The 256,132-nt window shown below is 38.3% G+C and overlaps 4 protein-coding genes across 7 annotated transcripts; 2 read left to right on the plus strand and 2 right to left on the minus strand.

Annotated features, from left to right (window-relative positions):
• Positions 1 to 3,402: 3,402 nt before the first annotated feature.
• Positions 3,403 to 13,021, minus strand: LOC119789913 (angiopoietin-related protein 3-like). Its single transcript, XM_038295105.1, has 7 exons — positions 12,448 to 13,021; positions 8,889 to 8,999; positions 8,600 to 8,717; positions 7,761 to 7,874; positions 7,360 to 7,455; positions 3,772 to 4,044; positions 3,403 to 3,677 (listed from the first exon to the last, which is right to left on the minus strand). Exons 1-7 carry the CDS (start codon positions 12,967 to 12,969, stop codon positions 3,490 to 3,492), a joined length of 1,422 nt encoding a protein of 473 aa, XP_038151033.1. The 5' UTR covers positions 12,970 to 13,021; the 3' UTR covers positions 3,403 to 3,489.
• A 12,261-nt stretch (positions 13,022 to 25,282) lies between these two features.
• Positions 25,283 to 56,355, plus strand: LOC119789927 (KN motif and ankyrin repeat domain-containing protein 4-like). The gene is made up of 9 exons (XM_038295129.1): positions 25,283 to 25,532; positions 39,179 to 40,615; positions 45,115 to 45,190; positions 45,832 to 46,107; positions 46,267 to 46,351; positions 49,768 to 49,987; positions 50,066 to 50,208; positions 50,345 to 50,545; positions 55,783 to 56,355. The coding sequence occupies exons 1-9, from the start codon at positions 25,523 to 25,525 to the stop codon at positions 55,873 to 55,875; spliced, it is 2,541 nt and encodes an 846-aa protein (XP_038151057.1). The 5' UTR covers positions 25,283 to 25,522; the 3' UTR covers positions 55,876 to 56,355.
• Positions 56,356 to 60,418: 4,063 nt separating this feature from the next.
• LOC119789924 (low-density lipoprotein receptor-related protein 8-like) lies at positions 60,419 to 240,185 on the minus strand. 3 transcript variants are annotated; one of them, XM_038295123.1, is made up of 18 exons: positions 240,024 to 240,185; positions 239,301 to 239,417; positions 170,227 to 170,349; positions 142,960 to 143,088; positions 123,965 to 124,354; positions 117,816 to 117,938; positions 115,462 to 115,584; positions 105,066 to 105,185; positions 102,293 to 102,418; positions 89,646 to 89,817; positions 85,987 to 86,214; positions 79,580 to 79,698; positions 79,209 to 79,348; positions 70,319 to 70,460; positions 69,967 to 70,119; positions 67,775 to 68,062; positions 67,085 to 67,150; positions 60,419 to 62,731 (listed from the first exon to the last, which is right to left on the minus strand). In XM_038295123.1, exons 1-18 carry the CDS (start codon positions 240,088 to 240,090, stop codon positions 62,391 to 62,393), a joined length of 2,967 nt encoding a protein of 988 aa, XP_038151051.1. In that variant the 5' UTR covers positions 240,091 to 240,185; the 3' UTR covers positions 60,419 to 62,390. The 3 variants fall into 3 exon arrangements, with proteins under 3 accessions (XP_038151051.1, XP_038151052.1, XP_038151049.1); XM_038295124.1 differs by having other exon boundaries at positions 60,419 to 62,713; positions 67,775 to 68,065; XM_038295121.1 differs by having other exon boundaries at positions 67,775 to 68,065.
• LOC119789925 lies at positions 206,240 to 209,858 on the plus strand. 2 transcript variants are annotated; one of them, XM_038295125.1, is made up of 3 exons: positions 206,240 to 206,886; positions 207,355 to 207,428; positions 207,511 to 207,781. In XM_038295125.1, the coding sequence occupies exons 1-3, from the start codon at positions 206,268 to 206,270 to the stop codon at positions 207,658 to 207,660; spliced, it is 843 nt and encodes a 280-aa protein (XP_038151053.1). In that variant the 5' UTR covers positions 206,240 to 206,267; the 3' UTR covers positions 207,661 to 207,781. The 2 variants fall into 2 exon arrangements, with proteins under 2 accessions (XP_038151053.1, XP_038151054.1); XM_038295126.1 differs by lacking the exons at positions 207,355 to 207,428; positions 207,511 to 207,781 and adding an exon at positions 209,015 to 209,858.
• Positions 240,186 to 256,132: the final 15,947 nt, after the last annotated feature.

Raw genomic sequence — 256,132 nt, forward strand, 5'->3', positions numbered from 1 at the left:
TTTATCTTCCCTGTCCTGCAGAAAAAGTGGCCATGTCAGGAGGCACCTAGTTTGACCTCGCTGTGCCATTGCAGTAAAAAACATGCCCACTTTCTCCAGTCAGCAGGTGATGGTAGTGGCAGTGGAGGATCATTTCTGCTTGAAGTAGAGAAGTCTTAAACTTTGCTCAGCAGCCTTCCTAAACAGGACCATAATTTATATGCATACTATAAAATAAGCATTTCTTCCATCTAGGATGTCTGAGTGATGTGATATCTTTTGTACCTTGATTAAAACAGTGAACCTATGGTAGATAATTTAAGAATAACATGTGAAACAAATAAAACTTCATGCCGTTTAGGATTTTTCTTACCTTTGAATTTGTCCTGCATGCTTTCAGTAGAGACTTCTTGATTTGTTCTTCAAAAAAAAACCTTCCAGATCTACCTTAAATGTATTTGTTCACATCTGAGCGGTTTAACAATAAACACTTTTTCATGATAAAAATGTTGGAAAATCATTTAAATGTTTTGATGAGCAATAAAAGTTACAAGTCGTAACAAAAGGGTTCGAAGCTCTAAAAACATGACAGAACAGGAAAGGCAAAGAGGAAAACATCAGACCGTGTCTCGAAAATACATTCATGCCTTGTATTACTGGATTTAATGAGTACATGTCTTGATAGGCGATCAGATCCACAAACCTGTGGCAAATCCAACCTAATCAGGCTTCCCTAAAAAGGAATGCTTTTTCAATACCATTTAAAATGAACAGGGGGAAAAATGAGGTTTGGAGTTAACTTTGTGCCTTTATTGTTGCAATTAAAGCTCATGTCTTGTAAATGGAAACTTAAAGAAAAATACATTCCAGAAAATAAACTTTTGAAAACTTCTAAATCAACAAAAGGCTTTGAAATGTTATTTTTTCACATTTCTCTACACATGTCATCATCTGCTCTGATAGCTGGTCTTAATTGCTCATTTCACTCACCTGCCCAGTTCCTAATCATCTCTGATCTCATCCACCTGTAGGTTCCGCTTAATATTCGGTCCAGCCCAGCTATCGAGGGCAGATCACTGTTAGATGTTTGTTTGCTGTCTGCTTTTTTTTTTGCCTGTTAGTCTGTCTGTTTAGTTAGTTCAGTTTATTCCTTGGTTCATGTCCTAGTTCCTGGCGGCCAGTGGAGAGAGAGGGTTTTTGCGTCTTGTTTCCTGATCATGTCCTGGTCCTTCCGTGGAGCTCTCTGGGTTTTGGCTCAGAACGAGACGGTCAGTTTTATTCCTGTAAGCCTGGCTCCAAGGAGGAGGAGGAACCCATCACCAAGACTTCTATAATGCAGTTTTACTGGCTTTGGTTATTAACACAGAAGTGACAGTGGCTGATGCTGCTTAACGTGCACACTTGCACAAAGCCACGCAGACACGCGCTCACACATACTAGGTCTACAACCTCAGCCCGAGGGCTGTAAAAACGCCAACATAAAACAATACGATAAAGAGGCAGAAAGGCAGTTCTTCAAGAATGAACACATGAAAGCTCAGCGGTGTGTAAGTATTCACTGCAAGTCTGGCATGTGGGCAATGAAATTGAATAATGCAATAGATGCAAAACCACATCATGCACTGCAACAGATTTTTGCAAAATATTCTAACATAAATTCGCCAAGTATAGGAAGATCGTCATTTGGTTCAAAGAAAGCATTTTAGTTTGATTATAATTTAGTTTGTTGCAAGGATTTTACACAGTGTTGTATAAAGTACCGAAATCTCGGAGTCAAGTAAAAGTATAAGTACCTCTCCAAAATATGACTTTGGTAAAAGTCCAAGTCAGTGACTAAAATGTTACTTGAGTAAAAGTCTTAAAGTATCTGAAATGGCTTGTACTTAAGTATAAGAATTACTGTAAAAATAGATGTATTCAAGTAATGTAGTGAAAAGTATAAGTAAAAAGTAGTGCAGTTTGAATGACATTTTTTTTTACATTTTTGTAAACTTTGAATGTTAAATTCACTAAAAATAATATAAACAACCAAGTGTAGGATAAATTTAGACTGGCTTTGTTGAACAGGGGTATCCTATTGGTGTTGATGAACAAGTCCAGGCAAGAACCGACTTTGTAGTGAGTAGGAGGGGTCAAAACACTTGCGTTTCTCTCGCTCGTTTTTTTTTTTTTTTTACTGAGGACCCGTCCACACGAAGCCAAACCCTGGCCTAAACGCACAAATTTTTCACCAAACCAGCCTCTCATCCATACGAAAACGGCGTTTCGGGGGTCTGTAAATTATCTTTTTTTTATTAAGCCTTCAGAGTGGGAAGATTTTGAAACGGCGTTTTCGCGTTTCCATCTTTAAGCTCTAACCGCATTTTTTTTTTTTACACGCATGCGTCATAGCGTCGCCTCTAAACACGCATGCGCGACACAGTATCACAACAACAATGGCGCCGTACTGTGTTGAATGGTTGCTGCTCATGCTACTCACCCTGCTGTCGGGCTTACAACAGAATCTTCTTCTTCTGGAATATCTCCAGGAAGAACAGAGCAATATCGACGACATAGTTCAGCACCTGAATTTGACTGAACCACGAAAATAGACCCGCAGGGCAACCATGTATAAATATTAGTGCGCATGCCCAACATTTCGTCGCCTATTTTTGCTTTGGCACGACAGCGCCACTTACAGGCCTGGCATACATTTTGCAGCGTTTTCATGCATTCGTGTGGACGATCACATTTATTTTACGTCTCCGTCTTTACGACAAACGTTCTGGAAAATATTAGCGTTTCGTGTTCGTTTTGACTTCGTGTGGACGGGGCCTTAGTAACTAAACCAAACATTGAAAATGTATCGGAGTAAAAGTATGCAATTAAGTTTGTAAATGTAGTGAAGTAAAAGTGAAAGTTCTCAATAAAATGTATACTCTTGGAAAGTATAAAGTAGTGATGCGAGTAGTACTAGTAGTGAAGTATTTTTACTCCGTTACTATACAACACTGATTTTAAAGTTTGAAGAAATAAAAAATTACACCAACCTTCACAAGGATGTGCATGACAAGGAAGGGCTATATATACTGCATGCATCATTTAGGTAGTTAACATTGTATTACTTCTTGAGCTCCTTGAGTTATTGACCGTCACAGGTAGAAGCTCTGGTGGGAGAGTAAGTGTTGGGGCCGGTATGGTTTAAGGAGGGCCGGCCGTCGCACGCTGAAATTAGGACAGGCCCACCACGCAAATTACCAGTATCACAGATTACCAGTCAGAGCCTGGGTCCCTCAACCACTGAGCCTGCCTGTCTTCAAACTTGAAAAAAAAACATCATTAATAGAAAATCTGTAAAAAAAAAAACAAACAAAACAAAACAAAAAAACGGGATTTCTGGATTGCATTTTTTTGTTTTTGTAAATTAACATTTGCAAAAAAGTGTTTTTTTTGCTTGCAACAATAGAGGGACGAAATTCACTCCATACAGATACTGGGTATTGGATTAGAGACGGCCAGCGGCATCATTGATTAGCGATCGGTGGGGCTGAAGGAGTCAACAGAACGGATGGAGATTTGGGTGAAGATAAAGGAGTAAAACGCCTTTCGTCCTGACCTCCACTGGATCCCTTTCCTTCGCTCAGAGCGCACATTACCTCTTGTGCGCAAATATTTATCATTTAAGTTGGCATCTCTGCAGCAGGTAAACCACCACCCACCTAAAAATGAAGGACATAATGAAATGTTCTGAAAATACAGCCAGATAAGTACCTTCAAAACTTGTTGCCAAGTGGTGTACTACATCTGCTTTACCTGAATGGGGTTGGGCACATCTTGAGGTCCAATGGCTGCCATTGTCTCTGTCCTTTGTAGAAAACACCACTCGTGTGTGATTGCTCATAGGGTTGGGCAGACTTCCAGAAAGATGAATGAGTTGAATGGCATAATCACTCTCTGGACCTTCTAGGTAAAATCTGTATTCAATAAAGTATCTGTTCTGCTTCCAGTCTTCCAGCTCGATGTGAAGAACAGAATTGCCCTGAGAGGCCAGAGGGTAGATTTTCTTGAGGCCCAACCAAAACTCCCCTGAAATGAAAAAAATGAAAACAATTGTACACTTCCGTGTTCAAATAAAGGCTTTTTGGGATACAAAAAAGTGGCATCTTTACAAACTACTGTTGCACTGATACCAAAAATACTCTAGCATGTTTTTAGTTCAAGTCGATTGAAATCTAAGTCTTACAGAAAGTGTTAGGATTTAAGTTTGTGTGGGTTGTGCTTCTGTGTGTTTTCCATCCACCACCAGGTGGCACCTGGTTGCCTCATTACCGGAGGCAACCATTAGCGGCTAACTGCCACTACCTCGATGCCAGAGTGTTTGCCAATTTTGGGTACTCTAGCCAAGCTGAGTTTTACTGAGTCAAACTGAGTTCTTTGTCAACCTGAGCCTTAACCTTGCTGTTTTTGTCTTTGCCTCTTGGCAGGAAGTCACCCTGCTAAATGGATGTTTGGACCTTCTCCCCCTGGAAGGATCATCTGAGCTTCAAACTGAGCTGGGGATTCATCTCCACAAGAAACCGTTCAAGTACCACTGGAAATCTAAGTGGCAGTCAGCTCCTCCGCTCCTCTAAGAAACACCTCAACCTGGGTAAACACTGTCTGCCCTCCAACGAGCAAGTCAATTATTGGAACAACCCACACCGACTGGATTCAGAAAGAGACGCCTTTTTCTCGCCTTTATTCCCTTTTGCAAAGTGAAGCTCAATTTTCCCACTGAGCCTGAACTAACCACTGGAACTTCCCCTTCACTTTTCCAACCCGGTTTGCCAGTGTTCAGAGCAGCACGGGACCCTTCTCCACCGATTCTTAATAAACCTGTTAAACCTTCTCTTTGTTTGGTTTTCTGCATGTGGGTCAGATCTTTGAATAAACTCATGACAGAAAGAAATGTAAAAAGTTAAGATGTTGTTACAAACATACACAACAGTAACCTATAAGATAACTTTGATTCATCTTTTGATTCCCTTTCACATTCTGTCTTACTGATTCGACTCTCTCAGGATCCACTACCTTTGATATATTTGCCAACTTTGTCTTCGAGAAGTGCTCAAGATTATTTAGAATGTGAGGACATCTTAAGCTAAATCCTTTTGATGCATGCTTTGAGTTACTGCTTTGTACCAGACTGCTCAACTTTTTGTGCTAAAACTGACAGCTATTTGGAAATGTTCATAATTTCATCCACCTGATATAAAGAACAGTAACCACTGATCATAACAGTGCATGTTTAATCAGTCGTGTTTTGATCAATAGTTATTTATGTGCTTTTTTTAAGTATAGCATTAGAAGAGCTACTTTTATAGCAACTGACAAATTTTCGAAAAAGAGTTATAAAGCTGTCTTGAGGTGTTTTTTTTTGTATTTCCTGCAAAAGTGAAAAAGGCATTAAAGAGAAAAAGGAAACGCATTTGTTAAAGTTCTGAATTTTTAGATTTTAACTTTTCGCAATTGTGGCAGAGCCTTGCTCTCCTCGGGTCAGCTTCTGTTAAAGGTCCTTAGGTCAAGACTCAAACCGTGGGGTGATTGTTCTTTTGCCGTCGCTGCTCCCAGACTGTGGAACAAACTACCCCCTGACATCCGCACCACTACTGACCTCAGCTTAGGACCTACTTTTTTAAATTAGCATTTAATTCTGACTAGGGTAATACTGTCTCTTAGGTGTCCTCCTTCTGTCTGCACCTTTCTATGCACTTCTGGAAGGCTTTAAATGTCCTGCAGCACTGCACCACTACAGCACTTTTAATTGTATCTCTATGTTTTGTATGTGTTATGTATTGTTTTATGGCTTTGTTGTAAAGCACTTTGGGTACCATTTGGGTATTGTAAAGGGCTATATAAATAAACTTGATTGATTGAATGCAAGCCTGCTCTCATGGAAGTACTAGCTGATATGATAAAGTAAGAAGAACTTGACAAATTGAAAACTATATTTAAACCTTAGTCCAGCACCACTCTGAAGTCCACCTTAATTTGCTATCTATGTTTATTTCTACCATACTTAACCTGTGTGACGATGTTATGCTTTGCATTGCCTAATTATTTTAACTCACACATCTAAAGGGCATTTTCTTCTTTTTGCATTTCACAACTTTGGATAGATTTTTTAAAAAAAGGCTACCATAGTGGTCAGTCCCAAGAGACACTGAAAATCAGACATGAGCATCAGGGCTTGGAACAAGTAGCTGCTACCATAGCCTAGCTAAGCCAAGTCTTACTGAAACATGGGGAGTGAGCAAAGGCAGGTTGATGGTTGTGCCAGGCATAGATCATTTGCAGTTTAGAAGTTTAGTTTTCATATCCCTGTATAGAACATAAGATTTATTGCCACAATAAATGTTAAAAATATTGGTGACTTTGGCAAAAATACCTTTTTCACTAAAAGCAGCAAATTCTGTGTCTGATGCTTTATCCCTAAATGTATACACTGTGCATGTAACATAAAAACATCTGAAGCAAAATAGGCTTCAGTGAAGTCACAGTTTTTCGGGAATCCCACGGGTCACAGGATTCCTGTGGGATGGGAGTCAGTATTAGTAACGATCATGTGATTGGGGACGGTACAGGATTAAACATTAACGGGAGCAGACTGGAGCGGGAGAAAACCAATAGTAACTAAAAAAACACTAGGATCGATGACAAAAAATAAAATAAAATAGAAAGAAACAAAATCCAGTACTGGCGCCGCCATTTTGTAGTTTTTTTCCTTGAAGCTTACACTATAATGCGAGTCAAAAAACTACATGACCCAAAAACCAACAGTGCTTCCGCTCTGAGTTTTTCACCCGCGCTCATAAACAACAATGGAGGGACCAACAGTTAGTGGCGAACTCGACTTCGAAAAGTTTGATTGTTTTGATTGTTTATTCACCTGCAAGATAAGCATGGTCTGTTTCCTTGTTTGTTACTTTTATTATGTATTTATAATTATTATTCCTTTTACTTTAACTGACCTTTACTACAGTTAGAAACAGGAACTTAACTGACCCTTCATAGAAATTCAGATTCAATGTATTGGCAGAAATCTTATTGAAAACAACAAAAATGGGAGTGGTGCAGGAGCGGGAGTCATTCTGAATGGGAGCGGGACGGGACAGGATTTAGATTTCTACTCTGGCCCGGGATCAGGACGGGACACAATTTTTTTCTGTGGGAGTGGGACGGGACAGGAGTGAAAATCCACTCCCGTGACAGTCTCTAATTTACACCAACACAACACATGTTTTAAATCCAGCAGCATACATATATGGATAGGACTCAGTTTAGGAGTGTCTTTAGCATCATAATGAAACTACTTTTGAAGATTACTTCACAGCATCAGTTAATAAAAGCTTTATCTCTTACATTGCAAATCGCCGAATCCATTCTCATACTTTTCCCATGGTTGATCAAAATTCAGTGAACCATCTCTCCTTCGCTGGATAACTGTTTCTCCGTGGCCTAAGGACAAACAAGGTAAGAAAATGTATATTACATTAAATTACAGACCTGTTTTTGACATTCAGTCAACATCTGTAATACACAAAGACAATTGTATATAAAACTTTAAAAATGCATGTCTTTTTAGACAGCCTTATTAAAACTTTCATCATTAAAAGTTAAACATCTGTAACTGATTCCAGATCTTGTGATAAACTTATGTGAGTAGTAAAAGTATCAACATTATTTACTAATAATTGTTTTATCTAAAGACTTGTAGCTCCAAAAATAATCTATACTGTGGTGTGAGTGGAAATACTGCATACCTCTGCTCATATCGCAAAAGGCAATAAAGGGCTCAGATCCGTTGGGTTTGATGGCATAGATTCCGTTACTCCGTTCACCTTTATTGAACAGTTCACTGCAATCTGATGGTAGATCTGTTTTAAAAAAACAAACAAAAAAAGTGAACAAAAGCATAAGGATGTGGTGAATATGAAGATAATGCATTGATAGTCACATGTTTTTTTCCTTTCTTGATGTTGCAAATGCAGCAGGAATGGTATCTAAAGTTCATATTGACTCTGTTAGGGTCGTATCACTACCATCTTGGCAAATGCACACACGCTCCCATGATAACACACAAACACCTCTGCTGGTGACAAAAAGATCACCATGGACTAGACTGGAACAAGCTGCGCTTTATGCACATGCTGCATAGATTCAAACTGCATGTAAATGTTTTCTTCTGAGGATGATTATATCTAAAGGTTTTTATTTTCTCTGAGGGATTTTTCCCATTTTCTGTGTTTTTTTTCTTTCAATGACCTTTAACATTTTTAAAAGTTGTGTTTAGTCTTTGTTTGCATATTAAGAGTGCACTTTTAATGATCAGTTATGTACGGTAAATAGAAAATATGGCTGAAGACATTGGCACAAATAGGAGCAGTGTATAGCTATCTGCCCCCGTGGTTTATGTCAAAACCTCTGTCTACATTAAACTCTAAATAATTTGTAAAGCTGAACATTTTAGCATCAGCTGATGTTTTTAATATCATTGTTTTTATCTGGGTCTGAGTCCAGAATGTGTTTAATACATAATCTTTACTAATAATAAAAAATAAGGAAATATAGCCCCTTATAGTCATAATATTATTCATCTTACCCATCACTGCAGTACTTATGGTGCCTGAGGTCGGATAAGAGGTAGGTAGTTGTACTTCAGACGTGGGGATCTCCAACACATTCTCAAATGTCTCCTGAACGGATGTGCTGCCGGCTAACTGTGGACATTAAGTTGGAAAAATGCTGTCACGGTTCCTGTTAATCAGAGTTTTTTGTATGACGTATGAAGCAGAACTCAGAACTACAACAGTTATACTTAACTAGAGAGCAAATCACAAGTAAGTTTAATAAAGAAATCCTGCAGCTGATGAGATATTTGAAACATGAACCTTTTCTTCCAGAAGCCTGATCTTCACCGTCTGCAGGTCCAGATGTCTACCTTGTTCCTCAATAGCTTGCAAAAGGTTTTCAATGCTCCGCTTCTGATGCTGGATTACTTCCTGTTCAAAGAGCAAATCATATTTACAGTAAATAGACTCCTGTGTGTATTTGCACCAGTAGCTCTACAAAGAGTTAAAATAGAATAAACACAAAGGGTTAAAGGTAAAAGTTAAAACGGAGCCTAGGTGGAAGTTCAACTAAAGAAACTCATTGCTTTTCATACATCCACCTGGGACACAGCCAGTCAGCTTTGAACCACACCTCCATGAAAGCCAATCAGCATCCAAAGTTCATTTTAAAAGGCCTCCAATTCACAACGGTCTGCTCCTTTGCACAGGCGGCGGATGCGCTGTGACTTCATTCAGATGACCTCGTTTCAACCCACCTCCAACCCCTCCACCGTAGCTAAAGCTTCATCAGAGCGTCATTCCTCCCGGACTCTTAGGCCCCGTCCACACAAAGTCAAAACGAACACGAAACGCTAATATTTTCCAGAACGTTTGTCGTAAAGACGGAGACGTAAAATAAATGTGATCGTCCACACGAATGCGAAAACGCTGCAAAATGTATGCCAGGCCTGTAAGTGGCGCTGTGGTGCCAAAGCAAAAATCGGCGACGAAATGTTGGGCATGCGTACTAATATTTATACATGGTTGCCCTGCGGGTCCATTTTCGTGGTTCAGTCAAATTCAGGTGCTGAACTATGTCGTCGATATTGCTCTGTTCTTCCTGGAGATATTCCAGAAGAAGAAGATTCTGTTGTAAGCCCGACAGCAGGGTGAGTAGCATGAGCAGCAACCATTCAACACAGTACGGCGCCATTGTTGTTGTGATACTGTGTCGCGCATGCGTGATTAGAGGCGACGCTATGATGCATGCGTGTAAGAAAAAAAATGCGGGTAGAGCTTAAAGATGGAAACGCGAAAACGGCGTTTCAGAATCTTCCCACTCTGAAGGCTGAATAAAAAAAAGATCGTTTACAGACCCCGAAACGCCGGCTTCGTATGGATGAGAGGCTGGTTTGGTTAAAAAATTTGTGCGTTTAGGCCAGGGTTTGGCTTCGCGTGGACGGGGCCTTACTGCGTTCCCTGTCTCATCTTAACCGGTCTGGCAGAAGACCGCCATGTTGAGCCTGGTTCTGCCAGAGGTTTCTTCCCAACGGGGAGTTTTTCCTCTCCACTGTCGCTTCAAGCTTGCTCATCATGGACAGGTTCTCTCAACCTGTGTTATCCAACTGGACTTCCATCTTCCAGGTCCCTGAGTGAAGCTCTAGAATCAGTTCAGGCAGTCCACTGGATCTCCCCATAAAGCTCAGCAGACCATCTCGCTAACCAGCAGTCTACAGACTGACCAACTTCATCTATCTCCACTCCACCACTAGTTTCAAGCCTGGGGGGGAAAATTTATCCTAATTGTCTTTTCTCTTTGTGTGAGTTTTTCAGATTGAAAATATATTTTTCAGCAGCTGAATGTGCATGTTCTTTTACTCAAACATGATGTGGGAGGTCTGTCATTTTCCTCAGAGGTCAAAATAAGAATTGTAAAATCCACGGAAACCCATTGTAGGATAAAAGAAAAACATTTTAAATGATGTTGGCCAAAAGCCAAAACTCACCTCTATAATTTGTTTCCTGTAAGTCTTCACAAGGTTTGCATAAACTCTAGCTAATATTTTAACTCCAAGGAAAACCAGGGATATTTGAAGCTGTTGCTGGGAGACACAGATTTTTAACTCCCTCCACAAATGTTCTATAGAGTTGGGGTCTGGAGACTGGTTAGGCCACTCGAGAACCTTAGCATTCTTTATACCAAGCAGCTCCTTCATTGTCCAAGTGTTACGTTTGGGATCATTTTGGAAGACCCAGCCATGTTCCGCCTTCAGGAATTGTGAAGGAATACACATCCTGTCATGATCTTGGTGCTGATGTCTGATTTAGACAAACTTTATCATCTTGTATACATAGAGTGTATACAAAACAAAATTATGTTTTGTAAAGCATTTACCATATCAATGCAAAAAATGCATTGATAGTTTTATGCAGAGCCTGTGACATGATTTAGAGTTTTTTTCAACAGTTCAGCAGTCTGATGGCGGGGGGGAAGAAGCTGTTTTGGAATCTGCTGGTCCTGCATCGAATGCTCCGAAGCCTCTTCCCAGAGGGATGCAGGGAGAACAGTCCATGGTGGGGGTGTGAGCGGTCATTGATGATGTTACGACAGCGATGGGATGAAATGTCTTTGATAGAGGGAAGAGGAGCCCCGATTATTATTTTTTTTACATTGTTGTCTCTGTTTACAAAGTTTTCTTTTTCTATTTTGGGGAGTATGTGTTTAAAAAAAATATTTTCCTTTTTCTGAGGTATAGTTACACTTTTTTCAATTTATTTTGTTAACATGGACTAATCCCATACAAAAAAAGATTAAAATCTTCAATTTAGATTTCTAACGATGTCTTGGATATCCAAATGCTCCAAAAAACTTAGATAAACAGCCAATCTCCCTCAGGCCATGTGCTTCCTACCCCTAAAACAGCAATGGGCAAAAGTTGTTCTTTATTTCTGGATGGTCATTGAATATAAAATGCATAAAACTGTACATAGATCTTATCTGTTATCATATTGACTTAATGATAAAATATTACTTTACAGAAACGTCTTTCTCTCATATCTAATGGAAATAGGTGTATAAAACAGATTTTAAGTGTCGTCCAAAAATTTTCTTAGACCAATCAAATGATGTATGGAAAGATTCTGTTGTTACATTGTTGTTGTAAACAAGAAATATGTTTAAAAAAAACCCTAAATTTTGCAAATTGAAAGAAAAAAGGGATTCAAGAAATTAAACTTTCAATCACTAAAAAAGGTTTTGGAAGAAGTTTTTCACAGATTTTTTTTTTTTTACATATTTCCAGTTTTTTATTGTTTCCAAATAATCTGAATATTTTTTTTTCAATTTTTTTTGGAAAGAGTTATGTTTCAAATTTTATTTTTCCAATTTTTATTTAATTTGTCAACAGAAAACATTTGTGCTGGGCTTAAAGTGAAGAGCTCAAAATCTGTGAAATGGAAGGAGTGAAAAGAAACTAATGCGATTAGCAAAAGTAAATCTGAGAAATAGAAACAAAAAGAATAAAAAAATATAAACAAATATAAAAACATCTTGAAAATAAGATAAAAAAAATGGTTTGAAAGTACAAATTTGTTGAATTAGAGTTTCGATAAATATTTAAAAAATAAAATATAGATACCGGTAACAAAATTTGAGAAAAAAACAAAGTTTTGCTTAAAACATCAAAGTTTCATTTTTGGATTGTCTTTTTTTTTATTTAGAAACATTTTCTTTGTTTGGAAAAATAATGGAACAAAATTGATGCATTATTTATGTAAACATAGAAAGAATTAGTTTGCTGGAAGTCAAGACTTTTTTTTTGGTTTTTTTTGGCCAAATCATTAAAATAAGACTTCAGAAACATTTCATTTAATCCTCTCTGCACACAAGGTCACTCACTCTGAGGCTGCTGATCTCTGCTATCTGCGTCACTGTGGCTCGGCCCACAACCAGCCTGCTCAGCTTCTCTTCCAGACTCTCTACTTTGTTCAGAAGATGGCTTTTCTCCTGCAGGATGGTCTCCATTTTAGAGTTGATCGCTTCAGACAGCTCCCTTATTTCTTCATTGTTTGTGTTCAGCACCTCTGCAGTTTGTTTTAGCTCCTCCTCCCCCTCCTTGATCTCACCGGCTAACGCTGACAGCTGGACAAAGGAGCGGTCGAAAATGTTCAGCTTCTGGAAGATGGTGTTGATCTGCCCCTTTGTCTGTTGCACAAACTCCCGCATGCTCTGGCCAAGCTTCAGGAGGCCGTTGGACAGGAGACGTACATCGTCCAGAGGAGCAAACAGAGAGCGTGTTTCAAGTGGAGCTTCATGGTGCAGGACTGGAGGCTCTCTGGGGTCACAGAAGACAGAGACGGGGGAAAAAACCAGGAAGAATACTACTGGAAGTGGTGGAATTCTCATTTTCCCCCCTGGCATTGGTCAGATGTATCCGGTGGCTCCTGGACAAAGGGCTACCGGGTGAAAATCCATTGCTTTATCCTCTGAGTGGGATCCGGTCAATAATTAATCCTGATCAATAGAACAGCACTTGTGTAGAGTAAAAAAAAAGAACAAAGTTACTGATTGACACATTTAGGGTTTTATTTCAGGTGCCTGTTAAAGTGAGGAGGATTTGTCCCCTTGGAAGTAAAGGCTGTAGCGCCCCGGGGGCCTTCTCACCGGTTCTTTTCCTGGGAGCAAGTTATTTACTACTCTTAACTCAAACTGGGTAAAACCATATAAAAAGGACTATAAAAACAGGAGTAAAAAAGTAACAGAGTTTATTCCAGATCAGGTCGTTACAGGACAGAGAAAAATGCTTAGAGCTATGCACAGCTGTGGTCTCAAAAATCACGTCCGCAAGCGTCCGGCAAAGTTTGAGCCCCGAACAACGTCATCTCCTGCTTCTTATACCTTCTGAGTCTGTGTTGCATCATGTTGATGCTTAGCTGTCCGTATCAGAAACTGACACGCCATCCATGTCTTGAACTCCATGCAGGTTGCCTCTCTGTCTCAGGGTTACAGATACAGTAGCCTGTGTCTTCGCCTGTGTATTCTTAAAGACACGAAGGCTGTCTTGATTAGATGACCTCCGTACACACAGTGACATCCACAATGTGAAGGAAGGCCTTCTACTCTCTCTAATCTGACTAACAAAATAACAATGCACATGATGTATAAATAATAAAACCTAACATGCCACTTAAAAAACAATAATACAAAAATATCACTTTTTTTCCCCACAAAAGAAATCTGTCCAACCCAGTAAAATCCCAACATTTGCTGCAATGTTTTAAATGTAAAGGAATTTATATAAAGCAGTCTTTTTACAGAAGCTGGACAGTCAGATACTAGTGTGTTTACATTTTCATCTGCTTTCCTTTAATCAGAACAGTAAGTGCAGAGTTTCTATCCTACGGTTTGCCTTTCTTTTTGCTGAGGCGACAAGAGAAACAAGGCTTTGCAAAGCATGCAATTATTCTGGGTTTGGTGATGCTTCATTGTTTAGAACTAGATTTTCCCATCCCTCCCAATAATGGTGTAATATCCTAATGGTCCACGGAGGGAAAAAATCTCCTATTAATTATTTTATACATATATTGATTTATTAGTGCTGCTTAGTTTTATTCATTCAGGCCTCAGAGCTGCAAGGCCACAACACATCTAAGAGACAGGGGGATGTTTAACCTATTAGGGAGCATTTGGGATAAAATAATCAGTTCTCATAACATCTAGACTCTTTCTCAGGGATTATTTCATAACATTATGTGTTATTTCCAAACTGTCTGTCTTTGTTTTGTGTAGAAATGTGTGCAGACCTTCTCAGCCTTTCTGCAGGGTTAGTTAGTGAGAGACAAACTATATCTACTCAGGACAGGGCTGAACACCATGCAATGCATTTTACTTTGCATAGTAAAATTAAATGAAAACTGAATTAAATACATTGATATCCATTTATTTAATTGGACTGTATGAATTAAAGCTACAGTGTGTAATAATTACAGGGATATACAGTCAGAAATGTAATATATTATACATAACTATGTTATTTATCATCATCTACGAGCTCAGCCTCTTAACCTTAATATTTGCGTTGCCTTAGAATTCGTTATTTATAATTACATAGGAGCGGGTCTTGCAGCCATGGAGGCAGACATCTTTGCGGCAGCGCAGAGCCAACAAACTAGCGATTGCGAGATCGCCCATTACGCTCGAAAGTAACTACGGCAAGTTGAGAGAGATGAACTGAGACGGTACTGAACAATAGATGGCAGTATTAAAATTATCTATGTAAACGAACCTCATCACTTGAGAAGGTAGGTGATGCGGACGTCGTGGAAGACATTTTGTCCCGTAACGCTCGCCGTACTGTTGGGGGGGAGAAGCGGTTGGGGGGAGATGTTCATGTTGCTGCGGTCTGCAGTCTGGATGTTAGATGTCGCTAAAAATTACACACTGTAGCTTTAATATCTTTTTTTTCACAACAGGTTCAAAAATATATCCTGCAAGAACACCAAAATGTTTCATTTATTTAATTAATTCTCATAATGCATATAACATGATTATCCCCCTTTAATCCAATTAAGCAAATATGAGGAATTGGACGCAACTGTGAAGCCGTCTATAAGAAGGGAAAAAGCAGACCGTACTTCCTAAGGAAGCTTATGGCCTCTGGCATTTGCAACAAATGCTACATATCTTCTATAAGACTGTTGTGGAGACTGATCTCTGCTGGGCTAACAGTATTAGAGTTAAAGACTCAACAAGCTAATTGAGAAGGCCAGCTCTGTTCTAGGAGATTATTTCACAAAGAATAACTCTTCATAAAGTTAAGAACATTATGGACAACAGTGAGCATCTTCTTCAGAGGATGTTTAAACAACAGTGTCTTCAGTCAGAGGCGACTCCAGACCCAGTGCAAGACAGCCTGGCTACAGCTATCAACACCTACAATTACTACAATATTTATTGTCTCTTTGGGATAAAAAAATTATTTTTGAATTGAATCAAATTGAACTGATTTAATGTTATGATGTAATGTATTCGCCGACTTATAGTGGTAAACCTGCATCTGAGAAGTTTGAGAGAATTTGGAAAGAGAATGGATGAGCTGTATTAAACAAGTTTGGTCTTTGGTTTTTCTATATTTGGTGTTTGAATTCTGATGTTTTGTACCAAAATTTTGCACTGCAAAAATAATCCAGAAATAAGTAACAATTTCTTAAATTAAATATAATTACCCTTAATTTGAGCAGGTAAATAAGATGATCTGCCAATGGAATGAGTATTTTTACTCTTAAAATAAGAAAGTTAGATAATATGCACTTGAAATAAGACAATAACATTGTCTTTTCTTATTTTAAAAGGAAATCGTCTTGTGCCATTGGCAAAGTGTCTCACTTACCTCAATTCAAGGAAAAATGCACTTATTTTAAGAAAAAAATTACTTATTGAGATTTATATTTTTTGCTGTGTGTACTTTAAGAGAAGACTGGTGAGAACAGCAGAGAGGATCATCGGGGCTCCTCTTCTCTCCATTTAAGACATTTCATCCCACTGTAACATCATCAATGACCCCTCACACCCCCACCATGCTGCCCTCTGGGAAGAGGCTTTGCAGAATCCACTGCAGGTCCACCAGATTCTGCAACAGCTTTTTTCAATAGCTATCAGATTGCTGAACTGTGAAAAAAAACAACTCTAATTCAAGTCATAGACTGCATCACACTGATAACATCAAACCAAAAAGCACTCAACTCAAAAAATGTTTTTCTACTGCATTTTTGCACCATATATATTTGTCTTTGCACTGCTCTGAACTTCAATATCAAGGCATTTTCCCTCCCACACTGTTTACATTTGATCACATGCAAATGTTCATTTCACTGCTGCTCATTTACTGTCTAAAAGCCGTACAAAATCTATGTAGGCTAACTGAAGAAGAAATACTGTGATATATAATTGCAACATCATAAAAATAAAATTATACATATGTATATAAAAAAAAGTTAGAGGCATGCCGTATCACAGATCTCCTGATGTTGCTCTTGTCTTTAACCAAAAAGTCCTCCATTTCTGATCGAAATGCTAACAAAAGCCAAGAAGAAAATGCAGTAACCATCAAAGTTACAATATATTTCCATCGAAATGTACAGATATTTTTGGATACTCTTTGAACTTTCTTAATATTTCAGCTTCTTAAAAAGATCTTCACCTTGAGCTGCATTCAGAATTGTAATAAAAATCAGAGGAACTATTTGATCATTTTTTCTATATGTATCAAAGAAGATATAATAATAATTTAACTTTATTGATCTCAAATTGGAGAAATTTACCTCTGCATTTAAACCATCCCTTTGGGGAGCAGTAGGCTGGCATCATGTGAGCAGTGTAAGGTTAAGGGTCTTGCTCAGGGACCCAGAGTGGCAGTCTGTGGGAGTGGGGCTTGAACTCAGAACCTCAGGATTCCAAGCTCTAACCAGAATATTGTAAAGGCATTGAAACCCTAAATTGCTTAAAGATTAAAAATGCATTTGTTTATAGTGGCCTTATCTGTAGCGTCTCAACCATTTCATCCTTGTATCGATCATTTTATCTTTTTATTAATATGGAAGCCACGAACTTTACCGTGTCACTTTTATACTGTTTAACTATTTTTTTTGTGCCTTTTATGCCACTGAAATGTGCTAAAAATAAACTCCCCTTGCCTTTTTGGAGCTTTGCTCTTTTTTATCAATTACCGCTCTTAAAGTAAATGAATTATGTACAGTCATAGGAAGAATAAAGTAAAGCCTTTCTGCTTCCTTGAGTATTGAAAAATAGTGACTGTGCACATCATCTTATGCACTTTTTTTAACAGATCAATTGGATGTTAGATAATGTTGCCAGTTTGCTTCTCTAAAGTGTAAACTATGGCGTTAAGGCACCATAAGATGCTATTAGGAACTTTGTAATTACAGAGAAACTAGGAAAGGTTTCAAACAACTTATAGTCCATACAGCATTACCAAAGAAAGAAAATTACAGAGGAGCTGAATCCGAACCTCTAAAAGCCTCAGTTAGCACATTGTTTTAAAGTTAATGAAAGGAAAGCTTAGAATAGTAGAGAGGAATCTATATACTCATATACAGTAGGAAAAATGTAGCTGTCAGGAATGCAAATGAACAAATGACAGCTGCAGACAAGACAGTGACAAAAATATGAAAAGAACAACTATTATTTAAAAAGTTTGTTTGAATTATTTGTCACAGACTTATTATCCCAACTTACTAGAACTGTAATAATAATATATATTTCTATAAAGGATCAAGAAAGAAAACCACTGAAATAAATCTCAAACTGTAAAATTTCTTCTCTACTAGACCTCCCTCTAGTGGAGCAAAGATGCAACTACACCACTCAAACTTTGAAATGAAGATTTGAGCAGTAGAAGACTTAAAAAAAAATCACTACAAACTGATCTAAATCTTTTTTAGCATCTGTACAGAAACAGGCAAGAGAAAACCCCATTCTGAAGGGAAAAAAACTGCTTATCTGCCACTTTTCTATTCTCCCTAAAGGGAAAGGTACGTTTCTTTAAAATCAATTTAAACTTAATTTTATGATCTTGCTTTCATCTTAACAAAATGAAATTAAATAATTTATGTTTGTATTTAATGATGGGCTAGTTTTAATATTTTTTAGTTTCCTTTTTGTGCACAAGATGGCACTATCCTCTCTTAATGGTGTTTTCAGCCAGAGTGGGCCATTATTGAAAGTGTGTCTAAAACCAAACATCTGTGGCTGTTTTTATTTCTATATAGGAAAATCTATTTTTTTCATACACTGGAAAAAATCTGAATCAAGCAAAGTCATTTTTTCTTAAAATAAGTGCATTTGTTCTTGGATTGAGGAGGTAAAAGAAACATTTTGCCAATGGAACAAGAGAATTTACACTTAAAATAAGAAAATACAATTGCATTGTCTCATTTCAAGTGCATTTTTATCTAATTATCTTATTTTAAGTGTCAAAATACTCATTCAATTGGCAAATCATCTCATTTACCTACTCAAATGAAGAATAAATACACTTAATTTAAGGAAATTTTACTTATTTCTAGATTGTTTTTCCAGTGTATATAAATATGTATGACCTTTGAAAACCAGTTTGGGTTAACCCCAGAAATATGTTTTCTTTGTCAAATTTTAATGTTACTTAGAAGGAACATGACATTTGGAGCTGTAAAGCTGTAAGAAAAATTTAAAGCAGGCACACAACTAAAAAAAGGTTTTGTTAGTTTATTTATTATTATTAAAAAAGGAGAGCTTTGCAAATGACCAGTCTTTATACTTCAAAAATGTAATTAACATTAAGCAGGATTATTTTAGGCTGATTTTTAAAAAAAGAGACTGACCTGACACTGGTGGTGGCCAGTCAGCAAAACTAACCGGTGCCTAAACTACTTTTAGGATCAATTGTTCAAACCACAATGAACCTACAGGAAAAATAAACAAGCAAAACATCTATATTTTTACTCAAATTAGACCAGAGTTTGATCCTGCTCTTGACTATAAAGCCACACATATTAACACTTTGGTGCTGTTTAAAACGAACATATGGTTCTGCATGATATATACATCAAATGGGTTGAGCAGTTGTTCTGCATCTTAAATTACACGGAGCACTCATAAATGACTGCAGAGAGACACTCTCATTAAAACTAACTCTTAAAAGAACATGCATTCTGTAGTACTCCTTTTTAAGTTAGTGGTCCTTTTAAAGTGGAAAATTGATTTAGGTAATTTTATGTTAAGTTTTTGCTTCATGTGCTAACTTTAAAATGTGAAATTGTATCACTGCTGCCACCCTCAGGCTTAAAGGTAAACTGCTGGTTCCAAACAGGGTGAATTAAATCCACATGGGAACAAGAAACCAGCAAGTACTGGGAAAGACAGGGGTTAGAATTTAACAGTATTCAGAGAAATGTATCCTAATCCCACCACAAAGACAGGAAATTTTAAATTGGCTAAGAGGTTCAAACACACTGCAGATACATATATGCAAAAACAAACACATAACGTCCTACAAAGGAAAAAGACATGCAACAGAAAAATGCTGCAAATCAGTGCAAACACAATGCAAATACAAACCCTGCTTTAAAAACATAAATTATACAAACACACACATACATTTATTTAATGTAAATATGTGCAACTTACAAAAACAACTGGAATCCAGAAAAGCTGTAAACTTTGCTGCATAAATAAAGTCCTCCAGACCACGAGGATGAGACGATCACCATATCACATGGACCAGTTCTTTAGTAAAGTCGTAAACAGGATGTTCAGAAAGATTTCAGCTCAATCTGGATACCTCTAACCAGTAAGGACACTGGTGGAAAAGCATCCACAGTCCCAATAATGAGTAAGGGGTGACACTTAACCCATTTTTCTCATTAGAATTACTTTAAATTATGTTTAAGTGTTATTTATTAAGACATTTTGGGTATTTTATTGCGATATTTCTTATACTGTATTCGGGAGAAGATCTGTTCCACCTGTCTCGGAGGACGCTCTGCAGCTAGAGAAGCTAATCATACAGTCTGTAGATCACCTTTGGTCGATTATGTCAGGAATCCAGTTTGTGTGGTTTGTTTTTGTGTTTCCTTCCCTCCTCCACCAGGTGGTGCCCCGTCCTCATTAGGTCTCCCTGCACACCTGCAGCTCATTGCCTCATTACCTGTGGAGTGTTCTTTAGCTGCTGACTACCACTACCTCGGCGCCAGAGTGTTTGCCAATACTGCGTACTCTAGCCATGCTTAGTTTAGCAGAGTCTAACCTGAGTTTTGGTTTGCCAGTTTTGGATTCTCTAGCCAAGTTGAGTTTTTCTGAGTCAAACTGAGTTTTTGCCAACCTGAGTCTTAACCTGGTTTTTGTCTTTGCCTCTTGGCAGGAAGTCATCCTGCAAAGTGGATTTGTTAGGACCTTCTCTCTCTGGAAGGATCAACTGAGCTTCTAACTGAGCTGGGGTTCCAAACAGGAGGTTTGGATCCACTTTCCCCAAGAGGTTGTTTGAGCTTCACACCAAGCAAAGGTTTCTTCAGCACTACAGCCCGTTCAAGTACTGTAGGAAATCTGAGTGGCACTAAGCTTCTCCATTCACCAAGGAACAACCGCAGTCTGAGTAACCCAGTCCAACCATCTCCAAGCAAGACACTCTCTGGTACAATCCTCTCAGTCTGGATTCCATAAAGGACACCTTTCCCTGGAGAAGTGAGTCTGCAACCTTTTCCCCCAATTCTAAGATTCAAATTTCCCACTGAGCCTGAACTAACCACAGTGTCTTCCCCTCACCTTTCAGTTCCTGTTGAGCAGTGTTCAGAGCAACACTGGACTCATTCCCTAGTGCTCAGAGCAGCACTGGTTTCACCACATCATTACCTAATAAACCTGTTTAAACTTTTCCCTGGTCTCTCTGTTTGGTCTTCTGCATCTTGGGGTCAGACTTTAATAAAATCATGACAGATTAGACAGCTTAACGTTGATGGATCATCATGTAAAATTGTCACTTTGGTTGAAATATACAGCTCATGGTAAATAAATGACTAAAATATAGACCGAAGCCTAGAATTGATGGCTTTTTTCTGTGTACAGATTTGTGTCTGTTTTGTAAGTATTTTCCAGCTTGATGTGTAACAACCTATTAAAAACCTAACTAATATCAGTCAGCTATCAAACAGTTTTCCAACAAAACAAGTCTATTCGTTTTAAAGATTCAGGAGTCTGAATTATTCTTTTCCATCTTCATAACATTTGAACATTTTGATTTACCTCCAAGTCTTTTGTAGTTTTTATCCCTCCCATTGTAAACAGTAGGTCATGGGAATACTTTTGCTCTTTATTTGTTACACGCATGTCATTTAAGTACTGATACTACAATTGTTTTGCAGTATCAGTACTTAAATGTAAACAATTACAGGTGCTTGGCTCCAGGTACTCAGAGATTCACTTCCATACAGAAACCCCACATTCATATCTTCAGGTAACACAGAGTACATGTCAGGCTTAATATTACTTTAGCGATAGTTTCAAGGTGTTGCTTTATTGTATATCTCCTACCATGTCTTTCGGTTGTGCTGTTCTTTTTTGAAAATGTTTTGTCATTATCTCCTTTCTATCTCTTCCTTTTTTCATCTTTTCTCTCTTTTTTTCTTTTTTCCTTTTTCGTCTTCTGTTTTTCTGCTCTATTTACATTGCAGTGTCCATATAAACTGTAAAACTCCCTGCATAATTATCAGAGATGGGAAGTAATGAAGTACAAATACTTCGTTACTGTACTCAAGTAGATTTTTCTGATATTTTTACTTTACTACTTATTTTTATGGCGACTTTTTACTTCTACTCCTAACATTTTTACACAAATATCTGTACTTTCTACTCCGTACATTTAAAAAAAAATGGCTCGTTACTTTAGTTTTGAATCATTTCAATGGAGTCACCGTTATTATTTTTCACGTCATCAATACCAAATTCAATCTAATTGGATGGGAATCTACGTTGCGTGTGACGCACCACTACAAGATTTATCGACAGATTCGGCGGTATTCATTCGCGGCAAATCATTGTAGCTTGGTGGCGTTAGCATAGTAGCATGGACGACGAGATGATTGAAAATGAACACAACGGAGATCTAGTCCTATTGGCAGACAGCCATTTAAAATGTAGGCAACGGCATGAAAAAAGTGGTTTCTACTTTTACTTTTATACTTTAAGTAAATTTACAAGCCTGTACTTTGTTACTTTTACTTGAGTAAAGAAGTTTAATCAGTACTTCCACTTTTACCAGAGTATTTTTTAACACAAGTATCTGTACTGTACTTTTACTCAAGTACGGAAAGCGAGTACTTTTGCCATCTCTGATAATTATAATAAAGCAATCTTTATGCATGAATCAAGTGGAGCAGTATGGCAATTGCTATACTGCTCCACTTGTGAAAGTAAAATCTGTTGGGCTCTTTTTGGCATCAAGACAATTATTCTTATTGCCACATTGCCAGACAGGACACTGTTAAAAAAAAAAAAAAAAAAAAGTACTGATACTGCTCCATCCCCCGTGCACCATTTGAACATTTCGACCACTCAAAGGAAACAAGCACAAGGGGGCAACAGAGAGTAACTAAAGACTGCTTAAATATAATGGAAAATACACCAACAAAAGATCAACAAAACATAATAACTAATAATTGAAAACTAAAGGTGAGAACCATGACACATGGAGGGGTACTGGATCTGTACTTTCCTCTACTTTAAACACTGTTGACTGAGGTGATACTCCAGTAGTCACAACAGGTTTCTGTACCCAGTGCTGCAGCTAAGAATGCCACCACTATTCACCTCAAATGTTTCTTGACCAAAAAAACTGCTTTTGTTTTTAAACACCACTAATAATCAACATATCTAGTGACCTCTGAATTTCCTCCAAAAGTCTTTATACTGACTGAAGACATGACTTTAATAGTGGGGGGTCTGTGGCCTTGTTCATAAATGATTCGATTCAGAGTCTGTTTCATGACAAGACCGTTTCATCGGGCCAACAAGGTTTCTGAATAGTTATGGTTACAGCTGATTTGTACTCCATGAAGATGCCAGCTGGGACAGACATCTGAGCGAACAGAAAAACTTCAGATTCCTCCATCTGTTCTCTGTTATTCTAGTTCTGCAAAGGGCCATACCCCCACAGAGACTGTCTGCCCCCTTTTCTTGTTGTAAACATTTACTGTTAAAGATGCTAAAAGACAAAAGGCATCTGCTAGAATAACTACATGTCTGGGATAACTGAATGAGGCTAATATTTTCTTAAACAATCTGCAGAGGTTTCATGTGATTCCTGCTTACAGAAAAACCTTCCGAGGTCTGACAGTAGTTTCTACCAGTTAGCAGTTCCCACCACCCAAAGAAAATAAAGACAGCCTCTTTTGGACTTACATGTTCTGCTTTGCTGCTCTAAAAATCTATATCTGTTCATCATCAATTTCTAGACCATTTGTAAGATTATTCCAAACTAGATTTATACCCCAATCTACTAAAAATGATTAAGGTCTAAATCTTTCTGTGAGACTGCCTTTCAAAAGGTTCTTGCAGTTTGGCCAAATTACGATCAGCATGTGGTCAGTCTGTCAGCAGTTTTTTGGTCCAATAAAGGCTTTTCTTTCCTCCTTCTCCCTCTGATCAAACCACAATCCCTCTTAGACTCACTTGTATGCTGGTAATGGAAAAAGGAGGATCTTTTGCTAATTCCTTTTCCATTCATGGCCAGGCTAATGTCTAAAGTTGCCTTTCTTTACTCAATCTTTCATGTGCATTGCCTTGTTTGTTTTGCTTCTGCTGATAGGTCTGTGGACTGGAATTGATGGCAATCACAGATCCAATGTGATTTTTGATAATGAAGACAGCAAAACTAAATGGAGAGAGAGATTTACCAGAAATCAAAAAGCCAAAGGACTAATCAGACCACAAAGAGCTTTACTAGTCATTCAGATGTTCTAGGGGACCACAGATATTATAATTTCTAAAATTATATAAAGCAACAAAATAAAGATGAAGCCTTTATTAGGATTGAAAGGGGTGTGGAATAAAAGGAAGGTTTAATTTTGGGAAAATGCATAAAGGTAAAACAGAAAAACAGCTTGTACAGATCTTATATTTTTAAATAATTTTTCTAATTTCTCTTTTTCAGATTTAGAATTATTATATTTTGAAATTGCATTTGACAGATCGCATTCACTTCACTTCAAGCCCTATAAAAACGCAACGCTTTACCACTTACTTACTAGAAGACACTGCCAGGTGTGGCTTTCTTTCCAAGGCTAAGAAAATTCTGGTAGGTTTCCTCAACTTGTAAAGCATGTTAAAGTCCTTATTTTTTATTTTGTGTTTCTCTATTAACTTTCCTATACCAGTGCCAGATCAATCCTCCTTAAAGTCCTTTGGTCCATTTTTAGAGTTAAAGGTTGACTAATCTAACTAGATGTAAATATTTGACTATCAAGAAAGTAGCAGAATAATATCTCTTATTACTTTGACATTCAGCAGGAATAAATGGTTTTAATCGTAAAATATATTAAATAGTAAATGTTTTGCATTTTCATCTATGCATTTTTTTTAAATGTGGCTCGGCAGTAAGTGTGGGTTAGTATTCTGAATAAATAAAAGACTTTAGCCCTAAAGTATCGTCAGAAGCAGCCCAGATACATACTCCAACCTTTTTGGGGAACTCTATCTGTCACCGGCTAATGTTCTTTTCCGAGAAAATTATCTGTTTGGCTAAAAGATCTGTCTCTGCAAAGGTCAGGCCATCTTGAACCATGAGTTATGTCCCTCTGGCATTAGAGCAGGGCAAAGCCTTTAACTGGCATGATGTTGTTGCCTCAGAGGGAGATTTTTGAAACACGATGAAAGAAGATCTGAAAAGACAGAGAGGTAGGCACTCTGAGAATTACTCCCCTGGATGACACCGAGCCTTTTGAATGCTCCAGCATCATCACCACAGGAGATCAGAGTTTAAGCTTCTGTCTGGCTGCTTGGTTTGTTGGTTAATAATCTTCGTCCCTTGGATCATGGTCAGAACACATCGTTCCTCACGTTCTGCCACATGACCCAAACTTTTACAGAATGCCTCTCTTTCCCTCACCAGCTGTATTTCTGGCTGCCGTCTGGTGGAGTGGGTGTGGTTCTGTCAGTTTATGCCTTTCTCTCAATCAGCCTGTCTTGCTGGACAGGAGGCAGCTTAGGAAGGCGTGTTCCTAGCTCCTCCTCGCTCGGTGCTCTCCTACACACACACACAAGCAAAGCCTGCTTCTGTTATGGCAGGGGCCACGCTGTGGCATTTCCCAGACAGCCGAGGCATGCCGCCCTCCCAGCCTGTTGAGGATACAGACAGGCAGAGCTGAATGCAGAGTTGCAGAGGACCGTCTGACAGGCCAAATCTGCGAAGTGAAGGAAAGAGTCGAGCATGTCCCGAGGTAAGAACGATATAATATTCACATTGTAGCATCCCTCCAGGCAGCCGGAGGTTAAAGAATTGGGTTCTTGCCAAATTTAGAGATGATGACCTTGACTGCTTTGATAAAAAAAAAACTGTCTGCTTTCAATTCAGGTTGAAAAAAACAAAACAGTTGACAGTATTTCGATTTTTCAAAAATGTGTGAATTAAAGCAACATCCTAGAAATGATTATTAGCAAGACTTTCAAGGCAAGATATTTGCCTCTTAAAGAAACTACGTTGAATTGCTGACATTTAAATGTGCATGCTGCTGGGGAATTCAGCTGAACTGACAAACATGCGTGACCATGTAAACACACGCACAGAGGCGGCACACTTTCTATTTTAACCCAGCTATGTTAACATGGCATTGCTTTCTTCCTATCATGAACCCTCCTCCCCTCCCTGGGCAGCTGCTTCTGCCATGCAACGAAGCTTTGGATATGACACACTGCAAATCTGACCCTGTTGCTGTTGGAAAGGGACCAGAAGGAGTCTAGAAACCCAAAAAGAAAGTCCCAAGAAGCTGAATAACTGAATAAACATCATAGGGGATCTACTTCTAGGAACCCTGGAAGCAGTTAGTTATGAATATGAGCTTCATATGAAAAATAGGAGACTGATAGAGTGCAAGTTTGTGGTGATGGAGGGAGCAGAAATCTAAACAGTTGGCTTTGGCTCTTAAATCAATTCTGAACAGAAGATGAGGTTCAAAACTATGTGCTGGGAAGAAACCACAAGTTGTACGGCCAAAAAGAGGGGTGGGGGGGATTTTTCCAGGAACAGAACAGAGATGGTGAAACATGCAGACATATGTATATTTTGGGTTCAGTGTTGAGGGCATAAAGCAGTGAAAATGGAAGAAAGAAAATGTTGCTTTTTTTTTAAATCTAGTTTTATTCTTTATTAACTGAGTTAACAGACTGGGTTCAATTATGTTTCAAACTGTGTCACTGTGTTCCATCACGTTTTTACTAACTGCAATTTCCATTTTTAATCTTTCGGGGGAGTTAGACGATTCTAAAGCCTGGTTTATGCTGGATGTGTGTCGCAGTTAACGAAGATATGCCCCGCCCCTTCTGCAGACACTCTCCAAAGTTGTAGGTGACCGCAGACAGTGCTGCAGAAAGGAGACCTCTGATTGGTCAAATCTACATCCGCTCTGTATTTCCTGTGTGCTACCTTAATGGCTTGTTTTGTTTGTATGACCGCCATTGTGGAAAACGACTCGTGAAGATGGACCAGCTAGAAGAGCGACGTGTGTGAGAACGCTGGGACGCTTTTTCCACCTGGATCCCCGCTCTTTTTCACCCTCATGTCCCTCTGTTGTCGTACAAACTTGCCCCCTTGAGTGATTGTCCGTCTTGAATTGTGACGTGGAATAACATGGTGCAGACCACGCTTCAAAATTGGGCATCAATCAAAAATATCTGAGTCATACCCGCGACAAGCTCACTGCGAAACACTGCTGCGGTCGTATAACTAGCCCTTAAGGGCCCTTGACTGAGGGGGGAGGGGACAAATTATTTGTCCCACTATATTTTTCAAATATAAAAAGAAAATCAGCAGTAATATCAATGTCTTTCATAGGGCCCCAAATTCCTGCCGGCCCCCATGACTATTGTTTTAATCCAAATTAGCGGATTCTGGAGACTAAAGCTAACGGTTAGGCAGAGATAGAAAGAAACTCTAGTTTCTATTTCCATAGAAGCAGACCTCCATTTTTACAGGAAATGGAGGTACACTGTAGGAGGAGGTGCGCCACATCTGATCTGCCTGTGTGAAACATATACCGAGGACAAAGCATGTCAAATGTTCCCAAGGTAACTGTCTGATAAGGCAGTCTAAGATATTAAATTATTTGTGTTTCCCCTCAAAGTGTTGTAATATTTTTTTTATTATATGCTGCTTATATTCTATATCCAACAGTGTTTCACTCGATGCAACCCACGCACTTCCTTTATTTCTCAATTAACTGTTATGTGTGTAAAAAAAAACAATCCTAAAAGCTAATGTGATGAAATTAGCAATACACGGCAGCAATACAGAATGATACTACAAAATGTATGCGACACAAATCGCTGAAAGTTATCTATTGCAGGTAACATATGGACTATACATAACATTCCACGAGAAAACAGCATCACCTAAAAAAGTTTTAAAGGTCCATATTTAGATTATATGTTATTATATGTATATAATATGTATAGATAAAAAGACAAAATTTTATTTATTATGATAAAATAAGGCTATATACTTCAAGCATCCATCCTGATCAATCCTCAAAACCAGTGTTTTGAGCCTAAATAGAACATCAGCACAGGACTTGATGAATGGACATAAAGAGATGTGGCGTCATCTGCTGGCAGGATCTCTGAACTACCGGAAATGTTGACCAGATAGTGGCTATTAACCAAAATAAACAATGCAAATTATAAAGAAAAATACTATAATTATATAACCTGGCGTGAGCCACATTAATATTTTTTTTTTGTTTAATTGGAATTCTACATGGTGCAAATTTGGTAAGAGGCCTGCAGAAGGTGTTATCAAAAAGGGAGGGACATTCAGAACAATTCTTTGAGGTGATTGGCTAAAACAAGTGGCCCCTGCCTCCCATGTCAAGATTCTAACCAATCATAGCAGCTGTGACATAGGACATTCTAGCCGAGTTAGCCGATGAATTCAACTGTTACCAAATCCAGGAAGGAGGAAAGCACCAACACCTTACCCATCCACCAACGCACAAAGAGTGTCCCTATGCTTGTTTTTCAAAAAGCAGCAGAGGGTACTGCAACTGAAACTGGCGCAGCCATGTTTGTTTTGCTTCAGCCCTCCGCCTCTGGTTGATGTCAAACACGTCCCTGCATTTCATTGGTCCAAAACATTTCTATATCGAGTAGGGATGGAACGGTTTATGAAAACCGTCCGAACCGTTCGCTTCGACTGTCTCGGTTCAATTCGCGTGTGTTGCGTTCGGTTCATGCGCTGCTCCTTTTTCTCACAGGCGAAGCGTGTAAACTCCAGAGCAGAAGGTGGCGGTACTAAACAAGAAGAAGCGAAGCAGCGTAGCCGGGTGTAGCGGAAAAAAATCAGTTGTTGTCGAGAATTGTGTGTGTATGGCGAGTGGGAAAGAACAGGAGTTGGAAGACGCGCCAGCAGCACTTTATAGGTCTGCTGTATGGGACCACTTTGCATTTAGAGTAAGGTGACCAGATTTCTGAAATCAAATCTGGGGACATTTCTTGCTCGTGGATAAAAATCAATACATCTTATCGAGATGAAATTAGGAAACGGGGACAGTAATGGTTTCATATATTTTTACATATTTATTAATATTTAAACAACAAAAATCAAGTGTAAAAGCCAGGAATGTGCCTTTCCAAACGTTTAGTATATCCTAAGATTAATAACATGAAGTGTTATTAGTAGAAAACTAGAACTGTGTCTCTGGGTTGGGGCAAAGTGGTGGGGGTGGGAGCGGAGGGGTCAAGGGTCATTAGCAGGGCTTTCCAATTTTGGGGGCCCAATGAGCTCTGCCGCCTCCTAAGGGGAGAGTGACATGAGGAAAAGAAATTTAGAAAAGTAAATACAAACATTTATTCTATGCCTGTGGCTGTCTGTTGAGACAGAGTTTCCCCACCTCTTCAAAAAAGTGCAACAAATACTTATTCTGTTTACATCTACTGTACATACCTATAAGAAATATTTTTTTTCTTCATTAACATAAAAAAAACAAGTAGTAGTCAAGCCTGCAGGTAAAGGTTCATATATGTTTCTTACTGTTACCTAGCCAGATCAATTCAATTCAATTCAGTTTATTTATATAGCGCCAAATTCACAACACATGTCATCTCAAGGCACTTTACAGTTCAACCAGATCATACAGTCAAATCGATACAAAGTTTTCTATCTAAGGAAAACCAGTTGATTGCATCGACTCATTGACTCAAATACAATCCCTCACACTAAGCATGCTTGTAGCGACAGCGGAGAGGAAAAACTCCCTTTGAACAGGAAGAAACCTCCAGCAGAACCAGGCTCAGTGTGAGCGGCCATCTGCTGAGGCCCACTGGGGTTCAAGGAGACAGAAGCAGAGACACAAAAAGCAGCTGTAAAAGGCGGCCCCGTCCAGGAAACGCACAGCCAGGCAGACGAGCTCTGAGCCAGCTCCCATGTCAGAGGACGAAGAGAGCACATCCACTCAGTCACAGGACCACACTGGAAAACAGGCCGATCTCCAACATCTATAAACAAAGGTGTTGATGGCAGCAGCACAGCTGATGTTTCTTTCCAGGATGGAGTCACAGCCAAACAGGAACAGACGAGGCAAAGCTACTCTGAGGAAAAGCAGAGAGAGCAGAACGTTAGAGATTGAACTAACAGATTCTGCAGAATAGGAGAACAGAGATAGAATGAAGCAGAATGATGAAAAAGGGGTCCCTATGTCCTCCAGCAGTCTAAGCCTATAGCAGCAGAACTATAGTGATAGCTCAGGATAACCTGAGCCACTCTAACTAGAAGCTTTATCAAAAAGGAAAGTTTTAAGCCTAGCCTTAAAAGTAGACAGGGTGTCTGCCTCACGGACTAAAACTGGTAGTTGGTTCCCCATCAGGGGCCTGTGTGTCTCAAAGTAGCAGGTTCATTTTTCCTACTAACCTGAGTATACAGCCACTCTGTGTTCCACAGCATACTTTGCACACTACATCACTCAATATGTTAGTTTATCATTCAAATCATGTCAACGCTTTATCACTTGAACTTTATTAATACATATTATACATTTTAAATGTTTGAAACAGAAATATTAACTGAACAGGGTCTGAGGCAGTGGCCCTGGTAATTTGGGTAAAATAATATAAGAGAAGACATAGCAAGTAAAAAGCAAAATAACCTTTTTAAATGTCTTAAACAAGTTTAACCATTGAACAGCAGAATAGGCTTAACATCAACACAATGTATATAATCCAAGAATAGTCCATATTTATAAACAGCAATAACATATACATATATTATTTCCTTCTTTTCACAGCTTCTGTATTGTGCATTAAGGCTTCCTCTTATGTTTCCTGCTCTCTGCTTTACTCCTCAAAGTAATTTTTTCTCCCTTCTTGTCAACCGTTTTTTCTATCAGAGTTCCTAGTTTCCTCCTCTCTCATTCAATCTCCTTTCTGTCTTTCTATCTTCTTCCTCACTCCTCCAGCATCAATCTTACATTATTCTAAAACAGAGACATTATATAATCAAAATCACCTCCAAAAAAATTAGGATGTGCAACATGAAAACTTATTATTATTAATATCTCATCTAAATACTAAAAATGCTAATTACCACAATATTAGGAGCTACAAGCAAAAACCACATAATAAATGGACATTAAACAGGTGGTTACCTCTATCATTCTCAGATCATGTAGATCTTGTCTTATTCAGTTCTCCTGTTACTGACTCATATTTTTTCACAAGGAACTTTCATATATATCCAAACTGAGCAGTAAAAAAGCACACCAAAAACTGGAAGTCTATGCTCATAAATCACAACCATAAATCATCAAAACAAATTGAAATAACTCTACTTATAATAACTATCTGAAATATAAACTAAAGGTCACCTATCCATTCTAAATCATCTTTATACAAACCCTTGTTGATCCCTGGAGAACCAGCGTACCAGATTAGCGCCTTACAAGGAGTTTTCAATCATTTTGCTACATTTTAACCCAGCATCTTTTACTCATGCTCAACTCGTGGTCTTGTCTTACTTTTTATTATTGTTTTAACCTGGACACAAACCAAACATTCATCACAAGGTCAGCCCGATCAGAATAAAATTAATTGATTAACACACTTACCATCACTCAGCGTAGCTCCCCATTAGTTGCCACAGGTTGTAAAAAACGAACTTCCACTTCTTCTCCTTCTTCTGTTTTAAAATTGATGCGCTCTTCTTCCTCTTTGTCTTTTAATGGCAGCTGACATCCAAAAGGATCATTACCGCCCTTATTGTGGGGCGCTCTGTTCCTTATCTTTATGTTATCAGCAGCGCAACCAGCTACCGTAATACCTATTTTTGCGCGCAACAGCTCTACCGTAATAACAGTCTACACGCAACATTTTTCGCCTCGGTAAAATCGGGGACATTTCCGGGGACAGCTTTAGCCGGGGACAGGTGGTCCAAAACGGGGACAGTCCCCGGAAATCGGGGACGTCTGGTCACCCTGTTTTAGAGTGACCTACGATGACGGCGGAAAGAAAGTTGTGGATAAGAACAGTGTGCAAGCATTGTGCAACACGTTTTGTTTATGCTAACATCAAAACGACCTACATGTCAGGCTAACAATCAACATATACCGAACCGAACCGAAAACCGTGACCACGAAACCGTGAACCGAACCGAACCGTGGATTTTATGAACCGTTCCACCCCTAATATCGAGGCTAATGCATCTCTTGGCTTCTTTGAACATGTTTTTTTGGTAGTTTTCCCTCTCTATTCACAAATTTCCCAACAATTCATCTTGCTTTTTGAGGTAAATAATCATTAACAAGGATAAAAACAAACAAATGAAAAAATAATACTCCAGCAGGGAGCCATCATTTATCATAAAAACATTTATAAAACCCGATCTTGACAACCTGTCAGATAGCTGACAGCTTGGAAGGGTTGGGTTATTGTTCTTGTTGGATCTTCCTGTCTTGGTTTAATGGGTATTGATGTATACCACACTTTTTATAGTCTTCCAAGCTTATTTTTAAGTATGAATGTGAATCCATTAACAGAGGTCATGATTAATGTCTGCAGTTAGATGTGTATTAAATTATCATTCCCTTCTTGTCTTTATAGGGAATGTAGCTTCAACTAGCTTCATGGACTGTTCCCTACTGCCATCAGACTGCTGAATGTTAGAAAAAACTGAAAAAAAGCTGAATTATGGAAAAACTGTACATCATATCACAGTCTTATGTTTACATTTGATCCCTGTTGCACTTTAAGAAATAAAAAAGTCATGAGAGCTGTACAAAACAGCTCTCATGTATACAAAATTTAAATGAAATTAAAAAAACAAATAAAAGGGAACGGTTGAATGATTGAATAGTATCTTAAGGTATTCAAGCATATGTATATCTGCATACTACCTACATACATATTAGCTTGTATCAACTAAACAATTTTCAATAGTTTTTTTCCTCCAAAAATGTTTACATTTGATCACTTCTGCACTTTAAGAAATGGAAATGTCATGACAGCTGTACAAAAAAAGTTTTTGTTTTGTATATACTCAGTGTATGCAAAATGACAATAAAGTTTGTCTAAATCCAACTAAATTTCTTTAAAACCTATGCACAGTTCAGGCCAAACAGCGTTTTTTCCCTTGAATATTTCAGACAGGACTAATAGGGAGAGCTATTTTGCATCCGGCCTGTACAGGTAGCATCCATCAGCACACTCACCCTTAATGGTAGGCCATTTCTAAGCCTTTGTAATCACTAGTCTCAGAGATCACCCCAGTCTGCTGTGGGTTTTGGTAAAGAATGCTGTGGACAGACTTGGTGTGATTATGAGTTTTATGCTGATGCAGGGTGAGTTAGAGGAGACGTCTCAGCGGGGCCGTATTTACACAGAGGAGGCGAGCAGCTGTAATTGGACAGGGACAAAACTGTCCTAAGAAGAAGTGACAGTAAAGATTTGACTTGTTTGAAATGAAAAAAAAAAGTGAAGCTCTGACTTTAGAAGCTAAGTGTGCAGCGGCTGCTGTTTTGCTGGGGCCTGTTTGGGGTTAGGCGAATATTTTAAAGTTTCATTTCTTGGGTTTCCTGTGAGGTGGGCCCACTGCTCCGAGCACAGACAATTAAAATATGTGCCACGGACATGTGGACATAGTTAGGCAATGACTCTGGGGAATTACCTAACCCTAATTCTCCTATATTGTTTCCGCTGTGGTAACCTGGGCTGGGAGAAATGTCCAGGTCTATATTTATAAGTAGGAAACAGAGAGCCTATTGGCAACAACAGGCAGCTTTGATCACATGTCTGGTGGATGGCTGAAAACCAGTTTGTCTGAAAAAGTATCTTCTGATTATACGGGAATCAAAGTCCCCCCCATTCAACACCCAGAGTTTTGTTTTTTAACATGAAATTTCACACAGATTAATCATTCATCTCTTTACTCCATTAGCTTTACAGGTCATTACCAACTAGTTTGCTTGTGTAACTGGAGAGCAGTTGTCTGAACAATCTCCCACAGCCTTTAAACTGACTTAGGGTCTCTTTGACGTGTCTGCCAGATATGTGCTCCAGCTTCTCGTACATTTGTGCGTGACAAACTCACACTCTTTAGATTGATGGTACGCAGATTTCTGTCAAGGGTCAAAGATCATGATGGCGATAACAACATACTGGAACTGGATGGTTTTTAAAGTATTAGAGGAATAAAAACAAAGACTGTATTTATAGCTTCCAGGACCTGTCAGATGTTTTTCACATTTTCTAATGTTACCATCATAAATCTATCTGTATTTCATGTGAAGGGCAACTGCAATGTAGTTTGTAATTTGGAGGTGGAAGGAGGACGATTCAGTGTTGTTTGAATTAGCATTTAAATGTCCTTCACTCTGGGACCCCTGAAACTTCCATGACCCAAACTATTAGGGGTGTAATGATATAAGCAATACTACAACAACCAAAGTCGATGGTTTTTTGACCATTTCTAAGTGATTCTTGTATCTTTAAGCATTTTATTATAAATATTGATTGGTTAGTTTCATTTCTATAGTAGATCTGTAGGTTCCATAATGGCTGATCTAAGGAAAACAGCAGGAGAAGGTTGAGGAAAAGCTTAAGCTGGTAACCGTCACGTCCTGTCCACTATGTAGTGTCTCCAAATTTGCAGCCTTATATCGTTACAATAATGACCATAGGTGAGGGTAGGAATGTAGACCGAACGGTAAATTGAGAGCTTTGCCTTTTCGCTCAGCTCTCTCTTCACCACGACAGACCGGTGCAGCATCCGCATTATTGCAGCAGCTCGATCTCCCGCTCCATTCTTCCCTCACTCGTGAACAGGACCCCAAGATACTTGAACTCCTCCACTTGAGGCAGGGACTCTCCTCCAACCTGAAGGGGACAAGCTACCTTTTTCCGGTCGAGAACCATGGCCTCGGACTTGGAGAAGCTGATTCTCATCCCGGCTGCGAACCGCCCCAGCGCACGCTGTAGGTCTGGGCAGGAGGGAGCCAGCAGAACTACGTCATCCCATTGGTCATGAAATCTGGATGATGACCGAAAGAACGAGATCCCGGATACAAGCGGCTGAAATGAGCTTTCTCCGCAGGGTGGCTGGGCTCTCCCTTAGAGATAGGGTGAGGAGCTCGGTCATCCGGGAGAGGCTCAGTGTAGAGCCGGTTCTCCTCCACATCGAGAGGAGTCAGTTGAGGTGGCTCGGACATCTTCTTCGGATGCCCCCTGGACGCCTCCCTCGGGAGGTGTTCCAGGCATGTCCCACTGGGAGGAGGCCCAGGGGATGACCCAGGACACGCTGGAGAGACTATGTCTCTTGGCTGGCCTGGGAGCGCCTAGGGCTTCCCCCAACAGAGCTGGAGGAGGTGTCTGCGGAGAGGGAAGTCTGGGAGTCTCTGCTTAGTCTGCTGCCCCCGCGACCCGGTTCCGGATAAAGCGGGAGACGACGAGTACGATCGTTACAAAAACACTACTGTCCACCATTACAACAACTTTATATGGTAGGATAGAGCCTCTAAAGGGTTAAAGAACAGCAGCTGATTTAATTCACGCTTTTTTTAGACCTTTGAAAATCTTGTTTGGTTATTTTGATGTTGTCACTTAACAGACTAAAGCAAACCTAAGGCAAATAAGCTACATCCCCCAAAAACACCAGATGTCATTTAAAAGTTGGTTTTTAGGCTAAATCTGGTCGGTCCATCATAGTTGGGATTTACTCTAGAAATGTCCCATTTTAGTCCAATAATAGACGTTGAAAAGAAGTTGCAAACCTTGCGTACTTCACCCCCTCCATTGCATTTGCATAACATTTGGTTATTGTAATATTCTTAGGGTACTTATCTTTCAAGTTTACATTTATTCTTTAGAGTGCTGCCTTTCAAAGTTCTTGGACCTTGATATTTTAATTTGACCTAATATTGCTTTTAATTTTGCACCCATCACATTAGCAATTCTAAGCTGCTGGTTATTGTAATATTGTAATTCAATTCCTTAAGCTAACATGTATCTTCGTGTGAGAATATGTAAAATGAAAAATTAATAGTTAGGAATAACTAAGAGATAAGAGATCCTTTTGGGAAAAGTGCAAGCTCAGCGGAAGGGGGCGGCAAAGTGCCCCCAAACCTCCCCCCCAAAAAAAAAAAAATTAAAAAAACAAAATGGCCTTCCTCATGCTCTGATTCTGCATAAATCATGCAAAATATCCATTGAGAGTAGAATACATGTGCGTCTTTCAAACAACAATTTCAATTAGGGATGCGCGATATAATCGGCCCCCTATCGGTATCGGCCACCCCACCGATATTTAACCTGATATTTGATCAGCTTTTGAGTTTCTAAAGCCTAAAAAAAAAAGAAAAATACTACTTCTTCTTCCTCAAAAACTTATTTTTTACAGACTTAAAAACTTCTTCATATGCTGAAATATTGCCATTTAAAAACACCATATCAATCTCTTTTACTAATGAAATATTGCTATATGTCATCGTTATGCTACGAGATCCCCCCGAAAATTCACGAAATTTTGCCATATTTTTATATGTTGATATATTGACGCGGTATCGATCTATTTTACTAACAAAATCTCACAAGAATTTGCAAAATATCACGAGAGTTTGTAACAGAACGATGAAATTTCACGAGATTTTAAAAGTAAAATAGATCGATACCGCGTTTTTAAAAATCAATTTGATATCAGCATATGAAAATATATTTGAGTAAATTATTTTTCAAAGTGTCAGAAATGGATAACAAAACTGCTATTTTCAATGACTACTTATTTTTGTCCAGCTTTAACATCAGTATCGATATCGGTTATCGGCTACATGAGTTTTAAAATATCGGCTTATCGGATATCGGCCAAAATCCCAATATCGTGCATCCCTAATTTCAATATCGGTGTTTATTATGTGTATGCGCTTTTGGCAGAACTCGCACGTCATATTTCTTTAGGTTGTTTTTTTGCAGTGTAGGGGAAAGTGGCAGGAAGAGAGTAGCGGTTGAAGGAAAGCCATAATTAAAGCTCTTAAAAGCTTGTCAAATGTTGGATACACAGAAAATGTAGAAAATGGACAGATTTAACCGAAATCAGACATTTTGGCCTACAGGAAGGACCATATGTGGAGGAAAGCAAACGCTAGCTTATGAAAGCTGCAAAGGCAAGCTAGTTGGACTTGGTCAGACTATTTATGGAGCTTTTCCTTCTACTTTACTAGAATATGCTATTTTGTTTTGGCTGTCATATAAATACCTAATTTGTGGTTGTAAAGCAACAAAGAGTGACAAACCTTTTGCAGGGCACTATTTCTGCAGCTAGAGGAAATTTCTCTCGAAAGCTAGAGCTTCAATTAAAACATCTTAAGTGCAAAAGTTGACCAACTTTTCCAAAAACATTTAGATTTTGCCACACATTGGAGCATTCTGATGTTTTTGTCTCAGCTCACAAAACGAGCTAATCATCTATCTTTGATTTGCGGGTTTGTTGCTGTGTATTGTTGGCGGGGAGAGGGTGTGCAAATGACAGACGCTCCGATTCCTAGCATGGCAATTTGGGGGTGTTTGTCTGTTTACTGCATAGCTTGCATTGTTTGGGGCTGCGGCTGCGTGGCTGCGGCGCCTCATGATGACAGCGAGCTCCCGCAAAGATCAGTGGTCAGGAGAAGGGGAGGGGGAATACAGGAGGGGGGGAGGTCAGATTTTAAGAAAGATATAGGAGGAGGGTACTGTGGGAAAGCTCCATGGATCAGCTCATTAGAAAGGAGGAGTGAAAACTATTGTGCGGTCAGAAACTAACTGACACATCCTAGAGGAAGTCATCGATCATAAAAAGCAATTTTAAAATCTAAGAGAAGATGCTGAACTAAAGGAGCTCCATGGATTGTAGCTGGAGTGAGTCAGAACAATGGCGGACTCTGTTTATGTCTGTAGGAGTATAATTTCTCTCCATGCTGGCCATAACTGCTGGGCGAACCAGTCCCAAACTATTTTCAGCCCTCGTCCTGGAAACCTTGGCTGTAATCAAAAGGAGATCAGGCCGGCTCCTGCTGAAAAAAACTCTCCATGTTGCATGGAAGAAATGAAGCAAGTCCTTGGGAGAAAAAGGAGAGTTAATGGGTGGAGGAGAAGGTTTCTAATTTGCTTTATCCTGCTGTGCATATAGAAAACCAGGGATACATTCAGTGTTATACTGAAACACACATTAAAGGGACACTATGCAACATTTTTCAGTTAATTAATGTGTTCCATAACGTTATGGATGACTAAATGAGTCATTTCAGGTTGAACAAAGGTATTCTCGGCCGCCCTGGTGGTCTGTGGGGGAAATACTGCACTTGCAACTGCAGGAGCACCGACCCGCACCCACAGGCTCAGAAGTCTCGTGAGAGTCAGTCTTGCTTTACGGCGAGAACTGCTACACGCCCCCAGTTAAAAGCATTCTCGTTGCTAGCACAGTGGCAATCTTTGTGCAGTTATGCTACGTTCACGCAGCAAAAGCAGCAAAATCGCATCTGCTGCTTCATTTTTGCTGCTTGTACCAGTTAGTACTGACGCGTGGCTGAAGCAGCTTTGCTGCTCTGGCTGCAAAAGTGTGTCTGAGGCGCGTTGGGCGGAGCTTCACTATCCTTTCTCTGCCTTGCAGCTATATTTGCTGTGATCAGTGGGAATAAAGTAGTTTTAATATGTTTTTAAGTGAGAAAATACACCTGAAAACGTAATCAGTGCAGTCAGTTCATTCAGATTATTATCCTGCCTTCAATATTTTTTCTGTCGGAGCCGCTCAGACCCCCACATACCAGGGATGCGCCGACAGTATGGATTCCTTCATCAGCAGCGATTCACCGCGGCAGCTGGTAGGTGTTTTTCATCTAAATAATCCAAACTGCATATTCTGCCGGCAGATTTCTGCATTTTAAATTAATTTAGGCGTCAATAAACTGTTTAAGAGCAGTGATCATCAGCGCTGTGTCTCTCTCCCTGCGTTAAACGCACCCGACGCGCTGCTGCAGCCGCTCAGACGTGCTGCGCCTGCAGCTCAAAACGCGCCGCGGGACCTTTGCATGTAAACTCGCTGCTTCTGTCGCGCCAGCTACATCCAGTGTGAACGCAGCGTTAGTCATTCGCTGCTAAGCTCAAAACAACCGCGCCTGGCTTGACGGAGAAACCAGGAGAACAGCTGAGCATATTTACGACAGTGCACATTTACTTTCGCCCTCTGGAGGGAGCCTCACTGGAAAATCAACACCGGTTGCATAGTGTACCTTTAAACAACATTTATCTCTCTTTGTTGAATTATTGAACATTTTGTGTAGAATTTAATTGAGAAATAATGGAGGTTTTGTTTTGCATTCACCTTGAGATGTATTTCTAATGCGTCCTCACCTTCTGTTTACAGGTCTTATTGCACGCCATAAAATGGCTGAGAACGGAGCAAAAGGAAAACCGCCGTACTCGGTGGAAACACCTTACGGCTTCCAAATAGATCTGGACTTCCTAAAGTATGTGGACGACATAGAGAAAGGCAACACCATTAAAAGGGTTCCCATTCAGCGCCGGAGCAAGGGAACCCGAGCCAGCACTCTGCCCAGGCACCTCAACTCTTCCGCTCCTGGCTACCAACAAAATCCGTGGAGATCTACGGGAGCTCTTGACCCCAGATCCCGACCCTTTGATAACAACCATCACGGGAATTCTTCCTGGACTTTTGATCACAGGCTGCCTAGCTCTCCTACTGGACTCACATCTCTGGCGGAAATGGAGGCCAGGATCAGAGAGTTTGATGAACAGCCTCTTGGAGAGCACATCAGGCCTCATCTCCTGCGCGCCTCAAGTATGCCGCTAACGGTGTTACTCAGGCAAGAATCGGAGTCTACGGATGATAGAAGCAGCATCCGGAGTTCGAGGGATCGTCTAGGAGGAAGAAATACCTCCTGTGAGGATGTCTTCCTCTCAGACAGCCCTCGCCCACAGGGCTGCTCTGGACTGCTGAGGCGCTTGACAGAGGCCCTTGAACGCGTTGGTGAGCTTGAGATGGAGGTTAGGGTCATTCCTGAGTTAAGTGCTCAGATTTGCATCCTACAGGAGGAAAGGGAAAGGCTCCGTCTGGGCTTGGTCCAAAGTGACCCTCCATCTGTTAATGGAACAACAGAACCACATCCCTCATCTCTCTACAGCAGAGACGATGTCATGAAATCACAGCAGGAAAGTCGCAGACACTACAACAGCACTGGGAACAAAACGAACCCCACACATAATTGGAAAACCAGCACAGACCTGGATGAGCTGCTGACGGTGACCTCCCTGCAGGCTAAAGTAGCGGCGCTGGAGCAAAAGCTTCACGACACCGAGCAGGACCTCCAGAGGATGGTGGCACTGCTGAAGGAGCAGCAGCAGGAGAGCAGGAGGAAAGATGAGAAGATAGAACACATCATCAGGAATCCAGGGGTGTGGGTCCGGGCAGAGAGGGTGTTGGTGGACCAGGAGGGAGACGGGACCATCCTGAGATCCTTCAAACCCGATTATAACCCCACCTGCTCCTTCATCCCCACAAGAACTCAAAGGCGCCATGACTTGGCGATGTCTGCTGGGAGTGGGTTAGATAATGGGGGCAAAGACACATCCGAGATTGTTCATCATATTAAGAAAATCAAGAGTCTCCTGGATCAGCAGTGGGAGTGTTTGTGTGGAGAGTCGGGAGAAAAGGCTAAACCTCTGAAACACCCAGACCCTAAGGTCAACTCCCTGCAGCAGGAGATGATGGAGCTCGTTGACGTCCTCATGTTTGGATACAACCAGCATGAAGGCAGCAATGGAGACAAGATCCAGAATGGAGGTGCTGTTAAACAGATCTGCTACAGCAATAATTGGGTAGTATGTATTCTAAATTGTAAAATGGCAAAAAAAAACAACAACCTTAAAGTAAATTTCCCTTTTAGCCAGCAGATGTATGCCTTATCAGAGATCATTCAGTTAAAAAATAAGAGGAAAATTGCTAGATAAAAGCAGACAGTGCTAACCTAATATAAGAAGCATAATCTGGACTGGGATTATAAAATCTACATGCCGGATTACAAAGGCAACAGACAGGAGTCTGCAGGGCAAAGCAACCTGATCAGAGAAATATAGTCTGACCTAAGATCAAAAATCAAATCACTCTTCCTAAATGTGTTTAACCAAATCAAACAGTAAAAGCAACTGTTGCTTCTTTTTCTTAACATAGATGTTATCCACAATATAAGCACTGGTTTACCTTTAAAAGACAGTTTTCAATTTGAAATTCCAGACAAAATAAAACATATTCCCTCAACATTTCTTCTTTATATCTGTAAAGCAGTAGCTTGAAAACTCCTGAAGCAGTTTAAGTATTTATCCACCTCCTTTAACCAATCAGAAAAAAACAAAAGAAACAATAATTTTAACGAACAGAAGAGATACATAACTCTTGATTATTCAAAGCATAACAAGTATGCCACTGGGATGCGCTTTGATCGCTAAAGGTGACTATGACAGCAATGTGGGCCCCCTTCTCTGATACTGGATCCACTGTTGGTTTATTGCCCAGCTGACTTAGTTCACCATGCCTTCAATGATGTGACAGAACATATGAAAATGTACCAGTAAAAATCTGTCAGGGTAATTATTAGATGTAACACTCCACAAGCCTGGTGATGTGTTTAAATAATCAATTCTCATCTTACATAGGTTCTATAGAAATCAAATGCTATAATTAAATGTTTATTATTGGCAGTGATGGGAGTAACGGCGTTGTAAGTAACTGCGTTACTAACGCCGCTACCTTTTTTTAGCAACGAGTAATTTAAATTATTACTCTTACTGTAACTATAACGCAGTTACAATTGCCGACACCCCCGTTACTGCACGTTACTCAGGTCGCACAATTAACCTTTTTTCATGGTAGGACTTGTGTGAGCGTCATGAGAGAGGGGAGGATGGAGAGTTAGGAGGACTCCAGCGGCAAAACAGCGCTTTCCAGATGGAAATACTGGTGTTACGTCGAGCTGCGTTTCCCCATCAGATACGGTTTCCCCTGCATCACCGCACAGCGCGGCAGCACGATTCACCGCGTAAGCGACAGGAAACGCGCATGCTAGCTAAAGGCGCGTAACAGCCGCACTATGCTCGCGCCACAGGGGAACTACGGAGAGCGTGAACGATCATTAGTCTATATGGAGAAAGAGAGAAAGATAGATGGATGGATGGATGGATGGATGGATGGAATAGATATAGCTACATGTTGCAGTATCTATAACAACCCAAACACAGGATTTCAGAATTAGACAGCCCCAGTTATTAATTTCATACACTCACAAAAGTAACGCAATAGTTACTTTTACTACTAACTAGTTACTTTTATTGTGGAGTAACTCAGTTACTAACTCAGTTATAGTTACTAGTTACTTCTCCCAAAAAGTAACTAATTACTTTTTCAAAATAACGTGCCCAACACTGATTATTGGAAAGAGGTGGGAAGTTGCGCTGATCAATGTGACCTCATTGGCTGACTTTTTGATAGTGGGTGTGGCCAAACAGCACCATCAGTGTGATGCTAAAATTCATCGGATATATTCAACGTTTCTTGGAACATTTAGCTGTCACACATAGGAGGTGAAATATATTGTCCTCCTGGATACATAAAGGTTTATTTTGTGTTTAATATAACGTGATTATTTTATGAATTCTAAACAATTCAGTTTTCTTTTAAAAGTGCAAATTCACTGCATGTGTCATCTCAAGACACTCTGCATTTTCTATTCAATCAAATCATACAGACAGGTTGGTTAAAATGCTCCTATCTAACTAAAACCAGTTAATTGAATCCTGTCATTGAAATTGCAGGAAAGCTGCAAAAATTAGCCTGTGTCATCAATAATAAAAAATGTCAACTGGCATAATTTATTTTTAATTTAAAGGCTGTCTTGCAGTCATTTTTCTTGACCCAGCAATGTGTTTTGTTGCAATTTACAAGCTAAGTTAAGTCAAAGTAGCATATCAGGACAGCACTACTATAAGCACCTGAAGAGAAATCATCCTGCGTTAGACTAGTGAGTGTCTAATGCAAAAATATAATAGCTAAGATTCAACATTGTTCACTTAATGGTGCATTATAACCCACATAACCAGTTTTCTAACACAAAACTTTGTTACTAAATTTTATCATTTGAGAATTCATATAATCACACTATGATCGTTGAAAGAACCAAAGAAAGATTAATTTCTGCTGAAGGACAATGCATTCCCCTGACTGGAACAATATCGCAGAGCATCCTAAATATGCATGTTTTAAAAAGGATTGCACTGTTTGTTTAAAGGCCATTTTGTAGTAGTAGTATTAATACTAGCATTTTTATTCTTCTAAAAAAATATTTTTTTATTTTTCTAAATAGGATTTATTAATTAATTGTACTTAAAATGTTAGTTGACATGTGCACAGTAGGCTGATTTATTTTTGTCAAGAAAATAAATAATCGCTGACTAATCGGTCGTAAAATTAATCGTTAGTTGCAAACCTAATTTGAAGAACTTGCTCATCTTTTATGAGCAACTCTAGACCCTCACTAGCATCATTGACTGTGCAGCAAGGTTAGAAAAGTTTAGTTCAGTTTTATTTAGTTGAACCTATTTTATGCTCAATTCATTTGAAGTAGCTTTTTAAATTTGGTTACCTTATTTTTTACTTTTATACTAAAATTGCTTAGTTTTAATTTAGTTTTCATTAGTTCTAATACTAGTATTAGTGTTTTAGAGTATTGTTTTAATATAATTATGCATACCAGTAACACCAATTCAGAACAAGACAAGGTTTTAAAAAACTATTTCAATTGCTGTCGATTTTAACTGAGTTATGTAAAAAAAGTATTTTCAGGTTTGAAAAGAAAGCGCCCCTTAAAGGTTGGTTCCCATACAAGCTTACATCACAAATACATAGAGACCAATCACAGTAATGCTAGCTGACTTGAGCAAACATAAGTTGGTCATTCTGTACATACTAGCAAAATAAAACAAAATATTTTGATTTGAGGCAACGAGCTTTAATGCATTTTTATAGTAAAGTTCACTGAATGTATTTTACAGTGTTCATGCAACGTGTGGAGGAATACTGAGTCTGCAGGTTTCTATGCTGACCAAACCCATAATGAAACATGGCGTCAGCAGGAAAAGTCTGGGTGGGGGTGCAGGTGGCAGTTCCTGTCAGGTCAACTCTAAACAAAACCAGAGCTAAAACTAAATGGCTTATAATCAAATTTAGATTGATAAGTTCGAATGACCTACTCAAAGTCTAGACTTTTGAACCCTGTGGTTTTAACATGACATCCTGATCAGTTAAAGGACAGTGATTACATGCATGTGAGACATTACAGTTCACTCTATTATGATGAGAAATGCAGTCTCTAGATAGAGATAACTGCAACACACCTTGCTGCCATGGAAACAAGTGAAACTAAGAAGTGTATGTTGAGCTGATATTCATCACTCTTCAGGAGTAACGCTGAAAAGGGATTTATTAGGGATGCATGATATTGGGATTTTTTCCCATTATCCGATATTTTAAAACTCATGTAGCCGATAACCGATATCGATACTGATGTTAAAGCTGGACAAAAATAAGTAGTCATTGAAAATAGCAGTTTTGTTATCCATTTCTGACACTTTGAAAAATAATATACTCAAATATATTTTCTTATGCTGATATCAAATTAATTTTTTTAAAACGCGGTATCGATCTATTTTACTTTCAAAATCTTGTGAAATTTCATCATTCTGTTACAAACTCTCGTGATATTTTGCTAATTCTTGTGAGATTTTGTTAGTAAAATAGATCGATACCGCGTCAATATATCAACATATAAAAATATGGCAAAATTTCCTGAATTTTCGGGGGATTTCGTAGCATAACGATGACATATAGCAATATTTCATTAGTAAAAGAGATTGATATGGTGTTTTTAAACGGCAATATATCAGCATATGAAGATATTGGGATATTTTAATGTATCAACATTTTTTCCCTCGTCTTTAGAAGTTTTTAAGTCTGTAAAAAAGAAGTTTTTGAGGAAGAAGAAGAAGTAGTATTTTTTTTTTTTTAGACTTTAGAAACTCAGAAGCTGATCAAATATCGGGTTAAATATCGGTGGGGTGGCCGATGTCCGATATTCAGTTTTAAGGCCGATACAGGCCGATACCGATAGGGAGCCGATTATATCGTGCATCCCTAGGATTTATCTAAAAAGTCAAATTGATGTTCCATATCTCATCAGCTGTATTTTGTTCTCCTCTTACGTGATCTTATTTTGTGAATCTCTCTCCTTTTAGCCTCTAAATCCACCCTGGAGTTTGATGGAAGCACACAGAAGTTAAAAAAGCTGCACACTGTGGATGCAGATGGAGGGTTAGTGGATACTTCTCAGAGACTTCTGCTGTTATGATTATTGGCTGAAATAGAGGCTTTAGAGGAAAAAATTTTCACCAAGAAAAAAAAAAGAACTGCTTATTGATTTTGGTCTGGGAGATGGATAAAACTCTTAATGAAGCTGTCAGTAAGACAAGACCAACAAGTCAAAAGATGACACGAGGGAAAGCAGACAAAGCCTTAAAGACATGTTTTTTTCATTCTTTGGGGTTTAAGGACTCTTATTTAGAGAGAGACATAATTTGGCTCAGAGCGTCACATATTCAGCCTTAGCAGGCTTGACGTCCGCTTAGCTTCATCTTTGTGCTTTCACTCTCAGCCAATGAAGCCAGTAATCGTTTCACTCAAATCATTTCTAACCTTTTTAAAAAGAATAATGCATTTGAGTCGCATGTCATATAAATCTTAGTCTGGCTCCAGTAATTGAATCAGCTCACAGTGTGACTGAACTGACTAAATGACTCTTATGTCAATTCATGCTGATATAAATCCAGACTGGAACAAATATTTTTTGAAAGAAAATAATATGAAATTGCTTTTATCAATTTAAGGTAATCAAAAGCAGTTGAAAGGTTTTACTGAGGATAAATTATAATTTCATAACTTTTATTTCACTTTAGAATCCAAATGTCCACGGTGAGAAGCATGTTCAGCCAGGACTTTAGTGATTTGGAACACCGGGACACCAGTGTTACCCCTCAGGGGATGGAGGCAAAAACAGTCCAAGCAGAGATGCTAACATTCCCAAAAGGGCATGTTACTCTGGTGGGAACAATATCAGGACAAACAGATGGAAACACAGCTTTGCTGGAAGCTGACGGCCTCAAGAAAAAGCCCAAACCAAAAGCTGTGGGAGAGCAGATGGACGGGATCTCTGGCTCAGATACAGAAGGAAGGTGAGAGCACAGCAGACGACAAATCAGAATCTGTTTGGTATTGATCTAATTTTAATTGATCAAAACAACAGTGTTTGTTTTTAATTGTTCTATGGGAGCATATTTAGTAGCAGGAGGCAGATTGTCTGTGTTATTTATTCCCTGATTGCTATCTTCTAGGGACACACTGAGTCCAGACTTCACGTCCGCTTGTCTATTTGTGAAGGATCACATGGACATCACAGACAACCCTAATGAGGACATGGTAAATACTCTTTTATATGACTCCAGGGAAGGAGAGGACTGTTATTAAAGCGCCAGTAATCTGTGAGGGTCTCATAGATGGATAACCAATAAAAACAACAGTCACGATCAGTGTTGTATAAAGTACTGAAATCTCAGAGTCAAGAAAAATATAAGTACCTCTCCAAAATATGACTTTGGTAAAAGTCCAAGTTACTGACTGAAATGTTACTTGAGTAAAAGTCTTAAAGTATCTGAAATGGCTTGTACTTAAGTATAAGAATTATTGTAAAAATAGATGTACTCAAGTATACACTCACCGGCCACTTTATTAGGTACACCTGTCCAACTGCTCGTTAACACTTAATTTCTAAGCAGCCAATCACATGGCGGCAACTCAGTGCATTTAGGCATGTAGACATGGTCAAGACAATCTCCTGCAGTTCAAACCGAGCATTAGTATGGGGAAGAAAGGTGATTTGAGTGACTTTGAACGTGGCATGATTGTTGGTGCCAGAAGGGCTGGTCTGAGTATTTCAGAAACTGCTGATCTACTGGGATTTTCACGCACAACCATCTCTAGGGTTTACAGAGAATGGTCCGAAAAAGAAAAAACATCCAGTGAGCGGCAGTTCTGTGGGCGGAAATGCCTTGTTGATACCAGAGGTCAGAGGAGAATGGCCAGACTGGTTCGAGCTGATAGAAGGGCAACAGTGAGTCAAATAACCACCCGTTACAACCAAGGTGAGCAGAAGAGCATCTCTGAACGCACAGTACGTCGAACTTTGAGGCAGATGGGCTACAGCAGCACAAGACCACACCGGGTGCCACTCCTTTCAGCTAAGAACAGGAAACTGAGGCTACAATTTGCACAAGCTCATCGAAATTGGACAATACAAGATTGAAAAACAGGATAATGCGCCATGTCATAAAGCTGGAATCATCTCAGACTGGTTTCTTGAACTCAAATGGCCTCCACAGTCACCAGATCTCAATCCAATAGAGCATCTTTGGGATGTGGTGGAACGGGAGATCATGGATGTGCAGCCGACAAATCTGCGGCAACTGTGTGATGCCATCATGTCAATATGGACCAAACTCCCTGAGGAATGCTTCCAGCACCTTGTTGAATCTATGCCATGAAGAATTGAGGCAGTTCTGAAGGCAAAAGGGGGTCCAACCCGTTACTAGCATGGGGTACCTAATAAAGTGGCTGGTGAGTGTAAGTAAAAAGTAATGCAGTTTGAATGACATTTTTAAAATTTTTCTTAAACTTTGAAGGTTAAATTGACTTAAAATAATATAAACAACCAAGTGTAGGATACATTTAGACTGGCTTTGCGAAACAGGCGTATCCTATTGGTGTTGATAAACAAGTCCAGACAAGACCCGACTTTCAAGTCAGTAGGCGGGGTCAAAACACTTCTCTCGCTCTCTCGCTTTTTTTTTTTTTTTTTTTTTTTTTACTTAGTAACTGAACCAAACATTAAAAATGTATCGGAGTAAAAGTATGCAATTAAGTTCGTAAATGTAGTGAAGTAAAAGTGAAAGTTCTCAAAAAAATGTATACTCTTGGAAAGTATAAAGTACTCCAAAATATACTTAAGTACAGTAGTGAAGTATTTTTACTTTGTTACTATACAACACTGGTCACTAGTATGTTTATTCCTAAATAACCAAGTTTAATCTATCAATAGTTTGAGTTGAGCTGTTTTTTCAGGTTCAGTCAAGTGGTTAATATGGTCAAACTGTGCTGAACACTCTGATTTGAAAGGCTGACAATGATTGTTAGCTCTAATGAGCCATTTAAAGTTAATATTTCCCCTCCGCCATATTGTCGTTCTTCGTAGGGAGGAAGCAAACTCATAGATCCATAAGCTGATGTGCACTTCTTATCCAGGAAGGCTTCTTACGTTTCTGTGGGCGAAGAGGGAAGAAACGATGTCCCCTTTTTGTCTACTGAGACATTTTGGCTTTAAACTAAAACTTCCCTCGACTGTAGAATCTTTTGCGGATGATAAGGCTTTGCTGGGCTTAACCAAAAATCTACTCCAAATAATTTCTCTGCCTAAGAAAGCATAAGAAGCACCTCACTAAGAGCAAAAACAAAGCAAAGTGTTTTAGAAAAGCACTGGAAATATTTAGAAAAATGAATCTCCTTACCTTTGTTTTAGGCTGCAGGCTGTGACGTTTGTTTAATCTGTGCTTCCTGAAAGTGATGTTAGCAAACATTTGTATTAAAAACTACTTCTCTCCAAAGGTGCTTCCATTGCAGAGCTTTCATTCCAAGTTCCTACCCCTGGAGGGAGATCACTTATTTAAACCATGCTTTAAAAAAAAAAGATTTCTCAATATAAAACCATCAGGATTAACACAAACTTACTTCGGACAAAGGAGTTGTTAAGACTTCAGTGCTGGACTATTACTGCTTTTGTGGGAAAAAGAATGAGGAAAGGGTTAAAAGTGTGCAAGAACTGTACACATCACACTCATTGATGGTAGAGGACAGTCATCAGTGGGAGCTATCTGTCAGAGCAGACTGTTTATCCACATGTTCACATTGTTCCAGGATAACTAACAGCGTTGGTGAATTCTCCGTTGATGTCCCAACAACAGTTTTCAACAGGTTGAGCAACCTGCAGATTAAAAAAACATTCAAAAAATGGCTGTTAGAAAATAAGTGACCTACCAAATGCTTTGTTCGTCCCTGTGGACTATGCAACGCTTTGCTAAAAACACAAATTAAATAGAAGAGCTAAGGGGATTGAATATTAGATATTTTATTTTAAATTTAAAGCAATAACGTGAAGAAAAAAATAATGCAATTAACTAATTTTTATAGTTTGCTAATCAGATAAAGTCTAGATCAGGGGTCACCAATGTGGTGCTCAAAGGGGCAAGGCAGTCGTCAAGGAGCAGTTGAGGCACCAATGAGCCAAATAAAAATTCTTTTTCAATCATAAATGCATTTATAGAGATTTTAATATCACAATATCTTAAAGAAACAATAAAAATTTTACTTGTAGTTTAGCGAAATGCTGACTCTTTTATTTCACCAGTCAGTATTGATTGAAATTGTATGAATTAATACCTACAGTAGTAGCCATTCAAAATTTCCGCACTTTCCTTGATGGGTCCTTGGGTTGTCCCCTACAATTCCTTTTTAAACATCTAAAATATTCTTTCTGTTATTATTTGTGGACATTAAGAGCTAAAGAGAAGTGTTCTCTCGTGGTCAGACCCTGTAATTAAGTGAAAGGGTGGATTAAAAAATATGCACGTCAATGAGAAGGCCAGTGGCTGGAAGTTGGAGGGGATCTTGCTGCAATTTGGCTGCCATTCAGCTGGCTTTTGACTGGGAAGGGCCATAAAGGGTCTTAAAAATCAATTTGTTGACCAGTTCTTTTGTCAGTTGTTTGCTGGTATGTTTTTATCTAGAGGAAAGCTCTGGTCACAATGTTCCAGCACTGGTTTGGCACTGCAGCAGAGGAGGCCTCAGAGGCCTGCAGGGTAGCTGCATACCTGAAGGAAGTAAAGAAGGAAGCACCGTCTCTGCTGGCTTTCCTCGTCAATCTGGAAGACGACAACGGCAACACGGTACTGCATTACAGCGTGTCCCACTGCAACTACAGCATTGTGAGTCTGCTGCTGGAAACAGGTAATGGCGTTTATCGGCGGGCTTTGCTCATGGGAAAGGCCTTTACTGTATCCTAGTGGTTGAAAATGTCTTTAAAAGGTGTGAGCGACGCAAACATTCAGAACAAAGCTGGATACACAGCAGTGATGCTGGCCTCGCTGACCGCTCCCGATGGACCCGCTGGGATGGAGGTCGTCCGAAAGTTAATGGAGTTGGGGAATGTTAATATTCGCTCCAGTCAGGTAACATGGTGTATTCAATCTAATTTAACAAAAAAAATCACACATTGTTAAGTCTTTAATATGTGCGTTTCATACAAGAAATTTCATACAGAGTTTATAAAGACTATTTTTTTTTCTACTGTTCCTCTCACCACAGACAGGCCAGACAGCGCTGCACTTGGCAGTAAGACACGGTCGAATTGTTATGGTCCGCCTGCTGCTGAGCTGTGGAGCCGACGCAAACATCCAGGATGACCAGGGGATGACGCCCCTCATGTTCGCCTCAGAACGAGGCCACACACACATCGCAAGACTGTTGCTGGAAAGAAGCCAATGCGACCTGAGCCTGACTGACAGGGTAAGATGGCAGCCAACTGCTGAATAAATCTACATCACGCTCATCTTGCTACATACATTCCAAACAACAGATTTGTTTATCGATCAATTTAGTTACAAAAAAATACAATAGAGGATGTATAAAACTCAATTTCCCTCTCTTAGGTAAAAGCACAGCTTCATTATACTGTGGGTTTCACAGCAGATCATGTTTGGTTCTCTACATCCTCAGATGCACAAAATCAAATTCACCTTATTTTACAGATAAATAAGTTGTTTTTATTTGGCATCAAGTTGAGATAAAATAAAGGAAAACATTTGTTTAGTTTCAAACCAGGGCATGGGCTGCTGTGAGAATTTTTCACTATGGTGAAGATTCTGAGTCATCCAGGTCATAATCATTCCAAAAGTTATAAAACTATCCACTGGGGTGTGGTTAGGGCACACGACCCATGTATGGAGGCCATGATCCTAGACGCGGGCAACTCGGGTTCGAATCTGGCCTGTCGTCCTTTCCCACAAGTCTCTCCCCCTCTCTCATACCCCCTTTCCTGTCAGCCCACTATCTGTAAATAAAGCCACTAGTGCTGTAAAAAAAAAAAAAAAAAAAACAATCTGCTGGGCTTTGTTTCAAATTTGAAGATGGTTCGCTACCCAACCTGGAAGCTTTTTCAATTCAAATGTCAGAATTAGTGTTAAGTTCGAGGCCTTATAGAGTGGACCAAAGACTTGTTTAGTCTATGTGTATCACCAGAGATAGGAAGTAACGAAGTACAAATACTTCATTTCTGTACTCAAGTAGATTTTTCTGATATTTTTACTTTACTACTTATTTTTATGGTGACTTTTTACTTCTACTCCTTACATTTTTACACAAATATCTGTACTTTCTACTCCTTACATTTTGAAAAATTGGCTCGTTACTTTAGTTTTGAATCATTTCAATGGCGTTACCGTTATTATTTTTCACGTCATCAATACCAAATTCAATCTAATTGGATGGGAATCTACGTTGCATTTGACGCACCACTACAAGATGAATCGACAGATTTGGCGGTATTCATTCGCGGCACTGATACTGCAATTTTTTTGCAGTATCAGTATTTAAATGTAAACGATTACAGGTGCTTGGCTCCAGGTACTCAGATTCACTTCCATACAGAAACCCCACATTCATATCTTTAGGTAACACAGAGCACATGTCAGACTTAATAATATTACTTTAGCGATAGTTTCAAGGTGTTGCTTTATTGTATATCTCGTACCGTGTCTTTCGGTTGTGCTGTTCTTTTTTCATCTCGTTACAGGTGATGAAGCAGACTGAAAGTGTTTTGTCATTATCTCCTTTCTATCTCTTCTTTCTTTCATCTTTTCTCTCTTTTTTCTTTTTTCCTTTTTCGTCTTCTGTTTTTCTGCTCTATTTACATTGCAGTGTGCATATAAACTGTAAAACTCCCTGCATAATTATCAGAGATGGGAAGTAATGAAGTACAAATACTTCGTTACTGTACTCAAGTAGATTTTTCTGATATTTTTACTTTACTACTTATTTTTATGGCGACTTTTTACTTCTACTCCTTACATTTTTACACAAATATCTGTACTTTCTACTCCTTACATTTTAAAAAATTGGCTCGTTACTTTAGTTTTGAATCATTTCAATTGAGTTACCGTTATTATTTTTCACGTCATCAATACCAAATTCAATCTAATTGGATGGGAATCTACGTTGCATTTGACGCACCACTACAAGATGAATCGACAGATTCGGCGGTATTCATTCGCGGCAAATCGTTGCAGCTTGGTGGCGGTGGCGTTAGCATAGTAGCATGGATGACGAGATGATTGAAAATGAACACAACGGAGATCTAGTCCCATTGGCAGACATTCATTTAAAATGTAGGCAACGGCATGAAAAAAGTGGTTCTACTTTTACTTTTATACTTTAAGTAAATTTACAAGCCTGTACTTTGTTACTTTTACTTGAGTAAAGAAGTTTAATCAGTACTTCCACTTTTACCAGAGTATTTTTTAACACAAGTATCTGTACTTTTACTCAAGTACGGAAAGTTAGTACTTTTGCCATCTACTGTATGTCTATCACATAGACAGGTATCGGGTATTACAGCCTAACAAAGAAACCAAATGACCCCTTTTCCTAAGGGACGGTTCAATTTGCATTCCTGAATGGGAATTTCTTCGAATTTGGAAACAAAGTCCAGTGGATAGCTTTTTTTTTTACTTTTTTGAATTTTTCTGTATTATGACCTCTAGTAAAGTTTAACTCAATCAATGCATTCACAGAAAAAAACACATTTTTGTATAGCATGACTGGATTAAAAAAAAGAAAAATAATTCATGCAGGTACTTAACGTGAACTATTAAAGAATCGTAATCATCTCTAAATTGTTTTTTATTCACATGCATTGATTTTAGAAATATTAAGAATACCTGCAAAAGAATACCTTTTGCTGTAATCTAGCACAAAGCTTGCACAGAATATTATATCTTATTTCTAAAAGGCTGATATTGATTAGATAGGCTATCCAGCTTCAATCTGGTAGAAGACAATATAATCAAGCAGACAGAACCATAGATCATACATCCTCTTTCATAACTGTAGGAGTAATAAAAGCAGAACTGTGTCTGACAAAAGCAATACCTTTGCCCATTTTATTGATTTATATTGTCAATATGTTGAGACCAGGTCAACTGATGATCCATGGTGATACCAAGTCATTTTTGTTCAATGCAGATTTTTTTGTTGTCTGGGTTAACTGTTGATTTTTGTGCATCACTGTTTACTTCTGCCTAGCATATATCTAGTTTTATTAACATTCAGTACTATATTATTGTTGTTTACTTATTTCATGAGTGAGTTAATCCCCTTTACTGTAAACAGATATATAACTCTGATTCTACTTCTATGAGCAGTCACTTGCGGCTCCAGAGCAACAGGTTGCATACACCAGGTGTAAACTAATTTAAAGGTAGCCCGAGAGAGGTGCCCTGAGGCGTACCACAGTAGATCTCCACCACAAGTATTGACTTCTGTCAGTCTTTGCCAAAAAAAAAGACCATGACAGGTTAATTAGGCAAAGAAATGATTGTGGTTTATTAGATCGTATGCTGCACTGAAGTCACTGGAGTGGAATAATCAAAATCAGTTTGTGAACGTGATGAAATTTAGTTGCAAGCTATTTTCAACAATGTTTTTTGCTGCTGACACACTATTTTTTTCATAATTTTGCCTAAAACAGGTACTATGGATCCACCAAGCATATTTATTTTTAATAATAATTATTTCAGATACTTTCCAGTGTAAAGGAAAAGCTTTTAAAAAGCACACATCTATTAAAATGTGGTAGCACTCAAGGTCTAAAATAAGGTACTGCTATAAAACTGGTAAATCTGTTTAAATCAACAGTGTTAAATATTGAAGTTATGTCCACCTGAAGGCAGCTGCGCCTCTGAACTTCCCTACCGGTTCTTTACCTGGGTGCAAGTTATTTACTACTCTTAACTCAAACTGTGTAAAACCATATAAAAAAGGACTATAAAACAGGAGTAAAAAAGTAACAGAGGTTATTCCAGGTCTGGTCGTTACAGGACAGAGAAACTGCTTGGAGTTAGCACAGCTGTGGGGTCAAAAAACGTCAGCGAGCGTCCGGCAAAGATTGAGCCCCGAACAAGGTCATTCCCTCCTGCTTATACCCCATGAATCCATGTGTTGCATCAGGTGGATGCTTAACTGTCCGTATCAGAAACTGACACGCCATCCATGCCTTGACCTACATGCATCTTGCCTCTTTACCCCAGGATTACACATAGCTTTCCTTTATCAGTCCGGGTCCAAGATGTGGCCATATGCTGTGTATTTTTAAAGACACGAAGGCTGTCCTGATTAGATGGCCTCTGTGAGGGACCAAACTTAAATAAGGACAAAGAGTGTTCAAAAACTGAAAAAATGCTTTCACCTAATTGTGTCAAAAATGGTTAACAAAGGCTCAAAGCAATACAAAATAACTTAAATAATAAATAACGTAGACCTGGGCCCAACTTAACTGAGATCAACTGAGGATCCAACTTAAACAAAAAACTGACCTGCAAACAAAGAACTAAAGGCTGCTTAAAAAGGGATGGAGTAACCCAAGTCTACCACATGAGGGAGGCACAATATAACAAAAGAACCAGTAAATGTCAGGATTTGGTGTTGGTTTGAGGACCCAAAAGCAGAGGCAAGTTGGCAGAAGTGAATTTAGGTGGGTTTAATGAGGTTCTCAGGTATAAACGAACCAGAACCAAGGAGACATCAGGGGAAACCAAACTCTAGGAGCCAGGGAGAGACGAGGAAAGCAGACAGACGTTAGACGAGGATCCAGCAAACAGAAACTGAAGAGGGAGGGCTTTTAAAGGGGACAGAGACAAAGAGAGGGCTAACGAGATGATTGAAAACAGGTGAGGGCAGAGCAGAAAACAGAGCTAGGGAAAGAGGACACAAGAGGGCAGCAGAGGACAACAAATGGAAAACCAAGAAGATTGAATACTAAAAAGAAAATCATAACAGAAACAGAAACCTAACAATAAATACAAAATTAACTAAAAATTAATTGAGTGGATGTGCTCTCTTCGTCCTCTGGCATGGGAGCTGCCTTGGAGCTCGTCTGCCTGGCTGTGTGTTTCCTGGACGGGGCCGCCTTTTACAGCTGCTTTTTGTATCTCTGCTTCTGTCTCCTTGAACCCCAGTCGGCCTCGGCAGATGGCCGCTCACACTGAGCCTGGTTCTGCTGGAGGTTTCTTCCTGTTAAAAGGGAGTTTTTCCTCTCCACTGTCGCTACAAGCATGCTTAGTGTGGGGGATTGTATTTGAGTCAATGAGTCAATGCAATCAACTGGTTTTCCTTAGATAGAAAACTTTGTATCAATTTGACTGTTTTGCTTTATTTGTTTCATAGAATGGTTTAATTCAATTCAATTCAGTTTATTTATATAGCGACAAATTCACAACCCATGTCATCTCAAGGCACTTTACAGTTCAACCAGATCATACAGTCAAATTGATACAAAGTTTTCTATCTAAGGAAAACCAGTTGATTGCATCGACTCATTGACTCAAATACAATCCCTCACACTAAGCATACTTGTAGCGACAGTGGAGAGGAAAAACTCCCTTTTAACAGGAAGAAACCTGTTAAATCCTGTTATATCCTTAGACTGTTTTAAATGCTAATAGTTTTTTTTTTCTCCCCTCTTCTCTCAGCGGGGCCGAACTGCGCTCTCTATTGCAACGCAAGGTTCCCACGCCGACACGGCGGCCCTCCTGCAGGCCCATGCCAAGGCTCGAGCTAACTGAACAAGAAAAACTCAACATCCATCAGTGATTCTCACATGCTCTGTTTCAGGGACTTGAAGAGAGACTAAAATGTTTCTTTCATGATAGTGTTTGTATTTCCTGAACCGCTGATGAGACTATGTAATCAGTCATTTATCGCTTGGCTGTGGATTAACTATACAGCATCTTCAGTGTTTTCCTCCCAGATCTTTGCACGTCCTTGTAGCAGCTTAGCTCTGCAAACTATGCAAAGGAAAATAAAGTATTTATTTTAAAAGACTTTATTGTACATGAATATAAGTAACAACAAATGATCAACATGTTATATGTGTCTTTTAAAGGAAGTTTGGCAGAAATTTAACAGCCTCAAAATTAACTTCAGCAAAATGTGTACCCCAAGTTGCATGCAAACCACTGATAACATAAACATCATGTCCTTCCTGTTGCTATAAGCTGCACATTGTATGTCAGTCAATAAATATGATGAAACTATTCATAGAGCAATGTGACTGCTCTGAATTTTATTTGAATCACTTGTGTTGCATGACACACATGACCAGCAGGTGGCAGACCTCCTCCACCTCAACCAGACTCATCCCAGTAAAACAACTGGCAGTAGAATCCAACAATATATAGAAAGATGTTATTTAAAATGGTGAGATCCAAGGGATTACACATGATCTATTTGGAGTGTGAAAGATTTGCTCTGATTCCAGCATTGGAGAGGGAAGAATGAGATTCACCTGCAGGTCAGATGCTTAGCAGATGAGGGGGTGAACCCAGACGGCGGTGAGAGCAGGTTGGGTTGGATTCAATATTCCATATGTGGGGAAACATTGGGCTGTAGAGGGTTGTTAGGTCTCATGTAGGGATTGAGAGCAGGGAGATTGAAAAGACACAGGATTCATGTCTGACTGAGGAAAGCCATCTCATTTCCCTCTAGGATTCCTTACAGCCGCTGGCTGCCCTGCTGCAATGACCCTGTGCAAATATATATCCTAAGAAGAAGAGCGAGAGAGGGAAGCTTTTCTATTACTCAAACATCAGAGATAAAGAATCACTATAATAACAGAAACAATAACACCATATCAGAGTACTATTTAATGGAAAAAAAGGTAACAGATGTCAGCCCGCCTGTACGGGTATGCTCCACACTTACATGGAGGTAAATTCCCCATTCCCCATCCAAACAGGCCTTACTGTCACAATGAATAAAGGGGTTCATCTCAGTGTTTGTGCAACAGTGAGCATGTGTGACACCTCTTTCATCTGCTGCAGGCACCAGTGGACCAAAAATAAATAAAAAACATCACTTAGCTCCACCGCTGGGTTTGAAACACGAAAGGAGTCTGAATGCAATCATCCTGCTTTCCTTTATTAAAGGACTGGATTCGTCTACGGCCGTGTTTCCGTCTGCCGGTGCTCAATGGAAAGTTTACGATGAAAGGTTTACAGCCACGGGTTTTGTAAAACCAATCAACTGTAGTGGTAAAAAGAGAGATCTTGTTGAATAGATGCTTTCGGAAAATACACTTTAACAGTTTTAAGGTTCCTACAAATTTACTGCAATGAAACCCCCCTGATAAAAACCAAGCAATTCAACACATGTCATCTTAAGGCACTTTAAAACTCAACCAGATCATACAGTCAAATTGATTCAAAGTTTTCTATCTAAGGAAAACCAGTTGATTGCATCGACACATTGACTCAAAGGCAATTCCTCACAATAAGCATGCTTGTAGCGACAGTGGAGAGGAAAAACTCCCTCTTAACAGGAAGAAACCTCCAGCAGAACCAGGCTCAGTGTAAGCGGCCATAGGCACAATGAAGATATACTATACCTTTATCAGCAGTTGTCATCTTTTATTACCTGAATCTTTTATATCATCATTAGTAAATCTCCTTAAACGCGTTTAGTAGCTATATTCTCTGTAGGAACTGTGAAGGCTTTGGTTGGACGGTGGTGCAGAGGTAGTTTAGAACGTTCATGTTCCAGAGGTGGACCATTGCTGCTCATCTTCCCACACTCCCTCACACCATATTTCATGCTGGTATGCTGTTAAATAAAGGCTTATAGTGCCAATAAATAAAGAAATAAATAATGACCTCATAAAGCACACATCTTCTCTTTGAAAATTAATTAAAAAAAAGGCTCAGAGTCATTTTGTAAGTTGCTTCTTGAAAATATCTTTGAAATAGCCTTTTTATTTGTCCCTTTATGACTAAAACACGGTTTGATGAGCAGATTGGCACCTCAGTAGTTTACAGTGATGCATCTATAAGCCTTTAGCCTTATTTTCCCTGGGTGGACTTTGGGTTGGAAGATCCTGCACCATTTTATAGATGTTAAATAGATCCAACCTAGCAAATAATCAAAGCGTTATATTCAAGATGGATTTTTTGGACACTTAGAAGCGACTGGAATCCAGCCCATTTAAGAAACCAATGGCAAATCTAGGTCAGGTGAAAAAAAAAAAGAGTCTAGTACGAACATGCAACATCAGAACAAGCAGAGTGCTGCAGTTCTCAGTTTTGGTCACAGGTGGAGGTATCATTGGAAAACTCCTAATTTTCTCGTTAAAGTTGCAAAGCACACATCGTTATTAGAGGGTGATGACAACATGAACAGGGGACCAAACTCTGAGATCCATCTATAACAAAGAGAACTTGAAATGCCGACTTCCTGTAGGGATTTTAGACTCGTCCAGTCAGAAGAGACACAGAAGTTAAGTCGGCTGAGAGGAGAAGCATATTAGCTCGCTAGGACAGGGTGTCCAAACATTTCAGCCTGTGAGCCAAAAAAATTACAATGCAAAATATTGTCAACACTGTAAACATACATTTAATTACTTCCAAACGTACTTATTCCTGTAAAAGTGAAATATTGTTTATATAAAATTTAATTATCTGATTTAACATTTTCAATTTTAAACTGTAGTTGTACAGTTACTATTTTAAAAGAAATAAACAAAGGATACATCTATTAAATTAATGGGATTCTCATTTATCTTTTTCATTATATATCCACAGCTCCTCCACATCGAGAGGAGCCAGTTGAGGTGGCTCGGGCATTCTGGTTAGGATGCCTCCTGGACGCCTCCCTGGTGAGGTGTTCCAGGCACGTCCCATCAGGAGGAGGCCCAGGGAGAAAACGAGGACACGCTGGAGAGACTATGTTTCTTGGCTGGCCTGGGAACGCCTTGGGATTCCCCTGGAGGAGCTGGCCCAAGTGGCTGGGGAGAGGGAGGTCTGGGCCTCCCTACTAAAGCTGCTACCCCGGCTACCCGACCCTGGATAAGCGGAAGAAGATGGATGGATGGATATCCACAGTATTTTTACTCTCAATTAGACCTCAAACATGACATCACTATTGTTAAAACCATTTCTCGACCACCCCGAGGGTCCCTACTCCTACTTATAAAACTCCTAATCTAGAGTAGAAGCAATGTGCAAATAGGTTTGATTATTAACAGAAGGCCTATATCATTTTTATTGACGTATACATTTTACTCCACTGTGGGCCTAAGAGCATCAGAACAAACAAATGATCATTAATCTGAAGCTTTTGTGGTGAATGATTATTTACATACAGGTGAATATACATTAAACTGGATATTTATTAATAATGTTGATCATTATCTCTGATCAGTTTAAACCTTTAGGATGAACTGAACTTTGGTTTTACAGTATAATGAAATGTAAACAAGTAATTAGTGTCTGATGATGTTACTGAGTATTTTTCTAACAGCTGAACTTTCAACACTGGATCAGACAAACGGATACAGAACAGAACTGATCGGCAGTAGAAACCAGAGCCACCTGTAGATTCCGTTTTTAGATAATTTGGTTCCTAAATCTAAAGAAACACCAGGATATGAACGCATTTTAAGGTCACTGTTTGATAATATCTTGGGGATATCAACTTAACCAGAGCGCTTTATAAACCAGAGCCCCTTAGAAAACCAGAGCCCTTTATAAACCAGAGCCCTTTATAAACCAGAGCCATTTTAAACCAGAGCCCTTTATAAACCAGAGCCCTTTATAAACCAGAGCCCGTTATAAACCAAAGCCATTTTAAACCAGAGCCCTTTATAAACCAGACCCCTTTATAAACCAGAGCCCGTTATAAACCAAAGCCATTTTAAACCAGAGCCCGTCATAAACCAGATCCCTTTATAAACCAGAGCACTTTATAAACCAGAGCCCCATAGAAAACCAGAGCCCGTTTTAAACCAGAGGCCCTTATAAACCAGAGCACTTTATAAACCAGAGCCCTTTATAAACCACAGCCCGTTATAAACCAGAGCCCTTTATAAACCAGACCCCTTTATAAACCACAGTCAGTTATAAACCAGAGCCCTTTATAAAGCAAAGCCCTTTCTAAACCAAAACCCTTAATCAACTTAAACCTAACGACTAATTTATTGTAACCCACTGTGTAATTTAATTCACTTTTACAAAAAGCAAGTTTCGATTGTTTGATATATTTCTATTTATTAGGAGAATGTACCTCATTAGGGTTCAAAAAGGACACAAATTTTAAAAAGAAACAAAGACAGCAGGCTTTGGTTTTATCAGATTTTATATAACAATAAAGAGAAATATTGAAAACCAGTCAATTATGGAAAATCAAAACATGGAACCAGTTTGTTGTTAATACAGTTCATTGTTAGTTGTGCAGCAGCTGGTTGATACATTTTCTTTTTATATAAAAAAAACAAAGAAATACAAGATTAATGAAGTGTAAACAAAAAAGGCACACATAAATAATAACCAATCTTCTAAGTGAAATAAAGATTTGAAAATGTAGAGTTTGTTTCTTGTTGAGTGGGTGGTTGTAGGAGCGTCTGAATCTTATGCGAAGGCCAAAAGAAAAAAACAAAACAAAGAAAGTTTTCACAAAAAAAGGATGCTAAAGGATGCACAGCAAGAAACAACACAAACTAAAACAAACCACTTTGGTGGATAACTCTGATCTGAAAGAATCAGGAGAAAACAGTGCTTTCTTCATACAAATAAATTAATATAGGTGTCAACACTTTATCTAAAATCTTATTTACAGCTCTTCTTTTACAGAATTATACATGATCAAAAAACGCTATGAAAACATATTTACAAACCCGATGAATCAAAAAGCACCCTCCAAGCTTTTCTGCTGTCACACACTCGCTTTCACACACAGAGGTCAACACACTCACACAGACAAACTTCTTCTTCCATGACAAAAACAGTACAGAAGGCATTCTAAGAGGATTGTGCAACACATAGCATCCAAAAAACAGTTTCAAATATGGCTGTGCGATGGAGATATTGGCACACATGCATTTTTACGAGCACACACTGGGAATTTTAAGGTTCGCAACTCTGTCGGTGATGAGGCTAAACCGGCGGGGAACGTGATCGCCCCAAAGATCGGTCGCTTCCAACCGCTCTGCATCAGAAGTCGGGCATTTTTTCCTACTGTTTACATTGCATGACCGGTCCGGCACCAGCTGGGTCCTTCTGCACGCCGCTATGACAAGCCGTCCGCTCAAATAACCACAGGAGAAAAGCCGGCCGCTGATTCAACCGTGCAGCATGCGTGTGAGTATGAAACGACGAATGTCTGCTGTTGTCAGCTGGTGAGCAGTTATGCATGCTGCTTGTGTTTGCAGAGGAGCCACTGCATCTCGTCCCTGTCCTCTGGAGAACAGTGGGGATCGCACAGCGCTGCATTGTGGGTGGAGCTGCGTGTGTGCATGTGTCACAGTCAAAAAGCAGGTCGACAAATCAACACTCAAAGGTTTCCATCAATCAGCGGGCTGATATATGCAGCCTATTGCTCTTCTCAGACCATAAAACATCTAAAAAATCCACAAGTCAGAAAGCTTTATAGAACACTCCCTTTTTCCATCCCACTCTCTAAATCTGTAGCTCTTTACTAAATTAAATAAATGACCAAAACCAACAGTGTTTAACTACATGGCGACTTCACCCCAATTAATTCACAAACATGTTCACAACACAAGACTTCTCCAGTAAAACCATTTGGGATTGGGAACACCAATCTACATGGATTGTCTCACCAACACATGGCCGCCCCAGTTTAGGAGCTCCTCTTTCTTTAGCAGCTGTCCCAGAGCTCCACTGCCAACCAGGAATAAAACAAAGAGTCAAATTAACAAGTGAAGGACAAAACTGGAGCTCAGCCAAACCTCTTTGTGAAATCAAAGACAAGCATCTCTTCAGCGTTCAGTAAAAACCAGCGCTGGACTTCTCCAGCTTAACTGGACTCCTCCAGCTTAAGGAGCACATTAACACACACCAATTATTTGTCATTTATTCCCAGCATCTACTCACAATCATGACTTTCATTTGTAAAACGATGAATTGCAGGTTTTATATTAAATTTGACAGAGGGAATGGCTGCATGGCTGAATGAAGCGTTGATAGGCCGTTCATCCCTTCGGTAAACTCGATCCAAGTTCGTTCTGACTTCACCGTGTGTGCGTGCGTGTGCCTGAGCGTCCATCAGCACCAGCAGTCGGTGTTTTGCTTCACTTTGCAGTAGAGAGCATAGGCTGCTCCGCGTACCAGTGAGTTCCTGCATCCGGCATGCTGCCCCCTAGAGGCAGGGCGATGAACTGCGGGCATGTGCCTCCTCCGGCTCCGACGACCCCCATGCTCACCCCCTGAGGATACGCGTGGTGGTGCACGTGGTGTCCCATGGCGTCCGTCCGTCCGATGTGGATCTCGTCCTCCTCGCCCTCGCCGGTGGTTTTGCGGTACACCGGGTTGTCAAAGTTCATGCTCTTGGTGGAGTTGCGCCTCCAGTTCCTCCACACCAGGTAGACGCCGGCGCAGACCAGGCCGAACACCACTGTGGCAACTATAGGAACTGCATGCGTTTAACACGCAGTAGCAGGGACATGGGAAGGGGGGAGCGTTAACGAGGCATAAGGAGTCCATGATGTGAAATGACAGGTGCAGAGAGGACATAGGACATGCGGGGGACAGAGAGGGAAGAGGCTGTCTGTGTGTGGTGAGTTATGGCATTAAAATGAGTCACAGACATCAAACCAAACTCCAAACCAGACAAATAAACATCATTATGATCAAGCTTGGGACCCTATGAGGCACAGCCTAAGCCTTTGCCTACCTGTGACTGCACCACATGAAATTTCCTCTAAAATATGTGATTTAAAACTGGATAATTACAATCACACCAATTAAACCCTGTTCAAACAGTCATGGCTGGATAAAGCCTTTTTTTCCCCATATTACCTTCTCATGTTGCATGCAAAATCAGATCAGTCATCTGCAAATGGACACTGATTGTGTTTGTTCCAGTTCATTTAATCGAGAACAGGGTTTTAGTCTAAAGCCCATACAGAACATGTCCTATTCTTGGCAGAACTATCCAGTGGATTTAAATAGAATAATATGTTTTTAAGGCAAGCCCAATGTTACCATAGAAATTTATTTAGTGGGCTAGTTGCAATACTGACAAATTTTTCCTCTCGTTTAAATTAGGAAACCGTTATTCATTTTTATGTATTTATATTGGGTAGATATATGACTCAGATGTTATGTGAAGACTTAGTTGCTACTCTGGTCTTTTTCTTGGAGAAAAACATGAAAAATCATAAATGTAATCCTCAGCTAATACCTTAGAAAAGAAAAACAGGTTGACTAAGCCAGAAATATTTCTTAGCTAAGGCTTAAATTGGTTATATACACTAGAGAAAGTCCGGTTTTTATTGTCTTGTTCGAAGTTAAATGAGAAGAACAACAGGTGTTTCTGAAAAAGAGATAATAACATCTATGGTAGTCCAGTGTTGTGAACCTCAGTTAACAATACAGCGGTTTATCTGTTGAAATGCAAGGTTTTAAAACCTTTCTAAGCTCTGAACCTGATGCTAATGGATGATAGAATTTCTCCCCGCCTTCAGCTTTCTAGCAATCACCTAAAGGTTTTGGACCAAAACTTGCTGGTATCTGGAGCTGATGAGGACTTAATCCGCCTTGATAGAAACATAATCCCCAAGCACTATCAAGGTTGGAAATTCACACTGTGCGCAGTTCCAATCTATTTTGATTTGAACACAAAAATTGTTCCATTTATACACTGACTTCTAGGGTAGCAATGAGCTTGAGTTGCTACAAGTCTATTCCAGTTATCAATAAAAGTAAAGAAAAATTACACGGTGACTTAAGAAACATGATGGTAAAGGCTCTAACATACAAGAGCGTACATGAATCCAAGGAATTGTAGAAGATCAAATGTCAATATTGTAAGCGAAAATGACTCCCCCATGATGTCACATCCAGGCGACAGAGATGGGGGTGGTATGTGTCATCCTCAAGCTCCGGTCCTCTACCAGAGGCCTGGGAGTTTGAGGGTTCTGTGCAGTATCTTAGCTGTTCCTAGGACTGCGCTCTTCTGGACAGAGACCTCTGATGTTTTACCTGGAATCTGCTGTAGCCACTCTCCCAGTTTGGGGGTCACAGCCCCCAGTGCTCCAATTACTACTGGCACCACTGCTGCTCTTACTTTCCACATCTTTTCTAGCCCCTTGGTATTTCTCAAGCTTCTGGTGTTCTTTCTTCTTGATGTTGCTGTCGCTTGGGATTGCCACATCTATCACTACTGCCTTCTTCTGCTGTTTGTCGATCAACACGATGTCTGGTTGGTTAGCCATCACCTGTTTGTCAGTCTGGATCTTGAAGTCCCATAGGATCTTAGCTCGGTCATTCTCAACTATCTTAGGAGGTGTCTTCCATTTTGACCTTGGGACTTCCAGCCCATACTCATGGCAGATGTTTCTGTACACTATGACAGCTACCTGGTTGTGGCGTTCCATGTATGCACTTCCTGCCTGCATTTTACACCCTGCTGTTATGTGCTGTATTGTTTCAGAGGCATCTTTGCGCAGTCTGCACCGGGGGTCCTGCCTGGTGTGGTAGACCCCGGCCTCTATTGAGCCTGTCTCGGCTTATTTTACCTTATTTCATCCTTGGCCATGTGGCAGCGGCCATTTTGTGAGTTTATGACCTATTGTCCTAGGCAGCCCCACTTGGGAACCGGGTCTCCTGGTGTCATCTGAGTTAAACCCATTTTGATAAAGGTTAATTGCATTTTAGACATTAATCTGCTGCTATTTAAAATAGCCTTTAAATGCATTAAGCCTTAAAACTTGAACATTCCTCAGAGACTCTTTGACCTCTTTTCCACTTTTTATTAGCTTTCAATTTACCGTGTGTTTATTTTCAGTAGTTTGTACTGCTTGCGTAGGTATTAGATTCAATAATACTCTTATAGGGATTATGAGCTAATAAAGGTACTAATATTTTAACCCGTGGTCTGTTGTAGTTAGTTATCCAGTGAACTGCTCAGAGCCAGATCCACCCTCCTTTGGTTAACATAAGAAGAAACAGAGACAATAAAAACCTCTACTGATAGTCATAGTCTAAATTGGCGAAGGCACCTGAATTTTAACAGGCAGTCCAGGAGTCCAACCTTGAGTAAAAGAATAAAGAACCTTGATGAATACTCAGGCTAAACTTATAATGATTTAACTAATACTCATCAGTTGGTTTCACCGTTAACCTGAATGACCAATGAATTAACCCGCAGTTTTAGTTATTTAATAAATGCATAATCTTCTGGTAAAATTGCTCAACAGAAGTCTGCCCATCACAAGGTAGAACGCCAGTGTTTGCATGAATCACAGGAAGTGTATAAATGCATCTTTGACCTAAAAATTTGTTTAAAAAAGATAAGAAAAAAAACATCCTTGCTAACATGTTAGCTAGCTTTAAATGGAGAGATTCTGTCTTTCAAAAAAAAATCTTCCTAATGTCCTGATATTTGCCCGAGTTGTTATATTACTAAGCATAGATCTTTGATGGAGCCACATGTGTTTAGCATGGGTTTAGCTTATGAGCTCATTGTAGCTAGCCAAAACTTTTAATGAATGCTAATATCTGTTTAAAATTTAGTTCTAATTATATTTGCCGTTTGTTCTTATTTAAATTATATATTTTTTCTCTAGCAAAAACAAAACAACAGGGTGGGTTAATAACAGGTGAATAAGATTGATAAGATTGATTTTATCTGATAAGATTGATTTAGATCAAACCGGCAAAGAAAAAAAAGACCTTCATCTTTAATTACAGAGAAAGATGCTTTTTCAAAGTGTTGGTTTAGGGGGACTGAACACCGATAATATATTTAATACCTACATCTACCACCTTATGTTGGCTTATGTTATGTGATACTAATTGTCAGGACTCCTGTTTTTGTGTTTGTGTTTCTGTGTATGTCTCCCTTCATCCACTAGGAGGCGCCTGGTTCTGGTCCGCCTCCTCACACACCTGCTAATGGTTTCCTCGTTAAACGGAGTGTTCTTAAGCTGCTGACTGCCACTACTTTGACGCCAGAGTGTTTGCCAGTTTTGGGTACTCTAGCCAAGCCGAGTTTCTGCTGAGTCAAGCTGAGCTTTTTGTCAACCTGAGTTTAACTTTTTGTTTTTGTCTTTGCCTTTCGGCAGGAAGTTGTCCTGCAAACTGGGTATCTCGGACCTTCACTCCCTGGAAGGATCAACTGACCTTCAAACTGAGCTGGTGTTCAAACAGGAGGTTTGGATACACTTTGCCCAAGTGATCATTTGAGCTTCACACTGAGAAAGGGATTATTCTCCACTACGACCGGTTCAAGTACCGCAGGAAATCTGAGTGGCAGTCAGCTTCTCCGCTCACCAACAATCAACCGCATTCTGGGTAAACCCTGTTCCGCCCTCCACCGAATCAGACAAACACTGGAACCACGGCACACAGACAGGAGTCAAGGATTCAACAACTTCTCTAGAAATGTGAGTCAGCAACCAAATCCTCTTCTCCAAGTTCACGAGTCAAATTCCCCACTGAGCCTGAACTAACCGCTGTGTCTTTCCCTCACTTTACAGTTCCGGTTGAGCAGTGTTCAGAGCAACACTTCTCCCCCTGTTTACTTCTTCAATAAAACCCATTAAACCTTTTACCTGGTCTCTCTGTTCGGTTTTCTGCATTTTGGGTCAGAACTTTGTAACACCATGACACTAATTTAATTCATTAAAGCTTGAGGGTCTAAAAGGAGAAAATGTGAAAAAAGTCTAGGAGGTATGAAACATTTTGCAAGGCGCTTCATAGGTAGCCTTACTGTCTTTGATGTCACCAGACTAACACTGAAAACGGGCTGCATGCAGCTTACCAATAGGGATGACCACTCCAAGGACGGCCACCGTCAGGTTCTCACCAAGGACAAAATTCTCCCCAGCTGGGCAGAGAGAAGACACAAGAAATTAGTGGTGTGGGAGAAATATGAAGAAGAACATAAAGTAAGACCAAAGGCGAGATACAGAATGTGCAAGAAGCAGTGTGAGAGATAAGCAGGGCGAGATGGTGCAAGAGAGAGGTGATAAAGCAAGGAGGCGAGAAGTGGCGTTAATGGCCGTGAGCGATGGCGACAGAGTGAGGAAGAAAAACAGAAAAATCTAAAGGATATTTGCTGGAGTGTGACTTTAAGACACCCCTGACCTTCTGCACTTTATATATCCAGACTCCACTTAACTACAGTAGAGCGCATTTAAATTCCCCATACCTAACGACTGGCGTTCATGCAGCAACACAAATTTTCTCCCAGACATCCCACCCCCACCAGCCCACGTAAAGTGTAATTTTATGAGGAGAATAGCATAATTTTCAAGGTGACAATTATTCTTGTCGACGGTGGCTGAGGCTTGTAGGTACTGCGCTTTAATGACATCATTACAGCCGAACGGACACCGTCTGTTAAGGTATGACAGGTAGAAGAGGAACAGGAAGGCTCTGTCTAAAGTCCTCGCTTCGAAAGCATTCATAAAACTTCAAACAGTTTGCTGTCTCAGTTCGCCCAACTCACAGTGTTGGGAGACGCTGCTGTCCACTGCAGACGTGGTTGAGATAACCATAGCTGTGGCCGTGGAGTGGGAGCCCGTTGATTCGGACTCCTGTGACGTCAGAGGCTCTAAGGTGTTGCGCGGGGTGAGAATCTCAGGAGAAGTCGACGAAGCGGTGGTCAAATAGGGGACATCGTCTGCCTGCGAGAGTCCCCCTGAGGACGGAACGACACCCTTGGCAGCAGTTTCTCTGGTGTTGGGAGTAAATCCTTGGGAAGGTGGTGACCTCGCTGTCATGTCGTCTCTTGGTGCTGCTAAAGGGAAAGAGACTTTATCTACTTCTCTTATTTCCAATCATCTTAACAGATTTTTTTTTTTATTAACCTACAGTTTCTCAACCAAGCAACACTAAATCTGGCAAAAATAAATGTCATCGTAACAGACCTCACTGGCCTGCTGGATCTATATCTTTTATTATAACGTTTTGAATAAGAGCAACAAGAAAAAGAGAGTCAAGGATGACATTTTGAGCATAAAGGTGCTAATAAGAAGATAATATTTCTAATCAGAAGAAAATCTGCCTCTCTGAGTACAATTCAGACGTCCTAATGAGTGTTCCTCTTTTATCATGAGTCACTAATATTAAGGGGAGGCTTCACACTCTGGAAGGACAGTTAAAAAAGGAAATGTGTCAATGTTCGCCATGATGAGTGCAGGCAGTAACAAAGCAGGTAGAAATTACATTAAGATCTGCCTCTCTATGGTTTATTTAAAGTGTTATTTCAGGCTTTGACTGGAATCCATTTTAACATGTGCACTTTATTGATACCCTTCTTTAAAGTGTTATTCCCTGGGGTGTCTTAATATTTTGTCCCTGTCAGCTGGCCTGCCACCAAGTTTAATAAAGATGTAGTCTTCAAACAAGGGACTAACTTTTTCTGTTTTTTTGATGCGTTTCTGTTTAGGCAGATTATTGCATTCCTTCTAAGCAGCCACCCAGGGCGACAGAGGCCTGTTAATCAGTTTATTAAGGCAGGAAAACATTTAAACATGCAGGACAGTGGATATGGAGGAGTGATTTTGAAAACCACTGTTATAGAGCAGTTATATTATTTGGTACATTTAACAAACACATTAGGTGTGTTTGCAAAAGATTACTTTATATGTACCACCAAAGACTTGCATTTTACTTTGTATCTGATTGTATAGGAAATTTGTGGAATCAAACATATTTGGGAAGATAATTAAAGGGATAGAATATGTTGTAGGGCTGGGAAATACTGCTTAAAAATAAAATCTCAGATTATTTTATTATTAATTTGATTTACCAATCTCGTTGGGAACTATCTTGGCATTCATGTAACTGTCCGTTCTCCAACTAAACTTGCGTTTTATTAGTAATGAATTCTGATAAGCGCCAAAAGACACGTTATCATAGCAGTCAGAGTTATTGCTGGTGTTGCTATGAAACTCACGTTGACAAGTTTATTTTCCCCTCCCGAAAAAAACAAATTCTGACTTCATTTCATGCAGCCATCTCTGTCACAAAAAGGACATTGTTATAAAAACAATGGTGGAGATAAAAGAAAAAATTATTCACAGGAGCTGCAAACTGATGCCAGCAAAGTTCTTAATTTAACGGTCATTTTAGAGCATATAACTACTGATGTAAAAACACAATCATCACTGAGTTAAACTAAGTTATTATTAATGATGATTTTACTTAACCAAATTTTAACTCAAGAGAACAGCAATTAGCTTAAGGTTACTAAAAAGTAAAAAGCAAGCCACGAGTATTAACTTATGCAGCTTTAGAGGCCTTAGGGTATTGAATCTATATGATTAAAACATCCAAAATGTGGGTGGAGAGTAAATTAGATATCTGTGTTTTAATTTACAAAAATGAATATTAAACATGTGCACTTTTTGCAGAATTTTGATTTCATATACACCCTTGACATTGTTATCAATCCTATTACCAATATTATTCCTATAACTCTTTTATTTACATGTATACAGGTAACAGCCTGATTCTGGGTGTTGTAAAAGCAGTTTATTTTTTTATTTTATTTACTAAGTTAGAAAATACGGATAGCCTCATTGGGATCATGGTTCTGTTTCTGTGCTGAGCTCTACTCCTGTCTAGGTGGTCTCCATGTAAACAGAAGGGTGTCTTTGTTCCCCAACTTCCCACTGAATCCCAAAACAGCCTCACCTGGTACACAGCCCCGCATGTCAGGACCCAGATCCTGTCCGTCTGGGCAGGCACAGGTGTATTTGGGAGAGTGTTCGGTAATTTGTGGTGCTTTAAGGCATAAATACTCGCAACCCCCATTGGCTACACTCCCCAGATTACAGCTGTCAGGGCCTGCAAACAAAAAGGAGAGAAAGTTTACTCAGGAATAATGACAACAAGGACTCAAGAGATCAAACTCTGCTCTATATGATCCAAACTAAGTTAATTACAAAGAGAAATGTGCATGCATTTATGGACCTGGTTTGGCACATGGAGAAAAATGAGAGCGGTTTCCGCAGACGCTGAGGCCTTACATGGACTAAACACGCACCTGGGGGCTGACGGAGCTGGTGGAAGACCATTATGTCATGGGGGTCATTCAGGTTTTCAGCCAGAGCTTGGATGTCCTGACCAGTTAACCTGTTGGCCATAAAAACTGCTGCCTTGTCTCTGTCGGTCCAGTAGATCCGATCCTGCAACACAGAAGAAAAAAACCTTCCATTAAGGGGTTTTCTGTAATGTTCAGTCCAGTCAGACTTCTGCACCTGGTTTGTTGTGTCATTGTTGACAATTAATGACAATTATTTCAAAAAAAGAAAAAATTCAAAAACAATATTCTGTTTTACTGAATTATAATTCAGTAAATTTTTATGTATTATTACTTTTCCTTTATTTTAATTACTAGTTTGCAATTCAAGTTCTTTAATATGTAAACTTTTAACCATAAATGTATCTCTATAACTGTTATAGAAGTATACCACAAAAGAGTCTATATATAGATTATAGGGAATTTATAAAACCGAATTTCTCCTTAAGCCATGATGGCACAATCTCTTTCAAAATGAATCTTTCTTACAGGAACATTTATGTTTCCTTTTTTTGTGGTTGGATCTAGACTAAAGCAACAAGTAGCACTCTACCATTAGAGGGGTTCAAAACTCTAATATTAGCCAGAATAAATGTGACATTATGGGTTTGGGACTATTTTATGGGCAAGTGTGGGGTGTTGTATTTACCCTTACAGTGGGTACTGGTTGGAAATGGACGGTTTCCTGCATGATTCCTGTGTGATTCCCACGTGAATCACGATGTATTTCCTGAGGCCAGTTTTTTTATTTCAAAAAGAACTGCAATGTACCCGGACAACCACCAGGTGCCGCTTGGGACCTCTGCCGTGCTGAGGGTGACGTTTGTGGGCCTGCAGTCAACTGAAAAGCAGGTTTATTGGGGATCTTGGTGTGATACTGTCCTATTCTATTTTGTTTTTGATTAAAATAAAGTTAATGAATTAATTTAACATAGTGACTGCATAATCTTATTTTATGAAAATGGTTGCGTAGTTATAGATACACCTCTGATCTTATCTGAGATCTGTTTATTGCTATTTATTTGCATTATTATTATTCTCTATTTTTTAATGAAAAATAAAATTAATTAAGTTGGAACCGGGGATACGGACTGAGGCGCAACCAGAGAAAGGCGACAGAGACAGTGCTGCGGCTGGTGAGGTTGAAATTAAATTAATAACCAAAGTTAATTCCACATTAACATAAGCCAAAGTTATTCAACAGGGTATGTAAGAAAATATATTTTCTTTAGTTTTGTAAAATATAAGTGCCGTAGCGTCACTGCATTATTTATCAAGTAACTTTCCAGTAGTGACGTTATTTTTTTTATAAAGTAGCAACATAGCGTCCACAAACGCTACAACATATCGTTATTTCTTTTTTTTTATTTCCTATTTTTTTTTTTTTTTCATTGTGTGCGATACATGTACACATGCACCTTAATCCTATTTATCTTGATATACTGTATATATATTGCTTATTCTTAATGCACCTTTTTCCTCCCTGTTTGCACCTTCTGTAACTTCTATGCCAATATGTGACGAGTGAATTTCTCCGCTGTGAGATCAATAAAGCTCATCTAATCACATCTAATCCAATCTAAATAAATAAATAAATATATACATGTTCAATAAATAAATAAGCATTCAATTAATTACCCCCAATAAATGGTGAAATGATATGTTCTCATAATAAATCATTTATTTAAAAAATGCTGTTATGTTCCTTTTTTGTAAAATTGCTTTTAAAATGCTTAACTATTTTTATTCTTTTATTTTCTTTCAAAAAATCACTAGATTTTAAAAACACTCATAGTTTTTGAAAGGTATTATATATATATAGAAACTAAAACGCTCGGATCTTTCTGTCATTTTGTGTGCGTGTGAGGCATCTGCAATGTTTTCGTTAAATATTCAAATATATAAGATGGACTTTAAACTAGCAGACACGTTTGGATTTTTGCCATTTAATTTTTTTATTTAATTTTAAAAACGAAAGAAATGGAAATGGGGTTTTTATGTCATGATCTTGGCGCTGACGGTTTGGTTTTTTCCTCTGCCCTTGCTCCCTGTCTAATTGGTCCTGCGGTTCTAAGTTGTGTGTTTGCCTCCCATCAGCGCCAGGTTATTCGTGTGTTTTGGTGAGACGTTTCCTAGCTTTCTCTAGTCTCTCTGCTTCCCTGATTATGACCAGTTTTCTGTCCTGTGGATCAGCGGCGTCTGCTGCTCGCCCTCTAGAAACTCTGGGGGCGTGGCCGCCGCAACTGCTGGTCAAATCTCCCTTCTGGATTCTGCTGAGTTTCTCCGCGAATAAACTGAACTTTGAATCAAGTCAGTGACTTTGCTCCAAGTCGCATTCAGCTCCACATCCAGTCTCTGGCCTGTATTCTCCTATCCATGCAGAGATCAGCCCCGCAGCAGACAAGCAGCCCCGCGCACCTGTTTTGATTAATAAACGCTTTGAACTTTCCCACTGCCTGTCTCGCCTTGAATTCTGGGTCCAATATTCTGAGATCATTACAGAATAACCTGGCAGTGGCGAAATGATGTGGATCAAAGTATTTTCCGGCTAGAATCAGGCATGCAGGAGATCCTTGATTATTAATCAGGCTGCTCCAGCTGCCCCGCCCCTGACAGCTGCCGCGCCGTCGTCTGCTACTGATAGTCCAGCTTCTCTTGAAACGTGTCTGTCCCCTCCTGAAGCGTTTAAAGGGGATCCTGATCAATGCAGAGCCTTCTCTCTGTTAGCGGGAAAGGCCAAATTATGGGGAACATCAGAGTGGTTGAATAATCCTGAACTCTGCAGCTCTTATAATAATTTTTCTTTGGAAGTAATCAGAGTTTTTTGCCCAGTATTCTCCTATCCCTGCAGAGATCTGCCCCGCAGCAGACGAGCAGCCCCGCGCACCTGTTGGTGTTTAATAAACGTTTTGAACTTTCCCACTGCCTGTCTCGCCTCGAATTCTGGGTCCAATATTCTGACATCATAACATTTTTACAGGTTTGCTTAAAAAGATTTATCTAGTAGCCCATAATATAATAGTGAAACATAAAGTCAGGAAAATGTCTCATAGAAAATGTTTTTTATTTGCATTTCAAATCAATATATTACTGATAGCAAATGACATGTATCTCTTGGCCCTGGGAATATTACATGCCAGTCGCTGCTCCATTCAAGGCTATGACCTCATCGTTGTCTTGGAAAAACCGATGTGTAGACATTTACCCTCTTGTTCTCTGACAATAGAGTTCAAGCACCGCTATAGTAGTAGCGACATTCCTGCATTAAGTGGTTTGCTTAATTAATTGGTGATGTTTAGAACAGGATGACATACAAACGAGGAACCCATTATACCCAGATTACGTTCTGGTCATACGTGGTTAAATAGTAGCCTACATGATTTAAAATGGGAATAAACCGGATTTTTTCACTGATTTGCGCGTTGATCACATAACTATGTTCTTCTCTCCAAAACACACAGCTGCACCGCAGGCTTTGGAAGAAAAATCCAATCCATCACGGCGGGGCGGTGCTGATCCCCGCAATATTAACCCTTCATTTCGTATTGATGATTAAAAGTATTTATAACTATATTATTTTACAGTACAGTACAGTACAGTGGTTAACATTTATACCGTACTTTTATTTGTTAAACAAATGCTTGGGCCTGTATAAAGTTTTTATTCCCTGATTTCAATGTTGTAAGGAGTATTTCATCGTATGATAACTCTAAAAAAAATAAAAGGTTTCTACTTCACGTATTTCACCTATCGCGGGTTCTTTTTGGAACGTAACCTCCGCGATAAACGAGGGTTCACTGTATTTAAAATGGAAATACTCCGGATTAGCTCACTGACTTTTGGGTGGGTCACAACCATCCCTGACAACAGTTTAGAAACGCCGCTATTCATCGCGGCAGCAAGCAGCATTCTTGCATAATGTGCCCAAAAAGCCTGGGGGGTTGGGCCTTTCATGCTTGTTGTAAGGCATCATAGCGTCCTTTTCCAGATCAAACTGAAAATTTTACCAGCTAGATGATAATAAAAATAACAAAAATAGTATAATAATACGCCTATTATTATCAGAGTAAGATATTGAGGCTGTAGAATGATAATCCCTATGGTCTAATGTAATTCCTTGGAAAGGTGGAGCGCACATCAGCTGATCTAAATAAAAGAAAGATGCCATAAAGTCAAACAGCATAATAGGCTACTATCCGTAATATATATAAATAAGTTAAAGAAGTTATTGTACAATTTCTGATATCATAGGCCATCAAGTGATTAAAAAAAAAAGAAAAACATTTAATGCAACATTAATAACTTGACCACAGCTGGGACCGAACCCTTAACCGTTGGAATTGCAGACCATTCACCTTACCCTCTACGCTAAACCTGGGGAACAATAATGTTCTCAGCTTGCAACAACTCATACTCCTCCCAGTCTGCTCATTCACCTATCTAATCCTGGCTCATGGGACGCCGAAATGGACTCAGACTGCCACCTAGTGGCTATAGTAGTCACATGTTTTTCACACAATATGTGAAACACGCGGAGCGTGAGTGAAGTGTCCATTTCCAACCAGCGCCCACTGTATCTAGAGATTCAGGGAATAAAACAAAACGACTTACTATCAAAAGTCCTGACATGAAAACACTGCAGCTCATCAACCGCCTCCAGGATCCATTACATTTAAAGTGTTAATTTGATTTTTTAAAATTGTTTATAAATAATTGTTTCATCAATTTTTATGGTTAGGATGCTTAATTTGACTTAAAAGGATTCTGCACCAACAGGAATAGTAGATTAAAGTCACATGAGATGAAGCTCTAGTGTTGCCAGATCGTAGTAGCTTTGTAATACAGCAGAGAAATAGCTTCTTCATGGTGTTATAATCTTTAGATACAACCCAAAAATCAAACAGAAGAGGCAAAATGAGGGTAAAAATCAGTCGAGCTATTGAGTGTTGATGCAGGCTTAAGGAAGCAAAGGGGCTCAGAACCCATGTAGAGGTTTGCGCTTTTCTTCTAAAACTGTAGCTGCAGTGTAACTTTTAAATAAAAATGACACAAAATAAATAAATTACTAGTTTGGACCACTTAGAAATGAAGTAAAGGAAAAAAAAATAGAAGGAATGAATGGAACAGCTATTGGTTAGTAGCATTGGAGGGCTGCCATTGTTTAACCATGATCTAAACTGTCAGGATGACTCCTAACTTAACTGGAACAATTCCGATGGCGAACATTTACCTTACAACTTGTTAAACCAATATTGAGATTCAAAAGTAGAAAAAATACTTCTTACGTCCAACTAGAGCGCCTTACTTTAGCTGAACGCCAAGTATCTATGCTCTCTTTGACAGGATGTGGTCCTTTGCTGCTGAATCATGTTAAAATCATACAAACTGTAATTGGATGATTCAATACAACTGACTAATTTAGAAAGTAAACATAAAAACTTACTACTGAAGCAGCAAAACCTAAACTGCCATAAATTTCAGACTATTACGACCTTGTGGCTTATATAACAATGCGGCTTATCTATGGACTATTACAGCTAACGGACACTAGAGTAATACGGTTCCTAAATCTATGGATTTTACCATCCACCATGTTCACGTCAAATTTGCTTCAACACATGAGTAGCCGACCGCGCGGGAATGCGGACGTCCTCCAGAAGCAGACTCCGAGAAAGACGGACATTGCGAGCGCAAGACAGTTTGTGTGACACCCTCATTATGGAAAACAAACGTTGAAATGCTGATGCAGCTTTTAAGTTAAAGGCAGTCAATTTGGCAGTAAACGAAGGAAACAGAAACGCTGCACGTAACCTCGGAATCAACGAGTCAATGGTGAGACGTTGGAGACGCCAGCAGGAAGAATTGTCTCGATTCAGTTGTGTTGAAATGTTAATAAATAAGAGCTTCCCCAAACAGTTGCCTCTTTCCCGACAATCCTTTCTGTGCACGAACCATATGGTAATTAAACATAAAAAACCTGCAGCTTATAGTCCGGTGCGGCTTGTATATGTACAAATCATGCAATTTAGCTTCTGCGGCTTATATTCAGGTGCGGCTTATAGTCGGAAAATTACGGCATATGTTTGACCTTACATACAGGCTTTGATGAATAATTGAGAACACCATTAGTTTGGACACCGATGTTTTATATTTATACAAATAATGATCTCTTTTTTCATCTCCCTCCTGCTCTTTAAAGTCAAACAATACCAGTTTTCTATTGTCCTGAAAGAGCAAGCACTGTAATGGTACTTAGTGAAATTATGATACATTCCTTGCGGTAAAACACCTAATCGATCTCTGGCATCACTCTGCCCCGCTGCGACTACAAGGTGACTTTCTTGTTCAGCATGCTGGAAACACAACAGCCCAACCATATTGAGTGGGGCGTGTTGCATAAATTACATTACTGCCTCTGTCTGACCTAATCTCTCAGTGGTCATGAGGTTATCCTCCTCATATTCACCCCTTGTTTTACTCTAAATATGTTGAAAAGCTCAATCTTAGTCTCATTTGACCAAAACTATCAACCACCATATTTACATTTATGATGGCAGAAGAGGAAATACTTTTTTTTTTTGGCATTACCCCCAAACAATCAGATGAAATGTAAAACGTGTTTAATGGCTCTTGTGGATGTGTTCTCCTGGGATACTCTGGATTCCTTTCTTAATCCAAAATCATGGCTGTTACTCAGAGAAAACACATCCTCCGTAACTTCTTTGCTTCGCTCCTTCCAGACCGCCTCAACAAAGCAACGCCTACAGCCGCAACGGTTCTCTGTCTTGCTCCGCTCAGAGTTCCCTGGAACTCGGGGGAGCATGTGCATTTATTATTATTTATTACATTATTAAAAATGTCTCTGGAACTTTACTGGTTGTTGATCTTCTTCATTCGGATCTTGCTGATTATTAATTGATTACCCCGGCTCTATAGTAAAAGGCTACAGAAAGTCCACACGAAGTCAAAACGAACACGAAACGCTAATATTTTCCAGAACGTTTGTCGTAAAGACGGAGACGTAAAATAAATGTGATCGTCCACACGAATGCATGAAAACGCTGCAAAATGTATGCCAGGCCTGTAAGTGGCGCTGTGGTGCCAAAGCAAAACTAGGCGATGAAATGTTGGGCATGCGCACTAATATTTATACATGGTTGCCCTGCGGGTCCATTTTCGTGGTTCAGTCAAATTCAGGTGCTGAACTATGTCGTCTATATTGCTCTGTTCTTCCTGGAGATATTCCAGAAGAAGAAGATTCTGTTGTAAGCCCGACAGCAGGGTGAGTAGCATGAGCAGCAACCATTCAACACAGTACCGCGACATTGTTGTTGTGATACTGTGTCGCGCATGCGTGTTTAGAGGCGACGCTATGACGCATGCGTGTAAGAAAAAAAATGCGGTTAGAGCTTAAAGATGGAAACGCGAAAACGGCGTTTCAAAATCTTCCCACTCTGAAGGCTTAATAAAAAAAAGATCGTTTACAGACCCCCGAAATGCCGGAATAGTATGGATGAGAGGCTGGTTTGGTGAAAAATTTGTGCGTTTAGGCCAGGGTTTGGCTTCGTGTGGACGGGGCCTTTGTCACATCATATTTACACCCCAGAGAAACAGGAAGTCATTGATTATAATAATTATAATTGAACTTTATTGATGTCACAATGGAGTAATTTCCCTCTGCATTTAACCCATCTCCTTGGGGAGCAGTGGGCTGCCATTGTGGGGCGCCCGGGGAGCAGTGTGGAGTCAAGGGTCTTGCTCAGAGAGCCAGAGTGGCAGCCTGTGGGAGTAGGTTTCAAACTCACAACCTCAGGATTCCAAGCCCCATGCACTGACCACTAGGCCACCAATTCCCACATAAGGTTGATCAACAAGAAAAAACAAGCTTTTATCAAAAACGTCATTTCTAACTCAACAGAGCTCTGTAAATATTAAATCTCCACTGTACCTATCATGTACAAGTTAAGAAAGGGGTTGAAGAAAAGCAAACTGAGGCTGAGATCAGTGGGACATGACATACTTTGTAGCTCAAGCAGACCACCCAAGCTGAAAAGATGTGCTTGAATAATGCGCAGACTGTGTAAAAGAAAATACAGTAGGTACAGCAGCAGCTCTGGTGCAGCTGATGCCTTATTGATGTCCTTTTTTCTCCCCCACTGAGTAAATGTATTCAGCTTACAGCTTATATGTTTCTATGTTGCTTTTCTCTCTGAGATTATGCTTCTGCTATAAAACATGGATTCATTTTACTGCTTTTTACTCTCCACTTTGGAGAAGGTCTCAGGCTACAGGTGAATCCGCCTCTCTCTGTGGTCACACTGATAGGAGTCCCTGAGAAACAGCCCTCATAGCATCGGCCCTCTTAGCCATTTCTAAATTTGCTGTAATTTAAGATACGCTTGGGACCCTTATTGGCACATTGCTGCCTGTGAAAACTACACCGGGCTTACAACGCAGCCATGAAGACTCTTGATTGGATTTATTTCCTCTGTAGGCTCTGATTCATCGCATGCACAGAACAAATTTGGCCGGTGACCAAGAACAGAAGTGGGTATGCTGCTTTAGAATACCTTCTACTTCTTACAGCTCATTTAGTATGCAAAGCCAGTGAAAGCAAGGAAACAAAACAAAGGGCTAAAAATAAGGACACCCACCAACTGAGCGTGAAATGAAGTGGATTAAAAGATTTGATTCAGACTCCAGTTCACCATTCTGGAGGCTCCAAGGAGTTTTTGTCAGATATGTAGATGTGATCAAATCTATGGAGGTTGGGTCTTATAAGGAGTAAAAACAGAGGGGCTTGAAAATTATTTCCAAAGTGCTGCAGCATTAATCTGAAAAGCAACACACCGACCTCAAATACAGCCAAAGCGTAGGGGTGTCCCAGCCGCTCTGCAGACGACAGGTGCGTTCTGCGGTGAGCTCCGTTCAGGTCCACACTGGCTACGAGATGCAGTTTGGAGTCCACCCAGTAGAGGCGCCTGTTGGCTACGTCTGAGAGGCAAACACAGACACATGTTAGGAGGGAGGGCTTTCCCAGGCTCAGCAGAGATTGATTGGCTCTGTGGTAAGCCTTCATGAACAAAAAATGCCTCTGGTTGGAATTGATTACTTTTTAAAATGTCAGATTCTCATATTACAAAACACAGAGATGTAGGGGGAGGATCACAGCAGTCTTTATATATTAATACAGTTTATTTTTCCTAATGAGTAGTCTGGCCTTACCCAGAGTAATGCCATTAGGCCATTCAATATTTTCAGACACCAGAACCTGTCGATCCACTCCATTCATCCCAGCTTTCTCTATCTTGGCTCGTGTGCCCCAGTCGGACCAGTACATGAATCTGAAAAAAAAAATAAAAATACATTATACTTATGATTTCCTTTTTATATTTTAAAGGTAGTGGATGATCTTCTTTTTCTGGGGTGGTCATCAAAATAAATGGTCCTCCCAATTCTCAATCATTCTGGTGATATGTTTACGTAAAGCTGTCCTATGTGCTCATCCCCATTTTCTCTAACCAGTAGTGAGTCTGACGTATTGGAAAAATAACAAATCTTCTTTGGGAAAATAGGCTTATATGAGCAATAAAAACAGCAATTTTTAAATAGAGTGTGCATGAGAAAAAATGGGCCTGTGCACGCTCTCTGACACGTTTAATAGGCGTTCCCTAATACGTGCGGGTACAGGTTTTTTTTAAAGTGGTGAGGCTGGGTCTCCGTGAAAATCCTCCACTGTACCTTTAATAATCAATAAAATGTATAATGCTTCTGTTTCTGAGGGAGGATATCACTATATGTATTCTTCTATATACTTTCATGGATATTATGACCATCTTACCCTCCTTGCACAATCATGCAAGAAACAACCAAACCAGTTTTAATTTGTTAAAAAGTAACAGTCCAGGCTCAGAGGGAAGAACAGGTGTCCTCTATTTTAGTTGAATCGATTACTGCAACAGTGATTTCACAGGTCTGCCTAAAAAGTGGATCAGACAGCTGCAGCTGATCCAGAACGTTGCTGCCCGTGTCCTCACTAAGACTAAGAAAGTAGAACACATCACCCCAGTATTAAAGTCCTTACACTGGCTCCCTGTATCTCAGAGAATAGACTTTAATAAAATACTTCTGTTAGTTTATAAATCTCTAAATGGCTTAGCACCTAAATACATCACAGACTTGCTATCAGTGTATCAACCCTCCAGACCACTCAGGTCTTCTGGCTCCAGCCTGCTCTGCATATCTAGAACCAGAACTAAACAAGGAGAAGCAGCATTTAGTTCCTATGCTCCACTTATCTGGAACAAACTTCCAGAAAACTGTAAAAGTGCGGAAAGCTTGAGTTCCTTTAAATCAAGACTAAAAACACATTTGTTTAGGATTGCCTTCCACTGTTCTAGTTAAACAGTTCAACTGAAACATATTTTCTTTAGTCCAACTGTTTTTAATATTCTTTTTTGTTTCTGCATTTTTTTAATTTATTTTATGTTTAGTTTATTTCCTACTTGCTTTGACTCTGTTTTATCTTCCTGTATTTTAATCATGTAAAGCATTTTGCATTGTCTTTGTACTGAATTGTGCTATACAAATAAATTTGCCTTGCCTATTTAAAGAATAATGGTTCTTCAAATGTTGCAGCTACCTTGGGACAGACTACCATGTTTTCATGCCATCCATCTCTGGATTGTGACTTTTCTTTCGGAGGTACTATAGTAAACTCTGATGCCATTCACCATGCATGTGGTTTCCTCAGGGTTTTGTGTTCGGTCCATCACTGTTTACACTGCAAACTAAAGTGTCTCCATCTACAAAAAGGCAAAACCTTATAATTGAACCTTACATGATACCTCAATAAAGGGACTTATGGACTATGAATGACTGACACATGTACAAGCAAAATTTAAAGAAATAGGAACCTGCTGCAGACGCAACTTGGTGCTAAACATGGACAAACATTTTCAGCGGTCATGACTTCGACAAACACCAGTCAGCATCAACAACTCTGCTTTTGAGAGAGTCGCTGTGTTTCCATTGACCATCAAAGTAGGCTAAATGTCATTAACAAAATGAATTTGCCAAATGGAAATATTACGTTTATCGATAAAAAAGTTTTTACGGTCTGGTGAGGTGTATTTTTTTGGGTGGTATCTAAATTTGTTTTGTTTTTTGTTTGTTTTTTATACTTAATAATCCCAGAGGGAAATTACTTCACTTGCATTTAACCCATTCCCTTGGGGAGCAGTGGGCAACCATTGTGCGGGGCCCAGGGAGCAGTGTGGGGTTAAGGGTCTTGCTCAGGGAGCCAGAGTGGCAGTCTGTGGGAGTGGGGGATTTAACTCACAACCTCAGGATTCAAAGCCCTATGCCCTAACCACTAGGCTGCCACTCCCCAAATTGGTATATTTCGCAAGACTGCAATAGAAACACTTTTTTGCATCACACAAGTGAAGTGATCACCAGCTGGACCTTACTGTTTAAAAATGAGGAATAAGAATGGAATAAGTTGGAGCATGATGGCACCCTCTAGTAGCCTCGTGAGACCATCCTGATCTCGCGAGCTTTCAAGGTTTCACATGCAGATCCGTCTGGAGACTCTCTGTTAAAGAAAATTTGGAGCCGTTCAACAAACGAACGTCCAATCAGCGTTTGCTTTGAGGCGGGTTGAGGTGTGACGCAACGAGAAGCGTGACAGTTCAGTCGAAAGAACATGGCGGGTTCAGCCGATGAACTTGCGTTAGCGTGGCTATCGAGCAAGTTTTATCGGAATTACAGAGTATTTCTTCACTGAAAGAAGAGCAAAACACTGCTCTGGAGGCTTTTCTCAGAGGAAAAGATGTTTTTGCTCTTCTCCCGACTGGTTTCGGCAAGAGTAGCCTGGCTTGTGGTTGTGTTTTCGTCGTCGCTCTGTTAGTACGTCATATGCTTCCTTGATCTGATTGGTTTATTTGGCCCGTCTATCACCAACATAGGCCAATCAGCTAACCAGTATTTTCGCCCCTTCCCAAAATTACTTCAACGGAAGGTTTCCAGATGGATATGCGGAGCAAATCCATCTGGCGGAGTCAGGTTAACCCTCTAGAGCCGTGGCTGAAATATGGAAAAAATAAGGACATATCTCAAGTGTTTTTACATCAGCAGCTTCTGCCATGTTTTGTTCATAGTTATCGTGTGAACAAACGTATGCAATTCTAACCATAATTGCTATATAATAGAAATACCGCAACTGCAAAACTTTGCATAATTGTGTGCACATTTGTAAGGGAGACTCAGCTAGTTGAGGGTATTGATTTAGTCAGACTACAGATCTCAGATGACCTCATCTGGTAAATGAACAAGAATGGACAATTCAAACTGGCTTAGATGAGACTCCTGACCTGAGGACACTGAACCAATAATTACTGTGTGGAGGTAATTTTTTGTAAGGGTTGGTTCTCCTGCTGCTAAAAGGTAGAAAAGATGGTCATGTGGAGGAGCTGAGAAGGTCCTTGCAGCCTCATAGACACTGTAGGGAAAGGACTCATTGTCTGAACTTCCTGCCATTTTACTGCAGTGGAGTTGCTTTTGCTGTGAACTGATTGAAATTGAAAACCTTATAATAAAAAAAAAAACTCCTTCTTATATGATAAATAACATGAAAGATATTCAGTATGAAAATACTTTTCATGTTCTTATGATTCTATTAGGTCTTTATCTCTACTGTCCTGAATCAAGTTATTCTCTCTGGACCCCCTGTTGTTTCATTCATCGTTAATTTCTATCAGGAATACAGTTTAATCTGAGATACTGAAGAAAAAACTGCTTCTTCATATAACTTTACAGACAGTGTCACAAATGAACTGAAATAACGTGTTTGAAAATCCATAATAATCTGACTGAGGCTGTGTAACAAACATTTCAATGTGTGAGAGAGCTTAGATGAGGCAAATTTAATTTGTTTAGTGTCAGGATGTTCATCTGTGTTTGAGTTCACTGTCACAATAATCTTTAATAATTTAGTCTGATGAATAAAAAAGGACAGAATAATTGTATTCTAGTGCCTTTAAACTCAGTCTGACACCATATTATGCTGATGGACTGCAGATTGTTATGTATAAATTCACAGCACGAGGCTAGGTTATTAGCATAGTTTTTAAAATAAGGTCAAGTAAAGGTTTTCGTGCTGAAAATAATCACAACAGCATTTTAAGCCATGATGAGTACATCAACTCAAAAATATTAAACTTTTGTCTCACTGAATGGGGCTGATAAATGATTTAACTCCCAGCTGGAAAAGTACAGAGTTTATATCAACTCGTCAAGGGCATAAAGAATCCAACTTTGATTGAACCTTTTGCTTCCATGTTTGGAAAAAAAAAAAAAAAGCCAGGAACCAACCTCTTTGAAAAAGATTTTTAAATTTACAGAGGGTAACATAAAAAGATAGCAGCTATAAAATATTAGGTAAAATGTCTTTACAGAGTTTCAGAGGATTGAAATACTCAAAGTAGCCATCATCAGAGCTTCAAACACAACTGTTACTGGATGTTTGACCACTGCTAATATAAAGAAGGCTCAAAAAAAGTTGGTTTCAAAGTGACTGCACAGCAGAGGAGTTCTGGAGCACTGTTGCCTTGCAGTAAAAAGGTTCTGAGTTGAGATGCTAAGTTGCAGCTTTCATGTATGGTGGTGGCAGCATTATGCTAAGAAGGTTTCGTACAGCATGAGGCAAGTTAAATTCAAGACTTTTTAATGCCACTTGTAATAAAAATTTAAGACCAAATTCACAAGAAACACAAGAAAAACCTGTTTGCGACAACTTAACCCAAAGGTTTATTTTAACATAATCCACTGCACTAATGTTTCAAATTTTGAAAAGCTTCCCATACAGGAAGAAAGCTAAAAACACAAAAATGACAGATATATTTTAATAATTATTTAACTGAATTCACAAACTTTGTTTTGCCCCAACATAACCAGTGCTAAGTCTTTTTTTTTTTTTTACGGTTATTTTATAGCCGTTTTTTTTTTTAAATAGAAAATTTTTTTTTTGTCAATTTTAATGTTTTATTTAGATTACAAAATTAAATCGTAATAAAAATAATCCTATTTATGATGTTTTAAAAATTAAGACTCACAAAAGACTGATTTAGGACATTTTAATACCCATTAAGGCCTTAGTTTTATTTTGAAGAATTTAATGCCTTTTAAGATTTTTTAAGGACCCGCGGGAACCCTGGCTAAGGGGCGACCAAAAAATGTTTAAAGGAAAAGTCTGGTCATATTCAGAACCCAAACTTCTGAAAGTACTTTAAACAGGAAATTATTTCATACTGTTCAATAAATGATAAGTGTTTTTAATTAAGAGTAATTTATTTTAAATGTACTTTACTTGAGATATCCATGTTTGTCAAAGAACACTACTGCCACCTACTGGTTTGTGACATAACGGTGCAGTATCGGCTGTTGATCAAGTCCCAGTGTTGTATCTGGTGTTTGTCACAACGCACTATTATCAAAGTCATCTTGAAAACATTCCCCTTTGACATGTTGGCTACATATTACTTTTTTTTTCTCTGGCCAGAACTTCAACGGCAAATCCTCCCTCTTCAAGTTGGCAATCCAACGACAAACCCGTCCGTGGAGGATCGTGAATGGGAAAAGGTGAAATAACAAGGGGGGGGTAATGGCGCTAGGCTTACCGCAGTGTGACGTCACTGCTGGAATTTGTCAGGAGTGAGGTGTTACTATATTTGGGTGAAAATGGCTGGTCCCAGACTCAGTGATCGCGACAAATATTATTATTTTTGATTTTTTTTACTGAATGCTGAATTCATTATAGTAATTATAATATTATAATTACTGCGAACGTATTAGTGATCCATTGATTATTCCTTGCTTACCAGACTTTTTCTTTAAGTTTGAAGCAGATAGAGGTGGCTAAAATAAAGTTTTGAAGTGATCCTCATTTCAATCCTCTTTAAAAAATATGTGAGCAATGCATAAAAGTCTGATCCATGACAGTAAACCAACCTATTTATTTCAATTCTGGTGTTTTTAACCATAAATAGGAAGCAAATATCCTGCTGGATTTAAGCAGAAGTTTGCTGATGACTAAAAAAACATGGTTAGTCTCTAAAACCATTAAAATTTCATTTGACCAATAATGGTTGGAGTTGTATGAATATATTAGGGCAGGGTTTCCCACTGTCATGGCCCACGTGTTTTACAGTAGATGCGTCTCTGTTCAAACACACCTGATACAAATGATTGCATTTACTCCTCGGCAGCCTTGAAATGTTGTAAAAGCCTGTTAATTACTTTTTCATTCAGGTCAGGTGTTTGGGGGCAGGGAAACGTGTAGGACAGTGGGCTCTCAGGACAAGGGTTAAGAAACCATGTATTAGAGGATAGTTTCGACCACATGCTTATCATAAAAAGCAGGTTTTTTTTTCATACGTTGTCATCCAATTACTACCCTTCTATTTCAATTAAGTGTCAAATAGTTGAATCATCCACCCTACAAAAAAAAAAAAAAAAAAATACAAAACAAGGACAATCCACCTGCAGAAGTCTGAATAAAATGACATGGCTGCATGATGAATGCATATAAGCTGCACAATTAATAGCGCTGGGGGCAATGTCTGCATAATTACCCATGGTGGGGATCCAGAGCTATGGCCCGGGGCTCGCTCAGGTCAGAACTGATGAGAACGCGCCTCTTGGTGCCATCCACTGAGGTCACAGAGATGGATTTGTCTCCTGAGTCGGTCCAGTACAGGTTGTGTTGGAGCCAGTCCAGAGCCAGGCCCACCGGAGTCTGCAGGGTTGAATCCACCAGTGGCACCTGCTGGGAGGGGTCGCTGGCCTCGTGGATGAAGGCGCTGCAGGGAGCGAAGGACAGGGATGGAGATTATTATCTACAATAAACGGAGATGGGAAGTAACGAAGTACAAATACTTCATTACTGTACTCAAGTAGATTTTTCTGATATTTTTACTTTACTTTACTACTTATTTTTATGGCGACTTTTTTCTTCTACTCCTTACATTTTTACACAAATATCTGTACTTTCTACTCCTTACATTTTTAAAAATTGGCTCGTTACTTTAGTTTTGAATCATTTCAATGGAGTTACCGTTATTATTTTTCACGTCATCAATACCAAATTCAATCTAATTGGATGGGAATCTACGTTGCATTTGACGCACCACTACAAGATTAATCGACAGATTCGACGGTATTCATTCGCGGCAAATCATTGCAGCTTGGTGGCGGTGGCGTTAGCATAGTAGTATGGACGACGAGATGATTGAAAATGAACACAACAGAGATCTAGTCCTATTGGCAGACATCCATTTAAAATGTAGGCAACGGCATTAAAAAAGTGTTTCTACTTTTACTTTAATACTTTAAGTAAATTTACAAGCCTGTACTTTGTTACTTTTACTTGAGTAAAGAAGTTTAATCAGTACTTCCACTTTTACCAGAGTATTTTTTAACACAAGTATCTGTACTTTTACTCAAGTACGGAAAGTGAGTACTTTTGCCATCTCTGACAATAAACGGAGAATGTCTTTTGGCACACGGGTTGGACAAATCTCTTAAATATAAATAAAAACATACTCTATAAACATGCTCGGCACATTCACTGTAACTTACAGATTTGTTATGATGGCAGCTAATACATATATGGAACACAGCCACCCCTGATATTCCCACTATGCTGGAAAGTCAATAAACAGCAGAGAATGAGGTCACTGTGGGAGTTACTGTACAGCCTTGGGCCAGCCCCAGCAGGTTCATACAGAGGTTACTGTCCTTCTAAGGTAAATCACCTGTCAGAACAGACAAGACTTCTGGTCGCTAATTATTTGGTCATAGCAGAGAGGGAAAGTAAGGGCAAAGCAACGTTGCTTCCTAGCAAGTATTTCAATTTTAGTTTCTCCTGGGAGGTGGTTCTTTTAATGTCTGCATTATAAAACGAGAACAGCGCTCCAATTAGAAGGCTCTGGGGGATAAAATATGGTTTGGTTAACAAAAAGGGAGAAATGAGCAGATTCTCATTATAATCAAATATACATAAATCTCACCAAGCAACATCCAATAAAACGGTTCAGCTGTTTATTTGCATCCTAGAGAATTTATTGTGGAAAACTCTTAGTGCTGACATTATTATAAATCTAACAATATCAACTAGAACAATATAGCACAGTTTATGGTTTGAAAATGTATCCCAATAACCCAGCTGTGCAGGTTTGTCAGATAATTTAAGTGCATACATAACAGCCAGGTGTTATTTATCAAAATAATTGTTAGAAGCTATAAGGTTTTGCTCTCTGCTGGATTTGTTCATACAGGTGTGTGTGAAAACAAGAGGGAACAGCAGCAATGTCAGGAACATCTAGGCTATCTCTATTAAACAGTTTAAAGACGCTCCAATAAGAGATGTATACCAATATTTGATCATTTTTTAGAGATTAAGATGTTTCTTTAACATCTATCATTAACGGCTTTTATTTATTGTATTCAGGCTTCCTGCCCAATGACGTGTTAGTTATTGACCCCAGGTACAGGTTTTACTTTATGTCATGTGTTTAAAACAAGGCAACATTAAAAGACAAGTGTTTGCTTTTTAAAATGTAATTATAAAACCATTTAAATATAAATTTGTGAATAACAGTTACAATTTAACACAAGCATCAGTTTGTGTGTCTAAAGCCAAACTATGAAAACCAAATAACCTGTTGTGGACATTATAGTTAGGGGGACGTGTCATATACACTTCCTGTCAGGTCAGGCCGCAGGAGAGCTGCACCCTAACTTTTAACGAGAGTCAATGGGCAAAGATTTTTGCGTCCTAGGGCGGAAATACGTCACCAATCGGACTAAAAATGGAATGATGCTTTACTAGTCATTAAAGATTAAATATGTATCTTGCACATCTAAAAAAATAACCTAAGTGGGTTTGCAAGGGGTGCTGGTGCCTATCTCCAGCTGTCTACAGGCGAGAGGCGGGGAACACCCTGGACAGGTCGCCAATCCATCACAGGGCAACACAGAGACAGACAGGACAAACAACCATTCACACACACACTCCCACCTAAGGGGACTTTAGGGAAGCCAATTAACCTAACAGTCTGTGGGACTGTGGGAGGAAGCTGGTAGCCTCGTGAGACCATCCTGTTTCACTTGCAGATCAGTCTGGAGACTCTCCATTAAAGAAAATTTGGAGCCGTTCACCAAACGAACGCCCAATCAGCGTTGGCTTTGAGGCGGGTTGAGGTGTGACACAACGAGAAGCACGACAGTTCTGTCTAAAGAACATGGCGGCTTCAGCCGATGAAACTAGAGTTAGCGTGGCTATCAAGCAAGTTTTATCGGAATTACAGAGTATTTCTTCACTGAAAGAAGAGCAAAACACTGCTCTGGAGGCTTTTCTCAGAGGAAAACATGTTTTTGCTCTTCTCCCGACTGGTTTCGGCAAGAGTAGCGAGAGTAATCTAGCTTGTGGCTGTGTTTTCGTCGTCGCTCTGTCAGTACGTCATATGCTTCGTTGATCTGATTGGTTTATTTGGCCCGTCTATCACCAACATAGGCCAATCAGCTAACCAGTATTTTCGCCCCTTCCCAAAATTACTTCAACGGAAGGTTTCCAGATGGATATGTGGAGCAAATCCATCTGGTGGAGTCAGGTTAGGAAGCTGGAGTACCAGGAGAGAACCCACGCATGCTCAGGGAGAACATGCAAACGCCATGCAGAAAGACCCCGAGCCGGGAATCGAACCCAGAACCTTCTTGCTGCAGTGCTACCTAAATTATAAAAATTATATATATATATATATATATATATATATATATATATATATATATATATATATATATATATATATATATATATATATATATATATTTTTTTTTTTTTATGTCTTAATCAGGGTCATTGGGTGGGTGAGGCAGCACCCTAGCACCCTATATTGGCCAGCCGCCACTGGTTACTAGCAAAAAATAGGAATTAAACAGTACTATCTCAAAAGTCTTGATTTCCTGAAAGTGCCAATCCTGAACAGTTTACTTTCTCTGAATGGTTCCACCCTCAAAGAGACAAAAGTTGACATGTCCACAGGAACAGATCCACATTAGCAAAGAATCTACAGCTGCATAAATAGCAAAAGAAGAAGCTTGAACTCATTCTTTTAATACATCGGGGCCCTCATGGTGTTGAATCTGAACACATAAAACATGCAAAATGCATATGGAGAATAGTTTACATGCAACATGTAATTTTTCAGATGGTCATCTGAACTAGAGTTACCTGTAGATTTTCCTGTGGAATCGGTCACACCAGAAGACACGGTTGTTGGCCACATCCAGGTCTAAAGCCACAGCATTCTTCTGTGTAGATACAACCTGGCTGTAGTCCCTCTTTACCAAGTCGATGCGCCGGATCTCATGCCGGTTAGTGAAGAGTAAATACGGGCTCTTCCCTGCACACAGAGACAGCCAAAGGATTCAACATGAGCTTATCATAATAAAAAGAGATAAATACCAGGTTTGTAGAGGAAACACATCAGAGATTGAATCTGATCCACTATAGGAGTGCTGAATAAGCTTTGACAGTTTAGGTGAAAGTAGCGGTAGGACTCTGGACAGTCTCCCTGATTAGGAATCAGATCGCGTTCTGGTGCTCCACAGCTACTCTTTAAACACTGCACCATGCATATAATTCAAACCAGCCTTCATGTGAAGAGTATAAAACCAAATTAACCTTTCTGCAAAGGGATCAATGCACCATCAAAAAGGGATAGATCGCAAACAAAAAAATAGCCTGAGTTAATGGATGCAATGCTTGTAAACCATGACGTTCTTTGTCAACATGATATAGACATTAGTTTGTGTTATAATGTTTTATATCAAGATAAATAACACATGAGGGCTTATTTAGTGCTGAGAGTCCACCGGACAATTAGGGGACAATCTCCCTCATTCTAATGGTTCAACTGTTGGAAAAATCGATGCACAGGTGTGAGTTTATCATTAAGTTACATTCTCCCCGACTCCTTTTCTACACAAATATGGATCAGAGGCAGTTCTGAACCTTTAAAAGGCTTTAAGCATTTACACAGGCAATAGACAGAGACAGAATACTATGAAAGGGAAGTCATTTTACAGTTGGGAAACAAAAAAAGTAAATTAAATCAAGATGATTTCTTGCCATGTCTAAGTTCTCGTTGAGCAGTTTGATAAACCATAAACAAAAGAAAAGATTTATTTTACAAGACAGATTTAAACTAGGTGCAGAGAGTTTTATCAGCTTTTCTTTAACAATATTTCACCTAACAGTCATGCATAGAGGATTTGGCTGTTGAACCATTCTGAACGCACAATATTACATATCAGCCGGTTTGAAAGAATCAGTGAATGGATCTTAACAAAGTAGGTTGCAATCTTTGCAGTGGAAGGTTTACTAAAGGAAGAGGAATAGTGCCTTTGTCCACCGTTACACACGGGCTTGAAAACAAAGACAGAGGAAACCCATAAGGTGAAGGAATATGGGATATAACAGCTGTAGGCGTCTGAATTGTCAATTTAAGTCGATAAAATAAATACTTTTCAAGGTTAGCATTTCTCACAAGCTACAAATTCAAAACAATAAATCTAAAAGCGCTCAAACTTTTACACTAAATTCCTTACCAAATGTTTTCCTAGTGAAGAAGAGGAAAACCGAACCATCATTAAAGCATTATACCGCACATGCATTTCAATATTTTAATTATTTAAGCAAAGATGTAGGTATAATAATATTAAATCTATGCTTTTGTTCTAGTCTTTTACCTTCTTTCCATGTTTAATGCCAGTAACAAAACCTTCAGGTGCATGGCTGCCACTAACTAGTGAGGAGCACAACAGCATTATATGATTTGCAAATCCATCCTCGAAAATTATTGATTTATAAATTTGCAATTTGTACTTTTAAGTTTGTAAGATTGTACAATTTAACTCCTTTAATTCCTAAATTCTAAACTTGTATTCTTACAGATGAAACATCTGACGTCACATGTCTGTATGAACTGATAATGAGGAACAAATAAAAGTCTTAAATATATTCATTTTGATTGAATCACGTTTACAAATTCAGTCACTTAAGCATACATTTATTTGGATAGTTATCTTATCTTTTAAAAGATGCTTCCAGAATAGAAACCATATCATCTGCTGAGATCACAACAATTCAGACTGCAACTTTTAAACAAGCAGTGAGATCCTCTATATAACTGTTGGCTAAACATCTGACAGGAAAATTCTTATAGTTTAAGAAACTCACTAAAGAATACAGAGAAAGTGGTTTTATATGATTCATAAATGATTATTCAAGATGGTTGCTGAAGCCATCGAATAGTTCAAATGAATGAAACATTTAAGAAACCAAGTGTCAGGGCTCCTGTCTGTGTGTTTGTTTTTGTGTTTGTCTCCCTTCCACCAACAGGAGGCGCCTGGTTCCGGTCCGCCTCCTCACACACCTGATGATGGTTGCCTCGTTAACGGAGTGCTCTTAAGCTGCTGATTGCCACTACCTCAACGCCAGAGTGTTTGCCAGTTTTTGGTACTCTAGCCAAGCTGAGTTTTCACCGAGTAAGACTGAGTTCTTGTCTCCCCGAGTTTTAACTTTGTTTATTGTCTTTGCCTCTCGGCAGGAGGTCATCCTGCAAACTGGACCTTTTCAGACCTCCTCTCCCAGGAGGGATCAACTGAGTCTAAACTGAGCCAGGGATTCAAACAGGAGGTTGGGATCCAGTCTCCTTTGAGGATGTTGAAATTACTCTCTGAGCAAGGGAATCATCTTCACCACGACCCGTTCAAGTACAGCAGGAAATCTGAGTGGCAATCAGCGTCTCCGTTCCCCTACACCTGTTCCGCCCTCCACCAAGTCAGACAAACTCTGGAAAACCAACACACAGATTGGAGTCAAGGATCTTTCACTTCTCTGGAAACGTGAGTCAACAACCAGATCCTTTGCTTCTAATCAACAAATCAAATTTCCCACTGAGCCTGAACTAATAGTCTGTCTTCCCCTCATCTTCCAGTTCCGGCTGAGCAGAGTTCAGAGCGACTTTGCACCGAGCTTAACATCTTTAATAAAATCCGTCAAACTTTTCATTCGTGTCTCTCCGTTTGGTTTCACTGCATGTGGGTCCGAGCCTTAGATAAAATCATGACACCAAGTTAGCAAATTTGAGCTTTTAGTTATTTTAAAGAGTCCTTGTAGAAACACATAAATGGTGGTGTGAATTAAGGAAACATCAGTATTCATATTTATAAGAGTCAAAGACCTGTACGTAACCTTTTATACTTGGATTTTATTTATAAATATGTTTCTACATAACATAGAGGATTTTGATATATTTGTAAATGTTAATTGGGCCAGAGAAAACTGCTTAAAAAAAAAAAAAAAAAGAATTATTGTTTCTTTGAACCTATTTTTATCATAAAGACAGACATTTATAAAAGATGTAGAAAAATAACTACTTCACATCTATTCTTCTACAACTCGTATTGACTTAGACTTGTCATTTTTTACACAGGTGTATACAAAAAGAAATTTTGTTCAGTACAGCTCTCAAGACATTTTTATTTTTTAAAGGGCAGCCTTGATAAAGGTGAGCAGCAGTGATGATGTAAACATACAACTGTATAGTTACAGTTCAAACATTCAGGGTTATTTTTTTATTTTATAACCCCATTTTATATAACATTCAGCAGTCTAATCGCAGTGGGGAAGAAACTGATCTGGAATCTGCTGGACCAGCATTGGATGCTTCAAAGTCTCTATGCAGAGGGCTGCAGGGTCCACGATGGGCAGTGTTGTGCCTGAACGCGTTCATTGAACGAAAGTTCATGAACTCGTTCATATTTTGGGCGAACGTGAACTGAACGTACTGTATTACTGCCTGATGAACGTTATTGTGAACTCGTTCATTCTGGTGTCTGTGAACGGCACGCTCTCTCAGTTCAGCTCCGTTCAATAGGTTGCCAGATTTCTATAGAGCCCTCCAGGCGAAACCCCGGCTAAATCACACCGTAAACAGGCCTTAATATGTAGCGGGAAAAACACCCAATCTGGCAACACCAGCTACCAGCGTCGTAGCCTACAGCCGCGTGCGTCATCAAAACAAAATGCAGCGTGGAAGCCCCAGCAGCATGGAGGCTACCGTGGAGGCGACAAAGCAGCAGTATGATCACTTAAAACAGTTCTATGACCAGGTGGTCGGTGAGGACGATGGCAACAAGTTTGCCCGCCGGCTTTCAGTAAAAAAATCCGCACTTCAGTAACCTTAAATTCCTACCTCAGCCTGGTCCCTCAGTTTGTGTTAGTAAAATCTTCTTGAGCGGAGGTCTTCAACAGGGGATCCGCGACCCCTAGGGGGTCTACGGAGGTACTGCATGAGGGTCTGCATGGTTAGTTGATATTTTTATATTCCCCCCCTGCAATTTTTTCCCCCACTAATTGAAATGTCTTTAAATACTCATTAACATGAAATCAACACACTGTAGTAAACAGATAAATGGAGGCAGAAGATGTCTTTCAGTCATCAATGCTCACATTCAGCGACACACAGGAGCTCTTTCAAGCTGGACACCGTTTCCTTCACAACAACCAGGAATCAGAATCAGAAAAACTTAAATAATCCCAGGGAGAAATTTATTTCTTTACATTACTCCATCTGTAATAGAGTGACTATATGACACATTTTCATACAATATATAAAGTTAGGGGGTCCCCGCTCCATCTCGCCATCAGTTTGGGGGTCCTTGGTCTGGAAAACATAGAAGACCCCTGGTCTTGAGGGTTTTACTATTCATGTAACTTGTTCGTTAAACCTGCCTGGTATAATTTTCCAGGATTCCAGGATTCCTTTTTAGTATGTATTGAAATGGAATTTCAAATGGAAAAAATTATTAAAATAAAAAAAAAACATTTGCACCTTAAAGACTACTTTCCTATTTTTCTTTTAATAATTACTCATAAAAAAGACCATTCAAGGAGCACATTTTTCCTGATGTTTTTGAGAATATACTGTAGGGGTGAAAGCTGCAGCTGCTACTAGTGTGAAGTGAATGGACAGCAACAAAGCGTTAAAGCAACAATGGGGAAATGCTGTCCCCTCAATGCTAATGTAAACCCTGGTTGGAGAAGGATTCAAAACTTTATATGAAGATGAAATCTGACGCACAGTTTCAGAGTTACAACTGATAAAATAATTGCTGTCTGTTGTTCTACAGTAGGCTATGGTGTAATTGAGCAATATATGAAAAAATAAAAAAAGAACTATGAACTAGTTCATTTTTTGGTTTTGAATTATGAACTATGAACTGAAGTAGTTCATTTTAAAATGTGTGAACTGAACTTTGAACTAGTTCACGTAGAAAGAGAACTTTCCCAACACTGACGATGGGGGTGTGAGGGGTCATTTATAATCTACCAGTAAAACACGGGTTACTGCTAATGAAAACAATAAAGCGAAGGTGATTTTAGGCCCACATAGAAACAAACGCTAATTACAGCGGTAGGGCGGATTGAAACAAGGCTTCCACTCTCTGTGCCCCTATGGCAACCCATCAATGTATTTCACCAGACCATAAACACTAACCTGTATGCGGTGGCGTAGAAAAGGTCAACAGTTCTGTATGAACAAATGAAAAGACCATGAAGGAAGGAAAATTACTCCAAACTGCTGGTTTTACTTTGCTGTTATCACATACAGCTGTTATTACTCAGCACCAGCTCCATTTATGTTCTAACCTATCGTCAGAGCATCTAATACCAATAATTAAATCAACAACATGGAAATGTCAGCTTGAATTAAAATCAGTTACATTTTTAATCTCACATAGCTGTGGAATAAAAAAAGTGAAGAGAACAGCAGACTGTGATGCAGTGTGCATGTAGGGTTATATCCGTGCCCCTTTAACAGAGGGTGATTATATGATCCCAGCTGCAGTCTCTCATCTCTGCAGGCAGATTTGAAGGTTTCTCATTAATAGTTTACAGTCCTCGGCTTCCCTTCTGACAGCTTGTGTCACAACCCCGGTGTAGCCTTGTGGTCTAACACTTTCTCTCCCTCTGCCCTTTCTTTCTTCCCCTGGCCAAAATCTGAACGATGAAAGTGAGGCATCGGACCAAGTCCTTTAAAAAACGGTCATTATATTGTCAGCTCTAAAGTCTCTGAGGGGGAAATTGCTGCCACGATGGTGCCACAGGCTGTCAGTGCTGAGGTGAATTTGCTTTTGTTGCCGCCTCAACTACACAAGAATCTGGAGCTGCAGTCGCTGCAACTTCGCATCTAACACTTCATGGCAGACCCTGAAATAAACATGAGGGCTACAGTCACACACAGCGCCCTGCAAAGCCGATCATAATAGGAGTCTCTTTACCATTTTAACAGATTAGAACTATCAATGTCAGTTTAGGAATATCGATGTCTTCATGGGCTTTCAGGCGATGGACAAACTCAAAGTAATTTAAATCTATGCTCAGAGCACAGAAAAAAAAATGTGATCTACTGTATATTCCTGCTAGAAATATGTGTCCTACGCCTTTCTCCTTACATTTAAGTACAGCTTCTCAGATTCAGTATAAAATGTACAGCAGACTTTTAAGATCTCATTTTGTAAAAAACAAAACAAAAAAAATACATAAATCCTATTACACTTTAGAATTAAGGAATAGGGGTGGAAGAAAAATAGAGACAATTTAAAGAAGACTCGAATATATCTGAAATGTCTTAACTATTTAAAGGCCAACATCCATTTTATTGTCTTACTTTCATATAACAAAAACCTCCAGCCACTAGTTGGCAGCACACCACCAAAAATTATTCAGCCGCTCTGGACCAACTGCAGCAGAGCAACAGAAAGATCTTGTGAGGTTTCCCAGAGCTATGTTGTTATAAAAAGCAATACTGTCTTCGCGTTGCAATATGCATCATCTCACTACGTTATTTCCAAGACCCATCGGCGTCGCCAGACCCCATTTACTGGGGCACGTGCCCCAGTATAAATGAGCTGTGCCCCAGTATAAATCTCATGAATATTTGCAACAGTATTACATTTTTTTAATGCATCAATTTAGATAATTCCAACGGGAGGAGACGTATATTTCTACTCAAATGCGCAGCAAGTGTGTTGGTAACTCCAAATTGAGGATGAATTAGCGCCCCCACATCAGCGCATGTCACTGCATGAACTGCAGGTAAATTAACGCGCTGCTCTCAACTGAGTTGGATGTGACACTGCGGCCGCCATGCATTTTTAGTTCTGGTAAGGTTTCTTACCTGTCAATTTTATTATTTTCCCAGTGAAACCACATGATTTATAGGCTACTAACGGAAAATTACTGCACTGGTTTGTAGATGGATATCAGGAAATTCCTCACACGAAGCAGAGACAGGGAAGCAGTAAAACAAGATGAGAGAAGGAGGTTAGGTCCTGTAATGAATTAGTTATTTAAGCAAACTAGTTACATTAGAAACGTTATAAGCAATATGATAGATATTTACATAATTATAGATTTACGTTTTTTAATGTTTGCTGTTGAGAATGAGAATGAAGGTGCTGGAGTAGGAAAGGGAGGAGGAGGCGAGACTGACAGGCAAGAGACAGGAGAGACAGGTGAGAGACAGGACCATGAAGGTGATGAGGGAGCAACAACCAGCATCCACAAACAAGAAGGGAACATTAGTGACTTAGGGGGAAAGCATGATGGTCCTAAACAAGTGAAGTTGTCCCACTATCCCCAGCACAAATTTGGAGTAAAAAAAACTTTAATTCAAAACGGTTTGAAAGCTTTTTATGGTTGAAAAAGAAAGCTTTGTCATCAAGGATATGCAGTGTGTTTTCAACTTGCTTGATAACATCATGTTCCCAACACTAACGCAGGTCATCCAGATCTCCTTCACAATCACAATCAACAGCTGTAGTTGTGAAAGGTCATTCAGTGTGTTGAGAAGGCTCCACACTTGGCCGAGGTGCACAATGGGACAAGATAGGCTCCATCATCCTGCTATTTTATCAGTTGAAATGGAAGAACTTTCTAAGCTGAGTCACAGTCTAGTGATTGACCGCTTTGCAAAAATGAAAAATAGGAGGTACACTTTAATGCTCAAAAAATAAAAGAAAAACTTAGTTCAGGATGAGATAACATTTCCCCTTAACTAAAACTCTGAAACATAGGAATTAATGATTACTTCAGAATGTGTATAAGGACACTTTTTATTTTTAAACTTGGTAATGTCTTATTTTTTATAGCTGCAATGTTGAAAATGTTCATGTTTGTTAAAACAAAAATGCTCTTACGTAATTTTGGTAGGGATTTATCAGGGTGGGGCAGTGTGCTTGTCTGTATTTGTGTATAGCGGGAGGGGCATATGCGGTAGGGGGCCAGTGCCCCAGTAAAGCTTTGTGCCTAGCAACGCCCCTGCCAAGACCTATCATGAAACCACATCTTGTTGCTCTTCCATATAAAATGTTATGTAGATTAAAGTTTGTATCTATAACAGGGTTCCTACAGCATAAGGCAACTTAAATTCAAGACTTTTTAATGCCACTTGAAATAAAAATTTAAGACCAAATTCACAAGAAACACAAGACAAACCCGCTTACGACAATTTAACCCAAAGGTTTATTATAACATAAACCACTGCACTAATGATTCAAATTTTGAAAAGCTTCCCATACAGGAAGAAAGCTAAAAACACACAAATGACAGATATATTTTAACAATTATTTAACTGAATTCATAAACTTTGTTTTATCAGGGAACAAAACAAATCAGTTTTAAAGCCACAACAATAACCAGTGCTAAGTCTTTTTTGCAGCTATTTTTCTTTGTATGGTTTTCTTAGTATGTTTGATTTGGTGATAAGTGGAGGCGTTGCAGAGACAAGGGTGGAACTAAACTGAGAAATACCGGCTGTTTCTCAGTAACTCCATTTTGACGCTTTGTGTTTCGCGCTTCGCATGTGTGACTCCACTGCCTTAATTCCCATCGTTCCGAGCTTGAATCGCTTCTTGCATAAAATCCACTGAGCCTCATGTATGTTCCCTGGTTTTAGCCATGGAGAAAACTCTTGGCTGGAGACAATTTTGGATACATTTACACTTGCTCATATTTTCCAAACAAAAAGTTAATGGTGCATCTCCCAAATGTCCCGGCCGCAACAACGCTTTTATTGGTTCCACCATCGGGACGGAACCAATAATGGCAAGCCATTTTTTTTTAATAAAAAAAATTGTCGATTTTAACGTTTTATTTAGATTACAAAATAAATCGTAATAAAAATAATCCTATTTATTATGTTTTAAAAATTAAGACCTACGAAAGACTGATTTAAGACATTTTAATACCAATTAAGGCCTTAGTTTTATTTTGAAGAATTCAATGTCTTTTAAGACTTTTTAAGGACCAGCGGGAACCCTGCATTATGTGACACAATGTAAAAAGTTCAAGGGCTATAAATCTTTGCAATATTAATATGTGAAGATTTAAGAAAATGCAAACAGACAATATAAAGGCACCCTTTAAAATAACTCTATTCTTAATGGCGCAAAACACATTTTGTACAAACAAATTGAAATAATCAGTTTTACTATTTTCTGCATATGAATGCATTCAAATCTAAGGAGGAAATGAATTACAACCTTAGAACACAATGGCCTTCAAGTACAACACCTTTCTTCACAACCTCAAAGCTGAAGTCCACAAATAAGATTTTGCCTTGAAGCAGTTCACTTCCTCCCCCACTTGTCACATAGCATTTATCAGCAGCGCCAAACCAAATTGACTAAATTGATGTAATTCCCCTCCACTAAAATCTGCCAGGTACCCCTGAAGAGTTGATATGCCTATTTATAAATGTTCAACATGGCTAAACACATCAGTGTTGTCACACTGGAAACTGAAGCGATGAGAGCCAGTGGATGGATTCCACCAAGGGGGGAAAATAAAAATAAAAAAATACAACCCTGGCTGCACTGATGATGCTCGACGTTAAATGCTTTCTTTTGTTAGGTACACAATCAGCTGCAAAATGGTGATAAGAGCATAATTGCGGAAAGATGTTTCTGATTATATGGAGCAGAGGGTCCGTCGCCGTGGAGCAAAGGAGTGATTGGGTCTACTAATGAGCCAGAGCAACAGTTCAGAGATTGTGTCGTTATCAGCAGTGCAGCAGAAACTCCTGCTTAACAGGAAAAATAAATATGTCACAAAAAAAAGACAAAACAGTTAAACTGCGTCTATAGATTTTAAAAGTAGATTATAATATAAACACTTCCAGGTTTTTTTTTGCAATATTTAAAGCGGCAGTGTGTAAGAAATTTGCCTTTTTATTACCAAAAATCAAGTATTTATTTATTTTAGTACTTATTTTGCTAAAGTTTCATAATGTAACATCAAATATGAAAGCATCAGAGGTGCAAAGAGTACTAACTAATTGTAATTGAGTAAAAGTATCTTTACTTTGCCTAAATTTTGCTCAGAGTAAAAGTAAAATTACTCATCTCAAAATTTACTCAAGTACAAAATTGCTTCATTTAAAATGTAATTTGAGTAAAAGTTACTTAGTTACTTTAAGTTATTTAATGCAAAAAAGGATGAGTCATGAATCAAATTGACCACAAGGTGTTTTAATCGATTTTAAGGCGTATTTCAGTGAACATCCACACTTGCAAAACATCAGCTGTGCTAAAGAACATACTTCCTCACAGCACAAGGACAGTCACAACCTGAACCATAAAGTGCAAACAATTTTCAATCCTACTGTCCAACAGACAACACCATGATAGGAATAAAGAAATTTAAACTAGGTTTTAAAGTTTTCAAAATGCACACAAAATTAAATGCCCAAAAAATACCAGAAATCAAAATAAAACGCAACAGGATCCCATTAAAGCTCCTCCTTTAATGATTTTAACTGACACTTGTTTTACTTTAATAGTGATTTTTAACTGTCACTTATTTTCAATAAGTGACAATTGCTTATATGTTTGAATGTGTAAATAAAGTGCTGTTAAAAGTCAAAAGTCTTGTTCTATTTTTTTAGTGGCGATTAAGTGTCGGTTCCGTGACACAGGGGTTTAAATTTCTGGTCGCATTTAATTTTTTCATCATCAGTATTTTTTTATTTTTTTTTACTCAGTAATGTGAGGGGGTTTTAAATGTAGCGAAGTAAAATTACTTACAGTGTAGGTATGGAAGTAAATCTGTGTCGCTGGGATTTGAATTAAAAATGCCACTGAAATTTAAATGTTGTATGTTTGTACTTACTGTTTCAGTGTTAAAATATATTCAGAACACATTTTTGACCTAAAAAAAAATTAATTTTCATTATTTCTACACAGTTGAAATTTCATTTATTTTCTCTTCAAGCTAAAAATTTACATTACTATTTCAAAGTGATTACATTTTCAATACGTATTTTTCAGTGTTAAAAAAATCTGCATATATAAAAAAGTTCAACCTTTCAAAATTCAAACTCAATATTTTCAGCTTCCTGAGATTCAACTGGCTCTATTTCACCGTCTTAAATTCGACATCTAAATTCAGTGTAAAAGGGGAAGGGTTACTTCAGGTCACAGACATTAGCAATGGATTGTGGCGTCCAACACCCAGCCAATCCTGTTACGTTTTCTTAGTCACGTGACGTGACGCTTGCGGCGCTCAAACCGAAGGAAAACTAGCATCATGGAGCCAGTCATGCAAGCTAACGCTGACTCAACTACAGAAAAATGAAAGTAATAAACTCACCGTTGAGTTAGCGTTAGCTTGCATGACTGGCTCCATGACGCTAGTTTTCCTTCGGTTTGAGCGCCGCAAGCGTCACGTCACGTGACTAAGAAAACGTAACAGGATTGGCTGGGTGTTGGACACCACAATCCATTGCTAATGTAAAAATTACATATTTTAAAAACTACTCAAAAAATTACAAATTACTCATAAAAAGTACTCAATTACAGTAACTTGAGTAATTCGTTACTTTCCACCCCTGGAAAGCATTTTCATAGCTTAAAATTACAAATTTATAAATACATAGGAGGTGGTGCACCCAATGGAAGACGTCATGTATAGTTTCCATTTTTCATCAAAGTAGCCAACAGTGGACAAACTTGTGAGTCTTATGCATTTTACTTCATCTGAACGTGTTGCTATTGGCAACTGAGTTTTAAACCACCAAAATTAACCATAGATCACTCTACCTCCTGCTTTCTTTTACAGGTTGTCCAGTTACTAGTCTGTACCCCCGGTAGAGACACTAGTTTGTTTAATAGCCTACACTGGATAAGCTCTGTTGCAACAGTTATCAGCTACTGTTATTTTTCCCAGTAATCATACCAGCTAACGATTGCAGGCTACTTCCTGGCCTGTTTTAAGAGTGATTTTCCATGTTTCATTGATTATTTTAGCTCATTTGACACGTTTGATATCTCGCTTCTATTCAGAAAAAGCAGAATGTCACCCTAAAGCCTCTTTGGTAGGTCTGAACTCACTGAAAAAAGATCTAAAAATAAGTAAAAATGTCCTAAATTAAGTGCATTTACCCTTAATTTGAGTTGGAAAATGAGATAGTTTGACAATGGAATGGTTATTTTTACTCTTAAATTAAGATAATTAGATTATATGTACTTGAAATAAGACAATACAAGTGGGTTTTCTTATTTTAAGTGTAAATTGTCTTGTTCCATTGGCAAAATGTCTGTTTTACCTCCTTAATCCAAGAACAAATGCACTTATTTTAAGAAAAAATTATTCATCTAGATTTCGATTTTTTCCAGTGCTGCTTGACAGAGAGGCACCAGTCATTATTCAATGCACCAATAGATGGAGGTAAATCTGACACGCTGTCCCTTTAATCCGTAGTTTACAACATTCTTGATATTTTATCGCTGTAGATCACAATAACTCACCTTCAGCCTTGCAGGTCTTAGTGACCAGGTCCATCTCATATCCTTCATAGCACTCACACTTAAAATCTCCCTTGTAGTTGATGCATATCTGGCTACAGGCGTCCGGGTTCTCACACTCATTGATGTCTGTGAGGAAGACAAGATGGAGATGTTATCGGTTGCAAAGCTAAACAAAAACAGACTTAGCTGTGAAAAGTAGAACCTTTGAGAAACGACACTCTTTATTATGACTTTCATCATAGGAGAAACACAAATGATACAGGCAGGCAGGTTTCATGCATGTCTGCCTCCTCTGACCTTTCTTTCCAGACACCCTTTTTTTGAGGGTTTCAATGGGTGTGAGGATTGTGTTAAAATGGTGAGGTGGGAGGGTTAAGGGTATGTTGTGTGTATGTGAAGGTGTGAGTGCAGAGTCAGTGCATCTGTTTCTCTCCAGGAATGAGGAATAATTAAATGGCATTAAAAGCTGGCTACTCATTATTGTGACTTTTAAAAAGTATTAACAGCTTTAAAATGTTTTCAGCATTTTCTGTGTTTAATACATAAACTTCATTGTTGCTTAATGAGGCTTTATGGCATAGAATAAAAGGGTTCAGTTGTGTTTTTTTTTACAGGAGCACAACAGTGAATGTTGCTAAGAGCTGAACCATCAGCTGAAGACAATTTGTTTAGAGCCAAACTATATTTTAAATAATGTTCATCGGGCAACAGCACACGTTGCAACCAAACAATCAGGCAGATAGCAGAAACGTTGCATTCCTTCAGGGTTCCTACAGCATAAGGAAACTTAAATTCAAGACTTTTTAATGCCACTTGAAATAAAAATTTAAGACCAAATTCACAAGAAAAACAAGAAAAACCTGCTTGCGACAACTTAACCCAAAGGTTTATTTTAACATAAACCACTGCACTAATGTTTCAAATTTTGAAAAGCTTCCCATACAGGAAGAAAGCTAAAAACACACAAATGACAGATATATTTTAACAATTATTTAACTGAATTCAGTTTTTGCAGCTATTTTTCTTTGTATCGTTTTCTTAGTATGTTTGATTTGGTGATAAGTGGAGGCGTTTCAGAGACAAGGGTGGAACTAAACTGAGAAATACCGCCTGTTTCTCTGTAACTCGATTTTGACGCTTTGTGTTTGGTGCTTCGCATGTGTGACTCCACTGCCTTAATTCCCATCGTTCCGAACTTGAATGACTTCTTGCACAAAATCCACTGAGCCTCATGTATGTTCCCTGGTTTTATCCATGGAGAAAACTCTTGGCTGGAGACAATTTTTGTTACATTTACACTTGCTCATATTTTCCAGACAAAAAGTTAATGGCGCATCTCCCAAATGTCCCGGCCGCAACAACGCTTTTATTGGTTCCGCTATCGGGACGGAACCAATAATGGCGAGCCGTTATTTTTTTCTTAATAAAAAGAAAAAAAAAATTGTCAATTTTAACGTTTTATTTAGATTACAAAAATAAATGGTAAAAAAATGGTTTTAAAAATTAAGACCTACAAAAGACTGATTTAAGACATTTTAATACCAATTAAGGCCTTAGTTTTATTTTGAAGAATTCAATGCCTTTTAAGACTTTTTAAGGACCCGCGGGAACCCTGTCCTTTTACATGTAGAATTAACCTATTACATATATATAAACTTTGTTTATGTGCAAAAATGTGTATTTTTTCCCTTTATGTTTGGTCTGATCATTTAAATGTTCAAAAACCCGGACACAAGTCTGACAATTTCTGAGCAAATCCTTTTTGCTGTTATCTATTGTAAACAAACTCTTAAGTTCATGTTTTGCAGCACATTTTGTGTCATTCTTTCTCTTCTTCACATCAGCTGGCATAGGAGAAATCCATCTCAGTTTATGGGAGCTTAGCCTGCATATAATGCTATTCCAGGAGGAGGACTGTAGGATGGAGTTTTATAAACACTTAATGCCTCACAGCATTTGACCACTCTCCTTGACTTACTGTAGATGTTCAGCTAAGAAAAATCCCATGTCTAATCCGTAGGGTTCAATATCACGTTGGTCCACCTTTTCAAATCTTTTAAAATGCTGTTTAGGAGCATCATCATGGGAAATCTGACTGCTGTTGGAAAAGACCTGGCTCTTAGTTCAATTCAGTTAAGTTAATTTATACAGCTCTAATTCAGAACGTGTCATCTTAAGGTACTTTACAGTGACAATTTAATCAGATCATCCAGCCAAATTGTTTTCTATCCAAGAAAACCCAGCTGATGCAAGTGAGTCATTGACTTTGCAGGAGTCTCTCTTGCTGGATGAGCATGTGGAGAGAGTAAATATTTGCTTGCAGTGTGTTGTTGACTCTGCAGTAATCCTTCATACTAAGCATGCATGCTGCAACAGTGGGGAGGAAAATCCCACTTTAAAACAAGGAGAAACCTCCAGCAGAACAATGCTCGGTGTGAGTAGTCAGACAGTGATGTGTGATTCAAAGAGAAGACTTTTTAGTTTTTTTGAGCAGTAGTTCCTTCTGTGTTTTTTTAATTTCCTTAAGATATATTAGCTGAAATTTTCAGTGGTATCTGAACCAAAGCATCTTGAACCTTAAGTCTGCTTTGTTTCTACATGGTTGGTTTTGCATTTCTAATGGATTCATGTTGCTTTTCATAATTCTTTTTTCTTTTTGTTCATCACATAAAATCCAAATAAACTTTATTATATGAAGTCCTGACAGAATGGGGATGATATGATTGTATTCTAAATTTTTGTTGATCTCTATTTAAAATCGATGTCATTTTACCTCCACATGTCTTCTTGTCCAGCAGCTGGTAGCCGGTGGGACATTGGCACTCGAAGCCGATTGGTCTATCCATGCAGACATGGGAGCAGCCGCCATTATTGATCATACATTCGTTCAACCCTGTGGGATAAACAAGGGAAAAGCAGCGTATAAACACAAAGAATTACAGAAGAGGCAAGCACAATGTAGTCAACCAGCAGGTCAATTTTTAGCAATAAACTGTTTTCTGCTCTCCTCCAGCCCTTCTGTATGATTTGCAAAGATTTTGAGAAAAAAAAAAAAAACTTCATTTGGTTTTTGTATTTTCATATCCTTTTATAACACTTATCAGATGTTCTCAAAAGTAGAGACAGCCTCAAAGAGACACTTGGGCGCACAAGGGGAGCTGGCTAATTGAAATCCCTCCCATCTGTTGGGGTATAAAGTGTGTGTGTAAAGGGCTTTGATGCTGTGAACTGAGAATATAAGAAACTCCAGAAGGATCTGTCACAGAAATAAAGAGGGGCAGCTAAATTAAACAGGTTGTGTTTCAATCTTGGCACAAAAATGACAAAAATCAAAAATAAAATCCACAAACAATCACACTTTTTAAAGTAGAACACTTCCCCCTGTCCTTTAGCGTTCAGTGGACATGAAGATTACCTCTTTCTTCCTTTAGCTCAGATATCTTCTGGTTAACTATTTTTCTCCTAGTTGAAGCCACTCAAGAAACTGCTACCACTAATAAACATTTATTTTTCTCAACATAGTAAGTACGCTTGCATCAGTGATTTTGTTTCCTTTTTTCTGTGCATGTTCAGCAGAGGATGGTAAAGGTCGATACAGAGCAGACGCTCAGTAAACAAACGTGCTGCAAAAATGTGTGCGATGCAAACTGCAAACCACAAAAGCATAAAAAGCAAAAGAAAAATGCTACAAACAAAAAATAAAACAAGCTGAAAACAGGTGAAAACATGCAGGAAATTATGAAATGACATGCATGTCCAAAATATGCAAATACAACAAAAAAATGCAAACAGGAAAACGCCACAAACAGAAAATGCTGCAATGACTAAATGTAGAATCAAAAACTGTTTGTAGATCACTAAAATAGGACTCTTCCAGGTCAAAATCAAATAATAGAGGTTCTTAATTACATTTTTTCAGCAGAAATTCAATTTTAGGAAGTAAGAAAACTAAATTATATTAGTACGAAATAAGTTTCATATATCTAGAAATGTTTACACATTTTAAGTGGCTGTTCTGACATTCATCAGCTTGACTGAATATGTATTTATGATATCCAAAATACATTTCTTCAAAGTCAAAATAATACAAATGCTAGGAATATGGAGATCTGAAATGAATTTCTACAAGATCTTTAATCTAGATGTGAAAAATGTCATTTTGTTTGAAATGATCTTCTTCACAAGGAAAAAGGTTTTTTCACATATCACAAACACAAGTTCAGTAAAACTAATAAATATGAAAATAGCTTGCCAAATAGTTTATTTCTAGAATGGTAGCAGACCAATGTATCTATTTAGGTGAAATCATCTGGCAGCTGGTGAAGATGAAGTCTAAAAATGTCGTTCTAACAGGTAGGACCTGTGCATCGTGTCATGGGGTTCCTCCTCAGTTTTATTCTTTCTTCCATTACATAGTGAATACTAAGTGGCTGTTTGCAGCCATTTTGAATGTTATCATTTTTTTCTCACGGAATTTATCTATTCATATGTAATCCAAAGATAATTTCAGTAGTTCTTTTTCTAATAAATAACTAAATAAATGATCCACATGTTGCCTGTATTAAACAAAACAAAAACAAATAAATCTCATGCCCTGTCAACTGAGTTGTAGAATTCACTCCCTATAAATATTTAATTCTCTGTGAAGAAAAAGATAATTCTTAAGTAATATCCTTGTCAAATGGACATGTTATGTCTGTTTTTAAAGACTTAAAGGAATAGTACACCCAAAACATGATTAGCCTTCATTTTCTACTCACCCCCATGCTGAACAACACTCTGGAGTACTTTTTTGATATCTCAAATGCATCTGGAGATCTGGGAGGCTTCTTGCTGTCTGCTGACATTCAAATAATGGAGGTCTATGGTGACCGAGACAGAAAGGTCCATAAAAGTCCACAAAAAACGTGTCAATATTCCTCCATACTGCTCGTCCAATGTATTCCAAGTGTCCTGAGTGGGTAGCATCCAGAATTTACTCAAAACGAAGTCATTTAGAATGTTTTTAGAGCATAAACAGTAGTGTATAGGATTTCCTGAAAGCGCGCACATGCGCGCTCACGACGCTACGGCAGCCGGCAGACCAAACCAGATGAAAGTGCGCATTCAGCATCTGCTCTGCCAATAATGCAAGCGTAGAAGAAGAAATGTGCTGTTTACCTGTGCAAAGAAAGAAACAACGAAAGAAAAATGTCTGAGGACTTCAGTGTTGAGGAAGAGCATGAGTTCTTTGCCGAGCTGAATGCGCTGGTTTGGTCTGCTGGCTTCCGTAGCGTCGTGAGCGCGCATGTGCGCCCTTTCAGGAAATCCTATACACTACTGTTTATGCTCTAAAAACATTCTAAATGACTTCGTTTCGAGTAAATTCTGGATGCTACCCACTCAGGACACTTGGAATACATTGGACGAGCAGTATGGAGGAATATTGACACGTTTTTTGTGGACTTTTATGGACCTTTCTGTCTCGGTCACCATAGACCTCCATTATTTGAATGTCAGCATTTGAGATATCAAAAAAGTACTCCAGAGTGTTGTTCAGCATGGGGCTGAGTAGAAAATGAAGGCTAATCATGTTTTGGGTGTACTATTCCTTTAATGTCTCTAACAGACCTAGAGAATGATTTTTTTTTTCTTTATGCATAAAACTAGGTCAAAAATCTGACTAAATCAGGAAATAAAACATTACGGACTCTGAGGAAAGCAGAATATGAGGACACTGAGTTTACTGAACAAAACCCGCTACTTACCAGGTTAGCTCTGGGGAGAATGTTACTATGGTAACAAAAACAAAGGGTTGAGGAAACTATCTTTGTGAAACAGAAAACACAGAGTCTCCCTAATTTCGGAGTTGTCAGTTAACCCGCTTTGTCAAACTGACCCCTAATAGCACAAGAAATGCTAACAAGAAGGCAGCATTATTTAGATGCAACCATCTCTGTTACCGTATATTTTTTCAGTTATTAGGTTTGCATGCAGCAAATTTGTTAGTGTGAACATGATTTAACATGCCTTTTGTGAGTTTTAGACATGCTTAAATGAGTAATGTGAAGAAAGTAAAAGTGAAGAGTAAAAGTGAAATAAAATTAAGGCATTTATTTCAGAAGCCTTGATCCCTTTTTACAGACGACAAGCAAAACTGCCAATGAACAGCTGGAAAGGGGTGATAAAAGAAAAATGGATTTAGCTACAAAAGAATCCACACTCTTCAATCAGAGCGCATATTTAATTCAGTCAGAAGAGTGTGCTACTCTTCTGACTCTTCTGGAGTTACACATTTGTCAATAAACTGAGAGCTCTTTTTTCATCAGCCTTTGAAAGCTAAACTTGCGTGTGTGTGTGTGTGTGTGTGTGAAAGAGAGAGAGAGAGTTAGTCAACAATTTGGCCAAAGTAAAGATATGGCTCAGCTTACTCTTCAGCAGAATCGTGTCAAGATGTAGCTGCATTAGGAAAACACTTCAGCAGTAAACAGAATAAACTAATCTGGCCCAGATTATATTCAGCATCATCTGAAATTCAGATTCATAAGCCTTAGAGAAAACAAAACATCTTGTTTTTAAGAATACTTGAAAACAAGATGCATTTCCAAAAAAGGGTCTGCTTTTGTAAGGCTACATAAATATAATCTCTTTGTAATGAGATTATTAAAGGTTCTAGAAAGTCTTGTAAAGATTTTCCAGATACCTTTAAATGTTTGTACTTAAGCAGGAAATTGTATAAATCTACCTTTTTATGGAAATAAATTTGCTTGCATTTTTGAAGTGGATATTTGAAAAACGTATTCATCCAAAAAGCTTTGAGACAAAGCGACAAATTCTACGCAAAAGATGAAAAAAAAAACACATTAGCATACACATGATCTCTCCATCTCCCTATCAGTCTATTTATCTAACTGTACAGCCAGTGTTTAGTCTCTGTTTTGTTTATCTGGTAAAAACCTCACATGGCCTAATGAGCTATAACTGCTGTCTCTTTTTCTGAACAGATACCAAGCAGAGCACTATTGATCTGTTGAGACTGGTTTTGATTGAAGCGAAATAGAGAAAGTGCAGATTTGAAATATCAAACCAATGAGCTGAAAGTGTATTAAATCCTTTGTAGAGCTGCAGAGCTAGTTGATTTGAGACAGCAGGGACCATATTTTGCATCTAGGAGGAAGTTAAGCTGCAGTGGGAAAAACTATTTTCCCATCTACTTTTCCTTACTTCCATTTTAAAACCAGAATCCTAGCTCGTTTCTTTTTCTATATTGCAAAAAATTAATCACTCGGGCTGAACACCTTTTAGACAATGCGAGGCCTAAAGGACCAGCTTGAGACGAGTTTTTACAGTGTGAGATGTTATGGAAAAGGAGCCAGACTCCTTTAGATTCAAAGACACTCAGCATCACTTTGCTTGTTCCAAACTGTTTCTATTTTTTTTTAGGGATGCACGATATAATCGGCCCCCTATCGGTATCGGCCTGTATCGGCCTTAAAACTGAATATCGGACATCGGCCACCCCACCGATATTTAACCCGATATTTGATCAGCTTCTGAGTTTCTAAAGTCTAAAAAAAAAAAATACTACTTCTTCTTCTTCCTCAAAAACTTCTTTTTTACAGACTTAAAAACTTCTAAAGACGAGGGAAAAAATATTGATACATTAAAATATCACAATATCTTCATATGCTGATATATTGCCATTTAAAATCACCATATCAATCTCTTTTACTAATGAAATATTGCTATATGTCATCGTTATGCTACGAAATCCCCCAAAAATTCACAAAATATTGTCATATTTTTATATGTTGATATATTGACGCGGTATCAATCTATTTTACTAACAAAATCTCACAAGAATTTGCAAAATATCACGAGAGTTTGTAACAGAACGATTAAATTTCATGAGATTTTGAAAGTAAAATAGATCGATACAGCGTTTTTAAAAATCTATTTGATATCAGCATATGAAAATATATTTGAGTATATTATTTTTCAAAGTGTCAGAAATGGATAACAAAACTGCTATTTTCAATGACTACTTATTTTTGTCCAGCTTTAACATCAGTATCGATATCGGTTATCGGCTACAAGAGTTTTAAAATATCGGCATATCGGATATCGGCCAAAATCCCAATATCGTGCATCCCTACTTTTTTTGGTAAAGTTGTATGTAAATCCCTCGTATTAAATTCCTTTGAAATGAACAGATGGAAAATTGGAAAAGGCTGCATCTGTTCTCTCTTTCTAAGAAATTATTAAATGCTGGTGAAATAAAGACCATCAATCTCGTTCTTGTTGAATACGACTTAGACATTTTTTGATAACATAAACCTAAATAGTTTAAGTTTCTAATGCACTTTTCCTTAGAGTAAGGTTAAATTCTCTCATGCCTTCCCTCTGTGAGGTTGGAGGTTAATGGTCTACTTTGGTCTAGATCTAAAAAATAAGTATAAAATTAATTAAAATAAGCATATTTTCCCTAATCTGAGTAGATAAATAAAACACTTTCCCAATGGAATCAATATTTATTAATATAATTATATAAGATATACTTGAAGATAAGATAATGTATGTGTTTTTTTTATTTTAAACATTCTTCATCCTATTTGATTGGAAAACTGACCTATTTACCTGCTGAAATCAAGGGGAAAAAGTATTTCAAGAAAAACTTACTTATCTTTCAATTGTTGCAGTGTGCTCACAGATTGAATCCCTATCAACATTAATTTCCTTTTATAAATGAGCTGAATGAGAGCAGAAACCTACCACCCACAAGAGCACATTCATCCATCCATCCCCCTACTGTCAACATACAGTAGTAGCCATTCTAAACTTCCCCACTTTCCTTGAAGGTGTCAGGACTCCTGTTTTTGTGTTTCTGTGTTTTTCTCCCTTCATCCACCAGGAGGCGCCTGGTTCTGGTCCGCCTCCTCACACACCTGCTGATGGTTTCCTCGTTAAACGGAGCGTTCTTAAGCTGCTGACTGCCACTATTTCGACGCCAGAGTGTTTGCCAGAGATCGTTTGAGCATCTCACTGAGAAAGGGATTATTCTCCACTACGACCCGTTCAAGTACCGCAGGAAATCTGACTGGCAGTCAGCTTCTCCGTTCACCAACAATCAACCGCATTCTGGGTAAACCCTGTTCCGCCCTCCACCGAATCAGACAAACACGGACAGGAGTCAAGGATTCAACAACTTCTCTGGAAACGTGAGTCGGCAACCAAATCCTCTTCCCCAAGTTTACGAGTCAAATTCCCCACTGAGCCTGAACTAACCGCTGTGTCTTCCCCTCACTTTACAGTTCTGGTTGAGCAGTGTTCAGAGCAACACTTCTCCCCCTGCTAAACTTCTTCAATAAATCCCGTTAAACCTTTTCCCTGGTCTCTCTGTTCGGTTTTCTGCATTTGGGTCTGAACTTTGTAACATCATGACAGAACGGCCCTTAGCTGGTCCCCTACAATTCCTTTTTAAACATCAATCTTTGTACTAAAATATTCTTTCTGTCATGATTTGTGGACATTAAGATCTAAAGAGAAGCATCATCTCCTGGTCAGACCCTGTAATTCAGTGAAAGGATGGTACAGATTTAAAAAAATATGCACGCCCAGAAGAAGGCCTGTGGCTGGAAGTCGGAGGGGATTTTGCTGGGAGCTGCAGGGAAATTGGCTACCATTCGGCTGGCTTTTGAATAGGATGGGCCATTTTGAATGGCTGCTACTGTAAAATAGGCTTCAAATAAAAGCTAAAGAGCTATTATCTTTCAGTCATGTGTTTTCAGGAGGGGTATGTTGAGTAAGACTGAGACCTCCACAACGTTTCCAACAAGATTCAGAGAGCAGTCTGCTTTCCTCTCTTCCTAAATCTATCTCATTTTTCTGCCAATTTGCTGAGCCTGTTAACATACTCTCTCAATAAGCGATGGTGTTCAATAATAAGTCAATGCAATGGTAATTTATAAATATTTTCCATGAGAGTGAAAAATTTCCCTGAGCACTTTTAGAAAGACATGTACTTCAGTTTTCTTCAGTGAGAGGCTGGCCAAGCAGCTGCCTGAGCAGAAGTGAGTTGCTTGGAATCTCATTCTAAGACTCCGAGCGTTTGGATGTGAAACATCTTGCACGTAAAAAGCTGAGCGAGCACAGCGATGAGCAAGGTGTGTGTGGACATGCTTTTAATGAGCTCAGAATGTGAAGACATGGAGGATGAGGATGGAGAGAGAGGAAGGGAATTACACTCTGGAATATGGGTCTCGGTTCTGTAATTCCAATTCCTGGCAGAGGTCAGCCTGCTTCAGTACCTGTTTCTATCCCCACAAAGAGTTGGATTTCTTTAAATAAAAGCCCTTAGATGAAAATAGATGTTTGCCTGATTTTTACTCTATAATAAAATATAAATCTATTTTTTTTTGTTGTTTGAACTTCTAAATAATTACAAATGCTCAGGTAATGCAGAATATTAATGCAACCAAATGTGTCAGCTGTAATCCTTGGTGAGCAGTTTTTTTTTTCTTCTTTTCTGAACAGTTTTGCCTAATGGGTCAAAATGAGCATATGAATGAATTGGTACCCCTGCTATTTACTAACCTAACATTCCCTCACTGCTCATTTTTATGATTCATGCTAGCTTGTTCTGCAATCAAAATCTTTTTCCACCACAAGTGCCCTAAAGGGGTCTACTCAGGTACTATGATGTTACAAATTTGCTTTACACATTGCTTTGGCTCCATTTGGTAGTAAACAACAGTGTTTTGTATATTTACCATAACAAAACCAACACCTAAAGGAGGTACTACAACGCACACGCAGACATTGAGTAAACAAAGTAGTAAGTGGAGCAAAGAAAGTACAGATTTCTCTCGCAAAGGTGTGAAAAGAAAGTCCAAAAAGAAAGAGATAAGAGACAATTAGTGCTCAGAATATATTATAAATGCTGGTGTTTACTGAAAAGAGAGCAGAAGCTGCTAAGGCAGATGGATATATGTTAAATGGTAAATGGCATGTACTTATATAGCGCCTTTATTCAAGTTAGGAGACTTGACCAAAGCGCTTTACACTACATTCATTCACCCATTCACACACTGATGGTGGCAAGCTACATTGTAGCCACAGCTGCCCTGGGGCTCCCTGACAGAACTGCTGTACACTGGCGCCACCGGGCCCTCTGACCACCATCAGTAGACAATGCAGGTGAAGTGTCTTGCCCAAGGACACAACGACACTAAAAGTCGGAGCCGGAACTTGAACCGTCAAACCTTCGATTTCAGGGCAAACTCCTACATCTAAGTTTTTTCCATTGCGAGACGCAAGCATCTCATTATTCTCAAAGCACTAAAGTTCAGCATGACAATGCTTAGGATTTACTGCCCCGCTGCACAGTCTGAGAAGTATGAAACTCGCTGAAATTCGCTGATCACAATTTTTTTCATGAAAAATCATAGTTAAAGTGGTTTAAAGAATGGCTATTTGAGCTACTATTGTTTTCCTACGTTCTCAAACAGGTCAGCCCGTCTTCCCCTGACATCCAAATGCATATATGGTTACACAGTTGATGTCAGAATATCTTCTCTGTAATTTCGATAAACAGTCAAGCTTAGAAGTCACGGAAATAGTTGCTAAACAATCAATCAATTAAGTCAATTAAAATCCTCCTTTTTCCATTTTATGATCGCTCTGATTTTCAATAACTCCTCATCCTCTCCCAGATGCCTGAATGCAACTGAATGGTATAAAAGAGGCAGGTTAAAGCGTATAAGCGGGAGTCCTTTTATGACCGTGCTCCTTTTTTTTTATGTGTAGGCCAAGTTTAAAAGAACATTGAGCAAATGTTATCTGTTAAACTGAAAAAAAACACAACTTAGTGATAAATACAGAAGAAACCATTCATCCTGATACAAATTGAAAACTGTGGACTGTATCAGAATTATGAGAACCTTAAGCAATGCACAAACATATTCCTTTTCAAAAAAATGTACAAAGAAATTATTTTCAAAAGGTATAGAGAAGCATTGTAGAAAATTTAGTTTGTGTTTTTTGTTTGTGGAGGTATATGTGTATACATATTTATGTATGTATATGTGTAGGTAGGTGTTGGGATCTGGAGGTCTGTCCACCTTCCTCCAGCAGAGGGCGCCCTGGGTCTCCTGGAGCTGAAGCTGACTACCACACCTGCGGCTCGTTTGCTCATCAGGAGACCAGCATTTAAGGAGAGGCAGAGCAACACTCCAGTGCCAGAGTGTTATGCCAGTTATGGTTAGCAAACCAAAGCCGACCTGCCTGTTTGATTCTCTGACTCCCCTGAAACCTGAACCATAACCTAACCTGTTTTTGTCCTCTCTGCTTCTTAGGAAGAACCTGTCTGAACCCAGAAACTCAGGAAGAGTTTCTCAGTCTGAAACCAGCCTGTCTGATCTCTGAAGAACCCTGGAAGATCAAACTGTCAGAACCTGCCTGCCCGCTCTCAGAAGAAACTGGAAGTGAAACTCAGATCAGAAACTGCAATATCAGAAATCAAGTCTCTGCCTCTACCGAGCCCTCTGCCTGCCTTCTATCTCTGGACCCTCCTGGTTCCCCTCCTCTGCCGCTCAGCTCATACCACTGAACAGGTACAGACCTGCACTCATTCAACCAGCAAGCATACTCGGACAACAGCTAACCATTCTGTCCCTCTCTGCAGAGAAACCAGTCGTGACCAGTCCTGAATCTAATAACCCCCAGTCCTGTTTATTCAATAAACCTTTGAACTTTTTCTCCTGTTTCCGAGTGTTTCTGCATGTGGGTTAGGAACCTAAAACAAAACATGACAGTAGGTATGTATTTATATAAATATATAGAAACATAATTATAAATATTGTAAATTGAAGAAATACAAGAATTAAAGGTGTAGCAGCACATGAGTTTTACTTCTTCCTACTCCTTTTCGCACATGTAATAGAGGTATATTAACTCAGGAAAGAAGGGTACCTTGTTTGTTGTTTTTCTCTCCAATGTTTTTAAACATTGTTTTATTGTTTTTTTGTTTTTCTCTTGCATGTTCGAAATAAAGAATAAAAAACAACAAAAAAAACAACAACATGAAATTAGAAAGTAATGTTCGTCGACCAAAGACAGAAATATTGAGAGAATGTACCACAATATATAAGCAGACCAGCATATATTACATACATGCAATGACAGCGTCTTACCGCACTCTTTTTTAGGTTCATCAGAGCGATCCTTGCAGTCCTTCACAGAGTCGCAGACCTTGGAGCTGTCGATACACTCTCCATTTTTACACTGAAACTTCAGGGGTCCTTCGCATTTAGTGGCTGCAACAGAACAAGTAAAGAACAGCATCTGTAAGTCTGACATAAAAACATAGATTTTTTGTGTGAAAGCTCGAGTTTGACATAGAAAAGGTCAACTTTTAGAATATAATTAATTGATTAATTGGTTTATCTAATGCTGAATAACTATCAGTTGACTAATGATTCATAGATAAGCTTCTATTTTGACTTAAACCTGCATTATCTCTATCATCAAAAGGATCCTTCCATAACATTAGGGATTACTTTTTTCTAGAGAAATGCTTAATATAAAAAAAAGGAAAAAGCTGTGTAGGCTGTATTAAATATTTATATATTTATAATGGATAAATATATATTATTAAAGTGATAAATTAAATGTGAAGAAAAGAACAGATTAGTTTAATTGAAAAAATAAAAGTAATAGACAAAATAATATGAGAGTTTGAAGGTTGAAACATTTAAGTAGATAAATCAAATATTGAAATAATCAACAACTTTTTTGATAGTCGAGTTGAAAGCTAATGTAATACCAAACAGCCTCTAAAACATTCCCTCTCCTAAAAGAATATCCTATTATAAAAACAGTTTATCCACAATGGTTTGTACTCTTCGCACTTTAATAACCTCAATGTTTAGCTGGTATTACTTTTAGCTGTTAACTGTCCATTAAAATAGGAGCAAATTATAATAAACCAAACCTCAACTAATCCTGCCTTATGTCTAAGTGACGTCAGCTTCACATTTTCCCCGATTTATATGGAATAATTTAACCAAATAACCAAAACTACTGATGTTTTTTCCATTTGTTGGGGCTGCATTTGTTTTAGATGATGATGTCCGTGATGAGAGAAAGAGAAATGAACCTGAGCGTTCAGAGCTGAAAGCGACAGATCGGATGTTTCCGCCTACTCAAGGTAGCTCCTGGCTCTTATTGGCACCAGGGACTCGGCAGCACAGTCTGCTTTTACTGTACTATAAAACCCATGAGTCTCACCTGGTGATCTCTCAAGCTGCAGGTGAGGAATGGGAGTATTTTCACTAGTAATATTTTACCTTTAGTTGCATAGAAAGAGATAAAAATACAGTTGACAGTAGGAATGGAACGGTTTATGAAAACCGTCCGAACCGTTCGGTTCGACTGTCGTGTGTTGCGTTCGGTTCATGCGCAGCTCCTTTTTCTCATAGGTGAAGCGTGTACACTCCAGAGCAGAAGGTGGCGATACTGCGACCAAAGCCAACCACCAGTAGTAAACAAGAAGAAGAAGCGAAGCAGCGTAGCCAGGTGAAGCAGAAAAAAAATCAGTTGCTGTGGAAATTGTGTGGGTATGGCGAGTGGGAAAGAACAGGGGTTGGAAGACGCGCCAGCAGCACTTTATAGGTCTGCTGTATGGGACCACTTTGCATTTAGAGTGACCTACGATGACGGCGGAAAGAAAGTTGTGGATAAAAGTGCAACAGTGTGCAAGCATTGTGCAACACGTTTTGTTTATGCTAACTGCAACACGACCAACATGTCAGGCTAACAATCAACATATACCGAACCACACCGAAAACCATGACCAAGAAACCGTGAACCAAACAGTGGAGTTTGTGAACCGTTCCACCTGTGCCTATTTCTAGCTGTCAATGGGCAAGAAGTGGGGTTCACCCTGGACAGGTCACCACCAGTCCATCGTAGGGCAATGAATTTAGAGAAGCCAATGAACCTAACAGTCATGTTTTAGGACTGCGGGAGGAAGCCGGGGTACCCGGAGAGAACCCACGCATGCACAGAGAGAACATGCTAACTCCATGCAGAAATCATTCCCGGGCCGGGAATTAATCCTGGAACCTTCTTGCTGCAAGGCAGCAGTGCTACCCGCTGGGCCACTGAGCAGCCCGTAGAGTTGTATATAGAAAATCAAACAGCATCTACTTTATTTTTTCCATAGTCTATAGTGGTTCTATGTGTTTCTCATGTAAGCAATACTGAAACATCAACCTTAACCATCCACATGATGTTTAATAAATTATTATAGCAGCCCAGGTCACAATCTTCCATTGCTCTGATGCTAGCATACCTATTTTGGAAGCTTTCAACTGTGTTGACAATAATGTTATGTCTGATCAGTGAACTTCTGCCGTTTTCACACTGTTGTCAAAATCAGCACCAGAAAAAAAAAAAATTCTAAAATAAATATGAAATTTCGAATATAAGAAAGAAGTAAAAGCTTAGATGAAGAACAAAGGAGATGTTAGAGTCTGAAACCCACCGTTGACGCAGCCAGACTCATCACTGTGGTCAGGACAGTCATGCACCTTGTTACACTGCTTTGTGCCGTGGATACATGAACCATCACCGCACTGAAACTCATCAGGTCGACATGTCAGCAGAGCTGTAGGAGGGACAGAAACAGGAATAACAATAAATAATTAAAAAGAACAACAAAAAGTAGGGCTCATGGCTAAAATTCTAAGACATTTCCAACATTTTACTGATTTAATATTTTTAATTTCTTTTTGCGTATAATATATTGCAAATATTCTACTTTGGAAAAAAAAATCTACAGAGAGCATCCATAATATCAGCAAAATCTTATAATTATATACTTTAGATGTGCTCAGAGTTTGGTAAAGCCCAGAAACTGTCAACCTGTGGTGTGCTATGCATAAATCTTAATGCAATAATAAGAGAGGGAGGCAACACCAAAGATTCATTATTATCCAAAGAGTAGAGAAGCTTTATATCAACAGAACTCCCCTCTGAACCTCATTAATAGGCAATATACAGAACTCATGGGATGAGATTTAGTGTTCTCATCAGATAAGATACAGGTGCTGGTCATAAAATTAGAATATCATGAAAAAGTAGATTGATTTCAGTAATTCCATTTAAAAAGTGAAACTTGTATATTATATTCATACATTACATACAAACTCATATATTTCAGATGTTTATTTTGTTTAATTTTGATGATTACAAATGACAACAAATGAAAATCTCAAATTCATCATATCAGAAAATTAGAATATTGTGAAAAGGTTCAAAATTGATGGCCCCTGGTGCCACACTCTAATCAGCTAATTAACTCAAACCATCTGCAAAAGCCTTTAAATGGTCTTTCAGTCTAGTTCTATAGGCTACACAATCATGGGGAAGACTGCTGACTTGACAGTTGTCCAAAAGACGACCATCGACACCTTGCACAAGGAGGGCAAGACACAAAAGGTCATCGCTAAAGAGGCTGGCTGTTCACAGAGCTCAGTGTCCAAGCACATTAATAGAGAGGCGAAGGGAAGGAAAAGATGTGGTCGAAAAAAGTGTACAAGCAAGAGAGATAACCGCACCCTGGAGAGGATTGTGTAACAAAACCCATTCAAAAATGTGGGGGAGATTCACAAAGAGTGGACTGCAGCTGGAGTGAGTGCTTCAAGAACCACCACACACAGACGTATGAAAGACATGGGTTTCTGCTGTCGCATTCCTTGTGTCAAGCCACTCTTGAACCACAGACAGCGTCAGAAGCGTCTTGCCTGGGCTAAAGAGAAACAGGACTGGACTGCTGGTGAGTGGTCCAAAGTCATGTTCTCTGATGAAAGTAAATTTTGCATTTCCTTTGGAAATCAAGGTCCCAGAGTCTGGAGGAAAAGAAGAGAGGCACTTCATCCACGTTGCTTGAAGTCCAGTGTAAAGTTTCCACAGTCAGTGATGGTTTGGGGTGCCATGTCATCTGCTGGTGTTGGTCCATTGTGTTTTCTGAGGTCCAGGGTCAACGCAGCCACATACCAGGAAGTTTTAGAGCACTTCATGCTTCCTGCAGCTGACCAACTTTTTGGAGATGCAGATTTCATTTTCCAACAGGACTTGGCACCTGCACACAGTGCCAAAGCTACCAGTACCTGGTTGAAGGACCATGGTATCCCTGTTCTTAATTGGCCAGCAAACTCTCCTGACCTTAACCCCATAGAAAATCTATGGGGTATTGTGAAGAAGAAGATGCAATACACCAGACCCAACAATTCAGAAGAGCTAAAAGCCACTATTAGAGCAACCTGGGCTATCATAACACCTGAGCAGTGCCACAGACTGATCGACTCCATGCCACGCCGCATTGCTGCAGTAATACAGGCCAAAGGAGGCCCAACTAAATACTGAGTGCTGTACATGCTCATACTTTTCATGTTCATACTTTTCAGTTGGCCAACATTTCTATAAATCCTTTGTTTTTATTGGTCTTCAGTAATATTCTAATTTTCTGATATGATGAATTTGAGATTTTCATTTGTTGTCATTTGTAATCATCAAAATTAAACAAAATAAACATCTGAAATATATGAGTTTGTATGTAATGTATGAATATAATATACAAGTTTCACTTTTTAAATGGAATTACTGAAATCAATCTACTTTTTCATGATAAAAAAATGTGTGTGGAAAACCCTGCAAGTGTTTGGGCTGCAGCTTCCTTAAACACTTACTGAGAAAAGGGCTCTCTGCTCCACAAAATGTCTTTCCTGCAGTGTTGGTAAAAGCTGCTGCAGAGTTTGAACAGTTTCTGTTGTGTAAGTGGATTCTAATGATCACACTTTTTCCTCACTGTTGGTTTAGACTCACTCTGGTAACTTTATTTGTGTCCAACAAACTCTGCAGGAAATGGTAAATAATTAATGTAAGGAGAAGAAGTCTTAATCAAAGATGTTCTAAATGGGCTTTAATGATTATTAAAATCTTATAACCACATGAACAAACTCTCACAGTGTACACACCTTTTTTTTAATAAATAATTTGGATATCTTGGATGATTCAAGTAAAAGACCAAAATACTTAAAAAAAAAAAAAAAAAACACATTGGATAAATGTGCACTCTCCTAAGGTCTCATTGTTGTTCCCAACTCAGCAACCTCTAATGCAATTTTTATCCCCATTACACTGGCTACAGGGTGTAAAGAGAGGCCTCTACACGGTGTGCAAATCCCAATTTATGCAGGACTGGGCCAGATTACTCATCTCGCTCCTGGTGTCCCGAGAATTAAAGCAACGTCCTGTCATTTTTTCTTGTAATCCACCAGCAGGGCTGACCACTTGGCTTTTTTATAAGAAGCACAAGAGCTCTTAAATGAAAAAAATGTAGGAGCATTTAGGGGCACTATGAACGTTCTTAAAAAGGACCATTGAAAAAACAAAAAAACAAATACACCCGTGCCATAATTTGTGTTTTGTCAGGCTGTCTTGTCTCTAGGCGGAAATTCAACTGAAGAAACTCCTTGTTTTTTCATACATCCACCTGCTTCACAGCCAATCAGCTTTGAACCACACCTCCGCGAAAGCCAATGGGCATCCAAAGCTCATCTTAAAAGGCATCCGATTCGCACCTGTCTGCTACTGTGACTTCATTCAGATGACTTCGTTTCAACCCACCTCCAGCCCCTCCTCCACCTTCGTAACTAAAGCTTCATCAGTGTCATTCCTCCTGGACTCATCTTAACTGGTCAGGCAGAAGACCGCCATATTGAACCTGGTTTTAACAGAGGTTTCTTCCCAACGGGGAGTTTTTTCCTCTCCACTGTCGCTTCATGCTTGCGCATCATGCACAGGTTCTCTCAACATGTGTTATCCAACTGGACTTCCATCTTCCAGGTCCCTGAGTGAAGCTCTGGTATCAGCTCATGCATTCACTGGAATGGTTTGAGATGCTGAGAGACAGAAGTAAAAAAATCCTCCACAGATCTACTGACTCTGCTACTGTCTGAAAAGTTTTACTAAACAAAATTTCGGATTGCATATACTCTGTGTATACAAAATGTCAATAAAAGTTGTCTAAGTCGTTGTCTCTCTATTCGCAATCAGTGCGACATGGGAAAAAAATCAGATGGGAGATTAAAAAGTCGTATGCAAGCAGTGTGCTCAGGTCTTTACACTTTATACTGGCTAGGATATTACAATAGTCCCCCAGCCCCAATTTAATTCAAAGCCTTTAAATCTATCAAAAAGCATAAAGACATTCTGCAATTTGCAAAATAAAGCATGATTCGATTGATTAACTTAATTGATTGACTTAACTGATTGATTGATTGATTTGATCAATCTCACAGTGGAGAAATTAACTGGAAAGGGGCTAGGTAGTGTAACCAGGATTAAAAGCATCTCTCTGTACCAAGGCCTCAGTAAGAGGAGGGATACGAATAAATCCATAGCAATGGAATTTTACACTCCTTGCCTCCAGATCTGTTTGAATCGTATCATTTGAGTCACATGAAAGAATCATTCAACAGTTAAAAGAAATCTAAATCTTGATCCCAGGTAATAAATAATTGACGGTATGAACAATTGCTTGAGAATCATTTAAATCAGCGGTCCCCAACCACCGGGCTGCGGGCCGGTACCGGTACCGCGCCGTGATGACGGCGCGGCGTCATCCGCCGCGCCGTCATCACTGCCTCTTGACTGAAAGAGGAAGAAAAAAAAATATGGCAGAGCGAGTCAGCGCCGCAGGTGCAGTGTTGCCAACTCAGCGACTTTTCAGACCCCTCCAGCGACTATTTTTCAAAAAAGCGACTAGCGACAAATCTGGCGACTTTTTCCGGTGTCACTGGCGGCTTTTGGAGACTCTTACGTGAAAGCATGTATCGTTCCTACTCTGCCGTGGGGCGCCTCCCCCACCCCAACCGCGTTTTCCCGCAGGAGTCCCTCTCAGTCAGAGCCTCAGCGTCCAGACTGCAAATGAAGCGCGCATGCACCGGGATTGACGGCGCAAATTGATCACAATAATTAAAATAGCCTGCGCTTTGTAAAGCGAAAAAAATGATAACATGCAACTTTTTTCAAAAGAAATTAACATGGCACGGAACCACCATGTTTGTTTGGTTTTAAAGTGGGGAAACGTAACGTTAGTTTCTCAGGTAGCTCATCTGATGCTTTCCTTACCTTGTTAGTAGGTTACAGACAGTGATAAGGTTGGCTACTTATTTTACTTTTAATTTCATTTGAATTAGCTTAAGCAGCGTTTACATTTACTTTATAAATAAATTAACTTGCAAATTATGAGGGCAAGGCTTTTAAAGTTTAAATCTTCTGGCAAAGATAAAGTAAAGATGATCCTGCAATTTATGGAAGTAAAGCAGAATAAAATCCAGCAAGATCAGTAATATGTCAATTAATTATATGCCACATTCCCATGTAAATATCTGTCTTTAGCACCCCTAGTTCTCTCATTTTTATTCCAAATACAATTTATAATTTGAATCACAGGGCTATTTTTATCTCTATGGTTCAGTATTTTCTCAAGTAGCAACTTTAACTGCTATACTTTCCTGTCTTAAAAGGCAGAACTCTTCTAGTCTAAATAAACTCATTTGTTGAAATGGGGGGGCCTATTGTTTGAACCCCTTAGGGGCTTTTAAAAACAAAAATGCCTGTCTTTTTTTGCGCTTTATGGAACAAAGTACCCTATATTTTGTGGATGTACAGCTACATTTGTCATGTAAGTTTGCGTAGTTTTTACAAAAACATTTATTTTTCATATTGCACCAGTACAGTTAATGAGCAACCTGTACTTGTGTGCTTGTTTGTTCTGTCTAAAATGTTTATTTTGGAATAAAGAGGTTAATATAAAAAATATTTTTTGTCCGATTCATCGATTAATCGAAAAAATAATCGTCCGATTCATCGATTTTTAAAATAATCGTTAGTTGCAGCCCTAATATATATATATATATATATATATAATTTATCGACAAATCAGAGTCTGAGTGATGTTTTATTTTGAAAAATATAAAAAATTGCGGTATTCTCTCCCAATTACATCAGTCGGTGCATCTGTGCCTCTTGACACAGGTTAATTCAGTTCAAGACTCATCCTATCTATAACATCCTATCTTTGTGATGCGGGATTTTCTGCGGTTACAGCGACCAAAACAAAGCTACGGAGCAGACCGGACATCAGGAGCACACTTCGTGTCTCATCGTCTCCGATTACGCCTCGATGGGACCGGCTTGTTGTTTTATTTTTATGCTGTTTATATATGATTTTATGCCAGTCGTATCATTTTACTTGATTTACTGTTCCTCTTCTCTCTCTGTCTGCTCTCAGCGTGTATACAGCGTCAAACAGTGACACGCCATCATGTTTGTCCATACAGGTCCAGGCGAAGCTTCACATGAGAAAACATGTTTTTCTCCAAAAACACCACAGTAATAAATTTCTCTCATCATTTCTCAAGAGAGATATTATTTTAAACAGCAGAGAATCAAGTACTAGTTGCTATGGTTTACTCACCAGATGGTCTAAGTCTTAAATATCATTATCTTATACATAAACACTTAAATTAAACTTATTTATTTTGCTGAACACAACAAAAACACTGTTTAGAAGCTGCTGGTATTTAAAAATGGAAGCTTCTCAGAACAGAGGGAGACACTCACGGCAATCAGACTCATCCGACTTGTCCTTACAGTCTGGGTCTCCGTCACACTTCCACGTCAGGCGAATGCACTCCCCGTTAGCACAGCGAAACTCCTCAGCAGTGCAGTTGGCTCTGCGGTTAGGCAGGTAGGGGGCGCCGTCTCCACCGCAGTGTTCCGGGTTTTCATCCGAACCGTCGGAGCAGTCGGGGTCTCCGTCGCAGCTCCACATTAGAGGTACGCATTCCGAAGAGTTACAGCGGAAGTGGTTGGGCCCGCAGGTCTGCGGGGAGGAGCACTTCAGCTCGTCGCTGCCGTCTCCGCAGTCGTCATCACCGTCACACACGTAGACGGCGGCCAGGCATTTACGGTTCGCGCACATGAACTCTGTGCTGGGGCACGCTTTGGCATCTGAGGTCAAAAACAACAAAAAGGAGAAAAGAGCAAAAGTAAGATGCTGTATTTATACAATGCTGTTTTTTTTATTGAGAAGTTCTTGATTTTCATTACAAATTAGAGCAGAACTTTGTTCATTTATGTTAAAACTTTCCCTCACTTATGTCAAAAGTAAAGTTTTAAGAAACTAAAGGGATGAGTGCACAAAAGAAAAGAGCTGTAAATTATTCTAAAGCAGCAGGTCAGAGGCAAGAAACAGAGCTTTTCTAGGCAACATATCAGGCCAAAAAAAGAACAAAAGCCGCAGAAGGTGAGAGCAGCAGCAATAGCTTGAAAATGGACAGAGGTTTCCTTTCTTCTTTAAAGAAGTGAATAATAATAGACCTTCTCCTCTTAAAATGAATCTGCAGCATGGTAGACTTTACAAACTGAATATTGTCAAATTCTTTTCACAGCATCAGAAGCAATGGAATAATTCTGATGCTCTAAACCACCAGAAGCATTGGTACAATGTAATTTAGATATGTTTGAATCCAAAAAGCAATGGCATTTTAGGAAATAAAGCTTGAGTTTATTAATGATGCAGTATGTTTTGTTTGAGGAAATAGCTTCTGGAACATTTATTAAGAACCTCAACATCACATCAACTATGTTTCTTTGTTCCATAAGAATCTGAATCAGATTTACTGTCTGACTGTGCTCAAAATAAAAGATTATGAATTTAGTTATATGCGCTTAGATTACAGACAAAAGACAAAGTGTCAGATTTTTTTATTCTATTGTCATTGTCACAAGTAGAGAAATGAAATCAACTCTCTGCATTTAACCTAGGGATGCACGATATAATCGGCCCCCTATCGGTATCGGCCTTAAAACTGAATATCGGATATCGGCCACCCCACCGATATTTAACCCAATATTTGATCAGCTTCTGAGTTTCTACAGTCTAAAAAATAAAATAAAAATACTACTTCTTCTTCTTCCTCAAAAACTTCTTTTTTACAGACTTAAAAACTTCTAAAGATGAGGGAAGAAATATTGATACATTAAAATATCCCAATATATTCATATGCTGATATATTGCCATTTAAAAACACCATATCAATCTCTTTTACTAATGAAATATTGTTATGTCATCGTTATGCTATGAAATCCCCCGAAAACTCACAAAATGTTGCCATATTTTTATATGTTGATATATTGACGCGGTATCGATCTATTTTACTAACAAAATCTCACAAGAATTTGCAAAATATCACGAGAGTTTGTAACAGAACGAAGAAATTTAACAAGATTTTGAAAGTAAAATAGATCGATACCGCGTTTTTAAAAATCGATTTGATATCAGCATATGAAAATATATTTGAGTATATTATTTTTCAAAGTGTCAGAAATGGATAACAAAACTGCTATTTTCAATGACTACTTATTTTTGTCCAGCTTTAACATCAGTATCGATATCGGTTATCGGCTACATGAGTTTTAAAATATCGGCATATCGGATATCGGCCAAAATCCCAATATCGTGCATCCCTAATTTAACCCACCCCCTTTGTACGGAACAGGATTAGGGCCAGTGGAAAAAAAAAAGTTAACTGATTTTTAAATTTTATTTCAGTTTAGTATGGGAAAAAAAAAATCAGAATTCCTGAATTCTGACTGAATTCTGACAATAAAAAAGTCAGACACACGCAGACACACAGAGCCACACACACAGGATGGAGGAGGAGACAGCAGCAGAGCGCCTTATCTTCAGAGATTTTGAAACTTGTTGAATCCTCAGATAAAAAGTACGTGTTCAAATTTCGGTTCTTGGCCATAGAGAGCTCATGTGGCCAAGACTAGCCATTTGTTTTACATAGCCAAACACTCATTAAAACAGTCAACTGCAGTCAATTTTTTTAAATAAAAATGAGAAAAATATATCAGCTTTAACTTAATTGGCGCATTTAATTTCCAGATAGGTCAATCTGATGAGTGCCACTAAGATATTCTCATTAGAGAGCAGTAGCCAAACTTAGATATTGTATTTTCATGGCCTAATTTACCTGACAGGATGTTTACATAAATCTGTTTTAAGGCTTATTTGCAGAGATAAGATTTTTTAGGTATGGAGGAACAGCTCTCCCATATATAAAAATAAATTCAGAAATAAATACATGCTCAATAAATAAATAAGCATTCAATTAATTACCCCCCAAAATACAATGAATAAATATGTAGGTAGAAATTAAATTATACAGTGAGACATAAATGTATATATATCTCTTAATTAGCTTCTTTATTTTTTCCCCTTCTTTTGTAAACAGTTTCATTTGTTACTTGAATCGACTGTTTAATTGAGGTCTGAAGAAGTTTTCTCTAAGGGAGACCCTAAAGAAATAAGATGCCTTTTGTAGGGTTTTGTTTTCCCTAGAGATGTCCATTGAATGCAAACTCATAGCCATGTCTCCATGTGTAGAACACTAGACAGTACCTTTAATTTGGCTCTAATAACAGCAGATTGTTTATTTTTTTGTCTACTGGTAATTACTTTAGTTTTTTTTATTATGCTGATCATAAAACAATTTTTACACGGTGTTATGTCATTGGCTGATCTTTAATAAATATTTTAACCAGTGTATCAGACTCATTTTGAATCGATATTAGGTTGGTACAACGTTAAGTAGCTTCTGATGTAGTTAAGCTACTTTTAACACATTAGTGTAACTTAGCTTGCTATAATTCTTTAGGTGGTAGCTTTGGTGTAGTGAAGCACAATTTATTGTTGAGTAACTGATAGCTTAGCTCACTACACTGGAGAAGTAGCTTGCCCAACACTGTCTACCCATCAGGAGTGACAAGCTATTAGGAGATCAGGCTGAAATACAACAAACGGCGGATATCGTACTGTAGTTGTAACGATCTTGCATCTTTTCATGACATATATGCATAGCCTTTATTGTTAAGATTGTTTTATAAGTTTATGTCGAAGACAATTAATTTGAAAAAGTGTTTTTTTTAACTGCTTTTTAGTTTATTTTGTAATCATTTTATTTATTTGTGTTTTTTTACCTTAAATGCCAAAATATTGTCTGAGTAAATCATTTTAATTATTAAATTAGCTGTTATGAGCCAAGAGGGACTCAGTACTTGAGTACCAATTTTACAAAGTCCCACAGATCTGTAGACCTACTGATAAGGTCAACAGGTAGTTGGGTGAAGTTTTATATGCAACATTAATATTAATCGACTTGTTTTTCCTTCTCTCACTTGCTATCTTTTTTTTTTGTTGCCAGAATCAGGTGTAGCTAAAATGCACTTGGGGTGAAAAGTGTGGGCTCCCACTGAGAGCCCACGGCTACACAGAGGTCAGTAACGGGAAAGAATAATCTTTTATTTACACAAACCGCAGGGAGTTCAGCTTCCTCACCAGACTGTGCTACAGTAGCTCCAGCTGGTTACAGGAAAGGACTGGTATTTTACTTTATGCAGGATCAGCTGTAGCGTGGAGCCGCAGCAGACTGTTAAAGACTTACAGAAGCAAAAAAAAAAAACTGCAAACCATTTTTACACCATGTTTAACTTCAACAGATTGAGGAGGCAGCTAACTGAAAAAAGAGCAACAAAAATAAAGCACTCAGCTCCTGCAGAGGGAATAATTGTGCATGATATGATTATTATGTCCTTCAATAGACTCAAATTGAATGGAGAATAAAAATTACATCAAACATATTGTTTACTTGGTGGTATGTATTTTTCTCCCTAATAAATGGTCAGAATTAATTGTGCCATAATGGTTGCCAAGATGGGTGGCACAATTAAGAGTAAAATATGTTTTGGACTCAGTTCAATAAAAGGATTATCATTCATTAATTTTAAATGAGCTGCTGCAGCTGGTTCTGAAGTGGATCTCAACCACTGCCCTGGTTTCGCCTCAACACACTCTATCCTAATTTAGAACTAAATCATTAAAGAGCTTCAATAAACATGTGCATTATTACACTAGGGGCAGAGCATTAGCAGTCTGCGAGTGGCAGGGTTACACCGGAGAGGCACTTTGTTTTCCACTGGGGCGATGAGTAAATGTACTTAAAGACTCGTGAGCGAGTTTGATCCCATCTGCTGAGGAGGTCCTACACGTTGCTGGGTTTTAACTTATGAATAAAAAATACAGAAAACGAGTTTTATGTGAGAATGAGAATTTTATATTATTCACAAAACTTTAAAAGGAATATTTGTCCCCCAACAGATTCATAAAATGTTCCCACATAACAAACAGATGGACTTAATTGAAAAAGTAGATAGATTTAGACAGATTTATTTTTTCATTTTGTATACACAAGTGAAACAAAAATGACATCAAATTGGCACTTACTTCTTTCATGTTGTTCCATTAATGATGGGACATGATGGCTTATTAAATAAAATGAAAATAAGATGATGATCGGGCTGAGACTATTTATAATAACCATAAATAAACATCAAGTAGTCAAATATGAACTGCCAGTAGTGGAGCTTTATGCTGATTTCTGTTGTTAACTTTGGTAAATCTTAAACTCTGAATAGCTGGTTAAGCAAAGAGAGTTGGTATTTGGGGTTTGAACATTAATTGAGATTTATGAAGTAATCATTTAATTTGTGAAAACACAAAAATATATTTGGACCAATTAGAAATGTGCACCATTTCTAATATATATAGATCAGTGAAACTTGGAATGTTTTCTTATTTTCATTTTATTTAATAAGCCAACAGAGAACACTGGGAAAAAACAGAGCTAATCCAGAGAAGCCGACTATCACCTTTAAAACCCAAAGGAGTTGCTTTTCTGCCGTTGAATTATTAATACACTAAAGCAAACAACAGTGTGGAGAAATCAAATTCGAGGGAGCATAAAATGCTTGATAACCATTTTGGATTTCCTCAATTTTTATAAAACATTTTAACTTGCTTTTGGATCCTCTCTGAAACTGCAGCATGCATGTTTCATTGGTTAAACTAATATCTACTTAATCTATAATGCAGAAAAGTAGATTTTTCGATTAGCAGGACACCAGTACAACAAAGAGCTGAGCAGTGAAATCTTTTCCAATATTAGCAGAATGTACTGAAGCTCACTTTAGGATCCAGCTGAATGAGTTTTGAGAAATTCATCTTCCTTTTAGTTATAGTAATCAAGCTGCAAAAAAAAAAAAAACAGGAACTGGAACTCCATTCAGAACAAAATGTAAAACATACCTGAACATTATTAAAGATGTTTGCATCCTCTGAGTGTCATTTTTTTATATTTTTCTTTACCTGAGCTACAGTATTGTTCCATATTTGTTCTAATATTATTGAAGGAAATAACATGTTTCATAAAGGTAAATAATAATACTTTAATTTTAAAAAATCAGGGTTTTAAAAAACTATGACATGTAGCTTTTAAAAAGGGTTTAGAGAGTAATTTACATCTCTGCACATTATTAATATTTTTACAGCTCGCTACCATTTCATTTCTATTTACCCAGTTTTATTTTTCATCATCAAATTCTTTCAAATATTCAAAATGTAAAGATATAAGTTGAATGCTGCTTTAACACTATATAAACCTTACTTCCCACTGTTTGTCCTTCAGCACATTATAAACCTTTTCTTTAATATGACCTTTTTTGTAATGTTTTCGTTGTTTTTAATAAAATGGGAACAAGTTTCTCTACATAGTTCTAAAGCTGTTGCATTCGTGTCGTTCCTGATCCTCACATTGTGTCACTCACTATCCTTTTATGTCAATAAAATGTATAGTTTCTTAAAAAACGCATTAAAGTTACAGCAGGTTCATATTCAGCTCTTGTTAATCCATACGGTAGCAGCAGCCGCCTTTATGCACAGCCTATTAAATGATATATGACACCTCATACACCCAAAATTGTTAGAATCTGAGTAAGACTTAGAGCTAGAGGTCAGCAAATCTGATATTTATTGTTATCCATCAATATTGTCTATGAAGGCATCATCGAACATGAATCTGTCAATCAGGCTGAACTCAGTCTTTTAGTGAAGTTACCTCCCAGCAGCATTTCAGCTGCTCCAAGAACGACTCTGATAAACATGCATCCCTACCCAAATACAACATTAAGTCCTCAGAAGTCCTGCATTTTACCCTGAAGTCTGGTTTAGTAAAGGTTTTTGTTGTACTCGTTTTTTTATGACTTTTTTTCAAGTTACAATGATAACTAAATATGATTAGGAATTTTTATTGTTCATGATTTTAAAGTTAATGACTAGATGGTATCTCAGGAATTTATGAATCTTAATCAGTCTATTTTTCTTGTTTAGTCCCACACATCACCAGAGGCAGATATTTGGCTCGTTTTAATCATTTATTTAAGATGGCTTTGATCAAGAAACTTCTTGTATTTTAACTTTTGTGCTTAAGTTTAAAGCTTGTGTTGAGTCGGGTGTTGTACATTTACCTCTTCCATTGTTGCTCTCTTCTCTGCTTTTATCTATAATACCATCAGTGCTCCTGGGAACACTATTTGTCTCACCCCACATGAGCTGCTTTTTCACTCTCTCTGTATTCTTCTATTAAACACAGTGTCCCTGTTAAAAACCAAGATGTCCGGAAAGAAGAGGAAATTGCAGGTTTCTTTTGATGTGTTTAAAGAATATTGGTAATGTTGTTAGACACTGTAATATAAATATTTTTCCTTGAATAATTTCTTCAAATTTCAATAATAATATGGTTCTTTTTACCAGCTCTACTCTTAATATTCGACAGCAGAGGTCTTAAACAGGGGGTCCGTGACCCCTAGGGGGTGCACAGAGGTACTGCATGGGGGTCACAAAAGTTTTGGTTGATTAGAATTTTTTTTTATTCCCGCCTGTAATTTTTTCCACTAATGCACATTTTAATACACATAAATTCAAATTAACATAAATTCAACACAGTGAAGGAAACAGGAAAATGTTGAAGACCACCGTTTGACAGTCTACCAACCTGAAAGTTAGGCTAGTATTATTAATTTCCACATAATCTTTTAGTTGTTGTCAACTAAACTGTTTTCTTAAATTATAGTCTGTTTTATTTACATTTAATAAGGAGGTAGTTTGTTAAATTAACTATTTGTCTCACCCCACATGAGCTCCTTTTGCACTCTCTGTATGCTTGTATTAAACACACCGTCCCTGTTAAAAACATCAGATGTCAGGAAAGCAGAGGAAATTTCAGGTTTCTTTTGAAATCTTTAAATAATATTGGTAATGTTGTCAAACACTGTAAAAAATAAATTTTTCCTTGAATCATTTTGTCAAATTTCCATAATAATATTGTTTTTGTTCTTTTTACTAGCTCTACTCTTAATATTCGACAGTCTACCAACCTGAAAGCTGGGTTAGTATTATTAATTTCCACATAACCTTTTAGTTGTTGTTGACTAAACTGTTTTCTTAAATTATAGTTTTATTTACATTTCCTAAGGAGGTGGGTTTGTCAAATTAACTATTTGTCTCACCCAGAGATGGCAAAAGTACTCACTTTCCGTACTTGAGTAAAAGTACTTGTGTTAAAAAATACTCTGGTAAAAGTGGAAGTACTGATTAAACTTCTTTACTCAAGTAAAAGTAACAAAGTACAGGCTTGTAAATTTACTTAAAGTATAAAAGTAAAAGTAGAAACCACTTTTTTCATGCCGTTGCCTACATTTTAAATGGATGTCTGCCAATAGGACTAGATCTCCGTTGTGTTCATTTTCCATCATCTCGTCGTCCAAGCTACTATGCTAACGCCACCGCCACCAAGCTGCAATGATTTGCCGCGAATGAATACCGCCGAATCTGTGGATTCATCTTGTAGTGGTGCGTCAAATGCAACGTAGATTCCCATCCAATTAGATTGAATTTGGTATTGATGACGTGGGAAATAATAACGGTTACTCCATTGAAATGATTCAAAACTAAAGTAACAAGCCAATTTTTTAAAATGTAAGGAGTAGAAATTACAGATATTTGTGTAAAAATGTAAGGAGTAGAAGTAAAAAGTCGGCATAAAAATAAGTAGTAAAGTAAAGTAAAAATATCAGAAAAATCTACTTGAGTACAGTAACGAAGTATTTATACTTCGTTACTTCCCATCTCTGGTCTCACCCCACATGAGCTGCTTTTGCACTCTCTCTATGCTTGTATTAAACATGGCGCCACTGTTAAAAACCAAGTGCTAACAAAATCTGAGCCATCAGAGGTCAGGAAAGCAGAGGAAATTGCAGGTTTCTTTTGACATGTTTAAAGAATATTGGTAAAGTTGTCAAACACTGTAAAATAAATATTTTTCCTTGAATCATTTCGTCAAATTTCCATAACAATATGGTTCTTTTTACCAGCTCTACTCTTAATATTCAACAGTCTACCAACCTGAAAGCTGGGTTAGTATTATTAATTTCCACATAACCTTTTAGTTGTTGTTGACTAAACTGTTTTCTTAAATTATAGTCTGTTTTATTTATATTTCCTAAGGAGGCAGTTTGTCAAATTAAAGTGTAGGGTTCCCCTGTTAATCACATCTCTTCACAGAGGTTTTGTCTTCCACTGCAGCATCCGGCTCCATCCTTCTTCACAGATGAACCAACCAGCTGCTTTTTCTTACAGAAACTAAGCAGAAACTTAGAGAAGATTGAGCTTTTTTTTGTTGTTGTTCCTTCCAAAACAAGGTGTCAATTTCTCTAACATCTCTGGTACTGAACAGTCTGAAAGGACTATGTAAACTATTTCAAACATTTCTTACCAAGTCATCACAGTCTGCGTCTGGTCTATTTGAAGGGGCATAAGTGATGCATTCAGGAGCATTTAAAGAAACTGAAATTCCGGAACGTTAAATCTATATGAGTAGGGGTTGCTATGGAAATAGATCCTCAAATTCGCATTAAATAAATTGATTATATCTCCCAGGTGCACTGGATTTATAACAATGAAATGGCTGTTTAAATACTGATATATCATGTTTATTCCTATTTGTTTAAGTATAGAAGACATACTTTTATTCTACTGTCATAAAAGGAATACCTAAGACCAATGTAATTAACAGTTTTCTGATGTTTTTTTGCATCATTAGTACAGTGATGTACTTGCCTTCACAGTAGATGAGCTTTCATTTATTGAAGTTAAGAGTATTTCTAAGGTGAAGGCTTGAAAAAGAAAACCCATGTACCATATAGATTAAACTATTCATTCAGCCTTTAGAACAAGCAGGTCCAGGGTAAATAGTGATGTTATGTCTGAAAGTCCTTCACTGCTTTTTGTATAATTTTCCCTTAAGATGAAAAGAAATGAAAGTGACCCTTATATTTCTTACAACAGTGAACGTCTGCAGGTAAATACACGAAAGCTGCAGCTTCACACCCATATAAGCTACACAAAAAGCCATGTCTAGAGACAAGAAGGTTTTTGTAAGGCAAATTTAAATAAAAAGATAATTCAAATACACTGTAGAGGCATAAGAAAGGCAGGGGGAAAAACGGACTAAAAATTTAAACTAATGACGTTTCAGAATTTTATTTCCTTTCTCCTCAATACACTTCATGATTTTAGGACAATGTCATGAATCAATGAAGTGACTTCTGTTAAGAGTTTACTTTATAGAAGTAACCAGTGCAAAATGTTACACTAAAGTAAAAAAAGACCTAAGCAAAATATGACTGTAGTCAAAGTTACTTTTATGTAGGCATAAAAAAATCTTTCTGGTCTGTTTCATAGTGGAACACAGGAGATATTTGAAAACAGTTTAATCAACTGTTGAAATAACTAATGGGAGCAAAAAAATCTGGTTTGTATTGTGAAAGGACTGTGACTGTATAGCACTTTATTTTACTTATATTTTGCAGATATTCAATCACTGAATATACAATTACTTAACATATTACTTAACAAATTAATTCTCATGTCCGCCTGTTAATTTGTCCTTGTCTCTTTCTGACATCTTCAATAAAAAAAAGTCTAGCTCCACTCCTGCTGAAGAGGAGGGAATTCCTTCTAAATTAATTTTTTGACCTGTTATTTTAGTAGTGTCACCTGATGTTCATCTGCTATACAGTGTACTACTACCTTTTTACAGTTAGTGAAGGTCTACTTCCCACAGCTTGACTCTGAGCAATGGAAAAATATTCCTGTTAAAACCCACTAAGGTCTCCAGTTAGAAAGTTCGCCTTCCTCATAAATACTGCTCTGTTTTCATAGGTGAGCCCAAAACAAGGTCTTTACAGTTAGCTGCTACTTTTCACCTTTGGTAAACTTCTACTTTTCACAATTTGACAGAAGAATTTTACTTCATGCTGTAAGTTACATGGTTGCAATTCCTAAATAAGTTTTGCGCCCAGTAGAAATATGATCTTCTTCCTAATACAGAAACTGACATTGTTAAAGAGCCTGCTTTGTTTTTAGGCTGTGTTAACATTCATAACAGAATCTATGTGTCAAAATAAATATAGAAAAACTCAGTTCACCACAAAAACACAGAAAAGTTATCAGGTTAGGTCCCTATAATCTCATTTGATCTTTTTAATAAGAAGAAAATAAACTGTTACCACAGCCATATTCTTCACAAATATAAATTCCTGAGTCTTGCAAACTTCATAAAGTTCATATAAAATCCCATTCAAAGTCAACTAAAGGCATATACATAATTAAATATTGCCATAAAACTAAGGTACATTCATTAGTAATAAAATATTTGTTGTTTCCTTCAAACTTGGGGTAGATGGCTACATCAGCCTGCCAATATTTTTTAACAATATCAGTGTTTTTGTCTTGGTTTTGGTATGGGCCAAACATTTATCGGTCAATTAATTAGTGCTTTTAGCAGCCATGCCTTGAGATCAAGTGAAGCGCCTGCAATGCATTCCAACCATACATGCAGCACATGCAAACTCCATGGAGAAAGACCCCAGGCCAGGAATCGAACCCGCGACTTTCTTGCTGCAAGGCAGCAGTGCCTGATTGGACACACTGCTCCGCCCGCCTGCAATGCCATTCCCTCCATTTTCTAAACAGTAATAGCATTTATTTATCCTTGGTTATAAATGTTGCTTTTGTCTAAACTTGTGTACATTTATCTTGAATGTAGCGAGCAATAGCAATAGAAATCCCCCCCACAAAAAAACAAATAAACAATTGAGCGATTTTAGACTACCATCAAAATAAACCTTAAAAAAATACAACTGTATCAGTCCATCTCTAATTTAAGAAAAAAGCTAACTCTCCCCATTGGAAAACATCGCTATTCATTTCACACCACTTATGTTGATATTGCAGCCAAAATACTCAAATAAAGAGCAACTAAAAAAATTAAGTGCTAAAAGAGTCACTTGATCTAAACTTAAGCAGTTATGATGGCTGTCTGCCTTGCATCACCACTTACTAATAAAAGCTATATAAGACAGTGATGATTTTTCAGGACATGAGGCAGAATTCACCAGGATATTTCAGACGTTAATGAAACGAGCAAATAAACCTTTGGGCATGATTTTGATGAAGCTTTAGTCTATATGATATATGATTTTTGCTTTATATAGGTTGTAGCATTTAATGCAAACTATGCTGTGCTCGATTTTTCACATTTAGTCTTGTTTTTAAATTCCTTTTAAGTGACGTTTACTTTGCTTTTTATTAGTGTTAGATTTATTCAATGATGATTATAAAGTTAATGTGTGTACATATGAAACATTGGAGAAATGAGATGCTTTACTCTGTTTACTGCAAACTGTCATGCAACGGTGGTAGAAAATTGCTGATGTTTGTGCAAGGCTAATCACACTTATCAGAAGACCACTCTGTTCTGTGATTCAATCAGAGGAGCATTTTGTCCTATGACCTGATCAATTGCCTTGTCAGAAGAAAACTCTATTTTGTAACCCACCCCATGTGTTATGATCTGCTAATAAAAAGGCTTTGCAGAGGAAGTCAGTCAGAGAGTAGTGAGCTGAATGTAACTCTCCTTCTGCAGAAGCTGTTAAAAATCCCTCTTCTGTGTAGACTCAGTTTCTCTTTTACGAACCTACATTTTTGAACCTAACAATTAGAAAAGCCCAAAAAGGAACTAAGTCTAAACAAAGAACATGCATTTTATCCCTACCGAAAAACTAAAATGAATCAATTACTAAATTAAGCTGCATACATGATTTTCTGTGGTTCTCCACTCTGAGATGGCATCCTATCATGGTAGAAGGAATCAAGTGATCTCCGTAAAGTGAGTCAATCATATGCAAATGCTTGTAGAACCAGTCTGCATGCTGGTGCTGGTGTTCTACACCTGGGAGCATTGAAATGGTCCAGAATTTAGTGTTTAGGTGGTTGAGAGGAAGTGAGACTTGTAAATGTGAAATAAAACGAAGAAAACTGAGAATTCATAGAAGCATCCAGCAGTTTTTTTTTTAAGTCGGAGGGCTACATAATTTTATTTAAACCAAATTAATCATTCTAATTCTGAAAATGAATCCGCTTTAGATTTTTATTTTGAAAAACGTCATCTCTAAGATTGTACAATATTTTCCCTAAAAGAAAAACACTGTAAGGAAGGGCAAAACAATAGAAATACAACCCCTGCTGAGGTAAACTTTTAGTCAATTATCTGATTTTAATTTGATTGATTGACTGAGTGATTATCTTTATTGATCTCAGTGGAGAAATGTCCTCGTTACATCAGCTCTAATGGTAAAAAGAGAATAATGTGCCAAAGGAAGAAAACGGTGCATAGATATATACAATATATTCAGTGCATCCACATATAACGGTTTTTGGGTTTTTTTTTCTATGAAGTCTCTGTTTTCTTTTGATAAAGATTACCATAGTGTTAATAAACTGTATCCTTTTCTCTTTTCTGATGCTGGTGATATCTGAAAATAGCATTTTTCTATCATTAGTTTGCCATGAGATCACATCTAGGTTGATTTGCTGCAGCATGTTAGTAAATAACATAATGTTAAATAAATGTTGGCTGGAGCCTAAAACTGACCTAAAATTTGTCTTCCTCATTTATTAAATGTTTCAGATTAACAGGCTGTGTCAGTGATGGTTGAAATATTGGGTTTTTTCCCAAAGTAGCTTAGAGTTAAAGTAAACATCATCCCTGGATACATCAATGAGCACATCTGTGCTAAAACCTATTTATCCTGGAGATTTCTAGGTAAAATTGGTTTATATTCTCAATCTCAAACTTGATTGAAAATATGAAAAAGGAGATTAATATTAAAACCTAAAGCTACACATTTCCAGTCTTTTTACTGCATTAATACAACCAGTCCAGGACTCTTCATATGTAGAGAGTGATTTATTGCAGCAGAGGTGCAGCCGCTGTATGAAAGCGTAGCTCTGGTTGGATATTGGATCCTTGCTGAACAACTGACAATGTTACATCAAAGAAATTGAACTGCAACGAGGTGATGCCCGTGAGCCATTTTAGGGAGTAAGCTGAAGCCTGACTTGTCATCTCCCATATAGATTCCACAGAATGAACACGTAAGCGGTGCCAATTTGGATGATCTGTTCGAGCTTTATGAATCATTTTGAATAACAGGATACACTACTGCTGCTTACAGCCCCTAAACCAACCCAGCACCCATGTGGGCTCCAGAACCAAGCTGCTGATTTCTGGCAGGTTCAGAGGGTGGAAAAACTTATCATTTCTTAACATGTTAAGCGACTTTGGCAAAAAAGGATGAGGCCTTGAGGTCAAACTCAACCTCATTCTTTACCTTTCAATATAGATGTAGAATAAAGTTGGACTTGGCAGGTGAGGGGAGTGGTTATTGCAGTGTGCTTGTGCTCTGAAGGTTGTAAGTACACGATTCGATCTCCACAAACTGGACTCTGGGTCCCTAAGCAAGACCCTTAACCCCACATTGCTCCACGGGCGCTGCTCAGTGGAAGCCCACTGATGGGTTAAATGCAGAGTGAATTTCTCCACAGTGAGAGTAATAAAGTTCGATAATGGGGCATGCTTTGGTGGCGCAGTGGTTAGCACACACAACCCATGTACTGAGGCCTTAGTGCTCGACTCGGCTGACCCGGGTTTGAATCCAGCATTTGGTCCTTTGCCGCATGTCTCTCCCCCTCTCTCATACCCCCTTTCCTGTCAGGCTACTGTCCAAAAAAACCGAGCCACTAGTGCCGGAACCCCAAGTCACCAATTTAGTGCTACTTGGTCCCAATTAGGGATGCACGATAGAGATTTTGGCCGATATCCGATATGCCGATATTTTAAAACTCATGTAGCCGATAACCGATACTGATAGTCAATGCAATTAACTGGTTTTCCTTAGATAGAAAACTTTGTATCAATTTGACTGTATGATCTGGTTGAACTGTAAAGTGCCTTGAGATGACATGTGTTGAGAATTTGGTGCTATATAAATAAACTGAATTGAATTGAATTGATACCGATTTTAAAGCTGGACAAAAATAAGTAGTCATTGAAAGTAACAGTTTTGTTATCCATTTCTGACACTTTAAAAAATTGTATTTTCATATGCTGATATCAAATAGATTTTGATATCAGCATATGAAAATATGCTGATATCAAAATAGATTTTTAAAAACGCGGTATCGATCTATTTTACTTTCAAAATCTCGTGAAATTTCATCGTTCTGTTACAAACTCTCGTGATATTTTGCAAATTCTTGTGAGATTTTGTTAGTAAAATAGATCGATACCGCGTCAATATATCAACATATAAAAATATGGCAAAATTTCCTGAATTTTCGCGGGATTTCGTAGCATAACGATGACATATAGCAATATTTCATTAGTAAAAGAGATTGATATGGTGTTTTTAAATGGCAATATATCAGCATATGAAGATATTGTGATATTTTAATGTATCAATATTTTTTCCCTCGTCTTTAGAAGTTTTTAAGTGTGTAAAAAATAAGTTTTTGAGGAAGAAGTAGTAGTATTTTTTTTTTTTTTTTTTTTAGACTTCAGAAACTCAGAAGCTGATCAAATATCTGGTTAAATATCGGTGGGGTGGCCGATGTCCGATATTCAGTTTTAAGGCCGATACAGGCCGATACCGATAGGGGGCAGATTATATTGTGCATCCCTAGTCCCAATGCAATTTCCCATTGGGAACCTGCTAGCACTAAGTCGCTAACTGGTTAGCAAGATGCTTCCGACAAACCGGCCACAACCAAACAAGCTTGCGAACCTTCCTCCACAACAATCCCGCCCCCTTGATAATCAACCAATCACATTCACTTTATTCACTTTAATTCGGAAATGCAACGCCGCTTCCCTACGACAATAAATGAAACGGATCCACGCTTAGTTGTAACATTTGTGAAAGTATTTTACCATTTTTGAAACGTGTTAACGTCTTTAATGTAAACTAAATATATCAAAAATGCTGTAAGCTGGTTAGTTTTAATAAATTGCAATAAAATATTGTCACATAGATTTTGTTTTGTTTATGTTGCGCTGCATGCTGGGTAAATGCAGAGATGGCAAAAGTACTCACTTTCCGTACTTGAGTAAAAGTACAGATACTTGTGTTAAAAAATACTCTGGTAAGAGTGGAAATACTGATTAAACTTCTTTACTCAAGTAAAAGTAACAAAGTACAGGCTTGTAAATTTACTTAAAGTATAAAAGTAAAAGTAGAAACCACTTTTTTCATGCCGTTGCCTACATTTTAAATGGATGTCTGCCAATAGGACTAGATCTCCGTTGTGTTCATTTTCAATCATCTCGTCGTCCATGCTACTATGCTAACGCCACCGCCACCAAGCTGCAATGATTTGCCGCGAATGAATACCGCCGAATCTGTCGATTCATCTTGTAGCGGTGCGTCAAATGCAACGTAGATTCCCATCCAATTAGATTGAATTTGGTATTGATGACGTGAAAAATAATAACAGTAACTCCATTGAAATGATTCAAAACTAAAGTAAGAAGCCAATTTTTTAAAATGTAAGGAGTAGAAAGTACAGATATTTGTGTAGAAATGTAAGGAGTAGAAGTAAAAAGTCGCCATAAAAATAAGTAGTAAAGTAAAGTAAAAATATCAGAAAAATCTACTTGAGTACAGTAACGAAGTATTTGTACTTCGTTACTTCCCATCTCTGGGTAAATGACATATGCCAGGTCCTACGTCCCGCCAAAAAAAGCAACTTTGTAACTTTTAAACTTTTTCAGTTTGAACTGAAGCGCATAGAAACTATTGGCAATGTAGAAATCACAAGGGGGGACGAAAATTAGGAGGACCGAATAAAGGAAGAGGGGAGAGTTAGCCAAAAAAGCTGCTCTTTGTGTGGCTGCTGCTGGGAGATGCTAACCCTGATGGAGAGCTATGCTACAAAGAGCTCCAGTTTCTAACTGAGCCTGTTTACAGTTAGCATTGGGGTCAAAATATATTCTCAGATATATTAAAATCTAACGATTTCTTACAACAACAGAAAGGTCCCTTACTGTCACTTTAAACAGTTGTTTATTTTCTGCTATAGTAACTGTAGCTAATATAATGAAAAGTAGATCACAAACCGATTATATTTGTTTGTTTCAACAGATATTTCATTTATGGCGGCTCATAAAAACGTTGAGTCAGATATAACATAGCCCTGGTAACGTAACTGCGTCATCTACCCAGAATGCATTGCGCAGGTGGCAATCACCATAGATGAAAAATATAATATATAAGAAAATATAATTCTGATTTTTTTTTTTTACATATAATGAACAGCAATATTGGAGTTAATAGGAAAATTACAACATATTTAGGCCAACATGTTCAACTAGTGATGAATCCCTTTGATGCTCTCTAGTATTTACATGATTTCAATATTGCTCTGTAAATCTTAAAAATTTTCAATTGAAAATGTAAACTTAGGAAGCTTTTAAACTAGATGAATAACTTGTCTAAACTGAGTAGGTCCTAATTAGGGCTATATTCTGGCATCTTTTTACAGTGAGATCTGCATTAAGCCTCAGTGTTTATTTCCTGTATTTACAGGAAAACTTATTAATGATAAGGTTTGGTTAACCTGTTTGTAAAAAAAAATAAAACTGAAGATGAATTTTAACTTTTACAAGAGAGATTGAAAAAAGTCAGATTTTTTTCTAAAAGTTTTTTTTTTTCCTGTTTTCTTCTTTACAGATATAATGCAACCACTTTTGACATTTACTTAATCATATTTAGTTAATTTAACACAATTGTTTTATGTCTTGCCCTGCTAACATGAATCAATTGTGATACAGTAACTTAATATGATTAAGTAAATGCCAAAAGCGGTTGCATTATTTTTTTCATTTAACAATGATACCCCCCCAATGTTGATAGTTTGTAATTTCTGCAGACTGCTGAGCTGGAGCACAGACATGGCAGGGGACACATGGCAGGGGACACAAAGAAGAAAAATCAATGCTTTGGAGGTTTAGATTTGATCTCCACAAACACTAAAAAGCTTCTAATCCTCACAGACAACATCCTTCAGGTTGGTCCTCAGCCCAATCACTCTTCAGATAAACTGGTCCGAGCAGCATTTAATAGCTCTAATTTGTGATGCTATCAAGCCCCATTCTTTGCTAATGCTACAGCCAGCCGCGCCCTCATGGCGATTGCTTGGCGGCATTTGTCCCTGCAGGGATTTCGAGCCTTGGACAACAACCTGCTGCCTGCCCTTGTGTCACTACTGAGTGGCTTAAGACTGCCACATCAATACAGACATTAGAGACAGAACAGGATTAGTACAGGCTAGACTGGGTCTCAATGAACAGCGCAGTAAAAAGCATCTAAGGGAAGAAGGTGTTATACTGAAAGAGTTACTACCGCTTGATTCAGCATGAGTGAACCAGGGCCACTCTAACCTCTGAATGTCATTCAGAGGATAATCACACAATTACTGCTATACAACATATTAAATCGTTGTTAATCAGGGCATCAAAAAATGAAAATGTTTTTAATCAAGTGCCTTTTATAATACTCATTTCAATTCTGTAAATTGTGTTTTTCCTGACTTGATTAAAGCAAAAAAATGACAATAATGAGATTTTTTTTATTATTATTATTTAAGAAAAATGTCTGCCACTCCCACGGCCTTCAGTTCTAAACACCTTCAGATTTGTTGCCTCAATCTTATTTTCCTGACATGAAGAGGAAACCAAGTGAGGGAAAAAAAGCAGCAGATTGTTCACGGCTCCTCAGAAGTAGGCCAAGGATAGTCCTCGGAGCGATTTGGGGGGTGGGGAGGTTACTATACGTGCGAGTCATGTGATTGGCTGAGCGTAAGGTGCCTCGTATTTGATGGCTCTTAAGAGTCACGGAAAGTTTAAGAACTGTACGAATAGCAATGGTAGAAATCCTTCAAATTTCACCAGAAAACTCCCCAAACCTGATGCCTCACGACACAAATGATTTACAATCAAAATGCAGGTGACTGAAATCTCAATTCCCTTCACATCCTTCTGATTACACACTGACTTATCTACTGAGCTTTAATGTGTTGGACCTTTATCTAACAAGATAAAAGAGGTAAAACAGAATTTAAAAGGAATCTAAGCTTCCTTTCTGTTTCCTCAGGAAGACTTCAGCAGAGCTGTGCTCCTGAGATGTAATCAGCTGTAAAACAAAACAAAACCCTCAGACATTTGTTTACAGGAGGGCAACTTTGTGAAGCTCACCAGCTGCGCAGTCCTCCTCGTCCGCTCCGTTATCGCAGTCTTTCTCCCCATCACATCTCCATGACAACGAGACACACTTGTTGGTGGATCCCCCGCAGTCAAATTTCTCCGGAGGGCACGTCTGTTTGCCTGTGGATGGAGATCAAAGAGACGGGGGAAGATTTCCGCGGTGAATTTATGGTTTTATAAAATAAACCATGAAACTCAGCACCTGTGCAGCAGTTAAAACTCATCTGGAACTACAACAATCCGGCCTGTTTATTTCACCGTCTGGGCTGCCTCCACAGCAGGGATGCATGCAGACGGATCCTAAGATACAGCTAACACACATTTGGCTGAAAACGCAAAAAAATTTAAAACCCACCCCCCCACATTCTTCTCCCTCTTTTCCTGCCAATCTGTTCGATTTGGCACAGCCCATTTGCTCCTGATTACAGCGAGTTTAAATGTGCCAGGGTGGTAAATTATAAACCTCTGCTTACAGGGCAGCCCTAAGCTAAAAATCAGAGGCACAACCTACAAAGGAACATGTTTTAACTTTATATCATTTATGAATAAAAATTAAAGATATTAACTGCTCAGAAGGTTGGAAAAAAATCGGAAACATTTGCAGACAGTGACAGATAAGTCAATCAGAGAGTTGGGCGTGCAGGTGGCGCAGTAGCCTCGTGAGACCATCCTGATCTCGTGAGCTTTCAAGGTTTCATTCGCAGATCAGTCTGGAGACTCTCCGTTAAAGAAAATTTGGAGCCGCTCACCAAACGAACGTCCAATCAGCGTTGGCTTTGAGGCGGGTCGAGGTGTGACGCAACGAGAAGCGGGTCAGTTCAGTCTAAAGAACATGGCTGCTTCAGCCGATGAAACTAGCGTTAGCGTGGCTATCGAGCAAATTTAATGGGAATTACACAGTATTTCTTCACTGAAAGTAGAGCAAAACACTGCTCTGGAGGCTTTTCTCAGAGAAAAAGATGTTTTTGCTCTTCTCCCAACTGGTTTCGGCAAGAGTAGCCTGGCTTGTTGTTGTGTTTTCGTCGTCGCTCTGTTAGTACGTCATATGCTTCGTTGATCTGATTGGTTTATTTGGCCCGTCTATCACCAACATAGGCCAATCAGCTAACCAGTATTTTCGCCCCTTCCCAAAATTACTTCAACGGAAGGTTTCCAGATGGATATGCGGAGCAGATCCAGCAAATCCATCTGGCGGAATCAGGTTAGCAGACAGTGACACAGAAGTCAATCAGAGAGTTGGGCGTGCAGGTGGCGCAGTGCTTAGCGTGCACGACTCGAATATGGAGACCTTAGTCCTTGACGCATCCAGGGTTTGAATCCGACCTGTGGTCCTTTCCTGTATGTCTCCCCCCCCTTTCATACCCCCTTTCCTGTCAACCTACTGTCGAAAAAACGAGCCACTGTTGCTGTAAAAACTAAAAAAAGGTCAAAACGAATATAGATGGGAAAAGACAAATGCTTAAAGATGCTAATAGACAAAAAAAAAGCCTTTTATGTAGAGGGAATGGGTTAACAAACTGGGGATAGAGATCGCTGCTAACCATGCTAATCGCTAAAAAGAAAATGCATGTCACTGCTTTGCCTCCTAATAGATACCTGGTAAAAGCTATGGTTCATTTTAGAACAATATGAAATAATGTGCATTCTCATCTGTGGGGTGAAAATTCAAAAAACTATTTTTCCCTTTTTTCAAATACTAAAGGAGATATAATTTAATTCTTTTACTTGGATATTCATTGCACAGATATCCCTGGCCCACTTATTGCATTTTCTCCCTGCCAGCCTATTTACAGCCCCCCCCCCCCCCCCCCCCCCCCCCCCCCCACACACACACACACACACATATATGCAGGCAAGTCCATTATTTGCTGTGGGCAAAGGAAGAACGAGCTCCATAATGAACATCATTTGTGTTCTAATAGAATCTCTGATGCCTTCGCTGGTAATGTTAGCTGTACATTACATTGTGGGTTATTGAGGTAGACAGCGAGGGAGTCTCTGAGGCCGTGTTTTAACACACACTACATCTGTTCGTACAGTTAGAACATTGCATTCATGTTGAATTTGAATTCCCGCTTATCTCATACAAATCCGATAGGATGAAGATATGGCTTAGAAGAAGAGAAAACCCCTCTACTGAAATGAAACAGTCATGTTAGTGGATGCTTTATTATAATCAGTAGAAGTCCTGTTACACAGGGTATGCTTTTAAAAGACAGAAATAAAAATGTGCATTTCAAATTTCAATTCAGACTGTCGTGGTTTTGGGCAACAGGATCTGAGGTTTTATCCATGGGCGTAGGTTTGCATAGGGACCATAGGGACAAGTCCCTACCAACAATTAGATGAGAATACCATGTTTATAATTTACAATACAGCATTGTTGCAGCAGTAGAGGAGGAGTATTGACAGACGGAAACATGTTTTATCTAAAATGGAAAATGTTTATTTATTTTTTACAATCTTGGTATGATTCTTGCTCTAAGTTGGTCGCTCTGTGAGCTAAATACATCTTTTAGAGTCTCGATTCTCCATAATGATCAATCGATTATTAAATTTGTTGACATTATTTCAATAATTGATTAATCCAATGAATAGTTTCAGCCATAAATAAAATACCTGAAATGGGTTAAACAGAGTAACTACAGCCTAGATGTAGAGCTTGCAGAGTGAAGTTAATATATTAAATGCTTAGTGTCAGTTCCTCTTCTATTTCAGGTGCTCATGTAAATACAATACATTTATTTGGCGTCCCTTGAATCTATTATTTTGTTTTGCTTTAATGATACAAAGAGAACATTTAAAAGATAAGAGTGGGTTTTAACTCTGTTTATCTCTGCACAATTCTATATCTTCAAAAAATATCCACACATAACAGACATATTTAGACAATATTCTGTTAAATAGGCACAGATTTACCTACTGTCTTAGGTAATTTCAATTCAAACCTTTTCAAAGTGGAGAAAAGTCCTATTTCCTCATTCATCAGAGCCAGTAAAGCATCAGTCATTGATAAACAGCACCTAGTGTATGCAGTGCTTATAAAATTTGTATAAATGTAGCAAGAAATGCTGATTTTCTCTTTAAACGAAATACACCCTGATTTTCATGTCAAGCATAATAAAACGAGCATGCATATTTTTGCAAAGGACCAATGAATTCAGACCAACAGTGTCCCTACCAAAGTTGAAATCAATCCTACGTCCTTGGTTTTATCCACGTCTTGTGTATAAAAGACCTTGTTCTTATTGTGGTTTCTCTTAGGAGAACTGCAGTTCTGAATGCAGGGGCCTTTATGGAAATACATTAACCAACATAACCCTGCTAAGACAAGGCATAGCTATAGAATAGATAATGAAGACTAAAGTTTCATAAAAAGACAGATTAAAATCAGTTTTCACCTAATGTTAACATCTGATTGGATCTATTTTCTAATTCTGTTAAATGCACAGTTACATAAAAACTGCCATGTTATAAAAGCCTGGATTTTCCATGTATCTCACAATATTATGTGACCTAAGTTTCACCTTTAAACAGTTAAAAATACAAAATTTCTAAATAATATTTACTGGTCTCTGTTATAATTTATCAGTTCCTCCTTTTGTATTTACGTTTTAACCCAGTGAAGCTGAAACTATGTCCTCATGAAGAGTTATGAATAAAGCAACTTTACAGATAAAGATGTTCTTCATCTCAAATGTACATTTTCTACACAGTTGTCTAAGTGGGCTGTTCTTTTGGGCAGTGGGTAAGATTTAGAGCCTGTATACTCCAGCTAACAATACTAAAATAATCGACAAATCAAATTTCTTCAACCCCAGTCTTCATGATAAAAATAAATAATCAACAATTAACAATAGAAACGCCTTCAGAGGATGACATTTAATTGGTTCTGTTTAGGGCTGGGTTAAAAAATCGATTTAATCGATTTGAATCGATTTCCCTTTCAATAATAATAATAAATCGATCCATAATAATACGTCTTTCCATACATTCATGACTTCTTGGGTCCCGCGAGATCTCATCACTGCGCAAGAGGAGTGCACCAAAACAATATGGCTGAATCTCTGAAATCACCGCCAAGAAGTTTGAAGGCAGGTGTCTGGAAATATTTTGGATTTAAAAAACAAAATGACAGCAGTGAACTGGATAAGAGCAAAACAGTTTGCAAGATTTGCAACGCAGAAGTGAGGTAATGTGGAAACACAACGAATCTTCGAAACCATTTAACGAGACACCACTCAGCACAAGCACAATCTGATTCAGCCATGAGGCAAATGCAGCTCAAGAAGGCATTTGATATCAAGTTACCAGCAAACTCCCCGCGTGCCCAGAAAATAACTATGGCTATCGCTATTCAGTGTGTTTGTTGCCACTTTATTTACACAGCTTGCTCTGTGGTTTGAGTTGATTTGGTCAGGTCATGTTAAATAAAACATACATGATTAATGTAACTGCGTTGGGTTTAATTCCTAATGTAAATATGTAAATTTTTTAGTAATGCTCCAAGTTTGAGCTAGAAGTTTCTACTATTTGCAGCATTGGTTCTTCTGAGAATGTCTTCCATATCAAGGAAACGAAACAATAATTGTGAATCGAATCAAATCAATTTGGAAAATCTGAATCGATACCCAGCCCTAGTTCTGTTGAAACTTCTCAGTGGGAAAAGACAGTCAGGGGCCATTTTTTATCCACCATTTGATTAACCACATCAACCAAAGTACTTTAGGATACAGGATGGCTATTAATTCCAGATTTGAGCTCAATTTGGAACTAGAGGGTTTGTTCCTTCATCCAGAACCCTAAAAACTTCAGTTACAGGAAGCTGCATCACTGAAGCAGCTGAACAAACAAGAACAAAAAGAAACATTTCAACTACTGACATTTCAAATACCCCCGAATGTATACAATACATACAACAAACTATGGCTACAGATATTAATTTATACATTTATTTGTGATGAATTGAGATGATTTTAGTGAATAAAAAAAACTAATATTTTGAACTTATAAAAAACATTTGTTGCACATTTAAAATAAACTTTTAACAAAACCATATTAAAAAAAAACCCTCATATCAATGCTTACAACTATGGAAACATGATTAACACTGATAGAAGTTTCCACTCTAAGTTTCTTGAAGATTTAATAAGAAAAGAAAGGTAACAGAGGGCAAACAAGCAATACCTAAGAACTCAAATACAATCAAAAATTCTATTCAATTTAATTTATATATATAGCGCCGATTCACAACACATGTCATCTCAAGGCACTTTACAGTTCATAATGTTTTCTATCTAAGGAAAACCAGTTGATTGCATCGACTCACTGACTCGACTGCAACCCCTCACACTAAGGATGCTTGTAGTGATAGCGGAGAGAAAAAACTCCCTTTTAACAGGAAGAAACCTCCAGCAGAACCAGGCTCAGTGTGAGCGGCCATCTGCTGAGGCCGACTGGGGTTCAAGGAGACAGAAGCAGAGATACAAAAAGTCCAGGAAACACACAGTCAGGCAGATGAGCTCTGAGCCAGCTCCCATGTCAGAGGATGAAAAGAGCACAACCAGCCAATCACAGTCAGAGAAACAGGACTACACTGGAAAAATAAGCCAATCTCCAACATCTATAAACAAGGGTGTTGATGGCAGCAGCACAGCTGATATGAAAAAATGACTAGAATAACACCAAATGTAAAGAAAACAAACGGAAACTCAAAGATAAAACTTAACCTTTGATAGGGTAAGTTACTGTTTTTGATCCCTTGCATTCCCCTAAAAATGGAGTCCCCCCCAATCCCTCAGTGAGGTCTACGTAGAAGCCCAAGATCTATATACAGCCATTCAGCAAAGATCCTGCTACATGGCTGTTAGGGGTGGAACGGTTCACAAAATCCACGGTTCGGTTCGATTCACGGTTTCGTGGTCACGGTTTTTGGTTCGGTTCGATTCGGTATATGTTGATTGTTACACCGAAATCCCATAAAAATTTATGAAATTAATGAAAAAATCCCCCAAAAAATAATGGATTGTAATTATTTTAAATGATCCGCGGAAACCCTGGATCATTTCCGTATGTTTTGCTGCTTTGAATTTAATCATCTCGCGCATGCTCTCTACCATCTCCAAGGAAGTCAGAGGGGAGCGGACGGGAGCCACAGCGGAGGCTGTAGGCTTTGCTTTGAGCAGCCGGTCTGATGCGCAGCGGGGCGGAGCGGGGGTTGCTGACTAAGTATGAGGGATTTCGGGGTTAGCATGACATGTTGATCATGTTGCTGTTAGCATAAACAAAACATGTTGCACAAAGCTGGCACAGTGTTGCACTTTTATCCACAACTTTCTTTCCGTCATCATAGCTCACTCTAAATGCAAAGTGGTCCCATACAGCAGACCTATAAAGTGCTGCTGGCGCGTCTTCCAACTCCTGTTCTTTCCCACTCACCATACCCACACAATTCTCCACAACAACTGATTTTTTTCCCTGCTACACCCGGCTACGCTGCTTCGCTTCTTCTTCTTCTTCTTCTTGTTTACTACTGGTGGTTGGCTTTGGTCGCAGTACCGCCACCTTCTGCTCTGGAGTGTAATCGCTTCCCCTATGAGAAAAAGGAGCAGCGCATGAACCGAGCTATACACACGCGAATCGAACCGAGACAGTCGAAATGAACGGTTCTGACGGTTTTCATAAATGGTCCCATCCCTAATGGCTGTGCATCTTATTTTGGCATTTGACCAATTAGATAAGCCCTTGAATGATATATTACCAACTGTAAATTAAGTTGTAAAATAAATTAAGACAAAAAGGAAAAAAAGCTGATTGAAAAGATAAAAGGTAAAGTTAAAAAGTTAATAAGCCTAGTAACAATTATATTTAGGTTTATAAACTAAAAAATGTAAGTGCCAGTACCAACATTAATGCCTCTAAGGTTATGTTGTACCAAAAAAACATTTGTTTCTTTCACTCTTTTCATGAATTTCTTATAGAAGCACTTTGAATTTGTGCAAGTTGGCGTTTCTTGTTATTACATTGACATTCATTTTTGCAATCAACATATTTTTTGAATGTTACAAAGGTAATAAGGTCTTGTGCTGGATTCCAATAACACTACTGGCTTCAAATTTTGATTTTCAAAGTATTTTCTGAGTCCCCTATAAAGGGTTAAACAGAACCAAAACCATGATATTATCTTTCGCCTTCAAATAATGCCGTCCTTCCCGCAGTCAGAGGTTGACACTAGGAAAGAGGAGGAAGGCTGGGAGACAGGTTGTCTCTGGGGAAAGGGAGCATTAAAGATAGCTGAGGCAGCCGGGCCATGACCCCTTCAAAACACAGAATAAAAAAATCACTCTTCTACATCAGCAAAAACTTCAGAAAACAAGTGTTGCAGTTTTCTGTTAACTAGGAAGTGACATTTACTCCATGAACAAACTGTGGGCTGAAAAACAGCTGCAGGTAAATGTCAAATAGATCATTGCAGCTCTAAAGGGATTTCGGAAAGATGGAGAGAGCTAAAGTTTGCTGTGCGACGTGCTGTCAGTCAACACTGCTGACAGATGTGCTGTATTACAATAAAACCCTGGTAAATGTCCTTCAGTATTACAGTGGATGAGAAAGTATCACGGTAACAAATAAGCGGTGTGATCATCATGCAGCTCTAAATTAGCGAGACAGAAAAAAGAAAAACATTGAGTCAAGATGTTAAATGTTTTCCGCCACTTCAATGGCGGCAACAGCGACGTACATCTTTGTTCTCCGACTCGTCTTTTCCAGTCAAACCTAATTTGCTTCTTTGGAAAAGCAACCGTCAAGCGGTGACAAGTGGACTATGTAAATGCCGAACCGGAAAGAATGCTCACAGATGAGTGATGTTTGAGCTCCACAGAATTCGGGGGGCTGCTTGAAATTCAGAAAACATAAAAAAGATGAAAGAGGCGAAGAGGAAAGAATCTTTGAAAGAGGAAATAACGTTTCTCCGCAGTGAATCTTATCTCTGTGTGGAACCTCAGAGAGAATGATGAGCAAAATAAAAGCGTGACAATGAGAAAAGGTAAAACACAAAGGACAGGCAGAGATCTGAGAAAAAAATGATTCCATGAACAGGAGGAGGAATATGGGATCTCAAGGGAGGAGAGGGAGGGAAGGATTAGTGAAGAAACAAAAGTGTCTTTCCCATGTTTGTCCCCTAAAGCTAAATCAAAGCCATCCATACCAAGTGGAAAGAGATGGAGGAGGAAGAGCAGACTGAGCAGAGAGCCGAGCAGAATCTGAATCCACCCAGTGAAGGTTGAGCTGTCCTTTCCTTTTAAGTGATGGCTCCTTAATGAAGCGTGAGCTCTACTCCTCCAGACTCCAAACAGATAGCAGACCCACGTTGTGCCGTCTCATCCACCACCTGAAAGCTAGAGCTAATGGAGTCTGGTTGGAAAAGTTAGCAGCTTTATAAATTTGTGAATTTAAAACAGACAAATTAAAAAGAAAAAAATCTGCCAGGCTTGGAAAATTAAGAGACACCTAGTCAAAAGTTCTGATTAGTTCTTATGCAAAACTAAATTCCTCAACTACACTTTTTTTTTTCTTCATCATGTTAAATCAAAGACTAAAAACCTTAGAAAAATGGAGCCTAGGCGGAAGTTGAACTAAAGAAACTGATTGCTCTCTTACATCCACCTACCCGCGTCCACGAAAGCCAATCTGCATCCAGAGTTCATATTAAAAGGCCTCCAATCCACTGTGGATGCGCTTTGTGACTTAATTCAGATGACACCGTTTCAACCCTCCTCTACCATCGTAGCTAAAGCTTCATCAGAGTGTCATTCCTCCCGGACTCTCAGTGCGTTCAGTGCGGTCTCATCTCAACCCGTTTGTCAGAAGACCGCCATGTTGAGCCTGGTGGTTTCTTCCCAATGGGTAGTTTTTCCTCTCCACTGTCGCTTCATGCTTGCTCATCATGGACAGGTTCTCTCAACCTGTGTTATCCAACTGGACTTCCATCTTCCAGGTCCCTGAGTGAAGCTCTAGTATCGGCTCACGCAGTCCCCTGGATCTCCCCATAAAGCTCAGCAGACCGTCTCACTAACCAGCAGTCTACAGACTGACCAACTTCATCTATCTCTGCTCCACCACCAGTTTCAGGCCTGGGGGGAAACAGACCCATTCTTTGCTCCTGTTCATGCATGTCTATCAAAATTCAGCGCCATGTTTCCTGCCGAGGTCTGAGCACCAAAGACAGAGTAATTGTATCAATAAATTTCTCCTAACTGACTTTTCTCTTAATGAGAGTTTTTCAGATTGAACTAATAAAAGTCAAAATCTTTAATCAGAGGCAAAATGACAGTAATGTTTGCCTAATTATATAAATAAATGATCATTCTTCTTTAAATTTGTGAATATATACGAGTTGATTAAATTGCTTGTCGACTCCATTGTTTGATTCCACCTCGATTCTGGCAAAGTAACTTGTTTGTTTATATTTAGCTCTGTCTCTGCATCATTGTCACTCATTCTTCTCACCTGTGCTGCTCCGCTCTCATCATCAGTGTTCATGTCCTGCCTATTTAACCAGACCTCAACCGAGTTACTGTTGCCAGATTATTATACAGCCTTACAGCGAGTCGTTCCTCCCATGCCTGATCCCGATCCTGCTTTGTTCATATTAAGCCTGTTAAAGGCAGTGGTGGGTAGTAACTGGTTACATTTATTTAATTTTAAAATAATGTACCTTTAGGAGTGGTTTTTACAGCATTTTACATTTTCAAATATTAATCGTCTCAGATTGAATTTTAGGAATGATTATTTTTATGATGAATTCTTATCAGAACTGAAGAAACCCCTTGGATGAGAGGCGAAACATCATCCAGAAAACGTCCAGTTTCCTAAACTGAACTTATCAGGCAATTCTCATTAGCCTGGTTTTTATTTTCATGTGTCCCCGCCCCAGGCACCACACATTTCACCAAACTTTAGAATCACTCTCTCCAGTTGGGCATTTCCTCTTCGGCTCAGGCCAGCCAGTGTAGCTACCAGATCTGTTCAGGGCATTGCCTCTGCTGATGTTAAATTATAACAACACTGCTCAGACAAACCGTATTGCCATCATTTCATTAGAATCAAATCTTCTCGGGGGTCTCTTTCTATCATTACCTATAGTTGCTTCTATTTCACATTTTCTTTTGTGACCAAAAGTAGCCGAAAGTAGAAATCAATCATCCTGAATCTTGAAGGCACTTCATTGTAAGACAGACTGAGATGTGCCATTTAATGAGATCATAAAATCTGTTTATTTAATGCTGTGTCTAAACATCCACAGTAACCCCTCAATCATTATGTGGAGCGGGAAATATATAGTGGACTTTATAGTGAACTCTGTTAACCCCCCAGAATGGTGGATTGTCGCCCACAGTATGAATGCTGCAGACACTGTGACAGGTGGCTAATTTTCCACGCAGAATATCCTTGCATCAATCATAATCGGGGTTCCTACAGCATAAGGCAAATTAAATTCTAGACTTTTTAAAACTTTTTAATGCCACTTGAAATAAAAATTTAAGACCAAATTCACAAGAAACACAAGAAAAACCTGCTTGCGACAACTTAACCCAAAGGTTTACTTTAACATAAACCACTTCACTAATGTTTCAGATTTTGAAAAGCTTCCCATACAGGAAGAAAGCTAAAAACACACAAATGACAGATATATTTTAACAATTATTTAACTGAATTCACAAACTTTGTTTTAGCAGGGAACAAAACAAATCAGTTTTAAAGCCACAACATAACCAGTGCTAAGTCTTTTTTGCAGCTATTTTTCTTTGTATCGTTTTCTTAGTATGTTTGATTTGGTGATAAGTGGAGGCGTTGCAGAGACAAGGGTGGAACTAAACTGAGAAATACCGGCTGTTTCTCTGTAACTCCATTTTGACGCTTTGTGTTTCGTGCTTCGCATGTGCGAATCCACTGCCTTAATTACCATCGTTCCGAACTTGAATGATTTCTTGCATAAAATCCACTGAGCCTCATGTATGTTCCCTGGTTTTAGCCATGGAGAAAACTCTTGGCTGGAGACAATTTTCGTAACATTTACACTTGCTCATATTTTCCAGACAAAAAGTTAATGGCGCATCTCCCAAATGTCCCGGCCGCAACAACGCTTTTATTGGTTCCGCAATTGGGACGGAACTAATAATGGCAAGCTGTTATTTTTTTTAAATAATAAAAAAAAAATGTCAATTTTAACGTTTTATTTAGATTACAAAAACAAATCGTAATAAAAATGATCCTATTTACGATGTTTTAAAAATTAAGACCTAGGAATTTTAATACCAATTAAGACCTTAGTTTTATTTTTGAAAAATTCAATGCCTTTTAAGACTTTTTAAGGACCAGCGGGAACCCTGATAATGAGCCCTTAAGGCACCGTCCATCTATACTTGCATGGATGTTGGTTGGTGCTGCCCTTTGCCAGCTTTCACTGGGCCAAAGGTAAGGTGCAGTCTACTGTAAACAGGTCCCTAGTCCATCACAATCCACTAAGAGCATAAACACACTGTGGGAAAAAAGCAGGAAGACCTGTACCTCCTTGGCACAAAGTGTTCCCTGATGCAGTTAAGACCTAGAGTGAATAAAACCAAACTTAAAACACCTCTGCTTTTGATAGCATCTGCTTACTGCCAGAGGATGACCTTGACAGGTCTCTGTTTGGAGCATTGAAGTGCAGGTCAGCCAATTCAAACCTCTGGAGCGGAAATAATGACACCGACTATATGACAGTTTGAGATTGAAATACTGCCAGGTTATCTCATCTGCCTGAAACTACAGAAGTTCATATTAGTGGGAGTTGTTATGAAATCAAGTTATAATAAAATATGACAAAAACTTCATTATGCTGTAGTTCCGCATCACCGCCTTGGATAGAAGACTCATGTATTAAATAAAAAAAATACCTGAGCTGTTTATTAAACTGCTGTAGGAAATAATTTAAGATAAAGATGTATTAGAGGAGAATAATTGTTGAGGGGAGGGATGAGAAGTGGATTTCAGAACTTTAAATAAAGCACAAGTCACATGTCAAAACAACAATATTCTCAACAGTTACGAGATATTAGAAGTAAACCTATTAAAACACATCACTTCAAAACATTAAAGCTGACAGGCTCACAGAAAAATGCACTTAAGCATCAAACAGATTAGCTTAGTTTTTGATTGATATGTTGAATGCTTTTTTCATGTGTTGTAGCTGTGGCGGTGTTATCTTTCCAATTGAAGGCAGGAAGATTTTTTTGTCCAAAAAAGGGTTAAATGTCAGTGGATTCCAACCTTCTGGTAAAATAAAGCTTTAAAATACCAGAAAAATAAAAGTCATTGACTCCCAGCAGGATGTGAAAGTCAATATCTGTGAGTCTTATGAGGAAACTTCCCTCATAGAAAAATCTATACCCTACTCTAAATTATATAACACATGAGAAATTACATTAAAAGCAGAACACAGGGGCTCAGTATTTTTTCTTTTATTTAAATCATTTAAATAATGGAAGACTCCTGAAGGAAAACAGCAGAGTTCACTGGTGGCTGTCACCTCCTAGAAATTCCTCTAAAATCCCAGAGGACCGACTGACAGACAGACTTGAGCTGAACTTATTAATTTTGTCAGAGAGTATCATGTAGCCGCCATCCCACCTCACTCTAAAATCCGTGAAACTTTTCACATCGTGGGAGCAGAGGAGCCTCGGCACAGCTGGCTGCAGTGGCCCACTTCCTCTTCGATTACACGCTAATCTAATTTGAAAACCAGCAGCTCTGGCACTTCACATTTCTCCAAAGAATCTTTTTTTTTTGCTTTTCTTTTTTAAACGCTCGTGAGTTACTCGTTCCGTGTGGCCCAGATTTGAAATCAGCAGAACAGTGCTACTCTAGCGTGTAATTGGGTATCCAATCAGTGAGGCGGAATGACTTCAGCACAGATGTCTGCGGAACAAAGTTCAAAATGTCTGTGTGCAAGCATGGTGGTTTGTAGCAAATATTTGGGTACATATGAGATCCAAAAAAAAAAAAAAGACAAAATCTAATTGGATCTGGACCTGTATGACCTGCATATTTTCTACATGTGACACAGACCTCTTGTCATGCAAGAACTAGTTAAGCTGTGTAAATATTCCAGACTAAAGGCATAACATTTAGTAGCTCTGATCAGTCATGTCCAGGCTGGTTTGTGTATGATAAATACAACCTAGGAATTAAGAGATACACTACGCTGACTAAAGTACATTTGTCTAATGGTATACTCTTTGTAGCTGTGATAACTTTAGTCTCTCTTTAAAAATATTCCACTAGGTTTAGGGTGTTAATAGCAGCAGAAGCACATTAAGGAGATCAATCACTAACATTGGCCATTTCATTAACCCCATAATTCAATTCAGTTTATTTATATAGCACCAAATCACAACATGTCCTCTCAAGGCTCTTTACAGAGTCAATTCAACTAGATCATACAGTTAAATTGATAAAAAGTTTTCTATCTAAGGAAAACCAATTGATTGCATCGACTAATTCACTCAAAGGCAATCCCTCACACCAAACATGCTTATAGTGACAGTGGAGAGGAAAAACTCCCTTTGAACAGGAAGAAATCTCCAGCAGAAGCAGGCTCAGTGTGAGCGGCCATCTGCCGTGGCCGACTGGGGTTCAAGGAGACAGAAGCAGAAATACAGAAAGAAGCAGAGATACATAAAGCAGCGGTATACCAGCTCCAGAGGCGACCACGTCCAGGAAAAACGCAGCCAGGCAAGGGAGCTCCGAGCCCGCTCCCATGTTGGCCCAGTTCATCCACACCAAACTTACTTACAAACGACCGACCCTTAACGGCAATCCCTCCCCTTTAATGACCGACCGTCAGAATCATAGACAGGTTTCAGATATTACAGGCTAACGATGGAACCAAATGACCCACTCATTGGTTACCATTTGCATGTTTCCAAGCGATACAAGGCTTTGTCTATATAAGACTCAAACTCACTGCGGATCCAGACATTTGAATTGAGAAAACTTCCTGGAGAGGTGGCGAAACGTCCTCAAATCTTGGAAACCAAGTCCAGTGGATATTTTTTTACTTTTACGGAACAAACTTACTCATCCATGTCTTTCTGGGCTTTTCTTTGTGAGTTCTCCATGTTTGCAAACTTCACAACCCTTAGAGTGCTCTTTCCTCATTTTCAATAAATCTTACTAAGAGCCACAAATGTTGTGATTTCCAGGATAAAAGGCATAATTTTTGATAAATATCTATGTAAGAAAATTGGTCTTTATTTATAAAGAACCACGGTTTGATGTTTTTTAAACCCGAACACATGTAAAACGCTTTTTCAAATTAAAAGTATTTCCTCCTTTTGATATTTGTGGACAACCATGAAGCAAAGTTTTATGTTTGCATCTTAATGACCAGAAAATAAATAAATAAAAAATAGGGGTCAACAAATGATCATTTAGACTTCATTTCCTTAACTTTGGGATAACACTGATCAGCAAACTTAGATGTGAAAAAGATCTTATCCACCAATCTTATTACCCTTTGCCGCTATCGATGTTCTAAAACCTTTTCAGTTCAATTTTAAAATGTTATATCTTATGTAGCTAAAGCAAGTATTTATTGCTTGATAAGCATTTTTTGTCTCCCAACAAAATAAGATTGAATCACTGAAGGCGTTTTGTGAAATTACAGAAACAGTTATTTTTCCAATATCAAATTTGGCATATCGGGCTTTTTCAGGATTGACGATGGTCCAGAAAAAGGTAAGTGCACCCCCGCTAAAAAAAACATTACTTAAGGTCGTACTTATGCAAAAATATAGAGCAGTTATTCTGTTAAAAAGTGCAAAAAGAAATGCCTAAAACCGGTATATGTTAAAACATTAACTGATTATTGTCTAAATAGCCACAGTTTACCAACCCCTGGTATAGAAGGAGGCCATCACCAAACTGTTCCAACCAAGTTGGGTGGATGAGTTCAGCTGATAAATAACAGCCCTATATCACAGCCCTAGCCTTGTGAGACCATCCTGATCTCGCCAGCTTTCAAGGTTTCACTTGCAGATCAGTCTGGAGACTCTCTGTTAAAGAAATTTGGAGTCGTTCACCAAACAAACGTTCAATCAGCGTTGGCTTTGAGGCGGGTTGAGGTGTGACACAACGAGAAGTGCAACAGTTCAGTCTAAAGAACATGGCGGCTTCAGCCGATGAAACTAGCGTTAGCGTGGCTATCGAGCAAGTTTTATCGGAATTACAGAATATTTCTTCACTGAAAGAAGAGCAAAACACTGCTCTGGAGGTTTTTCTCAGAGGAAAAGATGTTTTTGCTCTTCTCCCGACTGGTTTCGGCAAGAGTAGCCTGGCTTGTGGTTGTGTTTTCGTCGGCGCTCTGTTAGTACGTCATATGCTTTGTTGATCTGATTGGTTTATTTGGCCCGTCTATCACCAACATAGGCCAATCTGCTAACCAGTATTTTCGCCCCTTCCCAAAAATACTTCAACGGAAGGTTTCCAGATGGATATGCGGAGCAAATCCATCTGGCGGAGTCAGGTTATCACAGCCCCACTTTGGCACTAAAGTTTGAACAATGCAGCCTGAAAGGTGCCATTTTTCTTCCAACTGCCAGACCCCAAAACCCCTCCACTGGATGATCAAGGAAGCGATTTATCATTCCAGAGAAGACCTCTCCTTGCATCCAAAAATGGTGGCGGATTATTTGACACTGCTGCAGTAGACACCTTGCATTGGATTCAGTGGTGAAAGTCTTAGATGCAGATGTTTGGCTGTGAAAGCCATTTCCATGAAGCTCTCTACCTGCTCTTCTTCAGCTAATTAAAAGGCCATATGATGTTTGCAGATCTGCAGCTGTTGAACTGGAACACCACACACTGTCTGTCGACCCCACTTTCTAATTAAGTGGCTGAGTCATTCTCAACCGTTTTCACCTTATTATACTATCACTTACTGGGAAAATTTAGTTGTTTTTAATTGGTTTAGTGGCCCTACCAACAGAGCCCAAACTGAAAAAAAGAAAATTACCAAAGTACACATTCTTCTCCCGGAGTCTAAAAGCTTAAAACTATAATGAATGGTAAACTTATTCTTATCTCGCTCTTTGCCAGTTTAGGAGGATCACAGGGTCATACATTAGTAAGGCTAATCCTTACTTTAATTCCCATTTTTTGTTTTATTTTTACCAATTAGTTTTAGTTATGCTTTGAATCAGTCCATTCCCAGATCATATTTTGATTTCAGTTGAGAACAGTTAATTAAATACTGTTTTAAAGGAAGGGAAGTTCTGTGCAACACAGACTACATGATACCCTCATGCCTTTTTGAAGGTTGCAGAGAGACACTGGTAGTCCCAGGAGGCCTCCATATATATACTAGGAGTTGGAGCAGATCTGCTATATTTAAACTGATCTATTGTAAGTGACAGAAATGCCAATACTGTTATAATCATTATAGTTTAAATCCTCATGAATGTCCTTATTGGAGAAATAAATTACAATGAGATAAAGGGAGCTTTTTATTTCCAAATCACATGGAGTGAGCGGATTAAACCAACTCAGAGGTGAAGTAAGGTGGGATTAAAAGGTACCAGGACTTTTCAATTATTATTAGCTTGAAAGCTAAAAAAAAAAAAAAAAAAAAAAAAAAAAAATTACTTCTTTGTTTTTAGTAATTTGCAGGGTGGGCATGGTAAAAAAAAAAAAACTTTACTTAAAATAAGTGACATTTGTTTAACTTATTTGTTTTTTTTTTGGTATTGAAAAGAAAACATAGTTAGAATGAGTTCTTAAAACTCATTAAATACTGTTATATTTTTCATGTTCTGAAACTAATTAAACAAGGCTTAAGATTAACTGAAATATCTTAAGGAATAGTTTGGTGTATGTCCCCAAAATGAACCGTATCGTATTGTGCAAAACTTACCGTAATTTTCGGACTATAAGCCACGACTTTTTCCCCATTTTTCGACCTTGCGGCTTATATAAACATGTGGGTTATCTATGGACTTTTACAGGGTAATGCGGTACCTCCGGAAGCAGACTCCAAGAAAGACGGACATTGCGAGCGAAAGTGTGACACCCTCAATATGGAAAACAAGCGTTGAAATGCATATGATGTAGCTTTTAAGTTAAAGGTAGTCAATTTGGCAGTAAACGAAGGAAACAGAACCGCTGCACATAACCTTGGAATCAACGAGTCAATGGTGAGACGTTGGAGACGCCGGCAGAAAGAATTGTCTCAATTCAATTGTATTGAAATGTTAATAAATAGGAGCTTCCCCAAACAGTTGCCTCTTTCCCGACAATCCTCTCTGTGCACGAACCGTATGGTAATTAAACATAAAAAACCTGCGGCTTATAGTCCGATGCGGCTTGTATATGTACAGTGGGGCAAAAAAGTATTTAGTCAGCCACCAACAGTGCAAGTTCTCCAACCTAAAAAGATGAGAGAGGCCGGTAATTTTCATCATAGATATACTTCAACTATGAGAGACAAAATGAGAAAAAAAAAATCCAGAAAATCACATTGTCTGATTTTTAAAGAATTTATTTGAAAAATATGGTGGAAAATAAGTATTTGGTCAGTTACAAACAAGCAAGATTTCTGGCTCTCACAGACCTGTAACTTCTTCTGTAAGAGGCTCCTTTGTCCTCCACTCGTTATCTTCATTAATGGCACCTGTTTGAACCCGTTATCAGTATAAAAGACACCTGTCCACAACCTCAAACAGTCACACTCTAAACTCCACCATGGCCAAAACTAGAGAGCTGTCAAAGGACACCCGAAACAAAATTATAGACCTGCACCAGGCTGGGAAGTCTGAATCTGCAATAGGTAAACAGCTTGGTGTGAAGAAATCAACTGTGGGATCAATTATTAGAAAATGGAAAACATACAAGACCACTGATAATCTTCCTCGATCTGGAGCTCCACGCAAGATCTCACCCCGTGTTGTCAAAATGATCACAAGAACGGTGAGTAAAAATCCCAGAACCACACGGTGGGACCTAGTGAATGACCTGCAGAGAGCTGGGACCAAAGTAACAAAGGCTACCATCAGTAACACACTACGCCGCCAGGGACTCAAATCCTGCAGTGCCAGATGTGTCCCCCTGCTTAAGCCAGTACATGTCAAGGCCCGTCTCAAGTTTGCTAGAGAGCATTTGGATGATCCAGACAATGACTGGAAAAATATCATATGGTCAGATGAAACCAAAATAGAACTTTTTGGTAAAAACTCTACTCGTCGTGTTTGGAGGATAGAGAATGCTGAGTTGCATCCAAAGAACACCATACCTACAGTGAAGCATGGGGGTGGAAACATCATGCTTTGGGGCTGTTTTTCTGCTAAGGGACCAGGACGACTGATCCGTGTGAAGGAAAGAATGAATGGGGCCATGTATCGTCAAATTTTGAGTGAAAACCTCTTTCCATCAGCAAGGGCATTGAAGATGAAACGTAGCTGGGTCTTTCAGCATGACAATGATCCCAAACACACCGCCCGGGTAACGAAGGAGTGGCTTCGTAAGAAGCATTTCAAGGTCCTGGAGTGGCCTAGCCATTCTCCAGATCTCAACCCCATAGAAAATCTTTGGAGGGAGTTGAAAGTCTGTGTTGCCCAGCGACAGCCCCAGAACATCACTGCTCTAGAGGAGATCTGCATGGAGGAATGGGCCAAAATACCAGCAACAGTGTGTGAAAACCTTGTGAAGACTTACAGAAAACGTTTGATCTCTGTCATTGCCAACAAAGGGTATATAACAAAGTATTGAGATGAACTTTTGTTATTGACCAAATACTTATTTTCCACCATATTTTGCAAATTAAATTCTTTAAAAATCAGACAATGTGATTTTCTGGATTTTTTTTTTCTCATTTTGTCTCTCATAGTTGAAGTATATCTATGATGAAAATTACCGGCCTCTCTCATCTTTTTAAGTGGGAGAACTTGCACTATTGGTGGCTGACTTAATACTTTTTGCCCCACTGTACAAATCATGCAATTTAGATTCTGCGGCTTATATTCAGGTGAGGCTTATAGTCCGAAAATTACGGTAGTTGTTAAAGTGTCTACTTTTTTTAAATTTAACTTTATCAACTTGGTCATTGGGGTTCTATCTTACAGTTACTGACAGACAAACTCTTATTACTGTTTATATTCTCTAGACACCAGCACTCCTTGCGACCCCACTTGGGATAAGCGTGACAGTAAATGGATGGATGGATGTATATATTCTATTCTGGAGGCTGTATCCAAGCTCTGCCATCACAGTATAACCTGGATTACAAACACTACTTCAGACAAAGTTTTAAATTAGGGAAAATTTCACCAATTACTGAGATCAGCAGAGGGAAAAATAACGGGTTTCCTGGTGCAGCAAGAAAGAAATCTGGCTGAAACCATTTATTACACTTCATGCCACCAAGTGGTCGTGATATAAATTTCTATCTAGCAAAATGACAGAAGGCTTTTACATCATTCTGCCATTAAAAAAAAAACTAGCGAAAAAAAGTCAAATAAATTAATTATTTGGTGACTGAAATTAGATTTAAGACGTATTTAACCAGTGTGCTATGTTTAGCCAAAAAAGCTCCACCTTTAGTTCAGGCGCTATTTAAAAACGTTTGCCTCTCTGAAACCTTTTCAGACACCAATCCATCCTTGTTCTAAATTAAAACAATCATTTCAGCTCTTCAGAAAATACCGAAAGGCGCGATTCTCTCAGATTTGTATTTGTAAAAACTGTATTTCATTCCTTGTTACTTGTATTGTCATGTAAATCTATGTTGCAGTCAAAATTAGGGCAATTACTATGCCTATTTATGACTAAAGATTGAAGAAGAAGGCAGACTAAGCACTGAAAATGAACAATCAGTTGTTATTCACTTCTTTTCATCTGTGTAAACACATTTAAATGACTGTGTGGAGATCTGGGAAAAGTCTGTTGATGAAAACTGTATTCATTGAAAAAGAGCGAGAAACGTATAAATAAAACTAACATGCTGTTGCACTCTTTTACAGCCAAAACTGTCAAAATAAAAGTAAGCTTCTTGCTTTGAAACTCAAATCAACTCACAGGAAAACGTTGACAGAAATTAAAGGGTGAAATATGACGACCTATAGTGTAGTGTGATTGTGGCTTAATTTACCATATGAATTGGAACTAGTACATTTGTAGGTTTGTTAACTTAGATATATTTTTTTTAAATAGTTAACTATGAACATGAGCTAGTTCATTTTCATCAGTGTGAACTAAATTTTGAGCTTGTTCTTTTTAGTTATGAATTTTTATAACATTGGCAACACCAATGCAAATACTCACCCCTAATCGCTGGAAGGGGTGTAAATCACGTCCATTATGGCGATTCGATTCAGTATCGATTTCCTGACCCAACGATTCGATTATTTTCGATACTCAAGAATACACCACGATTCGATTCGATTATTTTCGATTAATCGATTAAATTTTAAAGACTTTTTTTTTAAACTTACAGGCTAAACAAAGTTTCAAGTTTGAAATAAATCAAGGAAAGCTGTAATATCGTTATGCTTTTTTTTTTTGAAACAGCAGCAAATAACAGAAGTAGAAAAGTTGCATCAAAAAATACTGCAAAAATACTGCAAAAAATCAGTGCAATGAGTTCAATGCAATACCTCGGCTCCAGACGTCCCGCCCCCTCCACAGACGCTCCGCTGCTCCTCTCCCAAATTGTAGCTGACCACAAACAGTGCCGCAGACAGGAGGCAGGCTTGTTTTGTTTTTATGACCGAAATTGCGGAAAACAACTCGTGAAGTTTGACCCGCTAGAAGAGCGAGGTGCACGAGAACGCTGGGACCCTTTTTCCACCTGGATCTCCGCTCTTTTTGGCCCTCATGTCCCTCCGTCGTCGGACTAAACTCTCCCCCACTTCCTCACCGCCTCGGCCGTATCTAGACCCACAGTGTGTAGCACAGACCACGCTTCAATATTGAGCATAATTTAAAAATGTCTGTGTCAAGCTCACTGCAACAAACTGCTGTAAGACAATAACCAGGAAGCGAGGTAGGAGGGCAAAATAGGTTTAGCGCCACCGCAGCACGGGAGGAGAATTACGTCCAGGAGCAAATGGATAAAAATAGACCGGAGGAAAAAAAAAGCATGAATCGATTCTCTTGAGGACGTGTCGATGCATCGGATCGTCGGCTGTTGGATCAATGCATCGATACAAAACGATTATTATTTACACCCCTTATCACTCGTTGACGTTACGAGATGTACCGGTAATAAACTCAAGGTAGACGTAGATCGGATTAGTTATGCTGCAAACTTTTCCTAAAAAGTAACCAATTAGAAGTAATATAAGTTCTTGGGTTGATTCCACCTTTAAAGTTACAAGAGGTAACACTAGTCTGCAGGAACAAATCCACACGCAAGTAGAAGAGAATTTAGAGGAGCATAAAAAAAAAAAAAAACAAGCTACGAGCAAGAAGAACGAGCATGAATTCACGCTTGTGAAATATTGGAATCTGCACACCTAAAACATTCAAAGTTCCGAGAAATTTACATGAATATGTCCTAAATAAAACTGCTAATATGCGTATTTATTAAATGTGTGCCTCTTTGGCAGAATTCTGACTTCATAGTATTACCCTCACAGTAAAATCGACTTTATGACAGAACCAGCTAAGTGTTAATTGGTTACTCCAGTTGTAAATGTATAAAATGACCTCCTATGAGTTCCCCTTCATCCATCCTCCTCTTCAGAGTGATTAAGTCACAGCAGGAGTCACTCAAACCGGAGACAGACAGCTGTGATGAAGATCTAATTAGGAAACCCCTGTTCAGTTCATGTTGTCGTGATCTGACTCCTTTCATGAGAAAATATTAGTAAGACAGCGAGAGGCAGCAGGGTTAGAGCTACTTATCATCAAGGTGTGCTTTTATGCGACACCAATCCCACAATGTTGAAAACAAACCCCCCGAAATTCATTATTTTACTATTTTTACTTATTTATTTGTTGCAAAGAAAAACACAATTTTGACTTCTGCAATTCAAACTTTGTAATTTAAAGCATCAACAGAACACGTGAGATTTCCAAATCAGGACACCTAGCTCTTTATTCTGCAGCCAAGATATGAAACCCTCCTTCATGAATTTTTTACTGGATTCTCAACATAAACACGTTCTACTTCCAAAGTCTTTTACTGTCTCTCTCCTTTAACTCTGCAGGACTCATTTGGGATTTTGCTTGGCTGCTACATTATTTAAATATTGAGACCAACAAAATTCACAAATTGCTAAGAAACTTAAAAGACAATCCTCTGAAAGATTCATTTAGATTTTTACCATTTCCTATTCAGCTCAGTAACACACACGCAACAAAAAAGAAAAAACTAAATTTGAAGTTGCAAGCTATAATTCAATTGATCAACATTAGTCAAACATATTGGGTTTCATTTTATAACCTTTCCAGTTTCCTACATTTTGGCCCTTTTTTCTAAATAAAACAAATTAAATTGAGTCCAATTTGCAGGACACTTTGCATACACACACCTTCCCAGCTCTGCTTTAAATTCTCCATGGGACTAAGACTTTCGAAATAAGTCACTACTCTTGTTCACTAGTTACCTTTCAGACCGGTATGAAACTGTCAACTATAATGGGACAGAATCTCCTATCCTTCCTCTTCAGTGCGGTTTACCACAAGGTTCCATCTTGGGTCCCCTGTTATTTTTAATATATGTTAATGACCTCCCCAATTTTTCAGATAAACTTTCTAAAAATCTTATTTGCAGAAAAACCCTAAAATTTGAATAAAGGTAGTTAATGAAGAACTTGACAAGTTATCCTCTTGGTTCAAGTCCAAGAAATTGTCACTTGACATAAAAAAAACAAGTTATATATTTTTTGGTTATAATTTTGATACATTTAAATCTCCAATGAAAATTCAAATTGATAATACTTCTATTAATAATGTTAGATCTGCGCGTTTCCTTTGTGTTATTCTAGATGATTCTTTATCATGGAAACCTCACATTAGTGCCATAAGTACAAAAATAGCCAAAGTGGTCGGTATACTAGGAAAAACCCAGCACCTGATTAACAAAATGTTGCACTTATGTTATATTATTCAATGTTATATCCATATGTTAATTAGTAGGGATGCACGATATTGGGATTTTGGCCGATATCCGATATGCCGATATTTTAAAACTCATGTAGCCGATAACCGATATCAATACTGATGTTAAAGCTGGAAAAAAATAAGTAGTCGGTGAAAATTGCAGTTTTGTTATCCATTTCTGACACTTTGAAAAATAATATACTCAAATATATTTTCATATGCTGATATCAAATCGATTTTTAAAAATGCGGTATCGATCTATTTTACTTCAAAATCTTGTGAAATTTCATCGTTCTGTTACAAACTCTTGTGATTCTTTGCAAATTCTTGTGAGATTTTGTTAGTAAAATAGATCGATACCGCGTCAATATATCAACATATAAAAATATGACAAAATTTTGTGAATTTTCAGGGGATTTCGTAGCATAACGATGACATATAGCAATATTTCATTAGTAAAAGAGATTGATATGGTGTTATTAAATGGCAATATATCAGCATATGAAGATATTGTGATATTTTAATGTATCAATATTTTTTCCCTCGTCTTTAGAAGTTTTTAAGTCTGTAAAAAAGACGTTTTTGAGGAAGAAGAAGAAGTAGTATTTTTTTTTTTTTTTTAGACTTTAGAAACTCAGAAGCTGATCAAATATCGGGTTAAATATCGGTGGGGTGGCCGATGTCCGATATTCAGTTTTAAGGCCGATACAGGCCGATACCGATAGGGGGCCGATTATATCGTGCATCCCTATTAATTACTGTAATGTTGCTTGGGCTAGCACCCACCCAACTAAACTTAAACCTCTTTTTCGACTTCAAAAGCAAGCTTTAAGACTAATACTTTGTGTAAATCGTAGACACCCCTCCCAACCACAGTTTGCTCAGGCAAGTATTCTTAGTGTTTATCAAGTGAATCAACTTCAAATAGCTTCATTCGTTTATAGCTCTATAAAAAAAAGTTACTTCCCCAGCACTTTAGTAATATTTTTACTTTTAAAAATGAGTTTCACCAGTATCCAACTCGTAGTAGTTGTCTTATCAGGCCTCCTTACTCTCGTACAGCTCAAACACAGTTTAGTGTATTATACAGAGGATCAAGGATATGGAACAGTCTTCCCACATCACTGACAAATATTTCTAAAGAACAATTTAAACGGAGAGTAAAATTGCTACTACTAAGTTGTTTGAACTTTCCATGTGGATTTGTGGTCTAAATGATATTTTAAATTGTTATATACAAAGAAATGCTGTTTTTTTGTTTTTACACAATATCATATAGATGTCTGAAATGGTGAAATATATTAGTTTTTATGGAGACTGCCACTCATTAAGCCCCTTAAAGGTTTTTAGGCAGTTGTCCATCACATTTTCTTTTTTAGTGAAACATTATTGTATTTTTATGTTTTTGTTGTGAAAATAAAATAAATAAATAAATTAATTAAAAAAATAAAAGATAAGGGCTTTGTATTGGACATTATTTATTTTGCTGGTAAGTTTAGGGGTCACAGTCTACATAGAAGACTAAAATGTATCCCAGATTTTAAAATGGAATTTTTTTAAATATTTTTTTTTAATATACACTATATTGCCAAAAGTATTTGCTCACCTGCCTTGACTCACATATGAGCTTAAGTGACATCCCGTTCCTAATCCATAGGGTTCAATATGACGTCGGTCCACCCTTTGCAGCTAGAACAGCTTCAACTCTTCTGGGAAGGCTGTCCACAAGGTTTAGGAGTGTGTTTATGGGAATTTTTGACCATTCTTCCAGAAGCGCATTTGTGAGGTCGCACACTGATGTTGGACGAGAAGGCCTGGCTCTCAGTCTCCGCTCTAATTCATCCCAAAGGTGTTCTATCGGGTTGAGGTCAGGACTCTGTGCAGGCCAGTCAAGTTCATCCACACCAGACTCTGTCATCCATGTCTTTATGGACCTTGCTTTGTGCACTGGTGCACAGTCATGTTGGAAGAGGAAGGGGCCAGCTCCAAACTGTTCCCACAAAGTTGGGAGCATGGAATTGTCCAAAATGTCTTGGTATGCTGAAGCATTCAGAGTTCCTTTCACTGGAACTAAGGGGCCAAGCCCAGCTCCTGAAAAACAACCCCACACCATAATCCCCCCTCCACCAAACTTTACACTTGGCACAATGCAGTCAGACAAGTACCGTTCTCCTGGCAACCGCCAAACCCAGACCCGTCCATCAGATTGCCAGATGGAGAAGCGCGATTCGTCACTCCAGAGAACGCGTCTCCACTGCTCTAGAGTCCAGTGGCGGCGTGCTTTACACCACCGCATCCGACGCTTTGCATTGCACTTGGTGATGTATGGCTTGGATGCAGCTGCTCGACCATGGAAACCCATTCCATGAAGCTCTCTGCGCACTGTTCTTGAGCTAATCTGAAGGCCACATGAAGTTTGGAGGTCTGTAGTGATTGACTCTGCAGAAAGTTGGCGACCTCTTCGCACTATGCGCGTCAGCATCCGCTGACCCCGCTCCGTCAGTTTACGTGGCCTACCACTTCGTGGCTGAGTTGCTGTCGTTCCCAAACACTTCCATTTTCTTATAATACAGCTGACAGTTGACTGTGGAATATTTAGGAGCGAGGAAATTTCACGACTGGATTTGTTGCACAGGTGGCATCCTATCACAGTTCCACGCTGGAATTCACTGAGCTCCTGAGAGCGACCCATTCTTTCACAAATGTTTGTAAAAACAGTCTGCATGCCTAGGTGCTTGAATTTATACACCTGTGGCCATGGAAGTGATTGGAACACCTGATTCCAATAATTTGGATGGGTGAGCAAATACTTTTGGCAATATAGTGTATATATATATATATATATATATATATATATATATATATATATATATATATATATATATATATATATATTTCGATTTAAAAATTCAATGTATAACATGGATGTATAAACACCTCATTTTATTTCAGTGTTATATAATGTGTAAAGTAATAGATTATATTTATAAATGCCTCCGGACCTTTAGTGGCTTTTGATTTTCTTCATTCGGACGCCGCTGATTTTTAATAAAGATTATAAGAAGATGATGTATAAACTATAAGTGTTATCTTTATATATAACAGCAGAAAGAATAAGACTAATAAAAATAATGTCATGGATGAAACTTGGATTCATCTCTCCTGCTAATTGGAAAACATGATCTGTTAATGAGGTAAATAAGGGCTGCAACTAACGATTATTTTGCAAATCAGTTAATCTGTCGATTATTTTGCGTAATATTTTTGAAAGTAAAGTGTTTCTACTTGAGGAGTTCTGGATAGAGCATATCGGCAGATTAAATTTTTTTAAATCTTAAATTGAAAATGTTTATATATTTTTTACATTCTTGAAATAATTGGGTCGCTCTGACAACTAAAGGCATGTTTTAGAGTCTCTATACTCCATTTAATGATTAATCGATTCCTAAATCATTTGATGATCATTTCAATAAGCGATTAATCATGATAAATCTGATTAGATGTTTCAGCCTTTGAAGTAAACATTGATCTGGTCCAAACAAATCTACTAAGCAGCATTTCTGATTTTTATCATTTTGCTCTAAAAAAAGCCAAGTAGGTTCAGTTCGGTTCTGGATAGTTTCTGCTCCAGTTGTTGGTCTGTTGTTTATCTCGGATCTTTTAGTGTATTCCTTAACAACTGATGCTAGGTGGTAAAAGCTGCATCCTTTGTTTTTTCTCATTTGTCTTCCTCACCTGCATTAATCGTCTGAATGAAGCCTTTTCCTTGTCCACCAAAGAAGATCCAAAAGGCTGTTGTCCTGATATACTTGCTATATTAACAGAGCTTCAGGCTTCTAGCAGCTAATTGTTTTAACCCTTGGCCCCAATTGTACAGGAGGCTCTCTGGCAGTGAGAGGAGAGGAGGGAAAGAGAGGAGCTGAGTGCTTTTAACTCTAGGAGGTGAGAATGGCTCAGTCTGATTTTGAAAAAAAAAAATTTAAATCTAACTTCTTGACCAGAGAAGCAAAAAAGGAGAACATTTTTACACTAATAGTTTTTTAGAACACCTCTCTGTTGCAGATTCTTAAAGACAAATCAGTGTCAGTTTGTAGCAGGAATATATAGCATGAGATAACTTACTGCATGTCTCCTCTGCTTCGTCTGAGCCATCTGGACATTCAGGTTCCCCGTCGCATCGCCACCGTCCCGGGACACACTGCCCATTTAAGCAGGCAAACTCTGCAGGGGCACATGTTTTCCTGGCTGCAGAGCAAAAGAAGCACAGATTAGATCAGAGTGTGTCAACGAAGGGAATTAAAACATGCCAAAACACTGCAATCAAACCATGTTGGTCAGAAACTGTAAACTTGATCTAAATCCCAGCAACCATCCTCTGATCAGAGGAGATCAGTCTCATCATTTCTCTCATTATTCCTGCCAAGGCCTCTCCTCCCCTGATACCCTGCACTAATTATCTCCACTTTACACTATTTCTGCGACTCTTCGCCATTGTGCTATCTTCACCTCACTGCATCCGATCCATCTATTCGACAAAATGAGTTTCCACTTGCAGGTTTTCTATCACACAATTGCTAATTCTCAACGACGTTAAACGTTTTACCTTTCAAAGCAGTTTACTGGACTAAGATAAAAGCCAGCAGTAGGTCATGAAACATATTGATGGTTGTTGTCAGAAAATTTTGATTTCTCTTCTATTATATATTAATTTATCCCATTTACTCACTATAAAAGTTTTCACTCAGTCTGTTTCTCACTCAAGGCCACACAATTCTCAGCAGGATGGTGTTTGTAGACCAGACATAGCTTCTTCCCATAACAAATCAGATTCTTTCTCAAGGTTTATTCATAACATGTTACAGTTAACCAAAGTGTCTGTAATTTGTTTTGACTCTGACTACTTTTCTATGGAAGTAAATCTGTGTCGCTAGGATTTGTATTAAAAATGCCACTGAAATTTAAATGTTTTATGTTTGTACTTAAAATATATTCAGAACACATTTTTGACCTAAAAAGAAGTTCATTGTCATTATTTCTACACAGTTGAAATTTCATTTGTTATTTTCTCTTCAAGCTAAAAATTCACATTACTATTTCAAAGTGATGACATTTTCAGTACTTATTTTTCAGTTGAATTTTTCAGTGTTAAAAAAATCTGCATATAAGAAAGTTCAACCTTTCAAAATTCAAACTCAATATTTTCATCCTCCTGAGATTCAACTGGCTCTATTTCACCGTCTTAAATTCGGCGTCTAAATTCAGTGTAAAAAGGGAAGGGGTTACTTCAGGTCACAGACATTAGCAATAGATTGTGGCGTCCAACACCCAGCCAATCCTGTTACGTTTTCTTAATCATGTGACGTGACGCTTGTGGCGCTCATACGGAAGGAAAACAAGCATCATGGACCCGGTCATGCAAGCTAACGCTAACTCAACTACAGAAAAATGAAAGTAATAAACTCACCGTTGAGTTAGTGTTAGCTTGCATCACCGGCTCCATCATGCTTGTTTTCCTTCCGTATGAGCGCCACAAGCGTCACGTCACATGATTAAGAAAACGTAACGGGATTGGCTGGGTGTTGGACGCCACATTCCATTGCTAATGTCTGTGACCTGAAGTAACCCCTTCCCTTTTTTCACTGAATTTAGACGCCGAATTTAAGACAGTAAAATAGAGCCAGTTGTGAATTTTTAGCTTGAAGAGAAAATAAATGAAATTTCAACTATGTAGAAATAATGACAATGATCTTCTTTTTAGGTCAAAAATGTGTTCTAAATACATTTTAACACTGAAACTGTAAGTTCAAACATACAACATTTAGATTTCAGTGGCATTTTTAATTCAAATCCCAGTGACACAGATTTACTTTCATACTTTTCCATTGTTGTACTGTAAGTAAGGGGGGAAATGAACGCTGCTCATGCAGAACAGGGCAGAATGCTGTTCCATAAGGGCTGTATGATGAACTGTTCTCTCTTTGCAAAGATATGAATAAATGTTAATCCATCGATCTCCGTTTATTCAACTAGGATAAATAGTTGAATACTTTTTTTCCCAAGACAATGGTATAAACATTTGAAATACTAAAAGTAGGTAATAGGTAAAAAACTAAAATTCTGAACAACAGCCATAAGATTATTAATGTGACTTAATTAATGTCACTAATCCTAAATTTTAACACAAAAATCCTCTCTGCATCTAAACTTTGCCAAAGACTCAAACACTGGCAGAGGTCGGAGTCAATCATAGTTCTAAGGCTGGTTCTCCAGGAGGACCTGTTGTACAGACCAATAAATCACTGACTACGAGCCCTCAGCACAGTTGTCTGGTCTTGTTATTCAGCCATAACTGTTTCCTGTTGCAGGCAAACCTTAAATCTCACGGAAGGACTGCAGTCCCTTCCAAACATATATAAACCATTTAAAATATGTCACACTTACAGCTACAAACTTTAACATATTTTACTTAAACAGAATAATTTTCAAGCACAAAGCAGAGGTTTGGTCTGGCTTTGTATTCATCCTCCTCTGAGTTTTTATGCTCTACTTGCAAGGAATTTTTGTTTTAAATTGCAAACAAAATTGTTTGTGAACATTATTTTCTGCTGCAGATTTCAATTGATTTTAGAGCTGGACTTTGACTGAGCTAATTTTTAATATGAATGTGTTTCAATGCAAACTTCTTCAGTATAGCATTTTGATTTTGATTCCTAATTTTGATGTCCAGACAACCGACTGAAGGAAGAAGTCGCCAAATAAAGTGGATCCACAGGACCATGGGGCCTTAGAAAGTGTTGGGTTAGGATTAATTAAAGATATGACTGGTCGGCTATGTGTAACACTTGCTGTGGGATTGTATTATGAGTTCAGCACATGGTAAACATCATGTAATTAAACACTATTGACTCAGGATGAGAGCTACATTATTGACCTGCTGCACTGGTGCTGTGCTAATATAGGCTTCCCAAGGATATTTGTTCCCCCCCCGTATTCATATTCATGGCACACCTTCCTAAGATACATTACCTTACATGTTTTAAAAGATACTTGTGTTATTTCCTATGTGTTTTTGATGCACTCTTAATCTAGATCTGCCAGACAAATGGAAAATGTATTCATTAATAATGAAAGAATTAATACAAAGAAGTATAACTGCATTAATGGACCATTGCTTTAATTTCAGATCCATTTCAAATTATGAAACTGACTAACTGCATGATATACAATGAAATCTGATTGTTTCTCTGTCTGTGCGAGTAAAACACGTAAACTTCAGTGCATATGAAGAATAACTGCAATTTAACAAAACACAATTTTCAAATCCCAGAGGCTCTCAGTTTTACTCACACTAAAAACTGAAAAAAATTCATAAGATGTATATTAGAGTTCATAATTTTGATTTTTAGATTCCGTTAAAAAAATAATGTAATAATTTATGGTTATGTTTACAAAAAGTTGAATCATCAGAGTTTTAAATTCATGGAGAAGCTCAAACTGTTTCATCCAGACCGACTCTGGTTAGCTACCTTATTTAAAACACATATATATACATATATATATATTATTTTTAAGCATCTGAGAAAATCAAATTATGGGTTGGTAATTCCGATTCCCAATCTTAATGGTGTGCATGTAAACACATCGGATAATGTCGTTCTGACTGTGGCAAACTGACCTGAGTAGCGACGTTAACAGGATCATCAGTTATCAGGATAAATGGTTGTCATGTCAGACAGAAAAAATGATTCAGATTCATTGGCTAATTTGAAAACATTTCAATGTAATCAGATTACTTATGTTCACTGTACAACAATTCACAATCAGGTTGAACTGTGTTCAGATTCTGGCAGGCATGTTTACATTTTTAGACCGATATGTCATTTTATAATTACTCATGTCCATATTAACGGTATAAGCATTTTTTTTATCCAAATACATTGCAATCCAGAATTTGTGCATGTAAACATAAAAGATGTCCACGTGTGCACTATGTCAGTAGCTACATTTACATGTATATAATTAAATAGAATAAACAGCTGATTAGACCAAAAAAACATGTCATGTAAACTTATCAGTCGTAATATTCTGTCGGATTTGTCAGAATCAGAATAAAATTGTGACCTGACTGAGAAGATGGTTTATAATAATAGATCATTATATAATTTGCATGATCATGCAGGTAAATGCTTGTCAGGACCAAGTTATTCTGAATGATCCAAACTAACCTGAGTATGTGTGCACCAAACATCCAAATGCAGTGTTTCTGCTTTAAATTGGCTGCTGCTCTGGCAAGCTTCTGACTAGATCGATTACATAAAACCTTAAAAAAAAAAATGTAAATCATTTTAATGTCCCACAACTGGGAAATTCACTCTCTGCATTTAACCCATCCCCTTGGGGATCAGTGAGCTGCCATTGTGTGGCACCCGGGGAAGTCCAATCGGCTGTTTTATTCCAATAACTTATGTCCATATAAACAGTTGAATCAGATACATTTTTGATTCCTAATCCATTTTAAGGTGAACCTTAACTACAGTTATTGTTTAATCACATAATTACATTAAGTGTGAACACTTCAGGCCCCAGGTAACCAGGTAACTGTACCCAAGGATAGCTCAAACCTACCTATTGTCTGATTTTTATTTTATGTATTTTTTTCATTTTTCCCCAAAATATCAAAAACAGAAGAATAATTTTTCAGGCGTTGCTTTAGAAAACTAACAGTGCTTTTGCCTCCATTTACCTCAAATGTTGTAAATTACTGTAATCATCATCCGGGCTTATTAGTAAAGATCTAGTTATCAAAGTTTAATTAAATGAGTTAAAGATATTCAAATATTATAAACAAAGATCACTGTTATAAAGCAGACTTAAATTGGGGGAAACCAGAGTTTTGCTAAGTTTTTTTGCAGACCTTTCAACACCCAACCAGGAATCTTTGTTTGCACTGGTGCGAACTGACAGAATTGACTATGACTCCTGGACAGGTGTTGAAACATCTTCAAAACAATGAGCGAAACATTTTCTGCCTGCTTCGTGGTTGCGAAAAGTTTCACAGACTCCTGTCGTAAAATAATTACAAAAATATATATTTTTTGTTATCATTTTAAAGGTATCCATTGATCTATAAGTATAATCCCTATTAAAGCATGTTAGGTTTCAGTTTTATGCAGGCAAGGGTAAATGTGCATGAGTCAAAATTGTAATCAGGTATTTTTTTACTCACTTCATCGTGATCAGAGTTGTGAACAGACTGACCTCTATTCAAGGCCTCAATGGCAATAAGGGAAACCTACCAGTACAACTCAGCCATTAAAAAACTACTAACCTTTGTTACTTTCTCCAAGAATTGTGTCAAAAAAAACATTAGCTTATAATTAGTACAAAGAGCAGCTTACAACAACTAAAGCCAGTCTAATTGCTTTTAATGGGAAAACAACATTTTTACAGAATGAAGTATGTTAAGTCCTTGCACTTTAAATTAGCAGTCATTAATCTTGATGAGACGGAAAGAGCTGAACTTGTTATGCAGAGAATATTGTCAGTGAAGGTCAGCTGAAAATCATCTGTTATGTGATTTTAAGGCTGGTTGCTGGGCACTCTGGCTCTTAAAGCCCTGAAATGTGTCTCACTTAAAAGCACTTATATAAAAAGGTGATTATCTCCTGCTAATTCTTGCAGCTAGGAAAAACATGGAGCGTCTATCAGAGCCGCTAAGTAGATGTGGGGCAGATCTTTTATCCTTTCTGCTAAATGTATGAATTGACTCCTCTCTGAGCTTATATATCCTATAGACCTACTCTCTCTGGTCAGCTGCTCCTGGGAGAGCCTAAAACTAGGTGGAAGCTCAGAGGGAATCACACTTTCACCTTTGCAGCTCAAAAGCCCTGGAACAACCTGCCTCAGCACATCAGGCAGGACTGTTCTCTGTCTGTTTTTAAACCATTTGTCAAAGCCCACCCATTCCTTCTGGCTTTAGACACCTTGCAAGACAGTGGGCTTTATTTTATCCTCTTATTGCTTTTATCTTGTATCCAATTTTATTTTGAGCTGTTTGTCTTTTATCTGTGATTTAGGGCTGAAACAATTATTAGGTTTATGGTGATTAATGGATTATTGAAATATTCGTCTACTAATTTAGTAATCGATTAATCGTTAAATGGAGCATAGAGATTGTAAAACACGCCTTTAGCTCACAGAGTGACCCACTTAGAGCAGTAATTATGTCAAAATTGCAAAAAAATTATACAGATATTTTGCATTTAAGATAAAAAAAAAAACATTTTCATCTTTCAATATTCTCTATCCAGAACTCCTTAATTGGAAATGTTTTAGTTTCACCTGGTTTAAAAAAATCTTCTTTAGTGAACCTTTGGCTTTCTAATTATTAATCAATTAATCAAAAGAATAATTGACAGATTAATTGATTTTCAAAATAATTAGGGATGCACGATATTGGGATTTTGGCCGATATCCGATATGCCGATATTTTAAAACTCATGTAGCCGATAATCAATATCGATACCGATGTTAAAGCTGGACAAAAATAAGTAGTCATTGAAAATAGCAGTTTTGTTATCCATTTCTGATACTTTGAAAAATAATATACTCTAATATATTTTCATATGCTGATATCAAATAGATTTTTAAAAAGGTGGTATCGATCTATTTTACTTTCAAAATCTCGTGAAATTTCATCGTTCTGTTACAAACTCTCGTGATATTTTGCTAATTCTTGTGAGTTTTTGTTGGTAAAATAGATAGATGCCGCGTCAATATATCAACATATAAAAATATGGCAACATTTCATGAATTTTCGGGGGATTTCGTAGCATAAAGATGACATATAGCAATATTTCATTAGTAAAAGAGATTGATATGGTGTTTTTAAATGGCAATATATCAGAATATGAAGATATTGTGATATTTTAATGTATCAATATTTTTTCCCTCGTCTTTAGAAGTTTTTAAGTCTGTAAAAAAGAAGGTTTTGAGGAAGAATAAGAAGTAGTATTTTTTTTTTTTTTTTTTTCCGACTTTAGAAACTCAGAAGTTGATCAAATATCGGGTTAAATATCGGTGGGGTGGCTGATGTCCGATATTCAGTTTTAAGGTTGATACACGCCGACACCGATAGGGGGCCGATTATATCGTGCATCCCTAAAAATAATCGTTAGTTGTCCTACTTTGACGTCCTATCTATTTTTCTATACAGATCTTTGGTCGGCTGTGGTTGTTTTGTAAGTGCTTAACAAATAAAATTGGATTGAATTATACTGCATAAGAAAAACAACAGCTAATTTCTAGAACCTTCCATTTTTCCTCTCACATTTTTTTTTTTTTTGAGTTTAGGTATTCATTGTGTTTGTCTAAATCTAAAGTCTTTCTTCTTGTTAACTACAAGAAACAAACATCTTTGATGCCAATTGTTTCTCCAATGTCAAAGCAAAGACTGTACGTCATTGGATCCTTGGTGAAAAACAGAATATAAGCCTTTGTTTAATACAGGACATGAATAGCTAAGGTGGCGCATGAGGGCTGTGTCATTGTTAAATCAATTTCAGTTTTAGAAAACAACATCCTGTCAGTCACGTACCAATATTATTGAAACATAACCTAATTGGTTTCTATAAAAGAAGTGGTAATTCATTCTAAAATGTTGATACCTGCAGTACGGAAGATAGTGACATTGAGATCAACAGAGAGAGAGCAGTCTTTCAAATTTAAATTGCATCTTATTGAGAGTATTTTGAATAGATTTTTTCTCTTTTCTTTAAAAAGCAGTTCACTTCTCACAATAAAGAATATTGCAGCTAACAAAAGATAAACTGATTAAAAACATGACCGAGGAGCAAAGACTGCAGCACTCAAACAGTGCAGACTTACAGCATTATTTGACTGCATGGAGAATCTAGAAATCCCCCTGATCAGCTGCGTAGCGCCTGTGGGTCTCATCATCATGCTGCTACTCGGTGAGAAATCAAGCTTCTTAGCCAATCCAGCTGTGCTCTGCTCATTTCTGTCAAGGTCCACAAGGGCCACGGTTCACTTGGCAATAATTACCCCGGCCACGTCTTACCATCTGCTTGGAACGACTTTTAGTTTTAATTAGGGGAAGTTTTCAAATGTTAGGTTCATTGGGAAGACAGTGGGCATGATTGGCATGGAGAGGAATGTGACACGAGAATCAGCAGATTATGAGCGATGCACATCAAGATCAAAAGTGACATGAAAAACTCAAGCAAAGTTAATGACAGAGATGCACACACTTATTTTCACACAAACGAACCATTGCTGCCTTCCTTTTCAAATATAAATTATATATTCCTACTTAGACACAGTTTCAGTACATCTGAAAAAAAATATAAATAAATGCAGTTTGGTGTTGTGTGAATCACTGCTTATGAGCATCATAAATAGAATATGACTCAGACTGATGAATGTGTTCATTGGGATTCATCCATCCATGTTGTGTCTCCTACAGGAGGCACTAAAAAAGGAGATACGTACCTGATCCACCTGGAGCCTTTTCCCTCGGGATGAACGTTAGCAACATGTCACTGAAAGCTGAACTCATTAGGCTTACTTTACTACATTGCAAACCTGTTTTTGGTTTCTAATACAAATAAAGATATCTTACTTTGGTAAATAAAGCTTTCTAAATTTATCCAACTGTAGCATGCATAATGTAATCTCCAGCTAAGCCGTGAAAAAGATATTTTTTTTCTGTGTGTGTATGATCATCCCAGTTCAAAGAGGCTAAATAAATCCTAAACATGTAAAACTGGTATGAAATTCACAATAGCGTTACACAAATGCCTTTAAGTGATTCGGTTAATAAGTATTTGACTTTTATGGGGAACTTAGAACCCCTTTCCCTTTATAGTTCTGCTAGAATCAAGGAACCATAAATCATGTCATGAGGCTAACCTCATCACTACACATCATACAAGCAAATCTGCCAAGATTATTGGCACTGTGTGCTTTCAGAGCATGCTGCTAGGATTGGGGAGTAAAATTGGTGTGGCTTGCAACTTGCAACTTCCACCTGTGAAATAGAGGACAAGCAGTTGTGTCTTTTAACACAACCATGTTAGACAGCATAAAACCAACATGATAATACAGCGAGATATTTATCAATAAAAAATTTTCAATTGAGTTTATTTATATAGCGCCGATTCACAACACAAGTCATCTCAAGGCACTTAACAGTTCAACCAGATCATCCAGTCAAATTGATTAAGTTTTCTATCTAAGGAAAACCAGCTGAGATTGACTCATTGACTCAAATGCAATCCCTTACACTAAGCATGCTTGTAGCGACAGTGGAGAGGAAAAACTTCCTTGTATCACAATATTATCACAAATATGTTATATAAAAGGAGTGGACAATCTGCAAGCCCAACATTGCCTAAATATGTTAAACATGTCTAAAACGGTACCCCCCTTAGTAATGAGGGTTCATTTTGGGTTCTTTGTTAGCCTTTGTTGGTTGTTTAGCGGTATAGACCAGTATCGGGTATTGGAGGCTAACAAAGAACCCAAACGACTCCCCATTTCCAAGGGGCAGACATGTTCTTCCAGTTCAATTTGCATGTTTTCTAAGCCAAAACAAGACGTTTTGGTCCACTCTCCTCGACCTCAACACTACTACTGACATTTTGAATTGAAAAAGCTTGCTGGATAGGAAGCAAAACATCTTCAAACTTGGAAATAAATTCCAGTAGATTGTTTTTTTTTTACTTTTTAGGAATGCTAGGTTCTGCAGCTTTAGGTCCATCCAGCGAAATCAGCACTGAGTAACATTAAACCTTTTCCCTTTGAGTTGGTGATGGTGTAGAAATCACAAGCGGTAATGAAGATGAGGAGGACCATACAGAGGAAGAGTTGGCTGAAGAGGCGGGTGTTCGTGTGGCTGCTGCTGGGATGCTAACCCAGATGGACCGCTATGCTAATAGGAGCTCCATTTTGTTACTGAGGCCGTTTACAGTTAGCATCAGGATCAAAGCATTTTCTCAGATATATTACAACTACGTTTGACAGTTGTTAGCCTTTGTACCTTTATCCCGTAGGTTCCAGTCCAATGGGACACTGATTCCCAAAGGGGGTTACGCGTACCCCTAGTGGTCTGTGAGTGCATTACAAGGGGAACAAGAACATATTTTATTTCTCAGGTAATAAAATAAAATAGGGTAAATGCCTGGATCTGTTCTACTTAGTGAGGACCCAACAAAAAAAAAAACAAAACAAGCTTTTTTCAACCAGCTTTTAGACACATCAAAACCAAGCAGAGAAACAGATTGGATATAGAGAACATCCTGGTATCAGCTGTTTTTCCACATCTGAGATAATCGAAGCAAGCTCAGGTGTCATGAACAATGACAAACATGGAAAAACAAATGGAATGAATCTAACTATAAATTTTGTTCAGTATTTTGTCCCCAATTCCTCTAGATATATGTGATTATTTAGCAGTTACTCAGAGGAGCTTCTGTTTTATAAAGGCAGATATATAGTAGGATTTTATTTTGTATTCATTTTGATTCCTTACTAGCTTCAGAGCAACATATTCATGGTGTTTTTTTTGTTTTTATTTTAGTTGGAATGAATAAAATGCCTAAGAATTAAATGCTAAGTTAAAAAGATAGAAAAAGAAGAAAATAAATTAAAAGACATGAAATTATTTTTATTATATAATCTGTTATTATATGTTCCACTTTAGGGCAGTCATCAATATGTTTGACTTAGGGGTGGGGGGTACTAATGGTTATACAAAAAGACCTCCATGGATGAAAGAAATTAAAAACAGAATATATAGTTTTTAAAGTATGAGTTTTTATATATCAAACTTTTTTGCGTTTTTTTTTTTTTTTTTTTTTTTGTGTGTGGTTTTAAGTTAATAGGAAAATTACAACACATTTAGGCCAAAATCTTCAACTAGACATGGATCCCTTTAAGAGTCAGTTCAGTCCAACAGGCCTCTGAAGCCTTTACAGAATAACTGGGTTTATACAGAGACTAAATCCCACTTATGGGATCACCATTTAGGGAACTTCTGAGGACAAATTATTCCACTGGATTTATTCTAAAATAATCCCAATAAAAACATATATTTCTGGCTGTAACATAAAAAATGCTAGAAATGAATAAGAATATAAAACAACTTGCAAGGCCATGTATGTATTCATGATATCAATCAGTTAATTAGTGCAGAGAAATAAACAGCAGTTGCTTATCAGAGATCTGAAATGCTAAAACACACAGAGATACATAAACACCCATTTTCTCAGTTTTTTTCTATTTTACAGATTCATTTCAGCACAAATTACTTTCGTGCCATTTATTTTTGGTGGTCAAATATAGGTAAAGCAGTGATAAACGTGCCCTCCTGTGTATAAAAGATAAATTGCCTCTTTAACTCAGAGTGAAGTATGGGAATGTTGTCAAAACAGGAGGCATTATGTATCCAGTCGGCCAAAAGCAGCATGCAAATCGCTAACCTCCGGAAAATTAATGGGGTGTGACGGAAGCACAGAAAATGCAGCATGACATCAACAAATCCAGAGACAAGATGTTCTCCAAATTGTTTTTGCATGTAATTATTAAGATTAATTAGGTCGATGTGAGAGATGAACTTCCTTAAAAAATGCCAGGTGCAGATTCGGTTTTCACATTTTAATCTCAATAACTCATTTTTTCTTAAAATAAGTGCATTGAGGAGGTAAGTGTGAAACTTTGCCAATGGAACAGGACAATTTACATTTAAAATAAGAAAAAAAAATTGCATTGTCTTATTTCAAGTGCATATTATCTAATTATCTTATTTTAAGAGTAAATATACTCTTAAAATAAGAGCAAATCATTTTTTTTTTCTCAAATTAGGGGTAAATACACTTAATTTAAGACATGTTGACTTATTTCTAGATTATTTTGGCAGTGCAGTGAAGTCATGGTGCAACAGCTATTAAGCACCCAGTAGCTCCATGTAATGGTAATATATGTAGTAGTTAGGGATGCACAATATAATCGGCCCCCTATCGGTATCGGCCTGTATCGGCCTTAAAACTGAATATCGGACATCGGCCACCTACCCGATATTTAACCCGATATTTGATCAGCTTCTGAGTTTCTTAAGTCTAAAAGAAAATAAATAAATACTACTTCTTCTTCCTCAAAAACTTCTTTTTTACAGACTTAAAAACTTCTAAAGACGAGGGAAAAATATTGATACATTAAAATATCACAATATCTTCATATGCTGATATATTGCCATTTAAAAACACCATATCAATCTCTTTTACTAATGAAATATTGCTATATGTCATCGTTATGCTACGAAATCCCCCGAAAATTCACCAAATTTTGCCATATTTTTATATGTTGATATATTGACGCGGTATCGATCTATTTTACTAACAAAATCTCACAAGAATTTGCAAAATATCATGAGAGTTTGTAACAGAACGATGAAATTTCACGGGATTTTGAAAGTAAAATAGATCGATACTGCGTTTTTAAAAATCAATTTGATATCAGCATATGAAAATATGCTGATATAATATTTTCAATGACTACTTAGTTTTGTCCAGCCTTAACATCAGTATCGATATCGGTTATCGGCTACATGAGTTTTAAAATATCGGCATATCGGATATCGGCCAAAATCCCAATATCGTGCATCCCAGGTAGCAGTATCAGAATCAGAAATACTTTATTAATCCCAGAGGGAAATTACTTTTGTTACACGCTCCAGTTACAGTTTTATATAATATATACACACATCCAACTATACAATATAATAAAGATTTAAAAAAAAAAGAAAAATAGATATATATATATATATATATATATATATATATATATATTATATATAAAGAGATATATATTTGACTACATAAAAAAAAACTGTTAAGCACATATATGCTCTATAGTTTTTTCTGTTTCACAGGATGAAGATCTTTTTTCCGTCAGGTCTGTGGTTTGTGATAAACTCAGATTAAGAGCATGAACAGAAAAACCCACCTCAATCCGATATTTTACTGAACGGTGGATGATCGATCACTGCGCATGAACACAGAGTAGTGTTAAACATTTTCCATTTCTACTGAACAGGCCAATCAAATCTTTAAAATTAAACAACAGATCTCACATCATGTTGCATTACGGCCACATCTGGTAAAATGTAGCTCAAAAGGGCAGGTAGGATGATGTTTGCTGTTATATGCAAATCATAGTACCCTACTTTCCTATAATTGCATGAAAACATAGTTCAGGGTGGGGGGAGAGCATTATGTTTTGGAATTTAGGGGTTAATGCTACTTTACCATAGACACCGGTTGAGTTAGTGGACATTATTATTCTGAGCCTGTCGACACACCTGCATCGCAGGGCATACAGGATGTCAGCGGCTACCTGGTGTGATTCAAAGCCCAGCTATTTCTCTAACCTTCTGTATAAGTAAAAGACACACGCTGTGCTAATTATAGCCTGAAGCCTCCTAAAAATACATGATTTCTCCTTCCCTGTCACCTCACATTGGCACAAACACTTGAAGCAAGCGAATGGGCAGCATCCTAATCCCCTTGGAGGAAAGCTGGGAGTGATTTATGTTCAGGGTATTTTGGTAGACACTGTGGACATTTGGGGGCATTTATCTTCAAGCCAGAGTTATGACAAGTATTATCAAACATGAATACATCCAGATGGAAGTGATGGCATTGATGTAAATGCACAGGTGTTCAGATGCTTACTGATGTAAATTAGCTGATATTAAAGGACATTTGTTTACTTGTTTATATGATAGTGCCTGATTTTAAGCCTGCCATACCTGTACGGTTCTGAATAGCCTCTAACAAAATCTTCCCAGAGCTCTGAATTTTACCAGAAATACAAACTTATAGGCACATCCACAGCATCTTCCAAATGCATTTCGTTCAATGAGACTCTACCATTCCTTTCATTTCCTTATCCAATTCCCATTTTAGTTTGGTATTCTATCATGTGCCAGCATTTTCACGTCTGCATAACGTATAATCTGTATGAACAAAATTAATGGTAGCAAAATCCTCAGCAGACTCTCACCCTCACTGCTAGTGGTGAGTCAAGAGTGTCTCACTATATTTTCTCCACCCCAACAGGGTGTTTTGCCAGCGCATTTCGGCGTAGCGAATGCTATGCTCAAATTTGTCCTCACTATGCAGCTGCTACGCTCATGTTTTATGAGTGTCTCAACTCTTTAACTTGCTCCCTCTCCTTAGGTTCTGTCCTGCACAAGAAAACACAAAACTGGTTATGCTGAAAGTGGTCAAAATTACACTGAATACATATATGTATATATATACACATACATATAAAAACAGCAGACATAGCATAAAAGACGAGTGTTTGCCCTTACTTGGATCTTTTTTGGTTTGAAGGGCTTGAACCTGAGCTCCAGATCCTCATTTACGGAAATGATAGCAGTCAAACATGTTAGGTACCATAAAACACTGAGAGGACAAAATAATTCGACCTCTGTAACGAGATTATGGGGATGTAGAAAAGTGCTGCTCAGTAAGTCCCTGACTGCAGGAATAATGTACTCAGATATTGAACTGGCATCTATGAGCTTTAATAATTTATTAAATTAATTAAAGTTTTCCCTCCATAACTGTTTGAGAAAAGATTCCCTTACAATTTTTTTTAACAAGAAAAAGCACAAGTACAATATGTTGATGAGCTGAAAAACAGACACAGTAGATCAGGAGTCTTCAACGTTTTCCAGGCCAAGGATCCCCAAACTGATGGCGAGATGGAGCGGGGACCCCCTACTTTTATATAAATTGTATGAAATTGTGTTATATCAAAATGCTCCTATAGTCCCTCTATTTCAGATGGAGTAATGTAACAAAAGTAATTTTGCCATGGGATTATTAAAGTATTTCTGATTCTGATTCCTGGTTGATGGGACAGGTGTTGTGAATGAAACGGTGTCCAGCTTGAAAGAGCTCCTGTGTGTCGCTGAATGTGTGCACTGATGACTGAAAGACATCTTCTGCCTCCATTTATATGTTTACTACAGTGTGTTGAATTCATGTTAATGTGGATTTAAAGACATTTCAATTAGTGGAAAAAATTGGAGGGGAATATGTATAAAAAAAAAAAAAAGTCTAATCAACCAAAACTTTTGCAAACCCCCATGCTGTACCTCCGTGGATCCCCTAGTGGTCGCAGACCCCCTGTTGAAGACCTCTGCAGAAGACCATATAGGTGACTCAGAAACTAAACAAGCCTTTTTCAGACTTAAAGCCCAGGTATGGCTTTTCTATAGAACCATAAATGACGCAATCAAGCTGTAATGTCATCCAGATTTCATTTCCCACTTTTACTGGAAGATTTACCCTAGATTCAAGCAGGACTTTTACATTCCACTTTGGGTTTAAAAGAGAACTAGAGCTATGATTATTTTGTATCCATTGATATTTTTTAAATAAATGCAACAAGAAATACTTCTTTTAAAATAAACATTTCCAAATAAACAAGCATTTGGATAAAAGTTTGCATACTACTAATGAATGAGCAGATATTGCTTTTTATTCGACCATTTACATAATAAGACACAGTAACAGCAAATTTTAAATAAACAAGTCTCCACTTAAACCAAAAAGAAACATTGATTGGTAAATTAAAGAAAACATCACCAACAGGTATTAAATGGGGGGAGCAGTGTTACATTAACTCCACAAGATCTGAAGACATGGATGTGGAACGCACTTATGAATCAGCCAATAGGTGCACGTATTAGCCGAAACCGATACAAGAAAAAAACACTAATATCAGCCAAAAACTACAGTAAATTCCAGACTATATAGCGCACCTGATTACAAGCCCCACGCTCTAATTTTAGAGAGAAAATCAATTTTGTACTTTTATAAGCCACACCGGATTTTAAGCCGCAGGTTTCCCACGTTATATGAGATATTTACAAATAACGATATTACACGTGGGTATTTTCTTAACGTTTGATTTAATCCGTATGATAAAACAAACAAATACGGTACATATTATGAATGCTTTTTTTTTTTAACTACCTGTAAACACATTTAAATATACGTATGTGTCAGTAACACGCAAATAACGCTGCATATACCGGTACATTTAATTGAACAACGCACAGAACATTGCAGCCGACCAGGAAAAGTCATTAATCACTTTCTTCTTCCTCCTGCGCACTAAAAACCTCAAAGTCCTCTTCCTCAGTGTCTGAATGGAACAGCTTCAGGATGCCGTCACTGACTTCAGTCTCATCCTTGTCGCTCTCACTTCAGCACTCGCGCTCCTCTTCATCCCGCAGCAGGGTTAGGGTTTCGCGCTAGGGCTGCAACTAACAATTATTTTAAAAATCGATGAATCGGCTGATTAATTTTTCGATTAATCGATGAATCGGACGAAAAATATTTCGACACAAATAATCGATGATGAAATTCGTTGCCAACACGTTTAAAACTCGATTTTTATCGTTTTTATCGATTCGTTGTTGCAGCCCTATTTCGCGCCATGAAAAAAAACATGTATTAGCCGCACTGTATTATAGGGTGCAGTGTTCAAACAGCGGGAAAAAAGTAGCGGATTATAGTCCGGAATTTACGGTAATCCTTTAACTTATGCATCCATCCTGCTCTAATTTTTTGTCATGGTTTTCTCCACAGTCTGTCTGTGTAACATTGCTGTAGGTAAACATTTGATTCGATTAATAATGAATAATTCTTTCAATAATTAATAAATCCAGCTAAACGTTTCGACTCTAGTTCAACATTTAAGAGGTTAGGGCAGATATTCTATACGGGAACAGGGTTCTGTATGGATTCTAGAAATCCCTGCTTATAATTCCACATAGAGCTCAACTGAATCCCTCAGCTGTCAGAACCGAGTGATGCAGAAATATAGAAGACTCACTTTCATGGGAAACCCCACCATGAACAGACAATGGGAAGCTCAGTGTAGGAGAGTATAATGGAAGATTTAAAAAGCACAGTGAAGGTTAAAGTAGGCTCTGAAGCAGCGGGCTTTCATTTTTAATCTGCCCAAAGTAGGTTATTGCTGTATACATGACTCACAGTTTCAGCCTAAACAGAAGCAGTGGATCTGGGAATTTTTCTTGAATACACTGAAAAGTCAACCAAAGAGACAAAATCCTATGAAAAAAGGAGGTCCTCATGTAAAACAACAACATTTGGGAGCAGCAGTGGTGGATGATTTGATGTTCTGTAAATCCATGTGAAAAGGTCAGATCATGTGCTCTTTTTCTGTCCAAACCAACACAGCCTTAAATCCTCCTTGATGACAAAGAAGGCAGAAACACTAATCCTGTCAGACAGATGGATGGATGGACGGGTCTTCTGAGCTAAGAGCACAGAATACATTTTTTGTTTTTTAATTTATTGATGACTTTAAAACCAGTAAACAAACATGAGCAATGCAGACCTGATTGTCTTCTGATTCATTTCTAAACAGTAAAATAAATCTAAAACGTCCCTCATTGACTTTTTGTCATCGTCTTCCTCATTCTCTGTGGAACTGCTAAAACTTTTCACCCCTGCATAATTAAATTTTATGAAAACAATTCTAAAAACATCATGAAAACAGTATTATATTTTATAGCTTAAAAGTCCCCCTGTTTAACCCCTGCGTTGTTAATTGTAGAGACCTGAGATCTCATCAAAGCTGCTAAAATGGAGCCTTTCCCCTGAGAGCTCATATTTCCACTCAAAAAAAGAACCTTAACCTATAAAGGAGTGAAGCTTCACTGCACGCATCATCTTCCACCGAGGCGTTTTTGCTTTGCATTCCAACCGTTCACAGCAACTTAACCCTGCAAGAATCGAACAAATTGAGCGTGCAGAGATGAGTCTAAAACAGCTAAGCTGTAAAGATGAGAGGAAGAATCCCAAAGCAATTTCCTCCTCCATTTAAGTAAATCTTCCCTCAGTTCTTCACTGTTGCTGAAACTCAGGAGACACGCCCCCAAAAAATCATTACAAATATGTCAAAAGTAATTAGAACTGCTGACCAGACACTTTCAATCTAGCTAAGAACTGAAATATGCCATCAGTAAAGAATGCTAAACAATATAAACACTAGCTGGTCGGTTTCTTTCAGAACACATCCCTAAAGTAATGCTTGCAGATTTTTAATTTTAATTAGGCCAACATGTCCCATCGAGATTTAAACATATAATATTGTTCTAATCAAAATTCCTTCCATGAAAAAATATCAACCCAAGTGTGATGTACCTGACAGAGGAATAATTTCTCTGACATACAGTACTAATGTGTCTGTTGGCCCTTTTAAGGCAGTGCTTCCAACCAAACGCCAAGATGTTGTCGGACCAAAGAGCGTGCTCAAAGGGAACATTAATACTCACACAGTGAACAGAACAAAGCATCTGAAAAAATGTCTGAGGTTGACAGAGAGGATACCAGAAAAGAAAAATTAATCTGGAGAAATGTTTGCCTGAATCAGTAGCTCAGCAGGTTAAGTAACCACAAAGTTGCTGCGTAAGACACAGGTTCGCATCCGGAGTAGTCATTTGGGGTGTGGTGGTTAGGTTGTGGGTACAAAAACCACTCCCGCAGCTCTGGCTCTCTGAGCAAGACCCTTAACTGATTGCTCCCAGGGTCCCCAAGATGGCAGCACACTGCTCAACAAGAGGATGAGTTAAATAGAGAGGTAAGTTTCTACAATGTGAGATAAATGTAGTTCATTCAACATAAAGTTTGGCTTAACTAGAAACAAGATGATCCAAAAATCAGGTTCTTCAATGTTTTGACAGGACAGTTATTAGTTGGATGAAAAGTGACACAAAGAGGGGGGTGCAGGTGGCGCAGCATTTAGCGTGCATGACCCATGTAAGGAGGTCTTAGTCTTTGACACGGCCAACCCGGGTTTGAACCCGACCTGTGGTCCTCTGCTGCATGTCTCTCCCTCTCTCCATACCCCTTTCCAACTATCGCAAAACGAGCCAGTAGTGCAGCAAAAACTCCAAAAAAGAGTGACACAGAGAAAGCTAGTATTACAGGGTTCCTACAGCATAAGGAAAGTTAAATTCCAGACTTTTTAAGCATTTTTAATGCCACTTGAAAAAAAAATTTAAGACCAAATTTACAAGATACACAAGAAAAACCCACTTGCGACAACTTAACCCAAAGGTTTATTTGAACATAAACCAATGCACTAATGTTTCAAATTTTGAAAAGCTTCCCATACAGGAAGAAAGCTAAAAACGTACAAATGACAGATATATTTTTTTGCACTTTTTCTGTCGTTGAGTTAGCGTTAGCTTGCTTCATGATGCTGGTTTTCTCTCCGTATGAGCGCCACAAGCGTCAAATCACGTGACTAAGAAAACGTAACGGGATTGGCTGGGTGTTGGACACCACAATCCATTGCTGTCTGTGACCTGAAGTAACCCCTTCCCTTTTTACACTGAATTTAAGACGGTGAAATAGAGCCAGTTGAATCTCAGGAGGCTGAAAATATTTAGTTTGAAATAGTAATGTGAATTTTTAGCTTTTAGAGAAAATAACAAATGAAATTTCACCTGTGTAGAAATAATGACAATGAACTTCTTTTTAGGTCAAAAATGTGTTCTGAATACATTTTAACACTGAAACAGTAAGTACAAACATACAACATTTAAATTTCAGTGGCATTTTTAATTCAAATCCAAGCGACACAGATTTACTTCCATACTTTTCTAGACGGGACCCAATGCACACACCCCTTTGCTCTGAAACCCATTATTTACAGTTGCTTACGCCGCACCATGGGAGGAGTTGTGGTCTCACTGCGTGTCTCACAGTCTTGCTTCTTTGACCTCCTCTGGGCTTCGTACCGCAGAGGAGCAGTAATGTAAATGAGGAGGTTGGATAAGGTTGGACAGCAGTGTGATTCTGAGCTGTTGTTAAGTTCTTCATTTTGAATTATTTTTTTCTTAATGGCAGGAAAATATACTTTCCCTTTTCTCTCCATGGAGCCATGTTCTAACCCATCCTACTCTTGCTTAGAGAGGTTTGGCTCAGAGCTTTCATAGCTTTTAAAAGCAAGTTATTTCTTTTGACTGACCCTCTGAGCTTATGCATTAAACTTTTGACAGTGAATATTAAATTTCGCCTTCCTTCCCCAAGAAATGTAACAGAAGAGCCTCAACATAGCCAGCTCTGCATGTAGAAATGTGTGTCACATCGGATTATAGTGTCTCCATACTAATTGAGGGGCTGTAACTTGGAAATGGGAGATTAGCCTTTTACCCTGAGCAGGGAATGAGCCATCTCTTTATTCCTTCCCCTCCTTTCCTTTACACTTAATTCCACACACTCCAAAAAATAAAAACAAAGCAAGCCGCACATTTGGTGCGAGCCACATTTTCAGAAGGACCTTACTTGCCTGGGGACTAAAGCATTCAAATTACTGTCAAGGCTCTGGGAGCCCACTTCATATTACCCACTGCAGGCAAAAAATTACCATAACTGTAACACCGCCTGAGGACACATGTCTTGATCGAGAAAATCTGCCTCTAGTAACAGCAGAGAGTAATTAAGACACACTCACACTAAAGTTCCAGCTGCTGTTTGGACGTAACCCAACAGCTGCATGCATGCAAACGCACACACATCCTGCATACATGTGATTAGACCCTACATGTTTACAGCTGCATTCTTATTTCTTTTCTGTCTTTATCGCACACAAGCAGCACACTGGGGTTATGCAGGCAGTTAGAATAAAGGGAACGGTAACTTCTGATGAAGCCAAGTTAGACTTGATCATTTTTGATGGAAGCGCAATAAATGCTTGCTTTCAGTCAGTCCAAAAATCCAGGAAAAAAAAAAACAGATTAAAAAGATGGTTCTGCTGCTAAAAAATTAGATGTAAAAAGATTTTTTTGTTTAAATAATCAAATATTCTAATGTTAAAGTTGGAAATTTAAGAGGATCTGCAAACGATACATCTGATATAGCTTCATATCACTGCAATCACCAGGCGTTCACACCTGCATCTCCTAAACATAAACACTCTTCATCTTCCATGCTTCCATGCGCGGTTTTCCTTACGCTTTGGAAAAAAACGAAGATGAAATCAGGGAACTGCTGTTTCCTTTGGGCATTTAAAGCTCCACTTAAACCCCTGTACGCTTGGCACGTGTCAGACATTTAACATTTCAGTTGGCCAGATTCAACTAGGAGACATGAGAAGTGGTTCGTTAGCAGCTTTCATAAAAAATGTAACTTCTGCTTTAATAGGCGGGTGAATTCTTCAGACGCAAAGCATTTCAGAACACTAAAAAGTCTCAACATGAAGCTGATGTCGCACATTAGAGCCCAGCTTACTTGAGTCACCTTCCTGGCATCATAAAAAGAAGGATATTAGATTTGAACGGGGTTTTTGTTGGAAGAAAAAATACCAATAAGGTAGAAAATTTATAATTTCCCTTCAGTCACTTTCAGAGGAGCTGCAGGAGGTGACTGTATAGATCCCAATCATGTCACTAAAACTAAACTATAACAGGAAACTTTAACCTTATACTGAACCAGAAGCGTTAATGAAGCTTTATCTGGGCCATGTTTTTTTGTTACTACCATGAAATAACATGAATAATGTCAGGATTTAAAGTAGGGCATGGTGGTGTACTCCACAGATTAGCAGGATGCTTTAACATAATTTTATCTTTTGATACAGTGGCATGACTCACACTGACAGAAACGTTAAAACCTGTTCTAAGTAGGCAAAAACCAAAACGAAAAATCGATATCTGATATCAACATGGCAGATAACCAATATTTACCGGTATCGTACATTTCCCTACCATTTAGTCACTTTGATCACCAGCAATCCTGGGCTGTATCTCTATCACGGTCACATGACCAAACAAATACCATATGACCGACCCCTTCCTGAATCAGAAACAGCATCCAGAACCCAGAAAACCCAGATGGAATCCACTCATGCATTGAAGACCATGCAAACTTAAAACAACCAGCAAGGTGATAGTGCAAAAAAGTAATTACATGTAAAATAAAAAAAAATACTATTCCATCGATCTGTTACCTATAAAAATGATTTAAATATTTGACTATTCTGGCTGGTAAAATCTATACCGTTTTTTTTTTTTTTTTTTCTTGCTTTTAGGCAAAATACATTATGGCAGTTAGTAAAATATCATTTTCTGATAGTTTTATTTCCGCTGTCATATATTCCTCATATATACTCATTAGTGGGGAGTGGCGGCCTAGTGGTTAGGGCATAGAGTTTGGAATCCTGAGGTTTTGAGTTCGAGCCCCACCCCCACAGACTGCCACTCAGGGTCTCTGAGCAAGACCCTTAACCCCACACTGCTCCCTGGGCTACGCATGATGGCAGCCCACTGCTCCCCAAGGGGATGGGTTAAATGCAGAGGTAAATTTCCCAAAAGTTAATTATTAAAAGATCTGCACTATTTTAACAACTAACGAAGTCAATTTTTGTGGAAAACAATCATTAGAATAAAGTTTAATAGGTGTAGAAGATCCACTTTAGAAAACATCTTAATTAGAAAGGCAAAGCTGGTTCTATGAGATGCTCCAAACATCTGGCTGACTGACTGAAGCAGCAGACGTTATGAAACAAGCAGGAACCTCCAGAAAGATGTTCTGGATAACATCATTCAAACTGAAAACTAGTGTTGCGCCGATGCCATTTTTTGGCCCCGATACCGATACCCGATACCTGGCTGTGCAGTATCGGCCGATACCGATACCATAATAATGTAACATAATAGCCATCATGGCTTTGTCAAGCTGCTGCCTACCTTTCTGAACCAGGAAAAAATCTAATACAAAGTGAATCCAGTAGAACTTTTTATTGCCTACCAGGAGTGGGTGACAATAGTTGAATAAACGTATGGCTCTCAAAATGGTATCGTGCCCTATTTGTTGATACTCGCCGATACCGATACCACCATTTAGGGCAGTATCGGGGCCCCGTCCGATACTGGTATCGGTATCGGTGCAACACCACTAAAAACAATGGATCTCCTCTCAGTTCAATAATTAGAAATAAACTCATTGGTTATTTCTTACTTTCTTCGAACAAACAAATGAAATGAAATTATTTATTTTCCTATTGTTTTGGATCAAATCTCTACATATGTCTTGACTAAATACTGATAAATGGCAAAACAGAAAACCTTGTTAAACAGAACATACAACCTTGACTTTGACCCCATCATAGGCGAGTTTAGGGGTAACCCCCAAAAGGACGCTTTATCAGATCTCAATTACCACTAAAACTACTAAAACATCACTAATATCAATGCCACAGCAGCAATCCTGATCCCTGCCCCCCTCCGCCTTAAACCCCGCTCCTATTCAGCCTTAGTTAGCATATGCAGCAACCACTTTCTGCTTCCCACCGTTCCTCATTACCTTCTTCCTCTGTTGATCCATGTCGAATCAAATGACACCCTTCACCATGCACAACAGGTATACACAAGCAAAGAAAACATTTCATTGTGTGCAAACTGTGTACTTTGATGATGGTGGGTTTATGATTCTGTAAATTTCTCAGCTTATACGAGTAGCCAAGGGCGATGCATTAAAAAAAAACTATAACTGCCAACAGAGCCAAGCTTCAAACCTTTGATCATATTATGCTAAAAGCACGTGATGTGCAGGCAAAACTCAGACAAACCATCTTCCTGCAAACCTTTCCCACCGCTGCTTACTGTTTCTAACAATTTCTAATAACCTTTATGGCAAACAAAGCATTTTGGTTATCAAAAAAGAATGTCATTTCATTTTTTTCATGGTGCCTGTAGAGATCCGATGATGAAAGTAATTAAAAAGGGTGGCTTTTACCATCTACTAGCTCTACTAGCTAGTAGAACAGAAATCCATACAAATATGTAAATTTTGGGTCCATGTGTTTCTGTCCTTTGGAAAGAGAGAACTGGGTAATCCAAATGTAATATTGTCATATGTTCACCTTATGCTTGGCTGTAATAAGCAGGAAGAAGAGTTAGCAAACTACCACGGACCATGGAGGTTTTAATGAATGCAACCTGGTAAGTTGCATTTACTTTATCATGTTAGCTGGTATCAGCGATGTAACATTTTAATGAAATGATCAGTCATGTGAGGTAAATATGATAAGATCAAAACATTGTAAACAATTGTGCACATTAACTTTTTTCAAAAGTCAAATAGCACATTAAGGAAGCAAAAAAAAAAAAAAAGCTGATTCAATTTTGACCGTTCCTCTAATGCAGGGGTGTCAAACTGGTGCCAGAAAGGGCCGTGTGGCTGCAGGTTTTCTTTCCAACCAAGCAATAGCACACCAGACTTCATTCATCTCATCAAGTCATCATGTTAAGACTGGACTAACTTGATGAGGTGATTGGAGTCTGGTGTGCTATTGCTTGGTTGGAAAGAAAACCTGCAGCCACACGGCCCTTCCTGGAACCAGTTTGACATCCCTGCTCTAATGTGTCAGGATTCCTGTCTGTGTGTTTGTGTTTCTGTGTTTGTCTCCCTTCCTCCACCAGGAGGCGCCTGGTTATGGTCCGCCTCCCCACACACCTGCAGAGGGTTACCTCGTTAACGGAGTGCTCTTAAGCTGCTGACTGCCACTACCTCAACGCCAGAGTGTTTGCCAGTTTTTGGTACTCTAGCCAAGCTGAGTTTTGCTGAGTCAAACTGAGTTCTTGTCAACCTGAGTCTTAATCTTGCTTTTTGTCTTTGCCTCTCGGCAGGAAGTCATGCTGCAAACTGAATGTTTCGGACCTTCTCTCCCTGGAAGGATCATCTGAGCTTCAAACTGAGCTGAGGATTTAAACTGGAGGTTTGAATCCACTCCCCCTCAAGAGATCGTTTGAGCTTCACACTGAGCAAGGGATTCATCTCCACTATGACCCGTTCAAGTACAGTAGAAAATCTGCCAGGGTTTACCCAGGAAATTCTGGGTAAACCCTGTCTGCCCTCCACCGAATCAGACAAACACTGGAACTACTGCACACAGACTGGAGTCAAAGAGTCAACAACTTCTCTGGAAATCGTGAGTCAGCAACTAAATTCTCCTCTTCAAGTTCAAAAACCAACCACTGTGTCTTCCCCTCACTTTTCAGTTCCGGTTGAACAGTGTTCAGAGCAACACTTGATTCAGCATTATCTCTTCAATAAACCTGTTAAACCTTTCCCCGGGTCTCTCTGAATAGGTTTCTCTGCATGTGGGTCCGAGCTCTCGATAAAACCATGACATAATGCAATACTAGAAAACATGCATAAAGAACAATAATGGAAACACATCTACTGACATTGGTTTGATTACTTTAGATTTTATAACCTGGTGTTGGTCATTGACTCTCCACTTCTGAAGGTATTTTACGCTTTTTGATTTCTTTAGATTCCTTGCTTAATCACTATGAGTGATCACTCATAGTCTCAAAGTGTTAATATTTTAAATTAATATATTTGTTTTTATGACTTTATCTCAATTCTTGATGTACAGTAAGCAATTAAAGAGAACTGATAAAATGAAATACATGTTGACAAATTCAGGATTGAGATTATAATATATTGTATTATTTAGAAAGTTGCCTTATCAGTTTCAGTGTTTAACGGTCTGTGTGTTTAACATTCCCTACATGTTCTCTGTTATTTCGCCTTTTCATTCCCCTTTCATTAAAATCCCTCAGTACTCCTAGTTTCCAGCTTGGCTCAGTTAATCAGTATACCTGTCACTCATCCAGCAGTCACGCTGCCAAGAACCAAGACTGTTTCGCAGTCTACGGACTGGACTGCCATTGTGTTCACGTTCTTGTAAAACAGACGCAGCCAGGGGCATGCATACATAGACACTAGGTGGTGCTAAAGCACTAGGAAGTTTGCCCTTTTTCAAAGAAAATGCCGTTTTGAAACTCGTTTTTTTTTTTTTTTATTAATATATTAAGATTTTAGTGAGGTCGGTTTTGAAATGATCTTTTGAAAACCTGAGCCATTAAAAACAACTGAAACAATGCCGCAATATGAGCCAGCAGCCGACCAGCCTACTGTATCACTCTTCCTTTGTCACGTGACCTCGCTCGGTCGCCCGCAGGGCATGCCAGATGCGCCGCATCATAGCAGTCCAGTAAACGTCTTCAGATAGCAGGAACGGTCGCTGACAGGCTGCTTCTCCCGTGCCCCATTAGCCAGGTAATAAACAGATCAAGCAAAATCATTTTGTTGTGCATTAAAATGTCTCATTCAGCAGCACCAAACAAGTATTTTTGCCGACTGGTCACCTGATAAACTAGTTGTCTCCTTGTAAGATGCTATTTTACTTTTTATATTTTATAACCATATTTTTATCTTAAGTGTATATATTAGTCTATTTTATTGCATGCTGTATACCCACAGTTTTTAGATATTTTTATAATTTTTTTACCTATTCCATATTATATGTTTCATGTTGCACGATTGTACCATAAAAAATTCCTAGTTTGTGAACTCTTCACTAACAATGGCAATAAACCTGATTCTGAAAGTTTTACACTGTAGCCCAAGTCAATGACAGATAACGTGAGGACGACCACATAGGCTACAAATAATTTCGGTAGAGTTTGCAATTGCCAATCTACGGAAGAGGATTAGGGCTACTGAAAAAAAAAATAAGTTAACTGATTTTTAAATTTTATTTCAGTTTAGTATGGGAAAAAAGTCAGAATTCTGACTTTTTTTCTCATAATTCTGACTTTTTTTCTCAGAATTCAGACTTTTTTCTCAGAATTCTGAGCAAAAAGTCAGAATTCTGAGAAAAAAGTCTGAATTCTGAGAAAACAGGTCAGAATTATGAGAAAAAAAGTCAGAATTCTGACTTTAATCTCAGAATTCTGACTTTTTAACCCTAACCCTTTAAATAAAATTTAAAAATCAGTCAACTTTTTTTTTTTCCAGTGGCCCTAATCCTTCTTGTTAAGACAAACATTTTCTGTTGTATAGGTTTTGTTAGGCAACATAAATTAACACATTTTGGTCTCTTTATTGTCTTAATTGTATATTGATTTAGTAATTGCAGCACAATGCCAAGAAAGGAGGGTTAATCGTATTGAAAAATCTTAAAAGCTGTTCACATTTTATTTTTAAGTGGTTTGTACAAAATCAGCAGGTATTAAAATAGCTATTATATTGTAGGCTACCATAAGTCATATCCACGTGACAAGACTTCCAGTCATGTTGCCCTAATAGAACATTATTTAAACTAATGTGGCATATTTGTTAAAGCTATTATTATTATTATTATTATTATTATTATTATTATTATTATTATTGTCATGATGGTTATTATTATTATATTGTAGCACAGCAGGGAAGCTGTATACCATCAACATCTACCAGGACAGGAGATGAGGAAGAGTTCAGGGGAGACACAGAGACAGAAAAAGACCAGGATGAGGGAGAACAGATGGGTGAGGGAAAACAGGGAGATGAGCCAGATGAAAGAAGTACGCTTTAGTCTGTTCTGTTGGTGATGTGACTTTTTTCCATTGCAAACTCACGTTTAGAGAATGTTACAAATTAAAGTCAAATTTCATTCAACATGCGTGTGTATTTTTTTTTTTATAATTAAGTGTTCCACGTGCGCTAAAAAGTGCCCTCCCCCCCTCCTGAGCACCTGCCCCCCAAAATGTCTGTGCACGCCTCTGGACGCAGCACAGGTCCTGAACCAGTGCATTGATGACAGCACTCTCCAAAGGCCCAGATGAGCTCTTGTAACATCATTTTTTAGATGACATCAGAGGAATCCTCCAACAATGCTCTTAACCACTAATTGAAAATAAAGAATTTTAGTAAAGGACATTTTTCTTATGGTATTCTTGTGCTGAATCATAGTATGTTGGTATTGGTATTTCTTCCTAGAGAATGATACATTATGTATTTTTCAACCATTTCAACCCTTTGCATTGGAGCGTGGGCGTACATTACCTCCAGATAAATTAAACCGTTAGTGATTTTATGCCAAGCTGCTCTTCTTTCCAAGCTGTTTTTTTCATGTTTATCAAAAAAAAGTCCCTTTTAAAGATATTTTAATAAAGAAAACCAACTAAAATTAATCGCAAATAAAATAAATACTAGTTTCCTCCTAAACAATTTTAAGAGGACTCTAAAAAGGGTGAACAGGAAAAGAAAAATAATTTAACCTAATTCTGTTTTCACTCTGAATTAGACCTGTTGTCATTAATACCAGTATGTAAGCTGAGAAGTAACCAGACAAAGTATTTTAACAGCAAATTCTTAATTTGACCCTTTTATTGTTATTATTTCCCTGCCCCTCTAAAAAAAATAACAACTGACACGAGCTTAAAGCATGAAGGACAGTAAAAGTTTATAACTTTGACAAATTATAATATGTAAGGTTAATATTTGTTGGGATAAATTGATTATTCGAATAAGACTGATATGAATAAGTCAAGTTTAAATCATTAGACCAAACATCAATGAATATCAGTAGCAAAAAAATTCTGTCATGTTTATTTATATAATGGCTGTGTTTTAGAGGCAGGCAGATCTTTAATCAGTATTTTTCATTTTAACTTTCTTAACCTCTTACACCCTCAGGGGGTATAAATAAATTTCTGCCTGACAAAAACACACAAAAGTAAATCACTTATAGCCTCACAGCTATTAGATTTAAGAAGAAACTTTTGGTACGTCTGTAAAGGTAAGATGTCATAGAATGGTTTTCTGGTGTCAGCACCATTGTAGCTTTGACCCTGCCTGAAATATTAGGGACAAAATACAAAATATTTTGCATTTTTTGAACCTCGCCAAAATTTTCTTTGAAATAAACATTGCAAAACACTACCAAAATATTATTTATAGCACAAAAAAGTAGTACAGACTTTCAAATCTAAATGTTGTGTAAAAATATACCAAATTTGGACTCAATCAGATGAATCATATTTATTTTAGAATGGTATTAGTGAGAAATTTCTTAGGCGGAGAGGCCATTTTGGCACATTTATCCAAAAATGTCACCAAACTGTGCCAAAAGTGTTTTTTTACATCAATACTGGGGGTTTGTTAAAATTACGAGGTCACGTGGCAGCTGGACCCACCGGTGGGTCCGTCGGGTTCTAGGGGTTAATAAATGAGAAATCCTGATATAAAAAAATAGATCAGCTCCATTTCTTTTAAGTCCTGGACAAATTTAATAATAATAATAATTTAACTATGAACTTTTTTGATCTCACATTGGAGAAATTTACCTCTGCATTTAATCCATCCCGCTGGGGAGCAGTGGGCTGCCATTGTGTGGCGCCTGGGGAGCAGGTATGTGCGTAGATATTTCTATGATCTGTTCAGGGACAACAGATTAAAAAATGGCATTTTAGCTATTTCTGGTGCATTTGCTGGAATGCTTATTAATGTACATTGTCCTTGTCAAATAAATAAATAAATCCAAATCTTGTTTTTCTTTTTTGCCAGTTTTATTATTTACTTTTTTTTAAATCAAATATCAAGATTTATTTGCATCTGTTTCCTGCTGCTCTCAAAACAACTTTAAATGACTTATTAATATCTCCATAATGTTCTTTCACTTTAACTCCCCTATGGTTACATATCCAGTTTACTTTGATCTTCAGGTAAATACTGTTATAATTCTTAATACAAGTATTAAGAATTAATATAAATACTAAAAAATGCTTTTTTTTTTACTTTGTCATTCATTAACTTGTCTGTTTTACCATGTTTACAGAGATGTTAGGTAAAGTAAGTTAAATAAATCGTAAATATTTCCATCAGGTTTACACAGACGGGTATCTTGAAGAATTCAAATGAAGCTGCTGTTGTGATTAACCTCAAAATACACGAGTCTGAGTCTGTTGACGAAAAATAGGCACTTTGATGTGAGAAGCGGCCTGCTGTGAGCTGCGATACAAAAGTAAAAACTGATTCCCAGAAGCTTCTGTGTACTCCAAACAGAGACCTAATTGAATCTTTGAGTCATTTATTTGCCATTACAGTCAAAATGTGTCACATTTTCCTTTGTAACGCTCCGCGGAGAGTGCAGGCAGTTTGATGCTAATAACATAAGGAACATATTTATTAGTTCCCACCTGCAGTCCTTGCCTCCGGGGCTTCTTACGAGAAGCACGGTTCAGTTTATCTTTCAGGCTTATTTCTAAAATGTAAGGGTCAAAGGAATAGATATTACTATGACATTTCCATTTCATCCAAATCCGACAGATGAAGTCTCCATTTCTGCTAAAGTGCTACGCACCCATTCATCCTTGTATGGAATATAAAAGGACCCTTCAGCTGAATGCTGAATCAAGATCTCTAAATACTAACTCAGATGTTTCTCATTAAACTTAACCCTTTAAAGCATGAACTATGAAATCAGACAGAAAATTCTCATTTTAAAATATTAGAGCTGTCATTGTATTTGCAATTTTGATACAATAGGTACTTCTACACTGGAAAAACCATCTAGAAATGAGTAAAAATTTCCTTAATTAAATGCATTTACCCCTAATTTGAGTAGGTAAATGAAATAGTTTGCCAATGGAATGAGTATTTTTACACTTAAAATAAGATAACTAAATAATGTGCACTTGAAATAAGACAATGCAATTGTGTTTTCTTATTTAAAGTGTAAATTATCTTGTTCGATTGGCAAAATGTCTCGTTTACCTCCTCAATCCAAGAACAAATGCACTTATTTTAAGAAAAAATGACTCATCTAGATTTAGACTTTTTCCAGTGTATATAACCTTTTCTATGTTTTCTGTTCAATGCATGTGTCTGATTGTGTAAATCAGGGTTTTCAAGAACAAAATGTCACACTAATAAAGCTGAGATTTATCTCTGCTGAAATATTATGAGCCTCATAAATAAAAGGTGAGTGGTTAAAGATTTCACATCCTGTCATTGATGAGATACCATGATTTGGAATAAAATAGGGAAGTACTTTTAGAGCTGTCTTTTTGTGTCCATCAAGTGAATTAACAGGCTGATCAGCAAAATAGGCTAGCAAAAGTTTTAAGTGTGTCTACATTGAAAAATTTATGTAAAAAAATAATAAAATTTTTTTTAAACCTTTTCATGGTTTTACTAACAGAAAAAAGATATCTTACAAAGCTGTTTAGGCTGTAGGACCCTCACAGGATCAGGCAAGTAAATAAAATGAGAAAAACTACCTTAACTGAAATATTTAGCCCAGATAAAAGATTGTTACTTGTGTTTTTCTGACTTTATAACCAGGGTTCCTACAGCATAAGGCAAGTTAAATTCAAGACTTTTTAAGACTTTTTAATGCCACTTGAAATAAAAACTTAAGACCAAATTCAAAAGAAACACAAGAAAAACCCGCTTGCGTCAACTTAACCCAAAGGTTTATTTTAACATAAACCACTGCACTAATGTTTCAAATTTTGAAAAACTTCCCATACAGGAAGAAAACTAAAAACACACAAATGACAGATATATTTTAACAATTATTTAAATGAATTCACAAACTTTGTTTTAGCAGGGAACAAAACAAATCAGTTTTAAAGCCACAACATAACCAGTGCTAAGTCTTTTTTGCAGCTATTTTTCTTTGTATCGTTTTCTTAGTATGTTTGATTTGGTGATAAGTGGAGGCGTTGCAGAGACAAGGGTGGAACTAAACTGAGAAATACCGGCTGTTTCACGGTAACTCGATTTTGACGCTTTGTGTTTCGCGTTTCGCATGTGTGACTCCACTGCCTTATTTCCCATCGTACCGAGCTGGAATGACTTCTTGCACAAAATCCACTGAGCCTCATGTATGTTCCCTGGTTTTAGCCATGGAGAAAACTCTTGGCTGGAGACAATTTTCGTTACTTTTACACTTGCTCATATTTTCCAGACAAAAAGTTAATGGTGCACCTCCCAAATGTCCCGGCCGCAACAACGCTTTATTGGTTCCGCTATCGGGACGGAACCAATAATGGCGAGCCATTATTTAAAAAAAATAAAAAAATGTTTTCAATTTTAATGTTTAATTTAGATTACAAAAATGAATCGTAATAAAAATTATCCTATTTATGATGTTTTAAAAATTAAGACCTACGAAAAGACTGATTTAAGACATTTTAATACCAATTAATTAGTTTAATTTTGAAGAATTCAATGCCTTTTAAGACTTTTTAAGGACCCGCGGGAACCCTGATAACTCAACTTGTCATGCTCTTGTGAATAAATCACTTAAAGTGTGACCCAAATGCAGGTAGTGGTTTTGTCAAAACAATTTTTTGATCATGAAAAATTAGACAAACCATAACTGTAAAGAGGGTGAACTGTAGCAACAGCAGCTCATGGAAAAGCGGTGAAGAATCCTAAAGATTAAGGCGGAGTAAAACAAGAATCCTGCGATGAAAAAAAGACACATTAGGAGCTTTAAAACGGACGAATGGATGAAAATAAAAAGAAGAAGAAACTAAATGAGCTAATAGCAGCTGCAGTAGAAGGAAAGCCAAAAACATGACGCAGTGAGACTTTTTATCAGGAACACAGTCGAGAGAAAATAGCTGAGAGAAAGAAACTTGAAAAGATAAAAGGAGATCAAAGACAAACAAATTCTAAAGCACAAAATAAAAGATAAAGAGTAAACAAGAAGAAATTATATAAAAAGAGTTTTCATGGACAGATAATGCAACAACACCATTTAAAACAACAACAAAAAAACACTGAAAATGAAAACACAAGAGAAAAAAAACAAACCCCAACACCTAGAGAACATTACACAAGCATCTCCTCGTCTCCGATGAGGCACAGTAAACAATGACTTGTTAACAGATTCGCGGATACAGTAAAGGAGAAACATTGCCGATTAAATCCACTTTGGGGAGAACACTATTTATAGTTGTTGGAGCTATTTATTCTTTATTTCTTTATTTATTTGAATTGTGTTAATTCCTAAACTTATATATTTTTTGTATTATTTACAGACTTAATTTATAGGTTAATTGTTGCATTTTTGTGCATCTATTTTTTGTTGTTTTATTATTTTTCTTTATTTTATGTAAAACAGGAAGAAATGTGGGCGGTCCACTTTCTATAATTGTAGGAGCCTGGTAAGGACCAGCAGGCATTTGGGTTAGGGGCCTATGGGTTTTTACCAGTGCAAGAGAGGTAACAGGGCAAGGAAAGTTTGAACTCTGTAATGTGACAAAATATAGGAAATAAATCAACTAAACATCTACAAGTTTGGACTTCCACTTCTTTTGCCTGCGTCAAGAAAACGTGACCCCAGTGCCTATAGTGGCTTATTGGAACTTAATTGGATGTTTGGTTTGACAAACAATTGCCACTACAATCAAGTAAAAACCCACCTGTGGATCAAGTAAAAACACCCTGTGGAACAAGTAAGGAACCAGCCCATGGACTAAAAGGAATACCTCACCAATCAACATGCTGGATTTATGGATCTCAAGGATTCCCTTCAAACAAAAGGTTTTGGATCATCTTTGATTAAATCAAGCGACTCGATGCGTCAGACTTGGATGGACACGTCACTCATTCATCAAGCTGGTATGTGACAATATTGTTCAAGCTATAAAGGAAAATAGTGAAACTACTGGAGTTTAAGACATTATTTCACTCCAAAGACTGATGAGATGAGTCTGATGTGACAAATTGATGCGTAATTGGATCAAGCCGTGAGCCGACGCCCAACATGGAAATGTTTGTTCACAAGAATCAATCTCTTTAAACAAAGAGATACGTTTGTGCTTTTCCTTGTGGATTATTCGTGGACTATGACGCTTTAAATGTTTGAAATGATTCAAAGAATCTGCAAAAATGTCTGATGTAAAGAGCAAAGAGGATGACACCCAGACGTCACAAAACAAAAGAACCATCAAATTTACACAAAAGGGTTTGGAGTTTTATATAAAAACATGTCAAGAAAAACGAAGTTTAAAGTGTAAACAAGCTTCAAAATGTATGGAGAAAATCTCTGCATTAATGAGCTCACAAGAAAATGTTAAGAAAGTGGCTTCTGACTTTGCAAAGTTTATTAAATGCTATCAAGAAGCAACTGATTTACACGAATCTCTTTTAGGTTTGCCGTTGCCAGAAGAAGAAGTAAAAACACAAACTGTGTATTTTCAGTCCAAGGTGACGACTTTCTCTGATTTTGTGGACAATGTAAAGGTTTGGTTGACAGAAGCAGGAGATCCATATATGGAACAGAAAAACTATGTTGATGATCAGGTTGTTGAAGATCCTGATGAAATAAATCCTGAAGACAATGTTTCTAATATTACAAGCATAAAGCCACGTTCAAAAACATCTTCACAGCAGTCTCGGGCTTCATCCACCTCTTCTGCACGCATTAAAGCTGCGGCTGAAAAGGCAGCGCTGATGGAGAGACTCGCCGCGTTGGACAGAAAACATCTGATCGAAGCTCAAGAGGAAAACCTGAGAAAAGAAAAGGAAAAGTTAGACCTGGAAACAGAGTTGGCAGCAACTAACGCAAAACTTAATGTATTAAAAATAAATTCAGTTGCTAGTTCTAAACAATCTGATGGGATGAACTCTTATTTTGAAAGAGCCCAAGGAAAGCACACGCCCCTGCTAAATCCTCTCGCTGATGAGTTTGTTCTGAAAGAAAAAGAAAAGTCTTCATCCAACTTCCCTGTTGTCAGACTTAAACAAGGAGAGAGACAACTTCAAATGGATCAGATGAGAGTTAAAGTTGATTCTTCAACTCAAGCAACAGAGCAGACGCAACTTCAATCTCCTCCTTTGACTGAGAACTGTCAGAATGATATTGTAAACATCATGCAAAGACAAAATGACATTGCAGCCTTACTAGTAAAACAAAACTTATCGTCTGTTCTCCCATCCAGAAACATCCCTGTGTTTGATGGGGACCCCCTACAGTACAGATCATTTATGAATGCCTTTGAGAATGGAGTGGAGGCTAAAACTGACAACTGCAGCGACTGTTTGCACTTCCTAGAGCAGTTCACCAGGGGGCAGCCTAAAGATCTCGTGCATAGTTGTCAACACTTAGCTTCTGAGGAAGGTTATTCCAAAGCCAAATATCTTCTTGAAGAACATTTTGGAAATGAAAATAAAATAACTTCTGCGTATATGGAGAAGATTATGAGTTGGACACCAATAAAAGGGGATGATGTGAAAAGTCTACAATCATTCTCTCTTTTTCTTCAAGGTTGTTCAAATCTGACACAACAAATTGTTTACATGAAGGAGTTGGATTTACCTTCAAATATGAGAACAATTGTCCTGAAACTTCCATATAAACTGAGGGAAAAATGGAGAGTTACTGCTTATGAGCTACAGGAGCAAACTGGTCACCGAGCATTGTTTACTGATCTGGTTGCTTTCATAACAAAGGAAGTAAAAGTAGCATCAGATCCAGTGTTTGGCAATATCCAAGACCCACCAACAGGGAACAACTCCAAAGTTCCAAGTTACAGCAAGCAAAGAAAAAAGGGAAGCAGTTTTGCCACTAATGTCAGCACAATTCCAGAAGCCAGAACTCACTCAACTGAAAACAGGACCAAGTCTACTGTTCTTCACAGCTGCTTGTTTTGTTTACAAAGAAATCATCTACTGGAAAACTGTGTGCAGTTTAAAGCTAAAATGCATAGGGACAAGTTGACTTTCATTAAACAAAAGGGGATTTGTTTCGGTTGTCTGAAAGTTGGTCACACAAGCAAAGACTGCAGGAGTCGTTTGGATTGCAATGTGTGTCACCAAAAGCATCCAGGGGTTCTTCACATAGAGCAAAAGGAGCCAGGAGCCTCTTCAGAACAAATCCAACAGACAACAAGGTCTCATGTCAACTTCTCAACTGCAACCACCCAGACGTGTGGGCATATTGGGGCTGGTCATGATGATAATGCTGTTTTTTCTATTGTTGCAGTTAAAGTTAAAAGTCAAAAGAGCAACAAAGTTGTGCAAACTTATGCATTTCTTGATCCAGGAAGTTCAGGTACGTTCTGTACAGAAACTCTGGCAAAAAGTCTGAACTTAAAGGGCAAAAGAACAAATATTATGCTGAGAACAATGAGTCAAAATAAGATTGTTAATGTACAAATTTTGTCTGGTTTAGAAATCTCTGAATTGGAAACAAATGATTTCATAGAGCTACCAGATGTTTTGACTCAAAGTACCATGCCAGTTTCTACATTGAATATTCCCCAGCAAAAGGACATTGATCAGTGGCCTCATCTTAAACCTGTTAAGCTTCATAGCATCAATGCAGATGTGGAACTACTGATAGGAACTGATGCTTCAAATGTTTTAGAGCCCTGGGAGGTGATCAACAGTGTAGATGGTGGGCCTTATGCTGTAAAAACTAAAGTTGGCTGGGTCATAAATGGTCCCCTGCACACTAGAAGCCACAGCAAAAATAGAAATGTCTGCACTGCTGTGACAGCCAACAGGATCTCTGTTGAGCATCTTGAAGAAATGCTGATCAAACAGTACAATCATGATTTTAACGAAAGATCATCAGAGGAGAAAACTGAAATGTCTAGAGAGGATTTGCATTTCATGAACATTGTCAATAACTCTACAAAACTTATTAAAGGTCATTATAATATTGACTTACCTTTCAGGAGTGAAAGCCCCTGCTTTCCAAATAACATCTGTGTTGCAGAGCAGCGCCTCCAGAGCCTCAGAAGGAGATTTGAAAAGGATGCTGAGTACAAGGAGGAATACACTGCATGTGTAAACAACATGCTGCAGCAAGGACATGCTGAGGCTGTACCAGCAGAGGACCTACAGAAAGGTAATGGACAACTGTGGTACATTCCTCATCATGGAGTGCATCATCCCACAAAAGGAAAGTTGAGAGTTGTATTTGATTGTGGATCAACCTACAAAGGAGCATCACTGAACAGTCAGCTTTTACAAGGACCTGACCTCACAAACTCTCTGGTTGGAGTTCTCATTAGATTTAGAAAAGAGCCTGTTGCACTAATGGCTGACATTAATGCCATGTTTCACCAAGTTTATGTCTCTGAAAAACACGTCAACTTCCTCCGTTTCCTGTGGTGGCATCATGGTGACACATCAAAACCTGCACAGGAGTTCAGGATGTTGGTTCATTTGTTTGGAGCAGTGTCTTCACCCAGCTGTGCAAATTATGCTCTGCAAAGAACTGCTGATGATAACGCACAACAGTTTCCAGCTGAAGTGGTTGATACAATCAAAAATAACTTTTATGTGGATGACTGTTTAAAATCTGTTCCCACAGAAGAAGATGCAATTCACATGGTGAAGAGGCTGACGGACCTCTGCTCTAAGGGAGGATTCGTGCTCTCAAAATGGGTAAGCAACAGTCGCACAGTGCTCATGTCCATTCCAGAGGAAAGGAGAGCAAAAGAAATTAAGAATCTGGATTTGGACACAGATGAACTTCCGGTCGAGAGAGTACTGGGTTTACAGTGGAGCATCGAAACAGATGAGTTCAAGTTCAGAACCTCTGTGCAGGACCGCCCACAGACCAGAAGGGGCATTTTGTCTGTGGTTAGTTCACTATATGATCCCTTGGGAATCCTAGCTCCCTTCAGTATGCCAGCTAAACTGCTGCTACAAGAACTTTGTCGACAAAACTTGAAGTGGGATGAAGTTATTCCCCATTCTCTTTGTAGGAAGTGGCTCGACTGGCTGGAGGACCTCCAGCTGATCTCCAGTTTTAAGGTGGATCGTTGCATCAAACCAAGCTGCATCAGGAAACCAGACAAAGGACAACTTCATCATTTCTCTGACGCAAGTCAAGACGGCTATGGAACAGTGTCATATTTAAAACTGGAAAAGAATAACATCTCACATGTTGCTTTCATTCTAGGAAAAGCAAGAGTTGCTCCTATGAAGCAAACAACAATCCCCAGGTTGGAACTGACCGCTGCTGTTCTTGCTGTCCGAGTCAATAAACTGCTGCAAAAGGAGCTGCAAATACAATTGGAAAAACCTGTTTTCTGGACTGATAGTACAACAGTACTAAAATATATCTCCAGTGAAACCAGAAGATTTCACACCTTTGTTGCAAACAGGATCTCTGTCATCCGAGAAGCAACAGATGTGAATCAGTGGAGATATGTTTCCTCCAAGGAAAATCCTGCAGATGATGCATCCAGAGGCATGAGAGCTGAGGAGTTCATTAAATGCAGGAGATGGATAAATGGGCCTGAATTTCTCCACAGATCAGAAGAGGAATGGCCTAAACTGGATGTGGATCACCATGCAATTCCTGCAGATGACCCAGAGGTCAAAAGGGACCTAGCCGTGAGTGTTCTTGTAAAGGAGTCACAAAATCCTACAAGCTATCTGATTCATTATTTTTCATCTTGGACAAAGCTTAAAACCTCTGTTGCCTGGTTTTTAAAGCTGAAAAACATTCTGATGCTGTTGCAACAGAAAAGGAAGGAGTTTGCTGCTGCAGACCTAAATAAAAATGAACCAGAAAAGCAAAACAAAGCCCTAGACAAGCAGATAGACAGATTCAAGACCACTCTGAAGAAAGAAAATCTGACTCCTGAAGACTTGGCCAAGGCAGAACTAGCCATTATTCAGTTTGCACAACAACAGAAATTTACAACTGAACTGGCTTTAATCACCAGTGGCCTTAAAGCAGTCTCTAAGAGAAGTTCTTTATACAAACTCGACCCAGTATTGGATGCTGGAGTCCTCAGAGTGGGTGGCAGGTTGAATAAATCAGCCATGCCTGTCGAAACAAAGCATCCTGCAATTTTGACAAAGGATATGCATGTGTCTACACTGATTTTACGCCATATTCATCAACAGTTGGGACATGCAGGAAGAGCTCATATGCTGTCAAGATTAAGACAAAAATACTGGATAATAAATGCTAATTCAGCTGCCAGAAAAATCATTTCTCACTGTGTTGTTTGCAGGTGTAACAGAGGAAAGTTTATTGAACAAAAGATGGCAGATCTGCCAGAAGAAAGAGTCCTGCCAGCCACCGCTCCTTTTACAAATGTTGGAGTGGATTACTTTGGTCCTGTAAGTGTTAAAAGAGGACGAAGCCTCCTGAAAAGGTATGGAGTTCTGTTCACTTGTTTCACCAGCCGTGCAGTGCATCTGGAAATGGCCTACACCCTCGATACAGATTCCTGTATAAATGCAGTCCGCAGGTTCATCTGTAGAAGAGGCCCAGTTTCCACCATCAGATCTGACAATGCCACAAATTTTGTTGGTGCAAATCGAGAGCTGAAAGAGAGTTTAGCTGAACTGAATCATGCTAAAATTCAAAATGCTTTTGTGCAGGATGGAATTAAATGGAACTTTAACATCCCAGCAGCCTCTCACCAAGGTGGAGTTTGGGAACGTCTGATTCGTTCCATAAGAAGTATTTTGGTTTCAGTTCTTAAAGAGCAAGTTTTGGATGATGAAGGGCTTCAAACTATTTTTTGTGAAGTTGAAGCCATATTAAACGACAGACCCATCACTAAAGTTTCCGATGACTCAAATGATCTTGAGGCACTAACACCCAACCATTTGTTGTTGTTAAAAACCAAACCAGTTTTGCCACCAGGATTGTTCAATCAAAAGGATCTTTTTGTCAGGAAAAGGTGGAAACAGGTGCAATACATGGCAGAGCTGTTCTGGAAAAGATGGCTTTCTGAGTACTTACCTCTGATGCAGGAAAGACAAAAATGGACAAGAACTAAACGATGTCTCACTCCTGGAGATGTTGTCTTAATTGCAGACTCTACAGCTCCAAGAGGAACATGGATGATGGCCAAGGTCCTGAGCGTAAACCAGGATGTAAAGGCTTGGTGCGCTCTGTGCGATTACAAACAAAGACCAGCGTTCTCGAAAGACCCGTGACCAAACTTGTTTTGCTACTGGAAGCATCAACCTGAAGAATTAAGGACATGTTTGAGGGAATAGCTCCTTTTTCTTCATTTGTAATTGTGACAGTATTCACAATTAGGGGCCGGAGTGTTGGAGCTATTTATTCTTTATTTCTTTATTTATTTGAATTGTGTTAATTCCTAAACTTATATATTTTTTGTATTATTTACAGACTTAATTTATAGGTTAATTGTTGCATTTTTGTGCATCTATTTTTTGTTGTTTTATTATTTTTCTTTATTTTATGTAAAACAGGAAGAAATGTGGGCGGTCCACTTTCTATAATTGTAGGAGCCTGGTAAGGACCAGCAGGCATTTGGGTTAGGGGCCTATGGGTTTTTACCAGTGCAAGAGAGGTAACAGGGCAAGGAAAGTTTGAACTCTGTAATGTGACAAAATATAGGAAATAAATCAACTAAACATCTACAAGTTTGGACTTCCACTTCTTTTGCCTGCGTCAAGAAAACGTGACCCCAGTGCCTATAGTGGCTTATTGGAACTTAATTGGATGTTTGGTTTGACAAACAATTGCCACTACAATCAAAATGATCAACTTTTATCCGCAGGCTAACAGCTCCAGGACCAGAAACTGATAAAAGCCTTGATACACAGTGATCAGCTCAGCTGCACTGCTTGTTATGAGACCTCTCAGAATTACTGTTGTCAACAGTTCATTTCCAGTGAGGGTCGATGTGTTCCTAGTTATACTAATGGTGTAGACCTGTGGTCATATGGACTGATATGATGGCTCTGGCAGCCTACATGCAAAGTTTCCACACACTAATGAGTCACGACCAGCAGGGCTCAGTCCCTAAAACAAAGGAGATCGGCGTGTCAGAGCCATTGTTTCATCATTCCAGTCAGCTACCATAAGTGCCGCTCCCCATTACTGCAGCTAAACCCCAGACTGGAACAATCCCGTGTGTAGTAGTGAGGTGAGTGTGCGCCCCGAGAACAAACACATCGAAATAAAGTGAGACTAACAGTCACGGTCGACTGAAGCCAACATCCCTGGAACTGTCAGCAATGATTCACAAACTAGCCTGTTGAGTCATGTACAACTGACTGGCACTTTCTGATAAAATGAGTCACAAGCTGTGTTCACTGTTAGAAGTGGTTTCATCATTTTCACGCCAAATTTTTTCTTTAATTATTACAGTTTTCTGATAAAATGAACTGGCCTGTAGCTACAATTACAGACTTTCAAACCCAATACGGGTTGGATTGGATGAAAGATGCTTCTAAAGGAGGAAGACTATTTTAGCCATTATTAGTGTCAGTGTCTATGTACAGTGTCATGTACATAGACATTAAAATATAAGGTATCAGGATTATAGATGCCTTGAAGCTGAAGTCACTGTCTTTCAAATCTAGCCACGGCCATATTGAGTACCTGCTCTGGTCCTCTGCATAAAACATGCCACCCGTATGGTTTGTGTGACAATAAAAAAGGTGACAGATATATATTTGTTTTTAACGCTGACCAAAAGAGAATGAACGCCATAAGAGATGTCTGTCAGCGATCAGAAAGGCTGACTGGACTGCAATTAGTTGTCTGTGTTGTGCATTTCTAATCAGGTTAGTTTCACAAGTCAGGAGAGCTTTCTTAGGCTGCTAACTGTAAATAATGTGTGGTACAAATGTTTTCCCCACAAAATGAAATGATGAGATTACTCTGATAAGACACCTTGTAAAAGAAGTGTATTTAATATTAGAGTCTGAAGATTTTCAACAGACATTATATTCATGCTTAGCTGTTTGCATGTATAAACCATCAAGATCAGAAGAACGCGACTTACCATCACTTATACATACGAATATTTTCTTGTTTTTCAGAAGCCAATTTTAAAGATCAACAACTAAGCCAGCAGTGAAGATGGGATAAGCATCTGTGCTTTATAAGCTTTCAGGCTTAGGGGGTGTGTCTTCATGACACACACACATATGTGTATGTATATATATATATATATATATATATATATATATATATACATACATTTTTTTTTAGGGGGCAAGAAGACAACACTTTGATATGAGGATACAAACAAACTGAACCAAAACAACACAACAATATCAGTGGTTTTCTGTGTATGAATGTGTATGTGCCTTTGAGAATATATAAGAGCAAAAAACTGATCACAGAGATGATTAGTTTATAGATAAATGAACAATGGCCTATCCATTTTGCTCAGCCCTAAGACAGAGTACACAAATTTACTTTGACTTATCCTCCTTCTAACTTCTCTCCATCATTGATCATGCTGGATTTTGAAATGATGACATCATTAAAAAATCCTTAACATCCTGCTGTTTACTACAGTAAAAAGTTAAAAACTGTTTGAAGGAGCAACATCATCATTAAGTCGGTAAATTCACTGCCTGTTACAAACATCAGAAATTAATGATCGTTCAAAATAGAACGAACGATTCTTTAAAGTGATTATTTCATCTTCCTACTGTAAATGTGATTGTTTGAATATAGACCTGGGAATCGAGTCAATCTTTACAAAAAGTTCAGTTCATTAATAGAACCCATAATTTTGACTGAGCAGTTCAATATTCTCCAACCAGTGAAAAAAAAAAAACTAAAACATTTTAGCCAGTCATCAATTCTCTGACACTTCAGAGGCTATTTTAGCAGAGGTGATAAAACTATAAGCATAGACTTTCAAGCAGAGCCAGACTAATCAATCTTTAAACCTTCTTTCATTTGTTTAGTCATCTTCTTTTTTAAATAATTCAAAAACTATAAAGCTCAGAATATATCATTCCATGTAGAAACCAGCAGGTCCGGGTAAAAAAAATCGATTCAATCGATTTTGGATCGATTCCTTTACATTTTTGTAAAATCGATGTGTAGGGAATGAGATCGATTTAGTTTTACAGTGATGCACGTTCACATTCAAACGAGCAGGCGTGTGCAAATGCCAACCCAAGTAACACACCACTCAGCAAGCTGTCCCAAATGAAGTCTGATGTCTGGAACCATTTTGGATTTAATACAGCTAAAGATAATGTGCTGGAAATGTGACATTAAGGTGACCTCCCACTACACTGATGATGAGTTGCACCTCGCATCTCGTGCTACAGACCACCAGGATCACTTAAAGCCAGACAGCTGCAAATACAACCAATAGGTTGACTGAAGACGTTAACAAATGGGGGTTGACCAGCAAACACTCTCTAGTTGATGCAGACAACGCTGCAAATCTGGTTTTTGCAGCGAAGATAATGCAGCTCATGCATGTCTGCTTGTTCGTGTGAGGCTTCACTTTTTCATTTTTCAAAAACAAGTTTGCACTTTTGAGGCAGTTTTGTTAACATCTCAAGTTTATACGGTCTGATTTACAAGTTTGCACTATTTTTGCACGCCACATATCACTTTACTTGGATTTTCGCTTTATTTGGATTTAGTTTTTACATATGCATAGATATACGTACAGATATATATACAGAAGAGCTATATGTGTATATATTTTATCTCTTTTTATTCTTTATTTTTTTATCTTTATTATATTGTATAGTTGGATGTGTGTATATATCATATAAAACTGTAAATGGAGCGTGTAACAAAAGTAATTTCCCTCTGGGATTATCAAAGTATTTCTGATTCTGATTCTGATTGCACTTTGTGTTTAATATGACAGGAAAAAATAAAATACATGAGTATTTTGAAACATAGTTGAACAACTTTCATTACAAAACAGATTGAATCAAAATTAATTGACTTAGAACTGTATGAATCAAAATAGAATCGACTCAGGACTTTGGCGAAAACACACAGCTCTAGAAACCAGACGAGCTGCAACTGTTCTTCTGAAAAATCGCCAGTGTTATGCAGGTTTTTTCATTTCAACAGTACTTTCAATATTTCATAAAGAATCATCAAATCCATCCTGGAAAAATTCTCATCCATTGATCCTTGGAAATCTCCTTTTTTTTCTTTAATGTGTTAAGAAATAAAACATCAATTGTAGAAGAGTGGAATACAAAGCCAATGTGGGCAAAAAGCTAAGTGATTTTCACTTGTCACATTAATCCCTCTCCCTCCATGTAAGTTTGTGTGTCTCAAACACACTAATCTGAGATAATAGCTCAGTTGGAGCGGCAGACTTCTTAATGAGCACTTAGGGCAAGCAGAGAGAAATACAAACATGTCCAGCAAACAGACACAGCCACATATTGACACACATGTAGGAACATTTTATCAGGCCTACAACATATGAGAACAACAAGCAGATGCAACAGTTAGGGCTTTCTGTGTATATTTAATTCTCTTTTACTAAAGCAGTTTTACTGCAAAGTTTTCAGGCACAAGACAGTTGCTTTGTACTGCTGTGTAGTTTCCCTCTTTTTCTGTTGTAATTTTGGCAGTTTGGTATGAGAAATTTCCATTTGTGGACCCATGAGTCCAGACCGACATCCTACGCGCATTTAGCTGTGTAATATTTGAAATTTAAAACGTTGTGGGAATGTTTCAAAATGCATTTCGATTACGATGAGGTGAAAGCTTCTATTTCCACATTATGAAATATAAATATGTAACTAGAGTGGGCCCATCCATCTGAGGTTTCCCCATTTTATACAGATGAAAACTCAGGGAAATTCAGCATTGCTAAAAAGCCTGTTTGCATGTAGAAAAACATCATTTGAATATGTTTTTTGATGGATTTTGATGGATACAGCGAGCATAGGTCTTCTAGTAACTGAATAAGGTGGCACTCGAAACTCATTCCCTGCCGTTGTCATCTGGTTGTTCTATTACTGCTGTGGCCTGTTCAATCTTTCTGGCTGAACAGCCTGTTGTGACATAAGTTCTAAAGAAGGGGAAATTTCTGTTTTAATGTTTTATTAAAGGAATTCAGCAAATGACATTGAAGAAAAACCTACAGTGACTTAGGGCTGCAAATTAGAGGATGACCCATATGCCCCATTTATACTGCCCCTCTGAAACCGATCCGTGCAGAGTTCAGACCGAGATTGGATCAGTTAACCATGCCGAGCTTGGTTCTTATGACCTTTTACATTACGCTAGCATGGTTCCTCGCCTCCTATTGGCGGTCCATGACACTACAGCTCCCAAGGCAGGAATTACGCAAAAATGGCGGCATCCATAACAATCAGGAACTTATGTGCCTAGATAGTGTCCTCATTCTTTCCTCAGCAGAAGTGCATTTACTTCCTGTGGAGGATGAGGAGAGCCCCCCTGACCCCATTCATCCTCACCATTTTCTACAGAAGCACCATAGAGAGCGTTCTGACCAGCTGTGTCACTGTGTGGTGTGGAGGCTGCAGCGCCTCAGACTGGAAGAAGGTGATAAGAGTGGTGAGAACAGCAGAGAAGATCATCAGGGTCCTCTATCCTGCATAAAAGACATTTCATCTCAGCATTGCGTGTCCAGAGCCCGTAACATTATAAATGACCCCTCACACCCCCACCATAACTGAAGAGGCTTCGCAGCATTCCATGCAGGTCTAGCAGATTCCAAAACAGTTTCTTCGCCACTGCCATCAGACTGCAGAATATTGTATAAAATGAGGTTACGGAAAAAAAAAATTTTTTAAACTTTAACTCATATACAGTCGTATGTTTACATTTATCACTACTTTAAAAAAAGAAAATATCTTAAGAGGTGTACTGAACGTACAATGAGGCTAAAACTCGGACCAATCGAAAAGTTCTTGTGAGACTGGAGAATCAGACCGAAAAGGGAAAAAATAAAAAAATCGCACAGTGTAAGCCCAGCTTAAGCATACAAACAAGGGAAAGAAACACAAAAGTTAAACTAACACACAGAGCAAAGTTGCAACAAATACAAAACTCACTGCAAACATAAATGATGCTGAAGCACATGCAAAGGAAAATACTGCAAGTCAAAAGAACAACTACAGGTTTCGAAAAGCTACAAACTAGCGCTGTGTATAATTTTTCCAGACCACTAGAGGGAGATAATCATAAGCTCATACACTATATTGCCAAAAGTATTTGCTCACCCATCCAAATTATTGGAATCAGGTGTTCCAATCACTTCCATGGCCACAGGTGTATAAATTCAAGCACCTAGGCATGCAGACTGTTTTTACAAACATTTGTGAAAGAATGGGTCGCTCTCAGGAGCTCAGTGAATTCCAGCGTGGAACTGTGATAGGATGCCACCTGTGCAACAAATCCAGTCGTGAAATTTCCTCGCTCCTAAATATTCCACAGTCAACTGTCAGCTGTATTATAAGAAAATGGAAGTGTTTGGGAACGACAGCAACTCAGCCACGAAGTGGTAGGCCACGTAAACTGACGGAGCGGGGTCAGCGGATGCTGACGCGCATAGTGCGAAGAGGTCGCCAACTTTCTGCAGAGTCAATCACTACAGACCTCCAAACTTCATGTGGCCTTCAGATTAGCTCAAGAACAGTGCGCAGAGAGCTTCATGGAATGGGTTTCCATGGTCGAGCAGCTGCATCCAAGCCATACATCACCAAGTGCAATGCAAAGCGTCGGATGCGGTGGTGTAAAGCACGCCGCCACTGGACTCTAGAGCAGTGGAGACGCGTTCTCTGGAGTGACGAATCGCGCTTCTCCATCTGGCAATCTGATGGACGGGTCTGGGTTTGGCGGTTGCCAGGAGAACGGTACTTGTCTGACTGCATTGTGCCAAGTGTAAAGTTTGGTGGAGGGGGGATTATGGTGTGGGGTTGTTTTTCAGGAGCTGGGCTTGGCCCCTTAGTTCCAGTGAAAGGAACTCTGAATGCTTCAGCATACCAAGACATTTTGGACAATTCCATGCTCCCAACTTTGTGGGAACAGTTTGGACTTGGCCCCTTCCTCTTCCAACATGACTGTGCACCAGTGCACAAAGCAAGGTCCATAAAGACATGGATGACAGAGTCTGGTGTGGATGAACTTGACTGGCCTGCACAGAGTCCTGACCTCAACCCGATAGAACACCTTTGGGATGAATTAGAGCGGAGACTGAGAGCCAGGCCTTCTCGTCCAACATCAGTGTGCGACCCCACAAATGCGCTTCTGGAAGAATGGTCAAAAATTCCCATAAACACACTCCTAAACCTTGTGGACAGCCTTCCCAGAAGAGTTGAAGCTGTTCTAGCTGCAAAGGGTGGACCGACGTCATATTGAACCCTATGGATTAGGAACGGGATGTCACTTAAGCTCATATGTGAGTCAAGGCAGGTGAGCAAATACTTTTGGCAATATAGTGTATGTGACCTTACACTGCTATGAATTAAAATCTTTGGACCAGACTTTTAACACAAACATAAATGCTCGCCCAAAATACATTTAGTAGAAAGAAAGAAAGTTTTCCTCTGAATCTTTTAAGGCACTTAATCTCTCTGAGCATCCTATTTATCTCTTTACTAATCCCCATATCAGCTGGTGATCATCTTCCCCTACTTGTCTGCAGCCCTTATGTTATCCTGAGTGTGTTTGTAGCTTTTCTAAGCTCGCACTTGTAATTTCTAATTGTAAATTTTTACACTACATATTTTTTTCATTTGCAGCAAGATTTGCATTTTTGGCGCGTTTGCACTTTACTGATCTCTATTTTTTTGTGATTGCAGTGTTTTGTCTTTGCAGCATTTTTTCCATTACATGTGTTTAGTGTTTGCAGTACTTTTTGCATTTGCTGCAAATGTATGTATTTGTAATGTGTTTGCACCGCTCAGCCACCATAGAAAAAGCTGTAGGGTTAAGCTCCAGTGACCAGAGGCAAAAAAAAAGAAATTTAAAATTTAAGTAATGGCAATATCTTTAAAAATAAAGAAAGATTGATAAGGAACAACAAAAAAGTTTAAAATGTGCAATCAAAACAAACTGACCCAAAATAATCAGAGAGATAAAGGTACAGATCTTTCCACTTCATGCACACTCCTCAACAGCCAGGGAAATTTTAAAGAAACTTACATATAAAAACAACATCTCTTATTCACCCTGTTAAAGCTATTTCCTTTCCCATTTTTCAATAATTTACCTCCATTTAGTCTAATCCCACTGTATTTCTGCTTGCCACTCTCTGCTGCACCCTACTGCGAGTGTTTTTACTGCATGCACATTCATTCACACATGTTTAGGATATTTTAAAGGAAGCCAAATATTTCTTTTATTTTCTTTCTACTAATCTAATCCTACATCTTAAAAGTCTACTATTCAGCCTCATTCTGAAGTCCCTAATGACTACACAGCAACAAATTACCATCGGAAGCCATTTCATTAGTAAATATAGTCCCCAACTGTGCTTTTCTGAGTAAAAATATAGAGAAAAAAAGGCATAAAGCTCAGAAGTTTGTCTGGAATTTCTCCATTAGTGTGATTAAAGTAAAGCCCTAACGCTGCTCTTGTTTCCTCTATGAGGAAATAAAAAGTAGCGCTGTTGTAATAAGTAAGGCCAGAAAAGAACAAATATACTGCGGATTGTAAAGGGATCAAGTTCCTCGAACAAGATATCTTAAGTTAAATTACCATTCATTTTGAATATGATGCCAAGTAAAAAGCGAACAATCTTTTTTTTTATGTTCAACAGAGAAATGGATGACCTTACTTTGCATGGCTACAGTCTTTAAAGCCAAGAAAAAAATGATTGTACATGAATCACAGTTAAACAACTTTAAAGGAAAGGTCTGGTCACATTCAGAATACAAACTTCAAGTATGAAAATATTACATACTTTTCAATAAATGATAAGTGTTTTTAATTAAGAGTAATTTTCATTTGACTTTGCTTTACTGGAGGCATCCATGTTTGTCAAAGAACACTACTGCCATCTACCGGTTTGTGACGTCACTGTGAGGTATCGGCTATCGAGCAAGTCCCAGTGCTGTATCTGGTGTTTGTCACAATGCACTATTATCCATGATAGCGACGACCAGTGCACTTTGCAAAGCAGAGAGTGATGGATTAATTACATGTTTTTCTCTGGACAGAAGTTTGATGGCAAATCCTCCCTCTTTAATTTGGCAATCCAACGACAAACCCGTCCGCAGAGGATCATGAATCGGAAAGGTGAAATAATTTTTCAACATTATATTAGAACATCCAACTGCCATGCACATGGGCATTGTCAGTTGAAATATAGCTCTCGCAAATTTCAATTATTGTTGATTGCAGATATGTCTAGTAGTTCCCATTGATTTTGCTTGTAAAGCGAGGAGAATGGCGCTAGGCTTACGCTCACGCACCGTGACGTCACTGCTGGAAGATGTCAGGAGTGAGGTGTTACTATAATTGGGTAAAAATGGCCGCTCCAAGACCCATTTTTTTTTTACTAATTAACACTAAATTCCTTAAATCACCAGGAACATATTCATTTTAGGTATAAATAATGACCCATTGGTTATTCCTTGCTGACCGGACTCTTCCTTTAAGTCTTTAGTTATTAAGTCTTTCTTTTCATAAGTACAGATGCATTAATAAATGCACCTGTACTTTAATGAGCTGAACAATACCTGCATGTTTGAACAGCATAAATAAACACTGCCAAAGGGTCTGGAGATACGTTTATATAAACAAAACCTTAAATGTGCTGCTTGACCTTCCACTGCTGCTCTAAGGCTGAACCAATACACAAGCAATCTCTGTCATAAAGAAATAAAACCAGAGCACTGGGTATCTAGATGAAAGCTTGTTGCTTGAATAGTGAGCCTGCAAATGAAGAGGTTGTACAAATGTATTAAAAAGAGCAAACTGAGAAGAAAGGCGCACAGTTTGGTGCCGACACTGCAGCCCACAGGAAAACAAAGAAAAGACTTTGAGCTCAGCGTGGTTGTGTGAAAATGCATCCCCTTCAGGTGGAGTTGTTAAATTCATGAAGTGGAGGATAAAGATCTTCATCACATCCAAGCATGAGAAGAAAGGAAAGGGGGACAAGTTACTCTTTGAAGGTGGAGGAGATGGATGGTAAGTAGATATCCTTCTATGATTGGGATGAGGATTAAACAATCTCTCTCAGTCAGTATTTGGCACATATCTGACTTCAGGAGTCCTGGGGAAAATGTAGGTGCTCAGCTTTTCTTCTACCAAAACAAACACACACAAAAAAAATTACTTTGCTTACTAATTTAACTAACAATGTGAAGAGAAGTCCGTCTTCTAGTTTAGAAAAGCTTCTGTTTCTCTGTTTGCAGGCATGAACCAGTTTCTGACATTAGGCTGGGGAAATGTTATTCAAAGTTTATTTATCATTCCTATTAGGGGTGTAAATCACAATCATCATGGCGATTCGATTCAGTATCGATTTCCTGACCCAACGATTTGATTATTTTCGATACTCAAGAATACATCATCTTCTTTTTCCTCCACCACGTCTGTCTTGCCTACCTCTTCTTTCACCTCCACTATCTCTGCCATGTCTGCCTTGTCTACTGTTTACGCGACATTGTGTGTGCATGCGGAAAGAAGGTAGTGGCTAAAGGAAGCGAGGTAGAAGGGCAAAATAGGTTTAGCGCCACCGCAGCACAGGAGTCAGAATTACGTCCAAGAGAAATTGGATAAAAATAGACCGGAGTAAAAAAAAAAAAAAAAAACATGTATCGATATGCTAGGTTCTGAAAATGTAGGTTTGTAAAAGAGAAACTGAGTCTACACAGGAAAGAGATTCAAGCAACTTCTGCAGGAGTGGAAAGAAAAAGCCCAACCCAACTTTAAGCTTTCTTTCTCTGAATCCCCTCCTGCAGCCGTCCTTTATTAACAGAACCTAACACATGGTTACAAAACAGTATTTGTTCTCACAGAACAATTGATCAGTTCATAAAGACAGGATGCTCCACCAGAATGACAAGGCAGGATGGTCTCCTGACTGAATCACAAGACACAGTGGAGCATGCCCTTGCACAAATGTTTCATAAGCACACATACATTAATTTTATAATCATCATTGAATAAACCTAACACGATACTCTTGCAGACGTGTCGATGCATCGGACCGTCGGCTGTGGGATCGATGCATCGATACAAAACGATTATTATTTACACCCCAAATTCATATGAATCCCAATAGGCCATCAATGAGCCTGCAGGATCCGCTCTTTACGGAGTCGTCTGTTCCTGTAAGATTTGGATCATAACTGAGACTTCAGTGTTTGGAAAGGTGATGACCTGATGCCCCCCCTCCCACAAACTTAATATTTGACCATGCTTATGATCAATAAAAGCATTCTCTAACTTGTACTAAACTCAATAACATGTCCACTCTTCACAATAACTACCTCTCTCCACATACAGTGGGCGCTGGTTGGAAATGGACACTTCACTCACGCTCCGCGTGTTTCACATATTGTGTGAAAAACATGTGACTACTATAGCCACTAGGTGGCAGTCTGAGTCCATTTTGGCGTCCCATGAGTCAGATTAGATAGGTGAATGAGCAGACTGGGAGGCGTATGAGTTGTTGCGAGCTGAGAACATTATTTTCCCCCAGGTTTAGCGTAGAGGGTAAGGTGAATGGGCTGCAATTCCAACGGTTAAGGGTTCGGTCCCAGCTGTGGTCAAGTTATTAATGTTGCCTTAAATGTTTTTCTTTTTTTTTTTTTATCACTTGATGGCCTATGATATCAGAAATTGTACAATAACTTCTTTAACTTATTTATATATATTACGGATAGTAGCCTATTATGCTGTTTGACTTTATGGCATCTTTCTTTTATTTAGATCAGCTGATGTGCGATCCACCTTTCCAAGGAATTGCATTAGACCATAGGGATTATCATTCTACAGCCTCAATATCTTACTCTGATAATAATAGGCGTATTGTTATACTATTTTTGTTATTTTTATTATCATCTAGCTAGTAAAATTTTCAGTTTGATCTGGAAAAGGACGCTATGATGCCTTACAACAAGCATGAAAGGCCCAACCCCCCAGGCTTTTTGGGCACATTATGCAAGAATGCTGCTTGCTGCCGCGATGAATAGCGGCGTTTCTAAACTGTTGTCAGGGATGGTTGTGACCCACCCAAAAGTCAGTGAGCTAATCCGGAGTATTCCCATTTTAAATACAGTGAACCCTCGTTTATCGCGGAGGTTACGTTCCAAAAAGAACCCGCGATAGGTGCAATACGTGAAGTAGAAACCTTTTTTTTTTTTTTGAGTTATCATACGATGAAATACTCCTTACAACATTGAAATCAGGGAATAAAAACTTTATACAGGCCCAAGCATTTGTTTAACAAATAAAAGTACGGTATAAATGTTAACTACTGTACTGTACTGTACTGTAAAATAATATAGTTATAAATACTTTTAATCATCAATACGAAATAAAGGGTTAATATTGCGGGGATCAGCACCGCCCCGCCGTGATGGATTGGATTTTTCTTCCAAAGCCTGACTTTATGTTTCACTATTATATTATAGGCTACTATATAAATCTTTTTAAGCAAACCTGTAAAAATGTAATGATGTCAGAATATTGGACCCAGAATTCGAGGCGAGACAGGCAGTGGGAAAGTTCAAAACGTTTATTAAACACCAACAGGTGCGCGGGGCTGCTCGTCTGCTGCGGGGCAGATCTCTGCAGGGATAGGAGAATACTGGGCAAAAAACTCTGATTACTTCCAAAGAAAAATTATTATAAGAGCTGCAGAGTTCAGGATTATTCAACCACTCCGTTCCCCATAATTTGGCCTTTCCCGCTAACAGAGAGATTACATAGGCCACCTTGGCTCGATCAGAAGGAAACGCAGAGGGCTGTAATTCAAAATTAATTTCGCACTGAGTCAGGAAGGCTCTACAGACGCGGTTCAAGAGAAGCTGGACTATCAGTAGCAGACGACGGCGCGGCAGCTGTCAGGGGCGGGGCAGCTGGAGCAGCCTGATTAATAATCAAGGATCTCCTGCATGCCTGATTCTAGCCGGGAAATACTTTGATCCACATCATTTCGCCACTGCCAGGTTATTCTGTAATGATCTCAGAATATTGGACCCAGAATTCAAGGCGAGACAGGCAGTGGGAAAGTTCAAAGCGTTTATTAATCAAAACAGGTGCGCGGGGCTGCTCGTCTGCTGCGGGGCTGATCTCTGCATGGATAGGAGAATACAGGCCAGAGACTGGATGTGGAGCTGAATGCGACTTGGAGCAAAGTCACTGACTTGATTCAAAGTTCAGTTTATTCGCGGAGAAACTCAGCAGAATCCAGAAGGGAGATTTGACCAGCAGTTGCGGCGGCCACGCCCCCAGAGTTTCTAGAGGGCGAGCAGCAGACGCCGCTGATCCACAGGACAGAAAACTGGTCATAATCAGGGAAGCAGAGAGACTAAAGAAAGCTAGGAAACGTCTCACCAAAACACATGAATAACCTGGCGCTGATGGGAGGCAAACACACAACTTAGAACCGCAGGACCAATTAGACAGGGAGCAAGGGCAGAGGAAAAAACCAAACCGTCAGCGCCAAGATCATGACATAAAAACCCCATTTCCATTTCTTTCGTTTTTAAAATTAAATAAAAAGATTAAATGGCAAAAATCCAAACGTGTCTGCTAGTTTAAAGTCCATCTTATATATTTGAATATTTAACGAAAACATTGCAGATGCCTCACACGCACACAAAATGACAGAAAGATCCGAGCGTTTTAGTTTCTATATATATATATATATATATATATATATATATATATATAATACCTTTCAAAAACTATGAGTGTTTTTAAAATCTAGTGATTTTTTGAAAGAAAATAAAAGAATAAAAATAGTTAAGCATTTTAAAAGCAATTTTACAAAAAAGGAACATAACAGCATTTTTTAAATAAATGATTTATTATGAGAACATATCATTTCACCATTTATTGGGGGTAATTAATTGAATGCTTATTTATGTATTGAACATGTATATATTTATTTATTTATTTAGATTGGATTAGATGTGATTAGATGAGCTTTATTGATCTCACAGCGGAGAAATTCACTCGTCACATATTGGCATAGAAGTTATTGAAGGTGCAAAAATGGAGGAAAAAGGTGCATTAAGAATAAGCAATATATATACAGTATATCCAGGTATATACAGTATATCAAGATAAATAGGATTAAGGTGCATGTGTACATGTATCGCACACAATGAAAAACAAAACAATAGGAAATAAAAAAAAAGAAATAACGATATGTGCAATACGGATGGCTTATATACAGGAGGAGAAATATTGCACAATCAACATATTGCACAGCATATTGTTCACAGTCAATAAATACAAAACTATACCGAGCTGCACAGTGGTTTTTACAGGAGTTATTGTTGATATAGTGCATTATTATAGAGTCTGGTGGCAGCAGGAACGAATGACCTGCAGTAGCGCTCCTTCTTACAGACAGGGTGTCTACTGTAAGTCTCTGACTAAAGGAGCTGCTCAGCTCCTCTTTTTATACATGGGAGGCCCATGCGTGAATGTCCAACGAATAACTCCAATTGTTGTTTCAAAAATAGAAAACCTGGTTTCATTACTTAGTTTTGCCCTGGATGTTGTAGCGTTTGTGGACGCTATGTTGCTACTTGATAAAAAAAATAACGTCACTACTGGAAAGTTACTTGATAAATAATGCAGTGACGCTACGGCACTTATGTTTTACAAAACTAAAGAAAATATATTTTCTTACATACCCTGTTGAATAACTTTGGCTTATCTTAATGAGGAATCAACTTTGGATATGATTTTAATTTCAAAATCACCAGCCGCAGCACTGTCTCTGTCGCCTTTCTCTGGTTGCGCCTCAGTCCGTATATCCGGTTCCAACTTAATTCATTTTATTTTTCATTAAAAAATAGAGATGCAAATAAATAGAAATAAACAGATCTCAGATAAGATTGGAGGTGTATCTATAACTACGCAACCATTTTCATAAAATAAGATTATGCAGTCACTATGTTAAATTAATTCATTAACTTTATTTTAATCAAAAACAAAATAAAATAGCACAGTATCACACCAAGATCCCCAATAAACCTGCTTTTCAGTTGACTGCAGGCCCACAAACGTCACCCTCAGCACAGCAGAGGTCCCAAGCGCCACCTGGTGGTTGTCCGGGTACATTGCAGTTCTTTTTGAAATAAAAAAACTGGCCTCAGGAAATACATCGTGATTCACACAGGAATCACACAGGAATCATGCAGGAAACCGTCCATTTCCAACTAGTACCCACTGTACCTGAAGCAGCCCCAATTTGACTTGTTAAACAAAAGCTGTTATTTTAAAACAGTGCTAAGTTATATGTATTTGTTTGTGTATTTGCATAATATTCTTATTTTTTCCCATACATGAAATGTATGGGGAAAAAAGAGATTTCACATCAGTCTGCCCCAACTCCTCACCAGGTCACAAAAGAAAATCAGCATCATCGATGTTGCAGTTCAGTATTCACGTTCAGGATTTTTGAATTTGTTCATACTCTCCCCAAATTTTGTCCCTGTATATTTTTTATTTATTTATAAACACTTGTAAAGTATTTCAAATCCACACTCAAAGAATTCCACATTTTAACGCCACAAACTGATAATTCTGTTTCAACGATGTCGGTACATACATGTTCTGTAAATTTGATTTTCTCATCTTTGCAACAAAAATATATTAAACATCTTCAAGCAATTTTTTGGTTTAGCTTTCCACATAATTATCTGATTTCTCAAGTCACTTTCCAGTCAACGAGGTCATTAAGTTTAAGTAGTTTCTTTTCAATCTATAAATGATTGATGTTCTCTCTGTGACTTTTCTTACTGTTGAGTCTAATGGCTCTTTTTTGCAGCAGGAACAACGGCTTAGTGGTACTGAAACCCCAAACCTCAGTACAATAACTGAAATATGGGAGAATCGTTGACGCCTAAAGATACTCAACAAGATACAATCAAATAAGTCTCTGACTTTATATAAAATGTCAACACTTCTGCTGACCTTTCTTTTAACACAATCAATATGTGCTTTCCAGTTTAAATATCTCTTTTATTGGCAAATGTACCTCATTATGGCGGCTAAAACACTTGAAGTACTTAATAAGCCTTTCAAATATGATCCATTAGTTTGCATTTTGTCAAAAATCGAACCCACAATTGGCTCTACAGCATGTAAACGCATGATATATCAGCAGGATTTTGTTGCTTTTATTTTTTTTAAACTATATATTCCACCCCTTCACAGCTCTGCATTACTTTAAATGCCCCTAATAGATAAAATCTAAGAACTGTTAAACACATTCTTGTTGGTTGTGAAATGGTTTTATAAGGCAGTTTCCTCCTAATGAAAAAGGAAAGCTAATCAGGAAGGAGGATAATGAGTGGCCATGCTTTCTCATACGTGTACGACTGTATGTGAGCGTAAAGGAGGCAGTGGTCAGCGGGGACCACAGATCAAATGATGGGGGGATGGTGGGGCGGGCAAAGAGATGAGATAGCACACTGGAGGTAATACTGTTGGGGGATGGGTTCAGCAGAAATGGGGTAAAGTATGAAAAAAAAGAATTATAGAGCCACTGCTGCATGCAGAAAGAACAGGAAATAATCAGCGCTGTGGAAACTTTACATTTGTTCAGCTACCGGCTCCAGTCAGGTCAGACATTAGGCGACAATGGAGCGAAAAATAACCAGCTGAGGTAAAGATTTGGTCCTGTCAGCATGTTTAATATCCACAGTCTGCTGAGCAGATTCAGTCATTTCATCCTTTATTTTAATGTAGTGCTGGAAAATAATAGACTCTGGATAAAAGAGGACCAAACAGTGAGAACATCCTCTCTGTGTTTAGGAAACCTAATCTCAATTTCCACAAATAATCAGTTTATGTCAGCAAAAAACTAATATTACAAAGAGAGACAAGAAGGATGGCAGAAAGAAAAGAGATAAACATTATAATGGTAGCTTGTAGTGACCAAGAAAAGATAAATACACCCAATAAACTGATATCTCGGCCGGCACCAGTGTTGTTTTTGCAGCCATCTTAGATTTACTCTTAGTTTTCGTCTTCAGGACGAAAACTATTATTAGTTTTAGTCACATTTCAATCATTACGATATGTGATAGTTTTATAAATATGTAACAGTCGATTTCAGTTGACTAAAACTTAAATACTTTTTAATCTAGTTATTTTTACCCCTAGCACTGCTGCCATGGTCCATCTGTGATCATGCAGAATGTGCACCGCTGAACGTCAGGTGACCAAACAGGACACAGAAGCATGGCTGCTTATCAGATTACAGGACAATGATGCATTTTAAAAGTCTGACAACGAAAACTTACATCCATGACTCTTAATGTTTTCATCATCAAAGATCCATGTTTAGCTCGTCAGTTTTCGTTATCATCATAAAAAAAAGGTGCATCAACGACATATTTTCGTCATTGTCATCGTTGCTGAAATTAAATACTGGCCGGTACATTCTTCAGGCTGATATTAGAATCCTTTTCTTGCATCGGACACAGAAAATAGTTTGTGCATTTAGCCGCAATGCCTTTAGAGCATGTGAAGAGCTTGCATTGCATCCATTCTGTTTTATTATCTAATAAATATTTCTATGTTGTTTTTTATTTGAGAACATTTAATTGATTAACATTTACTATCACCGTCACAATTTTATTATGAAAATTTATTAAAATAAAACAATTGCACCCCTCAACAATGAGGCTCTCTACAAGAAAGATCAGAGCAGACTCTTCCTGCTAAGGAGACTGAGGTCTTTTATAGTGCAGGAGGCGCTCCTAAAGGCCTTCTGTGACTCTGTTGTGGCATCAGCCTTCTTCTATGGAGCTGTCTGTTGGAGCAGTGGCTTATCTGAAGCTGAGAGAAAGCGGCCGGATAAGCTGATCAAGAAGGCCAGCTCTGTGATTGGATGCTGTCTGGACTCAGGGCAGTAGGTGGGAAACAAAAGGATCCTAACTAAATGAACATCTCTGTTGGATAATGTTTCCCACCCCATGCATGAAGCTGTTTCAATAGTGGAGAGCTCCTTCAGTTACAGACTGCTGCACCCTAAATGCAACAGGGAGCGTTATCACGGATCCTTCCTCCCAGCAGCTGGAAGACTCTATAACCACCAATGTTCCAATTACCTCAATAAGTTGTTACATTCATGCTGATTTTGCCCAGTTTGTACCTTAGTCAGTTAAATAACATAATTCTGTCATTCTGCACATCTCTAATGTTGCTGCTTTTTTCAAATATCCATTACTGTAAAAAATGTCCAAAAATGTATATTGGTTATTTATTCTCCAGGTGCACAGTTTTTATATTGGTAAAACAATTAATAGTACAGTATTTTCAATGTATATCTTTCAACTCTTCAATATTGTTTTAATTTTATACATTTTCCTAAGGTCCGTAATTGTGTGACAAATTTTTCTATGATCATTTTGCTGCTGTAAACACCAGAATTTCCCCATTGTGGGACAATAAAGAGATTTTCTATTCTATTCTATGCTAATAAATGGGTTCAAAGGCATAAAGATAAGCTAGAGATGAAGGTACTGAATATTTTAGTACTCTAGTAAATCCCCATTAATCAAACTGTTTGTTCTACATCCTGCATCAAAGGTTCCCAGACTTTTTTTTCCCTGGAGATCACATAATCAAACCTGCAGCTTGAGCCCCATCCCCCATTCTGTGCACTCCCATAACCCAGCCCACTGTTGACTGTCAGTCCATGTTCAGGCTTCTGTTTATTCACATAATATGCTGGAGTGTGAAACAGGTTTACATTCAGAGACCTGGAAAGGAGGTTGACCTTCCTGAGGGTGATTGATGTTTGTCGACTCAGGTTCACGATCATCACATAGAAAAACAGGAAATATAGCAGCTTACAAGGACATCTAAGGAAATTTAAAGCAGCCCAGGTTAATGGACTCGAGTCGCCAGAGAAAACCCAAACGTATGTTTATACTATCTACCTACATATGGGTTATTATATTAGCATTGAAATTGTTAATCAGTAATATACTACAAAATAATACATTTCACATTAACTGAAGTATAGAGACTATAAAACACGCCATTAGCTCTAAAAGCTACCCACTTAGAGCAGCAATTATACCAAAACAGTAAAAAACAAATTAACATTTTGTATTCAAGATTAAACACCTTTTTCTACATCAATTTGCTCGATCTAGAAATTAAGTGGCTCCATTTTAGCTTCACTTGGTTTCAATTCTGTATAAAATCTTCTTTAAAGCTGAAGTCTGTAAGTTTTTAAAAATCACTTTTTTGTCATATTGGCTAAAACTGTCCCTATGCCCAGACAGCAGTACATGTGATATGTCACCTGTGAAAAAACTGCTTCAGTTGGTCCCGCCTACTGCTTGTATTTCAATCAGGAAAGAATATTTCGGGACGAGTCAAAACAACCAATCACAGCCAGAGGAGCGTCTGATGGAGTGTCAATCACACCTCACACACGCTGAATCCCGCCCCCCCCTCTCACCGCTTAACATGCCGCTGCCGCCCGGGTGCCGCAGCCAGGAGGACGCGCGTGGAAGTCATGGCGGAGCGACAGCCACCAGCGAAAGAGAAACTGCCCTTACTGCCCCTGCCGACAACTGCTTACACGGCAAACTTCGGTATAACCTGCATCTTATATCTAGCTGCTTGGAGGTGAGTGTTATCGCTCTTACCGGTTCACACTCCATGCCGCATACGCTGCTTGGACGCTTCTGGTCGCATGCGGTAGCCGCGCAGATGCTGTGAGAGGGGTGGAGCTTGGAGGTGGGGCATGAGTGAAGCAGAGAGGGTGGGGGAGTGGCGTGAAACCCGTTTTTCTTCAAATTTTCAGGCGAGGTCTGCTCTCTTCTCAATGTTACAGACTGAAGCTTTAAGGAACATTTGTTATCCTGTCATTCATTTATCAAAAATAAATAAATTGACAGATTACTTGATTTGAAAAATAATGTTTAGTTGCAGCCCTAGTTTGACGGATTCTCACCGGTGTATTTCAATGTAACGGGCCGCTGCGTTTAAGTTTTTCCCCACTACGCTGATTTTCTTTTCATGTTTGTGACTGATATCTGGGCTCCCTTCCAAGGGCTTTGCACATTTCAACAAAAACACCAGTTGCAATGGAATTTTAAAAATTTATACAGAAATCAGGCAGATAGTCTGAATTTTAATGAGCGAACGGTCTCAGAAACACATTTACTTCCTTATTTGCACATATATGGAAGAAAATGCTGTGAAAGTGAACCCTTATTTCAAAGCAGTTTTGAGGTGATCGGTTTAGGGAGGATTCCCCAAATGGTCCACCAAGCCGAACTGACCGGTGGTGATTTTTATCCACCCAATAAATGGAGGAAGAACTGAAAGAAAAAGGAAGGAGCCTGATTAGCAGAAGTAAGACAATAAGGGTGCAGCATATTAGAAAATAAAAAACGCTAACCCCAACTTTTACTATATACATATTAGGACTGCAATTAACGATTATTTTGCAAATCGATTAATCTGTCGATTATTTTTTCGATTAACGATCTGATAGCCGAAATTAAACCAGGCGAAACTAAAACATTTCCACTTGTAGAGTTCTGGAGCATATTGACAGACGAAAATATTTTTTTGATCTTGAATGCCAAATATATATTTCTTAGAAATTAGACATAAATACTGCTCTAAGTTTTTTACATTTTTTATTCTCCAGTTAAAGATTAAGCGATTACTAAATAAGTTGACGATTATTTCAATAATCAATTAATCCAAATATTTGTTGCAGCCCTAATATATTTTATTATTATTAGTATTATTTTATTACTTAGGTGCATGTATGCAAATTTATGCCATTTATTTTACCAATTACAGTTCAGGTACGGGGTAAAAAAAAGTTTTTTTTCCCTCCTAAACTTCAAACATGCCTTCTTATTTCTTCTTAAGAAATGTTCATTTACTAGAAGTTTTATCGATTTATTCAAAGCAATTATCAGTAAATTAATCAGTTACGAAAATAGTCGACAGCTGCAGTCCTAGTGGAGACATCATGCCAACTACCGTATCTATCTTACCAAAGGGGTAACAGAGCTTACAATGGTACCATTCCTGCAGAGGTACCAGTTGGCATGTTACCTTACATAGAAGAATCTTTGTGCTTTTTGCAACTTCTTGAAAATATAACATATATTATCTAAGGCTCCTGTCACACCTTGAAGATTTAGATCAGCGTATGCCTGATGCACGAAAAATCTGGCAAAATCGCTGATATATGTTATGGGTATGTTTTGTATCAGTTATGAGCACGCTGAAGTACACTGACCACCCAGGGTGCAGACCAGGAAGCAGAGTTGTAGTTTAACACACATCTCTGCAGCTTCTCTACTGTTACCCACTCTTTACTCCATCCAGACAGTGTCTTGCCCACGACCAAAATCTAATAAATTAGCAAAGATTCCCAAAGGAGTAAATCATGATAATCTAATTAAAATCAAAATAACTCCAATTGGGGAAAAAGTTAAAACAATTAAATGCGGTCTGTTTAACATAAGATCGCTTTCCTCTAAAAGTCTACTAGTTAATGACTTGATTTGTGATAATCACATTGACTTGTTTTGCCTTACAGAAACCTGGCTGCAGCAAGAGGATTATGTGAGCATAAATGAGGCAACTCCTTCAAGCTATTTAAATTTTCACATCCCCAGAAGTTCTGGGCGAGGAGGAGGAGTAGCAACAATCTTCCAGTCTGACTTACTGATTACTCCCAAAACAATTAATACCTACAACTCTTTTGAACATTTAACCCTTAATTTCCCTGATCCAAATTTCAAGGCAAGAAAACCTCTTCTTTTTGTAACTTTGTATCGTCCACCAGGTCCTTACTCTGAATTTTTAGATGAGTTTTCAGAGTTCCTTTCTGATTTGGTATTAAATACTGACAGGGTCATCATAGTGGGAGATTTTAACATCCATGCTGACATTGAAGGCGATAGCTTAAGAGCAGCCTTTAATGCTATCTTAGACACTATTGGCTTTGTTCAAAATGTGAATAGTCCCACGCATTCTCATCTTCATACTTTGGATCTTGTGCTGACATACGGCATAGAATGTGAAGAAATAACAGTATTTCCTCACAACCCTGTCCTCTCTGACCACTTTCTAATAACCTTCAGGATTACTTTAACAGAGTTCTCCTCCCCCAAAAGAAGGTTCAATTTTAGTAGATCTTTATCAGATAGTGCAGTTATAAATTTTAAAGAATCTGCTTCACTTTCTCTCTGCTCTGTGTCACTGAGCAGTGCTGCAGAGTGCAAAAGCTTAGCTTATTCCCCTTCACAGGTTGATGATTTTGTTGATGGGGTTGCTAGTTCTCTGCGTATTGCCTTAGACAACGCAGCTCCTTTGAAAATGAAAACCGTTAAAAATAGAAAGCTTGCTCCTTGGTTTAATGCAGAGCTGCGTACTTTGAAGCAAAATGCTAGGAAACTGGAGAGAAAATATCGCTCCACAGGCCTGCGAGAGTCCTTCCTAGTCTGGAAAAATGGTTTACTGCTGTATAAGAGGACCCTTTGTAAAGCAAGAGCAGCATACTTCTCCTCATTAATAGAGGAGAATAAGAATAATCCTAGATTTCTTTTTAATACAGTTGCCAAACTCACCCAGAGCCATAGCTCTGTTGAACCGTCCATTCCACCTGCTCTTAGCAGCAATGATTTTATGGGATTCTTTATAAATAAGATTGATCTTATTAAAAATAAGATCATAAGCACTCCTCTATCCGCGATTGTACCTGAGGTAGTCATGGAATCTGAACCGGGTTTAGACTGCTTTGATCCAGTTGAACTCTCTGAATTAGCAAAATTATTGTCTTCATCTAAGCCTTCAACTTGTATGTTAGATCCAGTTCCAACCAGGTTATTTAAGGAGGTATTCCCTTTGATCTCCTCCTCCATTTTAGATGTGATTAATCTATCTCTGTTACAGGGATATGTACCTAAAGCTTTTAAGATTGCTGTAATTAAACCTCTGCTTAAGAAACCGTCTCTTGACCCAGATGACTTGGTCAATTATAGACCTATATCCAATCTTCCTTTCTTATCCAAAATTCTTGAGAAAGTAGTTGCCAAACAAGTTTGCGATCACTTCCACCATAATGAACTTTTTGAAGAGTTTCAGTCTGGCTTTAGAGCTCATCATAGCACTGAAACAGCTCTGGTGAAAGTCACTAATGATATTCTCATGGCCTCAGATAATGGACTTGTATCTGTGCTCGTCCTGTTGGATCTTAGTGCTGCATTTGATACAGTTGACCATAATATTCTTTTAGAAAGACTTGAATATTTTGTTGGAATTAAAGGAACAGCACTAGACTGGTTTAAATCTTATCTATCTGATCGAATTCAGTTTGTTCATGTTAATGATAGATCTTCAACACGCTCAAAGGTTACCTGTGGAGTACCACAGGGATCAGTGCTAGGACCAATTCTCTTTACTTTATACATGCTCCCAATTGGTAGAATTATTAGACAGCATGGGATTAATTTCCACTGTTATGCTGATGATACCCAGCTATATCTGTCTATAAATCCAGATGAAGCTAACCCATTACATAGATTACAGGCATGTCTTGAAGACATAAAAACCTGGATGACTCTTAACTTTCTGCTTCTGAATGCAGACAAAACAGAAGTTATAGTCTTTGGACCAGAGTCTCTGAAAAAGAAACTGATTAGCCAGTCACTTCATTTGGATGGGATTAAACTGATTTCAGATAATAAAGTAAAAAATCTTGGTGTTATTTTTGATCAGGACCTGTCATTTAAATCCCATATCAAAGAGGTTTCTAGAATTTCCTTCTTTCATCTGAGGAACATTGCAAAAATTAGAAATATCCTGTCCAGGGGTGATGCTGAGAAACTAGTCCATGCATTTGTTACTTCAAGGCTGGACTATTGTAATTCTTTACTATCAGGAAGTCCACAAACTGTAGTTAAAAGCCTTCAGCTGATCCAAAATGCTGCAGCCAGAGTTCTAATGAAAATAAAAAAGAGAGATCATATCTCTCCTATCCTGGCTTCTCTTCATTGGCTTCCTGTTAAATCAAGAATAGAATTTAAAATCATTCTTCTCACATATAAAGCCTTAAATGGCCAAGCTCCATCTTATATCAGAGATCTGATTGTTCCTTATGTTCCTAACAGAGCACTTCGCTCTCAATCTGCAGGTTTACTAGTGGTTCCTAGAATTTCTAAAAGTAGAATGGGAGGCAGATCTTTTAGTTATCAGGCTCCTCTCCTGTGGAACCAACTACCAGTTTTAGTCCGTGAGGCAGACACCCTGTCTACTTTTAAGGCTAGGCTTAAAACTTTCATTTTTGATAAAGCTTATAGTTAGGGTGGCTCAGGTTATCCTGAGCTATCTCTATAGTTATGCTGCTATAGGCTTAGACTTTTGGAGGACATAGGGACCCCCATTTCATCATTCTGCTTCATTCTCTCTCTGTTCTCCTATTCTGCAGAATCTGTTAGTTCAATCTCTAACCTTCTGCTCTCTCTGCTTTTCCTCAGAGTAGCTTTGCCTCGTCTGTTCCTGTTTGGCTGTGACGTCATCCTGGAAAAAAAACATCAGCTGTGCTGCTTCTATCAACACCCTTGTTAATAGATGTTGGAGATCGGCCTGTTTTCCAGTGTGGTCCTGTTTCTCTGACCGTGACTGAGTGGATGTGCTCTCTTCGTCCTCTGGCATGGGAGCTGCCTTGGAACTCGTCTGCCTGGCTGTGTGTTTCCTGGACGGGGCCGCCTTTTACAGCTGCTTTTTGTATCTCTGCTTCTGTCTCCTTGAACCCCAGTCGGCCTCAGCAGATGGCCGCTCACACTGAGCCTGGTTCTGCTGGAGGTTTCTTCCTGTTAAAAGGGAGTTTTTCCTCTCCACTGTCGCTACAAGCATGCTTAGTGTGGGGGATTGTATTTGAGTCAATGAGTCAATGCAATCAACTGGTTTTCCTTAGATAGAAAACTTTGTATCAATTTGACTGTATGATCTGGTTGAACTGTAAAGTGCCTTGAGATGACATGTGTTGTGAATTTGGCGCTATATAAATAAACTGAATTGAAAATTGAATTGAATTGAAATACGCTGGAACTGTCAAGATTTGGTTTTAAGGTTTTTGTGAGGACCCAAATGCAGAGGCTGACAGGCAGGGGTGAGTTCTTAAAAGATTTAATGAAAGATCAGGCAGCAAAAACAGGAATCCAAAAAAATCCAACTTAAAAATGTTAAACAAAAACAGGTATCCAAAAATCCGACATAAAAATCCAACACAAACCAGAACCATGGAGACATCAGAGGAAAACCATCAAGGAGCCAGGGTGAGAAAAAGTAAGACGAGGAACCAGCACTGAGGGACTGAACAGGGAGTATATTTATGGCTGACTGAACAAAGAGCAGGACTAACGAGCTGATAAGAAGCAGGTGTGAGTTGGGCTGAAGAGGAAGCCAAGGGAAAAGAAAACACAAGGGGGCAACAGAAGACAAGCGATGAAAAACCTAAGAAACTAAAATAAATCCAGAACACATCAATAAAGCTAGAAAAGAAAACATGGATAAACATAAAACTGTAAACTTAGAGAAAACCAACAGAACCAAGATCATTACAGGAACATGCTGGAACATGTCAAGAAATTTTTAGCATGCTCAAAATTTCCTGACGTATGCCAGGGTAGGCCATACATGGGGCATAAGTTACAGCTATGTTATCAAGTCGTTGACATTAAGTGTAAGTTACTCATAAGTCGTGGTGTCTAGCTTATCCAAACGCTATGAGTAACTTGTGCATAACTTAAGCGTAACTTATCAAGAACTTATCTCCAACGCATATCAACATATTTGACGTATTCCAGATGACCGTTGAATGTGTTTCTAACTTACAGCTACTGTTTAATGGCATATTGGCAACGTTTTGGTATAAAAGAAGGTTCACAGGAGGAAACCGTCAGTTATCCTCAGATTTCATCCGCGTCATAGGGTGAGGGAGAAGGTGAGTGTGATGGATCCTCCCTGCATTCACGCTCACCACCAACAAACTTCCTTGCAGACCGGACACTGAATCTGCTGCGACTGCAAACCTTCTTTCTTTTTATTTATTGTTTTTTTTTGGGAGGGGGGTAAACAGCAGCCAGATTAATAGCACCATCAAAGACATCTTTTTATGCAGACCCGGGCGCCTCTGGGTGCCTGAGAGGAGCAGCTTTAACTGATGCTTCTTAACGCCCATGAAATGATGCACAAACATCATTTCATGGGCATTACACTGCCGTGCGTAATGCATAAGTAAGGACATACGTTCTCGTTATGAATACTCTATGTATACATCCAAAATTTAAGAAATACATAGAAATGTCAGCGTATGCCAGAGTTTTAGGAGATTCTGGGAAGTCGGGCATATATTGGCTAAATCAACAAGGTGTGACAAGGGCCTCAACAAGAAGTCTAATTGAGCACAGTTGTCTTATTGCACTGGCAGCAGTATTTCAATTTAGAAAATAATAATAATTTGAGCTTGATTAACAATTGCAAGGCTATTTTTGCAGTTTTCTGGATATTTTTTATTTATTTCTAATCAAAATAGACACTAAGTTAAATGTGAGCTTTTTTTTCTGCTGGTCCTTCAGTTTCTGAAGCCTTATAGCCACTTATGAAAGAACATCACATCGACTGCAGTATAAATCAAAACCTGGAAGAGCTGAACAACAGGCGAGAGTAAAAGTCAGATCCTTATTCTATTGAGGACTTAAATCTTCAAGGACATTAATTCAGAGGAAAGAAAGAAAAGGAAACTCTTCCCACACGAATACAGCAGCCCACACACGGAGAGGAAACGGACAGAGTGAAGGCCAGAGTCTAATGCAGCACCGAGCAGGGCTAGACGGGCACAATTATCAAACACTGACTTCAGCTTAAAAGGCTTTCAGAGGAATCTCTTTACTCAAACACGGAATGTGTCAAAAGCTGCAAGGAGGCAGGAAAGTGAAACTTCGAACTATCCTCCACCTAATGCATGAATAAAATGGCAGAATAAATAGTGTTTAAACATCAGTCTTTGCTTTGTGATAGTGGGTGAGAAGCAGATCAATGCATTAAAAGCAAAAGGTGGTCAAAAGCAACCAGGAATCCTATGGCAACACCTCCAGACTTTGCAAGAAGCCACTGTGTGGTTTCATCCAGCACAGCAGAACTGAGTGTGGGGGAGTGATTTTAGACAGAGGCAGAAATAAACAGAGAGAAAGACAATGTAGTGCACATGAGTATGTTCACAGAGGGGGTGTTTAAGGAAAAAAAAATCCTCCTAGGCCACAATTAACCCAGACACAAAAGAAGGTAGCTATGCTGCAAACATGCAGCTCGTTGGCACGGGTTTCCATGCAAACCTTCTTCAAAATGTAGGCCACTGGCACACAGTCAAAACAGAAACGCTGCAGTTCTCCTTTTTACGCACAACACAAGACATCTAGGATACCGGGCAAGTGGACAGTAATCCGTTTCTCAGCTGAACCGCTTTATTTTTGTTTAAAGATGATGATGACGGAGAGAGTTTCTATTCAATCAACTTAACTGCTCTGATCTGAAGGAAAGAAATCAGCCTGTTAACACTTAGTCTGAGCTGTGGAGTCTCACACCAATCCTATTATCACTGGTTTTCACATGCATTTGATTCAAAGGTAAAAATGTGAGAAGAGCTTGATTCATTAAAACTACTAAAAGGCAACCAACCTTAAAAATGCCACCAAGAAAAAAAAGAAAAACACCAACTGGGGAAGTGTTCTTGCTAGACAACTTTGTCTCATTTATATAAAAAAAATGAGAAAAAACACTGCTTTACTATGTACCTCTAAAAACAAACAAACAGGCTTTAGATGTCATGTAACAGGGATATAAAATCCGTCCGATTAGAAATACATCTCTGTATAATTCCAGCTGTTTTCTTAAGGTCATTAATAGGGATGGGGATCGTTAATATTTATTGATATCGATACCTTTATCGATACTCCTTATCGATCCGAGTCTTTATCGATACCACTATCGATACTTTTCTGTTATTTGGTGGAAAGACGATGCAACAAATTTTTTTTAACAGAACTGGTATTGCTTTTATTGCTTAACAAGTGAGCATAACAAAAAGGTTTCTAGCCTTCAATAAACATGGCTAATGTAATAGGCCACTTCGAAATGACATAAAACTAACTAGAATATATTTTCACAATTGTTGGTTGATGTATTGTCTACTGTCACTTTTCATCATGTTTTAGTGATTAGGAAAATATTTAACAAATAAATAATTGCATTTTAAATTAAATGTATTTTTTAATAAATGTTGGCATCTGTAGTTTAATTATATATTCTAAAATAGTTAGAGCAATATACAACTGTATTACTCATGTTTCTCGCCAATAACTAAATTTCCCGTTTTCTTTACGTTACACTTGAACGCATCATGATAACCTAATTGTCGTTTTACTGAGCCAATCTGAACACATCATCACGCAGCACGTCTGAAACTTTATTTACTTTTCAAGCTAACTAGCTTGTATGCTTCCGATTACAAGACGGATTTCACAATTAGTATTTTTAACTGACCGGACAAGCTACAAAGTCTGTGTGCGCGCTTACCAGTGATACTCTGAGTGGATGATTAAGACGGGCCCGACTGTGGTGCGGCGGAGGAGGAGGAGTCTTTTCCGTTCAGCCATTCTCGAGTCGCGAGCAAAGTTAAGTGCCAGACTTCACTTGTTTTACTTTTAATATCTGTTTGCTTACAATTTCATTCCAAAACATTGGTGGACATGCTGCAGTGTTTGGATTGATTAGATTTAAATGCTGTGACGCGACTCGAGGGACACACAATTATGTTACAGGACCTCCGGGAGAAAAAGAAAAAAAACGACCAGACTCGATAGTGGTATCGATAAGCCCAAACGTTATTGATTTTCGGGTTTTGAAAAAAGTGGAACCGGGTCCTTGATGGAACCGGGTTTCGATCCCCATCCCTAGTCATTAATGAATAAACTGGATCGTGAACACAAAGGAACACATCAAACAAGTCAGCAAACAGGTTTTGCAGAAGTTTTAGGTGGGGGGAGATAGGTAGAATAATATTTCAAGCTTTGGGCAGCATCCTCTCAGAATGCTTTTCCAGTTTACCATGCAAATGATGAAAGGGAGGAGTTTAAACCTATGCAAAGCTGCAGGGAGCAATGCTGTCAATCTGCAGCTGAAAAAACGCCATCCACAACCTTCAGATTTATTGTGGTAAAAACAAAACAAACAAAAACGCCCCACTTGTAGAGAAGCTTGAAGTTGCACGGTGATAAAAGTGAGCACTTGTGCAAGGCGCTTATATAAGCATAAAGCAAACAAGGGAGGGAGATAATCCTCATTGTAACACTTACGACAGTTTTCTTCATCGCTGTTGTCTGAGCAGTCGTCATCATCGTCGCACCTCCAGATGGTCGGTATACACCTTTTGTTGTTGCACTGAAATTGTCCATCCTCACACTCATCAGTGGCTGGAAGAGATTAGAAGAAAAACAGAAAAAGTGACCAGATGGATGATCACCGCAGCAACATGTTCATGCATAACCGCTCCTCCAGCTGACATTTGCAAATGAATACCTAATTAATATGCAGCATTCACTCGGGTCAACCGAAGAAGATGCGCTTCAAGCGTCATTGTTCCCGTTTTCTGCATCAGCGTTCTGCTTTCTTGGGATCTAGTAATAGGATAGTTCTAAAGTGAGACAGCAGAGGAGGCCCTATCCTATCCTTCACACTGATCTTCTAAATGAGCAGGTTCATTGAGTCTGTGCTACTACCTCTGATGCAGCGGCTTATTAAAGATGCTCCCAGTCAGGAAACACATGTCTGTAAGCAGCTAAACACAGAGAAGCAACACAACAAGCCAGCCCACAGTCACAGTGGAGAAAACTCTAGTACACGCTTATTAATAATAGAGATAAAAAGCATATTTTGATCTTCTCCCCTTAAGCTATAAGAGGCACGCGCGCGCTCAGTCTCGCGGACCCAATTAAGCTCCACACCAGCGTCTGATTGAACATCACTAAGCAGTCTGAAGCACGCAGAAACTACAAATACGTTCCAGGAGAAATACTGACCTTTCAGGTAAGGGAGCCTGAGGAGGAATAAATGGAAAAGCAACAATGTCCTGATATCCGACCACATTTTTGGAGGAGGGGACGGAACTCATTCACATCCACTGAACAAAGCCCGACAGCCGCTCTTGTTGTGGCGCTGCGCCGCCGCTGCTCTACTGTCCGCTGCTGAACGCCCACTCACTCACTGCCTGCGCCTCATTGGCTGCTCAGGCAGTGACGACATCACCTGGGTGGGGCGACAGGAAGCGGACTTCTTTTTAAATGTATTACTACAAAAAATATATATATTTAATGAGTTTTCATGTTACGGAAGATGATTAGGGCCACTGAAAAAAATTAAAAAGTTAACTGATTTTTAAATATTATTTCAGTTTAATATGGGAAAAAGTCAGAATTCTGAGAAAAGTCAGAAATCTAATTCCGACTTTTTTTTCTCAGAAATCTGACTTTAATCTCGGAATTCTGACTTAAATCTCAGAATTCTGACTTTAATCTCAGAATTCTGACTTTTTTCTCAGAAATCTAACTTTAATCTTAGAATTCTGACTTAAATCTCAGAACTCTGACTTTTTTTCTCAGAAATCTGACTTTAATCTCGGAATTCTGACTTTAATCTCGGAATTCTGACTTTAATCTCAGAATTCTGACTTTTTTTCTCAGAAATCTGACTTTAATCTCGGAATTCTGACTTAAATCTCAGAATTCTGACTTTTTCTCAGAAATCTGACTTTTTCTCAGAATTCTGACTTAAATCTAAGAATTCTGACTTTTTCCTCATAATTCTGACTTTTTTTCTCAGAAATCTGACTTTAATCTCAGAATTCTGACTGAATTCTGACAGCTCACAAATATGTTATCATTAAGCCGTTGCTGTCTGTTTTAGAGACTACCTCTCTTGTTTTAATGACCTTCTGCTCCTCCATTAATGAGGGGACCCCTCTGGCACGTAAAAAGTTGCCTAACTTCATAATTTTACACCAATGTATTACTGGCATTCCCAAACAACTCACATTTTATTAAGATTAAAGTCAGAATTCTAAGAAAAAAAGTCAGAATTCTGAGATTAAAGTAAGAATTCTAAGAAAAAATGTCAGAATTCTGAGATTAAAGTCAGAATTCTTAGAAAAAAAGTCAGAACTCTGTGATTAAAGTCAGAATTCTGACTTTTTTCTCATATTATACTGAAATAAAATTTAAATATCAGTTAATTTTTTTAGTTTCTTAAGGGGCCCTAATCCTCTTGCATATGATGTAGTACATAATTAAATTATGTACTTTATTTTAAAAATCCTAAAAAGATTTTATTTTGACATTTTTTTGTGTAGAACAAAATTTATGCAGTCAGTATCAGAATCAGTTTAAATTGCAATGTTTAGAATATTTCATACAACTACTGAATATTTTTCCTTTTGTTTTTGTACATAAAGCAGATCATGTGGTCCAATGCAACAACACGTGGGATGTCTGTTACTGTTCTTCATGAGCCTAATAAACCAGAATAAATGTGAGATTAAATGTGTAATTTAGTCTGGCCCTGACGAATGGGACATCGGACGATATCTTCTTTCATGACCTCTGTCCTGTCTCTCTCTCTCTCTCCTTTTCTCTCTCTCCCCCCTTAGTTCTTTTCCCTTCTTTCTTTCTGACCCCCCTTTCTGTCTCCATGTCAATTATATACAATTTTACTACCCAAATAACTTTCAATAAAGTTTAATATACTAATATCAAACGGATCCTTATGGCGACAGTCTTACTGGTCCTCCTCTGAAAGCTGTTGGCATATCAGCTAACTCTGGGACACACACTCAAAAAGACTGCAATCAAAACAGTACAGAAGATTTGGAAGAAAAACATAGTTCTGAGCTTTAGAAATTGGTTATATCATATTCTTTATTGTTAGGAGCAACAATTGGTGATGAAAAAAATCCCTCTACTCCAAATTTTTAACCCAGCTGTGATAGTGAGTTTTTATAGAAATGGATCTATTGGAATTAAGCTTAAAGTATAATCTTCCACTTGAACCAAACTCGTTCAAATACAGTATCTCCTCTGTTTCTTCCCAATACTTTTCTCCAGACTCCTCACCTCATCTTCTTCTACTTTTTTCCTCTTCACATTCACTTTCAAGACAATCTTTCTTCTGATATTTAAATTTTATTTCAGTATAATATGAGAATTCTGATTCTCAATATCACTTTCTCTGAAATGTAGCATTTGGTCTCCAATTGGACCACTTCTTGGATTCCCTGGCATTGCCTTTAAATTGTTCTGTAAGTTTAATTCATATCGTTTCTTCTCAGTCTGCATTTTCAACACTTTAAACTCTCTCTTCAACACTGTAGACCAGCAGATCTTTGATCCCTGTGGTCCTTGTTACTGACAAGACATGAGCTTGGCTGAAATGATGAGTTGAGAATCTGGGGCTACTGGATCTCTAAAATATTGATATCGAGATTGAAAAATACATTACTGTGGTTCACAGATCACAAAATGGACAAATGTGTAGAGAATATATATACCCGACTTTCCATTACTTTAAAAGGGAAGATAGATAGATAGATAGATAGATAGATAGATAGATAGATAGATAGATAGATAGATAGATAGATAGATAGATAGATAGATAGATAGATAGATAGATAGATAGATAGATAGATAGATAGATAGATAGATAGATAGATAGATAGATAGATAGATAGATAGCCACTTGCCACTTTTTAGACTTCAAACATAAAGATATAAAATTGTGATTTCTTGTGAAGAATCAACAACAAGTGGGACACAATTATGAACTTCAATAAAGTTTATTGGATATTTTAAACTTGTTTTAGAAGAAAATAAAATTAAGATGAATTGGCTTCTTTACTTTCAGGGCGGCAAACTCTCCAGAAGTTCAGTGAAGATCTCTAAATTTATCCAATGTTGACTTAAAGGACCCATGATGATAAATATAACCCCCCTGTGTGTGATCGACTTTCAGCTTTAAATATCACAAGGAGCACTGAGCTAGCAATAATATTGTGCGCTGATGACTGGCTTGATTGTTCATTCCATTCACCTGACTAGCTCCGTCCAGTTTCTCATCTGCATTCATCTGTGTCAATTGCTCCAGTCTCTATTTAACCTGCTTGCTCCCAGTCTTCAGTGCCAGATTATTCAAACCTTTGGTGAGAGTTCTCCAGTGTACCTGATTGTGTGCTGCTTGCCTGATCCTGGCCTGTTCTGCCTGTGGACCTCTGATCCTGCCTGTTCCTGTTTAGATCTGTTTGCCTGACCTGTCTTTGGACTCCTGCTGTAACTGCCTGTTGACGGAACCTGAATCTACTTCCTCACATAAACCTGGATTTCCCTTCAGTACCTCCTTGGCTCTCCGATCTTCTGGCTCGGTCTCCTGTCAACCTCCTTGACACCAGCTTTCACTTCGCCTTCTGGATAGTCCTGCCTTCCTTCGTTTGCTTGGAACTGATGTGTGGCCTCTCCTGCTGTCTTCAAGGCTTCATCGTCTTGGACTCTCAGGGCAGTGTTCGCTGCGTGGTGCTGGCAGCTATTTGGCTGGAATCCACCTCTTCCTCTGGCCGTGGACTGAACTTTGAGACCAGAGGTTCCTGTCTTAGTTCCTTGCAGTCACTGCAGATCCACAGTTTTTTAAATAAAAGCCTCTAAGAGAAATCTGTCTGTCTGCAAGGATTACTAGATCCTCTGTTTTGAGGCCTGACAAATATTGAAAGGGAAAGAGTATCAGACCACTATGAATCTACAAAGTCCCAGCCATCCCTTTAAACTTTGAGCACAAACAAAGAAAAGACTGATCAGAGACATACCCCAAGCGAAAAGGTGGCACTACAAAGTATTAACTGAAGGGTAAATTTGCAGATCTTTTTTGATTATGATCAATAGCTAACATCATGTAAAAACATAAACCACTAAAATCAAGAGGTTTGTTTTCAAGACTAAATTATTAATTGATGTGGAACTATGTCTCTAAATTATGTGTTTTTCAACCTGCCAACGTATAACTTCCCATTTTAGTTATGGCTTCCTGGTTATAATTCAATCTTCAGTGTTGCACATTTTACAGCTTCGGTCATACAATCTGGTAACCTCAGGTCAGATTAACATCAAGTTGGATGTAGGCCTGAAATATAACTGAAATATATATAACTATTAACTAGTTTTGTAATCAGCTAATTGAGCAGTAATTAAGTCAAAACAGTACTGAAAACATAAACTATTTGATGAAAACACTTTTATGTCTGTAAATATTCTTTAAGCAAAGCTCCCATGTGGCATCGTTTTAGCTTCAGCTATTTAAAAGAAATCTCCTGTTAAGCACCATATCTGATATAACTGACAAATAGATAAATAGTCAAGAGATTAACTGATCAAAAGGCTTTTATATCAGACTGATAAGCCTTTAGTTTAAATGTCCCTAATTAAGTGTAATACTTCTATTAGGGTTTTGTTTTTCCAAGGAGGTAAAACATAAAGCCACCAACAGCACTTAAATTTAAACCTCATGTATGGAGATTCATTTAAAAATCTTATAATATCAAAAAACATTTTTGTGTCATTCATCTTAGAGAAAAATACAGACATTCAAACGCTTAAAATGAGGATGAGCATCATTTTGTTCTGTCTTGCAAGGCTTTGATGGTTGCTGGTCATTATCCTTAATGTTTGTTGAGATTCCAGAGTGAAATGGAGCTAAACTGGTTCACAGTCTTCCAAAGCTGAGATCTAACGATTGCACAACTTTGTCATTAAATAAAATAGTTTCATGAAACATGGAGTTAAGAGAACTTTGTAAAAATTCCCTGCTCTAAAGCAGACAATTATGATTTTATTTCCCATCAGAGAGTTAGGGACTGAACAAAAGAATTACTGGTTATGTTTTATCCACTGAGAGGGTGAAAACGAATTGAGTGCATAACAGTCTGTTATTAGAAGTGCTTTGATGGCACAGTTTAAGGAGTCTTTCATTAACTTATTGCAATGAAACCTTAGTCTTCTCTCTCTCTGGCAACTCTTGCAAAGCACCTGATTTTTAGCAGCCCAATTATTAACACTCTGCCCCAAGGAATAATGTGATAAGACGCATCTTCATGCAAATTATGCAAAACTTAAGGTGAATTGTTGGCTTTGGGGGTTCTCAAAGAAAGCCGCTTTATAAAAAAATCCCTGCACCTCTTTTATTAACTAAACAACAGCTAAATTATCTTCCTAAACCAAATGATGTAACACTTGTCTTGTGGAGATACAAGTGTGTTTTAGTCACTGTCTAGAAGCTACTGCTGAAAGTTTAATAATTTAAAAGCTGAGTCCAACCTGCTCTCTGTCTGTAGGAACATTTATAATGAGCACTTGTGATGCGTATAGAAATTATTATACTTATTATATTGATTGATTCTAAAATATATAATGTATGATAAAGATTTTTTTTAATATTCTGATTAGTGATACTTTAATTTGATTCTATAATAGCGACTGTATGGAGGAAATTATCCTTTTTATTTATGGAGATTGTCACCGAATGTGTGAGAAATTGTTATGACAGCCAATCAAGACAGCCACTTTGAGGTAAAAAAATGTTTTAGGCTTTATAAATTACACTGATTCTTATGTCTGTTTACAAGCAACAATTTTGTAATGGAAAAAAAACCCCTCTACACATAATTAGAAATCCAACTGTGATTATAAATGGTTATAGGGATATAGGACAAAAATCAGGTCTTCCAGTCAATCAATTTCAATTACTAATAAAACTACAAGTATCTGCTTTACTATTTAAAATGATGCAATCACACATACTATAATCTAAACTTAGGTGCAAAACCCTTTTGTTTTAAAGACTAAAAGAATATAATATAACTGTAGAAATAAACTCAGGCAGAAGAAACAGTTGTTCAAATCTATAAGACTAATAAGACAATGTTTTACATAATATGATCTAGAACAGGGTAAACTACCTTAAATATCTGTATTTATTGTAATATACATTATTGTGTATTACCTAAAGCTCCATTTCATCAGAGTCTTAGTGGATAAAAGTAACTTTAAAACAACAAAGACTGTGTGGGAAAAAATAAGGATATTCATTTTAGTGCAGCAGCCATCTCTCACTGCAGTTCAAATGTTCTTTTCCAAACATGTTGCTATAGTCAGAGTGGTCATACTTCATGAACATAAAACCAAAATAAAGGTAAAAATAACGGCCACTATCATTTTCAAGACATTAATAAAAGCTTACAGAGGTCACTAAAGTTCAACCATCCTTTCCCGAACATTATCCATATTAAACAAAAATTGTGCTAAACGTTTGTGCTCCATATGCGTGCAGAAAAAAACATTTGTTTGTGCTGCACAAAGACCCCAGCCTGTGTATAGACTGTAGGTCCACCCTTTAGAAACATGTCCAAGTATTTTGGACATTTTCATATTTTGTTTTGTTTGTTACAGCCATGCAGTCGAAAGTCTTATATCAGCGTTTATATGATGGAAAACACAAAGGAGCAAATAACAGCCTTAGAAACCATTGTCTGTTTTGCCAGTATACATTCTGAATGTTTGGTGGAAATTTGTTTTCCAGGATTTTGTAAAATCAACTTTGAGAGATGAGGACTTCAACTTGACTTGACTTGAGTCAGATTTAAGCCACAGATTTGACAACCTTAGACTTGATTTGGTAATAAAAGAAAAAAAAAATATTCTGACTTGACTTTAACTTGAGTACTAATGACTTGTCACTTGACATCGATTTCAATGTCTTACATGAAATTACTTGATACTCTCATTAAAGTTGAAAAAGTAACACACAAACTTATAAAATAAAAGAATAAATCTGTGTTGTTAATTCCCTCTAATTGTCAACCCTCATTTATAGCTCATAATAACTACTGTAGTTAATGACATGAAATTAAAAGCATAAGACTTGGAGCTACTTCGGACTTGTGAGTATTGACATTTCACTCTACCTGAGATTTGACTATTGTTAGGTCTCCTTGCGATTTATGAAGAAGTGGGACGGAAATAAGTCTAGATGGTTAATTGGGAGTCCATTTTAGAAAGTCAGATAAATCTATTCTGAGTTGATGGCAGTTATTTTACATGGCTAATGAAAATACCTCTTTGAGGAAAAACTTATATTCCAGTTGTTTTGCTGTATTTAGAGCTGTATTCTTTAAATTTCCTTTGACAAACATGACATTTAATAAAAGAAGTACATAGTCTTTTTGATTTTTTTTTTTTTTTCGTTTTTAGAGACATTTGGTTTAATACCTCTGCAGACCGTTCATAAATATGGCTAAAAGTGTAAAACAAAACAAAAAATGTCTTTTTGATTCATAGCTATACTTAAGTGTGAAATTTTTAGGTGAATTAGATGACTGTAATTATTTAAATGACAGCCAGTGAGACAGCTGACCCTGAAGCTACAGTATCCCCTAGAACCCACTGTGCACCAGGGAAAGAGAGGCTCCGAAACATCACCTGGGATGCAGATAGCTTTCCTTCAGCTATTTCTAACTGTAATGAAGCAGATTCGTCATCATATAATAGGTAAGGGAATGATGATAAAAAGGTAAAGGAAGTCCATTAGATTTTGTGCAAATTTCAGAGAATAACAAAATCCTTTTTCATGCCTATTGGCTGTCGTGTGCGGATGAAGGAGTTTGCCCTAAAACCGTAAGGTTGTCTGTTTAGGCCCCTGGCTCCAGCTTTCAGTGTCACTGTGTCCTTGGGCAGGACACTTCACCCACATTGTTTACTGGTGGTGGTTGGAGGGAATGGTGGCGCCAGTGTACAGCAGTTTCGCCTCTGTCAGTGAGCCCCAGGGCAGCTGTGGCTACAATGTAGGTTGCCACCATCAGTGTGTGAGTGGATGGGTGAATGACTGAATGTGGTGCAAAGTGCTTTGGTCCTCTGACTTAAAAAAAATGCTATATAAGTACAGGCCATTTACCATTTGCTGGGGACAAAATAGAAAAATTTGTAGCAGGGGCGTTGCTAGGCACAAAGCTTTACTGGGGCACTGACCCCCTACCGCATATGCCCCTCCTTCCATACACAAATACAGACAAGCACACTGCCCAACCCTGATACATTCCAACCAAAATTACCAGTTGAGATATTAATAAGTGTAAGAGCATATTTGTTTTAACAAACATGAACATTTTCAACATTGCAGCTATAAAAAATAAGACATTACCAACTTTAAAAATAAAACGTTTCCTTATACACATTCTGAAGTAATCATTAATTTCTAGGTTTCAGAGTTTTAGTTCGGGGGAAATGTTAACTAATTTTTTGAGCATTAAAGTGTACCTCCTATTTTTCATTTTTGCAAAGCGGTCAATCACTTGACTGTGACTCAGCTTAGAAAGTTCTTCCTTTTCAACTGATAAAATAGCAAGATGATGGAGCCTATCTTGTCCCATTGTGCACCTCAGCCAAGTGTGGAGCCTTCTCAACACACTGAATGACCTTTCATAACTACAGCTTTTGACTGGGATTGTGAGGGAGATCTGGATGACCTGTGTTAGTCTTGGGAATATGATGTTATCAAGCAAGTTGAAAACACACTGCATATCCTTGATGACAAGGCTTTCTTTTTCAATCATAAAAAGCTTTCAAACCATTTTGAATTAAACAAACGTTTTTTTTTACTCCAAATTTGTGCTGGGGATAGTGGGATAACTTCACTTGTTTAGGACCATCATGCTTTCCCCCTAAGTCACTAATGTCCCCTTCTTATTTTTGGAGGCTGGTTGTTGCATCCTCATCACCTTCATGGTCCTGTATCTCCTGTCTCTCACCTGTCCCTTGCCTGTCAGTCTCGCCTCATCCTCCCTTTCCTACTCCAGCACCTTCATTCTCATCCTCTACAGCAAACATTAAAAAAACGTAAATCTATAATTATGTAAATATCTATCATATTGCTTATAACGTCCCTAATGTAACTGCTTAGCTTAAATCACTAATTCATCACGGGACCTTACCTCCCTCTCTCTCATCTTGTTTTACTGCTTCCCTGTCTCTGCTTCGTGTGAGGAATTTCCTCATATCCATCTACAAACCAATGCAGTCATTTTCAGTTAATAGCCTATAAATCATGTGGTTTCACTGGGAAAATATTAAAATTGACAGGTAAGAAACATTACCAGAACTAAAAATGCGCCGCACAGTGTCCCATCCAAAACAGTTGAGAGCAGTGTGTTAGTTTACCTGCAGTTCATGCAGTGACATGCGCTGACGTGGGGGCGCTAATTCATCCTCAATTTGGAGTTAACAACACACTTGCTGCGCGTTGGAATTATCTAAATTGATGCGTTAAAAAATGTAATACTGTTGCAAATATTCATGAGATTTATACTGGGGCACAGCTCATTTATACTGGGGCACGTGCCCCAGTAAATGGGGTCTGGCGACGCCGATGATTTGTAGTAAGACTCACTTGGCTTTAAAAACACTGCTGGAGAAGCATCATTTTCATCTCAATCTGAAATTATGTAGAGATGAACAGAAACTCAGACTGCCATGAACAGCCTGCAGGGAAAGAGTGACTATGGCCACCTTTGGTCTTTAAAGAAAATGTGCTGAGCAAGCACAAAGGTTTAGAGATTTTTCTTTGAAACATTCAATCAGCTGCAGGGGCAGGTCCTGACAGGTCTTATGGCTGAGTTACAGTAACTACAGATGGACTGAAAGCACTAACATAATTAGATTTAAAGACACTCCAGAGGAAATACACACTGACTACCATTGAGAAATAACAGCTACAGTATTATATAAAAACTTGGAAACCAATTCCAGTGAATTTTTTTTAACTTTTACGGAATATATATATATAAAAAACTCTTCCTCACCCACCGCAGGAGCTCTCCCTTTTTTCCTCCAAGCTCTCTCTCTCTAAACAATTGTTTCTACCATCAATAAAGTGAACTAGCTTTATAAATTCTCTATCACACAGTGATTTAGCTCTTTCAGTTGTAAGTTTAATCTATCTTAGACTTAGACTACTTTTATTGTCATTTTGTAAACAATGAGTGTATACAAAATGTAAAAAAATCACAGTGCAAAAAATTATATAATATTATATATAATAATGATAATAATATTGATAATAATATTGATATGGTCAGTCGGTGACATGATCTACAGTTTTTTCAACATTCAGGGCAAGAAGTTGTTTATGAATCTGCTGAACTTGTGGGGTTCTGTGAGGCTTATGTTTAGAGGTAGACTTTCTCACTAAAAAAATACTATAACTACTTTTCACAAACTTGTCACAGCATTTATAGCAAAGCCACTCTGCTGTTGAAAGGAGGAGCGGTACAAGCACCAGATGCATCTCTGAACACTTTACTTGACCTTGATGTGGACAAGCATCAAAGATGAAGCAGCAGATTCTTCTGTGGTTCAATGTGACCGTAGCTTTAGAATCACACTTCTCTCTTAACATCTCTGAATGGCATGAATCCCCAATAACAATAGATGACATGATCAAATAAGGACAACTTGTCTAATTGCAACACATTCACTATAACCTCAGTCCATCAGTGGTCTTAGGTCAATGCTAGTTAGCTATATGTACTTCCTGTTAACTGTCTGGTTAATTCCCTTCACTGGCTCAAAATTCGTATCACCTTACAACGGAAACGCAGCTTTAGACAGTTTGCAATGAGCACACTGCTATTCTGTGAAACCCAGTAATGTGAATGACTTGCAGCAAACATAGCACAAGTGTCAGTGAGCTTGCACACATGTACTGTATATCAACGCACATCACAGTTGAAGACATACACATGGTCAAAAGAAACTGTGTCAATAGCTGAAAAGTGCAGGAAGGAAAATATAGGAAAAACAAATACTAAATGTTTATGACTTGCCCTGAGGATTTTCCTCATCTGCTTATCACAAAGCTACGCAACCTCTCCAGATCTTACACAGCCTGACCTACTAATCCAGACAGTAATCAGCCTTAAGTATCTTGCCAGCAAAAAATCTTGATACTGTATGGGAGAGTTATCCTGCCATAATGCAAGAGCACATAATTTCAATTTGAGAAAAGAATTTCATCTTCTTGCACTCAAAACTTATAATGCTCACACTCAAAACATGCGCTCTCTCTCAAATATTTTCTCTTCTCTCTCAAATCTTTGTTTCTTCTCTCAGATTTAATGCTTCTTGCTCAGATATTTTCTCCTCTTGCTTGACTCCTTCTCTTCGCGCACAAAACGCGCTCTGCTCGAGTCTCAGATACGCTTGCAAAAAAAAGTTTGCTAGTCAGGGCAGATGCTAATTCTGCCTCCAGCAGAAATTAAGTGACTTTTTATTGGTGATTCTTGAATCGGCCTTTATTATTTCCTTTTTTTAATTTCAGCTTCTTATTTTAATAGCTTTTAAATTAAAAAGCCATTTTATTGTCGGTAAGGTTTATCACGCGCTTGTCTAGCTCAGTAGAGTTCGACAAGCGCACCCTTTCTGAGGCTGTCGTTCTATTGGCTGGAAAGGTTGCTAGGCGACGATCCCACAGCAATCTGAGAGAGAGCAAAAAAAATCCGCAAGCAGAGCCTACGGGTTTGCGAGCGTATCTGAGACTCGAGCAGAGCGTGGGTTGTGCGCGAAGAGAAAGAGGCAAGCGAGAGGAGAAAATATCTGTGCAAGAAGCATTAAATCTGAGAGAAGAAACAAAGATTTTAGAGAGAAGAGAAAATATTTGAGAGAGAGCGCATGTTTTGAGTGTGAGCATTATAAGTTTTGAGTGCAGGAAGATGAAATTCTTTTCTCAAATTGAAATTATGTGCTCTTGCATTATGGCAGGATAATTCTCCCATAAGAGCGTTTCTTTTTAGACTTCCATAGCAGACTGAGGCAAACGAGTCCCCTATCTGTCATTCTATGGTTCTGTCCAGCCAGCATTTATGAACAAGCCCAGCAGTGTCAAAAGTACACACGTGTTACTTAAGTAGAAGTATAGATACTGCAGTTCAAAAACACTCTGGTAAAAGTTGAAGTATCAACTTGACCTCTTTACTCAAGTAAAAGTGAAAAAGTATGTGCTCCAAAAACTACTTAAGAGTATAAAAGAATAAAGTAAAAATTAAAAAAACAGCCAGATGCCACTATATGAATTGAAAGCTCAATTTTTCGGCTATTTCTAAAAATTCTTTGAGATAGGGCCAAGGATGAGGGAAGTCTTGTTGGTCTCCATCTCGCCTGTGTCCGACCTTTCAGACATTTCAGCATCTTTTTCTGAATTCTACATTGTAGCATGGCATAGACAATTCACATTTGCAGTTTGAAGAACACCTGCTTGCTTCTGATGATTTCCTTTAGCTAATCAATGAGTGTTTGCGTTATATGACTCATCCAATCACACTACGGTAGTTTTCACTAGATGTGGATGGCGCCAATGATCTGCATTGGATGGTGCACATGATGTGAAATAAATAGTTGAAAACATTAAACCGAAGCCAAGAGTAACGAGTAATGTTTGTTTTAAAAATGTAAGGAATAGAAAGAACAGATACTTGTGTGAAAATGTAATGAGTAGAAGTCAGTAGTAGGAAGAAAAATAAGTAAGGGAGTAAAGTATAGATGCCTAAAAAGTGTACTTAAGTAGAGTGTCAAAGTATTTGTACTTCGTTACTTGACACCCCTGAACAAGACACCTAAATACTTGAACCAAAAAGGTTCAGTATTATGGGAGAATTATCCTGCCATAATGCAAGAGCACATAATTTCTATTTGAGAAAAGAATTTCCTCTCCCTCACTCAAAACTTATAGTGCTCACACTCAAAACATGCGCTCTCTCTCAAATATTTTCTCTTCTCTCTCAAATCTTTGTTTCTTCTCTCAGATTTAATGCTTATTGCACAGATATTTTCTCCTCTCGCTTGCCTCATTGATGGGAACCCCAAAAGAAGAAGAAAAGATATGTCCCGCTATATATTTCAAATATGAAAAGTAAAATAAATACTCCCTCATCATTCAGCAGTAAACTGTGAAACAAAGCATAAATATATTGACACCCCCCCTCCTGTGAAATTGCAATAAATTGTTTGGTCCTCGGGTCCTGCATCAAATCAGGTCTCCCCGTCTGTCACCGTCAACATTAATGTCTTTCATGGGGCCCAGATTCCTGGCGGCGCCCCTGTCTCCACCTAAAATGTGAATAAAATATGCAGAAGTAGAGTCACATAAGAATTTACACAACATTAAGTTGTTTTGATGTTTTTTCTCTGCATATCTAAATCATATTAAGGCTTCCAGCAGAGGTTGAGCTGCTACACTTTCTTCACTTCTGCTATAATGACTGAAACCTGCAGGAAATACACTGCTCAGAAATGTAAAGTAGCACTTTTACAACTTTATGGGGAAACAGTGTAAACAATGTGTTAGGTACAAAAGGATGCCACATCATTTAATGAAAATGAAAACTGCAACCAATGTGAATTTATAGAGTAAATACAACTGAAAGGCAGAGGGGGCAGGTGTGTGCAATTTGTTAAAATGTCATTGCAGAAACTCAAAAACTGGCTTAGTAGTTGTTGTTTTTTTATGGCCCCTATGTGCTTGTATGCATGTCTGAAAACATGACAGCATGCTCTTTGTGAGATTATAGATGATGTTCTGGGATTTCTTCCACAAGATTCTGACCAGGGCATGACTGAGCAGCTGGAGTGAGGTGCAACCTGGTGGTGTCAGATGGACCCGCTGCTGTCCCAGAAATATCCTGTTTGATTTAGGTTAAGGAAGCCAGTAATTAGTATCACTTCCTTCATACTTTTTGCATAATCTATCCAAGTGGTTCTCACATATTTGCTCTTGCGTCCCCCTTGAAAAGTGTTTAAAAAAAATCCCAACAGAGCGGGTCAAAAACGCAATTGTTTTGTTTTCTCTCTTAATGCTCTAAAACAGTTGCTGCAAAATTAGAATTTTCTAAGAACTGAAAACATTTTAACACAATATAAACTATATGATATTAACATTATAAAATGTTTTTTGCCTGGCATCCCTGCAGTCATATTAGAAAACAAAACATTGTTCTCAGCACTGTCAATGTTGCTCTTGTCTCATATAGCATGATCCACCTATAATGCCCACAAGGACACCATGGTTTTTCTTGTCCACCTCATCATGCCTTCATTCCCCCCTTGGGGGCATGCCACACTTCTTGAGAACCATAATCAGACAACAGGGGGAACAATGTGTCCAAGGATTTCTTTCTAATACCTAACAGCAGTCAGGGTGGTGTGGTTTACCTTGTCCAGGTCTGGGTGTCCCTTAAAGAACAAGCCCCTCCCAGACCAACACTGATCCAGGAAAAAACTGATGTTCGCTGAAACTTCTCCAGACCAATGAACAGGGGTTAATTTAGGAAATTTGGGGCCCTAGGCAAACACAGGCAGGGGGCCCTCTGATCTACGAATACGACACATAAAATAGACCCATTATATAAACACCGAAATTTTAATAGAATTGAGAACATTATCTGTTCTTTATATTGCCAGATAATTTGTCCCTCTCTTCTTGTCTCTTTTCTTGTTATTTTCCTCTCTAAGTTTTGTACGCAGCTGAATTTTCATGCTGTCTTAAAAAGAAATGAAAGATTGTTTCTAAGCACTAAGCTCACTTATCTGATTGCTCACACTGCAAAAAATCTAAATCTAGATAGGCAAAGAACTTAAGGCTGAAGACGACGCCACTCTCCTTCTCATTGCTTTCCTTTTGGTTCCTTTTAATGTTTTTGGTTAAAATTACTCCAGTCATTTGGGTCCTTGATAGTCTGTTAAAAGCTTTTAAACATGTCTTCAAGCTTTTTGCAGCTTGTTATGTGTTCATCTGTAGCTGTGAGCCGCCATCAGCTATGGAATCTCCTTTGACTTCATCCATTTCAGTCTTTTGGTTTTCTTTTTAAAACCAGGTGAGGCGTTTTTGCTGTTCCATGGAGTGGATGTTGTTGAATTATTGTTGCAAGCAAAGAACACATTTCACAAATGGAGAAAAAATTAAATTCAGGGTTGGGTCATTGAAATTCTTGATTAAAAACAAAAAAAATGTTATACCAACTTTCATGTTTTCACTGGAAAATATCTAAATCTAGAGGAGACAATTAGCACTTCAAATATGAAAACACATTTGCATCGTCTAATTTCAAGTGCATATTATCTAATTATCTTATTTGAAGTGTAAAGTTACGCATTCCATCGGCAAACTATCTCATTAACCTGCTCAAATTAAGGGTAAATACACTTATTTCAAGAAATGTTTACTTATTTCTAGATCGTTTTTGCAGTGCATTCCTGTATGTTCAAAAAGGCGACGCAGAAGTAAATAACCCAGTCCTTCTTTTCACTGTAGACAAGCCATGATCTGCCTATCTGTTTTCCATTTTTCATTTGGATGAAATAATAGCTGCATGAATCATGACAGCAGATAGAGGAGCGCAGGCAGAGGCGGGGTTACCAATCTACTAGCTCTAGAGAGCAGAGTTCGGTGCTTTTATATGTTGTTGCTAAAGTCTCCAGTAGCAGAAAAAAGTTACTAGATTTGGCACTTGGAGCTTCTTTGAAATCAAAGTGCTAGAGGAGTCTGAGAAGTCGCTTAATATAGCGACAAAAGGGCTAAGTTGGCAACACTGCTCTTCGCATTGTTTTCAAATGGTTTGTGCTGTCTGTTTGGACCTTTCTGAACATGTGCAGCAAATGGACTTTGGCGAAATGGCATTTTAGCGAAAGGATTTCTATCAAAAACATAATTAATGTGCCAAAATAAGAAATAGTTGCATTAACCATACATGAATGAAAACCTGCCAATTGTGGTGTTTCTGCTAATGCCAGTTAAGCTTTAGTGTTCTGGACAGTGAACAGAGACGTTCTCTAAGCCGATCGTCAGTAAGTGTGTTTCTTATGTTTTGGTCAGTCGCTGATGCCAGTGGCTCGATCGGGATCACTTTGCAGAGCTCTTTCAGTACTCTTCCATTTCCTTTTTGCACAAAGGAGTGGAAACCAAACCTGCTGATGTGCTAAGGACCCCTGACGGACCCACACTCCTAGAGTAACTGCTTGTCTGCTGGAATCTCCGTCCTGCTCATGAGACTGTGCTTGAA

Source organism: Cyprinodon tularosa, unplaced genomic scaffold (genome assembly GCF_016077235.1).
Source record: "Cyprinodon tularosa strain WSP-4 unplaced genomic scaffold, ASM1607723v1 ctg350, whole genome shotgun sequence".
Lineage (NCBI taxonomy): Eukaryota > Metazoa > Chordata > Actinopteri > Cyprinodontiformes > Cyprinodontidae > Cyprinodon > Cyprinodon tularosa.

Excerpts from the sequence above, each read along its gene's own strand:
- LOC119789913 (XM_038295105.1), bottom strand. The coding sequence starts at position 12,969 with ATGCCAGGGGGGAAAATGAGAATTCCACCACTTCCAGTAGTATTCTTC. Across the intron at positions 9,000-12,447 it reads CAGAGATCAGCAGCCTCAGA|GAAGTAATCCAGCATCAGAA; the intron begins GTGAGTGACCTT and ends CTCTTTGAACAG. Across the intron at positions 4,045-7,359 it reads TGGATTCGGCGATTTGCAAT|GGGAGTTTTGGTTGGGCCTC; the intron begins GTAAGAGATAAA and ends TTTTCATTTCAG.
- LOC119789927 (XM_038295129.1), top strand. Across the intron at positions 40,616-45,114 it reads AGACAAGATCCAGAATGGAG|CCTCTAAATCCACCCTGGAG; the intron begins GTGCTGTTAAAC and ends CTCTCCTTTTAG. Across the intron at positions 46,352-49,767 it reads ACAACCCTAATGAGGACATG|AGGAAAGCTCTGGTCACAAT; the intron begins GTAAATACTCTT and ends GTTTTTATCTAG.
- LOC119789925 (XM_038295125.1), top strand. The coding sequence starts at position 206,268 with ATGCCAGTTTCTACATTGAATATTCCCCAGCAAAAGGACATTGATCAG. Across the intron at positions 206,887-207,354 it reads AGCAGAGGACCTACAGAAAG|AAGAAGATGCAATTCACATG; the intron begins GTAATGGACAAC and ends CTGTTCCCACAG. Across the intron at positions 207,429-207,510 it reads GATTCGTGCTCTCAAAATGG|ATGAACTTCCGGTCGAGAGA; the intron begins GTAAGCAACAGT and ends ATTTGGACACAG.
- LOC119789924 (XM_038295121.1), bottom strand. The coding sequence starts at position 240,090 with ATGTGGTCGGATATCAGGACATTGTTGCTTTTCCATTTATTCCTCCTC. Across the intron at positions 89,818-102,292 it reads TAAGACCTGCAAGGCTGAAG|GGAAGAGCCCGTATTTACTC; the intron begins GTGAGTTATTGT and ends CTCTGTGTGCAG. Across the intron at positions 86,215-89,645 it reads TTCCACAGGAAAATCTACAG|CGCCTTCATCCACGAGGCCA; the intron begins GTAACTCTAGTT and ends CGCTCCCTGCAG.